This window comes from Rana temporaria, chromosome 7, assembly GCF_905171775.1.
Source record: "Rana temporaria chromosome 7, aRanTem1.1, whole genome shotgun sequence".
NCBI lineage: Eukaryota > Metazoa > Chordata > Amphibia > Anura > Ranidae > Rana > Rana temporaria.
In genome coordinates this window covers 147,651,210-147,939,567 of record NC_053495.1, presented here as the reverse complement: position 1 = coordinate 147,939,567, position 288,358 = coordinate 147,651,210, and the positions used below count along the sequence as shown (strand labels likewise).

At 43.2% G+C, this 288,358-nt stretch overlaps 2 protein-coding genes and 1 pseudogene across 2 annotated transcripts in view; all 3 read left to right on the top strand.

Annotated features, from left to right (window-relative positions):
* The window catches only part of LOC120945735 (calcium-activated chloride channel regulator 1-like), a 67,377-nt gene extending 8,552 nt beyond the window's left edge, over positions 1-58,825 (top strand). The window contains exons 4-14 of the mRNA XM_040360101.1: positions 1,568-1,676; positions 7,075-7,243; positions 11,084-11,305; positions 12,635-12,856; positions 16,318-16,501; positions 18,878-18,984; positions 31,573-31,794; positions 47,008-47,278; positions 49,939-50,103; positions 51,308-51,547; positions 57,897-58,825. Coding sequence (XP_040216035.1) covers positions 1,568-1,676; positions 7,075-7,243; positions 11,084-11,305; positions 12,635-12,856; positions 16,318-16,501; positions 18,878-18,984; positions 31,573-31,794; positions 47,008-47,278; positions 49,939-50,103; positions 51,308-51,547; positions 57,897-58,381 — 2,396 coding nt within the window. The 3' untranslated portion in view covers positions 58,382-58,825. The remainder of the gene's footprint in view (positions 1-1,567; positions 1,677-7,074; positions 7,244-11,083; positions 11,306-12,634; positions 12,857-16,317; positions 16,502-18,877; positions 18,985-31,572; positions 31,795-47,007; positions 47,279-49,938; positions 50,104-51,307; positions 51,548-57,896) is intronic.
* A 31,397-nt stretch (positions 58,826-90,222) lies between these two features.
* LOC120945737 (calcium-activated chloride channel regulator 1-like) lies at positions 90,223-183,679 on the top strand. The gene is made up of 14 exons (XM_040360102.1): positions 90,223-90,409; positions 93,653-93,790; positions 99,919-100,069; positions 109,239-109,347; positions 121,882-122,050; positions 127,183-127,404; positions 129,559-129,783; positions 136,986-137,169; positions 142,730-142,836; positions 165,628-165,849; positions 171,612-171,882; positions 174,435-174,599; positions 175,795-176,025; positions 182,101-183,679. Exons 1-14 carry the CDS (start codon positions 90,251-90,253, stop codon positions 182,631-182,633), a joined length of 2,886 nt encoding a protein of 961 aa, XP_040216036.1. The 5' UTR covers positions 90,223-90,250; the 3' UTR covers positions 182,634-183,679.
* Positions 183,680-204,043: 20,364 nt separating this feature from the next.
* LOC120945736 lies at positions 204,044-277,593 on the top strand (annotated as a pseudogene).
* The last annotated feature ends 10,765 nt before the right edge of the window (positions 277,594-288,358 follow it).

The window sequence follows — 288,358 nt, the reverse complement described above, 5'->3', positions numbered from 1 at the left end:
TAAAAGGATCGCCTCAGCTTAGCTACTCGGCCCAGGGTCTCTAATCATACCAGCAATGCTTTTAGACGTCGATAGGATGTGATCTGTTTAAAAATCAAATTGAAAAAATGCGAATATTCGGAATTGCGAATATTCACCGCGAAATTCGAAATATAGCGCGATTTCTCGAATATGCTATATTCGAGTCGAATATTCGCAATGCGAATATTCGTGAGCAACACTAGTCAGAACACAGTTTCGAACCACACCTGGGTTCAGCGTCAGTGATGGAGTCCTGGGCTGCTCAGTATTGCTGCTTCCACACTGGCATAAAACATAAAGAAACTTGATAGTGTGAGATACTGTTTTTACAGTGACAGGATGGTGCAGGAGACAGCTGATCTATCTCAGAATGGAGAGAGACACACTATTTCAGCGTTTTCAATTTTTTTGGGCTTTCTATAGAGCGGTGCACTGAAGCACCCAGCAAATGTGAGTACCATGACAGTTGGGTTACAGTTTATTAATAAAAGAATATTTTAAAAATACATAAACATGTATCACACTAGGTGAGGGAGAGGGCGGGGGTGTTCCCTTCCTCCAGTCAGCTCTCACTGAGCTCTGCCGAGTGTAACTTCAGCTCCCCGCCCCTCTGTTTTTTTAAAGCTCAGATTAGCTTTTTAAATTCTGCACTTTACATGGCTGTTGTAAAAAAATTGTCACAGATTAAAAGGTAAAACTTATGTAGGAGGGTTTGTTTTGTCTCTGTGTATCACCTGAGGCTTGTCACCTCACTGGGTATATGTGACTTTAAATGAGTGTGATAGTCACCTCAGATAGCATACACCAGGAGAGGTATCCTCACTTTCTGTCTCCAGCTGACTCCTGATCCTATGCTCACTGGGCCAAGAGTGTGATTATACAAATAGTTTGGAGTAAAGGGTGAGGTTTACCACCTGGCACACAAAGATAAATATGGTTATGCAGAGGAGGCTCTTTAATTAGGCAAATTAGGCGGTCGCCTAAGGCCTCGCACTCACAGGGGCCTGGCGGCCGCCTAACTTGCCCAATGCATTACCCCAGTTTTGAGGGACAGGGGACCTTAACGCTGCTGTGCTCAGGCAGTGTTAAGAGCCCTGACTCAGGAGCGGAGCCGCAGGATCCCTAACAACCAGTGAATATCAGTGACCCCACCCCTTGTGTTGTCAATGACCCAGCATGCCCTCAGTCAATGATGTCACACGGGGGCGGGTTCACCAGGTGACATCACGGGGTGCCCCCGCCCCTTAGTTATTAAAGAGCAGGATCTGGAGGCCACCTTGTTAAAGGGAGCTTTTAGGTTCCGATAAACCCCCTGCCCGCAGACCCCCACATCCACCAGCCAGGGTTGTGGGGAAGAGGCTCTTGTCCTTTGAATTATTTTTCACATCATGGGCGTGAGTGGGGCTCCATGTCAAGTTTTGCCTAAGGCCTCACAAAGCCTAGAGCCGCCTCTGTGGTCATGGGCACCCTGAAATAGTGGTTTCCATGTTTTTCTGTAAATTTTAAATAATGACGATACATTAACGCTATTCTCTTGTGTTTGCAGGAAGATTGTTTGTCCATGAATGGGCTCATTTAAGATGGGGTGTCTATGATGAATACAATAATGATGTTCCCTTTTATTTATCAAGTGGTGGTGATGTAGAAGCTACAAGGTAAATGTATGATATCTAGCATTTATCCATTATCAAATATGTCTTCACCATATATTTCTCTCCATGCTCACACAGTGTATATTTTTGGGGTAAACCTAGGAGTTTGATAAATGTTTGATATCCTTAAAGGGGTTATCTTTTTTTTATTAAATACAAATAACAAATTTATTTTTGGGGAAAAGGTGTCAAACTAAAATAAAGTAAAAATAAAGTAAAATGAACAATAAAATATATATATATATTTTTAAAGCGCCCCTGTCCCTGTGTGCACACAGAAGCGAACGCACACGTAGTCCCGCCCACATATGAAACCGGTGTTCAAGCTACACATTTGAGGCATCGCTGTGAATGTTAGAGTGAGAGCAATCATCTTGGCCGTAGACCTCCTCTGTAACTAAAAACATGTAACTAATAAAAATAATTAAAACGTCACCTATGGGATTTTTAGTAGCAAAGTTTGGCGCCATTCCACGAGCGTGTGCAATTTTGAAGGGTGACATATTGGGTATCTATTTACTCGGCGTAACTTCATCTTTCATAGTATGCAAAAACATTGGGCTAACTTTACTGTTTTGTGTTTTTTTTAAGCCCAAAACTGTTTTTTTTTAAAACACGTGTTCAAAAAATATCTGCGAAAATACTGTGCAAGATAAAAAGTTGTAATGGCCGCCATTCTATTCTCTAGGGTCTTTGCTAAAGAAGCATATATAATGTTTTGTGTTTCTATGTAATTTTCTAGAAAATAAATGATGATTTTTACGTGTAGGAGAGAAATGTCAGAACTGGTCTGGGTGCTCCAGAACGCCTGATGGTGCTCCCTGCATGTTGGGCCTCTGTATGTGGCCACGCTGTGTAAAAGTCTCACACATTTGGTATCGCCATACTCTGGAGTAATAGCAGATTGTGTTTTGGGGTGTAATTTGTGGTATGCATATGCTGTGTGTGAGAAATATGACAGAAACGAGAACAATTTATATATTTTTACAGAATTTTTAGTCTTTTTTCTTTTATAGCGCAAAAAATAAAAAACCCAGAGGTGATCAAATACCACCAAAAGAAAGCTCTATTTGTGTGAAAAAAAGGACAGAAATTTCATAGGGTACAATGTTGTATGACTAATGTATGAGTAATGTCATTCAAATTGTGAGAGCACCGAAAGCTGAAAATTGGTCTGGTTAGGAAGGGGGTTTAAGTGCCCAGTGGTCAAGAGGTTAAATACAAATAACAAAATGCCTATACTTACCTGCTGTGTGCAATCGTTTTGCACAGAGCAGCCCCAACCCTCTTCTTCTGGGGTGCACCACTGGTGCTCCTGGCCCATTCTCTTCATCGGATTCCCCCAGGGAAAGCCATTTACCCACAGGAGTGGGACTTGGCCCCACTCCCGTGTCACTGGAGTTGATTGATAGCAGTGGGAGCATATGGCTCCTGCTGCAATCACTCTTTCTAAGGAGGAGAAACACAGCGGCTGGAGCTACTGGGCAAGTGCACAATACTGTATCGTATCGGGCTCAGGTAAGAGAAAAGGGGAGGAAGGGAACTGCAGCACATTAAAATGCATTGAAGTGAAAAACCTTGAGGCTTTACAACCACTTTAACAGCAGTTTTCTATTTTGGTGGGTTTTGTGAACCATTTATGTAGCTCCCAACTGTCCCTGTAGCTCAGGTAAGAGAAAAGGGGAGGAAGGGAACTGCAGCACATTAAAATGCATTGAAGTGAAAAACCTTGAGGCTTTACAACCACTTTAACAGCAGTTTTCTATTTTGGTGGGTTTTGTGAACCATTTATGTAGCTCCCAACTGTCCCTGATTTCGAGAGACTGTCCCTGATTTGCAACAAAGTCTCTCTCTGTCCCTCATTCCTCCTTATTTGTCCCTCATGTTTGTCTGATCTATATAGTTGTATATAAAATGCACTATTTATCTTTAAAAAGGTGTTTCCCAGTGCTAAACCTTTCATCCAATTTCTAAATTGCTGTTAATTTCAAAAGCCAGTATAACGAAATACTAGAGGTAAAAAAAAACACTTATAATTTTTTTTGTAGAATTCTCCTTTAAGTGGGTGTGGCAGGGTGTGTGTCCTATGCCTTATTCTCTTCTCAAAAAGTTGGGAGGTATGCATTTATCATTTATAACTGCTTTTAAAATCACTATTGAGTTCAAAGTAGAACTATGGGCAAAACTTTTTTTTTTTTCATTTTAAATAGAGCAAGAGAGGGTTATAACCTCTGTCGGATTTTTGTTCGCCATCTGTGTCCCATTGCAGAGATTAGCCTTTACTTCCTGTCCCATAGCCAAACATGAAGTGAGAGGCAATCCCTGAAAATTAAAGGGGTTGTAAAGACAAAAATATTTTCCTCTTAAATAAAAGTCTGACAGTAGCTGATAAAGTAAAAAGTAATGTTTTGCATTATAACTAGTTTGATACCTGTTGAAATCAAGCTGTTTTATTCACCTCCGTCACTCCTGAATCATTATTCTCACTGACTTCCTGGTTTGCGGTGCGCATTCATTCTTGCTACATCACGGCCTTATAGGAACTACAGTTCCCATTAGGCTTAGTCTCCATGCCTGTGAGGGATAAGAGAGCATCTTCACGCAGGGCTGTAGTCATAGGGAGGGGGTGAGCACATTCTGCTTTCCACCATGCAAAACGTCTCAGATGCTGGTGGAAAGCAAGAAGAGGAGTGACAGGAAATGGCATTTTCAAACCGGGATTACTGTATTTTGGAGGTCAAAAGGAAAAACGAGGTAAGTGATATTTAAATGCTCTAGCTAACAGCAATCAATTGATCTAATAAAAAACAAACCTTTAGTGTTCCTTTAAGGGAATTTCTAGGGGACCCCCAGCTCACCAGAACTAGTATCCCCATTGGAAGATTTTCCCTCTATTACTTTTCTGGGGACAACCCAAAATTTGGGATTTTCTTTTACCTCCACTTTTAGTGATAACAGTAAACAGGATAAATAAAGAGGATGAGTCTCCTTAATGGGGGTGCAGACAGCAATAAAAACTAACAGGTGTTCTAATCCATCTCCACTCCATCCATAACTAAAAAAAAGTTTTGCCTTTAGTTATACTTTACCTTAAAGCCCAACTCTGGGAAACTTTAACCACTTAAGCCCCGGACCATATTGCTGGTCAAAGACCAGGCCACTTTTTGCGATTCGGCACTGTGTCGCTTTAACTGAAATAGAGCTTTCTTTTAGTGGTATTTGATCACCTCTTCGGTTTTTAGTTTTTGCGCTATAAACTAAAATAGAGTGCCAATTTTGAAAAAAAATTATATTTTTTACTTTTTGCTATAATAAATATCCCCCAAAAATATATAAAAACACTATTTTTTTCCTCAGATTAGGCCGATACGTATTCTTCTACATATTTTTCGTTAAAAAAAAAAATCGCAATAATTTATTGATTGGTTTGCGCAAAAGTTTTAGCGTTTACAAAATAGGGGATAGTTTTATGGCATTTTTTTAATATTTTTTTTTACTAGTAGTGGCGGTGATCAGCGATTTTTATCATTACTGTGACATTATGGCAGACACTTCGGACACTTTTGACAAATTTTTGGGACCATTGTCATTTTTATAGCGATCAGTGCTATAAAAATGCATCGATTACTATAAAAATGCCACTGGCAGGGAAGGGGCTAACACTAGGGGGCGAGTAAGGGGTTAAGTATGTTCCCTGGGTGTGTTCTAACTGAAGGGGGGGTGAACTGACTTAGGGAAATGACTGATCGCTGTTCATACATTGAAAGAACAGAAAATCAGGCATTTCTCCCCCTGACAGGACCGGGACCCTATTGGCTGATCGACGAGATGACGTATAGCCAAGTGATCTCGCTCCCAGCAGAGCCGACCTGCCGCCGTATAACTGCGGCTGGTCGGCAAGCAGTTAAAGTGGTATTAAACCCAAAATCAAACATTTATTATATTGCAGCTTATGGATTCTTAGATATGATGGCTGCATTTGTTTTCTTTTACCTGGTGATCTAGCCAGTAAGTCTCATGTTTTTCAACAGAACAAGCTGTCCTGTAGGTGTAGACGTTAGAGGGCCGAGACAAACTATTTACCACTAACAGGGGTGCTTACAACAATCAGCTTTTTTTAATCTATGTAAAACCTTTGCCCAAAAAGAAACACAACTGTTGCTGTAACTGCTTATGAAGTTTGGCTTCAATTTGTTAGCATATGCAAATCTGCTAGTGCATCTAACACTCCCCTCACCCAAGGCTTCCAATGCTGCTGTTCAAAAAGGGTCTCTGTTGCTCCTTCATCCAGTGTGAGGGCACTCTAATACAGGAGGTGTGTTACTAGACAGATCACTAGGTTAAGACACAGAGAAAAAAGCGTAAAAAAATAAAAAACTAATGCAGCCACCATATCTAATGATTGGTAAGCTGCATTATATTAATCCCTTGGCGACAGCTCCCACCGGCCCTTTGAGGAGTTTGGATTTCCTAGAAGCAGGGCTTGTGGGTATGTGACTGCCGTGATTGACTATCACGGCGATCACATGATCCTGATAGCAAGCAGCGATTGGGAGCTTTCCGTGAGCTGCTGGTCACTGTGCCGGAAATGCGCAGGGTGCACGCTATTGGCGCAGCTCTGTTGGCGCTATTGCACGCAAATATGTGACTCCTCTGCGCCAAGGTCCGGCCAACGAGAGGCACATATTTACGTGCACTTAACGCCAACAGATTAAATGTTTAGTTTTGGGTTAATACCACTCTAAACTTCTCACTTCCAGTGGTGCTGCACCTGCACTGCAAGGGTTAATTCCTCACTTAGATCTGGGGGACACAGAAAAGAAGATTTATTTACCCACTTATTTCCTCCTTCACGCTGCTGGATCGGTCCCTGCAGTGTCTCCCCCACACACTCCAGTGGTCTAAGGTTCTGATGTCATCAAAACCAAAGCAATGTCCTCTATAGCCCTGTATTGGACGTAATGATGCAGAGGGACAGTCCACTGCCAGAGCATGGGGAGAGCCACCCACCTGGACAGCAGAGGATCGGGTAAGTGAAAATGCTTCCCTTCTCCCCTAGACAAAACCTTGCACCCAATGCCCTTCCAAAAAGTATATGTGTATATAATTTACTGTCCCTGAATGGAAATGAGGAGAAGAGAAATCCTCTTAGAAAACAATACTGGAACAGGTTTCCCCATAGAGAGATGATCTCCCTACACAGGCAGCAATGATAACCTGATAGATGTTCTGACCTTTCCACACGCTATCCAAAACTAAACAAACTGTCACTATAGATACACTGATGTATTTGTGATCACTTTTTCTTGGACATTACTTACTGGTAGAGAGAACTGTCATTATTCTCATAAATCTAAGTACAGTTCTTTAATTATACCGGATCTTATTATTTCTTTAACAGGTGTTCAACTGAACTTAAAGGTATTTACAGAGAATACTCATGTACAAATCCTCCTGATTGTAAATGTGTCCCTCAGAATGGCACGTATGATGCTGACAATTGTGTCTTTGTACCCGATAAAAGCCAAACTTCCCAAGAATCTATAATGCATTTACAGGCATTACCTAATGTAAGTATGTCATGACAAGATATCAAAATTGTTATAATCACCTGTGCAATGTAATAGTTATTCTTTGCAATTTGTCACATACACTACGTAAACGGTTGACGCTTTATAAATCCTGTATAATAATAATATTATTATTAATAATAATACAATGACATGATGACATATTTAACCACTTGCCGCCCACGCTATAGCCGAAACATGGCAGGCAGCTCAAGCCTTTCTCATGTATGGTTCATGTTATGTTTAAGCAGAAGAATGGTCAGAGCGCTTAATTTCATTCTTCACTCCTGTGAACTGTATTTAGCTGGCCGTTGGCTAAAGCCCGCTGTCAGCTGATGTCACAGGGCTGATCCAGGCTCTGCAGACACCGTCTTTTAAGGATCAGATTCTAAGCAAGCTTCTGAGAGCTTGAGCCAGTAGCACCCACCCCCTCTACAGCCTGGTGCAACAGAGAGCCTAGGAGGGACATACCAGAGAACCAGTGGCTGACAGTCACCATCTCTCTGTTTACAGAGGAACAAGAACTGAGCGATCAGCTGTCTTTGATTGCTCAGTTCTCAGTCTATGCTCAGTTCTCAGTCTATGCTCAGTTCTCAGTCTAATCACGCGTACACACAGTCGGAATTTCAGACAGAAAAAGTCAGATGGGAGCTTTTCATCGGATATTCCGACCGTGTGTATGCCCCATCTGACTTTTTCTATCGGAATTTCCGATGGACTTAGATAGAGAGCAGGTTCTCTATTTTTTCGTCCGAAATTCAGATGGAGGTTTGCCCGTTGGAAAGTCTGACCGTGTGGTGGGGGACTGGTGTTATGTGGTACAAATGCCTTATACATGTATACTGATAATACTCATGTTAAATGATATTATATTCAGCAAATCATTTTCTATTTGCTTGCTGGCTTTCAGATGGGGGATTTTGCACAAATTGGCTGCTTTGTTATACCCAAGAGGTCTATTTATTAATGTTTTCACTTTAGTTTCAAGCAAACTTTAACCTAAGGTACAGGCAGAAAAATGTGTGAATCTTGGGTGAAAGGTTACTGGATCTTGGGCAAAAATATTGATAAACTGACCCCCAAGAGTTTGGATCAATTACTGTGTTACAATACTACAACAGTGATGAGCCAAACCTAGGTTTTGGCTCAGGGTGGGTATGCTGAAATTTACTAAAGTTAGGATGTCAAATTTGAACCCTTCCAAAGTCAGTGGGAGCTGATTCTTATGCCGCGTACACACAATCGTTTTTCGTCATGAAAAAAACGATGTTTTAAAAAATTTAATTTAAAAGGATCTTGTGTGGGCTTCACATAATTTTTCGGGTTCTGAAAAACGACAATTTTTTTTTTGAACATGCTGCATTTTTAAACTATGTCGTTTTTCGGGTTTTAAAAAATGATCGCGTGTGGGCTAAAACGACGTGAAAACCCCACGCATGCTCAGAAGCAAGTTATGAGACAGGAACACTCGTTCTGATAAAACTACCGTTCGTAATGGAGTAAGCACATTCATCACGCTGTAACAGACAGAAAAGCGTGAATTGTCTTTTACTAACACAAAATCAGCTAAAGCAGCCCCAAGGGTGGCGTCATCCACATGAAACTTCCCCGTCGTACGTGTTGTACGTCACAACGCTTTGCTAGAGCATTTTTTTTTTAACGATCGCGTGTGTGGGCAACGTCGTTTTAATGATGAAGTTGGAATGCTGAAAAGCGTAGTTTTTTTAAATGCCGAAAATCGATCGTGTGTACGCGGCATTAGCAATCAGTAATGTACATTTTTTCTGGCTAATAGGAAAGGGATCATCAAACAACTGGCATGGTAAACTGGGCAGCACTCTGGGGGACATGAACCAAAGTGAATTTTTTTTTTTAATTGAGTTCAGTGGGGTGCAGTGATTTTAACCACTTAGCGACTGCCCCAAGTACATTTACTACAGCAGGCTAGTCGCTCTGTGCCAGATCACTTACCTAGTACATGATCTGACACTTTTTAGTCTGGGCCCGTGCTGTCGGTGACCTGCTCCTGCTGTGATTGGACACAGTGGAACCCAATCAGCAGGTCTGGCAGACTCAATGTCCACCAGGACCCGCCGATCATTCAGGACACAAGCAGAACGGGAGTCTGCCTATGTAAACAAGGCAGATTGCTATTCTGTCAGCGGGGAAGGCTTTGATCCTGTGTTTCTGCTAAGTGGGAACATGGATCTCTGTCTTCCCCTAGTCAAAGCACCTCCCCCACAGTCAGCAACCCCTTCCCTACCAGTGTCATTAGCACAGCGACAGTGCATATTTTTTAGCACTGATTACTGTATCAGTGTCACTGGTTCCCAAAAAGTGTCAAAAGCATCAGTTAGTTGTCTGATTTATCCACCGCAATATCGAAGTCCCGCTATTAGTTTCTGATCACCGCCAAAACAACAAAAAAATAATAAAAATTCAATAAATAAAAATATCACATTGTTTGTAGATGCTATAACTTTTGCACGAACCAATCAATATATGCTTATTGGTTTTTTTTTTTACCAAAAATATGTAATATGTAAAATTGACCTAAATTTATACATTTTTTTTTAATGGGTGTGTTTTATAGCAGAAAGTAAAAGTATTTTTTTCAAAATTGTCGATCTGTTTTCGTTTATAGCGCAAAAAAATAAAAACTGCAGAGGTGATCAAATAACATCAAAAAAAGCTCTATTTGTGGGAAAAAGGACAAAAATGTTATTTGGGTACACCGACACACGACCGCGTGAAGGTCAGTTAAAGTATCACAGTGCCGTATCGCCATATCAGGAAGGGGGTAAAACCTTCCGGGGCTCAAGTGGTTAAAAAAGCTTAAAGTGAAATGTAAAAATACACAGCTCCTTTAAATAACATGCCTGGGGATGCCTTTAACTTGCCTGTGAAGTTTTTAAAAATATGATTGGGGATTCCCCTCTATACCCGATATCTTAGATGAAGATCTGCTATAGATGTTAATGGGGGACCACACGCACACAAAAAAAAATGTTCCCCCAAAAATTACATATGATAATCTTGTCTGTGATGAGGGTCTTGTATGGATGTTTACTCAAAAAAAAAAAAAAAATGTTGTGGGATCTTCTCTAAACTTCATACATTTTAAGGGGGACCCCTACAAAAAAAGGGAAAAAAAACATGGGATCCCCCAGAAAACAAGCAAAGAGGGTGAGTATGCTGCCCCCCCAAAACCATAACAGGCCACATTGCCCTCAACATGGGGATGGTACCTTGTCTGTGGGTGTGTGCCCCACAGAAGGAATCTTGTCCCCATGTTGACGAGGATAAGGGTTTCTTCCCCACAACCCTGGGGGTAATCTGGAAGTGGCTTTAAAAATAAGGAAAGCCAGAGATTCTCCCCCCATTGTACCCCTGTACCCCCTACTCATTGCTCTACTCATCAATCAAGATGAAGAATGCTCACTGACTTGCAGAAAGTAAAATCCCGCCAACATATCTGATCACGTCAGGACACAATAGCTCCTGGTCTCTGCAGTGGAATGTAAACAAAGGGGGAGAGGTCTCCTAGGTGATGTCCTTGACCAAATATGGACATGACTATATTTGGTCAATGATGTCATAGGGCATACCCAGGCCACAATTTAGTTTGACCATTCACAGAATCTTCCAACAAGCAAAACACTGGGTTCAGACTGAATGATAAACACACATGACACACATGACACACATGACACACATGACTGCTGATGGACTCATAATTGTTAAAAACAAAATCAAATATTCTCTTCAGTCACAATAATGTTATAATATGGTTCCAGATTTAATATCAATATAACCTCATTATTATCAATATTTTTGTAGGTAACTAAATTTTGTGATGCTACAAATCATAATGCGGAGGCACCAAATTTACAGAATAAGATATGCGAGCATAAAAGTACATGGGATGTGATCAAGAACTCCAGTGATATACGTTCTACCCCACAAACAACAGCCCCAATTCCTGAACCTACCTTCACATTGCTGCAGGCTTCAAACAGAGTGGTGACTCTAGTACTTGATGTCTCAGGAAGCATGGGTGGCGTAAGCAGCTTTTATTTATAAGAATAATCTGAGTACCCTCTGATTTGTGTTGTATGATCCTAAACAAGTGTTGACAAAAATCAATATAGAATGTAGAAAGTTAATATTAGTTTGGAATACTGCTTAGGAAGTCATCTGTACGGATTTGTATGTCTTCTCCATGGGTGCATGGAATCCCTCCAGATTGTCAGGTTTCATCAGGCCATTTTTTTCTCTGAAAATGGGTGCAAGAACTCAGCCACGACCCCCAAAATCCCCTTTTTCCCCACACACACCCTCCATTAAATAGTGGGTGTGGTCAAATTTCACAATGGGCAGCATTAAGTATCAGGAGTTCAATACGAACAGAGGGGAGAGTTCGGAGGGGCGGTTGCACACAGAGTGTAGAGTTCAGGGTTGTGCTTCGTGCAGAGTTTGGTGGTACACTACCTGCAGAGTGCAAAGTTCAGGGGTGAGCTACATAGAGTGCAGAGCTCAGCCTTCTTCCACAGCTGCTTATCTCTGCATCCCCCCGTCCACACCTCACTTTCACCCCTCTTCAGCTCTGACCCCTGCATACAATCACCCCACCACCCCCTTATTCCCCCCTTTCCTTAACAGCTCCACCATCTTCCACATGTCCAACTTTTACTGCTGTGTTAAGCTGAAACACCCTGCCTGCTCCGGAACCTTCCCTCACACTGTAGTTCGCCCCTCTTTCTCTATTGCAGGAAGATCATCCAGTATAGGTGTTGGCATCTGCACCCCTACAAATGCATCTTACTTTTCCCCATTCTGCACTCAGTGGGAGCTGCTCAGGAGATCCGATCTGTGGGAGCCTTTGGGAGACAAGCTGTCACTTGTAAACACAGAAGCCAGACTTCTGTGTTTACAAGTGATGGTGGTGAGGAGAGAGCAGAGGGTCTGAGCCAGTGGTGGAGGAACTGAGTTCCACCATTTTCCAGCTGAAAAAAAAGCCCTCGGTTTCATACTATAAACTGAAAAGCATGGCGGAGAGATACTGTAGCTAACTTGTGACAAAATGGACCTATAGTACGCAGGTGTGCTTTTTCTGTTAGTTTTTTCATCTGTGTTATTCTATGTCGTATTTAAATAGTACAGATGGTAGTAAAGTTTTAATTTGCTTTACTTGGTGCTAATCTCTGTTATTGGTCATTTTGTTGTGTCAGTGTGTCTTGTTCTGTTCATTGTTGTGATCTTGTGTTGTCTTTATTGAGTGTGGCTGTGTCACAATAATTTTCCTTTGGGATTAGTATTATGAATCTGACTGTATGGCATTGGTAGGAAAAAAACATGAAAATTGGATTAATGCTAATTTATCAATTACAGTATAATCGCATTCAGAGGCTGTACCAGGCTGCAGAAGTATTTCTCATTGAGATCGTAGAAAATGGATCATATGTTGGAATTGTTTCATTTTCAAGCTCCGCTACACTACTTTCTTCCTTGGTTCAAGTTTCCAAAGATAATCGAGAACAACTTAAATCACTTCTTCCCCGAACAGCAAGCGGAGGAACAAATATTTGTGCTGGACTAATGAGGGGAATTGAAGTAAGTTACTAATGAAAAATGTGCCAATCTCTAGCAAAGTTTCAAGAGTCAGGCACATATGTAAAACATTCAAGCTGGGTTCACATATGTGCGAATTTAATGTGGTTTTCATCACATCCAATTCACTTGGCCGCTGTGTGAATTCCAAAAGGGTCCTGTGCGTTTTTGGGTCCAGTGAACAAGAACGCATTGGACCCCTGTCTGCAAACTGCGGCCGCACATATGTGAACCCGGTCTCAATTCTTATTAAAGGAGAAGTACAGCCAAAATTCTTTCTGCTGTACTTCTCCTATGAATCACAGGAGTGCATTTCGTTCTGCACTCCTGTGACCCGTTTTTAGTTGAAAACAGCAGAGAGCGGTGACTGACAGTCACCAGCTCTCCTCTCACGGAGCACTGAGAACTCAGCGATCAGCGGTGTTTGATTGCTCGGTTCTCAGTCTTAGAGCCAACAGGGGACAGATGCACCATCTAGGTAAGTATTATTTCTAAATAAAGAAACAAAAAAAAAAACCCACACTTCGCTTTTAAAAGCACTATAGTCTTGATTGCCTAAAGAGCTGTTATTGATAGCTTGGGTGTTAGCATTCCCAAATCACAGCAAGCATAGTCATTTGCTGCATTGAAATAGGAAAGAAAAGACATTGGGACTTTAATTGAAACAGAACACTAGGGCAGATTGAATCAATCAATAATATAAAAATTGTAGAGTATTTATTAATGACATGCTCAGGCACATTGCAATGTGTTTTATACGCTCTGACCTGATTTATACACTTCCACTTTCATCACTATAGCTTCTGCCTTTCATTAGTTTAGTTCACTACTTTTATGCAGATTTACTCTTTGTTACAGAAGTCTTCACGGCTTCCACTGTACACTGCAGCCTTGGTAAAGGCAATTAGCACTATACTAATCACTATATCATTACCTTGTCAGTTTGGGTGTCCCCTGCCACCGCCCTGCAACCACTTCAGCTCCTGGGGATATGATCTCTCAGCCTCCAAATGCCTTCTATCAGTTTTGCTATTGTTTACATTGCTTTACCAAATACCCATATGTAAGATTGTTAGGATCACCATTAATTAGTTTCTCATCGTTAATTATTAATTATTGTAGGTTATCCCAGTCCCTAGCCGCTCCTGATGAGTGGAGTTAATCTACGAAACGTGTCGAGCATACAAACATATAATACAGCTGTCATGTCACAGTGAAAATGTTTATTACTATGGGCTTAAAATTGTTTGAATAATCAATTGTATTTTTTTTTTATCATGGTTATAGGTCATTCTTGGGCATATTGCTGGTTTTATTGTTTATCGTGTTTATTATGTTACTAGTAGAATGCTATATGATTTACCAATCATGCTTCTATTATACATTGTAAATCTATTGATCTACCTTGTTTATCTACATTGCATTGTGCCCTAGCATGTCATTAGTAAATACTCTACACTTTTTATTATATTGATTGATTCAATCTGCCCTAGTGTTCTGTTTCAATTAAAGTCCCAATGTCTTTTCTTTCCTATTTCATGTTGCCGGGGATGGATGCTGATGTGCCAGATGGCCACAGCCTCATAAAAAGTCCCACCCAATTAGGTTTTAAATTTAGCAATTTAAACTTTATTTCCATTTGCTGCATTGAGCATGTATATTCCCTCTTTATGTAGAGTTTTTAATTGGGTATTCTGGTTTTCTACCCCATTTTTTTTTTAGATAGTTGCTACTTGACTAAGGTTACTAGACTGTGAGCTCAGGGGGCATGTACTTATGCAAATGGTTTTACCCAGTCTGTAAATCACTCTGTTAAACGTTGGTGCTATAAATTCATTGTAAAATACTTACCTTACATGCATACTGATATCCTATGTGCGACCAGCTTGCTGTTGCTTGGGAAATTATTGCCTGTCTTTTAACAACCCCCTGCTATTCCAAATCTGGCAATTAAGGCCGAACTATACTCACCTCCCCTCCAGCAGGTTCAAGATTTTTGGCCATCTTGATTGGCCTAGTCGGAAGGACATAACTCCCACGCACGGGAGTTAATTCATCCTGACAAAACGCAGATGGCAGAAAGTTTGTGAGGTGGAAATTAATAATCCTTGTTTTTGTTTTAGAAGGGACATACCATCATTACCATGTCTCCTCTGCATTAAAAAAAAAAAAACTCCATCTGGCATTTTTTTTTAAGCAACATTTTTGCTATAAGGCTGCCTTATTTTGTCTTTGGTGGTAAATGCTGTCATGAGATTCCAGCACACATCATACAGCTACAGTAAATGGTATTTATAATGTATAACACATGAATCAGATTTCTTGGAAATACAGGAACTTCCATTCCTGATTTGTTTGATCTGTGTTTAAAGGAGTAAGACTCTAACGTTGTATTCAGCGTGCCACTGGGCTGCTTTCACTGTCCTTCAAAAGTTTTATTCCTGCCCATTGCCAATGACTGATTTTCAGTCTGGCTGACAGTCAGCATCATCCATTTTCTTCAACAGCAGCCTGGCTGTCAGAGACACACCCCCTGTAGTCCTTTTTATCATGTAGATGACATAAGTTGAGGGTTGTCTGCATGCTAATGAAGATCACCTAGTACCACCTATTCCGTTTACCAGATGTTTGTATATTTTCAAAACCCTGACATTTAAACTACTGGCATGATGAGTACGCTTACAGTGCGCCCTATGCTCTGCCCAACAGTATAAAGCAATTTGAAGTATAGTAAAACCTTGGTTTGAGAGTAACTTGGTTTGAAAGTGTTTTGCAAGACAAGCAACATTTCTAAATCCATTTTGACTTGATATACAAATGATGTCTTGAAATACAAGTAGTGCCATGTCACAACTGAGTATAAAAGAGAAGAGAGGAGCCTCTAAGTGTAGCAATATGGTTACATTTAATGAAGGTACAACATTTAGCAACATATTGCTTCACTTAGAGCTGCCTCTCTTCTCTTTTATACTCTGTAGCTCCTGCTGGAATTTGCTTCTAATCCGCTTGTGGAGGTTTCCATTTGTGGATGGACATTTTATGGTTCCACAACCAAATCACATTGCTATAATCTTTTTATATGGACTATAAACTGAAGGACCTATAAAGGGTTGTGGAACGAATCATTTGAGTTTCCATAATTTCATGTGGGGAAATTTGCTTTGATATACAAGTGCTTAGATTACAAGCATGTTTCTGGAACAAATTATGCTCGCAATACAAGGTGTTACTGTATTATCACTTTGATAAAACTGTAATTGTGGTATTATACCTCTGGTATGGTTATAGAACAGAGTCACTTACCTACTCTGATCAAAGCCTCAGGGATGGAAAGGGCAAAAGCTACATTATCACCCCTATGCTATCGCCCCCAATCCTGCTTAGAAAAAGGAATACCCCTGAGCTCTATGGTGATTCTTGAGTTATTTTGAATCTGTCTAATATTTTGCTTTTATAACATCTAGGTAAATAAAGGAACCAGCGATAAGTCTTCTTATGGTACAGAACTCCTTCTGCTATCAGATGGAGAAGATTCATCTTTCCCTACTGCCTGTTATTCTAGCTTAATAAACAGCGGGGCAATAATTCATGTAATAGCTCTTGGACCAGATGCTGCAAAGGCACTTGAAGAAATTACAACAGAAACTGGCAAGTTTTCCTTTTTTCTTAATACACTCATTCATTTTAATGACAATGTATGGTAACTGTCAATGATAACCAAAGCACAAAAACATGCATACGGATTAGGCATAAGAAACACACACAAGCAATTTTGATGCATGGACTAATTGAATGCTGGTTCTTCAGCATGAACGTTCAACAGAAACTGGTTGTTAGACTGGCTTCTGTTGAACAGACAGCTGTACACACATAAGCATATGCCCGGTGTGCCCTATGGCCAGTCCAGGCCTGCTTACATCTCTTACACTCCCCTCGTCTCCTTCTTTGTCTCAGCAGACGGCAGAAGAGAGGAGATCAGAACTCCTCTGCCAGATCTTGCGCTTTTTCTGCAGCCGTGGAGAGGCTCATCTATGCCTCCCGTCTCAGCAGCCAACAGCAGAGAGGAGGACAAAACTCCTCCTAAAGATCCTGTGCCTCTCTGTGCAACTGCAACATCCCCTCTTCTCTGCCTCCCCTGGTCCAGCAGATTCTGGCAGCTGACTCCAACTGTCCTCTGGTCCTCCCCCAGTCCCTGCACTTTCTTCTTTCAAGCTCCACCCCCAGCTTCTTCCTGGCAGCAACACGGGGAAGTAATTGAGCCCATACCTACAGAGCCCAGATCAGACCTAACTAATCAAACAGTGCTCTCCCTAGTTACAAAGAGGCCAAAAACAAAAGTCAACTAAGCAGGAGCTCTTCGGGCGGTTTTAAAAAAAATTCAGGGATAGGATGTGTTATTTCAGCCACAAATGGGATGCTTTTCATGTTTTCTTATTTCCTCTGTTCATCAGCCTGGTGTTCCTACTGAACCTTGTTGCTGTTTTAAGGAATACCAAGTCTGGGTACTATGACCCAGATTCTCAAAGGGCTTACAACGGCGCAACGCCATGTACACCGTCGTAAGTCCTAATCTGGGCCGTCGTATCTATGCGACTGATTCTTAGAATCAGTTACGCATAGATATCCATTAGATCCGACAGGCGTAAGGCTCTTACGCCGTCGGATCTTAAATGCAATTTTTTTTGTCCGCTAGGTGTCGCCTCCGTCGTTTTCCCTGTCGAGTTTGCAAATTAGCTAGATACGCAAATTCCCGAACATACGCGCGGCCGACGCAGTGAATTTATGACGTTTACATTCGGTTTTTCTGGAGTAAAGTTGCCCCTGCTATATGAGGGGCAACCAATGTTAAGTATGGCCGTCGTTCCCGCGCCGAAATTTATAAATTTACGTCGTTTGCGTAAGTCGTCCGTGAATGGGGCTGGACCCCATTTACATTCACGTCAAAACCAATGACAACCTTGCGACGTCATTTGGAGCAATGCACCTTGGGATATTTTTCGGATGGCGCATGCGCAGTACGTTCGGCGCAGGAATGCGCTTAATTTAAATACTACACGCCCCCTACCTGCCTAATTTGAATTAGGCGGGCTTTCGCCGGGTGATTTACGCTACGCCGCCGCAACTTTACACGCAAGTGATTTGTGAATAAAGCACTTGCCTGTAAAACTTGCGGCGGCGTAACGTAAATGAGATAAGTTACGCCCGCCGACATTTACGCCGATCTACGAGAATCTGCCCCTAAACGTTTCAAAGCTCCTCCTGACCTGTTTGTGTTCCTAACCTGGTCACATAGTCACTACAAGTGCAAACTACAAGTGCAAAGTGAACTTGAAATTGCACTTGGAAGTGCAGTCGCTGTAAATGGGGTCGATCTGAAACGAGGGGAAGCTTTGCTGATTTTATCATCCAATCAAGTGAAAAATGTTTATTTTCCTTTCATGTCCCCCTTGAATCTAGAGCGACTGCACTTCCAAGTGAACTTTCAGTGCAATTTAAAGTGTACTTTGCACTTATAGTGCAAAGTGGATTTGCCGTTCGTAAATAACCCACCTAGTGTACATTACACTCAGTTAGACTCTGCAACTTCACTTATGTCAACTATGCATTGTACAGTCTGTGTAGATCTACCAGCAAATAGGTGGTGCAAGGACCTGATTGGCGGGAGATAAATGTAACTGGCTGCTTAGAGAGACCCTCATGATTTTTAAACCTAATAAAAAAGGCATAAAAGTGTTTTCTTGGTAATAGCAGACATCTTGCTTTGCCTGCTCTTAGGCAGGACCTTTACTAAAGGTATAATTCTGTGTAGAGATTCCGTTTATATTATTCTCCAAATTTACAAGCAAATCAAATGTCCAGCAAATATGACAATAACATTTGGAACAAATGATTATAATCCTTTGTACAAATATAGTGAACATTTTGGTTGTTCAGCCTGGCTCACTGGGGCTATTATATATTTTTCTATTAGGATTAATATATTTGTTTTTGAGGTGATGTGCTTATATATCATTTTTTTTTTAGGTGGATCAAACTTTTATGCCTCAGATACTGTTGATGCCAATAGTCTAATTGATGCATTCAGTGCCATGACGTCTGGAAGTGGATATGACGTTGATCAAACTATTCAGGTGATGCATTATTTTGTTACGCTGATATCACATGGTGTCTTTAGTGTCTGGAATTTGAAAAATTGCAGCATGCCAATTCCTTATTGAACTGATGGTGGCTACAATGTCTTACTATGAAAGTCAAAAGGACATCTCTAATACTGGCAGATTGAAAATGTTACTACTGTACTGATGTGCATAGACTTTGTAAGTTAATTGCATAAGACAAGTTATTGAATTAAAATGTATGAATTCTCTCCTCATGTTGTGAAGAAGGATACATCACCAAATAATGAGTCATGAATGGAAATTGTTTCCAGTCATGCACATAACATGCGATATAATTTATTTTCTGTATGCATTTTTAATTCAGAATATGTAACTGGTGAAATGATTAGGATAGTTGACAACATTGTACATTTTTTGTAGGTGGAGTCTATTATAGTTAGGGGGTGATGCGTAGCAGAAAAAGGGCACGCTTTAATCGAAATATTGGGCATGGCTTAAAGGGGAGAAGGAGAGGGATGATGTTAGCGCTTCAATCATCCTGACACCATGGTTGTTATGGTGTCAGGATGATTGAAGCGCATTATTTCTATTATTACATTGCAATATAAAATTAAATCATTCAACTCACCATAATGCAGACTTAGTGGAAGGGTAAAAGATAAGGGGCACTAATAATTAATAAAAATATCAATGAAAATCATAGGACTGCACTCCTGAAGTCACTAATCCTTATCATATAAACAAATGTGCACAAAACATTATCAAACAACATATGATTAAGAAATATTGTGAATTAATATTCAGTCCCAATCTTAAGCACAAAAAAATATTATGATAATAAATCAAAGTCCATAAAACACCAAAGGTCGATTCCGTGCTTGCTGTGATATACTGATAGAGAAGTGATCCTTCAGCAAACTTGAATAAACACCCAAAGTGACTGGATAATTAATCTGCTTACCAGAGCACATTGACTCCTTTACTCAAAAAGAGAGTCAATGAGAGCTTATGCAGGATAATGCCTGCTCACTTAGGCTGAAATGGAGATATTAGGTGACTTCCTCCTTAAAGGTCTCGGCCGGATATGAAATAATGGAAACATCCATAGCGTAATTTTGTTTATTAAAAAATTAGCAAAGATAAAACTTAGCCAAATGGCTACTCACATTTAAAAGTGCCTATCCCGGCACTGGGGCTGCTGGCTCTAATCGGTAGTCTGGGGATCTGCCATGCTCCCACCGCACTCTGTCCGTGGCGTGTGTTCCACCTCAGGCCTCGTACAGACGGACGGACTGTCCGCTGAAAACGGTCCGCCGGACCGTTTTCAGCGGACATGTCCACCCGGAGATTTCTGTCTGATGGTTGTACACACCATCAGACAGAAATCCGCGCATACACGATACGCGGTGACGTTGCCGCGCCGGCGCCGCGACGATGACGCGGCGACGTGCGCGGCCCTGGAAGTTCAAAGCTTCCACACATGCGTCGAATCACTTCAACGCATGCGAGGGATGGCGGCCGATCAGACATGTACGGTGAGTCTGTACAGACGACCGAACATGTCCGACGGACAGGCTTCCAGCGGACATGTTTCTTAGCATGCTAAGAAACATTTGTCCGCTGGAAAACGGTCGGCTGGATAAATGTCCGCTGGAAACCTGTCCGGTCGGCCGTACACACGACCGAACATGTCTGCTGAAACTGGTCCGCGGACCAGTTTCAGCAGACATGTTCGGTCGTGTGTTACGGGGCCTCACAGGAATGAACAAACAGCAGGGCCAGACATGACGTACGTAGCGTGACCAGGTACCGCCTCGATGTACGTTTCGTAATAACGTCCTCAGGAAGCGTACCTGGTCACTCGGGGTCACGATTTAAATAGGAAATGAATGGGAAAAATTTGCATACGCAACCACAGTCCCGGGAATCGGCATTGCCAATGCATAACATTAACCCTCCTGGCGGTGTTCCCGAGTCTGACTCGGGGTTAGATTTCTGTGCTGCGATCGGTAACCCCGAGTCAGACTCGGGCTTGCCTCGCAGCATCCACAGACAGTGTTTACTTACCTTGTCCCTGGATCCAGCGATGCCACCGCGCTGTGTGAGCGAGCGGGTGCTCGCTCGATTCACACAGTGTCCTCCTGTGCCGCCGATCTCCGTTCCCTGTGACATTACGACGCACGGGAGCGGAGAACGGCACCAAATTCAAAAACGTAAACAAACACAATACACACAGTATACTGTAATCTTATAGATTACAGTACTGTATGTAAAAAAAACACACACCCCTTGTCCCTAGTGGTCTGCCCAGTGCCCTACATGTACTTTTATATAATAAAAACTGTTCTTTCTCCCTGCAAACTGTAGATTTTCCATAGCAACCAAAAGTGTATTTTTATGTCAAAAATGATTTTAGAGCAGCTAGAAAACAGCGATAATAAATTATAATCACTTGCAGAATTGTGCGATAGAGATTTGTGGGGAAATTCGTCATAAAAAAATAAAAGTAATGACAGCGACAATTCTGCAACTGAGCAAATTTCAGTGATTTTGAGTTGATTACATTATTGAATAATTTTTATTATAATTATATTATTATTTGTTATAATTATTTATAATTATTTATTATATTATAATTTATCATTTTGTTTTTAAAAAAAATGTCATACCCGGGATGCCTACAAGACTCTTGTTTGGTCAGATTTAAGTGAGTTATTCCTAAAAATTACAGGCCTACAGTATAAAATGCCAAATTTCCTTGCAAATAATGGTACCGCTTTCAGCACCTTTTTTCTGAAAGAATCATACCGCCAGGGAGGTTAAAACAACCAATCTCTTGAAGACACTTGGCATACCTATACATGTTAGCTTAAAGAAAAAACATGATAGAGCGCACATGCATAAAAAATATAAGTAGAGTAAATGGGCAGTCTCCCTCCGCGAGAAGGGGATTATTGTCGTAATTTTTTTACTTATTGAGATTTCCCAATCTTTTTATTAATAATGTTAATTCTATGTTTTTTATTTATATTTTTTATGCATGTGTGCTCCATCATGTTTTTTCTTTAAGCTAACATGTATAGGTATGCCAAGTGTCTTCAAGAGATCGGTTGTTTTAATGTTATGCATTGGCAATGCCGATTTCCGGGACTGTGGCTGCATATGCACATTTTTCCCATTAATTTCCTATTTAAATCGTGACCCCGAGTGACCAGGTACGCTTCCTGAGGACATTATTACGAAACATACGTCGAGGCAGTACCTGGTCACGCTACATACGTCATTTCTGGCCCTGCTGTTTGTTGGTTCCTGTGAGGTGGAACACATGCCACGGACAGAGTGCGGTGGGAGGCGGTGGGAGCACGGCAGATCCCCAGACTACCGATTAGAGCCAGCAGCCCCAGTGCCTGGATAGACACTTTTAAATGTGAGTAGCCATTTGGCTAAGTTTCATCTTTGCTCATTTTTTAACCACTTAAGGACCGCCTCCTGCACATAAACATCGTCAGAATGGCACGGCTGGACACAAGCACGTACCTGTACATCCTCTTTAAGTGCCCAGCTGTAGGTCCGAAGCTCCGTGACTGCGGGACCCGATCGCCGCTGGAGTCCCGCGATCGGTCCCCGGAGCTGAAGAACGAGGAGAGCTGTGTGTAAACACAGCTTCCCCGTTCTTCACTGTGGCACTGTCATTGATCGTGTGTTCCCTGATATAGGGAAACACGATCAATGATGTCACACGTCCAGCCCCGCCCCCTACAGTTAGAAACACATATGAGGTCACACTTAACTCTATATGAAGGTATTTGATCACTTTGCGGTCTTTATTTTTTGCGCTATAAACAAAAATAGAGCGACAATTTTGAAAAAAAATCTATATTTTTTCCTTTTTGCTATTATAAATATCCCCCAAAAATATATAAAAAAACTTTTTTTTTCCTCAGTTTAGGCCGATACGTATTCTTCTACCTCTTTTTGGTAAAAAAAAAACACAATAAGCGTTTATCGATTGGTTTGCGCAAAATTTATAGTGGCCTGGATTCAAGAAGTCTCTATATGAAGTTTTTACAGCAAAAAGTCAAACTGAGAATCACTGCTTCAGTAAAACAGTTCAGATTACAGCTACATACACTTATCCTCATAAACAGTATCCCTCACAGTGAAGTCCAAATTAGCTCTTGTAATGCACAACCTGACCCGAGGACAAAGGGCCACCACAGTGGAAATGGAGTACTCTGGTAGCAATTGTGGGAGAACACCATAGCTGGATCTTCTAGAGAAACTGCATGCCATCTGGCTCCGGCCTGGCTGCCTGCACACCAATTCTGACAATGGATGGTCTCATCAGGTGGGCCTTCCTGAGCTGCTGAGGGATGGAAGTAGATAAACTTACACTCCTTGGCAGGGCTGAAATTAGGGGTGTGTGCCCCGGGTGACAACTTGAGAGGGACACTGCTGGCCCCAGGAGCCAAATTGAGAAAGTTGGATGAATTCAGCTAACACTATCTGGTATGGCTATAGGAGGTTGGATTAAGCTGGATTGATTCTGTCACAGACTGTCCTGAGCTGGCAGCTGCATTTGCAGAGAGACACCAAATTCACACACCACTGGCTGCTCGGTGTTACAGTGAGTCTGCCTTGATGCTGATCGCAGGGGGGATCCAGGATTCTGACCCCGGTCAGGGATACAGCCTGGCCTGGCTGTTCTATGTGAGCCCTCACTGCCATGCTGCTGATTACAGGGCAGGGGGGCCAGGATCCGGACCCAGCCGGGGGAGTGATATAGATTCAGAAATTCACACTGTCTATGGCCTGCATTAGACCCCTGATATTTCACTGATATTTCCCCAACAGGGCAGCTAAAAAGTTGTGAAATATAAAATTGTAAAACAATAATAAAAAAAATAATAAACGGACACATGACAACTGCTGTCCATTTCCATATTGACAAGGCCCAGGCCTAGGGCAGCACTTTGCAGGGGGGCAGCACGGAAAGAGTCCCTGCTGGCTTGCGCTACACTGTAAAGCCCTATACACACGATCGGATATCTGATGGAATCTAATCCGATGGATTTTTTCGTCGCATATCCGATGAAGCTGACTTTCAGCAGTCTTGCCTACTCAGTCAAAAATCCGACCGTGCCAAAACGCGGTGACGTAAAACACTACGACAAGCCGGAAAAATTAATTTCAATGCTTCCGAGCATGCGTCGACTTGATTCTGAGCATGCGTGGATTTTTATCCGATGGAGTTTCACACAGACAATAAGATTTTTCTATCGGTTTTTTATCCATAGGAAAAATTTAAAACATGTTCTATTTTTTAACACTGTTTTCATCAGACAAACCGATCGTGTGTACACGGTTTTAGTGTGGTGCCAGTCTGGTGGGGAGGACAGGGCTGAGAGGCAAATTAATCTAGCACCCCCATAAAGCGCCCGCACTGTTTCAGGTATGCGGGAGATCGCATTCCACAACTGTGGGGGGTGGGGGTCGCTGCTTCTAATTTTGACTGTCCAATCATCCTGGACCACAAACCTTTCTCACTGTGCTACATGTTTTCTGCTGCACTATTAGCATGGTTATATCTTTAGTCCTCTCCATAAAATTTTCAGAAATTTGTGCTTAAAGTAGAACTATAGGCAACATATTGGATAGAGTAGAGGGAGGGTTATAGCCCCTGTCATTTTTTACCATCCCTGTCCCATTGCAGAGATTTCCCTTCACTTCTTGCCCCATATCCAAACAGGAAGTCAGAGGAAATATATGCCCCCTCCAGGCCCTCAGAACTAGTGCCCCCACTCGAAAATATCAGGGCGGATATTAAACAGAAAGGGGTCTGGCCTTGACAGAAAGGGGTGGGTCAGATTTAAATTAGGGGGTGCACAAGTTTAGACAGGCCTAGGGCAGCACAAAACCTAAATACACTGCTGCCCTACTGATGCCATCCTTTTTAGGGGGGGGCCAAACTCAGATGGGTGAAAGAATGTCTCCCTTCACCACTGCTCCTTGGGCTTGTCCAGGACCCCAAGGAGTTGTGAGAAATTAAGTAAACGTGGCCCGCACCTTAATTTAAGTGTATTAAGTAATTGGGCACTAAACATTTAACTCCAATGTAATGGAAGATTTGGGTTCATTACTACCATGGTTTTGTAAAGTTTAAAATTGCAAACTTTTGGCCGAATTGTTTCCAGGATTGCCACCAGAAATACACAACCCATAATGCAGTGCATGATGACCTTTACCCCAGGTCACAAGAGTCAAAAGAGCCAATAATTTTAAGAAATAGATAACCCAACCCCCTTTCCACTTAAGGGTGGGCTACAGCAAAGCCATATTGTCAGTGTGTTGGAGCTATTAGGAAGAGATGACAATTCTATATAGGGAGAGACACTGCTTTAATATTTTTTTTCAAGTCCACTATGGCAGTGCCGGACTTCCCATGTCTTTTGTTTGACAGCAGTTTGCTTATTAGCCCTACAAATGGGCAGAACTGAATTTGCCACCCCACAAACTTCAATTGGGTTTGCCCCAAAATTACCAACCTTCAAACCTCAAGCAAGATTAACCAACCTTTGAACTGTCCACAAATCGAGCCCAGACAGATTCACTCATCCCTAGTAATGTGTTTTTCCAGCTCTAACCTTGAATCAAACTTCAGTAAAGCACATCTGACTTTTTCCTTAAAGTGTTACTAAGCATGCTTGTTCTACTCACTGTGGATCCTAAGGGGGTTAATCCTCTGCATTGTGTAAAAAGCCTGTTTGATCCTCTCTTCTCTGATCCTTCCCTCCTTCCACTGTGCCCTAATAATCTCCTGATAAGATAGTCTATGGATAGTCTATGGAGTCAGACTGCACATGCTCAGGTTGGTGTGTATTGCTAGAGAGTTTTTTTTTATAGGGAGAGTGCATGTGATCAGCACAGGGCCAATCAGCACTGTCCAGACAGAGGGTTATAGGTATTGCAGTCTCATAGGACAGTCAGAAAACTCCTCCTACAAGCTTTAACCAGTACTTGGCTGGACACTGGTAGACGTCACAAGACTGCTATGACTGATGACGAGAAAAGGTGTTTAGCCGTTTATATTTACTAAAATAATTGCATTTCCAGAATATTAGGAGGGGGCATTTTTAATTTAAGTGAAGTGATTTTTAATGAAGAGGAATTGAAAGTTTTAGATTTGGGATTAAAATATTCCCCGGATAAAGAACTAGACAAGTTCGAAACCTACATAAATTTACAGAAATTCATAAGAAAAATTAATATAAAGAAATGTTTTGCAAATAAGGAATGTAAACAAGGAAGCAGTTTTTCCATATATAAACATTCCAGTCTGAGGAACAATTCTACCTTCAATCCCAAAATGCAACAAAATGAAAGTTTAACAGTCTTCAGAAAAATGGTGGAAGAAGATATTAGAAATTTAAAAGTAAATAAATCTAAACGAAACAATTTCTGGAAGACGATCAAAGAGATAGAAAAAAAGAAGAACATAATTATTAGACCCACTGACAAGGGGGTGGACTGGTAATTCTTAATAAACAAGACTATGAATTAGAAATGAATAAACTTCTGAATGTCCCAGATACATACAAAAAGCTGAAGTTGAATCCAATAAGAGAATATGAAAAGAAATTAAAGGCCTTTGTTAAGAAAGGAGAAGACCTGGGCATTCTCACAAAAAAAGAAGCTAAATTTCTAACCCCGGAGGCAGCAAAGACTCCAGTCATACTATGTTCCTAAGATCCATAAGGATCAGAATAATCCCCGGGAAGACCAATAATAAGCAGAATCGACTTGCTATTCTCGAGATTAGGAGCTTATATTGATGGATTTTTACAACCATTAGTGAAGGAGGGACAATCATATCTTAAAGGGTCACTAAAGGATTTTTTTTTTTTAGCTAAATAGCTTCCTTTACCTTACTGCAGTACTGGTTTCATGTCCTCATTGTTCGTTTTTGCTTTGAAGTAGCTGTAATTCTGCTGTGATCTCCACACTTCCTGGTTGCCTGTTTCCTTATAACCATCATACTGGGAGCTTTCTCATGGTGGTCTAAGCTGTCATTACTGTGTGTCTAAAACTCCTCAGAACCAATCAGATTCATTTTAAAAACAAAACACTGCCCTGGATTTGTTTGTTTTTGTTCTGTGAGTCTTCCCGACTCACCTCTCACCCGGAACTTCATGTATGTACCTTTAAAACCGAAAGTTAAACTAGAGGCACATTATATGATAGATTAAATTCAATTTTTAATCATTTTTAAAAGGAATCAGTTAACTTTTATGTCTCTATACCCAATGCATTTAAAAAATGCATTTAAATTGCATTGTTTATTGTGAAAATGACAGTTGCAGTTTGGGAGTTAACCACAGGGGGCGCTGAAGGAGTTTTGTTTCACCTAGTGTGTGTTTACAACTGTAGGGGGGTGTGGCTGTAGGTGTGATGTCATCGATCGTGTCTCCCTATAAAAGGGATCACACGATCGATGCAGCCGCCACAGTGAAGAACCGGGAAGCCGTGTTTACACACGGTTCTCCCCGATCTTCAGCTCTGGGGACCGATCGCCGCACTCCAGCGGCGATCGGGTCTGCGGTCCCCACGGCTGGGTACTAGTACAGGACGTACCTGTACGTACATGTGCCCAGCCGTGCCATTCTGCCGACATATATGTGCAGGAGGTGGCCCTTAAGTGGTTAAGGATAGCAGACAATCAACTAATTGAAAAATGTAGAGGTGGAGGAAAATGACATATTGGTTACAATTGATGTAAATTCATTGTATACCAACATAATCCAAGAGGATGGGATACAAAGTGTTGAATAGGCCCCATTTGTAATCAGACCAACATGAAAGAAGGATTTTGAAACCCAGGCAAACTCAATTATTAATACATTTGTGGAAAAAGGATGTAAGAAGAAAAATATGGTTGTACTCAAAGAAAAGGTTAAGAAAATGAACAGAGAACTTATGACAGTAGAAGTACCTAAAAAGAAGAAAAAGGCTATGGACATGGCCTTTTTAACAGGATATAATATACAGCATAAGGATCTTGAAACCATAATAAATAAGCACTGTCCCACTCCCATCCTACAATCAGACAAAACCCTGAAAACCATAATACCTAACAGGCCTTCTTTCATTTACAGAAAGGCACCAAATCTCAGAAACCGACTCGTGCACAATGCACTGGACCCTCCTAAACAGATTAAAATCTTTAATATACTAAAAGGGTTCCATAAGTGTGGTACATGTCTCCCCGTAGGGTGAGCAAAAAAACTGACAAGAAAAAAGTGGATCTCACCTCCACAGCAAATGGATCAAGACACCATATAAAACAGTGAATAACATGCAGTACTCATGTGACGTATGCCCATGTAAAAAACAATATGTAGGAAGAACTACAAGGGAATTGCATGTCAGGATCCGTGAACATATTGCCAATATAAAGAACGGATTCAACAAACATAGGGCCAAATCCTCAAAAGAGATACGACGGCGTATCTACTGATACGCCGTCGTATCCCTGTTTCTAACTATGGAACTGATCCACAGAATCAGTTTCCCATAGTTAGGCAGAAGATCCGACATGTGTAAGGGACTTACACTGCCGGATCTTAGGATGCAGTACCGCATACGCAGCTGGGGGCATTTTGTGTCGAAATGCCGCCTCGGGTATGCAAATTAGCACTTACGGAGATCCACAAAGCTTTTCAGCTTAGTTTTTTCTCCGTAAGTTTTAGTTTGCAAACGCAAAATTAGAGCTGCTTTTACAAAGTGTAAAGTTAGTACACCATGTAAAAGCAGACCCTTCTGTCCAGCGACGCAATTTTTTTTTGCTTAGAATTTTTTCTTTTCCGCCGTATCTTTTTTTTTCCCGACGCAACTTTATTGACCCGTCGCGATCCACAAAGCTCGGCGTAACGTAATTTCGCGCTATGCACGTCGGGAAAATGACGTCACGAGCATGCGCAGTACGGCCGGCGCGGGAGCGCGCCTCATTTAAATGGGAATCGCCCCCATTTGAAGAGGAACGCCTTGTGCCGGCGGAATTTAAGTTACACCGCTGCAAATTCCCAGGTAAGTGCTTTGTGGATCGGCACTAACTTGGGAAATTTGCGGCGGTGTAACTTAAATGGAAAAAGTTAAGTTACGCCGCCTGGCTGAGGATTTGGCCCATAGTGTTTCGAGACATTTTAGGGACCACCATAACAGAGATCCCACACGCATGACATTTTATGCAATTGACAAGATAAAAGGATATTGGAGAGGAGAAAATAAGAAAATTAAAGTATTACAAAACAAAACCAGATGAATTTTTGAGCTCGATACCCTACAACCCTCGGGTATAAATATAGATTTGGATTTAAACTGCTTCCTGACTAATTTTTAATTTTCAATTTTTAACAGAATCAATTTTTATAGGGAATTATAATTTCCTTAATCCACCTTCAGAGTATTATTAATAAGATAACATCTGAATCATTTTAATATTTTTTATATTATACATACTGCATTTCCTCAAAAAAAATCTTGTATTATATAACACACATACTCCACCATTTTTAATGAGCATAACCTCCTACCCTTAGAAAATACATAAAAATACACATTATTTCAACTATTTCAATTATTTCTACTATACATTTTATATATATTTAACTCAATTTAATAATATTATTTATTTGCATTTTTAGCACACAAGTATATGCTATTATAGATGGCCATTGATAGGCAGTGAAGCTGCATCACACAAAAAAATATATCTCTCAGCATACCCATAGACCTCCTATATATCTAGATATGTGTTTTATAACCCATAAATACATCATTGCTCGTTTCAAATTCTGTGAAATAAGAAGGTTTTTATTTGTTTCTACATGTTTTTATATGCCTTCGTATTGTTTAAAAGTAAGTTACAATGCGTCTGTTTTCAAATTGGAATCCAATTACACTGAAGCCACAGACTTCAATACCTTATAGGTAAAGATGAAAATGACTATATTAGTCTTCGGTCTGCAAAATCTTACCAAAGATGGCTGCCGTCCATAGACATCCGAGCAAATGGACTTCGGTCCACAAAATCACATGTGAAATGACGGCCGTAGCATAGGACGCACTGTGATGATAAATAGGAAGTGAAAGTGACCGTCTGTACACTCCAGACGATGTCTGATGACGAAACCGGTCGAGCGAACAGACGCTGTCACAACACACTTCCGAAAATACGATCTTTTTACCGCTTGTTCAATCTGCCAAATTGTGAGTACCCAGTTTTTAAAAATAAAGGCAAATGGTTTTTGATGGTATCACACTATTGGGATCCCTCTCTCTTTGCATATGAATTAACGTTGGAAACTGAAGAGGAATACAGGGGGACGAGAAATTGCCAGAGTGCAGCACAGGGCATACACTGTGAAAGCTTTTCACCCCAAGAGGGGGTGTAAGATCTGGTGAGTGCGGGCCATATCAGAGCACAAAAGAAGGGGGCACTGTGTGGAACACGGCAACAGTGTTCAAACTGGCACAAAGCACTTTTTATGCAACATCCAGCACTCTCTGAATGAAGACACAAAGCACTTTTGATGCAACATCCAGCACTTCTTTGATAATATAGTTGCACATGGACTGTACACTGTAATTTTATTATAATTTTATTAGCACTTTCACGTGCACTTTTGGAATATTTTATCCTGTATCATCATTTAATATTATTTATAATTTCTTAGCACGCCATTGGAAGCAAATTTATACATTTATATATTTATCTTTTTCACTTACTGAATAGAATTTGCCAGGCAGGCGCCAACTTCTACAAATTTTCTCCATTCCATTCATTACCCCACCTAGGTGGGATAAACACGTAGAGGCAGCCACCTTAATAAATTCCTTCAACTATATCACTTAATTTCTACATGAACAAGATTTACTAGGCCTTTTTTCTGGTTTTATCAATTAATTTTCTCTGCACATATATTTATCACCTTGGTTCTGTTGCGCGGATTCACTTTACATTTCCAATTGCATTTCCATGTTCTGTGTACTGTGGGAGACCAGATATAGTGAATGCAGAGTCCTGGGTCTAGTAACACTTTCATTCCTACAATAATTTGCTTTTAAAATTGAATTTCAGGTATGGATTTTAAAGCATAGTTGCCTTGGTCTATCTTGGACCAATGTAAGTATGCATATGCCATACCTGTGGGAAACCTGTGGAAGCTAGAAATCACTGGATTAGTTAGTGTTACTACAGTGATTGCCACTGTCTTTTGGGTCCAGTGCCGAGCAGCTGTCCTGCTGCATTGTAACTATAGGGGGTCACCTGTTCAGTGGAGCGCCATTCACAGAATGATTTGCATTTTTCTCAATGAATGCAAATGTTCTCTCATTGGACAAGGTGGAGAGGCAGAATGGTGATGTCACAAACTCTACCCAGTCCAGTCAGAGAACTCCTGCATTCATTGAAAAATACTCAAGGAATTCTGTAAATGACAACCACATCTGATTGAGCGACTTTATTAAGCTGAAGACAGGATTTAAAAATTGGATTGGAAAATGTATTACTAACTATATATTCTAATGATCTCTTTTGCACAGCTGGAGAGCACTGGGTCGTCACTCCCACGATCAGACTGTCTAAAGGGCACCGTTTTTATTGACAAAACAGTGGGAAATGAAACCTCTTTCTTGGTAACCTATCAGACTGTACTGCCCAATATTGACTTGGAGAATCCAAAGGGAGTATTCTACACTAGAATAGACTTCAAACATGACACTACCACTAAATCTACCAGGCTTCAGATTCCAGGATCTGCTGAGGTAAATCATCTGTTTATTCTTATTTATCAAAATTGCTAAAAAATTAAATGCTTGTAAAAAATAGGGCCATATATCATTTAGAAACACATTTTTAGCCTAGTTCTTAAAACTGCTAATCTTTATCTTGCCTGAGGTAAAACGCTACTATACTGTGGCAAAGAAATATAATCTCATTTCCCTCCAGTGCAGAAGTGTTCCCTTTTCTGTCCACTCGTACTTACCTCACATGTCCCATCATCCTGTACTGCTCCAGGTTGGCAGCAAATGACATATCACCTTCTGCTAAAAAAGAAAGCTATTCCACTTCCTACTTGCCTGGAGCTCTGTTTTGGACTTACCATTAAAGCTGAACTCCGGTATAAACATTTGATATCTAAATATAAGAGGCATGTGTATTTTTACTTAGATCTTGTTGTTCTTTGTGTAGTTCTTTCCCGTGTAAATTTCGTAACGAAAACGTTTTTGTCAAAGTTTTCATCAGCAGCATTTTTATAGTGACGAAAACGTAATGAAAAGTGCAGCACATTTTTGTCCACTGATGAAAACTATGACGAAAATCAAATCCACGAAAACTGGATGAAAATGGCAAGGGAGGACATTTACCCTCATGAACTAACTTCCAGTTCTAAGTTTGTTCAAACCTTAATACCATAAATAATGACATGATATTAGATTATTTTACTCCAGCAGTGTATAATGAGTTTAAAAATTCTAGAGAAATGCTTAAATAATGCATTATTTAACTAAAAACATTCGATCTTAGCCAACTAAAATTTTTTTAGTAGACTAAAATGTACTGGAGATTTGGTTGACTAAAACTAAAACAATCGCAGAAGCCTAAAATGGGACTAAAATGCTATTTTAGTCTTAAGACTAAAACTAAATCAGAATTTGCTGCCAAAATTAACACTGGTTCTATCAGATTAAAATGTTGTCTCTGTGCAGGAGCTTCCTGTAATGAAGACCAGTCATTGCTTCTCTCTCTCCTTGTGCAGGATGTCTGGGTTTGTATCCGCCCTCTCCCCTCCTGTAGTTTTCTACATTCACCCTGTATTGGGTGTAGGGATGAGCTCCGCGTTCGATTCGAACGTATGTTCAAATCGAACATCGGTCGTTCGATCGTTCGTCGAAAATCGAACAAAACGGGTCGTTCGCGCCAAATTCGAATGACACTAAACGTCCCATAATTCACTGGGGCGTTGAGCGCTGATGATTGGCCAAGCATGCTGTATGTCCCGCATGCTTGCCCAATCACAGCGCTCAAAAAACGAAGAGCCATAATTGGCCAAAGCCAGGGTGGCTTTGGCCAATTATGGCTCAGGGGGATTAGTACACGCCCCACACTATAAAAGGCAGCCTGCACGGCTGCCTAGTGTAGTGTGTTGGCGGTTCTAGAGAAGATCAGTCAGACAGAGAGAGATAGAGAGATAGAGACACAGTGTCTTAACTAGATAGATAGATAGATAGATAGATAGATAGATAGATAGATAGATAGATAGAAAGATAGATAGAGTAGGAAGTGTAGTCAGTATAGTTAAAAGTACAGTTTGTAGAGAATATATTCACATCCTTAGGCGTTGTCAATATATTTATAAACTGTACAGCTCAGCTAGTTTATCTATCAGGCAGGAGATTGTTCTACATGCAGCGCTCTAACGTGTTGTATTGCCTGCATTAGGGATTTACTTTAAATATAATTATTCTGTGTTATTTAACGTGTGCTAGTTAATTGCACACACAGACGCATTACCTGTTACTGCACGTGTGCAATTTATTTGCACAGAAGCGCAGTCGCTGTTAATGCAACTGGGCTATTGAATTGCACAGAAACGCAGTCGCTATTACTGCGTGCGTGCTGTTTAATAGCAACTAAAGGCAGTTGGTGTCACTGCGTGCGTGCTGTTAAATCGCATTTGACCGCAGTCGCTATTACTGCGTGCGTGCTGTTTAATAGCAACTAAAGGCAGTTGGTGTCACTGCGTGCGTGCTGTTAAATCGCATTTGACCGCAGTCGCTATTACTGCGTGCGTGCTGTTTAATAGCAACTAAAGGCAGTTGGTGTCACTGCGTGCGTGCTGTTAAATCGCATTTGACCGCAGTCGCTATTACTGCGTGCGTGCTGTTTAATAGCAACTAAAGGCAGTTGGTGTCACTGCGTGCGTGCTGTTAAATCGCATTTGACCGCAGTCGCTATTACTGCGTGCGTGCTGTTTAATAGCAACTAAAGGCAGTTGGTGTCACTGCGGCTATTTTGTTACTTTACACTTGAGCCAAGTCGCTCTTACTGTGTGGTTGCTGTTTAATACCATCTGAAAGCAGTTGGTGTGACAGCGACTATTTTGTTACTTTACACTTGAACCAAGTCGCTCTTACTGTGTGATTGCTGTTTAATACCATCTGAACGCAGTCGGTGTGACATCGACTATTCTGTTACTTTACACTTGAGCCAAGTCGCTCTTACTGTGTGGTTGCTGTTTAATACCATCTGAACGCAGTCGGTGTGACAGCGACTATTTTGTTACTTTACACTTGAGCCAAGTCGCTCTTACTGTGTGGTTGCTGTTTAATACCATCTGAACGCAGTTGGTGTGACAGCGACTATTTTGTTACTTTACACTTGAACCAAGTCGCTCTTACTGTGTGATTGCTGTTTAATACCATCTGAACGCAGTCGGTGTGACAGCGACTATTTTGTTACTTTACACTTGAGCCAAGTCGCTCTTACTGTGTGGTTGCTGTTTAATACCATCTGAAAGCAGTTGGTGTGACAGCGACTATTTTGTTACTTTACACTTGAACCAAGTCGCTCTTACTGTGTGGTTGCTGTTTAATACCATCTGAACGCAGTCGGTGTGACAGCGACTATTTTGTTACTTTACACTTGAGCCAAGTCGCTCTTACTGTGTGGTTGCTGTTTAATACCATCTGAAAGCAGTTGGTGTGACAGCGACTATTTTGTTACTTTACACTTGAACCAAGTCGCTCTTACTGTGTGATTGCTGTTTAATACCATCTGAACGCAGTCGGTGTGACAGCGACTATTTTGTTACTTTACACTTGAGCCAAGTCGCTCTTACTGTGTGGTTGCTGTTTAATACCATCTGAACGCAGTCGGTGTGACAGCGACTATTTTGTTACTTTACACTTGAGCCAAGTCGCTCTTACTGTGTGGTTGCTGTTTAATACCATCTGAAAGAAGTCGGTGTGACAGCGACTATTTTGTTACTTTACACTTGAGCCAAGTCGCTCTTACTGTGTGATTGCTGTTTAATACCATCTGAACGCAGTCGGTGTGACAGCGACTATTTTGTTACTTTACACTTGAGCCAAGTCGCTCTTACTGTGTGGTTGCTGTTTAATACCATCTGAACGCAGTTGGTGTGACAGCGACTATTTTGTTACATAACACCTGAACGCATAACTATGGCTGGAAGGACAAAGAGAGGCAGAGAGTCACGAGGGCAAGCAGGCTCTGCATCTAGAGGTAACGCTGGTGATGGATGTGGTGCATCCTCTTCAGCACGTGGCCGAGGCCGCTCGTCCTTCTTTTCGGGAGCTGGCCGTGTTGAGCCTCAACATGCTGAGAAATTAGTTGAGTGGATGACCAAGCCGTCCTCATCCTCCTCATCCTCTCTCACACAGACTGATTATAGTTTGTCTGGCAAAGCAGCTGCCAAGGCGTCCTCTACCCTCTGCACAATGGGATCACACAATCCTTCCCTAGTCCCACCGTGTCCTCCTGAGGAGTCCCCCGAACTGTTTCAACACAGTGTTGGGTACATGCTAGCTGAAGATGCACAGCGTTTTGAAGACTCCGATGACGGAACACTGATAGAGGAAGGCATTGATGTGAGCCCAGGGAGAGGGGGTGGCCGAGAGGGACAACAATCTGGGAGTGATGTTCCCCCAGCTGGAGCATACTGCCAGGTTGTCGCCAGTGATGATGAGGAGGGAGGGGATGATGAGGTCATTGACTCTACCTGGGTGCCTGGTAGGAGAGAGGAGGAGGAGGAAGAGGACGAGGCACAGGCACATCTTCAAAGAGGCAGGAAGCCCTCCAGGGGTCAGCTTAAGGGCAGTACACCAACTGCATTACGTGGCGCTGCTGTGTCTCAACGGTACAGCAAAAGTTCTTTGGTGTGGGCCTTTTTTGAAACCTGTCCATCAGATGCTACCTTTGCTGTTTGCAACATATGTCTCAAGCGTATCTCGCGTGGCCAAAACATCACCCGCTTGGGCACCACATGCTTGTCCAGACATATGGCAGGCATACCAGAAAGACCCACACCAAAGACCAAAGCGGTCCTCCCCTTGCCCTTCTGTGACCTCAAACCCCACTAGACCCCTAGTCCTCTCTGCAGCCTGCACCGAAGGTGTAGAAATAGGTGTGTCACAACGTAGTAGTGGTAGTACATCCGGCCAATCTACTGATATTACCAGACAAATTTCCCTGCCCCAGCTGCTGCAGCGCCGAAAGAAGTACGCTCCCAGCCATCCACATGCCCAGCGGTTGAATGCTAGCTTAGCAAAATTGCTAGCACTTCAACTGCTACCTTTTCAGTTGGTAGATTCTGCCCCCTTCCGTGAGTTTGTGGAATGTGCAGTACCTCAGTGGCAAGTACCCAAACGCCACTTTTTTTCACGGAAGGCGATTCCAGCTCTCTACCGGCATGTGGAAGGCAATGTCCATACCTCGCTGGACAGGGCGGTCAGTGGTAAGGTGCATCTTACCGCTGACTCATGGTCCAGCAGGCATGGACAGGGACGTTACCTGTCTTTTACGGCCCATTGGGTGACTCTGCTGGCAGCTGGGAAGGACGCAGGTCAAGGCACAGTAGTTTTGGAGGTTGTTCCACCACCACGCCTCCAAAACACTACAACTGCTTGTGACACACCTCTCTCCTCCACCCCCTCCTCTTCTTCTTCCTCTGTGGCCTCTTCCTGTGGTGATGTTGGCTCAGAACCAGCCGTGCTCCGTAGGCGTACGACGGGCTACGCAGGAATGCAGGCCAAGAGATGCCATGCGGTCCTAGAGCTGGTGTGCTTGGGAGACAGGAGCCACACTGGGGAAGAGGTTCTTTCAGCTCTGCAGGGGCAGGCTCAGAGGTGGTTGACGCCACGCCAGCTGAAGCCTGGAATGGTGGTCAGCGATAATGGCACCAACCTCCTCTCTGCCCTGCGACGTGGAAAACTCACCCATGTGCCCTGTTTTGCTCATGTTCTCAATTTGGTGGTGCAGCGGTTCTTGGGCAGGTACCCTGGCTTACAGGATGTCCTGAGGCAGGCCAGGAAAGTCTGTGTGCATTTCCGGAGGTCATATAATGCCACTGCTCGGCTGACAGACCTCCAGAGGGAATACAACCTGCCCAAGAACCGCCTAATCTGTGACATGCCCACCAGATGGAACTCTACGTTGGCCATGCTGCAGCGGCTGCACACGCAGCAGAGGGCCATCAATGAGTACCTGTGCCAATATGGCAGCAGAACTGGCTCAGGGGAGCTTGGGTTTTTTTCACCACGCCAGTGGGCCTTGATCAGGGATGCATGCACTGTCCTGTCACCATTTGAGGAGGCCACAAGGATGGTGAGCAGTGACAGTGCATGCCTCAGTGAGACTGTCCCGCTTATTCACATGTTGGAGCACACCCTACGTGGAATAATGGACAGGGCCCTTGAGGCAGAACAGAGGGAGGAAGAGGAGGACTTCCTTACCTCTCAAGGCCCCCTTTATCCAGACACTGTTCCTGCTTGCCCACCTGGAACACAGGAAGAGGAGGAGGAGGATGAGGAAGAGGAGGAGGAGGAGGATTGTATCAGCAGCATGGAGGTGGAGCCTAGCACTCAGCATCAACAGCAGCAGTCTTCAAGGGATCATTTACAGTCCCAAGGAACACGTGGACTTTTACGTGGCTGGGATGAGGTGGCTGAGGATCCTGTCGTCCTCAGTGACCCAGAGGACTGTGCCCCGAATGCCTCTGCAAACCTACGCTGCATGGCCTCCCTGATTCTGCAAAGCCTGCGTAAGGATCCTCGTGTACGTGCTATCAAGGAGAGGGATCATTACTGGCTGGCAACTCTCCTTGATCCACGTTACAAGAGTAAGGTAACGGATCTTATGTTGCCATCGCAGAGGGAGCAGAAGATGAAACTACTGCGGGAGGCCTTGCAGAAGGGTCTGTGCAATGCGTTCCCAGAACCGGGGGGATTACCAAAACCTGGCCCTGGACAACGTCTTGCTGAGGCTTCGGTGAGTCAGAGAAGGAGCGGTGGAGAAGGTGGCCGTCTGACCGATGCGTTCAGACAATTTTTTAGTCCGCAGCCCCAAGGTCTGACCGGTTCCAGCAACCATCGCCAGCGTCTGGTTTACATGGTCCGGGAATACCTAGCGGCAAGATCCGACTTGGACACCTTCCCCACGGAAAATCCTCTGGCTTACTGGGTCTTGAGGATGGATCACTGGCCAGAGCTTGCACAGTACGCAATTGAGCTACTGGCTTGCCCTGCATCCAGTGTTCTTTCAGAACGTACATTCAGTGCTGCTGGAGGCTTTGTGACCGATCACAGGGTACGCCTCTCCACCGACTCTGTTGATCGACTGACCTTCATCAAAATGAATCAGGCTTGGATCAACACCGGCTACCAAGCACCTGATGCTGATGTTACTGAATAAGAATTTTGTGTTGAAATATCAGATCCCTTTGAGACTGCTGATGCTGAGTGACTGTCCTGTTGTGCTGCTGATGGAATATCCTTCTCCTCCTCACTTTTCATGCTGTTAGCTAGTAAGAAATTTTGTTTTTCTGTGCTCCGCCACCAGTGCCTAAGGCCTAATTTTTCGGCCCCTGTTTAACAGGGGCGCCTAATAACAATTTTTGATGCAATACTTTGCACGTGGCTCCTTGTTGCGCTCCAATTACAGATATTGGGAGGGGTTGCAGTGTTATGTTGCGCCTACGGACACATTTTTATGCCCCTGTGTAACAGGGGCACCTAATAACAATTTTTGATGCAATACTTTGCACGTGGCTCCTTGTTGCGCTCCAATTACAGATATTGGGAGGGGTTGCAGTGTTATGTTGCGCCTACGGACACATTTTTATGCCCCTGTGTAACAAGGGCGCCTAATAACAATTTTTGATGCAATACTTTGCACGTGGCTCTTTGTTGCGCTACAATTACAAATATTGGGAGGGGTTGCAGTGTTATGTTGCGCCTACGGACACATTTTTATGCCCCTGTGTAACAAGGGCGCCTAATAACAATTTTTGATGCAATACTTTGCACGTGGCTCTTTGTTGCGCTACAATTACAGATATTGGGAGGGGTTGCAGTGTTATGTTGTGCCTACGGACACATTTTTATGCCCCTGTGTAACAAGGGCGCCTAATAACAATTTTTGATGCAATACTTTGCACGTGGCTCTTTGTTGCGCTACAATTACAGTATGTTTGAGGGGTGCCCTTTTTTCTACAATTTTGCTTTCCCAAAAAGATAATGCCACCCCCCCACCACCCCTAAAATAATCGAGATATTGTTCCCACACAGCACGTGCGCAACCAGTATTAAATTACTTTGTTCTTATAATAATTTAATGTTGTGCAGGGACATTTCTAAACATGTGCCACTACTAGAGACACACAGCAGGTGTGATATTTGAAGGAATTTTTCATTTTTTTTTTTTCACTTTAAACATCATTAAAATCGCTGCTCCGCAAAAACGACCGTTTTTAAAATATTTTTTTCGATTGATACATGTTCCCTGGGGCAAGACCCGGGTTCTGAAAGACGTTTACCAACATTAAATTGAATATTGGTCTTTAAAATGATCGTTTTTTAATTCGAACGTTCGAGTCCCATAGACTTCAATGGGGTTCGAAATGTTCGCGCGAACCCGCGGTCTGTTCGAACGTTCTGATGCGAACCGAACCCGGGTATGTTCGGCTCATCCCTAATTGGGTGTATCTCCTGGGTCCCTCTCACTGCCCTGCTCTCTGCACAGACTATTATGCAGCCCAGGGATTGTGTCACTACTGTTTGTACAAGGTAAAACTGGGTCTGTAAAGGCATTTGGTGCACACAAAGTAGATTTATCTCCTTTGTGGTGATTTGTGGAATGTATTTAAATTAAATATTGTATATCCTGCCCACAGCTCAGTTTTAGAAGAACAAAAGAGGGCTCAGAGTAGAGTAAAGCTGGGTGCACACCCTCAGTTTATTTTCATTCAACCATCGGATTAAATGAAAAAACCCTGACAGATCACTGCATCAATACAAATGATGTTGATGCAGTGATTTCTCTTGCTGTGTCTTTGTATTCTGATAGGGTGGACTCTCCCCCTCGTCAGAATACACTGATCAGTGCTCGCAGCCAATGGCTACAAGAGCTGATTGGATGCTGGTTTATTAGCCCGTCCCTTTGGCAAAATCCTGTCATTAGACCAGCTTCTGTCTGACAGACAGCTCTACACACCGACCGAAAGTTGGCCGGTTCAGCAGGAAACTGACAATTTTCGACCAGTGGGTACCCAGCTTTAGGGACATGCAGCATTTACCACCATTTAACAACAGCTTGACCCAGGGTTTGTCAACTTTCACAGACAGGGAGAAATCACTAACATTGCTGCAAATAGAAAATCACCATTACAATAATAGCACAATAGCCAGGGTATTATCACCACATTATCCCTAACAGCAAGGAAATTACCCTATAATTAATATCACTACAGTAAGAAAGTGATGACTACCATTATCACTGCTCGATCCAGGAGTGACCACCAGCCATATTTTCTCAAGTATATGAGCTAGCTGACTCCCTATGTGGTTGATTTACTAAAGGCAATAGGCTGTCCACTTTGCAAGAAATGTTCACTTATTTTTGTGAATGTGGTTACATTGTAAATGTAGCACTACCCCTGAAGGAGCTGCTGGTCTAGATTTGGGTTCTGCCCGTCACCTCCAAGTTCGCTGTCTAGGGGAGAAAGTCTGTAGAAAACTGCAATGTCCACACAAGATGTAAAACCCTCAACTGTCATGCTTTATTTTTGATGCATAAACTTGAATGCGGTACAGAATGCACATAAAGTATTCAAAGTTCCAATGTTCGCCACTCACTCCTGAGTGGGTATTGCTCACCTGGATAGACCCCTCTCACACAGCCTAGCAGCCGGAATGATGCACAAACAGTATAGAAACAGTCTCTGCCATAGACCGTCTGAGAGCACAAGATGGATAGTCAGGGAATCCTCTGCCACAGGATTTTAGTCCCGAACTTCCTGTCTTACAGCAAAAAGAGCCTTCAAGCTGATCCGGCGCACCGTAAGACAAATTGTGTATTGAATCCCTTTTGTTAACAAGGTCACCAGGCCTTTCCCGAGATATTAGCTTGCCTTGCTTTTCTCCTCCAGGGCAGGTCCTCCCCCGGTTTAATTTGTTAAAAAGCTTCCCCCAATTGGATGGACAGCTTGGGATTCCTTCTAGAGCCATAGCCCCCAGCTAGCATAGCTGGGCCTACACAATAGGAGCACAGTCTCGGACCAACGTGGTCCCGGGGACGAAATCACACACACGCACCTCGCGCCAGGAGGGCCACGAGGCGAAGGACCCCAAAAAACAGCGTCTGCCCCTTAAGTATCCCTTCCCAGCATGCACAGCGGGGCACCACTCCCACTGGGCTGCTGCCGAGAACACACAATGGTTTGCCCGAGTTCCAACATGGGCCTGAGGTGGTTAGGCCACCTACAGGCAACAGGGGAAATTTTTTACCGAGCACAACCACAGCCAGAACAAAGGCTAATTTACATGGAATTAGTAAAGTCTGAGCCCAACTATAGGCTCAGACACCTGTAAATTTACAATAGCGCCCGAATCATTGGGAGACGAGCGTTACACAAAGAATAACCAATCATGTGTAAGGAATTTTTTTTTAAAAGAAACATCATTTTTGCTTGCACATAATTCGGATGATAGCAGTCAGCAGAACATAACGTCATTCATTAACCACATAAGACTCGGACCAATATGCAGGTTAAGGACCTTGCCCCTTTTTGCGATTTGGCACTCCGTGCTCCCAAACAAAATTGATGTCCTTTTTTTCCCACAAATAGAGCTTTCTTTTGGTGGTATTTGACCACCTCTGCGGTTTTTATTTTTTTGCGCTATAAACAAAATAGAGCCATTTTGCTATAATAAATATCCCCAAAAAAGATATAAAATTTTTTTTTCCCTCAGTTTAGGCCAATACATATTCTTCTACTCATTTTTGGTAAAAAAAAAACGCAATAAGCGCTTAACGATTGGTTTGCGCAAAATGTATAGCGTTTACAAAATAGGGGATAGTTTTTTGGCATTTTTATTAATAATTTTTTTTTTTACTACTAATGGCATTTTTTTTCGGGACTGCGACATTATGGCGGACACATCGAACAATTTTGACACATTTTTGGGACCATTGTAATTTTCACAGCAAAAATTGCTATAAAAATGCATTGATTACTGTGAAAATGACAATTGCAGTTTGGAAGTTAACCACTAGTGGGCGCTGAAGGGGTTAAGTGTGACCTCATATGTGTTTCTAACTGTAGGGGGGTGGGGCTGGACGTGTGACGTCATTGATTGGCTTTCCCTATATCAGGGAACAGACAATCAATGACACTACCACTGTGAAGAACTGGGAAGGTGTGTTTACACACACCTCTCCCCGTTCTTCAGCTCCTGTGACCGATCCTGGGACACCAGCGGCGATTGGGTCCTGCGGCCGCGGTCACAGAGCTTCAGACCGGGTCACGCGCCCGACCCACGGCTGGGCTCTTAGAGGCAATGTACATGTACGTGCCTGTGCCCAGCCGTGCCATTCTGCCAAAGTAAATCTGCAGGAGGCGGTCCTTAAGTGGTTAAGCTAAGGGAAAAATTCCCTTGAAAAATCAACAGATTATTTGCCTTTAGTAAATCAATCCAATGTGTGTGATATTTACTATGTAAATTATTAGGTTAGGCCAGGGACAAAATAATTGCACTGAACTACAGTGAACTTCCTTTAGTGCCTAATCTCCAAAAACGAAATTATATAAGAGTGAGTTAGTTGAAAAAAACAACCAAAAAAAACAACCTTAACCTCCAGGAAATTCACCCCCCATCCTTCATTACCAGGCCATATTTTGCCTTTTGGCGGTGTGTTACTTTAACTGACAATTGCGCAGTCATGTAATGCTGTACACAAATTAAATTTAATATTTTTTTCCCCCCACAAATAGAGCTTTCTTTTAGAGGTATTTGATCACCACTGGGTTTTTATTTTTTGCGATCTAAATGTAAAAAGACAATTTTGAAAAAAACTAAAAAACAATATATTTCACTTTATGCAATAAAACTCATCCCATAATAACATTTAACAAATCTCTTAATACATTTTGGCCAAAATGTATTCAGCTACAAGCCTTTGGTAAAAAAAAAATCCCAATAAGTGTATATTGATTGGTTTGCATGACCATTGTAGCATCTACAAACTATAAGATATGTACTGGAATCTTCTATTTATTTATTTTTTATACTAGTAACGGTGGTGATCTGCGACGTATAGTGTAACAGCACGCAATCTGACACTTTGTTGGTACTAACTGCCACTGACATCACCAGTGACATTATTACAGTGATCAATGCTAACAATTTGAACTGTCACTATACTATTGACTCTGGGCAGGAAGAAGTTAACATCTAGGTTGATCAAGGGAATAAATATGTGCCTAACAAGTGTTTATGTGTGTACTGTGTGCTGCTTTTACTGGGGATCTCGTTGTTTTTATTCACTGCTTAGCAAGAAATGAAAAACCAACTACTAGACATGTGCACAGAAAATGTTTTCGTTTTTTTTTGTTCCGTTTCGTTTCGTTCCGTAGGTTCGTTCCTGTTCGTTTTTTGTAAGATGCCCGTTTTCCTGTTCGTTCCCGTTCGTTTTTCGTACGACGCGATTTTTTCGTATTCCGATCGTTTCGTATTTTGGTTACCGTTTTATTTTCGTACATGCGGGATGGTTCGTTATTCTGTTTAATTCATGTTCGTTGCTTGTTAGACAATAATTTGTGAATTTTCGTCATTTTGTACTTTCGTAAATATATCGCGGGATTCGCGGCACTTTCAACACACGGCTCATCCATATTAACTATTGTTAAGCCCCATACACTTGGTCAGACTTTTTTAACAACAAACATAAAAACGATCGTTTTACCGAACGTTCGTTCGTTTTTAAACTCCATCAGAAAACCATTTTTGGGTTCCAGGTTCAAAAGTCTGGCCAACTGATCTCTCCCTTCAGACGAAAATCCACAGAAAAGTTTATTTGGCTTTACTGTACTACTGTACTCAGCACAAAAGAGAAGCTGCTTCACTAACTAACTACACTCACTGCCCATTCAAAAAAACGAAAATTACATCTTATAACAAAAGATTTGCATTCTGTATTTTGAAACCAAATTACGAACAGAAAAAAGGAATTCAGAATACAAATCTTTTGTTATAAGATGTCATATGAACATACAAACAGAAAAAGGATTCAAACAAAATACAGAATGAAAATCTTTTGTTATAGATGTCATATGAACATACAAACATAAAAAGGATTCAAACAAAATACAGAATGAAAATCTTTTGTTAGATGTCATATGAACATACGACTGAAAATCAAAATACGAACAGAACAAGGATTCAAACAAAATACAGAATGCAAGTCTTTTGTTATAGATGTCATATTCGTTCTTTTGCCACTTTCGTTTTGTCGTATTTTCGTCGGATCGTTCGTTCGTATTCGCGGTTGTTCGTTATGCGACTCATTCGTAATCCCGTCGTTTTCGTATTTTGGTGCTTCAATTTTTTCGTATGTACACATTATTCTGCGGGTACGAAAATGAACATTTTCGTACGAAAATAACATTTGTACGAACGGGAATGCACATATCTACCAACTACGGTAGATCCCCTGTCACTGAACACAGCTCTATGCGGTATACACTCACACAGCTGTTTTTCGTGAGACTCAGAGCCGATCACTGGGTGTCGGTGGTCAATCAGTGGCCAGGACCCAGTGATTGGCATGTGCTGTGATGAATCACAGCACAGTCCAGTGTGCATGCCCCCTACCCAAAAATAATATATGTGATTCTGCACAGCCGGCCTGCACTGTTGCCGCTAAAAATCTCTTAAAATATGTGCTCACTAAAATTGCCATGTGTATTTGTCTTTAAAGTGTGCACATTCCCTTTAAAGTGTAAACTAAGCACAGTCTGCTAAGAAAAGCATTTATATTTACCTTTCCAGCAGCCCAAGTCCTAAAGCTCCAGTGCTTTGTTGGTTGGTGACTGCATGTATTTTACACTTCCAGGTGTGTTGAATACCTGCTTTATCCACCAAACACTGTTGTTCTTCCCAATGCCTCACAAGTCATGTAGTGCTATATGAGCTGGAGAAAGGGAAACAGTGTTTGGAAGACAAGGACCACTGGACAGGTAAGCATAGATGTTCTTTTACAGAATGCTTAGCTTACAAATGACCCTGATGTGGGACAAAGCCACAATAATCTTAATAGAGTTTACATAATTAGAGATTTGCCATCCACTTTGTTATCTTTAGGCCTCGTACACACGACCAGTTTTCTCGGCAAAAAAAACAGCAAGAAAACTGCTTCTTGCTTTCAGGTTTCTCGTCAGGAAATCTGGCCAGAATCTCGACGAGAAAAAAAGAGAACCTGCGCTCTTTTTTCTCATCGAGATTCTTGTCGGCCTGTTTCCCGCCGAGAAACCCGAGAGTGTGTATACTTACCTGTCACCGTGGAAACCCGCGCATGCTCGAAATTACTTTGAAGCATGCGCAGTAGCTTCCACGGCATAGGTAGGGTGAAGCAAGATGGCGCATGCTCGTCGTACGCGATGACGTCACTGCGTTCTTGCCTTTCAAGAGAACTGTGGTTCTTTTGAAAGGCCAGTGTGTACACTCAGGCGGCAAGAGATTCTTGCCAAGAATCTTGTCAGGGAAAACAACGTTTTTTTACTGACGAGATTCTTGCCCGTGTGTACAGGGCCTAAGGCCCCGTACACACCATAGAATCCATCCGCAGATAAATCCCAGCAAATGGGTTTCAGCGGATAGATCCTATGGTGTGTACACGCCAGCGGATCTGTTTCCGCGGATATATCTCCCCTGGGATGGATTCCAGCAGATAAATATTTGCTGACATGCAGAACATATCCATCTGCTGGAATCCATCCCAACGGATGGATCCGCTGGTCTGTATAGACTCACCGGATCCATCCGTCCGAAGGGATCCCCCGCATGCGTCGTAATGATTCGACACATGCGTGGAATTCCTTATATGACAGCATCGCGCACGTCGCCGCGTCATAATCGTGGCGACGGCGCGACATGTCATCGCCAGAGGATTTCGGCGCGGATTTCAATGCGATGGTGTGTACACGCCATCGCATAGAAATCCGCGGAAATCCTCGAGAGGATTTATCCGCGGAAACGGTCCGCTGGACCGTATTCGCGGATAAATTCTATCGTGTGTATGGGGCCTAAGTCTTTGTATTCAAAACTGTTTAACAAAAACACATTTTAAAGCGGAGTTCCGGCCACAATTTCACTTTTTACATATAAATACCCCTGTAATACACAAGCTTAATGTATTCTAGTAAAGTTAGTCCATAAACTAAGGTCCGTTTTGTTAGGTTGTTACAGCATTTAGACACTTTATAAAATAGAAATTGACTGGGGCCATCTTAAGTGTGGGCATCATGAAGCCAGACTGTATGACTTCCTGGATTTCAGCCTTGCAGATCTAGCACATGCTCAGTGCTGCACAAGCAGTGTCAGATCAGGTTTCAGCACCTGTGCACAGACTCCTGGAAAGTTACACCCACTACATTCCCAGGAGTCTGTGTGGTGTAGGTTAGGAAGCATTAAGCACCTAGGTGCAGGAAGTGGGAAGATTAACTATTCTGCCTAGCAACAACACTTTGAAGGCATCTAAAAAAAAAAAAAAAAAAAATCGTAAAGGACTAATGACATTTTTTTAAAACTACTGATGTAATGTTATATTTATGGGTGGAACTCCACTTTAAAGACAATTGTGGTGTGATCTCATGAGCAATAATGCAAAAAAGATAAATCTATTTTTTTTTTCACCGTTATACATCCTCGTTAAAGTTTTACCTTTTTTTCTATTTGCAGATAGGACCCTGGCACTATACTCTTTGCAATACTCACACAACGACTCAAGCTATAGGCATCACTGTGACTTCCAAAGCAGTAGACAAAGATGTGCCCCCAGTTACTGTAAATGCACATATGGATAAAGATACGAATAGCTACCCCAACCCAATGGTTGTCTATGCTTCTGTCACTCAAGGGTTTGTGCCTATAATAAATGCAAAGGTCACAGCAATCATTGAACCAACAACTGGAGCTTCAATTACTTTAGAACTTCTAGATAATGGAGCCGGTAGGTTTGAAAGTTGTTATACCTAAAAAAATAATACTTTATCAGACTAAAGTTTTTGCTATAAAGCAGGGGTATTCAATTAAAATTCACGGAGGTCCGGTCACTAAAAAAAAATTCCAGCAGAGGTCCGAATCGCTTGTTAAATTCTTAATGGGACTTTGAGGCATCAGCAAATGCTGCACATTTTTGTGAGTGCCAAAACGGTTTGGTGCAGCACAATTTAAGAAAAAGGGCCAGAGACTTATTTTTCTGCATTTCTGCGTGTAAGAAATGAATGGACTGCCTACACGCAGAACACAGGTAGCAATGATGTAAACCTAGCCTCAGATCCTTCAAAATCCCATTATTGCAACATTGTTCTCAGTCCCTCCCCCTACATATCACAACCACCCCCCCTTTACATCACAGCCCTCCTTCACATCACAGTTCTGTCCCCTTTACATCAAGATCACCTCTCTTTGTCACTGTCCCCCACTTCACAGCAGTGTCTTGAAAACCCCTTCACATCACTTCCCCCCAATCCCCATTAATATCACCTCATCTTCACATTCCTGTCCTCTGTTTCCTTTATATCGGCCCCTCCTCCTTCACATTACTGTCCTCAGCCCCCTTCATAAAACCCCCACTTTTAAATCCCTGTCATTGCCCTCTCCCCCCTTTATATCACCCACCCTCCTCCTTCACATTCCTGTCTTCAACCCCTTGACATTTTTAACCTCATCCTCCCTTCCTCCTTCAGAGTCCTGTCCTCTCCTTCTCCTTCACACTCTTGTCCTCACTCCACTTTACATTCCTGTCCTCAACCCCCTTTACATTCCTAGCCTTACCCCCCCTTTATATCAGCCCCCTCCTCTTCCACATTACTGCTTTACCCCCCTTTACATCAGCCCCCCTTCATAAAACCCCCACCCTCACATCCCTGTCATCAACCCCCCCTTTGTATAACCCCCCTCCTCTTTCAAATTCTTGTCGTCGCCCCCCCTTCATACCTCCTCCCTTTACATTCCTGTGGTCCCCCTTTTGTCACCCCCCTCCTTCTTCACATTCCTGTTATCACCCCTCTTCACATTCCTGTCCTCACCCCCCATTTATATTTCTGTCCTTACCCCTCCCCTTCACACTCCTGTCCTTACCCCCTCTTTACATTCCTGTCCTCAGCTCCTCCCCTTTATATCACCCTCCTCCAGATTCCTGTCTTTGGCCCCCCTTCACATCTCCTACCTACACAGGTCGGAAGGCAGGAGGTGCATCAGCCTACAGCTGACATCGGAGGCAGGACAGCTCCAGATGGATGGTGGGAGCTGCACAACTTTTCTTGGTAATCAGCAGGTGATTGGTTGCTAGCAGCGTCTCGGTCCAGATCCAGACCGCGGTCCACCATTCAGTTATGTCTGCTATAAACATACATGATAACCATATGTCACTACACAAATATGCCTTTATGTAAGATGTATCAGAGTGGAAACTGGATGGCCATGAGTTTTTAACAAGAATGGTTGGCCTTTCAAGACTTTAGCATACAGGGCTATAACCCATTTTGTTTCTATTGTTTAAATTGTATTTCCACATTTGCAATCAAACTGGAATAACACCTATTTCATATTTGTTATATGTACCTATTCACTTTTTAGATGCTCTGTTCTGCACCCTATTCCAAAGAAAAATCCTAGGTAGTTTGCTTTGTTTGAACTGCCATGGCAGACTCAGCCGGAAGTGGGAGCAGGTGCCTGTCAAAACCAGGTACCCGCTCCCCCCAAAAGGTGTCAAATGTGGCAGTGAAGGGGGGAATGGGGCAGATAAGTGGAGCTTCTCCTTTTGGATGGAGCTTTGCTTTAACTTTTCTTTTTTGCTGTCTTTTAGTCTATTAAGCAGGACTGCTTAGTCCTGCTTAATATACTAAAATACAGCAAATAAGAAATGGTTCTCAGCTAAGGAAGCTACCATCGTAGCTTCTGTTTGATCTGTAACTGCCATGATGCTGCACATGTGATCAGTTATGACACCAGCCATTTGATGGTTTGACAATTTGGTAGAGCACAACCAAATATGACAGGTATCATTCCCAGCATATCTTGAATGTAACTGTTACATCAGTGGGTTCGTTTATACTTTAAATATTTAATTGAAAGTGTTTTGTTATATCTGAAGTTATGCAGAAAAATATCTCTTGATCCTGTCAGGAATCCATAGCTGTCCTGGGTGGTGTGCACCAATTACTTCTCACGTTCTTTCCATGAACACCTTCCCCTATGTTGTGGAGCTGACGAGAGGAGGAAGTATTCTGTAGTTCAGCACAATAAAACTGTGCAGGGCTGACACCATTCCTTCTGATTTCAGTCCAGCAAAGACACTGTGTTGCCAGATGACAACAGGAAATTAGAAGCTGAGTGCATTTCTGCCAAAATCTGCATACATTTCAGAGATGTCCCTTTAATTGTGCCTTTGTTTATACCTCAACATAGTTGGCCAGGACCCCTGGTTTGCTTTCCAACACTGTCATCCTTTGTTATATTAGAAATAGGGATAAACCCTGCTCAAACTGAACCCAGGGCATTTTTCTCACCGCTAATTATGAAATAAATTTAACCCTCTTCAAATTCTTTAATAGTTTTAGTATGTTTTAGGATTTTGTGAACTGAAGGTGTTCTTGTTTATTGCAGGTTCTGACAATATTAAGAATGATGGTATCTACTCTAGATATTTAACAACTTTCACAGTTAATGGAAGATATGGTTTAAAAGTCCGCGTTGAAAGTACAGACAATAAAGCCAGATTGACACTGCCTCAAAATCGTGCTCTGTATGTCCCTGGCTATGTAGATAATGGTAAGACAATTTTATGCATATATTAAGTTGACTTTACCTAATTGAAGCATGAAAGTGCTTTCACTGACACACCTGTTATACAACTTATTAAAGCAAAACCAAACCATCCTTTTTGCTAAGGATAGTGAGGTCTAATGCCCCATACACACCATCCGAAAATCGGACGACAGATCGTACGACTTTTTTCATTTACTAGTCGCAAGTAGAAATTGAATAGGTTACTAAAGTCACGAAAATTCTCGTACGACAGGAAAAAAAAAAATCGGAAGTGATGTCATGTGTTGTAATGTATTTGTGTCGTATTTTCGGATGACAACTGTACTGACTAAACGAAAAATCGTACGATTAGGTATCGTACGAGGAAAATTTTCATGCTTGTCTGATAAATAATATCGGATGAACTGTCATGAGCGGCTCACGGAAGCCCGGTACTAACGATCCGATTATCGTACGATTCTTTCTCGGACGACATTTTTCGTACGATATTCAGATTTGGTGTATGGGCCATTAGCCTCCAATTACATCTGCAGGTGCCATGATGCTACACACATGCTCCACTGTGACACCAGCCTGGGGGCTTGACAGAGCTGACATAAGCACACTGGCAACTGTAACAGTTATCACCAAAGGCATGGTTTACACCATAAATTGCACAGGAATAAGAGCAGACAGTTACTGAAGTGTAGGAAGTGTCAATGAACTTTGAGAGCATTGATCAGCACCTTCACAGTTAATTTAGAACTTCAGCCATATGCCGCTGTGGGAGACAGGGCTTGTAGTTCATTCATTAACAGATGTGTGTGAATGAATAAAGCAGCTATGTGAGTGAAGCCTCACACAGCCTCACTATTTGTAAAGGATTTTCTGGGGATCCCCTGCCCACTGTGACAATGGGGGATTGGGGGGGTGAGCAGAGCTGTTACCTTAGTAACACAGTACATGTTACACCCAAAATAAGGGTGTAACATGTAACACATTACTAAAGGTGAACATATCCCTTAATTTCTATTTTCAAGAGATCCTGTTTCCTTTCCTCTTTTTTCCTCTTTGCTGTTCACCTAATGAATTTTTGTAGCATAAAAGATAACCCTTGGAATAAATGTGTTTGTGTGCATGTTCATACATCTGCATATATTTCATTATCATGTAACACAAAGTTTACCTTACCTGGTAAGACATACAGACTTTTTTTTTCTTTTTTAAGGTACCGTTACTATGAATCCTCCAAGGCCTGAAATCAGCGAAGAGGAACTCAAAGTGGGATTATTCTCTAGAACTGCATCAGGTAGTTCATTTGTGGTATCCAATGTGCCTACAGGGCCTCCAGGTCCCCAAAAAGACATCTACAAACCTGATAAAATAACCGATTTGGTAGCAAAGATAGAAGAACAAACAATTGTGTTATCCTGGACAGCAACGGGTGATGATCTGGACCAGGGTAATGGTAAGTAGTCCTTGTACAGTGCCATTCCTGCCCAAAGGTGTATTAATAAGGTAATGTAATAGGGGCATGGGTTGTCAGCTTCTTCAGGAAGATTCTGTACTAGCAATTCGTACGACACATGCAAAAGCCTTCTGTTTTAAAAAGGCTGTACTCTGTATCATCACTGTACAAATAAAAAAAAATGTAAATGAAGTGCTAATCTCTCAATAGATTTATAAGAAATTAAGAAAAAAATTGGTAAAAAGAAAAAGCTATTTAATATAATTGATCAGTTCAAAGTCCAGTAATATAAGTGTGAAACAGTCCAGGCTCCCTATAAACAGTGGCCCAGATTCAAGTAGAATCGCGCAATATTTGCGTGGGCAAAGAGCAAATTTTTTTCTCTGCGCCCACGCAAATATTGCGCTTTGCCCGCGATTCACGGAGCAGTTGTTCCGTAAATTGCGCGGGCAATATGCTAAGCAGCCGGGCGCAAGGCTGCCTAATGTAAATGATCCCGCCGGGGGCGGGAATCATTTAAATTAGGCGCGCTCCCGCGCCGAGCGAACAGCGCATGCTCCGTCGGGAAACTTTCCCGATGTGCATTGCGGCAAATGACGTCGCAAGGACGTCATTTGCTTGTAAGTGAACGTGAATGGCGTCCAGCGCCATTCACGGTTCACTTACGTAAACGACGTGAAATTTGAACGTCGCGAGCGGGAGGCGCAGCTATACTTTAGCATTGGCTGCGCCTGCTATTAGCAGGAGCAACCTTATGCTAAAGGCGCCGTACGGAAACTCCGTACCTTGCGTACGCAGGGCCCGTGCAACTTTTGTGAATCGGTGGTAGTATGCAATTTGCATACTACACGCCGATCACAAAGGCCGCGCCCCCTAGCGGCCAACGCAAGAATGCAGCCTGGGATGTGAAGGCATAAGGAGGCTTATGTTTGTCACATCCTAGGCTGCATTCGGTGTAACGAGGTTCCTGAATCAGGAGCACTCGTTACACCGGAGCAAGTAAGCACTTGCGCCGCGCAACTATGGTTGCGCGGGCGCAAGTGCTTCTTGAATCTGGGCCACTGCTGTTATTTTCCCACGAGCCCCTGGTTGATGGTAAACTCACCTTCTATATTTGACCACTTAAACTAATAAAAAGTTGGCATCACAAGGTTCCACCTCCATCCTTGTAACAACAACACACATGCTGAGGGCACACACAGGGCTATGAAGTGGTGCACAACACCCATATGAGTTTGAACAATTATTGTCCAGTGCTGGACAGTAAGCACCGGAGGGTTTACATGCATTCTTAATGGTTTAATAAAGATGTCTGGGCACTGAGCCTTCTGTCTTCCCTTTTTTTGCTACATGTTGGAAGGAGATTAGTGGCTATCCATCTTCCTGGTGTTTCCTGTTTGGCTGAAGGAGTATATTTACCATTGCTTTGATTGACCATCTTATTCATTTAAGTGTTACAACATAGAAAGTAAATTTACCACCAACGGAGTGTTGATGGGAAAATAACATTGGTGTTTTGAGGAATGGGAGCTTGGACTATTATATTCACACTCATATTAATGGAGTTTGTACTGATCATTTCTATTAACTAGCTTTACACTTAGTGATGATTATTATTATGCACTGGTTATGCATATGCACAGTGATTATTATCATAATTTTATACGAATATTCGGAAAAGTTTGTTAAATGGGTTTTTGTTAATTAGTTTCTTTTCCAATTAACGAATTTGTTGAAATGTGTTAGAAAACGAATTCGGAACTAAACAAATTGCACATGTTTAATTTTTATATAATTTATACCTTTTTGATATTTGCACAGCAGCTAGGGTTGAATTTAGAGCCCTTTCACACTACCAGCACTGGGGCGTTGGCGGTAAAGTGCCACTAGTTTTAACAGCGATTTACCGTTGTTTTAGAGGTGCTTTTCGGCCGGTAGCGGAGTGCTTTTACCCCCGCTAGTGGCCAAATAAAGGCTTAAAAGCGCCCGCAAAGCGTGCTTCTTTACAGGATCTTCAGTGGCACTGCTCATTGATTTCAATGGACAGGGGCGCTTTAGGAGCAGTGTAGTCACCGCTCCTAAAGCACCTCAAATATTCTGCTTGCAGGACTTTTTTTTTACGTCCTGCCAGTGCAGCATCTCAGTGTGAAAGCACTCAGGCTTTCACACTGGGATTGCAGATGAGGCATTTTTAAGGCACTTTACAGGTGCTATTTTTTGTACTAAAGCACCTGAACAATGCCCCCTTAAGGGGTCTTAATGGTACTGTTTTTTTAATATAGTTTATTGTGCCAATTTTGTGTGAGGGCTTGTGAGACACAGGTTGCAAAGGCTAATGCGCAGCTTTCATGCATGGCAGCATGCAGCCTTCCATTCCACACAGATTATGAGTGGCCTGGGCACTTTTAGTACAATCACTGGAAAATAAATAATTGATTCTGTTTCCTTCTCTTGCAGTGTTTTTCAAAAAGCAAGCCTGGAGGGGCCAAAAACTCCCTCCAAATTCTATAAAGGCAATATTTAATTTAGGCTGACATAAAACATTTTGGGGAATGTTTTTCCCACCCCATTCAATAGAAAACCAAAAAGACATGTATACTGTAAGGGACACCAATACTACATATACAAAAATAGCAGCTTCTCAAATCAATCTATAACTAGAAAGGGTAAGGTGCACATAAGTGAAGCAGCTAACAGATCAATAAAAAAAACTCCCCAGCACTTGCCCTTGACTGTTAACACAGAATTGATGATTATACATTGTTTTTAATGTGGTTGTAAACCCTTTACAACCACTTTATGCTACAGGTAAGCCTGTATTAAGGCTTACCTGTAGCTGCCCAGGACATCTCTTAAACCTGCACGGTTTAGGATATATCCCCTGTATGTGCCTAACATGCGCACTGGGGAAAACTGAGGCAATGACACCTATGTGCATTGCTTCAGTCTGTGTGCAGTTACCGGCGTCATCGTGGCTCCGGCCAATAACAGCGCCGGAACCACGATACCCGAAAGTAAGCCCCGGGAGAGATGTCGGCGGCCAGATGGGGAGACGTGGATGGCTGTGGGGGCTTCGATCTAAGGTAAGTAATACATAATGAGCTAGTGTGCTATGCATACTAGCTCATTATGCCTTTGTCTAGCAGAGGTTTTTTTTATTTATTTTTATTTGGGTTTACAACCACTTTAATATTTATATTAAAAGAGAAAGCGAACACTGGTAGCTGTGCCCAAGACAAGGCAGGCAGAGGGCAAAAGACTAGTTACCGGTATTACCTGTGGTTTTCCTTCATATGAACTCTCTCCATTATTTACTTGCTATGCTGTATTTTGCACTGTGGGGGAGATTTACTAAAATGGGAGAATCTGGTGCAGCTGTGCATGGTAACTCCAGCTTGTTCAATTAAGCTGTGACAATACAACCTGGAAGCTGATTGGTTTCTTTGCTGAACTGCACCAGATTTTGCACTCTACAGTTTTAGTAAATCAACCCCTGTGTCTCTATTGGAAAGCAGAGATATTGTTTGAGTCTTGCTTAAATGTGATGGACCACCTGGCCCCCCCGCCTGGGTGCTTCAGCCAAGAGACAGCTTCCTCCACTCTGAAACCAATACGTTATTATAGCTGAGCCTTGTACCCAAGAATCAGATGACACTAGCTTAGGTGCATACTGGAACTGACTTTATTGTAAACTTACACAGAATATATACCAAACAAAATGAGGTAAGAGCTTGATCTCATTATCTTAAACAATAAAGGAAGTGCACTGGCTCCTAGTGCAACACTGTTTATTCAATACAAATAAAAAGTAACATTGTATTAAAGAGCAGCCATGTCAAGCTATAGTTACACTCCAGTGGTCAGGGCTCCACTGGAGTGTAACTACAGCTTGACATGGGCGCTCTTTGATACGCATTGGCATGTGAGTGCATTGTGTTGCAATGTTACTTTTTATTTGTATTGAATAAATGGTATTGCACTATGAGCCATTGCGCTCTGTCTTCCCTTTATGTTTTTTCAGTTGCCAGTTTCCCGCTGGTCTATGGAGCTGCACAGTGCAGTGCACATCATATTGAGTTAACCCCATCCTTGGTGGATATAAGAGACATTTTGGCTCAAAGGATTTACCCTTTAGTGGGAAATTTTGGTGAATTTATTTGCTCACAAAGATCTTTTGGACATTAGTGCTAGTATGGAACTTTGGTCTTAGTTTTATCCTAAACAATACAAATTGTAAACAATATCATGACCACATCTAACAAACAGCTAACAGTGATCTAATTAAATAGTAAGCTAATTAACAACTAGTCACCTAGACAAGCCCAGACAGTTCAGCACTAGTTCCACAGATACACAAGTACATTACACATGCTGTCTGTCGCTGTTTGGCTTTCACTGGTGTAATCTGTCCACTACAAAAGTCATCATAAAACAAAATTCATACAATGTTCCAGCAGTCTGAAAAAGTGGAAATAATTTATCTTCATAGATTTCTTAAGGGATATTGTTGATACATATATCTGTCTCAGGTGGAGAAGCCTTTCCAACCCAGTCTGCAGGAGGGCCACCATATTTCTTCTGACCATTCACCTGCACTAGATTAATATTACACCTTTCCATCCACTGCAGACGTGAATCTGTATTGCCTTTATTCAGAGAATTAATACTAGCCTTGTTCTCAGCGTTTATCTCGTTGTTGCCCATCATTAAAGAATAATCTGCACCGTCCATAGGATCAAGGGCTGAACTGAGCTCTTTTCTATGCTTTGACCAGGACAAGCAGACAAAATCCCTGGTGGTCTCCCCATGGGCCATAATCAGTGGGTAGAAGGCTAGACCGTAATCCACTCCAAAAGCCCCTGTCTCGGTTGGGTTCGTCACAAGGCTTAATCCTTAATTTCAGAGCCTCCATTAAGGAGAACAGTGGGCAGCACAGTAACATCGTCACCAATTCTCACTCAAAATCTCCTGAGACTAGCAGTCAAAGGCAGCATATTCAAACTGCAGTATAACAGCTATAGGACTGTAGGCACAGGAGTACCTGGTCACTCTAGGATGTGCACTGCTTTTTCAGAGAGAAATTCCAGAAAAAAAGTTAAATTTTCAGGGTACTGATTAGGCACAATTAATACTTCTCGATATTCCCTGAAACATAATAAATCTTCACATTTTGAGTTAATTTCCACTTTACAGACCAGTTTTGAAAAAATTTAACTCACAAAGTTTAGTAAGGTGGGATTTAGGGACCACAAAATCCTTCACTGAAGCAGTGCATAGCACAGTAGAGCCTTTTTTTTAATAACAGAAGGTATTAATATGTCTTATTCCACTGCAAATCCAAAAAATAAGGTTGATTATTCCTCATTTTGGGATTGTGGATGGAACCATACAAATCATTCCTTTATTCACAATGACTAAGTGTACATTAGTAACCGCTAATGTAATACCCAGATACAGCCTAATATTATAGGGCCATTCATTCCAAACCAAGTATAGCTGTTTCAAGTTTGTTGGTCAACAGTATAACCCAGAAGGTTATAGAGAGAAACTACAAAAGATACCAAAAAGCCCCCCAATGCTGCAAAGTGTGATCCCTAAAGTTTAACTCAGGGGGAAACAAAAATATTCCCTTGCAGTGGGACTTCCCCTGTACTGCAAGAGTTAAATGCTCATCTAGGTCTAGGGGGCCGCAAAAAGCAATTTTTCTTACCTGATTCTCCACTCTTGCAGGGCCCTCTTCATGGGATAATTTTTATTCTCCCTAGAGATGGACTTTATAACTTTCTCAAGTTCCTCTGGGATATATATGTAGCACTGAATAAATTGAGGGCAGGTTTAACTTGAAGGAACATACAGTACTAGATGCTCAGACCTGCTTAGGCAGCTGAAGACCCCCCAAGTAAGAGTCTGTACCAAGTTCAACATAATAAACAATGGCCTCTGCTCTAATAAATTTATAACTTCTGGTGTGTTAGGTCCGGGCCACCTCCAATGTAAGCCAATTTATTTATTGCTATGCATGACCCATATAGTTTTGGAGTTAGGGCCACAATTTGCAGGGTTGCCTTTTCAGGGCAGTGTAACCTCCAATATTTTTAAATGTATGCAAACTCTGTCTTTAATCTAAAATGTTAGAAAACAGTTTATAATTAGGTTTTCATTGGTGACCAATTGTTTTGAGTGCTGAGAAAGTTTTATTTTGTTAGGAACACTAGTACCGATTTCATGAAGCATCTGCATAATAATCCCTAATAACTGCTGATAAAAGTTAATACATCAGTACAGATATATGAGATCATTTATTTTAATTTGCTGTATATGTATTGTAAATACTAAACTTATTTTTCAGCTACTGCATATGATTTAAGAATGGGTGTCAACCCCAGGGATCTCAGAGATAACTTTTACAGCGCAGTCCGAGTGAACATCTCTAGTGTTACACCTCTTCCAGCTGGATCTACTGAAACCTTCAGATTTGTACCAGAAAATGTAACTATCAAGAATGGCACTATCCTCTACTTTGCCATAATTGCTTTTGATAAAGTTGATCAGAAATCTGACGTGTCCAATACAGCCCAAGCAGCTCTCTTCATTCCTCCAACACCTGAACCTACAACGCCTGAACCTCCTACAACGCCTGAACCTCCAAAAACACCTGAACCTCCTAAAACACCTGAACCTCCTACAAATGACAAATCAGATCACTATAATTTAGTAACAATGGTAACACTGATAGTATGTTCAGCAGTTATTCTCATCTGCATTATTATAAGTATAACCCTCTGTTGCGTGAGCTATCACAGGAAGAAAAGACAGCCAGAAATGAGAATCTGAAACAAATTGAGCTGCTATAATTGAGCTGATTGTACAAATATGAACCTGGCGGTCTTATGCCATTGCCATTTGCTTTATTCTATGCATGAACAGAAACTGCTTTAGCTTCACACAAGCTGTCTGATCAGGTCTGCCTGAAAAACAGTTTTTCAGTTGGACCTGATCGAACCCTCCAGTCTCTTCTATGGAGCGGCAAGTGTCAGCAGACATGTCCGCTGACAACCGCCGCCATCCGATCTGATCCTGTCTGCCAAAAACAGACAGCTGGTGGTCCTTTTCCCATCCATCAGGCAGATCACCTCAAGCTCCATACGATTTCCCAGTAGGACGGGGGTCTGGATTTTGTGTACCGGCTGGTACACCAGATTTAAGGCCTATTTTTTCCTGCAACATTGTAAGTTCAATACCAACCTTCTTAATAAATATTTGTATGCGTTTAATGAACTATGTGGAGCTATCATTATCTCTTACATATTGGGTACATATGCTGATGACCTATGATCATTATTGGATGAGATTCACTGCTTAAAGGAGTTGTAAAGGAAAAAAAATGTTTTGCCTAAAATTAATGTCTGCAAGGTAGACAGACAGAATAGTCGAATGATTCTGTTAAAAAACGAGTAAATACCTATTAAATTCCTTCATCTATATCACCTCCGGCTTTCTAGTTTCTGTTCTCTCATTCACTTCCTGGTTTGCGGCGCTCGTTCATGTAAGAACTACATTTTCCAGTATGAATTGTGGCACGCCCAGTAATTCACACCTCCTTGAAGTCTCTAACACGTAGAGAGCGTCCTGCCGCACAGATGTAGTTCCCAGGCACGTCACTGACCACCGCAGTAAAGCCTCCCTTCACGGTGGTCAGTAACAATCAGACAAGCAGGAAGTGAACAGAACAGAGAAGAAATAGAGCAACTTCTGAGCAAAAATGAACAATGAGTAAGTGAAAAGAGGAATGTCTGCAGGTAAAGGATGCTTATTATGAAAACATTTTTTTTCCTTTACAACCCCTTTAAGGATCGGATTTGTTTGAGCTGCGCATTTGGAGTGAGAATTTCGATTACATGCTTTTAGTGATCCTCTGTCATAAGGGATCATGGCAAGTCGGTAAGGAGTCATTTCTACTGACTGGTGGAGGATTCATCACTTTTTTGGACATGTTAATTCATCAGCTTATGGATTTCTGCAGAGAGCACTGGTGTTCATCATCTGTTTAATTATTCAAGCACTTATGGACTATATCATTTCGTTTTTTTCTGATCTAATTTTATTTTTCACTTATTGGTCACCAATATAATTTTAATCTTATTAATTGGCATGAGATTGTTTGCAAACACGGCAACTGATGCATCTATAACATTGGATATATCAATTTTATTATTCCTTATTTTACTAGTCACATATTAGTTTATTCCTAGCCTGGTTTTGGTATCCATATTTTTGGTGATTGCATTCCTTAAATTAATACCCATACCATATGGTTAGGGGGTTAGCGTGATTTAATGTTCTTTTTATGTTTTTTCTGTACCAATTGTTTACATGTTATTCGCAGCTCTCAACTGAACAAGCTGCAACTTAGTTTTGCAGTTGTTCTTTTCTTAGCACTTCTAGCGCATTTTCTTACATTTTTTCCAGATCAGATCGGATGGCATCTAATTAAAAATTGACAGGCGATCTGTTTTCATTCGACTGCCCCATAGAGGAGAGAAGGACTGTGTCTGTTCTGCATAGTAGAGGGGACACAGACCTGTCATCTGCCTGCTCAGAGGGGATCAGTGGAGAGCCCCCCCCCCCCCAAGCAAGCAGATTATGCTTCACGGAGGCGATTGTGTGAAAGAGGCTTTAGGTGAAATTGATCAAAGTGAAAAATAAAAACCCAAACGCTCTGCTCTCCATCACAGGCAGTTACATGCAGTCTTTCATTTTGTTTCCTAAACTGGAGGAAAAAAGTAAGAATCAGAATGGAGTCCATTAAGAAACTTTCTCTTTAGAGTTGCATCATGACAGTTCTTTACTCTCTGTCTCTTAATGATGGAAACATTCATTCAGTAGCAATTACTATTAGCAGTTAGGAAAAACTAGACTTTGAGGACCACAATCAGTGTTACCATCCATCAGTATTTTTACTGGCAGCCTGTAAAATATTGGCACGTTTCTTCTGCCTGTAAATGACAGTGATAGGAAAAGGTTGGCAGCTAAAAATATGTCTGTGACGCTCGACTCGGAACTGCGCATGTGTAGTTTTGGTCCAGTGCTAAGTGAGATCATCTGAGTGCCTGCTACAATTGGTCCAAGCGGCACAGAGTCTGGCAGAGGCAGTGCCTGAGCATGTCAAGTGATGTCACGGTGCAAGGGAGCTGAGCGGAGCGGCCGGAGCCTCGTGTGCAGGTCTTTGGGACGGGAGCAAGGCAAGCTGGAGGCGGGACTGTGAGTGCTGTTTGGACTGGAGTGGATTGAAAGGACCACCTGGCATGGAGAGAGACTGTCACTGTGATTCAGGAGGGGATGTGTCATGTTGGTAAGGTGTCATCATCTATGCTACTGTCAGTGTCACTGTGAGAGTCAATTTCATGTGTGTGTGTGCATGCCCATATTAATTTATTGCCCTCCTGAGCTACTTACTATATCAAAAATAAAATAAATATGTTTTTTTGCCTTAAATATCCACCTTTAATCACATTGCTAATTGCATATTGTACTTGTTTGTGGCCTAAATACTGAAATTTGCATTTAAAACTGTATTTTGTAACTTTTGGAAATTCCATTAAAAACTTGGCTGTGCCAGTAAATTTTAGGTGTCGTGTCAGTAAATTTCAATCTGGTAGGTTGGTAACACTGGCTGCAATACTTTTTAGATTACTGTAATGTACGTAATTTAATAGCATTCATTCATTTTAAATGGCACCCCAACACACCAAAGTAAAGCATTACTACGCCTTGTGGTGAGCTGTATCAGAATAAAAATGTTTTTTTTGTCCATTCTTGTACTTTAGCAGTCCATTCAAAATATAACACTTAACGTGTGAGATGACTCGTGTTAACAAAAACCATGAAGATGGAAAGGTTTAAATGGGCCCCTACTTCTTTTGACTGCTTCACTGGTGATGCATTTATACATTACCAGCTATAATCAGTTATTTCAGCAGTCACAAAGACCCAGTTACATAATTACAATTTTGGAGCAAAGGCACTGCCACTGAATGCTGCTCAGTTGCTGAGAAATCAACCCCAAAAAATCCACTGGGAAACTGCCCCCCCTTCTTTTTAGAGAGAATATGAATGAATACATGTAAATAAAAGCCATTTATTATCAATCAACTGCAGTGGCGTAGCGTGGGGGGTGCGAGGGGGGCCTAGGCCCCGGGCGCAACATTTGGGGGGGGCGCAATCCCACACCATGTGTCACCCTTGCTCCATTCTCCAAAATTCTATTTTCTGTAACCTTGTGCTCCGGCCGCCATGTTTAGACTCACGCCGGCCCTTGGCACCCTGTGATTGGGTGAAAGGGGTCATGTGCAGCAGGTGGGGCTGGCCTGTCCTCAATCGCATGGCGGAGCGGGGCTGGCCTTCGCTGTGGCTGCTGTCTTCTCCTCCTCCTTTCTGGCCAGGTCACCGATCATGTCGGTCGCAGGTGGCGGCGCAGAGGCAGAGCACATGGAAGAAAAAAAGATAAGAGACTCAATCACTCTTTTTTTGTTTTGTTTTGTTGCCGGCCCTGGGGGGGGGTAGATATGGTCTGGGGAGAGGGAGCAGCTGCAGCCAGAAATTTAGTGTATAGTGTAATGTATAGTGTTGTGGGTAGTGTATTGTGTGTAGTGTAGTGTATTGGTCTGTGGGTAGACTAGTGTGTAGCGGTCAGTATGTAGTGTATTGAGTAGTGGTCTGTGGGTAGTGTATAGTGGTCAGTATAGCAATCAGGTAGGTCAGTGTGTAGTGGTCAGTGTGTAGTGTAGTGGTGTGTTGTGGTCAGTGTGTAGTGTAGTGGTCAGTGTGTAGTGGTCGGTGTGTAGTGGTCAGTGTGTTGTGTAGTGTAGTGGTGTGTAGTGGTCAGTGTGTAGTGTAGTGGTGTGTAGTGGTCAGTGTGTAGTGTAGTGGTGTGTAGTGTAGTAGTCAGTGTGTGGCGTGTACTGGTCAGTGTGTGGTGTAGTGATGTGTAGTGGTCAGTGTGAAGTGTAGTGGTCAGTGTGTAGTGGTGTGTGGTGTGTAGTGGTCAGTGTGTAGTGTAGTGTAGTGGTCAGTGTGTAGTGTAGTGGTCAGTGTGTAGTGTAGTGGTCAGTATAGGAATCAGGTAGGTTAGTGTGGTGTGTAGTGGTCAGTGTGGTGTGGTGTGTAGTGTAGTGGTCAGAATAGGAATCAGGTAGGTTAGTTTGGTGTGTAGTGTAGTGGTCAGTGTGGTGTGTAGTGTAGTGGTCAGTGTGGTGTGTGTGTGTGTAGTGGTCAGTGTGTAGTGTAGTGGTCAGTATAGGAATCAGGTAGGTTAGTTTGGTGTGTAGTGTAGTGGTCAGTGTATAGTGTAGGGGTCAGTATAGGAATCAGGTAGGTTAGTTTGGTGTGGTGTGTAGTGTAGTGGTCAGTGTATAGTGTAGTGGTCAGTATAGGAATCAGGTAGGTTAGTTTGGTGTGTAGTATGGTGGTCAGTGTATAGTGTAGTGGTCAGTATAGCAATCGGGTAGGCCAGTGTGTAGTGTAGTGGTCAGTGTGTAGTGGTCAGTGTGTAGTGTAGTGGTCAGTGTGTAGTGTAGTGGTGTGTAGTGGTCAGTGTGTAGTGGTCAGTGTGTAGTGTAGTGGTCAGTGTGTGGTGTGTAGTGGTCAGTGTGTAGTGTAGTGATGTGTAGTGGTCAGTGTGTAGTGTAGTGTAGTGGTTAGTGTGTAGTGGTGTGTAGTGGTCAGTGTGTAGTGGTCAGTGTGTAGTGGTCAGTGTATAGTGTAGTGGTCAGTATAGGAATCAGATAGGTTAGTGTGGTGTGTAGTGGTCAGTGTGGTGTGGTGTGTAGTGAAGTGGTCAGTATAGGAATCAGGTAGGTTAGTTCGGTGTGTAGTGTAGTGGTCAGTGTGGTGTGGGGTGTGTGTGTAGTGGTCAGTGTGTAGTGTAGTGGTCAGTATAGGAATCAGGTAGGTTAGTTTGGTGTGGTGTGTAGTGGTCAGTGTATAGTGTAGTGGTCAGTATAGGAATCAGGTAGGTTAGTTTGGTGTGGCGAGTAGTGGTCGGTGTGGTGTGTAGTGTAGTGGTCAGTGTGTAGTGTAGTGGTCAGTATAGGAATCAGGTAGGTTAGTGTGGTGTGTAGTGGTCAGTGTGGTGTGTAGTGTAGTGGTATAGTGTAGTGGTCAGTGTGTAGTGTAGTGGTCAATGTAGAAATCGGGTAGGTTAGTGTAAGGGTCAGCATAGTAATGAGATAGGTCAGTGTATTGTATAGTGTAGTGGACAGTATAGGAATCAGGTAGATTAGTGGTCAGGTTGGTCAGTACTATTGTAGGAAGGGAAGGGACTTGGGAAGTGTGAAAAGTCCACAAGTTAGGGGGCGCAATATAATTGCCTTGCCCGGGGCACTGACAACCCACGCTACACCACTGATCAACTATATAAAGGCAAACGTGAAAAAAGTAAAGTGAGAATTAATAATTTTGATGTGATCAAAAAATGCATGAATGAGAAGGTGCTGTCTATATGAACTAAACCATTAGACTGCACTAGTGTGCTGATTGCAATGAACACACAGAGGATAATGCATGAATATTAATAAAACAACCAAAATTAATGGTGCATAAAACATATGTAGCACTACCCCCGGAGGAGCTGCTGGTTTGTTTTGGGTGGCACATTTACCTCGTGGCTCTCATTCCTACGGGTGTATGGTGCATATAGCAGCAGTAAAGGAATGTCCGCAACAGGTGTCTTTTGCTGTGCTCTTTATTACCCAGCTGGGTACAAACAATAAGACTTGTGGTGAAGAAGGTAGAGTTGAAGAAAAAAGGAGAATAGCAAATTCAGGCGTAGAAATAGGAAAACAGTCCTGCTCCCACGTGTAACACTTCTTTGTGCCACTCCTGCCTGAGTGGGAATAGCGAACCTGGACAGGCCTCTCTCACTGACTTGGCAGCCAGAGTATCGCTCGAACCTTTGAGGAAAAGTCTCTGCCACAGACCCTCCTGGAATGAACTGGAATCTTTTGGGAGAAGTCTCTGCCACAGACTTTCCTGGAATGGATTCAGTGAGAAACCCCTGCCACAGGCCCTCCTGATTGTGGTTGTGGAGATAACCTCCTTGGTAGAATTACGCCTGGATCTCCTTCAAGTTGCCTTCAGGTACCGACTGACAGGTGACCAGCCTCTCAGTGTCCGGATACCTCGATCTCCGGTGTATTGTTGAGGCCCTATTGGATCGCCAGCCTCTCATTGGCTCTCCTCAGATGGACTCCCCACTGAACAGCTATACCGCTTGGGATCTTCAGAATTGGGAACCCAGTCGACCACTGGGCTCCCTGCCACGACTCAAATGTTCCGGACCAGCCTGGTCCCGGAACTAGGAATGAGCCGAACACCCGTTCCGTTCACACCAAAACCTTCGAACGGACCGAACGTTCGCGCAAACTTTTAGAACCCCATTGAAGTCTATGGGACTCGAACGTTCGAATTCAAAAGTGCTAATTTAAAGGCTAATATGCACGTTTTTGTCATAAAACGGGTTTTAGAACCTGGGTCTTGCCCCAGAGAACATGTATCAATGGAATTTTTTTTAAAAACAATCGTTTTTTCTAGAGCAGTGATTTTAATGATGCTTAACCACTTCCAGCCCAAGGACGTCATATGACGTCCTGGACTTTCAGTCTGCATATCTGAATGATGCCTCTTCAGCTGGCTAATCCCTGCACCATAAGAATGATCATTGCGGCAGTTCCGCCGCTTGATCATTCTTATAGGCGGTGGGAGGGGACGCCCCCCCCCTCCCGCCGCCATCCGGTGCTTCTCCGGGCTCTCCCGTGCCATCGGAGACCCGGAGAAACGATCCGCCGGCATCCGATGGAAACCATAGAGTAGACTGGTGACCAGATGTCACCAGTCATCTCTATGATCGTCAGAGGCCCGGGCGCGATGTTATGACGTCACGCCCGGGTCCCGGAATGTAAACACAGCCACAATCGCGGCTGAAAACATTAGATCGTGAATTTTTTTTCACAATCTAATGCTTTCCAGCCTGGAGGAGAGATGTGGGGTCTTATTGACCCCGCATCTCTCCATAAAGAGTACCTGTCACACACATTCCTATTACAAGGTATGTTTACATTTCTTGTAATAGGAATAAAAGTGATAAAAAAAAAGAAAATGTCAAAAAAGTGTAAAAATAAAAGAAGTTGAGTAAAAAAAAATAAAAAAAATTTAAACACCCCTATCCCCGGTAGCTCGCGCTCAGAAGCGAACACACACGTAAGTCCCGCCCACATATGTAAACGCCGTTCAAACCACACATGTGAGGTATCGCCGCGTGCGTTAGAGCGCCAGCAACAATTCTAGCACTAGACCTACTCTGTAACTCTAAATTTGTAACTTGTAAAAAAAAATAAGCGACGCCTATGGAGATTTTTAAGTACTGATGTTTGGCGCCATTCCATGAGTGTGCGCAATTTTAAAGCGTGACATGTTAGGTATCTATTTACTCGGCGTAACTTCATCTTTCACATTATACAAAAAAATTGGGCTAACTTTACTGTTTTGTTATTTTTTAATTCACAAAACCGTTTTTTTTTCCCCAAAAAAAGGCGTTTGAAAAATTATTGCGCAAATACTGTGCGAGATAAAAACTTGCAATGGCCGACATTTTATTCCCTAGGGTGTCTGCTAAAAAAACATATATAGTGTTTGGGGGTTCTGAGTAATTTTCGAACAAAAAAATTATAAATGAATGCATGTAGGAGAGAAGTGCCAAAATAGGCCCGGTATGGAAGTGGTTAAAGTGAAAAAAAAAATATCGTACCTGCTGGTTATCTATAGTATGCCTGTGAAGTTGCACGTGTTTAGAACTGTCCCTGCACAAAATGAGATTACTATAAGAAAAAAGTAATTTAAAATTGCTTGCGGCTTTAATGTAATGTCTGGTCCCTGCAATATGGATGAAAATCATTGAGAAAAATAGCATGGGTTTCCCAGCCCCCCTCCCCCAGATCATTACCAGCCCCCTTTGGCCATATATACTTTGAACAGCAGTATACAGGCGGTGCAAACAAGACAGGGACTGTAGGTTTGTTGTTAAGTAGAATCTGTTTGTAATTTTTAACTGGTACTTTTTTAAAGTGTAGCTCCAGTCAAAAAATCTATTTTTAAGCTTTTCTGAAAACAGAGAAGGGTTATCACCCCTGTAACATTTGTTTTGCTGTCTGTGCGCATATGTTCAGAAGATTGAAATTCACTTTCTGTCCCAATGACAAATTATTTTTTGAAAATGTGGGTTTTTTTGTGAAAAAAGGATTGGTGATAAAAGCATCAGTGGACAGGAGACACCTCTTACAGAACAGAATTTCCCTTCCTAGGGGTAGATTTCCTCTGACTTCCTGTTGTCTCTTTCCGTTTGCAAGTAGGAGTCGTTTGTAAGTTGGATGTTTGAAAGTAGGGGCCTGCCGTATATACTCTGCATACATTTGGGCCCTAGGTGTTGGTGTTGCCACAACACTGTAAGCCCTCACAGTTACTCTTGGTGGGCGCTGGAACGCCCTGTTGTGAACTATTATATCAAGAATTGTAATTACATACCATTGTTGAACAGTGGTAGAAAAATTGGGCCTTTGGTGCTGGTGCTGGTGCTGGTGCTGGTGCCACAACACTGTAAGCCATCACAGTTACTCTTGGTAGGTGCATGAATGGGCCCTTCTGTGAAATATTAGATCAATAATTGTATTTACACGCCCCTGTTAAACAGGGGCAGAAAAATTGGGCCTTAGGCACTGGTGCTGGTGCCACAACACTGCAACCCCTCACAGATACTCTAGTTGGAGCACAGCAATGAGCCCGCTGCAAAGTATTGCATCACAAATTGTAATTACACACACAAATAAACAGGGGCAGAAAAATTGGGCCTTAGCCACTGGTGGTGGTGCCCAGAACCAAAAATGTTCTTACAAGCTATCAGCATGATCATTGAGGAGGAAAAGGATAGTCACTCAGCATAACAGGATAGTCACTCAGCATCAGCATAGTCTTGAAGGGATCTGTCATTTAAAAAAAAAATGATTCAGTTACATCAGCATCAGGTGCTTAGTAGCTGGTGGAGATCCAAGCCTGATTCATTTTTATGAAGGTCAGTCGATCGACCGAGTCGGTGGAGAGGCGCACCCTGTGATCAGTTACAAAGCCTCCAGCAGCACTGAATGTGTGTTCTGAAAGAACGCTGGATGCAGGACAGGCCAGTAGCTCAATTGCGTACTGTGCAAGCGCTGGCCAGTGATCCATCCTCAAGACCCAGCAAGCCAGAGGATTTTCGGTGGGAAAGGTGTCCAAGTCTGATCTTGCCCCTAGGTATTCCCGCACCATGTAAAAAAGACGTCGGCGATAGTTGCTGGAACCGGTCATAACTTGGGGCTGCGGATTAAAAAAATTGTCTGAACGCATCGGTCAGACGGCCACCTTCTCCACCGATCCTTCTTTGACTGACCGAAGCCTCAGCAACACGTTGTCCAGGACCAGGATTTTGTAACCTCCCAGTTTCTGGGAACGCATTGCAAAGAACTTTCTGCAAGGCCTCCCAAAGATGTTTCATCTTCTGCTCCCTCTGCGCCGGCAAGATAAGGTCCGCAACCTTACTCTTGTAACGTGCATCAAGGAGGGTTTCCAGCCAGTAATGATCCCTCTCCTTGATAGCACAAATACAAGGATCCTTCCACAGGCTTTGCAGGATCAGGGAGGCCATACAGCATAGGTTTGCTGAGGCATTCGGTGCAGAGTCCTCTGGGTCACTGAGGACGACAGGATCCGCAGCCACCTCGTCCCAGCCACGTACAACTCCATGGGTTTCTTGGGACTGCAATTGATCCCTTGAAGACTGCTGCTGATGCTGAGTGTTGGGCTCCACCTCCATGCTGACACAATCCTCCCCTTCCTCCTCCTCCTCGCCTTCTTCCTGTGTGATAGGCGGGCAAGCAGAAACACTGTCTGGATAAAGGGGGCCTTAAGAGGTAAGGAAGTCCTCCTCTTCCTCCCTCTGTTCTGCCTCAAAGGCCCTGCCCATTTTTCCACACAGCGTGTGCTTCAACAGGTGAATAAGAGGGACAGTCTCACTGATGCATGCACTGTCACTGCTCACCATCCTCGTGGCCTCCTCAAATGGTGACAAGACAGTGCATGCATCCCTGATCATGGCCCACTGGCGTGGGGGAAAAAAAACAAGCTCCCCTGACCCTGTCCTGCTGCCATATTGGCACAGATACTCATTGATGGCCCTCTGCTGCGTGTGCAGCTGCTGCAGCATGGCCAACGTAGAGTTCCACCTGGTGGGCATGTCACAGATTAGGCAGTTCTTGGGCAGGTTGTATTCCTTTTGGAGGTCTGCCAGCCGAGAACTGGCATTATATGACCGTTGGAAATGGACACAGAGTTTCCTGGCCTGCTTCAGGACATCCTGTAAGCCCGGGTACCCGGGTTCCCGCAGCTCACCTCCACACAGAAAAATTCTTAGAAAAGTGGAAAAAATAATGTATTGGCCATGGCCTTGAGATCATGAAGCTTATAGTTGAGGAGGAGAAAGAACAAATAATTACGTTGCAACAGTAAATCTACGAAAGTGGTGCTAAATTAGAACCAAAGAGAGCATAGATTTTGAGAAATTAAATGATATCCTACGCAAAGAAATAGATAAAAAAAATCTTAAAATCACTAAACAAAATACGTTTAGACGGGCCAAGGAAGAGATCTTTAATCTGAGCACCAGGGGCCATCGAGGTAGATCTCACCAACGTAGACACCCCTCTTACTCAGGTACTGACACGGGAGCCCAATCATCTGGAAGTGAGGAGGAAATACTCAATACGGTGTCTTTTTTAGACAAAGATCACTTGGGATTGGAGAACTCTCCTCCTTCCAAGGGGATCCTGAAGTCAGGCAAATAAAGAATAATAGGAGGAGGAAGGAACTTAGGAAGAGGCAAAAACAAAACAAAGGGCGAGAATCAGAAGGGAGAACCCACCGTTACAAGAAGTCAGAGACAATATCGTTAAGTGGTTCCATGTCTTCCACTACAACCAAAGATATGAAAATTATCAATCTTTCAGAATTTAAGATGAAAAAAAAAATACATTTGGAACTACTTGGCAGGGGTCTCTCCTTCTCCCCTTCTCCCCATCAACTGATATGGATCATTTTGGGATCTATAAAGACTTCAACCTGTTCTTTAGAAAGGTCTACTTTAGATCACTGTACACTGCCAAAATATCAACGGCCAACATCACTAACACAACAAACACTGATGATGCCACTGCACTTAGTCAGCTTGAGTCAATATTGGAGGAAGGATGTGTTTCCTCCAGTGATGATGAGCTTGACAATGTGGAACAGTGAACAAGAAAAAAATTACCTAGGGGCGAGTCATGGACTTTGAGGGCACTGTAGACTGGTAAAGATAGTAGTCACCGAAAAAGGGGATTTTTATAAAAGAATATTTATTACAAAAGTTATATATCAAACAGTTTAAAAACGTATCCATATGACACAATGACAGAAATTACACAGCGTTGCAATATTCATTGAGAACCACCAGGAATTAATAATTAAACATGATCACATGAGAAATTAGATAGAATAGTTATTGAAATATATTGATAGTAGAGGTAAGTACACCTCCAACCACTTATAAATTGTATAATTCCTGGAAAGGAACCGCAGGTTGCATAGACTGGAGGTCTAGATGACGACAGAAGGATCGCTGTGGCCTGACATGTTTGGCGCTCAGATATGGCGCTTCTTCAAAGGGCTTTCTGTTACAAGTGTACTACAGTAATGGAGAAAGAAAATAAGTACATAAGTGACATATTTAACATACAAATATCATATAATTGACCAATGGTGTGGCTGTGAGTACTGGCGACCAAGCTAGTGCATGCAGGAAAAGAACCAAGAAAAGGAGGCCCAAGAGCACCAGACCAAGGGGGGAAAAGGCAGATAGTATACCAAAGGCCCAAAACCAAGGAGGCAGCCGCAGTGTGCCCCGAATTTTGCACAATGGGGACATGTTGGCATGGTAATAGGGTAAAAATCATGCAAAAGGTAGTAAAGGTGGATATCATTTTGTAGTAACGTTAATTATGGCAAAAACTGGCTTACCTAAGAGAGCATGAATTGAAAATAAAGGCAGCAATAACCCAGAGTATAGACTAGTAGAGGGTTAATAATTAGAGAAAGAGCTTATACTGACATCCGGCAGAGAAGGTCCATATGCACAGCATTGGTATATCTATAGTATATAGTCCCGCCCGGACGAACGTATCATCTCGGCGCAGCTATTTATTGACTATGTGATTTAATCATGAATAAACTTGTCCTTACTTTTATGTTAACTCTCTTTTTATATCATGTTGCTGTGATTGCTGGCGATTTGCTGTGTTTGTGGGAGATTACTATTAATTGGGATCACCCTGTGCGCTATTCCTGGGGAGGGTCCTCTTCTCCAGTGGTTAGATCGCTCTATTGCCCCCCTTCTATTTTGTACAATGTGGCCGCGTGAGATACAGCCAGGTTTTCCTACATGGCTGTACCTGTAGTGTCCACTGGGTGGTGTTTTACACCATCCTGTTGGCCACTACTCCCAATGCAGTGCGCACGCCCCTATTCCATCTGGGTTGCGCACGCATTGGTGTCTATGCGGCCAGCACGGATGACATCACTCGGCTGCGCCGAGATGATACGTTCGTCCGGGCGGGACATGGGGCTATTTAAGGGCCCTCGGCCCTGGTATTCATTACCGTAGCCTCCTGGGAGGCCGACGGATATCAACGTTCACGTCCGCAGTCTATGCATTAGGTAAACCCTGGACCCCTCCTATTTTTACCTTGACTCGGTTGTTATATTTTGGCAGCGCTTACCCCAGCTCTCTATTTCTTGTTTCAGAGAATTGCTGACCTTACAATTTTGGCCTTTTTCTTTCTGGACTGCATCTATCTGAACTTTGCGTTTCAGCTTGTTTGATTACTAGATTAGCAGTTTATATTCTGGTGTAAGATCCAATTAATCTATCTTTGCCACAGCTGTATCAACTATATGTACCTTTGCTGGGTAAGCTTTGGTCTTTCATATATTAACAACGATGTTCTCTAGTCTTTCCATGGTACCTGACTGGTATTTATTTATTTATATTTTCAGTTGCAATCTGCATTTTTACTATAGATATACTAATGCTGTGCATATGGACCTTCTGCCGGATGTCAGTATAAGCTCTTTCTCTAATTATTAACCCTCTACTAGTCTATACTCTGGGTTATTGCTGCCTTTATTTTCAATTCATGCTCTCTTAGGTAAGCCAGTTTTTGCCATAATTAACGTTACTACAAAATGATATCCACCTTTACTACCTTTTGCATGATTTTTACCCTATTACCATGCCACCATGTCAGCATTGTGCAAAATTCGGGGCACACTGCGGCTGCCTCCTTGGTTTTGGGCCTTTGGTATACTATCTGCCTTTTCCCCTCTTGGTCTGGTGCTCTTGGGCCTCCTTTTCTTGGTTCTTTTCCTGCATGCACTAGCTTGGTCGCCAGTACTCACAGCCACACCATTGGTCTATTATATGATATTTGTATGTTAAATATGTCACTTATGTACTTATGTTCTTTCTCCATTACTGTAGTACACTTGTAACAAAAAGCCCTTTGAAGAAGCGCCATATCTCAGCGCGAAACATGTCAGGCCACAGCGATCCTTCTGTCATCATCTTGACCTCCAGTCTATGCAACCTGCGGTCAGGACCGTCTTTAATATGGTTTGGGCCCTGGGCAAACATTTTTTTTGGGCCCCCCTCCAGCTTATTTTGGGCCTGGCTGGTTCACATGTATGTTTTGGCGGTCCTCATTTGTGCAGGTACAGCAGCCCATTGATTTGAATGGGCTGCCATGCCTTTGTTTCCTGCAGAAAAAAGGTGCATTCAGCATTTTAAAAATACAGTTGCCTTGAAATCCATTCTGCTTTTCACCATGCTACTTACCTGCAGTTCTTGCACACACAAACGCACTGTGTTTTTAAAAGCGTGACCTAAACGTCTAAAAATGCAGCAAGTTTGACAGTGCGGGAACTGCAGATAAGTCACCTCTGGGCCCTTTAATAAAAAATAAAAAAAATATATATAAAAAAGAAACATTTATAAAAAACAAGGGGGGTTGCCATCCAGGGCCATGGGGACCTCTGGGCCCTTTAATAAAAAAAAAAATATATAAACAACAATAAAAAAATAAACATTTCTAAAAAAAATAAAGGGTGTTTGCCACATGGGGCCCTGGGGACCTCTGAGCCCTTTAATAATAATAAAAAAAAAAAAATATATATATATATATATATATATATATATATATATATATATATATATATATATATATATATATATATATGTAAGAAATAAAAAGAAAAAAAAAGAAATAAAATAATATATAAAAAAAAATGTTTTTTATAAAAAAAAGGGGGGTTGCCATCCGGGGCCCTGGGGACCTCTGGGTCCTTTAATAATAATAATAATAGTAATAATAATAATAATAATAATAACATATATATTATTTAATATATATATATATATATATATATATATATATATATATATATATATATATATGAAATAAAGAAATATATAAAAAAATATTTTTTTTTATAAATAAAAGGGGGGTTGTCATCCGGGGCCCTGGGGAACTACGGGCCCCTGGGGACCCCCAGACCTCTAAAAAAAAAATTGTCCCTTTAATAAAAAATAAAATAAAAATATATTAAAATGTTTTTTTTTTTTTTTTTAATAAATAAAAAAAGGGGGGTTGCCATCTGGGGCCCTGGGGGCCTCTAAAAAAATTGTCCCTTTAATAAAAAATAAAAATATATAATTTTTTTTTAATTTAAAAATAAATAAAAAAAAGGGGGGGGGGTTGCCATCTGGGGCCCTGGGGGCCTCCGGACCCCTACAAAAAATAAAAAAACGTTTTTTGTTTTTTTTCAAAGGGGGTTGCTTTGGGGCCCCAACAGTGACAGGGCCCAGGGCACCTTCACCATTTGCCCTGCGGTAAAGACGGCCCTGACAGCGACTGCACTTCCAAGTGCACTTTCAGTGCACTTGTAGTTTGCACTTGTAGTGTAAAGTGGATTTGCCTTTTGTAAATAACCCCCATTGTCTAGAAGGAATGGAATTGTGTTACCAATTGAAGGTTTGTATAGGGGGAAGAAGAATTAAGGATGTTTGGGTGGGGGGATGTAAAAAGAAGAAGAAAAAAAATGTGCCAGAGGTAGATTTTGGCGTGCTTTTCTACCTTAATTGCTAACATTGTTTTTCCCCTTTTATACTTCCGCTCCAAGAGATGGAAGATAAGGGATGATATCTAATGTAATAAAAAATCCAGAATATTCAGAGGGGATGTCAAGGAAATTACCCTCTGTGTGGGTCGGGGTCTAGTGAAAATCGAATTAGATTTGTTCCCCTTTGTCATTCATATTTTTGTCAGTAGAGGGAGCTGTTATGCAATAGAAGCAGTGAAAGATTAACAATCAACAAATGTATAACCTCTATTGATCTATTCAGCTTTTTGTGATTGAATGCACAATTTTTAGTTAAAGTGGTTGTAAACCCTTGTAAGAAAAAAAAAAAACACCTGCAAAACAAAGCCATAATGAGCTAGTATGACTAGCATACTAGCTCATTATGCATTACTTACTTTAGAATCGAAGCCCCCGAAGCCGCCCTCGTCTCCCCCTCCGGCCACAGAAATCTCTTCACAGATACCCGGAAGGTTACTTCCAGGTATCGCCGCTCCAGCGCTGTGATTGGCCGGAGCGGCGGAAGCTGTCAAACACGGCATTGCCGTTTTTATGAATGGAGGTTTTTACTGCACGCGAGCCGTAGACAACGATGTATACCTATTGCCAAATATCTCCTAAACCTTGTAGGTTTAGGAGATATTGCAAACACCTACAGGTAAGCCTTAATCTAGGCTTACCTGTAGGTGTAACTTCCGGGTGGGGGTTTACAACCACTTTAAACTTATATTTTTAACCTAATTTGATAGGAAGCTTATAGCTAAACCTGAAAGTAGTTGGATGAATCCGCGCAACAGAACCAGGAATATAAATATTTGTCCAGCGAAAAATATGTATATAGAAACAGAGATAGAAATCCTGTATATATATATATATATAGTTCAATTGTGAGTGAATAAGTTAAAGGAATATTCTTAGGTGGCTGCCTCTACATGTTTATCCCACCTAGGTGGGATAATGTATGGAATTGAAAAAGCTAGTAGAGTTGGCGCCAGCCTAATAAATTCTTATAGTGTGAGTGTGCTTACCAAATACATACTCTAAAATAACCATAAATATGGAAAAATTTATAAATATAAATAAAAAGTAATGAAAAATTAAATAAAATTAAATACAAAAAGTGCACGTGAATTGTGCTATAAATAAAAACAGTCCATGTGTAACTGTGTTATCTTTAAAGAAGTGCTGGAGTTTGCATAGTAACACATTTTAGGCAGTTTAAACGTCTGTTTGCTCGACCAGTTTCGTCATCCGATGTCATCTGGCGCTCCAGATGACGTCGAATGACGAAACCGGTCGAGCAAGCAGACGGATGTCACTACACACTTCCACAAAACGATTGTTTATATCGCTTGTTTAAACTGCCTAAAATGTGAGTACCTAGTTTTATCAATAAAGGCAAAACGTTTGTTAAATGGTATCACACTATTGGGATTCCTCTCTTTTGCATATGAGCTAACATTGGAAACCTCAGCAGCAATGCAGGGGGACAAGAAATTGCCAAAATGCCTCACAGGGCATACACTGTGAAAGTGTTTCACCCCAAGAGGGGGTGGAGGATCTGGTGAGTGCGGGCCACATAAGAGCACAGCAGGAGGGGTCACTGTGTGGAACACGTCAACAGCGTAGAATTTGGCACAAAGCACTTTTTACTATGCAAACTCCAGCACTTCTTTAAAGAGAACACAGTTGCACATGGACTGTTTTTATTTATAGCACAATTCACGTGCACTTTTTGTATTTAATTTTATTTAATTTTTCATTACTTTTTATTTATATTCATTAATTTTTCCATATTTATGGTTATTTTAGAGTATGTATTTGGTAAGCACGCTCACTCTTATAGCTAAACCTACTGTGTAAATCTACATATAAATTGGTAAATGTGTGAAATACTTTGGTGGATCTAGATGGATTAGGCTCTTTTATAGTATAAATTATAAGAGCTGCTCAGGAATTGTTCTGGTAACCTAGTTATTTTTGTTAACAAAAGTTTTATTTGGAAGTTCATATGTAAAGTTACAATACAATGAAGATGGTATCATTTAACAATACATCGTGGACTATAGGTAATACAGTATATGGTATCAATAATTTTGGGAATGAAATGGTGTAGGACATATAAAATATATAACATGAGAACAACTTTGTGTTTAGAGGAAGATATGGAACAGTGAATAATATAAGTATTGGCTACATTAGTTTGGCTGCATATAATTTAACATCCAGGAAATGATTCATGAATATTGATGATTATGGTAAATTCCACTAAGACCATTTTTTATTAAAGATGTGAAGACTGTGTCGTGTAAGGTGTGATGGATTCTCTCAGATAGTTTGAGCATTTCCATCCTAGAAAAAAACCTGCGACCATATTAGGTTGTTTGATCTCCAGTTAAAAGCAATCATCCATTATATAGAGCTGCATTATGAGTGGAATAGTCTATTACAGGATTTAAGTATATTTGGTATAAAGGAATTAAGAAAGCATATTTGTGCAGTGAGAACAATTTTCTGTTTGGATGTCTTCTCGATTCTATTAACTGTCATATCAGTTCAAGGTATTTACAGCTCCAGAACGTGTGCAAAAAGGTGCCAGGCTCAGGGCAACTTCTAAAGCAACTAGGAGAGGCTGCAGGGTAGAAGGAGTGGATTTTCGAAGGTGTCATATACCATCTGGAAAATAGCTTCACCAAGGTTTCTCTGAATAAAATTGCTTGGTTACTTTTGCAAAGGTTATCCGTCATGGAGTTCCACATTTCAGTGGTAAGGGAGCATTCCAACTCAGCTTCCCAGTGTAGCATTGGTCCAGATTTGTTGGGCATAGTAAAGTTATTAAGGTAACCATAAAGTTGTGAGATCAAACCTCTATCTCTCAGAGAGAATATGCATATTTGTTCAAAAAGTGTGTTTTGGGGATGGATGCATAATGATTTGCATAGAAGTTTTTGATTTGCATGTAACAAGGAAGCTCTGATGGAGGAAGAGTATATTTAGATTGAAGTGAGGTAAATGAGGGGAATTCCATCTTGATTAGTAAGGATCTTAATCTAGTCAGGTTAATGTTTTTCCAGAGTAAGGATAGGCTACTATCATTGTAAGCTTGATTAAATCTAGAGTCACCTAGATAAGAGGCTAATGGTGGAACATCTGAAGAAAGCTTAAAGGTTTCCTTGATTTTGAGCCATAGTTGAAGGAAGTGTGCAACTATTGTATTTAGTTTAAGGAATGCGCGGTGGGAATTTAGGTTGGACCACAGAATGCCTTGTAAATGCAGCGGGTAAATGAAGGTGGATTCAAAAGTTTTCCAAGGAATGTTATGGATTGGGGCGAACCATTGGGATAGTTGCATAAGTCTAGCCGCAAGAAAATAGTGCCAGAGGTTCAGAAGGCTGATGCCACGTCCACACGATCGGTTCATCCGATGAAAACGGATCGATGGATTTTTTCATCAGATATCTGATCAAGCTAACTTTCATCAGTTTTTCCTACACACCATCAGTTAGAAATCCGATCGTGTCCAACACAGTGACGTAAAACACAATGACGTGCAGAGAAAAATGAAGTTCAATGCTTCCGAGCATGCCTCGACTTAATTCTGAGCATGCGTGGATTTTTGACCGATGGATTTCCCCACAGACGATCGTTTTTTTTCTATCAGTTTTTTAACCATCAGAAAATTTTAAAACCGGTTTTATTTTTTTTCACCGATGGGAAAAAAACGATGGGGCCCACACACGATCGGTTCGTCCGATGAAAACGGTCCATCGGAACGTTTTCATCAGACGAACTGATCGTGTGTACAGGGCATGAGTCTATTAAACTCTATTTAAAGAGTTTAAATTCTAGTTTTGGGAACGTTAATAGGGAGGGCTCGGAAGTAATAGAGAAGTTTGGGAATGATTTCCGAGGAAGGAAATGTGGTAGGTAGACCATACTTTGAGAAGAGAGCTTATATGGATGAAGAGCGGGAGATAGTTGGTTTTATATAGTAATTTGTGATATGGATACCAAGGTATTTGAAGGAGTGGGAACCCCATATAATTGAGAAATTTTGTTGCAGCAAAGCTTGCATGTTGTGGGAGAAATTAATGGGTAGGGCTATTTATGTTAATACCTAGGCCAGAAAGGTTGTAGAATGTGTTGCGTTCAGTAAGAAGGTTGGGTATGGATATGAGTGGGTCATAAATAGGAGTGCATCATCAGCATATAAGCTAAGTTTGAATTCATTATGGCTTTTGATATGTCCCTTAATATTTTCATTGTTTCTTATTGCTTGCGCCAGGGGCTCTATTGCTAGCGCAAATACAAGTGGGGAAAGGGGGCAGCCTTGTCTGGTACCTCTACAAAAACAATGGGTATGTGCAGCGCAAATAAAGTAATAAATGAAACAGTGATATGCAAATCACAACATATATATATATAAAAAAGTCCCAATAGTAATACCAAGGTAAGGATAAAGTCCCTCGTGAAGAAGGTGCATTTGAATCTTCTTGAATCCTTATTTGTGCTGCACATACGCATTGTTTTTGTATTGTTTCTATAGGCTTGTGATTACCTATTTGTGTTCAGCTAGCATTTTATTTCGTTTATTCACATTGGTTGTTTGCAATGATTGTTTTTCCTATTTTTACCAGGGATTTTAATTCTTGTCTGTGGGAGGTGGTAAAGGGCATTGAAGTCATGTATGAATGTATCTGAGATGCCAACTTTGGGGAGTAAGTGATTGAGGGAAGACCAGTTTATGCTATCAAATGCTTTGTGAATGTCTAGGTTAAGGAGGCAAATCGGGCGTGAATGAAGATTAGCGTCTTGAATGATGTTTGTGATCAACCTAATTTTGTCAACTATCTGTCTTCCTGGGATGAAGCCAGTTTGGTCTGTATGGATTAGGGTTGTAATAACTGCCACAAGTCTATCAGCTAACAATCAACCAAAGATTTTTAGGTCATTGTTGAGGACTAAGATGGGGCGAAAGTTTTGTGGGAGGGTATGATCTTTAAGTGGTTTTGGGATTAGGGATAGGTTGGCCAAGAGAATTTCATCAGGGAAGTGATTACCTTATATAATATGTTTGAACAATTTAGTTAGATTGGGTGCTAATAAAGTTGCAATTTTTTTTAATAAGAGGAAGTGTAACCGTCCCGGCCGGGAGCAGGGGATGTTTTGAGAGATTTAATTATATTTTTTTTAGCCAATTAATTGAGGAAAGTTGGGGTTGTGATTGTGGTCCAGAAAGGAGATTTTTGTAAAAGGATGAAAAATATTTCTAGGACCACATGTGGGTTGGTAACCAGGTTACCTCTCTGATCACGCAGTTTATAAATATGGGTTGCTTTATGTTCCTGATTGAGCTTCCTTGTGAACATAGCAGAGGAGGAATTGCTATGTAGCATAAATTTTGCTCTAGAGAATCTTATGCCGCGTACACACGGTCGGAATTTCCGATGGAAAAAGTCAGACGGAATATTTTTTCATTGGAGATTCCGACCGTGTGTATGCCCCATCGGACTTTTTCCGTCGGAACTTCCGACGGACTTAGAAAGAGAACATGTTCTTTTTTTTTCAGACGGAAATTCCGTTCGTCTGTAGGGAACTCTGACGGAGAAAAAACATGCATGTTTAGAAACAATTTGACGCATGATCGGAAGCATTGAACTTCATTTTTCTAGGCTTGTTGTAGTGTTGTACATCACCGTGTTTTTGACGGCCGGAATTTGGTGTGTCCGTGTGTAAGCTTGAGCGGAATTCCGTAGGAAAAACTCGTCTGAGTTTATTCTGTCGGAAAAAACGGTCATGTGTACGCGGCATGGATCTTTCAGTGTTGGCCAATAGAATTGAGTCTAGGGCTTGGCATTTAGATTGTATTTGTTGATTCAGTTCTTGGGAAGGTGAGTGGTTTAGTTTTTTGTATAAGTTGTCCAGGTCCCTGGTGAGACATTTAATTTCAGTGAGCTGCTGCTAAACAAATTAAATGTCCTCGCAAGACAGCTTTGTTTGCTAACCAAAGTGTTGCGGGGGCCTTTTTGTCATTTGTGTTGTCAATGAAGTAATTTTCTATGTGTGTAGAAATGTTTTGGATGTTGGAGGGGTCTGTTAGAAGGGAGTAATTTAAGCGCCAATTAAAGGGAGTGCAAGACCTATGTGAGAGGTATCAAAGGCAGTTATGTTGTGGTGTGACCATAGGCAGGGGTGGATATGCGCCTTGGACAAATTAGCTAGTAGTATCGGGGTGCTAAATATGTACAGTAATCCAACCGGGCATAACAGTCGTGTGGATGAGAGTAATGGGTATATGCTTTTGTACCTATGTTATGAGCTCTCCAAGAGTCAATTCGTTGGAATTTACTAAGAGAACGATTGATTGATTTAGAGAATGCTTTTGATGAAGGGACCACTCTGCTTCTGTCAAGAGCAGGGTGAGCTGACATATTGAAGTCCTCGCCAAGTACTATGTGTGGGGAACTGTAACGGTCTAGGGCAGGGATATGCAATTAGCGGACCTCCAGCTGTTGCCAAACTACAAGTCCCATCATGCCTCCGCCTCTAGGTGTCATGCTTGTGGCTGTCAGTGTCTTGCTAAGACTCATGGGACTTGTAGTTCTGCAACAGCTGGAGGTCCGCTAATTGCTTATTCCCTGGTCTAGGGTATCAAAAAGGAGGATTGTCATTCGTTTGGGGCATAAACTGATGAAATTGTCAGTGAGTGTTTTTTTCTGGTCCCCTTTAAAATAATAAAGCGGCTGTCAGCATCTTTATATATATTTTGAATTTAAAAAATAATAGAGTTGCGAATAAAGATTGTGATGCCTCTGGTTTTGTTGAAAAAGGTAGTATAGTAAAATTGGTTGTAAGATTTGTCAAAGTATTTTGGGTGATTAGTAGATGAAAAATTGATTTGTTGTAAGAGAATGATGTCAGCACCTAGTCTCTTATAGTGCTGGAAAGCTTTCTTACATGTGTGCGGGGAATTAAAACCTTGAACATTATGTGAATTTTTTTTAAGACTCACTGTTAAATGTGACATAAAAGCTACAGTAGGATAAAAACACAGACTTAGAATTGCCTGAGGTATATAGAGAACAATATTTAAGCATTCAGTGCGATAATAAAAGTAACTGTATATAGCTCTGACATAACATATAGCTAGTAAGCTAAGCAGCATAAGAAATTGTATTGGTAAACCATACTGCATGAATGAACTATAGCATCTAAGTTTCATCGCGATTATCTTGAGTAGGAACGACTGAGATGGGATTATGAGGCTTCCAATTGACATTTTGTAGATAAACCAAGCCATAAGGGCTAAAATATAATACCCCTGATGTCTCCACTGCTTTTCCAAAGTCACTATTTAAGCACAGAATCTTTCTGGCTGCGAGAGCTAGGAAATGATGGCTCTGAAATGATCCTTTCCTTTTCATTTCCGGGATCATTCGTCACAGAGGAGAACAGGAAAAGGGTGTTTCTCCATCTCCTATGTGGGCAGCCATCCTGACTAATTACCATGGTCCCATACTCCTTAGTGGAAGAAGTGGACCTTCAGGCACTGTAAAAATATGAATATGGGATCACTTCTACAAGAAAGCAAGTCACCTGCTGAAAAAAAAATGATATCAGGATGTTTTAATATGTATGTCAGTCGACAAGTGGTTAAAAGCCATAGGACTGTTTTTGTCTTCCAGGGCACAACAGTTACACATTAAAAATGATAACTTTGCTGTGCAGGCATTGGATGCTAACAACATACATTTGCGTTAGTGTGTGCTTTCTAATGTAAAGGGACAATTTTAAGTACACATTTTTTACTTAGATTAAATAAATAAGTTGGAACTAGATTTTAGCAATCTGTCTACAGCATAACATTAAATAATACCTAAAGCCATTTTTTTGGGGGCTTTGGATAGAGTAGAAAATGGATAAAACTTTTTTATGCATCTGTGCACCAATACCTTCACTTTCTGTCCTCTAGATCAGCCCTCAAAAATTCACTCTTTTGCTCGCATTTTGCGAGTGGAATTTATTCCAGGGCGAGTGAGGAGCAGGGGTGAACCTGTCAGCTGAAGGACACAGAGAGCGGCAGGGCTTCTTCCCCTCTTGTATCACACACAGTCGGCTAATGTGATAGGCAGAACACTGATTCAATCTACTATCACATTAGCCGACCTAGGGGGGCGGGACCTTATCACAATTGCTCCCCCGAGAAAACATTAAAGACTCTGAGGCACCCGGGTAACCAGAGCTGCAGTCAGGACAACTCGCAGCCATTCTAAGCATGAATGACTGCTCAGAAACCTCGGGACTGCACTCTCCGCCCCCCTGTACCTCCCCCAGCAGTATTTCAGCTTCTCTCCTGCAGGCTGCTGTTTGAGTGGGTGGGATGGGGGATGTGCCTTTTCCCCGAGAAGACGCTCGTCTGGAAGAGGAAGATGCGTGCACTTTGCAGCTGAGCAGAGGGAAGCCATGTGAAAGTTCTTGCAGGTGAGCTCTGCTGCTTGTACTACAGTGTGGATTTGTTTACCTCTATGCTGAGTCTACTAAGTTACTGCAACCTAGCATAGAGGTGCTGTTAGCTGACAAAACAGATCTTCTTTCATGACAAGTGAGAAATCTAACTAATTTAAAGGATTATGACTGACCCCCCAGTGTATGCTCTCCTGCTCCCTCCCTTTCAGTGTATACTCTCCTGCTCCCCCCCCCCCAGTTTATACTCTCCTGACCCCCCCTAGTTTATACTCTCCTAATCCCCCCCCCAGTGTATGCTCCCCTGCGCCCCCCCCAGTGTATACTCTCCTGACCCCCCCCCCCAGTGTATGCCCTCCTGACCCCCCAGCGTGTGCTCTACTGTTCCTGCACACTGCCCTAAATACTACTGACCACTGTATTACACATGAAGTTCAGTTCCGTAAGCAACACCTTATTTTCTTAAAGTGCCCCTCCCGATACTACACTCTGGATCCGCCCCTGGCGCCAGGGCAGTGTTTGTGGTGAGTCTGAAGTGATGATGGGGCACAGTAATGAGCAAGTGATGGGGCACAGTAATGAGCAAGTAATGGGGCACAGTAATGCTGCAAGCAATGGGACACAGTAATGCTGCAAGCAATGGGGCACAGTAATGCTGCAAGCGATGGAGCACAGTAATGCTGCAAGCGATGGGGCACTGTAAGGCTGCAAGCGATGGGGCACTGTAAGGCTGCAAGCGATGGGGCACTGTAAGGCTGCAAGCGATGGGGCACTGTAAGGCTGCACGTGATGGGGCGCTGTAAGGCTGCAAGTGATGGGGCGCTGTAAGGCTGCAAGTGATGGGGCACTGTAAGGCTACAAGTGATGGGGCACTGTAATGCTGCAGTGATGGGGCACTGTAATGCTGCAGTGATGGGGCACAGTAAGGCTGCATTGATGGGGCACAGTAAGGCTGCATTTACGGGCACACTGAGGCTGCGTTCATGGGCACAGTGAGGCTGCACAGATGGGTACTGATATGCTTTATGTTACTTTTGTTAATATTTATTTTTGGAACGTAATTCCGTTTAAAATATTTAACAGTGTCATTTCATGAAATAATTTACAAGGTCGTGTTTAGGGGCGGACTTAGGGGTGGGGCAGGGGAGGTGTTGGTTGGGGCTCTTAAGGCCTGGCTAGTGGCTCAGGACTTGAAATTTTGAGCCCTGCTCTAGATCATGGGAGTGTAGGCCGTACAAGACAACTTAACTTCTAATAATTTGAATAAAACCATAGACCAAAGTAATTCAAATAACTTTATTGAATAAATATATATAATAAAATCTTTATTTTTTTTTATTTTTTATTGGTAATAGAAATGGCCGCGGCACCGTTATTGGTATAAATAAATCTATATAATCATAAATATTCCATTTAATATTAATAAAATTCTAATAATAAAAATTTTCAATATTATTTAAATTCTTAATATAAAACTTTCCAAACTTTAATCATCTCTTAAGATCTCGCTCAGTCATAGAACTCGAGCATATACCATAAATAATAAATACAAAGTCCCCCCTTGATTTCAAGGGTGACATACCACATAAGGTGCTGCGACAGGGTGGGAGGGAGGGGGAGCACACTATACCGTACTAGGTCACAACTGAATAACCCTCAGAGCAGTGGTCTTATATAGCCCCCCGCACGTGTACAAAGCCCGGGAAACATGTGAGTTCAAACACATGCAGAAAGCCCGGGAAACACGTGAGTTTGAACACCTGCACAAAGCCCGGGAAACACGTGACTTTAAAAGCTTATATTAAGCCCAAGAGCAACGTGACTCATCCTTCTCAAAGTCACGTTTTTCCCGCCTGAGCTGCTAGCTACAGTATTTTAAAATTACCATTTTTTTTTGAGCAATACTGCTATTAAAAATATATAAATTGTATTAATTTAATAGTTGTTCTGCCAGCCACAATCCCATGATGTGGGCACTAATTAATGCCCCCTTTCAATGGGAGTGTAGGCCGTACAAGACAACTTAAATTCTAATAATTTGAATAAAACCATAGACCAAAGTAATTCAAATAACTTTATTGAATAAATATATATAATAAAATCTTTATTTTATTTTTTTATTGGTAATAGAAATGGCCGCGGCACCGTTATTGCTATAAATAAATCTATATAATCATAAATATTCCATTTAATATTAATAAAATTCTAATAATAAAAATTTTCAATATTATTTAAATTCTTAATATAAAACTTTCCAAACTTTAATCATCTCTTAAGATCTTGCTCAGTCATAGAACTCGAGCGAATACCATAACTAATAAATACAAAGTCCCCACCAGCCGGTTTTGTCAGCTAACAAAAACGGCCTACCCCAACACCGTGTCCATTTCTACCATATTTTGGAGATCCGAATTGAAGATATCCAAACCTATGTCAGATAGGTGGATACCATCTTGCCTATAAAGACCAGAAAAACCTCCTTCCAACTCAGTGTGCCTATATGAAAAACTGTTCAGTATAGGCATAAATTTCTCAATCGAATGATTGACACGCCTCCGAATCTTCTCCAGAGATTTATTCTCTGGGAAAGATAACCAGATCAAACGTGGAATGATTTAAGAAAATATTATTTTAGTATTAGGAAAGGACAAATGAATACGCTGCAAATCGCGCTTTATCTTAAAAATAAAATCTAAAGTTGAATACTTTCCTATATCATTTCCACCAAGGTGGATTATTAAAATATCAGGATAAGGTAAACTGTGAGATAAAACAGAAATGTGGTGACAAAGATTGTCCCAACGTAAACCACGAATACCTTTCCAAAAAATCTTAAAAGAGTCAGGAGACAAAGACAGGTTAGTAGAGTAATGTCGTTGAAACGCCCGATTGTGAGCCCAATGAACAAATGAATGTCCAATAATCCAGATGGAAGATAATGAACCTAGAATCAGAGAGAAAGATTAGGACGGATATATAAACCAAACCTTTTTGATTCCCATCTACCTAAACTCATAATTACAGAATCATTAAGGCCCATCCTAGCAGCTTCCGTAGCAGCTCCAATACGGAATGAATGAGATGAAAATTTTAAATGACCAAGGTCTAAAGAAATCAAGCATCGCTGAAATATGGCAGAGAATTGGAACCTTGTTAAAGGAGAGAAATCTAAATGAACCAGAAAATTACCCATACAGGAAGGTCTTACCGAAATATATCTGGAAATGACTAAGTAAGGGCAAATAATAGGATCCCCACATGCATGCAACGTGAGTCAATGACCTCTACCTGCCACATCCGTTTTGGATTTACTAATAAAAACCTGAACTTTTCCTTGTGTAACACAAACTTCCCCAAATTTTAAACCAGAACTACTTTTTTTACTATTTGGAACTAGCTCCGAAATTCGAAGAGCAGCAAAGAAGATTAACACAAAAGCTGTATGAAACAGTAATGCTTCAAATTCTGAACGACACACCTTAGGTGTACTTAAAAATTTTTTTTTAAAAGTTCTATTGAGATGGGCCTACGTGTATCGGGCGTAAAGGTCTGTCTTCTATACCCCTTCAAGGCCTGACGAACTGAAAAGAAACTGTTACAAGCTGGGAGATTGTGTAATTTTAGGAAAAAAGAAATACCTGCTAGGCTCTTGCTAATATAATTAAAAGATAACTTCTGCTGCATAAGTGAACAAAGAAAAGCAAGGACCGTTTGTTCAGTACATGAGAAACCAGATAAACCCAATTCATCGGCGAACAAGAGCCACTTTTTCCATGCAACCGAGTACTCGATCCATGTTTTTGAAGCAATCGAGCTCTTGATAGCCGAGACAACAGGGGCTAAATCAGATCCCAAAGATGACTCCGGCAGGTGCAGCCAACATGATCCGCTTCTGGAAAAAGCTGCCTGAAACGGGCCATCTGAAAACGAGACAGGCTATCAGCTATCAGATTACTTTTTCCAGGAACATGTTTAGTTTTCACCCAAATGTTAAACCTTAAACATAGTAAAACAAGATATCTTAATAATTTTATAACAAATATGGATTTAGAAGAGAGACAGTTTAAAGCGAAGATAACGCCTTTATTGTCCAAATGTACCAAAATTCTTCTGTTTGCAAAAAATTCACCCCATAATTCAAAAGCAACTACTATGGGGAATAATTCAAGTAAAACTATATTCTTGGTTGCCTTATTGGCAACCCAGAATGGAGGCCAAGAACCGCAGCACCAATGGGTGCCCCAGATTGCTGCAAAACCGAGCGAACCTGCCGCATCTGTGTAAAGGTCAAGGTTGGCTGAAAAAATAAAATCTTCTTGGAAAAAAGTACGACCATTATAATCAGATAAAAACTGAGACCAGACTAAAAGATCATCTTTTAGGTCTGAAGTAAGGCGAATGTGAGAAAATGGGGATTTAAGACCAGACATGGCCATAGATAATCGCCTAGAAAAAATTCTGCCAACTAGCATCACCCTAGTGGCGAAAGCCAGTAAACCTAGAAAAGACTGTAGCTCTTTTAACAGTACTTTCTTGCGACGCAAAAACAGAAAAATCGAAGCTGATATTGACACAGCCTAGTATCAATATTGATACCAAGGAATTCTATGACCGTGACCGGAAAAACAGTTTTTTCAGTGGCAATTGGTACACCAAAAAACTGAGAAATGTTTAAAAATAATTTTAGCAATAAAAAACAAATAGGAGAATCAGGGGGGCCTATAAAAAGAAAGTCATCCAAATAGTGGATAATCCCATTGAAACCTGACTCATATGAGATGACCCATTGCAAAAAAGTAGCAAAAGTTTCAAAATATCTACACGATAGGGAGCAACCCATGGGTAAACACATATCATAAAAATATTTTTCTTCAAAACAGAAACCTAAAGAATTAAAACATTCAGGGGCAATGGGCAGGAGTCTACATGCAGATTCAATATCAGTCTTTGCTAACAAGGCCCCGGTACCAAAATTATTTATAAGCCTAATCGCGTCGTCAAAACTTGCGTAAGATACAGAAGCCAAAGAATCATCAATTTCATCGTTCAATGAATCACCCTTTGGATACGAAAGGTGATGAATTAGACGATAAGAATTGGGCTCCTTTTTGGGTACAATACCCAAAGGAGAAATACGAAAGTTTTTAAAAGGAGGAAAAACAAAAGAACCCGCAACCCTACCGGCTGCTATTTCTTTAATTAATTTTTTCCTTACAACCTCACTATGTGTCAGTACCGATTTCAAGTTACTTACCAGGCTGCAACCGACCCCTGAAAAAATTGGAAGAGTGAAACCTGAGGAAAATCCCTTTATTAAAACCTCAGCTTTCTCCCTGTCTGGGTACAGCATTTACCACGGGTACATGTTTTCCAGTTTCACCAGAGTGCAAGCCTTTGGAGTTTTCTCTACCCTGGGTATGAGGAAAGTTTCTTTTGAAAAATTTTGTGACGGGGTGAGTCCCAAAACAAAAGGAACATACGTTGCCCACTTGCACTGAGACTCATTATAGGCAAAACAAAAACCTTTTTTATAAATAGGCGATACATTCTGAACTGGTAACTGTCTTGAAAAAATTGTTTTTTGTGGAAGGATCAGATTCAACCATAAACCTACATCCTTCATACCCCATCTTAAGTTAGGGTAAACTGACATCTTTTGTCGGAACGATTCATCGTAATTATACCACCCGAAACCCCCAAAATTCCTGTAAGCTTCGAGTATATTCTCCAAATGTTGGAATAAACCGCTACACTTATCTGGGAATTTTTCACCCAAAATAGCGGAATAAATACAAAAGGCCTGCAACCAATTGTAAAAAGATTTTGGCGCAGTGCGACGCCTATCATCTGATAACTCGTCTATTTTTTTGTCACCTTTCCCAGAAAATTCTTTACCAGGGAGTAAAGTTAGTAATTCAATAAAGTCGCCTTTCCAAATTTTTTCTTTTATATTGGCGGTCAAGTGAAAACCCAAAGGAGATATTTCACATGGGAGAGGCTCTTTAAAACAAATTTCAGGGATCTGAGAAGAAATTGGAGTATAATGAACAGAATCTATAAGGTTAACATTAGCAGCACTAGCAGACTGGGAAATGGTAGGTAAAGCCTGTGCTGACCAAACATTTGCAGGAGATAATTGTGACTGGCTAGAAATAGCATCCTGTAATTTATTAACAGATTCCAATAATTGTTTTAACATCAATTGGTTTGCAAACTCACCACTAGATGTCCCTGCCCCAGCTTGAAACGCTGAGCTGTCATTGCTCTGTGAGCTGCTAGCCGGCCTAGAAAAGGGATTCTAGCCGCTGAGGCGCCGTCACATCGTCCAGCTGAGTCTGCCTGGCAACTAGTGACGCTGTCTGCTCCTCCAACAAGGGAACCTGCAAAGAGAAGAGATCCCTCCCGGCCTCTACCCCTCCCCGTAGTGACGCGCACTGGAGATGGAGAGGCCATCCTCTTCTTCTTCTGGATTCGCAGGCTGCTGCGTTGAGGGGTGGCATCGGAAGTTCTGCCCAGGCTGGAAACCTCTTCCTCACGGGCCGCAGGGACAGCAACTGAGCGCTCGGGTGGCTGGGTCCTGGAACACCTGTAGGAGAGAGATGGTGTCTGAGGTGGATGCGGTTCCTGGAAGGCATCCGACGGACCCGCAATGGCTTCGTCTTCCTCCGCGACAAGGGCAGGTTCAGTCTCCATCTCCGCCAGGCACTTCTTCAGCCATTCTTCCCCGCCGTCCTCCGCTGCTCGCTCCAGGATTCACTTGACGAGTTCCTTCATGCCCTGCCGGTAAGAGAGATAAAGAAGGGGGGGGAGCACACTATACCGTACTAGGTCACAACTGAATAACCCTCAGAGCAGTGGGCTTATATATCCCCCCGCACGTGTACAAAGCCCGGGAAACATGTGAGTTCAAACACATGCAGAAAGCCCGGGAAACACGTGGGTTTGAACACCTGCACAAAGCCCGGGAAACACGTGACTTTAAAAGCTTATATTAAGCCCAAGAGCAACGTGACTCATCCTTCTCAAAGTCACATGTTTCCCGCCTGAGCTGCTAGCTACAGTATTTTAAAATGACCATTTTTTTTTTGGAGCAATACTGCTATTAAAAATATATAAATTGTATTAATTTAATAGTTGTTATGCCAGCCACAATCCCATGATGTGGGCACTAATTAATGCCCCCTTTCCAGTGGTCATCAACCCTGCCCTACAGGGCCCACTAACAGGCCAGGTTTGCAAGATAACTGAAATTTATTTACAGGTGATATCATTTGCTGCTCAGTGATTGCAGTATTCTAGACTGCATCTCCCTATGGTAATACATAAAACCTGGCCTGTTAGTGGGCCCTGTAGGGCAGGGTTGATGACCACTGCTCTAGATACATAAGGAGGTGAGAGGAAACCTCTCTAAAGTGAGCAAAAGCAGCACCTAAATAGTTGTCACAAGAACAAGAGTCCTCATTAGAAAACTCATCCTCTATTACTGTTCCAGTAACACCCCAAATTTTTAGATTTACCCTTAATTCCAGCCATGGAGACAATGGTCACCAGGTCAAATATAGAGGATGAATCTCCCAACCGGGACATGGACATCTATGAAAAAAATCAGACAGTGTTTATAACTCTTCCTCATTCTTACCAAAAAAGATAGATATATTCTAAGGGCTTACTCAAAAAATGAATAAATCTTTACTTTTTAACAACTATTGAAATAATCATCATTTTTTGTATTACCTTTGTTATTTCCTTATTACAGCACTTGTCTGTGTCTAGATCTGGGTAATAAATGTATCATTTTCTATACTGCAAAAAAGATAAGACAAAAAAGATCTGAATCTGGTATTAAAGTCCATACAGATTGTCAAATAGCATCATGTATATATAGACTATAAAAATACATACTTGAGCAGAACCTGTGAGTAGCTCGTGAAGATGACAATCTGCAGGATTTTATTTTTGCTTTTACTATCTCAGACGCTTTCCTTCGGAAGTGGCTCCATGGTAAAACTTACCAATGGAGGCTATGAAGATATAGTCTTTGCAATTAATCCTAAAGTTCCTGAAGATGCAAAAATTATTGACAATATAAAGGTAACCTAACTTTCTAAATAAAGTGGCTTTTTAGTATTGGCATCTATCTTTCTATCTATCTCTAATTCTATCATGTATAATTCATAATTTTATTAAATGGTTATTAGCATATTTTTAGTATTATTAACTTTTTTTATTCTTTCCTTCCACATCAATTTGATTTCCACATCAATTAAATTTGATCATAGAAAATCATTGACACATATGAAAAACAATTAAAAATGATGATTAGCTATATCATATTTTATTTGAAAAAATAAAAAATTTAAAGTACCAACCAACCTGTAGTGTAGGGTGGGCCAAAAGTTTTCATGTCTGTTCACAACATGAAAATCAATTACTGAGCTACATGATTTTTTAATCATATACAAGTGAGTTTTAGGAGAAGTTTGTATTGTTTTACAGGTTCAGAGCTATTAAAAATATTAAATAGTGAGACTTACTTGTTTATAAAGAAGAATGAAGAATCCAATGTTTAATGAGCGAAATGAAGTGTACACAGCAAAGACATAATGCTTTTGAGGGGCCATCCTCCTTTATCTTTATCTAACTTTTTTCTTCATATGTGACAATTTTTTTCTATTGGTGGAGAAGTTTTGCAAATTTACATTAATCTGGATTTTTTTTTACATTCAGGTAATACAGCAAACAAAGACTCGCCTAGAAATTACTTAGTATTTATGATGAAATTCAGACAATAGTCTAAACAGTATTGTCTTGTAAATTAGGCTTTCTGTAAAATGAAATGTTGATTCTAATTCAAATTTCTAGCAAAAATGTTTTATGCATTTAAAAGAATTAAAATATTGTACAAATTGCTACAAACACAATTTACATTTTCAACACACAGGCTTGGTGCTGAACATCGCAAAGGTTGCCCCATGTTATGGAAAATGTAGTGTTTGTTACAATCCTACCAAGAATTTTCCAGAATAAATTGCACAATACAGCATCTGAAACAGAGGTGTAACTAGAACCTTTCCGACAGTCACAGGGCACTTTTCATCAGTCCTGGGGCCCTTTCACACTAGACATGTGCAGAACTAAAAAATGTGTTTTGTTTTGATTCATTATTTTCATTCAAATAAATTTGTTTAATTTGTTTTCGGGGTTCACAATGTTTATTCGAATTCAAATCAATTTGAATTTTCCAAATTCGGTTGAATTGAACTTAATTTATTAGAATTCTATTTTATTCTATTCGAATTTTGGAAGATCGTTATATTCCATTATATTCTATTGTTTTTTCAATTCTATTCTTTTATTTTCAATTCTATTATTTTCTTTTTTATTATATTCTATTCTATTTTATTCAAATGTATTCTCCCCTTCCTGCCTTCTTGGGGCCCCCTACGGTGGTGGAGCACCAGGGTCCATTTGCAAGTGTGACCTTGGTAGTTTCCCCACTACTCTGAAATGTGTCAGACTGGCTGTGTTTTTTAAGGTGGAAAACATATTTGTCAATTGACTGAAATGTTTGTGATCTCTGTATCACAGGTACTTCAACCAGTTTGGATCTTTCTATCAATTACTTATTGATCTGTGGTGAATACTGTTGCATTACAGAAGACCATAGAAGGTCTTTTTCTACTGACATAATCCAAAAGATTACAGTTTATAAAAGTATAAACATATGTCAGGAGAACACAAGTTTGTTGAGTAGACTAATTGTTTGGCCTCACCCAGTCAAATTGCCTCTTTATGGTCCTTTGTTTCTATGCACATCAACCTTGACATCACAGGTGGACTTTTTATCTAGAATGCCAATGTTATCAAATTTTATAGATAAATAAATAGACACTCAGACCAGATTCATACGTACCACTGTTCTCTGGGTTCAGAGTTTTATGCCGCGTACACACGACCATTTTTAATGTCATGGAAAAAAATAAGTTTTTCTCAACGTGATTCTTGTCAAGCCTGCCTTGCATACACACGACCGTGAGAAAAAATGCTCTAGCAAAGCGCGGTGACGTACAACACGTACAACGGCACTATAAAGGGAAAGCTCCATTTGAATGGCGCCACCCTTTGGGTCTGATTATGCAAATTTCCCTTCTCATAAATTGCTTCTGAGCATGCGCATTTTTTTCCCCGTCGTTAAAGCGTACACACGACCATTTTTCATGACAAGAAAAACGACAACATGAAAAACGACGAGAAAAAATAGAGCAGGTTCTAAATTTTTAATGCCCATTTTTCTCGTCAAGAAAAATGCTCTGGAGCCTACACACGATAGTTTTTAAAGCGGTGGTTCACCCTGAGTTTACACATTCTGTCTATGCCAATGCTAGGCATAGACAGTAACCAAACAATTTTTTATATTTTTTTAAGTGCTCCTTACCCCTTTTTCGGAGCTGTTTCCGACCTGTCACTCAAAATCCCCCGCGGGGAATGGGCGTGTAAGGCCATTCTCCCCCGTCCTGTCAATCAGCTTCAGAGACTCCTCTGGAGACGCGATGTGCTCAAATCGCGCGAGATCTCGCCGGTCAAGTGAGTACACCGGCCGTTGCTTTGGCAACCGTGTAGTGTTGACGGCGATGCTCGCCGTCAACACTGCACATGCGCGGGATCGAGCGGTGAATGCTGGGAGGCCAGCATTCGCCCTATCCCGGAAGAAGGCCCTGTCGGCTTCACAGTGCCCAGGTAAGATGGAAACGTCCATCGCCTAGGAATATAACATCTAATTTACTGTACTACAGCGCTTCGGCCGGTCTAAGGACTGGGACACCCTGTTAGTGCGGGAGTAGAGGTACGCCCTGTAGATTACAGAAAAAAAAAACGATATCCCGCGGAACCACCGCTTTAATGACCAATTTACAAAAATGTAATTGTTCTCATTATGAAAAATGTGTGAATGCGGCATTAGGAGTAAAGTTCCTTTCTAATAAACATGACCCTCTATGACCATTAAACATAATTTTTTTAAAACCATCATGACTAACTGAGCTTAATATTGGGAAAATTAGTATGCTTTGTTTTATTGGTGGAAATGTGGATCATTTCCTCTATTTGGTTTGGATAGTCATTCAGTTCTAATTGATAGTGTCATCACAGATCTAGTGTATTGATAAAATGTATTTGGAAAATTACAGCAATCAACCACCTCAAGAGGCAATATTAAAATATCTAGCAACCCATTCTTCACTCTATATAAATAAAATATTTAATTACTAGTTTGCACTGTGTGATTTTATTTCCATTGACACTAATATATGTGTACTTTTGTGTTTTTTTTTCAAGAGCATGGTTAAAGAAGCATCAAGTTATTTATTCACAGCAACACAAAACAGACTGTTCATACGTAGTGTAAAAATTCTAATACCATTTACATGGCTAAAGGGAAGTTATGAAAAAGTAACAACAGAAACATATTTTAGGGTAAGAAATTATTTTTTGGTTTTAATACAGATGATATTATGATGCATACATTTATGATTTAGTAAGCTTGTAAGGCTCCATTCACACTGATGTGTCTTTTGATGCATTTTGCATTTTGCAGAAATGCAGGAATTTTTTTTAACATGGTTTCCTATGGCACATGTTCACATCAATGCTTTTATGTGCCTCTGCGTTTTTGAAAAGGGTCGGGGACTTTTTTCCCCACAAAAAGCAGCGTTTTTTGCATGTAATAGAAATCAATGGACCTGCATCCAAAATTCAAGTACCGTGTTTTTACCGCGATTTTGCCGCGATTTGCAGTTTGCAGGTTTTTTTAACCTGTTTATAGCTGGTTGTTAAAGGAAATGTAAAAAAAAAAAAATTGCCAAAAAAATTCGCAAATCACCGTAAAATCACGGTTAAAATGTGTGTCAAAAAACGCATCAAAAACAAAAGCAACATGCATAGGCGTGAATCGAGCCTTAGAGAGTGCTTCATTTACGGTATTTTTTGTTGGCTGTACCCATTGGCATTACTTACTGCTTTGTAAGAAGGGCTCCAAAATGTCCTCTGTGCAAAATCATTGCCCAAACAAGAGATCATTTCAGTTACCAAAAGTAACTGCTGTTTAAAGTCCACAATCCACACATCTCTATGGTTTCAGGTGTCGACCGAAGGAGCCCATCTATGCTCCCTACATGAAATGAACAAACAAGTCGGCTGCACTCCTATGATATCAGCCTTCACCCAGACCCAGAAGAGTTCACCCAGACCAAACCCACCCCCCTGACACCTTTGACCCAAAAGGGGGCTTTAACACTTAACTACTTAAAGACCCGCGTATTGTAAATGTACGTCCTCTTTTTAAACATGGATATCTCAGTAACGGCAGCAGCTGCTGCCACAACTGAGATATTCATGTTTTCAGCGGGCGGCCGTGTAAACGATAACGGCGGTCTCCGCGGCGGATTCGCCGCGAGATCGCCGTTATCGGTGGCGGGAGAGGGGCCCCCCCCTCCCGCCGCTTTTCCGCGCCCTCCGCCGCTTACCGGAGCCGTCGGTAGCGGCGGAGGAGATCCGATGCTGCCGCCTGGAGAGCGAGGACTTGAGTGAGGGCAAGATGGCCCCCACCCGTCCTCATAGCTCTGCTGGGCGGAAGTGACGTCAAAACGTCAGTCCCGCCCAGCCTCTTAAAGAGACAATTTTTTTTTTGTAATTTTTTTAAATGACAAATTTTCCTTTTTTTTTTTTTTTTTTGCATTTAAGCCTAAATATGAGATCTGAGGTCTTTTTGACCCCAGATCTCATATTTAAGAGGACCTGTCATGCTTTTTTCTATTACAAGGGATGTTTACATTCCTTGTAATAGGAATAAAAGTGATCATTTTGTTTATTTTTTATATTTTAGTGTAAAAAATAATAAAATCAATAAAATTAAATAAGAAAACAAAAAAAAAATTTTTTTTAAAGCGCCCCGTCCTGACGAGCTCGCGCGCAGAAGCGAACGCATACGCGAGTAGCGCCCGCATATGAAAACGGTGTTCAAATCACACAAGTGAGGTATCGCCGCGATCGTTAGAGTGAGAGCAATAATTATAGCCCTAGAGCTACTCTGTAGCTCAAAAAATGCAACTTATAGAATTTTTTAAACGTCGCCTATCTAGATTTTTAAGGGTAAAAGTTTGACGCCATGCCACGAGCGGGCGCAATTTTAATGTGACATGTTGGGTATCATTTTACTCGGCGTAACATTATCTTTCACAATATATAAAAAAATTGGGCCAAATTTATTGTTGTCTTATTTTTTAATTCAAAAAAGTGAATTTTTTCCAAAAAAAGTGCGCTTGTAAGACTGCTGCGCAAATACGGTGTGACAAAAAGTATTGCGATGACCGCCATTTTATTCTCTAGGGTGTTAGAAAAAAAAATATAGAATGTTTGGGGGTTTTAAGTAATTTTCTAGCAGAAAAAACTGTTTTAGTCTTGCAAACACCAAATCTGAAAAACACCTAAGGTCTTTAAGTGGTTAAGGACCAAGCCTATTTCTGACACGTGTTGCTTACAAGTAAAATCAGTATCTTTTAGCAAACACTGGAGAATAAAAAGGCAGTTATTGCAATATTTTATGTCACGCAGAATTTGCGCAGCGGTCTTTCAAACACAGTTTATTTGGAAAAAATACACTTCACTGAATTAAACAAAAACTAAACAGTAAAGTTAGCCAATTTTTTGTGTACTGTGAAAAGATTATGTTACACTGAGGACATAGATACCTAACACGTTACGGTTTAAAATTGCGCACACTCGTGGAATGGCAGAACTTTTTAACAGTTTAGAGTTACAGAGGAGGGGCCAGATTCTCAGAAGAGATACGACGGTGTATCTCAGGAAACACCGTTGTATCTCTGTTTTTGGCCCCGGGTATCTATGTGTATGATTCCTAGAATCATTTTCGCATAGATACGGCGTAGATCCGACAGGTGTAAGTCACTTACACTGTCGGATCTTAGATGTAATTCGATGCTGGCCGCTAGGTGGCGTTTACGTTCAGTTCTCATTTGACTATGCAAATGAGCCTGATACGCCGATTCCCGAACGAATTTGAGCCGCGTCGTCGTCGTTTACGTCGTTTCCGTAAGCGTAAGGTTACCTCTGCTATATGAGGGGTAACCTTACGCCAGTTAAGTATGGCGTCGGGTCAGCGTCGTCTTTTTCCGTCGGTTACGCCGTTTTACTAAGTCGTCCGCGAATACGACTTTACGTCAATGACGCTCACGTCGGCGTCATTGACGTTTTCCGTCGTGAGCTGGAGCATGCGCACTGGGCTATTTTTCCACCCGGGGCATGCGCAGTTCGATCGGCGCAGGGGCGCGCTTAATTTGAATGCAAGCCGCCCCCTTTGAATTACGCGGCCATACGCCGGGCCATTTACACTACGCCGCCGCAAATTACGGAGCAAGTGCTTGGAGAATACGGCACTTGCTCCAGTAAGTTGCGGTGGCGTGGTGTAAATGTCTTTCACTACGCCGCCGCCGATTCTATGAGAATCTGGCCCGAGGTCTTTTGCTCAAATTATTTCTCTCGTTCTGACAATTGTGGCGATACCTCACATGTGTAATTTGAATACCGTTTACATTTTTGGACACGACTTGAATATACATTTTCTTTGGTGAGCGAGCGTGAGGGGATGGGGGTGCTTTAAAAATATATATTTCCTATTTATTTAATTTAATTAAATGCATTTCTTTTTTACACTGTCCCTTTTAAAAATATATATCTGATCACTTGTATTGCTGTCACAAGGGATGTAAACATTCCTTGTGACAGTAATAGGCAGTGACAGGTACTCTTTATCGAGGGATCTGGGGTCTAAAAGACCCCAAATGTCTTCTTTGCACTTAAAGCTATTCAAGACTCTTTGAATACGAGGGATTTTTTTAAATCTGCGCCATTGGCAGCCGAGTAAACGGGAAGTGACGGTGTGACGTCGCTTCAGGGTTACTACATCTGAGACCTGATTAAAGCTGATTCCTGCTTTGTTCGGTTCTCTGGCCAGCCGGCAGACATGCTGACTGGTTGCTCTTGTCTCCCAGTAGGACGGGAGACCTGGGCTGAGTGGCGGAAGGCAACAGGGGCCTTCTCCCCGGTACAACCACTTCCTCAAAACAACGTACAGGTATGTCATTTTGCAGGAAGTGGTTAATCAAAGAGAGGTCGAGAGATCTCTATGATTAAGCTCCTTTAGGTCAAAATGTGTCAGTGGGGCTTGGCCTGTGTGGCTGCGTCAGTGAATTAGTCCTGGAATAATAAAATGTGAAAGCTGACGTCATTGGGGTGTGGCCATCTTGTTTGTACATTCCCAGGAAAGTACTTTGCTACTTTGATAAGACAGCAACTAAGAATTTTACTTCCTCAAAGGGAGTGGGAAGGAGACCATGTTCTTTTGTGCATGAGAAGTATGGCTTCTAGGCACACTGCACTTTATAAACAAATAAAAAAACATTTAGGCTATTGTATAGAAGATAGAGTAGAGTAGAAAATATGTCTGCTGGAGCAGGTAATTGACTCAGCTTCAGAGAATTATCAACATAGCAAAATTTTCTATTGCTCGACCCTTGCTACAACTGACCCCAGAGAATTAGGTATCTGACTTGAACACCTTGGCCCGGATTCAGATACAATTGTGTATCTATCGGTGGGCGTAACGTATCTCCGATAAAGAACTTGCGCCCTAAGTTATGGCGGCGTAGCGTATGTGGTCCGGTGTAAGCCCGCCTAATTTAAATGTGGATGATGTGGGCATGTTTTATACAAATTTAGTGTGACCCCACGTATTTGAAGTTTTTCACGAACGGCGCATTCGCCGTTCGTGAAAGAATCCCAGTGCGCATGCTCGAAATTACGCCGCAAATCGTCATTGCTTTAGACGTGAACATAACTTACGTACAGCCCTATTCACGAACGACTTACGCAAACGACGTAAAATTTTTCCAAATTCGACGCGGGAACGACGTCCATACTTAACATAGGATACGCCTCATATAGCAGGGGTAACTTTATGCCGGAAAAAGTCTAACGTAAACGACGTAAAAAAATGTGCCGGCGGACGTAGGTTTCTGAATCGGCGTATCTACCCAATTAGCATATTCCTCACGTAAATCTATGGAAGCGCCACCTAGCGGCCAGCGTAAATATGCAGCCTAAGATACGACGGTGTAAGACACTTACGCCAGTCGGATCTTAGGGAAATCTATGCGTAACTGATTCTACGAATCAGTCGCATAGATACGACCCGGCACACTCAGAGTTACAACGGCGTATCCGGAGATACGCTGTCGTAACTCGTATCTGAATCCGGGCCCTTTAGTCTGCAAAAGCATATATTTTGCTATAAATCACTCATGTTTGCTACCTCATAGAAAAGCTTTATAAATAACAGTTCTGCTTAACGACATTTCACTGAACAAGTAAACAATGTGTTTGTAAATGTCATACGTTTCTCTACCCAGTTCATCATTTTAACGGCTCAGCTTGAGCATTTTGCAGACTAAGGGCCAGATTCACCAAAGAGATATGACGGCGTTTCTCCTGATACGCCGTCGTATCTCTGTTTCTATCTATGCGACTGATTCATAGAATTAATTACGCATAGATATCCATAAGATCTGACAGGTGAAATTGTTTTACACTGTCGGATCTTAGGATGCAATACCGCGGCCGCCGCTGGGTGGAGTTTGCGTTGTAAACCAGCGTTTGGTATGCAAATTAGCAGTTACGGCGGATCCCCGACGGATTTTCGCGTTCGCTACGTCGCCGCTAGTCTAGTTTCCCGTCGCAAATTTAGTTGTCGTTTTGGGTGCCCTAACTTTAGTCAGCAATCGTATTGCTGTCTAAAGTATGGCCGTCGTTCCCGCGTCGAAATTAAAAATTTAACGTTGTTTGCGTAACACGTCCGGGAATACGGAAGTCGCACGTCGCCCTTCGAATAAACGGCGGGAGTTAGGAAACGGAGCATGCGCAGTAGGTCTGGCGCGGGAGCGCGCCTAATTTAAATGGCACACGCCCATTTGAATTGGCCCGCCTTGCGCCGGAGGCCGCCAGCGTAGTTTTTATCGCAAGTGCTTTGTGAATCAGGCACTTGTGATGAAAACTTGCGGCAGTGTAGCGTATCTACGATACGTTACGTCGCCGCAGTTCTATGTGAATCTGGCCCAAATTTCTTCCTTTGAAAAGGTCTGTCAATCCAACCCACTACTATTTACCCTTCCCATGCTTCCCTGCTGCTTCTTTCCTCTGCAGACCTAATCCTATGTAAGCTCCATCTCGGATGATTTACCAAGTTGATGATGTCACCACCTTCCTCATGTGACAGTGCTAAGGCCTGACTATTGGCCACTTAGGACTCAGCAAAGCATCATAGGAGGAGGTCACATGCACTCCCTTACCTGGAAGAATCAGGTACAGGTATTTTGCAATCCTCCTGCTGGAGCAACCAAGTGATAGGGAAATGTAGTGAGAATAGGTATATCTAGGTCAGGGGTAGGATTTGCATAGGGCAAAGCCTCTTTACATTTCACAGCTATGCAGAATGTAACGTTTTAATATTACCATTGTCTCTTTATCATTAGGCAGATATTATCATCGCATCACCACATGTGAATTATGGATATGACCCATACACATTACAGTATGGACAATGTGGTGAACAAGGCCGATACATTCACCTCACTCCTGAGTTCTTAGTAGAAGCCAGCGCGATCATTGCATATGGACCACAAGGTAACAGTCCAAAATTAATTTATCTATCACATGTATTTGCTGTGCACTGAGAAACTTTAATTAACCACTTAAGGACCGGACCAATATGCTGCTAAATGACCCAAGGGGTTTTTACAATTCGGCACTGCGTCGCTTTAACAGACAATTGCGCGTGGCTCCCAAACAAAATTGGCGTCCCTTTTCCCCCACAAATAGAGCTTTCTTTTGGTGGTATTTGATCACCTCTGCGGTTTTTATTTTTTGCGCTATAAACAAAAATAGAGTGACAATTTTGAAAAAAATGCAATATTTTTTACTTTTTGCTATAATAAATATCCCCCAAAAACATATATAAACATTTTTTTTCCTCAGTTTAGGCCGATACGTATTCTTCTACCTATTTTTGGTAAAAAAAATCGCAATAAGCGTTTATCGATTGGTTTGCGCAAAATGTATAGCGTTTACAAAATAGGGGATAGTTTTATTGCATTTTTATAAAAAAAAAATGTTTTACTACTAATGGCGGCGATAAGTGTTTTTTTTTTTGTGACTGCGACATTATGGCGGACACTTCGGACAATTTTGACACATTTTTGGGACCATTGTCATTTTCACAGCAAAAAATGCATTTAAATTGCATTGTTTATTGTGAAAATGACAGTTGCAGTTTGGGAGTTAACCACAGGGGGCGCTGTAGGATTTAGGGTTCACCTAGTGTGTGTTTACAACTGTAGGGGGGTGTGGCTGTAGGACTGATGTCATCGACCGAGTCTCCCTATAAAAGGGATCACTCGATCAATGCAGCCGCCACAGTGAAGCACGGGGAAGCCGTGTTTACATACGGCTCTCACCGTTCTTCAGCTCCGGGGAGCGATCGCGACGGAGCGGCTATAAACGAATAGCCGCGCCGTCGTCCCGGATCGCTCCCCGCGGGAATGTAGTGGGGGAGGTCCCGATCGGACCCACGTCTAGGCAGGGACGTACAGGTACGCCAATGTGCCTGTACGTGCCATTCTGCCGACGTACATATACATGCGGCGGTCTGGAAGTGGTTAAAGGGGTTGTAAAGGTTCTTTTTTTTTTAACCACTTCACCCCCCGGACCATATTGCTGGTCAAAGATAAGGCCACTTTTTGCGATTCGGCACTGCGTCGCTTTAACTGACAATTGCGTGGTCGTGCGATGTGGCTCCCAAACAAAATTGGTGTCCTTTTTTCCCCACAAATAGAGCTTTCTTTTGGAGGTATTTGATCACCTGATCAGTTTTTGCGCTATAAACAAAAATAGAGCGACAATTTTGAAAAAAAAATAATATTTTTTACTTTTTACTGTAATAAATATCCCCCAAAAATATATAAAAAAACAAATGTTTTGCTCAGTTTAGGCAGATACGTATTCTTCTACATATTTTTCGTAAAAAAAAACCGCAATAAGCGTTTATTAATTGGTTTGCGCAAAAGTTATAGCGTTTACAAAATAGGGGATAGTTTTATGGCATTTTTATTAATATTTTTTTTTACTAGTAGTGGCGGTGATCAGCAATTTTTATCAGTACTGCGACATTATGGCGGACACTTTTGACACATTTTTGGGACCATTGGCATTTTTATAGCGATCAGTGCTATAAAAATGCATTGATTACTATAAAAATGCCACTGGCAGGGAAGGGGTTAGCACCAGGGGGTGAGGAAGGGGTTAAGTATGTTCCCTGGGTGTGTTCTAACTGAAGGGGGGGTGGACTGAATTGGAGAAATAACTGATCGCTGTTCATACATTGTATGAACAGACAATCAGGCATTTCTCCCCCTGACAGGACCGGGAGCTGTGTGTCTGTAACGAGCGATCGCGGGTGCCGGGCACACGCGTCAGTGTCAGGGGAGAGCGGGGGGCGTGCGTGCGCTCCTCCAGCGGCGCGCGCGCCTCTATTGGCTGCTCGGCGAGGTGATGTAATATTACGTGATCTCGCCCAGCAGAGCCGACCTGGCGCCGTAAAACTGCGGCGGCTGGTCGGCAAGCGGTTAAATAGCAAACATGTCATACTTACCTCCACTGTGCAGCTCGTTTTGCACAGCGTGGCCCCGATCCTGTTCTTCTGGGGTTCCTCAGCGGCTGTCTCGGTTCCTCCCCGCAAGAGCTAATCCCTGTTCTGGGAAGCACTCTCCCAAGGGGGTTAGCTTGCAGGTGCGCTCCCGTGATACAGTCGGCGGCTATAGCTGCCAAGTGTATCACTCGGCCCTGCCCCCAGCGCGCTGCGTCATTGATTAGATTGACAGCAGCGGAAGCCTATGGCTGCGCTGCTATCAATCTCCAATCAAGAGCCGAGAACAGCCGAGAAGACAAGGGCGATTAGCAGCCCATTCACGACACGGGACTTTCGAGGGCTCAGGTAAGTAAACCGGGAGGCAGGGGGGGGCTTGTAAGCGTCAGATTTTTCTTTACCTTAATGCATAGAATGCATTACGGTGAAAAAAACGCAAAGCTTTACAACCCCTTGAATTAAAGTGGTTGTAAATATGGAATATGAACAAAGCATATGCATAATGTGTGTACTTGTCTCAATCCAGAGCACTAAGTGTAATTTCTGTCTGCTGCCTCATTCCTTTGCTATCTGCATGAGTCGCTTCTGACATGTTTTCCTGTGACCTGGGAGGGAACGCACAGCCTGTGATTGACAGCCTTAGCTCTGTTGCTGTGTGGTGTGCGAGGGGGGATGTGTCCCTTCTTTCCATTTTGCTCTCACTGAGCTCTGTGGAGTGTAACTTCAGCATCCTTGTTCCATACATACAGGTGAATCTCATAAAATTTTAATATCATCAAAAAGTTAATTTATTTCAGTAATTCAATTCAAAATGTGAAACTTGTATATTTTATATAGATTTGTTACACATAGATTGATATATTTCAAACATTTCTTTCTTTTAATTTTGAAGATTATGACTAATGCCCTGTACACACGATCGGTCAATCCGATGAGAACAGTCTGATGGATTTTTCCATCAGTTAACCGATGAAGCTGACTGATGGTGCCTACACACCATCGGTTAAAAAAACAGATTGTGTCAGAATGCGGTCACGTAAACCACGTACGACGGCACTATAAAAGGGAAGTTCAAATCCAATGGCGCCACCCTTGGGGCTGCTTTAGCTGATTTTGTGTTAGTAAAAGACGATTTGCGCTTTTCTGTCTGTTACAGCGTGATGAATGTGCCATCTCCATAACGCACGCTAGTTTTACCAGAATGAGCGCTCCCGTCCCCTAATTTAGTCTGAGCATGCGTTGATTTTTAACCGATGGACGTGCCTACAAACGATCGTTTTTTTTCTATCGGTTAGGTATCCATCGGTTAATTTTAAAACAAGTTTCACATTTTTTAACCGATGGATAAATAACCGATGGGGCCTACACACGATCGGTTTGGTCTGATGAAAACGGTCCATCAGACCGTTTCTCATCGGATTGATCGATCGTGTGTACGCGGCATTAAAGCTAGTGAAAACCCCAAATTCAGTATCTCTGTTTAAATTAGAATATTAAATATAACCAATAAAAAAAAAAAAAAAATTATATACAGAAATGTTGGCTTACTGAAAAGTATTACTTATAGAGGAAATGCTGTGCTAACTGGATGTTAGCATGAGTGCCTTTTTGCAATACAACAACATAAATAAAATGTTTGTGTGCAAAATAATATTTTTACCATAAAGTGTGTAATCAAAACATCATAGACCTTATAATCCAAATATATACTAGGATATATAAAGTGCCTTAGACCCCATTCACACCTGAGCGTTTTGTAGCTTGAAGCCTGAAGCTACAAAACGCTGGAGGGGAAAAAATCTATTATTCTCTATGGAGATGGTTCACATCTCACTCCAAAATGCCTGAAGCCAGAAGCTCCAAAACGCCTGAAGCTCAAACAAGTTCTGGGACTTTTTTTTAGCCAGATTTTGGCGTTTTTTTTGCTTTTTACATTGGTGACCTTTTGACCTGTACAAAATCACGTCAAAAACGCAGTAAAAAACTAGGTAAAAGATGCCGCAAAAATCGCGGCAAAATCGCTGTAAAATTGTGCAGCTTTCTGCCTGGAAACGCTATGCTCAGGATTGAATGGGGCCTTATGCCGCGTACACACAATCATTTTTCGGCATGAAAAAAAACGTAGTTTTTCAGCATGTCCAAAAAAACGAAGTTTTTTCAACTTCATCATTAAAAACGACGTTGCCCCCACACCATCGTTTTAAAAAAATTATGAACAAAGTGCGGTGACGTACAACACGTACGACGGCACTCTAAAGGGGAAGTTCTATTTGCCTTTTGGCTGCTTTAGCTGATTCTGTGTTCGTAAAAGACGATTTGCGCTTTTCTGTCTGTTACAGCGTGATGAATGTGCTTACGCCATTATGAACAGTCGTTTGGATGCTCCAACAATCACAAAAGAAACATATAAAATATATGATAGAATATGTAAAAGGGAAGAATGGCCATACAACAGTCCACTGATGCCTCTTACAGGGACAGACTATTTTAAGCCGGGTAGAGAAGGAGGTTTATTCCAGAAGTGGGGAACATCAGAAACATTAAAATTGAGGGACGTGATGAAAGGTGAAGATCTGTGTTCCCTTATAGAATTACGAGAAAGATATGGAGCACTCCCTGGAGATACTTGGAGATATAGGCAAATTAAACATTTCATAAACACTCTACCGAAACCATTACGAGCCCCAAACGACTTAAACCAATGGGAAAAGTGTACCCTCCAGGGAGGAATAGGAAAGCAGGGACTCTCCAATATCTATAAGATCCTGACACCTAATGGCAAGCCGGAGGCATTGAAGGTAGTTGAAAATTGGGAGGCAGAATTGAACCAGACAATTTGTACAAAAAAAAAAAGGAAGATACTTGAATATGTCCACTCTACGTCAATGGACGCTAAGGTTAAGGAAATGAATTATAAGCTTCTTTGTAAGTGGTATAATGTTCCAACGAAAATGCACAAGATAGATAGAGGGATATCTCCCCTATGCTGGAGAGAGTGTGGGATGGAAGGATCCCATGCCCACATATTGTGGGAATGCCCCCTGATCCAGGAATATTGGAAGGAGGTATTGGCACAGATAAAGGAGATCAGTGGATATGAGGTAAAACAAGACCCCTGGGAATGTCTATTTCACAACTCGGAAATGACGAGGAAAAAATATAGAGGGTCTATGGTTCCGCATCTATTAAATGGAGCTAAGATGCTTATTCCTAGGAACTGGAAAAAAAAGAGGTACCCACCATAGAGGAATGGTTCCGTGAAGTAGACAGAATTAGAAAGATGGAGGACCTGTGGGCATTCCAGGGCAACCCCCAGAGGGGACAGGAGGGGGTGTGGGAGGGATGGAGGAGGTTTAGGGAGGGGAGAAGGGGGGAGAGAGTGGGAGTGGTGGGTGTAGATGTGGTAGATCTCCCCTAATTACTCTCCCCCTCCCCTATTTATTTTATTTATTTTTCCCTTTTTCTTTGGTTTATTTTCTCTTTTTTTTATTTTTTTTTATATATATCGGTATGGTAGGTAGTTATTACTTAGAACTATAAAGTACAATTTAAATAAGTAGTGCCCTCGACGAAAGGGATGATTTAGACACAGTTAATAAATGGGGAGGGGGTTCCTTTTTTTTTTTTTATTAGGGTGGGAGGTAAGGGGCAGGAGTTGCCCCCTTCTAGTGTTAATAAGGCTAGGCACACATATATATATATATATATTGGGAGGGTTAGAGATCCTCCCTCGGAGGTTTGGGTTTGCGGTGGAGGTCAAATTTCTTTGTTACTTTTTTTTTTTTCTTTTTTTTTTTTTTTTCTTTAGATCACTAGAGTTGGAAGTAGGGGCAGGGGTTGCCCCCTTAGAATTAGGAAGGCTTGGCACACACACATATAAGATGGGCGGGGGGGTCATTACCCCCTCCTCTTCCTCTTTTTTTTTTCTCCTGGGATCCCCTATCTCCCTCCCGAAGAGGATGGGGATAGTAGAAGCCCCCTCTCTCTTAAGTCACAATGCAACAGAATCTTGTAATTTTAAAATAGGAAGGCCACAATAGGAATTTTTTTTTCTTTTCTTTTTTTTTTTTTTCACATATATCGGTATCGTAGGTAGCTATCATTTAGAAATATTAAAGCGGTAGTTCACCCTCACTCACATGATTTTACCATCGAGACAGGCATTGTAGCGCGAGCTACAGTATGCCTGTCCCGATTTTTTTAACCCCCGGACTCACCTTGTACATAGAAGATTTCGGCTCCCGCGGGGAATGGGCGTGCCTATGGAGAGGGAGGATGATTGACGGCCGGCCCTGGCACGTTACTCTCCCCGAAGACAGCCGGAGTAGGTCTCGGCTCTTCACGGCGCCTGCGCACAGGCTATGCGCAGGCGCCGTGAAGAGCCAAGCCTATTTCGGCTATTTCCGGAGAAGCGTGACGCGCCAGAGCCGGCCGTCAATCATCCTCCGTCTCCATAGGCACGCCCATTCACCGAGGGGAGTCGGTATCTTCGATGTAGGAGTAAACGGTGAGTACGGGAAAAAAAAAATCGGGACAGGCATACTGTAGCTCGCGCTACAATGCCTGATTTTATGGTAGAACAAAACATTTTTTTTTTTTTTAGGTTTATAGGGTGAACCCCCGCTTTAAGGACAATTTAAATAAGTAGTGCCCTTGAAGTAAGGGATGATCTAGTCACAGTTAAAAATGAGGTGGGGTTTTTTTTTTTCCCCCTTATTTATCTCTGTCCCTTCCCCTTTTCCACTTCCTTGCACCTCCCCTACCTCTACCTGCCTTATCAGTATCTGTATCAGGGACCTAGTCGGACCGAATAGTATATATCCCAGAGAGGTCGCCCTCTTGTCTCTAAGTGAAGTGGGGAGAAAGAGATAAAGAGTGGTATAAGGAGCCGAAGAGGACGAAGTATCTTGCTTTCCTTTTTTTCTTTCCCTTTTTTTTTTTTTTTCTCTCCTTTCTTTTCTTTTCTAAAAAAAAGGGCCACCATATATTAACCAAAATAAGGGGTTCTAAGGAGACCATGTATGTGTTGTTATATGTATGTCAGTATATAAATGTAAGAATGTCATGTTGATGTTAAGTTTCTGTTAAAAAAAATATTTAATAAAAAGTTAATTGAAAAAATGAACAGTCGTTTTACCAGTCGCTTCTGAGCATGCGTGGGTTTAAAACGTCGTTTTTGCCCACACACGATAATTTTTTACAACCCGAAAAACTACATTTTTTAAAACGACGTTAAAAAATGCAGCATGTTCGAATTTTTTTTTTTTACGTTTTTTAGAAGCCGAAAAATTATGTGTAGCCCAAACTCGATCATTTTAAATGACGTTTTTAAAAACGTAGTTTTTTTTCATGCCGAAAAATGATCAAAATAAATGAACAAATAAACTCTAAAAATTTTATACAATATAGGATCCAAAACTTAATATTTCAAATACATGCAAAAATAATTAAAGTGATCCTGTGATAAAAAGTGCTACGTGCAAACAAATATCAAAATGTCATATGAATAATAACATCATTAGATAATAAAGTCCATTCCAAAATTATTCATAGCTTGTGCTGGGGATACAACTTGTGTTCTCGTGTTCAATCTCATGTGTGTATGCTCACCTCAGAGCATGTGACCTCACAATTAATGTGGAATTCCACCCAAAAATCGAAATCCCCCCCCCCCTCCGGTGCCACAGTCCAGGTCTTAGTCCCCTTTAGAACAACTTTTCCATCACTATTGTGGCCAGAAAGAGTCCCTGTGCGTTTTAAAATTTGCCTGCCCATTGAAGTCTATGGCGGTTCGCGAACATTTGCGTAAGTTCGCGTTCGCGACATCACTACACCTTAGAGCGTGTGACCTCACAATTAAAGCGTAATTCCACCCAAAAATCTAAATCCCCCCCCTCCGGTGTCACGTTTGGCACCTTTCAGAGGGGAGCGGGAAGCAGAAACCTGCCTAATACAGGTATTTGCTTCCACTTCCGGCATAGATCGCTGCAGTATCCACGGCGATCCACGCCATGTCCGGCCCCTCCTCCAGCCCCCCCTGCTGTCTTCTGGGAGACAAACAGGTCCCAGAAGACAGCAGGGACCAGTGATATAGCGCAGCGCGACTCATACATGTGCAGTAGGGAACCAGGAAGTGAAGCAGCAAGACTTCACTTCCTGATTCCACTACCGAAGATGGAGGCGGCAGCACCCGAGAGCCGAGGGACAGATCGGCTTTGGGTGCTGACATTGCGAGCGCCCTGGGCAGGTAAGTGTCCTAATATTAAAAGTCAGCAGCTACAGTATTTGTAGCTGCTGACATTTAATTATTATTTTTTCGGTGGAACTCCGCTTTAAGTTCAGTCAGAACACAGTTTCGAACCACACCTGGGTTCAGCGTCAGTGATGGAGTCCTGGGCTGCTCAGTATTTCTGCTTCCACACTGGCATAAAACATAAAGAAACTTGATAGTGTGAGATACCGTTTTTACAGCGACAGGACGGTGCAGAAGACAGCTGATCTATCTCAAAACAGAGAGAGACACACTATATCAGCGTTTTCAATTTTTTTGGGCTTTCTATAGAGCGGTGCACTGAAGCACCCAGCAAATGTGAGTACCCTGACAGTTGGGTTACAGTTTATTAATAAAAGTATGTTTTAAAAATACAAAAAACTGTATCACACTAGGTGAGGGGGGGGGGGGGGGGTGTTCCTTTCCTCCAGTCAGCTCTCACTGAGCCCTGCCAAGTGTAACTTTAGCTCCCCGCCCCTCTGTTTTTTTAAAGCTCAGATTAGCTTTATAAATTCTGCACTTTACATGGCTGTAGTAAAAAAATAGTCACAGATTAAAAGGTAAAACTTATGTAGGAGGGTTTGTTTTGTCTCTGCGTATCACCTGAGGCTAGTCACCTCACTGGGTATATGTGACTTTAAATGAGTGTGATAGTCACCTCAGGAGAGGTATCCTCACATTCTGTCTCCAGCTGAACCCTGCTCCTATGCTCACTGGGCCAAGAGTGTGATTATACAAATAGTTTGGAGTAAAGGGTAAGGTTTACCACCTGGCACACAAAGATAAATATGGTCATGGGCACCCTGAAATAGTGGTTTCCATGTTTTTCTGTAAATTTTTAATAATGACGATACATTAACACTATTCTCTTGTCTTTGCAGGAAGATTGTTTGTCCATGAGTGGGCTCATTTAAGATGGGGTGTCTATGATGAATACAATAATGATGTTCCCTTTTATTTATCAAGTGGTAATGAAGTAGAAGCTACAAGGTAAATGTATGATATCCAGCATTTATCCATTATCAAATATGTCTTCACCATATATTTCTCTCCATGCTCACACAGTGTATATTTTTTGGGGTAAACCTAGAAGTTTGATAAATGTTTGATATAAAGGAGACAAAAACACTAGTGGTGGAGAGAATGTGGCTGCTCACCCCGGAATAAATGATAGAAGAGTTTTCCCAGGTGGGGTTTTTCGGCAGCTCAAATAGAAAAATATGATACCATGTAGTAAAAAAATAGTATTTATTCACATGTAATAAAATCAATAATGGGGCAAGGGTGGATAGCAAAAATAGAACATGAGTTGTAGCAAGGCACACAAACAAAATTTACATAAGTATATGTTACAGTACACAGTTATACATCTATACGGCCAACAATATGCATTGCAGTATAGACTATCCTAACGTTTCGACCTTGCAGGTCTTCTTCAGAGGATTTGTGCAACTGAAATGGAACACATATCGATTAAACATTTCATAATAGTGATTTGGATAGAAAAATACACTTTTAAGATTTACATATGCTATTAGATCCAAGAAGACCTTAAAAATAGGAAAGCAGTGTAAATACAGTAAAAGAAACAAAGTATTATATATGTAGGCAAAAATAATATTAGATAAATGAGGTTTTAATCTTTACCTTAGTAAAGTGTCTCAATGTGATGCTATAAACTGAACGGCACCGTCTGGCAGCCCATCCACGATGGTCCACGTTTCCGATGTTGCAATCAAGTCTCCACATCAAACGGACCCTCAGCGCAACACGACAGGGGGTCACCCCCAATTGGGTGGGCCCAAAGTTGGAAAGACCCGTGACCCGGGGAAAGGGAGGGAAAATCTTAAGCGGAAAGAGGTTTTTTTTTTTTTTTAAAAAGGCCTGCAAACAGAATAATAGAATTGTTATTCTGAAATGTGTGTGTATGCATATCAGGTGCTTACTATTGTTCATTCCAGGCTCAAAAATAATGATAATGAGCACTGGGGATGGGGGGGATAGGTTGACTTTGGCCTAAGAGGACAACAAGTAAAAAGTAAAAAAGTGCGGGCTCAAGGACGCTGAAGTAAAAGGTTTGGACAGTATATCTCTGTAGAATAAGGAAAAGCTGTATCTTCCTAGAATAGAAAGAGAAGAAAGGAAAGGAAGGGAAGAAGAGGAAGAAAACAGAAAAGAAAAGTGCTAAGTGAGTGAGGGAAGTCAAAGGGCATAGAGGTACAATGAATAACAGGATAGGAGAAAAAGGGGGGGGGGGGAGAAAGCACCTGATATGCATACACACACATTTCAGAATAACAATTCTATTATTCTGTTTGCAGGCCTTTTTCAAACCCCCCCCCCCTCTTTCCACTTAAGATTTTCCCTCCCTTTCCCCGGGTCACGGGTCTTTCCAACTTTGGGCCCACCCAATTGGGGGTGACCCCCTGTCGTGTTGCGCGGAGGGTCCGTTTGATGTGGAGACTTGATTGCAACATCGGAAACGTGGACCATCGTGGATGGGCTGCCAGACGGTGCCGTTCAGTTTATAGCATCACATTGAGACACTTTACTAAGGTAAAGATTAAAACCTCATTTATCTAATATTGTTTTTGCTTACATATATAATACTTTGTTTCTTTTACTGTATTTACACTGCTTTCCTATTTTTAAGGTCTTCTTGGATGTAATAGCATATGTAAATCTTAAAAGTGTATTTTTCTATCCAAATCACTATTATGAAATGTTTAATCGATATGTGTTCCATTTCAGTTGCACAAATCCTCTGAAGAAGACCTGCAAGGTCGAAACGTTAGGATAGTCTATACTGCAATGCATATTGTTGGCCGTATAGATGTATAACTGTGTACTGTAACATATACTTATGTAAATTTTGTTTGTGTGCCTTGCTACAACTCATGTTCTATTTTTGCTATCCACCCTTGCCCCATTATTGATTTTATTACATGTGAATAAATACTATTTTTTTACTACATGGTATCATATTTTTCTATTTGAGCTGCCGAAAAACCCCACCTGGGAAAACTCTTCTATCGATAAATGTTTGATATCCTTAAAGGGGTTATCTTTTTTTTTTATTAACCTTTTGCCGACTGCGCTATAGACAAATAACGTCTACAGCGCAGTCGAGTTGTTAGACAAAAGACGTCCTCCCAGAATCCTCCTCTCGCGGGCCCCCTGGGGCGCGCTCCCGCAATCATCCCTGAGTGCCGGGTCTTCATCACGGATCGCGGTAAATTGCCGCTGATAGCGGCCGTTTACCACGTGATCGCTCCGTCAAATGATGGAGCGATCACTTGTAAACAAACCGGCGTCATCCCTCTCCTCTCTGTACCGATCGGTACAGTGTGAGAGGAGAGGGGGGAGAGCGGGTGGCAGCAGCAGCACTGTGGGCTGGATCTGTGACAAATGCAGTCACAGATCCAGCCATCCCTGCTCAGCCATCCCTGCTCAATACTCTGCAGTACCCTGCAATTCCCTGGGCAATACCCCCGCACAATACTCTGCAGTACCCTGCAATACCCCCGCGCAATACTCTGCAGTACCCTGCAATACCCCCACGCAATATTCTGCAGTACCCTGCAATACCCCTGCGCAATACTCTGCAATACCCCCGCGCAATACTCTGCAGTACCCTGCAATACCCCCGCGCAATACTCTGCAGTACCCGGCAATACCCCCGTGCAATACTCGGCAGTACCCCCGCGCAATACTCGGCAGTACCCCCCGCGCAATACTCGGCAGTACCCCCGCGCAATACCCTGCAATACCCCCGCGCAATACCCTGCAATACCCCCGTGCAGTACCCTGCAATACCCCCACGCAGTACTCTGCAGTACTCTCCAATACCCCCGCGCAATACTCTCCAATACCCCCGCGCAATACTCCAATACCCCCGCACAATACTCTGCAATACTCCAATACTCTGCAATACTCCAATACTCTGCAATACCCCAATACTCTGGAATACCCCAATACTCTGGAATACCCCAATACTCTGCAATACTCCGCAATACTCTGCAATACTCCAATACTCTGCAATACTCCAATACTCTGCAATATGCCAATACTCTGCAATACGCCAATACTCTGCAATACGCCAATACTCTGCAATACTCCAATACTCCGCAATACTCTGCAATACTCTGCAATACTCCAATACTCTGCAATACTCCGCAATACTCCAATACTCTGCAATACTCCAATACTCTGCAATGCGCCAATACTCTGCAATACCTTGCCAATACTCCAATACCTTGCCAATACTCCGCAATACTCACCACTCACCGCTACGATCAAAGCCAGGATTTTTTTTCCTGGCTTCCCAATGCGCCAATACTCTGCAATACCTTGCCAATACTCCAATACCTTGCCAATACTCCGCAATACTCACCACTCACCGCTACGATCGAAGCCAGGATTTTTTTTCCTGGCTTCCCAGCCTAGAGGTGAAATGTGGGGTCTTATTGACCCCATATCTCACTGTATGGCCCGGTACTCACGACCAAACATGTCTGCTGAAACTGGTCCGCGGACCAGTTTCAGCAGACATGTTTGGCCGTGTGTAGGCACGAGCGGACCATTTTCGGGCAGATCGGACAGGTTTCCAGCGGACAACTGTTTCCTGGACTTGCTTTAAAACAGTCCGCTGGAAACCTGTCCCCCCGACATGTACGGTCGTCTGTACAGACCTACCGTACATGTCCGGCCGCCCGCCATCCCTCGCATGCGTCGAATGACTTCGACGCATGCGTGGAAGCATTTAAAAGGCAGGCCCGCCCAAGTCGCCGCGTCATTGTCGCGGCGACACCGCGTCATCGATGCAGCGACACCGCGTCATCGACGCAGCGACACCACGGACACGCCCCGCGTATTGTTTACGCGCGGAGTTCTGTTCGATGGTGTGTATAGCCATCGAACAGAAGTCCCCGGGCAGACATGTCCGATAAAAACGGTCCGCGGACCGGTTTCATCGGACATGTCTGCTCGTGAGTACAAGGCCTAAAGAGGACCTGTCATGCTATATTCCTATTACAAGGGATGTTTACATTCCTTATAATAGGAATAAAAGTGATCAAAAAATTTATTTTTGGGGAAAAGGTGTCAAACTAAAATAAAGTAAAAATAAAGTAAAATGAACAATAAAATATATATATATATTTTTAAAGCGCCCCTGTCCCTGTGTGCACACAGAAGCGAACGCACACGTAGTCCCGCCCACATATGAAACCGGTGTTCAAGCTACACATTTGAGGCATCGCTGTGAATGTTAGAGTGAGAGCAATCATCTTGGCCGTAGACCTCCTCTGTAACTAAAAACATGTAACTAATAAAAATAATTAAAACGTCACCTATGGGATTTTTAGTAGCAAAGTTTGGCGCCATTCCACGAGCGTGTGCAATTTTGAAGGGTGACATATTGGGTATCTATTTACTCGGCGTAACTTCATCTTTCATAGTATGCAAAAACATTGGGCTAACTTTACTGTTTTGTGTTTTTTTAAGCCCAAAACTGTTTTTTTTTAAAACACGTGTTCAAAAAATATCTGCGAAAATACTGTGCAAGATAAAAAGTTGTAATGGCCGCCATTCTATTCTCTAGGGTCTTTGCTAAAGAAGCATATATAATGTTTTGTGTTTCTATGTAATTTTCTAGAAAATAAATGATGATTTTTACGTGTAGGAGAGAAATGTCAGAACTGGTCTGGGTGCTCCAGAACGCCTGATGGTGCTCCCTGCATGTTGGGCCTCTGTATGTGGCCACGCTGTGTAAAAGTCTCACACATTTGGTATCGCCATACTCTGGAGTAATAGCAGATTGTGTTTTGGGGTGTAATTTGTGGTATGCATATGCTGTGTGTGAGAAATATGACAGAAACGAGAACAATTTATATATTTTTACAGAATTTTTAGTCTTTTTTCTTTTATAGCGCAAAAAATAAAAAACCCAGAGGTGATCAAATACCACCAAAAGAAAGCTCTATTTGTGTGAAAAAAAGGACAGAAATTTCATAGGGTACAATGTTGTATGACTAATGTATGAGTAATGTCATTCAAATTGTGAGAGCACCGAAAGCTGAAAATTGGTCTGGTTAGGAAGGGGGTTTAAGTGCCCAGTGGTCAAGAGGTTAAATACAAATAACAAAATGCCTATACTTACCTGCTGTGTGCAATCGTTTTGCACAGAGCAGCCCCAACCCTCTTCTTCCGGGGTGCACCACCGGTGCTCCTTGCCCATTCTACTAATCGGATGCCCCCAGGGAAAGCCATTTACCCTGGGGGCGCTCTGGTGCGCTCCGTAGTCCCGCTGCTGTGTCCATTGACACAGACAGTGGGACTTGGCCCCACTCCCGTGTACTGGAGTTGATTGATAGCAGTGGGAGCATATGGCTCCTGCTGCAATCACTGTCCAATGAGGAGAAACACAGCGGCTGGAGCTACTGGGCACGTGCACAACACTGGATCGTATCGGGCTCAGGTAAGAGAAAAGGGGAGGAAGGGAGCTGCAGCACATTAAAATGCATTAAAGGGAAAAACCTTGAGGCTTTACAACCACTTTAACAACAGTTTTCTATTTTGGTGGGTTTTGTGAACCATTTATGTAGCTCCCAACTGTCCCTGATTTCGAGGGACTGTCCCTGATTTGCAACAAAGTCTCTCTGTCCCTAATTCCTCCTTATGTGTCCCTCATGTTTGTCTGAGCTATATAGTTGTATATAAAATGCACTATTTATCTTTAAAAAGGTGTTTCCCAGTGCTAAACCTTTCAGTATAACGGAATACTAGAGGTAAAAAAAAGCACTTATCATTTTTTTTGTAGAATTCTCCTTTAAGTGGGTGTGACAGGGTGTGTGTCCTATGCCTACATACTTTTGCTAATAGGTGTCCCTTATTCTCTTCTCAAAAAGTTGGGAGGTATGCATTTATCATTTATAACTGCTTTTAAAATCACTGGGGTAGATTCAGGTACCGCTGCGCACTCCTTACGGAGGCGCAGCGTCCGTTTTTGCCCTGCGCCCCCGCAAATTATTTGCGCTACGCTTCATTCACGAAGCAGTAGCCACGTATTTTGCGTGGGCGCTCCTCAAAAATGCCCGGCGTAAGGGCGCGTAATTTAAATGATCCCGTAGGGGGCGTGGATCATTTAAATTAGGCGCGTTCCCGCGCCGAGCGTAGTGCGCATGCTCCGTCGGGAAACTTTCCCGACGTGCATTGCGGCAAAATGAACGTGAATGGCGTCCAGCGCCATTCACAATTCACTTACGCAAACAACGTAAAATTTAAACTTTGCGACGCGGGAACGACGGGTATACTTAACATTGGCTGCCCCTGCTATTAGCAGGAGCAGCCTTACGCGAAACCCGACGTACGCAAACGACGTAAACTGCATACGCAGGGCTCGCGTAGGGTTGTGAATCGGCGTTAGTATGCAATTTGCATACTATACGCTGACCACAACGGGAACGCCCCCTAGCGGCCAACGTAAGAATGCAGCCTACGATATGACTGGCATAAGAGCCTTATGCTAGTCATATCTTAGGCTGCCGTCGGCGTAATGAGGTTCCTGAATCAGGAGCATTCGTAACGCCGGCGCAAGTAAGCAATTGCGCTGCGTAACTATGGTTACGCAGACGCAATTGCTTCTTGAATCTAGGCCACTATTGAGTTCAAAGTAGAACTATGGAGCAAATAGAGCAAGGGAGGGTTATAACCTCTGTCGGATTTTTGTTCGCCATCTGTGTCCCATTGCGGAGATTAGCCTTTACTTCCTGTCCCATAGCCAAACATGAAGTGAGAGGCAATCCCTGAAAATTAAGGGAATTTCTAGGGGACCCCCAGCTCACCAGAACTAGTATCCCCATTGGAAGATTTTCCCTCTATTACTTTTCTGGGGACAACCCAAAATTTGGGATTTTCTTTTACCTCCACTTTTAGTGATAACAGTAAACAGGACAAATAAAGAGGGTGAATCTCCTTAATGGGGGTGCAGACAGCAATAAAAACTGACAGGTGTTCTAATCCATCTCCACTCCATCCATAACTAAAAAAAAGTTTTGCCTTTAGTACTTTACTTACTTTAGTACTTTACTTTATCTTAAAGCCCAACTCTGGGAAACTTTAACTACTTAAGCCCCGAACCATATTGCTGGTCAAAGACCAGGCCACTTTTTGCGATTCAGCACTGCGTTGCTTTAACTGACAATTGCGCGGTCGTGCGACGTCGCTCCCAAACAAAATTGGCGTCCTTTTTTTCCTAAAAATAGAGCTTTCTTTTGGTGGTATTTGATCACCTCTGCGGTTTTTAGTTTTTGCGCTATAAACAAAAATAGAGCGACAATTTTGAAAAAAATAATATTTTTTACTTTTTGCTATAATAAATATCCCCCAAAATTATATATATATATAAAAATCTCAGTTTAGGCCGATACGTATTCTTCTACATATTTTTTGTAAAAAAAAATCGCAATAATCGTTTATTAATTGGTTTGCGCAAAAGTTATAGCGTTTAAAAAATAGGGGATAGTTTTATGTCATTTTTATTAATATTTTTTTTTACTAGTAATGGCGGCGATCAGCGATTTTTTTCGGTACTGCGACATTATGGCAGACACTTCGGACACTTTTAAAACATTTTTGGGACCATTGCCATTTTTATAGCGATCAGTGCTATAAAAAATGCATTGATTACTATAAAAATGCCACTGGCAGGGAAGGGGTTAACACTAGGGGGCGAGGAAGGGGTTAAGTATGTTCCCTGGGTGTGTTCTAACTGAAGGGGGGTGAACTGACTTGGGGAAATGACTGATCGCTGTTCATACATTGTATGAACAGAAGATCAGCATTTCTCCCCTGACAGGACCGGGAGCTGTGTGTTTACACACACAGCTCCTGGTTCTCGCTCTGTAACGAGTGATCGCGGGTGCCCCGGCGGTGATCGCGCCCGCCGGGCATGCGCGTCGGCGTCAGGGGCGAGCAGGGGGCGCTCGTGCGCTCCCCTATTGGCTGCTCGGCGATGACGTTCAGCTACGTGATCTCGCCCAGCAGAGCCGACCTGCCGACCTGCCGTATAACTGCGGCTGGTCGGCAAGCAGTTAAAGTGGTATTAAACCCAAAAGCAAACATTTATTATATTGCAGCTTATGGATTCTTAGATATGATGGCTGCATTTGTTTTATTTTACCTGGTGATCTAGCCAGTAAGTCTCATGTTTTTCAACAGAACAAGCTGTCCTGTAGGTGTAGACATTAGAGTGCCGAGACTAAGGGCCAGATTCACAAAGCACTTACGCCGACGTATCTAGAGATGCGCGGCGTAATTCAAAAATGCGCCGCGCGTATCTTTGCGCCGTATCCTCAAATCGAAATACGCTGGAAAAACAGATTTTTCCGTCTGACGTAAAACGATTACACCGGCGCATCTTGAAGCGCAAAATACGCTAGACACACCATTGATTTTCTATGCTAATATGCAAATGAGAAAGATAGGGCGATCCACAAAAGTACGCTTGTGCGGCGTAGGCTACGCCCTGTGCGCATCTGCTAGTTTCACGGCGGAAAATTACACCTTATAAAAGCTGCCCTAACTTTACACCAGCCGTGTAAATGTCAGCTAAAGCAACACCGTTAGGGAAGAGCTGAGCACACACACTTGCAGGACAACAATCTGTATGCCTACATGCCAGGGGCATCCATGCTCATAGCTATACTAGTGACTTTAGTAACCAAGGGTACCCCCTCTTCTGAGGAAACAGCAGCCAGGAGACGCCTCGCAGAAGGCATCTTTGCACAGTAAACACACACATTAATCATGGCACAATGAGAATGCATGCATGCACACCCACTGTGGTCCCTAGCACAGACACATCACATCCTCATCGAATTGGATTAGACCCAAGTACCCCCCATGGTACTAGGGAGCAGCAACGCCCCGCCACGGCTCCAATTATGTCACTGTGCATTCATACACCATTCACTTCTCCCTGGTCCTGGGGATCCCTACTCCACCAAAACTGAGGGTGACACCCTTTTTTCATCAGGAATGTCACCCCCACATTCATACATCATTCACACACATAAAACAAATCATAATCACAGTATAATTTAAAAAATAATAAAAATCAAAAATCAAAAGTACAACCAAAATTAACGGCGGCGGCGTGAGCTACGCCTGGGCCGGGCACGGCCACGGCCAACAGGGGGGGCTCATGGGGGGGAGCAGGGGAAGGAGGAGCCTCCCCTGGTGACTGTCCTCCTGCTGGCCTGCCCTCCAAGGCCACGGCGATTCTGTTCAGGCCCACAGTGAGGGCAGTGGCCTGGACAGCCTGGGTGTTTGCGTAGACAGCCTGGGTCAGGGCACTCACCTCCAGGGCCACGCCTGCTGTGGCGGTCTGCAGGTCACAAATGCATGTTATGACCGCCAAGGAGTTTGTGCCCACTTCATTGACCGAATTCTTAATTGAGCCCAGGTTGTCCTCCATATGGGTCAAAGTCCGGGTGACCTGACCCAGATGTTGGGTCTGCCGGGCCTGGTCCCTCCGCAGATTGGCAGGCAGAACCTCGGCCACCCCCCTGGTCTTCTGGGTAGCCTTCCTGCCTGCAGCTGAGGCTTGTGGCCTGGGAGGAGGGGAGAGAGAGACCCTTGTGGGGGAGCCCTGTTGAGGGAGGAGTAGGAGGGGCTACCCCTGATGGAGGCCTGACTGCTGCCAGCCTCAGGGGTAGCCTCAGGGGGAACCACATCCAAAGTCAAAAGGATTTCCCTGGCAAGGTCCATCCGATCATCCCCACCCCCCCCTCATCCTCCCCCCCTCAACCTCCTCATGAGGGGAGTTGTGGCCACTCCCCTCCCCTGAGGACTCCTGCCCTTCTTGGGGCTCTTCTGTAGTCTGGTGTCCGGGGGTTGGTGCGGACTGGCCTGATAGCCCTGCAATCTCCTGGCCATCTGTGGATGACATAAAACATACACAGGTTGAAGGATCCACACACTTGGCACATATTCCCTTCCCCCACCCACACATGCTACTAGCCAGATAGAAAAAAAAAACTTACCTGTCCTCACGCCCTCCTCGGAGTCAAAGCCAGGCAGGCCCACCACTTGTTGGCTGTGGAAGCACCGGGCCACTGCCCACTCCTCCTCAGTCAGCCTGACGGGGCAGGGTGGTCCTCCGCCAGTGTCCGTGGCATGGGCATTTATCTTGGCCATCATGTCACGGACCAGGCTCCCGAGATCATTGATCTTCTTAGCTATCCCACTGGGGGTCCTCGTCTCCCCCCCCCCTGCATTGATCTCGTCAGTAATTTGCTGAAGGATCGCCCTCTTCCTGGCCGGGAGGATGTCCCGGCTCTCAGGGCCATGCAAATATCGCCCATATCGGGTGATGGCCCTGGCAAGTATTTGCTTTTCTCGCACCGAAAAATTCAACTTTCGTCTCTTTGGTGCCATCTCACCCAACACTCAGCACCAAACAAACACAAAAAACAAACAGAACAAACACACACAAATACACACAGAACAAACACACACAAAAAGACACAGAACAAACACACCCAAAAATCAGACAGCAAAAAACAGACAGCAATATCAAACAACACAAGCAGACAGCTAATACAAAATCAAAAAGAAACACAGAAAAAACAAACAGAAAAAACACTCAGAAAAAACACACAGCTACTACAACCTCCTACTACAATAAATCTTTAATCTAACAATACTACACTAACCAACAAACACCAACAAACAACAGAGCAAAAGCAACTTGCTTTAGGAAAGGGAACACAGGGATGTACTTTTGCAATGGAAGGGCGTTTGTGTGGGGCTATTTATACACAGGGCGTATCTCACTAAGTCTGCTTGGCCTTTTTCCCATCTCACTGATTGCGCCGGGCCGAGTTCTGAGCATGCCCAGTGAGGTGCAGATTTGTGCGCACATGCGCAGTACGGCCGGCCCTTCATTTGCATGGGGTCACGGGTCATTTCAATGGAGCACGCCCACTTCCTTCCCAATTGCAATAACCCCGCCTTACGCCTCGGTATTTACGTTACGCGGGCGCACATTTGGGCGCAAATGCTCTGTGGATACGGCACTTACGTCACAAAATTGAGCCGCCTTAACTTAACTGACATACGTTAGGACAAACTAAAATTGCGTCGCTCTACGTGAATCTGGCCCTAACTGTTTACCACTAACAGTGGTGCTTACAATAATCAGCTTTTTTTTAATCTATTTAAAACCTTTGCCCCAAAAGAAACACAACTGTTGCTGTAACTGCTTATGAAGTGTAAACTGAAGTTTGGCTTCAATTTGTTAGTATATGCAAATCTGCTAGTGCATCTAACACTCCCCTCACTCAAGGCTGCCAATGCTGCTGTTCAAAGGGGTCTCTGTTGCTCCTTCATACAGTGTGAGGGCACTCTAATACAGGAGGTGTGTTACTGGACAGATCACTAGGTTAAGAAAGAGAGAAAAAAGCGTAAAAAAATAAAACTAATGCAGCCACCATATCTAATGATTGGTAAGCTGCATTATATTAACCCCTTGGCGACAGCTCCCACCGGCCCTTTGAGGGGTTTGGATTTCCTAGAAGCAGGGCTTGTGGCTATGTGACGGCCGTGATTGGCTATCACAGCGATCACATGATCCGAAAACTCCTGATAGCAAGCAGCGATTGGGAGCTTTCCATGAGCTGCTGGTCACTGTACCGGAAATGCGCAGGGTGCACACTATCGGCGCAGCTCTGTTGGTGCTATTGCACGCAAATATGTGACTCCTCTGCGCCAAGGTCCGGCCAACGAGAGGCACATATTTACGTGCGCTTAACGCCAACAGATTAAATGTTTAGTTTTGGGTTAATACCACTCTAAACTTCTCACTTCCAGTGGTGCTGCACCTGCACTGCAAGGGTTAATTCCTCACTTGGATCTGGGGGACACAGAAAAGAAGATTTATTTACCCACTTATTTCCTCCTTCACGCTGCTGGATCGGTACCTGCAGTGTCTCCCCCCCCCCCCCCCCCCCCAACTCCAGTGGTCTAAGGTTCTGATGTCATCAAAACCAAAGCAAGGTCCTCTATAGCCCTGTATTGGACGTAATGATGCTGAGGAACAGTCCAGTGCTGGAGCATGGGGAGAGCCATCCACATGGACAGCAGAGGATCGGGTAAGTGAAAATGCTTCCCTTCTCCCCTAGACAAAACCTTGCACCCAATGCCCTTCCAAAAAGTATATGTGTATATAATTTACTGTCCCTGAATGGAAATGAGGAGAAGAGAAATCCTTAGAAAACAATACTGGAACAGGTTTCCCCATAGAGAGATGATCTCCCTACACAGGCAGCAATAACAACCTGATAGATGTTCTGACCTTTCCACACGCTTTTCAAAACTAAACAAACTGTCACTATAGATACACCCATGTATTTGTGATCACTTTTTCTTGAACATTACTTACTGGTAGAGAGGATTGTCATTATTCTCATAAAACTAAGTACAGTTCTTTAATTATACCGGATCTTATTATTTCTTTAACAGGTGTTCAACTGAACTTAAAGGTATTTACAGACCATACACATGTACAAATCCTCCTGATTGTACATGTGTACGTCAGAATAACACCTATGATGCTGACAATTGTGTCTTTGTACCCGATATAAGCCAAACTTCCCAAGAATCTATAATGCATTTACAGGCATTACCTGATGTAAGTATGTCATGACAAGATATCAAAATTGTTATAATCACCTGTGCAATGTAATAGTTATTCTTTGCAATTTGTCACATACACTACGTAAACGGTTGACGCTATATAAATCCTGTATAATAATAATATTATTATTAATAATAATACAATGACATGATGACATATTTAACCACTTGCCGCCCACGCTATAGCCGAAACATGGCAAGCAGCTCAAGCCTTTCTCCTGTATGGTTCATGTTATGTTTAAGCAGAAGAATGGTCAGAGCGCTTAATTTCATTCTTCACTCCTGTGAACTGTATTCAGCTGGCCGTTTGCTAAAGCCCGCTGTTAGCTGATGTCACAGGGCTGATCCAGGCTCTGCAGACACCGTATTTTAAGGATCAGATTCTAAGCGAGCTTCTGAGAGCTTGAGCCAGTAGCACCCACCCCCTCTACAGCCTGGTGCAACAGAGAGCCTAGGAGGGACATAGCAGAGAACCAGTGGCTGACAGTCACCATCTCTCTGTTTACAGAGGACCAAGAACTGAGCGATCAGCGGTCTTTGATTGCTCAGTTCTCAGTCTAATGCGTACACATAGTCGGAATTTCAGACAGAAAAAGTCAGATGGGAGCTTTTCATCGGATATTCCGACCGTGTGTATGCCCCATCTGACTTTTTCTTTCGGAATTTCCGATGGACTTAGATAGAGAGCAGGTTCTCTATTTTTTTGTCGGAAATTCAGACGGAGGTTTGCCCGTTGGAAAGTCTGACCGTGTGGTGGGGGACTGGTGTTATGTGGTACAAATGCCTTATACATGTATACTGATAATACTCATGTTAAATGATATTATATACAGCAAATAATTTTCTATTTGCTTCCTGGCTTTCAGATGGGGGATTTTGCACAAATTGGCTGCTTTGTTATACCCAAGAGATCTATTTATTAATGTTTTCACTTTAGTTTCAAGCAAACTTTAACCTAAGGTACAGGCAGAAAAATGTGTGAATCTTGGGTGAAAGGTTACTGAATCTTAAGCAAAAATATTGATAAACTGACCCCCAAGAGTTTGGATCAATTAATGTGTTACAATACTACAACAGTGATGAGCCGAACCTGGGTTTTGGCTCAGGATGGGTATGCTGAAATTTACTAAAGTTAGGATGTCAAATGTGAACCTTTCTAAAGTCAGTGGGAGCCGATCCTTATGCCGCGTACACACGATCATTTTTCGGCATAAAAAAAACGATGTTTTAAAAAATGTCATTTAAAACGATCGTGTGTGGGCTTCACATCGTTTTTCGGGTTCTGAAAAACGACAAAAAAAAAAATCGAACATGCTGAATTTTTTAACAACGTTTTAAACTATGTAGTTTTTCGGGTTGTAAAAAATGACCGCGTGTGGGCTAAAACGACGTGAAAAACCTGCGCATGCTCAAAAGCAAGTTATGAGATGGGAACGCTCGTTCTGGTAAAACTACCGTTCGTAATGGAGTAAGCACATTCATCACGCTGTAACAGACAGAAAAGCGTGAATCGTCTTTTACTAACACAAAATCAGCTAAAGCAGCCCCAAGGGTGGCGTCATCCGCATGAAACTTCCCCGTCGTACGTGTTGTACGTCACTGCGCTTTGCTAGAGCATTTTTTTTTGTAACGATCGTGTGTGGGTAACGTCGTTTTAATGATGAAGTTGGAAAAAACGTTGCTTTTTCTAGAGGCTAAAAAAAAGCATAGTTTTTTTAAATGCTGAAAATCGATCGTGTGTACGCGGCATTAGAAATCAGTAATGTACATTTTTTTCTGGCTAATAGGAAAGGGATAATCAAACAACTGGCATCGTAAACTGGGCAGCGCTCTGGGGGACATGAACCAAAGTGAATTTTTTTTTTTAATTGAGTTCAGTGGGGTGCAGTGATTTTAACCACTTAGCGACTGCCCCAAGTACATTTACTACTAGACATGTGCACAGAAAAATTTTTCGTTTTTTTTTGTTCTGTTTCGTATCGTTCCGTAGGTTCGTTTCCGTTCGTTTTTCGTAAGACACCCGTTTTCCTGTTCATTCCCGTTCGTTTTTCGTACGACAAGATTTTTTCGTATTCCGATCGTTTCGTATTTTCGTTACCGTTTTATTTTCGTACATGCGGGATGGTTCGTTATTCTGTTTAATTCATGTTCATTACTCGTTAGACAATAATTTCCGTGAATTTTCGTCAATGATTTGCATTCTGTGTTTTTGATTCCTTTTTCTGTTCGTGTTTTCGGTCGTGTGTTAGTGTGACATCTATGACAATTTGTTGTGGATGTCATGTGGGCATGTGACTGAAGATACGAACAGAAAAAGGATTTTCGTCATTTTGTACTTTCGTAAATATATCGCGGGGATTCGCGGCACTTTCAACACGCGGCTCATCCATATTAACGATTGTTAAGCCCCATACACTTGGTCAGACTTTTTTAACAACAAACATAAAAACGATCGTTTTCCGTTCGTTCTCAGAAAATGTGTTCGTTTTTAAACTCCATCAGAAAACCATTTTTGGGTTCAAAAGTCTGGCCAACTGATCTCCCTTCAGATGAAAATCCACAGAAAAGTTTATTTGGCTTTACTGTACTACTCAGCACAAAAGAGAAGCTGCTTCACTAACTACACTCACTGCCCATTCAAAAAAACGAAAATGACATCTATAATAAAAGATTTCTATTCTGTATTTTGGGTCCTTTTTCTTTTGGTGTTTTCGGTCGTGTGTTCGTGTGACATCTGTGGCAAAAGATTTGCATTCTGTTGAATCCAAAATACAAACAGAAAAAAGGAATTCAAAATACAGGGTGCGGGTCTTTTGTTGTGGATGTCGTGTGAGCATACGACTGAGGGTGTGAACAGAGAAGGGATTCAAACAGGATACAGAATGCAAATCTTTTGTTGTGGATGTCGTGTGAGCATACGACTGAGGGTGCGAACAGAGAAGGGATTCAAACAGGATACAGAATGCAAATCTTTTGTTATAGATGTAATTTTTGTTCTTTTGCCGTTTTCGTTTTGTCGTATTTTCGTCAGATCGTTCGTTCGTATTTGCGGTTGTTCGTTATGCAGCTCATTCGTAATCCTGTCGTTTTCGTATTTTGGTGCTTTATTTTTTTCATATGTACACATTATTCTGCGGGTACGAAAATGAACATTTTCGTACGAAAATAACATTCGTACGAACGGGAATGCACATATCTATTTACTACAGCAGGATAGTCGCTCTGTGCCAGATCACTTACCTAGTATATGATCTGACACTTTCTAGTCTGGGCCTGTGCTGTCGGTGACCTGCTCCTGCTATGATTGGACACAGTGAAACCCAATCAGCAGGTCTGGCGGACTCAATGTCCACCAGGACCCGCCGATCATTCAGGACACAAGCAGAACGGGAATCTTCCTATGTAAACAAGGCAGATTGCAGATTGCTATTCTGTCAGCAGAGAAGGCTTTGATCCTGTGTTTATGCTAAGTGGGAACATGGATCTCTGTCTTCCCCTAGTCAAAGCACCTCCCCCACAGTCAGCAACCCCTTCCCTACCAGTGTCATTAGCACAGTGATAGTGCATATTTTTTAGCACTGATCACTGTATCAGTGTCACTGGTTCCCAAAAAAGTGTCAAAAGCGTCAGTTAGTTGTCTAAATTTATCCGCCGAAATATCGCATTCCCGCTATTCGTCTCTGATCACCAACAATATTAAAAAAAAAAGAATAAAAATTCTATAAATAAAAATATCCCATAGTTTGTAAATGCTATAACTCAAAATATTGGGATTTTTTTTTACCAAAAATATGTAACAGAAAACATATTGACCTAAATTTATGAAGAAATTTGATTTTATGCATTTTTTCTTAATGGGTGTGTTTTATAGCAGAAAGTAAAAGTATTTTTTTCAAAATTGTCGATCTGTTTTTGTTTATAGCGCAAACAAATAAAAACTGCAGAGGTGATCAAATAATATTAAAAAAAACTATTTTTGTGGGAAAAAGGACAAAAATGTTATTTGGGTACACTGACGCACGACCGCGTGAAGCTCAGTTAAAGTATCACAGTGCCGTATCGCCATATCAGGATGGGGGTAAAACCTTCTGGGGCTCAAGTGGTTAAAAAAGCTTAAAGTGAAATGTAAAAAGACACAGCTTAAAGGATGCATTTAACTTGCCTGTGAAGTTTTTAAAAATATGATTGGGGATTCCCCTCTATACCAGATATCTTAGATGAAGATCTGCTACAGATGTTAATGGGGGACCACACGCACACAAAAAAAAAATGTTCCCCCAAAAATTACATATCATAATCTTGTCTGGTATGGATGTTTACTCAAAAAAAAAATGTTGTGGGATCTTCTCCAAACTATATACATTTTAAGGGGGACCGACCCCTACAAAAAAAGGAAAAAAAACATGGGATCCCCCAGCAAGCAAGCAAAGAGGGTGAGTATGCAGCCCCCCAAAACCATAACAGACCACATTGCCCTCAACATGGGGATGGTACCTTGTCTGTGGGGGAGTCCCCCACGGAAGGAATCTTGTCCCCATGTTGACGAGGATAAGGGTTTCTTCCACACAACCCTGGGGGGGTAATCTGGAAGCGCCTTTAAAAATAAGAAAAGCCAGAGATTCTCCTCCCATTGTACCCCTGTACCCCCTACTCATTGCTCATTGCTCATTGCCCTACTTATCAATCAAGATGAAGGATGCTCACTGACTTGCAGAAAGTAAAATCTCGCCAACATATCTGATCACGTCAGGACACAATAGCTCCTGGTCTCTGCAGTGGAATGTAAACAAAGGGGGAGAGGTCTCCTGGGTGATGTCCTTGACCAAATATGGACATGACTATATTTGGTCAATGATGTCATAGGGCATACCCAGGCCACAATTTAGTTTGACCATTCACAGAATCTTCCAACAAGCAAAATTCTGTCTAAACACTGGGTTCAGACTGAATGATAAACTAATGATAAACACACATGACACATGACATGACACACATGACACACATGACTGCTGATGGACTCATAATTGTTAAAAACAAAATCAAATATTCTCTTCAGTCACGATAATGTTATAATATGGTTCCAGATTTAATATCAATATAACCTCATTATTATCAATATTTTTGTAGATAACTAAATTTTGTGATGCTACAAATCATAATGCGGAGGCACCAAATTTACAGAATAAGATGTGCGAGCATAAAAGTACATGGGATGTGATCAAGAACTCCGATGATATACGTTCTACTCCACAAACAACAGCCCCAATTCCTGAACCTACCTTCACATTGCTGCAGGCTTCAAACAGAGTGGTGACTCTAGTACTTGATGTCTCAGGAAGCATGGGTGCCGTAAGCAGCTTTTATTTATCAGAATAATCTGTGTACACTCAGATTTGTGTTGTATGATCCTAAACAAGTGTTGACAAAAATCAATATAGAATGCAGAAAGTTAATACTAGTTTGGAATACTGCTTAGGAAGTCATCTGTATGGATTTGTATGTCTTCTCCATGGGTGCATGGAATCCCTCCAGATTGTCAGGTTTCATCAGGCCATTTTTTTTCTGAAAGTAGGAGCAAGAACTCAGCCACGACCCCCAAAATCCCCTTCTCCCCCACACACACCCTCCATTAAATAGTGGGTGTGGTCAAATTTCACAATGGGCAGCATTAAATATCAGGAGTTCAATACGAACAGAGGGCAGAGTTCGAAGGGGTGGTTGCACACAGAGTGCAGAGTTCAGGGTTGTGCTATGTGCAGAGTTTGGTGGTACACTACCTGCAGAGTGCAAAGTTCAGGGGTGAGCTACATAGAGTGCAGAGCTCAGCCTTCTTCCACAGCTGCTTGTCTTCGCTTCCCCCCGTCCACACCTCACTTTCACCCCTCTTCAGCTCTGACCTCTGCATACAATCCCCCCACCACCCCCTTATTCTCCCCTTTCCTTAAAAGCTCCACCATCTTCTACATGTCCAACTTTTTCTGCTGTGTTAAGCTGAAACACCCTGCCTGCTCCGGAAACCTTCCCTCACACTGTAGTTCGCCCTTCTTTCTCACTTGCAGGAAGATCATCCAGTAGAGGTGTTGGCATCCACACCCCTACACCTGCATCTGCCTTTTCCCCATCCTGCACTCAGTGGGAGCTGCTCAGGAGATCAGATCTGTGGGAGCCTTTGGGAGACAAGCTGTCACTTGTAAACATAGAAGCCAGACTTCTGTGTTTACAAGTGATGGTGGTGAGGAGAGAGCAGAGGGTCTGAGCCAGTGGTGGAGGAACTGAGTTCCAACAAGTTCCAGCTGAAAAAAAGCCCCCAGTTTTATACTATAAACTGAAAAGCATGGCGGAGAGATACTGTAGCTAACTTGTGACAAAATGAACCTATAGTACGCATGTGTGCTTTTTCTGTTAGTTTTTTCATCTGTGTTATTCTATGTTGTATTTAAATAGTACAGATGGTTTATTAGAGTAAAGTTTTATTTTGTTTTATTTGGTGCTAATATCTGTTATTTAGAAAAAATGTTACTGTGCTGATCCAAAGATTTTTTAAAAGTGCAATTTCATAAAGTGCTATTAAGCCATGTGCTAAATTGGTGCACAAACAACTATAAATGACGTGCTATATCTAGTGCAACAACATTAGTGGTGTACTGTATGGATAAACATGTGTGAGGATATCACATTTATATACCAAAAATAAATATTATAAATATTATAAAAACTGCATAGAATTCCCTCATTGGAACTTACCGTTCAATTGACAAATTGTTTGCTGTTCCATTATTGAAATTGTTTAGTATCGTTTGCATATTTACTAGTTATTTATGGGACTTTGATCATAATTTAACATTTTTGGTATTTATCCACATAAGGAGCACTATCGGCGGTAAAATTCCCATCATAGGAGCACAACGTGCATTGATTTTGTCCTTTGTTGTTCCATGTTGACAATTAACCGCCGTTTTTTCACTTTCAGCATTTTGTTTATTGCACATTCTATGCAGTTTTTATAATATTTATTTTTGGTATATAAATGTGATATCCTCACGCATGTTTATCCATAAAATACACCACTAATGTAGTTGCACTAGATATAGCACGTCATTTATAGTTGTTTGTGCACCAATTTAGCACATGGCTTAATAGCACTTTATGAAATTGCACTTTAAAAAAATCTTTGGATCAGCGCAGTAACATTTTTTCTAAATACATTTTTTACCTCCTGCTGGAGGTTCGCACAGTATTGCAGCAGATCACTTACATATTTAAAATATAATTTCTTTGCACCGGTGACATCCATATGACTTTATAATATCTGTTATTGGTTATCTTGTTGTGTCATTGTGTCATTGTGTCTTGTTCTGTTCGTTGTTGTGATCTTGTGTCTCCTTTATTGAGTGTGGCTGTGTCACAATAATTTTCCTTTGGGATTAGTATTCTGAATCTGACTGTATGGCATTGGTAGGAAAAAACATGAAAATTGGATTAATGCTAATTTTTCAATTACAGTATGATCGCATTAAGAGGCTGTACCAGGCTGCAGACGTATTTCTCATTCAGATCGTAGAAAAAGACTCATATGTTGGAATTGTTTCATTTTCAAGCTCCGCTACACTACTTTCTTCCTTAGTTCAAGTTTCCGAAGATAAGCATCGAGAACAACTTAAAGCACTTCTTCCCCAAAGAGCAAGCGGAGGAACAAATATTTGTGCTGGACTAATGAGGGGAATTGAGGTAAGTTACTAATGAAAAATGTGCCAATCTCTAGCAAAGTTTCAAGAGTCAGGCACATATGTAAAACATTCAAGCTGGGTTCACATATGTGCGAATTGAATGTGGTTTTCATCACATCCAATTCACTTGGCCGCTGTGTGAATTCCAAAAGGGTCCTGTGCGTTTTTGGGTCCGGTGAACAGGAACGCATTGGACCCCTGTCTGCAAACTGCGGCCGCACATATGTGATCCCGGTCTCAATTCTTATTAAAGGAGAAGTACAGCCAAAACTCTTTCTGCTGTACTTCTCCTATGAATCACAGGAGTGCATTTCGTTCTGCACTCCTGTGACCCGTTTTTAGCTGAAAACAGCACAGAGCGGTGACTGACAGTTAGCAGCTCTCCTCTCACGGAGCACTGAGAACTCAGCGATCAGCGGTGTTTGATTTCTCAGTTCTCAGTCTTAGAGCCAACAGGGGACAGATGCACCATCCAGGTAAGTATTATTTCTAAAAAAAGAAACAAAAAAAAAAACCCCACACTTCGCTTTTAAAAGCACCATAGTCTTGATTGCCTAAAGTGCTGTTATTGATAGCTTGGGTGTTAGCATTCCAAAATCACAGCAAGCATAGTCATTTGCTGCATTGAAATAGGAAAGAAAAGACATTGGGACTTTAATTGAAACAGAACACTAGGGCAGATTGAATCAATCAATAATATAAAAATTGTAGAGTATTTATTAATGACATGCTCAGGCACATTGCAATGTGTTTTATACGCTCTGACCTGATTTATACACTTCCACTTTCATCACTATAGCTTCTGCCTTTCATTAGTTTAGTTCACTACTTTTATGCAGATTTACTCTTTGTTACAGAAGTCTTCACGGCTTCCACTGTACACTGCAGCCATGGTAAAGGCAATTAGCACTATACTAATCACAATATCATTACCTTGTCAGTTTGGGTGTCCCCTGCCACCGCTCTGCAACCACTTCAGCTCCTGGGGATATGATCTCTCAGCCTCCAAATGCCTTCTATCAGTTTTGCTATTGTTTACATTGCTTTACCAAATACCCATAGGTAAGATTGTTAGGATCACCATTAATTAGTTTCTCATCATTAATTATTATTTATTGTAGGTTATCCCAGTCCCTAGCCGCTCCTGATGAGTGGAGTTAATCCACGAAACGCGTCGAGCATACGAACATATAATATAGCTGTCATGTCACAGTGAAAATGTTTATTACTATGGGCTTAAAACTGTTTGAATCATCAATTGTATTTTTTTTTTTTTCCACAAAAAAGGTTTTTATTAAGGAAAAGATAGTCATACATATACGCGTACAAAAATGCACAAGTACAAACAAAGCATGACAATACTTCTGGTAGTACAATTATGGCGTGACATAAGCAAGGTAACACAGTTTATCACGGCATCAATGAGCACGTAAGGTAGCACCATGCAGTACTTAACATAATAACACCAGGTAAATACCATAAGCCTATGGACAAACCATGGATAACCGAAACTTGTGGTTCAGACAGGGGGCCTGGAGGAGGTGTTGGTAGGCTATATCGCCAGAGGGGCCAAGGGCCCTAGTTGGAGAGGGGGAAGGAGAGAGAAAAGAAAAGGAAAGAAGGAAGAGGGGGAAAAAAAAGAAAAGAGAAAGAAAAAAAAAAAAAAAAAGGGGGGGGGGAGTGGGGTGGGTCCAGGTCGTGAGAGTCCTTCTGACAAGTAATTTCTTGCTAGCAAGGGAAGAGGGACTTGTAAAAATCTGAGTTCCTGAAGTGTGACCAACAGGCCCACGTCGTTGTAAACTTCTGAATACGATCTTGGGCAATATAAATTAATTCGTCCATCTCCTCAATTTTGGACACCCTAGCCAGCCACTCTCTGATGGCTGGCATATCCGATGAACGCCAGTGAGTGGGGATGCAGAGTCTGGCCTCATTTACCATGTGCATGGCCAGTGATTTCTGGTAGGCGTGTCGGGAGAGGGATGTGTGGTGTAAAAGGTATTGAGCTGGGGTGTAGTCTAAGGTATAGGTGGTGACTAGGGTTGTCCCGATACCACTTTTTTAGGACCGAGTACGAGTACCAATACTTTTTTTCAAGTAGTCGCCGATACCGAATACCGATACTTTTTTTTAAATGTGTCCCCAAATGCAGCGATGTCCCCCCACATATGCAGCCATTGTCTCCCCCCATGCAGCCATTGTCTCCCCCCATGTAGCCATTGTCACCCCCCATGCAGCAATGTATCCCCCCATCCAGCCATTGTCACCCCCCATCCAGCAATGTATTCCCCCATGCAGCCATTGTCACCCCCCATCCAGCCATTGTCACCCCCCATCCAGCCATTGTCTCCCCCATCCAGCGTCTCCCCCCATGCAGCCATTGTCTCCCCCCATCCAGCCATTGTCACCCCCATCCAGCCATTGTCACCCCCCATCCAGCCATTGTCACCCCCCATCCAGCCATTGTCTCCCCCCATCCAGCGTCTCCCCCCATGCAGCCATTGTCTCCCCCCATCCAGCCATTGTCACCCCCCATCCAGCCATTGTCACCCCCCATGCAGCCATTGTCACCCCCCATGCAGCCATTGTCAACCCCCATGCAGCCATTGTCTCCCCCCATCCAGCGTCTCCCCCCATGCAGCCATTGTCACCCCCCATCCAGCCATTGTCACCCCCCATCCAGCCATTGTCACCCCCCATCCAGCCATTGTCACCCCCCATCCAGCCATGTCTCCCCCCATGCAGCCATTGTCTCCCCCCATCCAGCGTCTCCCCCCATGCAGCCATTGTCTCCCCCCATGCAGCCATTGTCCCCCCCCCCATCCAGCGTCTCCCCCCATGTATCCAGCGTCTCCCCCCATCCAGCGTCTCCCCCCATGCAGCCATTGTCTCCCCCCATGCAGCCACTGTCACCCCCCCCATCCAGCCATGTCTCCCCCCATGTATCCAGCGTCTCCCCCCATCCAGCGTCTCCCCCCATGCAGCCATTGTCTCCCCCCATCCAGCGTCTCCCCCCATGTATCCAGCGTCTCCCCCCATGTATCCAGCGTCTCCCCCCATGTATCCAGCGTCTCCCCCCATGTATCCAGCGTCTCCCCCCCATGTATCCAGCATCTCCCCCCATCCATCCAGCGTCTCCCCCCATCCAGCGTCTCCCCCCCATGTATCCAGCGTCTCCCCCCATCCAGCGTCTCCCCCCCCATGTATCCAGCGTCTCCCCCCCATGTATCCATGTCCCACTTACCTGCATCCCCGCTGCCGCCAACTGTGTCATACGCCGGGAACATTACAACTTTGAATCGCTGTAATGATTGGCGCTGCGTATAGACACTCCCCCTCGCTCGGGATTGGACAGTTCACCCGAGCGAGGGGGAGTGTCTATGCGCGGCGCCAATCATTACAGCTATTCAAAGCTGTAATGTTCCCGGCGTATGACACAGTCGGCGGCAGTGGGGATGCGGCAAATGACGGCGGGATGCGGCGTCACGGCGACGGCGGCGGCGGAGGGGGAGGGGGGGGGGAAGTATTCTATTTGGGTATCGGGGGTATTTGCGGGAGTACGAGTACTCCCGCAAATACTCGGAATCGGTCCCGATACCGATACTAGTATCGGTATCGGGACAACCCTAGTGGTGACCGAGGAAATTATGGAGTGAACTTCTCTCCAGAATGGTTGGAGCAAAGGGCATTCCCACCAGATGTGAATCATGGAGCCTATTGCATTTTGACACCTCCAACAGGTGTTCGGAACTGAGGGCGAGAACTTGTGTAAGCGAACTGGGGTCCTATACCATTTTGTGATGATTTTATATCCATTTTCCTAGATAGCTACATTCATCGAGCCTTTGTGAGCAGATGTATAGATGGATTCCCAGTCATCTTCCGTGAGAGTCAGTTGTAGATCTGCTTCCCAGGAAGTATGTAGAGACTGTGTCAGGGAGGGATCCTTGTCAGCTTGCAGAAGAGCATAAATATATGAGATTAGATGTCTCTGGGGCGTAGAGCTTGTGCATAGTGTTTCGAATGGCGTGAGGCGTCTATTCCAAGGGTCGTTCGAGTTTGTGGAGGTAAGGAAGTGTGACAGCTGTCTGTATGACCAGAAGGGAAAGGCACCCGTACGAGAATCGGAGTTCAACTCATCGTAAGAACGCCGACGGCCTTTATGAAAGAAATGACAAGCCAGAACCTCCTCGTGTGGCCATTCCCTTTGCAGGAATGTTTTGGACTCTCCCGGTGGGAACTCAGGGCATCAATTGTATTTTATTATTTATCATGGTTATATGTCATTCTTGGGCATATTGCTGGTTTTATTGTTTATCATGTTTATTATGTTACTAGTAGAATGCTATATGATTTACCAATCATGCTTCTATTATACATTGTAACTCTATTTATCTACCTTGTTTATCTACATTGCATTGTGCCCTAGCATGTCATTAATAAATACTCTACACTTTTTATCATATTGATTGATTCAATCTGCCCTAGTGTTCTGTTTCAATTAAAGTCCCAATGTCTTTTCTTTCCTATTTCATGTTGCCGGGATGGATGCTGATGTGCCAGATGGCCACAGCCTCATAAAAAGCAATTTAAACTTTATATATTGATTTTCTGCATTGAGCTTGCATATTCCCTCCTTATGTAGAGTTTTTAATTGGGTATTCTGGTTTTCTACCCAATTTTTTTTTAGATAGTTGCCACTTGACTAAGGTTACTAGACTGTGAGCTCAGGGGGCATGTACTTATGCAAATGGTTTTATCCAGTCTGTAAATCACTCTGTTAAATGTTGGTGCCATAAATTCATTGTAAAATACATACACTCATACTGATATGCTATGTGCGACCAGCACAAGTGTGATCCCAACACATTAAAAAGCTGTTGCTTGGGAGATTCTACCCTGTCTTTTAACAACCCCCTGCTATTCCAAATCTGGTAATTAAGGCAGAACTATACTCACCTCCCCTCCAGCAGGTTCAAGATCTTTGGCCATCTTGATTGGCCTAGTCGGAAGGACATAACTCCCATGCACGGGAGTTCATTCATCCTGACACCACGCAGATGGCAGAAAGTTTGTGAGGTGGAAATTAATAATCCTTTTTTTTCAGAAGGGACATACCATCATTACCATGTCTCCTCTGCATTAAAAAAAAAAACTCCATCTGGCATTTTTTTTTAAGCAACATTTTTGCTATAAGGCTGCCTTATTTTGTCTTTGGTGATAAATGCTGTCATGAGATTCCAGCACACATCATACAGCTACAGTAAATGGTATTTATAATGTATAACACTTGAATCAGATTTCTTGGAAATACAGGAATAATCCATTCCTGATTTGTTTGATCTGTGTTTGAATGAGTAAGGCCTCGTACACACGGCCGAGGACCTCGACGTGCCAAACACATCGAGTTCCTTGGCCAGTTCAGCACTGAAGCCGCCGAGGAGCTCGGCGGGGCGAGAGCTCCCATAGAACAACGAGGAAATAGAGAACATGTTCTCTATTTCCTCGCCGAGCTCCTCGTCGGCTTCCTCGGCCGAAAGTGTACACACGGCCGGGTTTCTCGGCAGAATTCAGCCAGAAACTCGGTCGGAAGCTGAATTCTGCCGAGGAAACTGGTCGTGTGTACGGGGCCTTAGACTCTAACATTGTATTCAGCATGCCACTGGGCTGCTTTCACTGTCCTTCAAAAGTTTTATTCCTGCCTATTGCCAATGACTGATTTTCAGTCTGGATGACAGTCAGCATCATCCATTTTCTTTAACAGCAGCCTGGCTGTCAGAGACACACCCCCTGTAGTCCTTCGTGTTATCATGTAGATGACATAAGTTGAGGGTTGCCTGCATGCTAATGAAGATCACCTAGTACCACCCATTACCTTTACCAGATGCTTGTATATTTTCAGAGCCCTGACATTTAAACTACTGGCATGATAGGTACACTTACAGTGCGCCCTATGCTCTCTGCCCAACAGTATAAAGCAATTTGAAGTATAGTAAAACCTTGGTTTGAGAGTAACTTGGTTTGAAAGTGTTTTGCAAGACAAGCAACATTTTTAAATACATTTTGACTTGATATACAAGTGATGTCTTAAAGCGGATGTGCCACGGGGAAAAAATATTAAAAGCCAGCAGCTACAAATACTGCAGCTGCTGACTTTTAATATTAGGACACTTACCTGTCCTGGAGTCCAGCGCTGATCGCAGCAGAGCACGAGCGATCGCTCGTCTCTCTGCTGCTCCCCCCTCCATCCACGCTCAGGGAACCAGGAAGTGAAGCGCTGCGGCTTCACTGCCCGGTTCCCTACGGCGCATGTGCGAGTCGCGCTGCGCCCGCCGATTGGCTCACACGCTGTGTGCTGGGAGCCGAGTGTTCCCAGCACACAATGGGTGACAGACGGGATGTGACGGAATGCCCGTCTTTCGCCCGTAGCGTGTGGCCGGAAGTGGGTGCAAATACCTGTCTTTAGGCAGGTGTCTGCACCCCCCTCCCCCCTGAAAGGTGTCAAATGTGACACCGGAGGGGGGGAGGGTTCCGATCAGCGGGACTCCACTTTAGGGTGGAGAACCGCTTTAAAATAATACAAGTAGTGCCATGTCACAACTGAGTATAAAAGAGAAGAGAGGAGCCTCTAAGTGTAGCAATATGGTTACATTTAATGAAGGTACAACATTTAGCAACATATTGCTACACTTAGAGGCGCCTCGCTTCTCTTTTATACTCTGTAGCTCCTGCTGGAATTTGCTTCTAATCTGCTTCTGGAGGCTTCCATTTTATGATTACACAACCAAATCACATTGCTATAATCTTTTTATATGGACTATAAACTGAAGGACCTTTAAATAAAGGGTTGTGGAACGAATCATTTGAGTTTCCATTATTTTTTATGGGGAAATTTGCTTTGATATACAAATGCTTTGGATTACAAGCATGTTTCTGGAACGAATTATGCTCGCAATCCAAGGTTTTACTGTATTATCACTTTGATAAAACTGTAATTCTTGTATTATACCTCTGGTATGGTTATAGAACAGAGTCACTTACCTACTCTGATCAAAGCCTTAGGGATGGAAAGGGCAAAAGCTACATTATCACCCCTATGCTATCGCCCCCAGGCCTGCCTAGAAAAAAGGAATACACCTGAGCTCTATGGTGATTCTTGAGTTATTTTGAATCTGCCTAATATTTTGCTTTTATAACATCTAGGTAAATAAAGGAACCAGCGATAAGTCTTCTTATGGTACAGAACTCCTTCTGCTATCAGATGGAGAAGATTCATCTTTCCCTACTGCCTGTTATTCTAGCTTAATAAACAGCGGGGCAATAATTCATGTAATAGCTCTTGGACCAGATGCTGCAAAGGCCCTTGAAGAAATTACAGAAAAAACTGGCAAGTTTTCTTTTTTTCTTTTCTTCATTAATACACTCATTCATTTTAATGACAATGTATGGTAACTGTCAATGATAACCAATGCACAAAAACATGCATACGGATTAGGCATAAGAAACACACACAAGCGATGTTGATGCATGGACTAGTTGAATGCTGGTTCTTCAGCATGATTGTTCAACAGAAACTGGTTGTTAGACTGGCTTCTGTTGAACAGACAGCTGTACACACAAACTGAAAGATTTTTGGCCCACGTTTACCGGGTTGAAAGCTTCCCTTGATGGGCACCCAACAGTAGTTCAAACCATAGACACTGTAAGCAGAAAATAACCAGTCCAAAACTGGGTAAAAGAGTCTAAGATAATTTTAATTGTTGGTAAAAAAAGATCATATAAAAACAGTCAACAAATTTCAGGAACAACGCCACACCCCCCTTTAACCGGGATCAACACATATAGATCTATATAAGAACCCGTCTTAAACTCTCCACGTAGAGAAATAACTTGACAGCAATTGCTGAGCAGCAAAGGAGCTACCTAAGTATCCTATGTTGAGCCCTGATGAAGGGAGTGGCATTGCCCATGAAGTATGTTGGTTGTGTTTATATGACTTTTTCACCAACAATTAAAGTGGAAGTAAAATTACACTGATTATTTGTATCAATTTAGCTTATAATAACGCTTACCTGTAGGTACTGTAAATACCTCCCAAATGTTCAGGAGATATTTACTTATATGCAGCCGATGACATCATTGACGCATGTGCTTTGAATAAAAAGGGTCAGCCGTGCCATTTCTTCAGAGCCATGTGCCGTGACTGGCAGCTCCCGCACGCATGCTTGGGAGTGACATCATGCGGCTCCGGCCAGTCACACAGCCGGTGTCCGTGGACCTGGAAGGAAGACAGGTGAAGATAAGCGCAGCCTCCAGCGGGGACAATGAGGGCTTTGTTTGCAGGTAAGGTTTACATAATGTGCCTAGATGTGATGCATACTAGCACATATAGGGGGAAAATCCACTTTACACTACAAGTGCACTACCAAGTGCACTTGGAAGTGCAGTCGCTGTGGATCCGATGGGGACATGCAGGGAAAATAAAAAACTGAATTTTAGCTTCCACATGATTGGATGATAAAATCAGCAGAGCTTCCCCTCAGATCTGCAGCGACTGCACTTGCAGTGCAAAGTGGATTTACCTTTAGTAAATAACCCCCAATGTCTCTACTTTGCAGGTCAGAAAAAAAACATCAGTTTACTTCCTCTTTAAAATTATGTTGACTCTTTTTTTACCAGTAATCTTGAACTCTTTTAATTGTTTTTTTTTATTTGGCGCTTCTTTCTGTGTTTCAAATATGAATGAGACAGACAGTTTGGAGCTTAAAGGGGTTGTAAAGGTAAAACATTTTTTTCCTAAATAGCTTCCTTTACCTTAGTGCAGTCCTCCTTCATTTACCTCATCCTTCGATTTTGCTTTTAAATGTCCTTATTTCTTCTGAGAAATCCTCACTTCCTGTTCTTCTGTCTGTAACTACACACCGTAATGCGAGGCTTTCTTTCTGGTATGGAAAAAGCCTCTTGAGGGGGCGAGCAGGAGTGTCAGGACGCTCACTAACACACAGCTCCTTTCTCTATCTGCAAAGTAGAGAGTGTCCTGACTTGCCTGCTCGCCCCCTCCCCCCTCAAGAGGCTTTCCCCACACCAGGGTTACTGTGTGTAGTTACAGACAGAAGAACAGGAAGTGAGGATTTCTCAGAAGAAACCTCCCTGGCGGTTTTCCCAAGTGCGGCTCGGGGTGAATTTTTCATACCAAAGCGGTAACCCCGAGCCACACTCGTGATCGCATTGCAGGATACAGGGGAAAGTTACTTACCTTGTCCCTGCATCCTGCAATGTCTCTCCGCTGCGAGTGCCGAGCTCCATTCCCTGTGAGCTTTACGACGCATGGGGACAGAGCTCGGTGCCAAATTAAAAAAGTAAAAAACACAGTATACAACAGTACTGTATCAAATAATTACACATCCCCTTTGTCCCCAGCGGTTTGTCCAGTGTCCTGCATGCAGTTTTATATTATTAATACTGTTCTTAATACTGTTCTTCCTGCCTGGAAACTGGAGATTGTCCATAGCAACCAAAAGATATCCGTTTACAGCAAAAGTGCTTTTAGACCAGCTAGAAAACAGCGATAATAAATTAGAATCACTTGCAGAATTGAGCGATATCGATATGTGGGGAAATTCGTCATCTAACACTAAAAGTAATGACAGCGACAATTCTGCAAGTGAGCATATTTCAATGTTTTTGATTTGATTACATTATTGAATAATTTTTATTATTATTATATTATTATGTGTTATAATTATTTATAGTTATTTATTATATTATAATTTATGATTTTGTGTTTGAAACTTTATCATACCCTGGATGTCTACTAGACTCTGGTTTGGACAGATTTAAGTGCGTTATTTCTAAGAATTACAGGCCCACAATATAAAATGCCAAATTTCCATGCAAAACATTGTACCTCTTTGAGTATCAAAAATCTGACATAATCATACCACCAGAGAGGTTAACCACCTAATACTGAGAGGAACTAAAAAATAGTTGCAGAAATGTGAAAAAACAATACAGAAATAATCATAGTATGCTACAGGCATTCATTGTTCAAATATAGTTAAAATCCATATTTATTGCAAGCAGCAGTTTGTAGATACTTTACATGTGTCAAAAACAAGGCCTGTGGGGTGTACCTGAACCCTTACATCTCTTACACGTCTCCTTCTTTTTCTCAGCAGACGGCAGAAGAGAGGAGATCAGAACTCTTCTGCCAGATCTTGCGCTTTTTCTGCAGCTGCGGAGAGGCTCATCTATGCCTCCCGTCTCAGCAGCCAACAGCAGAGAGGAGGACAAAACTCCTCCTAAAGATCATGTGCCTCTCTGTGCAACTGCAACATCCCCTCTTCTCTGCCTCCACTGGTCCAGCAGATTCTGGCAGCTGACTCCAGCTGTCCTCTGGTCCTCCACCAGTCCCTGCACTTTCTTATTCGCAGCTCCACACCAAGCTTCTTCCTGGCAGCAACACGGGGAAGTAATTGAGCCAATACCTACAGAGCCCAGATCAGACCTAACTAATCAAACAGTGATCTCCCTAGTTACAAAGAGGCCAAAAACAAAAGTTAACAAAGCAGTAGCTCTTCGGGCGGTTTTAAAAAATACAGGGATAGGATGTGTTATTTCAGACATTTCAGCCACAAATGGGATGCTTTTCATGTTTTCTTATTTCCTCTGTTCATCAGCCTGATGTTCTTACTGAACTTTGTTGCTGTTTTAAGGAATACCAAGTCTGGGTACTATACGTTTCAAAGCTCCTCCTGACCTGTTTGTGTTCCTGTTCCTAACCTGGTCACATAGTCACTACAAGTGCAAACTACAAGTGCAAAGTGCACTTGAAATTGCACTGAAAGTGCACTTGAAAGTGCAGTCGCTGTAAATGGGGTAGATGTGAAACGAGGGGAAGCTTTGCTGATTTTATCATCCAATCAAGTGAAATTTTCTTATTTTCCTTGCATGTCCCCCTTGGATCTACAGCGACTGCACTTCCAAGTGAACTTTCAGTGCAATTTAAAGTGCACTTTGCACTTGTAGTGCAAAGTGGATTTGCCTTTCGTAAATAATAGTGTTGAGCAGAATACGCCATATTCGATTTCGCGATATATCTCGAATATATAGTCAAATATTCGAGATATATTCGCTAAATTCGAATATTCGTGATATTTTATCGAAATGAAATGATTGCGAATTTTCGCTATTGCGAATGCGAAAATAATTGCGAAATTTCGATAACTGCGGTAGGAGCACTCTGATTGGCTCAGAATATTCTTGATATTTTTTCGAAATTTCCCAAAATGCGAATGCGATATTTACTGCGCAATTTCGACAAATGCTGTAGGAGCACTCTGATTGGCTCAGAATATTCGTGATATTTTACAATACAAAATAATTGCGAATATTCGGCAAATGCGGAAGGAGCACTCTGATTGGCTCAGAATATTCTTGATATTTTACAATACAAAATAATTGCGAATATTCGGCAAATGCGGAAGGAGCACTCTGATTGGCTCAGAATATTCTTGATTTTTTACAATACAAAATAATTGCGAATATTCGGCAAATGCGGAAGGAGCACTCTGATTGGCTCAGAATATTATTGATATTTTACAATACAAAATAATTGCGAATATTCGGCAAATGCGGAAGGAGCACTCTGATTGGCTCAGAATATTCTTTATATTTTACAATAGAAAATAAAAAGTGTTTTGCATTGGTGGTGATTCTTTACTCTATCCATCTGTCACAGCCGTTTGTCAATCAAACACCTTGAAGATTGAACACGTTCATGCTGCATGCTTTGGACTTTTTTTCACTTCACATATCAAAGACATTTTTATGAAAGATTATTTTTCTATTATTGGGACTATATTTCTTTATATATTTGTTTCACTGTGTATTTCACAAGTTATTTGCGCTTGCTTATTTTATAATTTGCCCACATGTCTTGTCACTAGACATATTTTTTATTCTTGTAGAGCGACTCCATTTTCTGTCTTGTATTAATTTAGTTGCTGCTGTATTCTCCCCTTTTTTTAAGGTATGCGCAATTTTTTCCTTCTTACAAAAAAAAATAATATCAAACATACAAATATTCATAACAGAAACATACACAAAGCCCCCCCCCTTTTGCATCAGAGACAATCAGAGTTCTCCTACCACAGTTATCGAAAATTTGCAATCATTTTCGCATTCGCATTAGTGAAAATTCGCAATTTTTTTTTTTTTTATATTTGGCAACATAAAAGGATCGCCTCAGCTTAGCTACTCGGCCCAGGGTCTCTAATCATACCAGCAATGCTTTTAGACGTCGATAGGATGTGATCTGTTTTAAAAATAAAATTGAAAAAATGTGAATATTCGGAATTGCGAATATTCACCGCGAAATTCGAAATATATCGCGAATACTCGAATATGCCATATTCGAGCCGAATATTCGCAATACGAATATTCGTGAGCAACACTAGTAAATAACCCACCTAGTGTACATTACACTCAGTTAGACTCTGCAGTCTCACTTATGTCAACTATGCATTGTACAGTCTGTGTAGATCTACCAGCAAATAGGTGGTGCAAGGACCTGATTGACGGAAGATAAATTGAACTGACTGCTTAGAGAGACTCTCATGATTTTTAAACCTAATAAAAAAAGGCATAGAAGAGTTTTCTTGGTAATAGCAGACATCTTGCTTTGCCTGCTCTTAGGCAGGACCTTTACTAAAGGTATAATTCTGTGTAGAGATTGCGTTTATATTATTCTCCAAATTTACAAGCAAATCAAATGTCCAGCAAATATGACAATAACATTTGGAACAAATGATTATAATCCTTTGCACAAATATAGTGAACATTTTGGTTGTTCAGTCTGGCTCACTGGGGCTATTATATATTTTTCTATTAGGATTAATATATTCTTTTTTTGGGGTGATGTGCTCATATATAATTTTTTTTTTTAGGTGGATTAAACTTTTATGCCTCAGATAGTGTTGATGCCAATGGTCTAATTGATGCATTCAGTGCCATGACGTCTGGAAGTGGATACGAAGTTGATCAAACTATTCAGGTGATGCATTATTTTGTTACGCTGATATCACATGGCATCTTTTAGTGTCTGGAATTTGAAAAATTGCAGCATGCTAATTCCTTATTGAACTGATGGTGGCTACAATGTCTTACTATGAAAGTCAAAAGGACATCTCTAATACTGGCAGATTGAAAATGTTACTACTGTACTCATATGCAAAGACTTTATAAGTTAAAGGGGTTGTAAAGACAAAAATATTTTCCTCTTAAATTAAAGTCTGATAGTAGCTGATAAAGTAAAAAGTAATGTTTTGCATTATAACTAGTTTGATACCTGTTGAAATCGAGCTGTTCTATTCACCTCCGTCACTCCTGAATCATTATTCTCACTGATTTCCTGGTTTGCGGTGCGCATTCATTCTTGCTACATCACGGCCTAATGGGATCTACAGTTCCCATTAGGCTTAGCCTCCATGCCTGTGAGGGATAAGAGAGCATCCTCACGCAGGGCTGTAGTCATAGGGAGGGGGTGTGCACATTCTGCTTTCCACCTTGCAAAACGGCTCAGATGCTGGTGGAAAGCAAGAAGAGGAGAGACAGGAAATGGCATTTTGAAACCTGGATTACTGTATTTTGGAGGTCAAAAGGAAAAACGAGGTAAGTGATATTTAACCACTTAAGCCCCGGACCAATACGCTGTCTAAAGACCCAAGGTGTTTTTACAATTTGGCAATGCGCTGCTTTAACTGGTAATTGCGCGGTCATGCAATGTTGTACCGAAACGAAACTTGCGTCCTTTTCTTCCCACAAATAGAGCTTTATTTTGATGGTATTTGATCGCCTCTGCGATTTTTATTTTTTGCGATATAAACGCAAAAAGACCGTAAATTTTGAAAAAAAATGATTTTTCTTATAACAAAAAGTAAAAAAAATCGAATAAACTAAATTTTAGTCAAACATTTAGGCCAAAATGTATTCAGCCACATGTCTTTAGTAAAAAAAATCGCAATAAGCGTATATTTATTGGTTTTCGCAAAAGTTATAGCGTCTACAAACTAGGGTACATTTTCTGGAATTTACACAGCTTTTATTTTATGACTGCCTATCTCATTTCTTGAGGTGCTAAAATGGCAGGGCAGTACAAAACCCCCCCAAATGACCCCATTTTGGAAAGTAGACACCCCAAGGAAACTGCTGAGAGGCATGTTGAGTAAAAAATGTTTACAAAAAGTTGTCACTAAATGATATATTTCTCACACATGCCATGGTTATATGTGGAATTGCACCCCAAAATACATTCTGCTGCTTCTCCTGAGTACGGGGATACCACATGTGTGGGACTTTTTGGGAGCCTAGCCGCATACGGGGCCCCAAAACCCAAGCACCGCCTTCAGCATTTCTAAGGGCACAAATTTTTGATTTCACTCCTCACTACCTATCAAGGTTTCGAAGGCCATAAAATACCAAAATAGCAAAAAAAAAAAACAAATGACCCCATTTTGGAAAGTAGACACCCTAAGCTATTTGCTGAGAGGCATGTCGAGTCCATGGAATATTTTATATTTTGACACAAGTTGCGGGAATATGACAAACTGATTTTTTTTTGCACAAAGTTGTCACTAAATGATATATTGCTCACACATGCCATAGTTATATGTGGAATTGCACCCCAAAATACATTCTGCTGCTTCTCCCAAGTACGGGGATACCACATATGTGGGACTTTTTGTGAGCCTAGCCGCATACGGGGCCCCGAAAACAAAGCACCGCCTTCAAGATTTCTAAGGGCATACATTTTTGATTTCACTCCTCACTACCTATCACTACCTATCACAGTTTTGAAGGCCATAAAATGCCAAGATGTCACACAACCCCCCCAAATGACCCCATTTTGGAAAGAAGACACCCCAAGCTATTTGCTGAGAGGCATGTTGAGTCCATGGAATATTTATTTTTATGGCCCCAAGTGATTGAATAATGACCAAAAAAAAAAAAAAACCCCAAAATACATTCTGCTGCTTCTCCTGAGTACGGGGATACCACATGTGTGGGACTTTTTGGGAGCCTAGCCGCGTACGGGACCCCGAAAACCAATCACCGCCTTCAGGATTTCTAAGGGCATAAATTTTTGATTTCACTCCTCACTACCTATCACAGTTTCGAAGGCAATAAAATGCCAAAACAGCACAAAACCCCCCCAAATGACCCCATTTTGGAAAGTAGACACCCCAAGCTATTTGCTGAGAGGCATGTTGAGTCCATGGAATATTTAATTTTTTTGCCCCAAGTCACTGAATAATGACCAAAAAAAAAAAAATACAAAACGTTGTCACTAAATGATATATTTCTCACACATGCCACGGTTATATGTGGAATTGCACCCCAAAATACATTCTGCTGCTTCTCCTGAGTACGGGGATACCACATGTGTGGGACTTTTTGGGAGCCTAGCCACATACGGGGCCCCGAAAACCAAGCATTGCCTTCAAGATTTGTGTGAGTGAAATCAAAAATTTATGTCCTTAGAAATCTTGAAGGCGGTGCTTGGTTTTCGGGGTCTCATACGCGGCTAGGCTCCCAAAAAGTCCCACACATGTGGTATCCCCGTACTCAGGAGAAGTAGCAGAATGTATTTTGGGGTGCAATTCCACATATAACCATGGCATGTGTGAGAAATATATCATTTAGTGACAATGTTTTGTACATTTTTTTATTTTATTTTTTTTTGGTCATGATTCAATCACTTGGGGCAAAAAAATTAAATATTCCATGGACTCAACATGCCTCTCAGCAAATAGCTTGGGGTGTCTACTTTCCAAAATGGGGTCATTTGGGGGTTTTTTGTGCTATTTTGGCATTTTATGGCCTTCGAAACTGTGATAGGTAGTGAGGAGTGAAATCAAAAATTTGCGCCCTTAGAAATGCTGAAGGCGGTGCTTGGTTTTCGGGGTCCCGTACGCGGCTAGGCTCCCAAAAAGTCCCAAACATGTGGTATCCCCGTACTCAGGAGAAGCAGCAGAATGTATTTTAGGGTGCAACTCCACATATAACCATGGCATGTGTGAGCAATATATCATTTAGTGACACATTTTTCTTTTTTTTCTTTTTTTTTCTCATTATTCAATCACTTTGGACAAAAAAAAAAAAATCAATGGACTCAACATGCCTCTCAGCAGTTTCCTTGGGGTGTCTTCTTTCCAAAATGGGGTCATTTGGGTTTTTTTTGTGCTATTTTGGCATTTTATGGCCTTCGAAACTGTGATAGGTAGTGAGGAGTGAAATCAAAAATTTACACCCTTAGAAAGCCTGAAGGCGGTGATTGGTTTTTGGGGTCCCGTACGCGGCTAGGCTCCCAAAAAGTCTCACACATGTGGTATCCCCGTACTCAGGAGAAGCAGCAGAATGCATTTTGGGGTGTAATTCCACATATGCCCATGGCATGTTTGAGCAATATATCATTTAGTGACAACTTTGCGCCAAAAAATATATATATATATATATATATTTATATTTCCCGCAACTTGGGTCAAAATCTAAAATATTCCATGGACTTAAGATGCCTCTCAGCAAATAGCTTGGGGTATCTACTTTCCAAAATGGGGTCATTTGGGGGGGTTTTCAATTGTCCTGGCATTTTATGCACAACAATTAGAAGCTTATGTCACACATCACCCACTCTTCTAACCACTTGAAGAAAAAGCCCTTTCTGACACTGTTTGTTTACATAAAAACATATTATTTTTTTGCAAGAAAGTAAAGTTGAACCCCCAAACATTATATATTTTTTTAAAGCAAAGGCCCTACAGATTAAAATGGTGGGTGTTGCAAAAAAAATTTCCACACAGTATTTGCGCAGCGTTTTTTCAAACGCATTTTTTGGGGAAAAAATACACTTTTTTTTATTTTAAAGCACTAAAACACACTATATTGCCCAAATTATTGATGAAATAAAAATTATGATCTTAGGCCGAGTACATGGATACCAAACACGACATACTTTAAAATTGCGCACAAACGCGCAGTGGCGACAAACTACATACATTTTTAAAAGCCTTTAAAAGCCTTTACAGGTTACCACATTAGATTTACAGAGTAGGTCTACTGCTAAAATGACTGCCCTCGATCTGCCCTTCGCGGTGATACCTCACATGCATGGTGCAATTGCTGTTTACATATGACTCCAGACCGACGCTTGCGTTCGTCTTTGCGCAAGAGCAGGGGGGGACAGGGATGCTTTTTTTTATTTTTTTATATATTTATTTCGCTTTTTTTATTTTATTTGTTAACTGTTCCTTCCATTTATTTATTTTTTTACCATTTTTATTGTTATCTCAGGGAATGTAAATATCCCTTATGATAGCAATAGTTAGTGACAGGTACTCTTTTTTTTTTTTAAATGGGGTCTATTAGACCCTAGATCTTTCCTCTGCCCTCAAAGCATCTGACCACACCAAGATCGGTGTGATAAAATGCTTTCCCATATTCTCAATGGCGCCGTTTATATCTGGGGGGGGGGACATTCCCTCCCACTGAATGTAAAAGCAGTCTAGAGGCTAATTAGCCGCTAGGACTGCTTTTACATGAAAGCCGACCGCTGGCTGAAAAGAATGATACCAAGATGATGCCTAAACCCGCAGGCATCATTCTGGTATAACCATTCAAAGTCCTGCAACATACCAGTACGTTGATGGTTCTTGTTGGACATGTATTGTAATCTTTTTTTTTTTCATGCAGCCTGTTGGCTGAACAAAAAAAAGATTGATCGGTGGGTATGCCCACCATTAGAATACCTCCCTTCATCCACCCACTTCTAATGATGGGCATACATGCACCATTTATATATGCCGAAGCATGGGGGCATCCTCCCGCAAAAAAGTTATGCCGCGTACGGTCGGACTTTTCTATGCCGCGTACACACGGTCGGACTTTTCTATGCCGTGTACACATGGTCAGACTTTTCCACAGGAAAGCCTCCGTAGGAATGTCAACCGTATGTACGCGGCATTAGGAGCAAAATCGCTCCTCCGCCCCTAATGCCCCCATGCTCCGGCATATATGCTCTTTTTTGAACTGTAGTGGTGAAATCACCTCCTACAGCATTGGAGTCGCGGCTTTATATATCGTGGGAGCAAACGCTGTTGCTGTCACGCTAAATAAATCCGCACTGCAACTGAATGGCGTACCTGCTAAGCAAATGATGGTTAACATTAAAACAAAGTAACATTCCAGTATAACAGTAAGATCATACCATACCTGCAAAGCAAATACCTATAAAAAAACATAGTAAAAAATAAAACATTTTTTAACGCAACCTGTGCCTAAAATATATATATGCCAAAGCATGGGGGCATCCTCCCGCAAAAAAGTTATGCCGCGTACGGTCGGACTTTTCTATGCCGCGTACACACGGTCGGACTTTTCTATGCCGTGTACTCATGGTCAGACTTTTCCACGGGAAAGCCTCCGTAGGAATGTCAACCGTATGTACGCGGCATTAGGAGCAAAATCGCTCCTCCGCCCCTGCTGCCCGCATGCTTCGGCATATATGCTCTTTTTTTTAACTGTGGTGGTGAAATCACCTCCTACAGCACTGGAGTCGCGGCTTTATATATCGTGGGAGCAAACGCTGTTGCTGTCAAGATAAATAAGTCCGCGCAACAGCTGAATGGCGTACCTGAAAACAGTAAAATAAATTACATACCTGAAAAGCAAGCATGAAAAAACATAACAACAATAAAACTTTGCAGAATAGAATACAGTAAAAAAGAGCAGAACAATAGAGAGAGAATAGAGAGGGAGAGAACAATAAAACGACAACTATTTTTGGTTTTTTTATTTTATATTTTTTTGTGTGTTTTTATTTTTTACTTTTTTTTTTTTTTTTTTTAACACTTTTTTTTTGTAACTGTGAACTGTAACTTCAACTTTTCGGTTCCAGGTTTGGGTCTCTCAAAATGCGATGGCATCTTGGGAGACCCTGTGTGAGTGTGCCTAGCCTGTGAAATGTTTCACCCTACACTAATAATTAACGTGTGTGTGGAAGCGTTCAAAACATTCACCAATACAAAGACCAGGATTGCCAGGACATTTGGGACAAAAATAACGGGTGTCACGCCTAAATCCGCGCTTGGTACAGACACGACATTTTCTTTGGGGGGCTCGTTGGGTAGGGGTACTCTGGAGGACATAAGAAAAATGCCTCTCATGCAGTCGGCTTACTGCATTTGGTAGGAGATGGTGAGGTACAATACCGCCTGGATACAGGAGTTCTGTGATGATATCCCTCTGGAATTGAAGGAAGGATTCATTCCGTCCTGAAGCTCTGTATACGACATGAGCATTCAGTAGAGCCAATTGAAATAAATGTAGAGACACTTTTTTGTACCAGCGTCTCGTCTTACGGGCAATATGATACGGCGCCATTAACTGGTCGTTGAGGTCCACCCCTCCCATGTTTTGGTTATATTCGTGGACACAGAGGGGTTTCTCCACAACACCAGTCGCCGTACGAATTTGGACTGTCGTGTCTGCGTGAAGGGTGGTAAGAACGAAAACATTCCTATTGTCCCGCCACTTCACAGCGAGCAAATTTTTACATCTGCAGCAGGCTCTCGCCCCCGGCCTAACACGGGCATCTACAAGCCGCTGGGGGAAGCCCCGGCGATTAGGTCGCACGGTGCCACATGCTCCAATCTGTTGATCAAATAAGTGGCTAAAAAGTGGCACGCTGCTGTAAAAATTGTCCACATACAAATGGTACCCCTTTCCGAATAAGGGTGACACCAAGTCCCAAACAATCTTGCCAGCGCTCCCCATGTAATCTGGGCATCCTTCCGGCTCTACCTGACTATCTTTTCCCTCGTAAACCCTAAAGCTCCATGTGTAGCCTGTGGCCCTGTCACAGAGCTTATAGAGCTTGACCCCGTATCTGGAACGCTTGCTGGGAAGGTACTGTTTGAAAGACAAGCGGCCAGCAAATTTAATCAGGGACTCATCAACGCATACAACCTGCTGGGGATTAAACAAGGCTGCAAAACGTTCGTTGAAATGGTTTACGAGGGGCCGAATTTTGTAGAGCCGGTCAAATTCAGGGTCTCCACGTGGACGACAAAGTGCATTGTCACTGAAATGCAGGAACCGCAGGATCGCCTCGTATCGTTTCCTGGCCATGTGAGCAGAGAAAATGTACATATGGTCAATGGGATGTGTGGACCAATACATCCGCAATGACGGAAATTTGTGTATGCCCATGTTGAGGGTAAGGCCCAGAAAGGTCTTAAATTCGGAAACCTTGAGAGGTTTCCATTGTTTGGCAAGGCGAGACTGGGGGTTAGCGGCGATGTAAGTACCAGCATATAAATTAGTCTGGTCCACAATAGATCTATAGAGATCTTCCGTGAAATACAGCGAATAAAAATCAAGTGACGTAAAGTTCGCTGTATCCACCTGAATACCGGGTTGGCCAGTGAATGGGGGAAGTACAGGTGCTGTAGAAGTGGTGGGGACCCAATCAGGATAGGCAAATTCTACAGGAAGGGCACTATGGGCACGACGGGCCTGTCTCTGTCTTCTTCTTGGTGGCAGCGGGACACTACTTGTGCTTGCCACATCGCCAGCTTCAACTGCACTTATGGGACTCGCCACGTCACCAAGTGTTACTGCAGTGCTGGATAAACGACCAGGGTGTACTAGGCCGCTGGTGCTTGCCAATTCACCAGAAGGAATAGCGGCGCTAGTACTGGATCTCTGCTCCATACGAGGGTCCTGCGGTTCTTGCTGCTCAACAACATCAGAATGGGATCGGGTACGCCTGGCCTTAGCAGGGACCTCAACTTCGTCGTGCGAGCTATCTGACATGGAGCCGCTGTCGTAAATGGGTTCATATTCTGAGCCAGAATCTGTCAGATGCGTGACCTCCTCCTCTTCACTATCTGACATGCACATGAACTCCAAGGCCTGCTTATCATTGTACCTTCGGTTTGCCATTTTGGACTCTAAATTTAGTGGTACAATGGTAAGGATTCACAGGTAAAAAAAGCACCTGACTATAGAAAAGCAAATGTAGAAAACGCTTCAAAAAAAACTGTAAGCGATCGCAGGGATCAGGCCTGTCTCTGCGAACGCTGCAGTTATGTGTCTTGTGTTTTGTAAGTGACAGTGATCGATCGATACTGCACTTGGGTGGGTTGGGCTGGGCAGAGGGGGAAAACGCAGGTGCTAGCGGGTATCTGGGCTGATTCCGCTAACAATGCGTTTTTGGGTACCCTAAACTACGCTAGTATAGATCTGATCAGATCAGGTATCGATCCGTTCAGATCCTATACCACTAAGGGGGGTGTATGCTTAGCGAGTGGGTGTAAGCGGTACTGGCTCTAACCCAACGCTGCCTGGGGCGACGCAGACCCTGACTGGCGCTAAAATTAAATTTATATCACCCGCCGGGTGATCAGGGGGTTAAACCTATTGGGTTATATACGGCGGGTGCTCTGATGCTATAAACAGCAAACTAACCAACCAGCGTCAACCGTAACACTTATACGGTGATCACTGGTGAAAGGGTTAACTAGGGGGCAATCAGGGGGTTAAAACATTTATTCGGTAATATATGGGGGTACCTAACGCTTTCTAAAAACCTGGTGGCGAACCTAAAATAACTAAATAACTAACTGGCTAACCACGTCACCAGTGACACTTATACAGTGATCAGTGGTGAAAGGGTTAACTCTAGGGGCAATCAGGGGTTAAAACCTTTATTTATGGGGGTACCTAACGCTATATAAACCTGGCGGCGAACCTCAAAAAAAACTAACTGCCTAGCGGCAACAGTGACACTAATACAGCGATCAGAAACCGATCGCTTAGTGACACTGGCAATAGGGGTGAAAGGGTTAACTCTAGGGGCAATCAGGGGTTAAAACCTTTATTTATGGGGGTACCTAACGCTATATAAACCTGGCGGCGAACCTCAAAAAAAACTAACTGCCTAGCGGCAACAGTGACACTAATACAGCGATCAGAAACCGATCGCTTAGTGACACTGGCAATAGGGGTGAAAGGGTTAACTCTAGGGGCAATCAGGGGTTAAAACCTTTATTTATGGGGGTACCTAACGCTATATAAACCTGGTGGCGAACCTCAAAAAAAACTAACTGCCTAGCGGCAACAGTGACACTAATACAGCGATCAGAAACCGATCGCTTAGTGACACTGGCAATAGGGGTGAAAGGGTTAACTTTAGGGGCAATCAGGGGTTAAACCTTTATTGGGGGGGGGTAGGGGGCTACCCTGGACCTAAAGGGGCCTAAACCTAACTGCCCTGACACTTTTTTCTGTCACACTGACACTAAAAGCAGTGATCAGAAAATAAATGATCACTGCAATCAGTGACACTGTGACAGGGGGTGATCTGGGGGTGCTGGGGGGGTGATCGGGGGGGGTTATGTGCCTATGTGTGCTGTGTCAGTGTGCTGTTGGTGCAACTCACAGTACTGACGTCTTCTCTCCTCTGGAACCGGACGAAAAGACCGCCAGAGGGGAGAAAACGTCACTTCCTCCCTGCCTGTGTTTACAGTTACACAGGCAGGGAGGGCTCAGCTGGAAGCTCATTCGCTGACGGAGATCGAGAGGGGACGGCTGGAAACCAATAGCCGCCCCCTCCTCCCGGACCTCCCGTACACCGTTCCCGGCCCTCGCATGTACCGGAGGGGGTCCCGATCGGACCCCCGAACCCAGGTAAGGCGGGGACGTACCTGTACGCCCATGTGCCTGTACGTGCCATATTGTGGACGTATATGTACATGCGGGGGTCGGGAAGTGGTTAAATGCTCTAGCTTACAGCAATCAATTGATCTAATAAAAAACAAACCTTTAGTGTTCCTTTAAGTGCATAAGACAAGTTATTGAATTAAAATGTATGAATTCTTTCCTCATGCTGTGAAGAAGGATACAACACAAAATAATGAGTCATGAATGGAAATTGTTTCCAGTCATGCACATAACATGCGTTATAATTTATTTTCTGTATGCATTTTTAACAGAATATGTAACTGATGAAATGATTAGGATAGTTGACAACATTGTACATTTTTTGTAGGTGGAGACTTATTATAGTTAGGGGGCTGTACGTGGCAGAAAAAATTGTATTTTTGTACTCACCGTAAAATCCATTTCTCTGAGTTCATGGACGGACACAGCAGCCTTTGACCTTAGGGTTATATCCACTTCCTTCCAGGAGAGTTAGGCAGAAAAAAAGCACTTTAAGTGTTAAAAACACTTTGCTCAGTACAGCTCCTTCCAAGGGGCGTGGTCCCCCAGTATAACCCACACTCTGCCTCAGCAGCTCCAGTTCGTAACAAGCAATACAAACAAATGAGGGGTGGGTGCTGTGTCTGTCCATGAACTCAGAGAAATGGATTTTACGGTGAGTACAAAAATCCTATTTTCTCTTCCGTTCATGGACGGACACAGCAGCCTTTGACCTTAGGGACGTCCCCAAGCAGTGCCAAAAAATTTGAGGGGTGGGAAAATAACACAGCAAACCAAGCTACACCCCAAACAAAACCAGAGTTACTCAACAGAGGAACTCCAACCTTAAACTGCCGCCTGTAACAAAAAAGTGTGGACTGACGACCAGGTCGTTGCCTTACACACCTGTAACACAGAGGCTTGATGCCGGGAAGCAAAAGAGGCACAGATCGCCCTGGTCGAATGCGCCGTGACCCGAAAAGGAGGCGCCCGCCTCTTCAGGGCATAGGCCTGAAGCACAACCTGTCTGATCCACCTAGAAATGGTGGCCGACGAAACTGCCAGACCTTTTTTAGGACCATTCACCGACACGAACAGTGAGTCCGACTTCCGGAACGGAGCCGTAGACGATAAGTACACTCGTAGGGCCCAAACCACATCCAGGGAATGCAAAGTGGCCTCCTTCGGGTTCTTCGGCATAAGGATGGCAACACAATGTCCTCATTAATGTGAAAAGCCGAAACGACCTTTGGGGAAAAAAAAAAGACCTTTGGGGAAAAAAAAAAAGCTGCGGCCGCAGCACCACCTTATCCTCATGGATGACCAAGTAGGGAGCCTTGCAGGACAAGGCCGCCAGTTCAGACACCCGTCTGATTGATGTAATTGCTACTAGAAAAACCACCTTTTGTGACAAAGTCAACAAAGGGATCTTCCGAATGTCCTCAAAGGGAGCGCCCTGAAGTACCGAAAGGACCAAATTTAAGTCCCATGGGGACAGTGGAGGGCGCACAGGAGGGGCCACATGCCGGACCCCCTGCACAAACGTACGCACCAAGGAGTGCGCTGCCAAGGGTCGCTGAAAGTAAACAGCTAGAGCCGAAATCTGACTCTTAACCGTACTCAAGGCGAGAGCCTGATCCACTCCACGCTGTAAGAACAGCAGAATCGGGGACACCACATATGTACGGGGGTGCCATTTCATCTCTTCACACATAGAGATGTAGGCCTTCCACATACGATGGTAAATCCTCCGTGAAGTAGACATCCTTGCACGCAGCATGGTAGAAACCACCGAGCCAGATAGGCCCCGGTCCTTCAACACCTGGCTCTCAACAGCCACGCCGTTAAAGCCAGCAACTGTAAAGCAGGGTGGAAGATCAGACCCTGCGACAGAAGATCTTCTCTCAGGGGTAGACGCCAGGGGGCATCTGCCACCAGATGCACCAGGTCCGCGTAGGCCAGTCTGGGGCAAGCAGGATTGTTGGAATCCCTTCGGCTTCCACTCTGTGCAGCAGGCGAGGAAGAAGCTTCAGAGGAGGGAAGGCGTAAATTAGGCAATAGTAACCCCAAGGTGCCACCAACGCGTCTGACGTGTCCGCCCGCGGGTCTTTTGACCTGGCCACGAACCGAGTGCCCCATTTTCGGCACAGACTCTGAAACACCTCCGGGTGGAGTGACCACTCTCCTTGGTCTAATGTCTAATTGGCAAGCCGACTTAGGTAGTCGGCTTGCCAATTCTGTACCCCCGGAATGTACACAGCCGATAGAGCCGAAACGAACCTTTCGGCCCACCGAAGGATGTGTGCGACTTCCATCGCTGCAGCCGAGCTCCGTGAGCAGATCCAGGGACCACCTGGCAAGGCACAGCTTGATTGCTCGGAGCTCCAGTATATTGATTGGCAGGCGGGACTCCAGCGCCCCTGGGCTGACTGGGTGCCCCAAATGCCCCCCCAGCCAGAGAGGCTGGCATCCGTCATGACCACTGTCCAATGGCACGGCAGAAACGACTTCCCGGTCCGAAGCACCGGAGACGTCAGCCACCACACCAGGGAAGACTTGACCAGAGGGCTCAACTGAATCTGGTAATCCAGAGATGACGGGAGCTTGTCCCAACGTGACAGAATTTCCTTCTGTAGCTCCCGGGTGTGGAATTGGGCATACGGAACCGCCTCAAAAGAGGCCACCATCAGACCCAGAACCCTCATGCAGAATCGAAGAGATGACCACTTCTGGGTCGACAACTGCTGCACTGCAGATCGCAGAGTCTGAAGTTTCTCCGTTGGGAGGAAAACTCTAACCTCCGCGGAATCCAGGACTAGTCCCAGGTATTCCAGTCGCAGAGACGGAACCAACACTGACTTCTGGATATTCAGAAGCCAGGTGAACTCTCGGAGAGTCTGACACGTGATAGACACGTCCTCTTCTAATTCTGAGCATGAGGAAGCTCGCAGGAGAAGGTCGTCCAGGTATCCCACGATAGCGATCCCTCGCTGCCTCAGCAGGGCTAGGATCGGGGAGAGCACCTTGGTGAAAACTTGCGGTGCCGATGCCAAGCCGAATGGGAGGGCCACGAATTGAAAGTGGTCCTCCCCGACCGCAATGCGCAGAAACCTCTGGTGCCTTGTGCATATGGGAACATGCAGGTACGCGTCCATGATATCCAAGGACGCCATAAAGTCCCCCTGATGGAGCGCTGCTATTACTGAGCGAATCGACTCCATCCTGAACTTTTGCACCTTGACAAAACAATTGAGGGCCTTCAGGTCCAGGATTGGACGGACCCCTTCCTTCTTGGGGACTACAAAAAGATTGGAGTAAAACCCCTGAAACCGTTCCATCGAGGAAACTGGTACAATCACTCCCCTGCCCAGTAGATCTTGGACAGCCCCTGACAGAGCTTTTCGGGGATCCGGAGGAAGCTGGAGGTTGGAAGGAAAAAATCTGTTTGGTGGACAAGAGAGAAACTCTATCTTCCCGAGGAAACTACTTTGCAAACCCAACGGTCGGAAAGAAGAGACCTCCACCGAGCCGCGAATTCGCGAAGCCGGCCCCCCACCCGAGACACGGGCGGGGGCAGACCTTCATGCAGAAGTAGGCTTGTCCGCAGGCTTGTTGGGCTTGCGGTACCAGGTGCGCTTCTGCCCTGCAGCGGGGGCCTTAGCACCTTGCAAACTTTTTCCCGCCGCACTGGGCGCACAAAAAAAATGCTTGGGGGCAGTAAAGGAGGGCCCTTGCTTGCGGCGAGGCTCCTTGCCCTTTCCAGACTGTGGGAGCAGCGTGCTCTTACCACCTGTGGCATCCTTAATGATGTCATCCAGGGATGCCCCAAAAAGCCATTCACCCTTAAAGGGTAAATCCACCAAGGCCTTCTTTGAGGACTGGTCCGCAGACCAGCATTTCAGCCACACAAGGCGGCGCAGTACCACTGCATAGGCGGAGGCCCTGGAAAGCAAGGGAAGCGTATCCAAGGCCGACTCACAGACAAACTTCAGACCTTGAACCAACTGTTCAGCCAGGTCCTTACAGGTCTCGGAAGCATCCTGCACCTCCAGCTCCTGTAGCAAAAACTTTGGCCGATCGGTCAGTGTCTGCGACACCAGAGTCCCGGCCAAAACCGGTCTCACAGCCAAACCCACTACTGTGAACATGGAGCGGGCCACAGCCTCCACTCACCTATCTGCGGGGTCCTTAAACGCGGGAGCCCCCTTCACAGGCATCGTGGTGGATTTGCTCAGTCTGGACACGGGAGGGTCCACTGATAGAGGAGAGGTCCACTTTTTAAAAAAAGTCCTCCTCAAAGGGATAGCGAGTCGCAAAGTATTTAGGAACAGTAAAAACTTTTTGCGGCGTATCCCATTCCTTGTATAACAATTTGTCCAAATATGGAATACAAGGAAACACCTTAGCGGTGCGGGTGGCTTACGGAACCCAAAAGGGACCGGCACATCCGATGCCTCCGCCACATCCTCAAGTTTCTGAGTATTCCGCACCGCAGAGATAAGAGCTCCAACAAATTCCTTATCATTCACCGACCCTGAAGCAGGGTCATCCTCACTGTCCGCGTGGGTTAAGCCTGCATCATCTGACATGACACAACCAAAGCCAGATGCAATAGCAGGGCCTGATTCTGTGTCAGAGACATCCCCAGAAGCAGGCTCAGGGAGGGGGCGCTTTTTACCCCACTTCTGGCCACTTGTCACCTCAAACCTGGCGAGAAACGCCTCAAGGACAGCCGACATTGCCTCAACAGATGCGGCAGGGGCAGGGGCATTAAGGGTTAACTCAGGCATTGTTGGGGCAGAGGCACCAGGTTCAGGCTCCATGATGACCCACCGCTGTGTCACCCAGCACTGCAAGGCAGAACAACCCACCGGTCACCTCCCGGCTGCAAAAAACAGAAGGCAGAGGCCCCCAGGGAATTCACCACTCCACCCTGTTGCAGTGTGAGCTGAAACACTGAGGTGTGCTAAAAAGTGCTGGCTGCGCTGCGTCTGTCCCTCAGGGATGATTCACGGTCTTTTTCAGCGCTATTTCAGGCACAAGAGGCCAAGACTTTTTTTTAAATGGCCGCCCTCTAAGGTAAAAAGCCCCATGCGGGCTACAAGAAAATGGCCGGCGACCGTGTAAAAATGCGACCGTGGTAAAATGGCGGCCACTGCGCAGTTTAAAAACCCCAGTGACGCACACAACACAGAGCAGCACACACAACAGCACCCCCAATGTAAAAATCACAGCCCCCCGCAACACACGGTCCCCGGTGGCAATAAAAATATCCCAGGAGGCCCCCCCTCACAGCCGCTACCCAGTATGGGAAAGGAGGGAGAGGAAAGGGAGAGAGGAAAGCAGGGCAGACCCTCAGTCGACCCCCCCAGGGAAAACACCAGCCACACCACCTTGCCAGGGCAAGGGGCCACTACTTACCCGTCCTGCGACCACCGGCTGGAGGTATCCCGGACAGAACCAACGTCTGCTAAACGGCATGGCTGTCGGCCAGACACACTGTGACAAGGCCATAGAGACCGGTCATATGTGCGCCCTAGAACCGAAGTTCCCTGGCCGCCCCTGGAGCAATGGGGCCTGTCGTGGACGACCCAGAGCTGAGCTGAGGGCCGGCACACGCTCGATAGCTGAACATGGGGGGACTACAGGAGTCAAGACCCAGCCTGTCACCCAGTCGGCAGTTGATAGAAGAATCACAGGATTCAAAAATGCAGGAACAAAACAAATAAAAGCGAAAAAATCGTAAAAAAAAATCCAGAGTACAGGGACTCCAGAAGGCCATGTCCTCTCCTGACAATTAGGCAGGAAAAAACTGGAGCTGCTGAGGCAGAGTGTGGGTTATACCCGGAGGACCACGCCCCCTGGGAGGAGCTGTACTGAGCAAAGTGTTTTTAACACTTAAAGTGCTTTTTTTCTGCCTAACTCTCCTGGAAGGAAGTGGATATAACCCTAAGGTCAAAGGCTGCTGTGTCCGTCCATGAACGGAAGAGAAAGGGCACGGTTTAAGCAAAATATTGGGCGTGGCTTAAATGGGAGAGGCAGAGGGATGATGTTAGCGCTTCAATCATCCCGACACAATGGTTATTATGGTGTCAGGATGATTGAAGCGCATTATTTCTATTATAAAATTGCAATATAAAATTAAATCATTCAACTCACCATAATGCAGAATCAGTGGAAGCCCTGAGCGTGTAGCATGCCATCAGGTGCCCCCAGCAGAGTCTGTCCTTACATCAGGTGGATCCAACAGAGTCCATCCTTGCATCAGGTGCCCCCAGCAGAGTCCATCCTTATATCAGGTGCCCCCAGCAGGGTCCATCCTTACATCAGGTGCCCCAAGCAGAGTCCGTCTTTACATCAGGTGCCCCCAGCAGAGTCCGTCCTTACATCAGTGTTGCCATCAGTGGAGCCCTCCTTACATCAGTGTCGGCATCAGCAGAGCCCACCTTACAACAGTGACGGCATCAGCGGAGCCCTCTTTACATCAGTGTCGCCATCAATGGAGCCTCTGATCCGTGCAACCAATCGGCTTCAGTGTACAAGAGAATTGTCTACTTGTACACTGAAGAGAGAAGCTGATTGGCTGCCCCTCGCCTCTCCACTGAACACAGGGGAAATAGTCCTCGTGGCGGCCATATTTTTGTATCCCACTGCCTGTTTTTGCCTAAAATATTCCCGATTTTCTGGGGGGAAAGGCAAAATCCCAGGACTTTAATCGGGGCAAGCTCCAATCAGGATGAGGGTCCCAAAATCGGGATTGTCCCGAGAAAATCAGGACTGTTGGCAAGTATGGATTAGACAGGGAGTAACTGTAACGTGCAGTTTACTAAAGTTGGAAGCAATAATACAAGGATCAGGATGGCAAAAAAATCCTACACTGCAGAATCTGATTATGAAAGCTGCACAAACATGGACTCTTCACCGCATTGTCTGTACTACTTAGGCAGGGTAGCATAGTCTCTATATGAAGTTTTTACAGCAAAGAGTTAAACTGAGAATCACTGCTTCAGTAAAACAGTTCAGATTACAGCTACATGCACTTATCCTCATAAACAGTATCCCTCACAGTGAAGTCCAAATTAGCTCTTGTAATGCAGGACCCGACCCGTGGACAAAGGGCCACCACACTGGAAATGGAGTACTCTGGTAGCAATCATGGGGGAACACCAAAGCTGGATCTTCTAGAGAAACTGCATGCCATCTGGCTCCGGCCTGGCTGCCTGCACACCAATTCTGACAATGGATGGTCTCATCAGGTGGGGCTTCCTGAGCTGCTGAGGGATGGAAGTAGATAAACTTACACTCCTTGGCAGGGCCAAAATTAGGGGGGGTGGTGTGCCCCGGGTGACAACTTGAGAGGGACGCTGCTGGCCCCAGGAGCCAAATTGAGAAAGCTGGATGAATGCAGCTAACGCTAGCTTGTCTGGCTATAGGAGGTTGGATTGAACTGGATTGATTCTGTCACAGACTGTTCTGAACTGGCAGCTGCATTTGCAGAGAGCCACCAAATTCACACACCACCGGCTGTTCGGTGTCACAGTGAGTCTGCCTTGATGCTGATCACAGGGGGGATCCGGGATTCTGACCCCGGCCAGGGATTCAGCCTGGCCTGGCTGTTCTATGTGAGCCCTCACAGGGCAGGGGGTCCAGAATCCGGACCCAGCTGGGGGAGTGATATAGATTCAGTTTTGCCAAAGGGATCCGGACCTCAAGGAGGAATCCACTGCCCAGGGAGATCAGCTCGTTGGGAATCCAGAGCTTATGACCCGCAACCTGGGGAAAGAAAGCTGCACAGGGTAAAGGGGGTGCACAATGAGGAGGGTAAGGGGGAAGCTGCACATGCTGTGCACAAGATCAGGGGGAGGATGAGGAAGCTGTAACAGGTGAGGGATAAGAGGGACCTGCTCAAGGTGAGGGGGAATAGAGGAGGACAAGGTGGGGGGAGGTGCACAAGGAGGGACATGGGGGAAGCTGCACAAGGTGGGGGAGGTGAAGCGCACAAGGTGAGGTGGAAGGAGGACAAGGTGGGGGGAGTATCACAGGGTGCACAAGATGAGGGGGAAGGTGGGGAAGCTGCACATGGTGAGGGGGGTGGAGAAACAGAAAAGGGGACAAAAATGCTGCAGCGGTGGCTCCTGTACAATGTCAGCTAGGTAAGACCCATAAATAACTGCTGTATGATCACAAGGCCCCCTGTGTGCTCCCTTGCTCTCCCCTTTTCCCCTGCAGTGCTGATAGATGTTTACTATGCCTCAGTTTGTAAATGAACAGGAAGCCACTCAGCACAGAGCTCTTCCCATTCATTCACTGTCCAGGGTAGTGAATCTGCTGTCAGTCCCTCTAAAGAGTCGTAATCCCCCCGAGCCTTTCTTACAATCGGTGTGTTATCCTGTGGGTATCAGCAGCCTCTATGCGTTTCGCAAATGTGTTGCATCATCAGGCTTCCTGATGACGCACCACATTTGCGAAACACGTAGAGGCTGCTGATACCCAAAGGATAACATGCCGATCTTAAGAAAGGCTCGGGGGGATTAAGAGAGAGGAACGCTTTTTCTTCCATACGTTTGCATACACGGCTGGAGAAGCTTGGTGCCGGCATACAGGCACAACAATATGTGAGTGCAATATATGCTTTGTATTTTAAACAAATAAATAATTTTACCTACTACACTATGAGGGGCACTCTTTTTCTGTGAGCTTTTATAGAGAAAGAGAGACCACACCATTATACCCAAGACATTTGACAGCTGTGGTGACGCATAATAGGAGTGGTTTTCCTGGGAATGAACCAAAGGCATTTTTTTAATAGGATCTGGGGAGTGGCCATTTTTATTGGTGATGGGATAATCACGGAAGTGGTGAAATCATGTTGTTTCTGAACACCGCACAGGAGGAACATTTATTGCCTAGGAGCACTTGGCTACCACATTGGGACTCTTAGGCCCCGTACTCACAGGCCGCTCACGTCGCCGCGTCATTGTCGCGGCGACACCGCATCATCGACGCGGCGACACCGCGGACACGCCCCGCGTATTGTTTACGTGCGGACTTCTGTTCGATGGTGTGTACAGCCATCGAACAGAAGTCCCCGGGCAGACATGTCCAATGAAAACGGTCCGCGGACCGGTTTCATCGGACATGTCTTCTCGTGAGTACAAGGCCTCACACTATATTAAAGGGAAGAGGATTCATATAGGAATTCCCTCCCACATATTTATTATTATTTTCTATTTTTGTTATTATATATACATTTGTTTGTGGTTTTATGACACAATATTCTTTGTGAACCCGTGGCAGGGTAGTGCACGTTTTTTTTAAATGTAAAGAGCACTATTTAGACACACTAACAAGTGCATGGTATATTTATGTGTTTTTTTCTTTTGAGAAAAATATTTTTTCATATAGATTTATGGTGGATTGTCATCTAATAGTAAAAACTTGTGGTGGAATAGCACAGGGTGAAATTTATAGGTGCTAATAATTAGACATGTGCAGACTGGAATATTTTGTTTCGTTTTTTCGTTTTCGTTTGGAAAATAAATTTATTTAGTTACTCCCGAAAATCGTTTTGATTTATTTAGTTTTTCGTTGGGGAATAACTTTCGTCCGAAAATCCAATAATACTTGATTTCTGTCGAATGGTCAAAAGAATATTCGCCGGAATGTCGAATCTTTGTTGGTTTCTGTCTAATTGTCAAAAACATATTCGACGGAACATCGAATCTTTACGCCGAATCGTACATTTCCGTTCGAATATTCTGCCTACAAGAATTCGAATGTTGTATGACTAGTAATAATGTCGAATCTATTCTCTATAATGTCAAATCTATTTTCTCATAAATCGAAATCTATTCTCTGTAATGTCCGATCTATTATTTCTATAGTGTCGAATCTTTTCTCTATAATGTCGAATCTTTTCTCTATGATGTCGAATCTTTTCCCTATAATGTCGAATCTCTCTATATCGAATTTTTACCGCAACGAAAATGAAAATAAAGCATTTTTTATGTCGGATCTTTCGGTTTTCGTTTCTTGCACTTTCGTTATCGTTTGTTAAAACGAAAAAAAACGATTTTCGGACGAAAATGCATTCTAACGAAAACGAATGCACATGTCTACTAATAATTACACATGATCAGGTGGATGTAGGTCACCCACCAAGGTAGCGCAATCCATATATTACATCAATTATACTTTGGGCGAGCCACCATAGAGTGACTTTTTTTGATTGCAGCAAACCAAATAACATAGAATAAATTTGTTTTTTCCTTGCCAGTAACATTTGTCTCACATATTTCCCCAACAGGGCTGCTAAAAAGTTGTGAAATATAAAATTGTAAAACAATAATAAAAAAAATAATAAACTGACACATGACAACTGCTGTCCATTTCCATATTGACAAGGCCCAGGCCTAGGGCAGCACTTTGCAGGGGGGCAGAACGAAAAGAGTCCCCGCCGGCTTGCGCTACACACAATCGGATATCTGGTGGAATCTAATCCGATGGATTTTTTCATGGGATATCTGATGAAGCTGACTTTCATCAGTCTTGCCTACACACCATCAGTCAAAAATCCGATCGTCCCAAAACGTGATGACGTAAAACACTACGACGAGCCAAAAAAAATGAAGTTCAATGCTTCCAAGCATGCGTTGACTTGATTCTGAGCATGCGTGGATTTTCATCCGATGGAGTTCCACACAGACAATCAGATTTTTCTATCGTTTTTCTATCCATAGGAAAAATTTAAAACATGTCGGTCTGTTTTCATCAGACAAACAGATCGTGTGTACACGGCTTTAGTGTGGTGCCAGTCTGATGGGGTGGACAGGGCTAAGAGGCAAATTAGTCTGGAGCTCCCATAAAGCGGCTGCACTGTTTCCGGTATGCAGGAGATCGGCATTCCGCAACTGTGGGGGGTGGGGGCGCTGCTTCTAATTTTGACTGTCCCTCTATCATCCTGGACCACAAACCTTCCTCACTGTGCAATATGTTTTCTGCTGCACTATTAGCATGGTTATATCTTCTTAGTCTCTCCATAAAATGATCAGAAATTTGTGCTTAAAGTAGAACTATAGGCAACATATTGGATAGAGTAGAGGGAGGGTTATAGCCCCTGTCATTTTATTTTGTACCATCCCTGTCCCATTGCAGAGATTTCCCTTCACTTCTTGCCCCATATCCAAACAGGAAGTGAGAGGAAATATATGCCCCCTCCAGGCCCTCAGAACTAGTGTCCCCACTCGAAAATGTCAGAGTGGATATTAAACAGAAAGGGGTGTGGCCTTGACCGAAAGGGGTGGGTCAGATTTAAGTTAGGGGGTGCATGAGTTTAGTCAGGCCTAGGGCAGCACAAAACCTAAATACACTACTGCCCTACTGATGCCATCATTTTTAGGGGGATGCCAAACTCAGACGGGTGAAAGAATGTCTCTGTTCACCACTGCTCTTTGGGCATGTCCAGGACCCCAAGGAGTTGTGAGAAATTAAGTAAACGTGGCCTGCACCTTAATTTCAGTGTATTAAGTAATTGGGCACTCCACTAAACATTTAACTCCAATGTAATGGAAGATTTGGGTTCATTACTACCATGGTTTTGTGAAGTTTGAAAATTGCAAACTTTTGGCCGAAATGTTTCCAGGATTGCCACCAGAAATACACAACCCATAATGCATTGCATGATGACCTTTACCCCAGGTCACCTGAGTCAAAAGAGCCAATAATTTTAAGAAATAGATAACCCAACCCCCTTTCCACGAGTGGGCTACAGCAAAACCATATTGTCAGTGTGTTGGAACTATTAGGAAGAGATGACAATTCTGTATAGAGAGAGACACTGCTTTAATATTTTTTTTTCAAGTCCACTATCGCAGTGCCGGACTTCCCATGTCTTTTGTTTGACAGCAGTTCACTTATTAGCCCTACAAATGGGCAGAACTGAATAATAAGACTTCAATTGGGTATGCCCCAAAATTACCAACCTTTGAACCTTAAGCAATCTTTACCAACCTTTGAACTGTCCACAAATCGAACCCAGACAGATTCACTAATCCCTAGTAATGTGTTTTTCAGCTCTAACCTTGAATCAAACTTCAGTAAAGCACATCTGACTTTTTCCTTAAAGTGTTACTAAGCATGCTTGTTCTACTCACTGTGGATCCTAAGGGGTTAATCCTCTGCATTGTGTAAAAAGGCTGTTTGATCCTCTCTTCTCTGATCCTCCCCTCCTTCTACTGTCCCCTAATAATTTCCTGATAACATAGTCTATGGAGTCAGGCTGCGTATGCTTAGGTTGGTGTGTATTGCTAGAGAGGTTTTTTTTTCTTGGGAGAGTGCATGTGATCAGCACAGGGCCAATCAGCACTGTCCAGACAGAGGGTTAGAGGTATTGCAGTCTCATAGGACAGTCAGAAAACTCCTCCTACAAGCTTTAACCAGTACTTGGCTGGACACTGATAGACGTCACAAGACTGCTATAACTGATGACGGGAAAAGGTGTTTAGCCGTTTATATTTATGAAAATAATTGCAGTTTCATGTTCTGTGTACTGTGGGAGACCAGATATAGTGAATGCAGGGTCCTGGGTCTAGTAACACTTTAATTCCTACAATCATTTTCTTTTAAAACTGAATTTTAAGTATGGATTTTAAAGCATAGTTGCCTTGGTCAATCTTGGACCAATGTAAGTATGCATATGCCATACCTGTGGAGGCTAGAAATCACTTTAGTAGTTAGTGTTACTATAGTGATTGCTGCTGTCTTTTGGGTCCGGTGCCGAGCAGGTGTCCTGCTGCATAGTAATTATAGGGGGTCACCTGTTCAGCAGAGCGCCATTCACAGAATGATTTGCATTTTTCTCAATGAGTGCAAGATGTTCTCTCATTGGACAAGGTAGAAATGCAGAATGGTGACGTTAAAAACTCTACCCAGTCCAGTCAGAGAACTCCTGCATTCATTGAAAAATACACAATTCTGTGAATGGCAACCGCATCTGATTGAGCGACTTTATTAAGCTGACGACAGGATTTAAAAATTGGATTGGAAAATGTGTTACTAACTATATATTCTAATGATCTCTTTTGCACAGCTGGAGAGCACTGGGGCGTCACTCCCACGATCAGACTGTCTAAAGGGCACCGTTTTTATTGACAAAACAGTGGGAAATGAAACCTTTTTCTTGGTAACCTATCAGACTACAGTGCCCAGTATTGACTTGCAGAATCCAAAGGGAGTATTATACATTGGAAAGGACTTCAAACATGACACTGCCACTAAATCTTCCAGGCTTCAGATTCCAGGATCTGCTGAGGTAAATCATCTGTTTATTCTTATTTATCAAAATTGCTAAACAATTAAATTCTTGTAAAAAAAATAGGGTCATATATCATTTAGAAACACATTTTTAGCCTAGTTCTTAAAACTGCTAATCTTTATCTTGCCTGAGGTAAAACGCTACTATGCTGTGGCAAAGAAATATAATCTCATTTTCTCTAACAGGCTATTCCCTCCAGTGCAGAAGTGTTCCCTTTTCTGTCCACTTGTACTTACCTCACATGTCTCATCCTCCTGTACTGCTCCAGGTTGGCAGCAAATGACATATCACCTTCTGCTAAAAAAAGAAAGCTATTCCACTTCCTACTTGCCTGGAGCTCTGTTTTTGACTTACCATTATGCCGCGTACAGACGGTCGTTTTTTGTGATGAAAAAAAACCGACGTTTTAAATCATGAAATAAAACGACGTTTTTGAAACATCAATTTCAAAGACGAAGTTGCCTACACACCATCGTTTTTTCACAATGCTCTAGCAAAGCGAGGTTACGTTTCACCACTTTTTTCCATTGATGCTCGCTTCATAACTAGCTTCTGGGCATGCGCGGGTGTAAAAACTTTGTTTTAAACGTCGTTTTTTGCTACACACGGTCAATTTCTGTGAAGTAAAAAACGACGTTTTGAAAAACGACACAAAAAATTCGAGCATGTTCGAATTTTTTTTTGTCGTTTTTCAGAAGACATAAAACAACGTTTTCCCCCACACACGATCATTTTAAATGACGTTTTCAAAAACGTCGTTTTTTTTCATCACAAAAAACGACCGTCTGTACGCGGCATTAAAGCTGAACTCCGGTATAAACATTTAATATCTAAATATAAGAGGCATGTGTATTTTTACTTAGATCTTGTTGTTCTTTGTGTAGTTCTTTCCCGTGTTAATTTCGTCAATGAAAACGTTTTCGTCAAAGTTTTCATCAACAGCATTTTTACAGTGATGAAAATGTAACAAAAAGTGCAGCACGTTTTTGTCCACTGATGAAAACTTTGACGAATATTAAATCTACGAAAACTGGATGAAAATGGCAAGGAAGGACATTTACCCTCATGAACTAACTTCAGGTTTTCATGGAGCTTTGCCTGTTTCTGCTCCCAGCAAGTTAGCAAGTGAGTATGTGCACTGTGACTGCCAGAGACCAGAGGAGCACTGTACAGTGTGCATTAAAGACAGCCAGGCCTCCCGAGTCCCAACGAGACTGTCCCACTCCCGAGTCCCGACTCACGAGATGACCACCAGCCAGGTGCTCATGTCCAGAGCAGAGCAGACTGTGACTGTGTAGTACATTCCAATTACAGCAGGCCTGAGGCCTTCCCTCAGACCACCGTCAATCCAGAGAGCACGGTGTGTGCATTACACAGGCCACCTCTAACCACTGGCAGTTGCATCCAGAGCACTGTGCATTACAGGTCATCCCTCAGACCACTATCCAGCTCTGTTCAGCATTACAGGCCTCCTCTGACCACTGGCAGTGGCATCCAGGGCACTGTGCATTACAGGCCATCCCTCAGACCTGCCTTCAACCACCCTCCAGAGCACTCTGCAGCATTATAGGCCTCCTCAGACCACTGTCCAGAGCACTGTGCAGCATCACAGGCCTTCTCACATACCTCCCAACATTTTGAGATGGGAACGAGGGACACCTATCAGCAAAAGTATGCAGGCATAGGACACCCCCCCTGCCACACCCTTTTAAAGGAGAATTGTAAAAAAAAAACAAGATTGGTTAAACCCACAAGTGCTTTTTTACCACTACTATTCCTTTATATTGACTTTTGGAATTTACAAATGCAACAATTCAAAAATCAGGTGAAAGGTTCAGCGCTGGAAAACACTTTTTCATAGATAAAAAGTGCATTTTATATACATCTATATAGATCAGACCAAAATGAGGGACAAATGAGGAGGGATGAGGGACAGAGGGACATTGCTCCAAATCAGGGACAGTCCCTCGAAAATCAGGGACAGTTGGGAGCTATGCTTCTCAGACCACCATCCAGAGTGGAAAAATCAGAATTTGTAAGTTTGTTCAAACCTTAATACCATAAATAATGACATGATATTAGATTATTTTACTCCAGGAATGAATAATGAGTTTAAAAATTCTAGAGAAATGCTTAAATAATGCATTATTTAACTAAACACATTCGATCTTAGTCAACTAAATTTAATTTAGTCGACTAAAATGTACTGGAGATTTGGTCGACTAAATACGACTAAAACTAAAACAATCGCAGAAGCCTAAAATGGGACTAAAACTAAAATGCTATTTTAGTCCTAAGACTAAAACTAAATCGGAATTTGCTGCCAAAATTAACACTGGTTCTATCAGATTAAAACTTTGTCTCTGTGCAGGAGCTTCCTGTAATGAAGACCAATCATTGCTTCTCTCTCTCCTTGTGCAGGATGACTGGGTTTGTATCTGCCCTCTCCCCTCCTGTAGTTTTCTACATTCACCCTGTATTAGGTGTATCTGCTGGGTCCCTCTCACTGCCCTGCTCTCTGCACAGACTATTATGCAGCCCAGGGATTGTGTCACTACTGTTTGTACAAGGTAAAACTGGGTCTGTAAAGGCATTTGGTGCACACAAAGTAGATTTATCTCCTTTGTGGTGATTTGTGGAATGTATTTAAATGAAATATTGTATATCCTGCCCACAGCTCAGCTTTAGAAGGACAAAAGAGGGCTCAGAGTAGAGTAAAGCTGGGTGCACACCCTCAATGTATTTTCATTCAACCATCGGATTGAATGAAAAAACCCTGACAGATCACTGCATCAATACAAATGATGTTGATGCAGTGATTTCTCTTGCTGTGTCTTTGTATTCTGATAGGGTGGACCCTCCCCCCTCGTCAGAATACACTGATCAGTGCTCACAGCCATTGGCTGCAAGAGCTGATTGGATGCTGGTTTATCAGCCTGTCCCTTTGGCAAAATCCTGTCATTAGACCAGCTTCTGTCTGACAGACAGCTGTACACACTGACTGAAAGTTGGCCGGTTCAGCAGGAAACTGACAATTTTCGACCAGTGGGTACCCAGCTTTAGGGACATGCAGCGTTTACCACCATTCAACAACAGCTTGACCCAGGGTTTGTCAACTTTCACAGACAGGGAGAAATCCCTAACATTGCTGCAAATAGAAAATCACCATTACAATAATAGCACAATAGCCAGGATATGATCACCACATAATTAATATCACTACAGTAAGATAGTGATGACTATCATGATCACTGCTCGATCCAGGAGTGACCACCAGCCATATTTTCTCAAGTATATGAGCTAGCTGACTCCCTATGTGGTTGATTTACTAAAGGCAATAGGCTGTCCACTTTGCAAGAAAATGTTCACGTATTTTTGTGAATGTGGTTATAATTTACATTGCAAATGTAGCACTACCCCTGAAGGAGCTGCTGGTCTAGATTTGGGTTCTGCCCGTCACCTCCAAGTTCGCTGTCTAGGGGAGAAAATCTGTAGAAAACTGTAATGTCCACACAAGATGTAAAACCCTCAACTGTCAGGCTTAATTTTTGATGCATAAACTTGAACGCGGTACAGAATGCACAAAAAGTATTCAAAGTTCCAATGTTCGCCACTCACTCCTGAGTGGGTATTTCTCACCCGGATAGACCCCTCTCAAACGGCCTAGCAGCCGGAATGATGCACAAACAGTATAGAAACAGTCTCTACCACAGACCGTCTGAGATTAAAAGATGGATAGTCAGGGAATCCTCTGGCACAGGATTTTAGTCCCGAACTTCCTGTCTTACAGCAAAAGAGCCTTTAAGCTGATCGTAAGAAAAATTGTGTATTGGATCCCTTTAGTTAACGAGGTCACCAGGCCTTTTTCCGAAACATAAGCTTGCCTTGCTTGGTCTCCTCCCAGGGCAGGTCCTCCCACGGTTTCCTTCATTAAAAAGCTTCCCCCACTTGGATGGACAGCTTGGGATTCCTTCTAGAGCCATAGCCCCCAGCCAGCATAGCTGAGCCTACACGATAGGAGCACAGCCTCGGACCAACGTGGTCCCGGGGCCGAAATCACACACACGCACCTCGCACCAGGAGGGCCACAAGGTGAAGGACCCCAAAAAACAGCATCTGCCCCTTAAGTATCCCTTCCCAGCATGCACATCGGGGCACCACTCCCACTGGACTGCTGCCGAGAACACACAATGGTTTGTCTGAGTTCCAACATGGGCCTGAGGTGGTTAGGCCACCTACAGGCAACAGGGAACAGGGAACATTTTTTACTGAGCACAACCACAGCCAGAACAAAGGCTAATTTACATAGAATTAGTAAAGTCTAAGCCCAACTATAGGCTCAGACACCCGTAAATCGCCCAAATCATTGGGAGACGAGCGCTACACAAAGAATAACCAATCATGTGTACGGAAAATTTTAAAAAGAAACATAATTTTTGCTTGCACATAATTTGGATGATAGCAGTCAGCAGAACTTAACCTCATTCATTAACCACTTAAGACCTGAACCAATATGCAGGTTAAAGCGGGAGTTCACCCAAAAAAAAAAATGTTAACATTACATCTAGCAGAGCCAGCATACTAAGGACATTTACTTTCGGCAGGTAATTTTTTTTTTTTTTTCCGTACATACCTTTATATTCTGTTTTTGTCCAGGGCTTCCGGGTTCCGATGACTACGGGACTGGGCGTTCCTATCCTTCTGTTCGATGATGGATGGCTTGTGAAACAGGTGACCTGTCGCACAACGTGCATCACCAGATGTCGGGAAATAGCCGAGCTGCGAGTCTGCACTATACGGCGCCCCTACAGTCAGCTCTACACGGCGGGCGCAGGCACCGTATAGTGCCGACTCGCAGCTCGGCTATTTCCGGAAATCTGGAGACGCGCGTTGTGCGACAGGTCACCTGTTTCACAAGCCGTCAATCATCGAACCGAAGGATAGGAACGCCCAGTCCCGCAGTCATCGGAACCCTGAGGCAGGGATAGGAACGCCCAGTCCCGGAGTCATCAGAACGCGGAAGCCCTGGACCAAATCAGAATATAAAGGTAAGTACGGAGAAAAAAAAAAAGACCTGCCGAAAGTAAATGCCCTTACTATGCTTAGTCTAATGTTAAAAATTAGTTTTTAGGGTGAACCTCCACTTTAAGGACCTTGCCCCTTTTTGCGATTAGGCACTCCGTCGCTTTAACTGACAATTGCGCGAACGTGCGACATGGCTCCCAAACAAAATTGATGTCCTTTTTTTCCCACAAATAGAGCTTTCTTTTGGTGGCATTTGATCACCTCATAGTGCTATTTTGCTATAATAAATATCCCCAAAAAAGATATAAAAAATACTTTTTTTTCCTCAGTGTAGGCCAATACATATTCTTCTACATATTTTTGGAAAAAAAAAATGCAATAAGCGCTTAACGATTGGTTTGCGCAAAATTTATAGCGTTTACAAAATAGGGGATAGTTTTATGGCATTTTTATTAATGATTTTTTTTTTACTACTAATGGCAGCGATCAGCGATTTTTTTGGGACTGCGACATTATGGCGGAGACATCGGACAATTTTGACACGTTTTTGCTGACGAGATTCTTGCCCGTGTGTACAGGGCCTAAGTCTTTGTATTCAAAACTGTTTAACAAAAACACATTTTAAAGACAATTGTGGTGTGATCTCATGAGTAATAATGCAAAAAAGATAAATCTATTTTTTTTTTCACTGTTATACATCCTCGTTAAAGTTTTACCTTTTTTTCTACTTGCAGATAGGACCCTGGCACTATACTCTTTGCAATACTCTTACAACGACTCAAGCTATAGGCATCACTGTGACTTCCAAAGCAGTAGACAAAGATGTGCCCCCAGTTACTGTAAATGCACATATGGATAAAGATACGAATAGCTACCCCAACCCAATGGTTGTCTATGCTTCTGTCACTCAAGGGTTTGTGCCTATAATAAATACTAAGGTCACAGCAATCATTGAACCAACAACTGGAGCTTCAATTACTTTAGAACTTCTAGATAATGGAGCCGGTAGGTTTGAAAGTTGTTATACCTGAAAAAATAATACTTTATCAGACTAAAGTTTTTGCTATAAAGCAGGGGTATTACATTTAAATTCACAGAGGTCCGGTCACTAAAAAAAAATTCCAGCAGAGGCCTGAATCGCTTGTTAAATTCTTAATGGGATTTTGAGGCATCAGCAAATGCTGCACATTTTTGTGAGTGCCAAAACGGTTTGGTGCAGCACAATAAAAAAAAGGGTCAGAGGCGTATTTTTCTGCATTTCTGCGTGTAAGAAATGAATGGACTGCCTACACGCAGAACACAGGTAGCAATGATGTAAACCTAGCCTCAGATCCTTCAAAATCCCATTATTGCAACATTGTTCTCAGTCCCCCCTGCATATCACAACCACCCCCCCTCCCTTTACATCACAGCCCTCCTTCACATCACAGTTCTGTCCCCTTTACATCAAGATCACCTCTCTTTGTCACTGTCCCCCACTTCACAGCAGTGTCTTCAAACCCCCTTCACATCACTTCCCCCAAATCCCCATTAATATCACCTCATCTTCACATTCCTGTCCTCTGTTTCCTTTATATCGGCCCCCTCCTCCTTCACATTACTGTCCTCAGCCCCCTTCATAAAACCCCCACTTTTAAATCCCTGTCATTGCCCTCTCCCCCCCTTACATCACCCACCCTCCTCCTTCACATTCCTGTCCTCAACCCCTTGACATTTCTAACCTCATCCTCCCTTCCTCCTTCAGAGTCCTGTCCTCTCCTTCTCCTTCACACTCTTGTCCTCACTCCCCTTTACATTCCTGTCCTCAACCCCCTTTACATTCCTAGCCTTACCCCCCCTTTATATCAGCCCCCTCCTCTTCCACATTACTGCTTTACCACCCTTTACATCAGCCCCCCTTCTTAAAACCCCCACCTTCATATCCCTGTCATCAACCCCCCCTTTGTATAACCCCCTCCTCCTACACAGGTCGGAAGGAAACTAGGCGCATCAATCTACAGCTGACATCGGAGGCAGGACAGCTCCAGATGGATGGTGGGAGCTGCACAACTTTTCTTGGTAATCAGCAGGTGATTGGTTGCTAGCAGCGTCTCGGTCCAGATCCAGACCGCGGTCCACCATTCAGTTATGTCTGCTATAAACATACATGATAACCATATGTCACTACACAAATAGGCCTTTATGTAAGATGTATCAGAGTGGAAACTGGGTGGTCATGAGTTTTTAACAAGAATGGTTGGCCTTTCAAGACTTTAGCATACAGGGCTATAACCCATTTTGTTTATATTGTTTAAATTGTATTTCCACATTTGCAATCAAAATGGAATACCACCTATTTCATATTTGTTATATGTACCTATTCACTTTTTAGATGCTCTGTTCTCCACCCTATACCAAAGAAAAATCCTAGGTAGTTTGCTTTGTTTGAACTGCCATGGCAGACTCAGCCGGAAGTGGGAGCAGGTACCTGTCAAAACCAGGTACCCGCTCCCCCCAAAAGGTGTCAAATGTGGCAGTGAAGGGGGGAATGGGGCAGATAAGTGGAGCTTCCCCTTTTGGATGAAGCTTTGCTTTAACTTTTCTTATTTGCTGTCTTTTAGTCTATTAAGCAGGACTAAGCCCTCCTATGGTTCTCAGCTAAGGAAGCTATCATCGTAGCTTCTGTTTGATCTGTAACTGCCATGATGCTGCACATGTGATCAGTTATGACACCAGCCATTTGATGGTTTGACAATTTGGTAGAGCACAACCAAATATGACAGGTATCATTCCCAGCATATCTTGAATGTAACTGTTACATCAGTGGGTTCGTTTATACCTTAAATATTTCATTGAAAGTGTTTTGTTATATCTGAAGTTATGCAGAAAAATAATCTCTTGATCCTGTCAGGAATCCATAGCTGTCCTGGGTCGTGTGCACCAATTACTCCTCATAGTTCTTTCCATGAACACCTTCCCCTATGTTGTGGAGAGGAGGAAGTATTCTGTAGTTTAGCACAATAAAACTGTGCAGGGCTGACACCATTCCTTCTGATTTTAGTCCAGCAAAGACACTGTGTTGCCAGATGAGAACAGGAAATTAGAAGCTGAGTGCATTTCTGCCAAAATCCACAGTATTTGTTATGTAGTAGCGGGACCTTAAAGGGGGGGTTCACCCCCCAAAAAAATGTTTTAACATTACATTCAGCCGAGTTGTCAGAATGACATTAGGCTGTTTTCTTTTATTTCATTGCCGTACATACCGTTAAAATTTATTTTTTTGGGTGAACCCCCGCTTTAAGTTAGTTAAAGCATGGGAAGATGTGCATACATTTAAGAGATGTCCCTTTAATTTTGCCCTTGTTTATACCTCAACATAGTTGGCCAGGACCCCTGGTTTGCTTTCCAACACTGTCATCCTTTGTTATATTAGAAATAGGGATAAACCCTGCTCAAACTGAACCCAGGGCATTTCTCTCACCGCTAATTATGAAATAAATTTAAACCTCTTCAAATTCTTTAACAGTTTTAGTATGTTTTAGAATTTTGTGCACTGAAGGTGTTCTGGTTTATTGCAGGTCCTGACATTATTAAGAATGATGGTATCTACTCTAGATATTTAACAACTTTCACAGTTAATGGAAGATATGGTTTAAAAGTCCGCGTTGAAAGTACAGACAATAAAGCCAGATTGACACTGCCTCAAAATCGTGCTCTGTATGTCCCTGGCTATGTAGATAATGGTAAGACAATTTTATGCATATATTAAGTTGAATTTACCTAATTGAAGTATGAAAGTGCTTTCATTGACACACCTGTTATACAACTTATTAAAGCAAAACCAAACCATCCTTTTTGCTAAGGATAGTGAGGTCTAATGCCCCGTACACACGATTCGAAAAAATCGGACGACAGATCGTCCGACTTTTTTCTTTTACTAGTCGCAAGTAGAAATTAAATAGGTTACTAAAGTCACGAAAATTCTTGTACGACAGAAAAAAAAAATCGGAAGTGATGTCATGTGTTGTAATGTATTTGTGTTGTATTTTCGTATGACAACTGTACTGACTAAACGAAAATCGTACGATTAGGTATTGTACGAGGAAAATTTTCGTGCTTGTCCGATAAATAATATCGGATGAACTGTCATGAGTGGCTCATGGAAGCCCGGTACTAACGATCCGATTATCGTACGATTCTTCCTCAGACGACATTTTTCGTACGATATTCAGATTGTGTGTACGGGCCATTAGCCTCCAATTACATCTGCAGGTGCCATGATGCTACACACATGCTCCACTGTGACACCAGCCTGGGGGCTTGACAGAGCTGACATAAGCACACTGGCAACTGTAACAGTTATCACCAAAGGCATGGTTTACACCATAAATCGCACAAGAATAAGAGCAGACAGTTACTGAAGTGTAGGAAGTGTCAATGAAGAGAGAGCATTGATCAGCACCTTCACAGTTAATTTAGAACTTCAAGTTATCTGCCGCTGTGGGAGACAGGGCTCGTAGTTCATTCATTAACAGATGTGTGTGAATGAATAAAGCAGCTATGTGAGTGAAGCCTCACACAGCCTCACTATTTGTAAAGGATTTTCTGGGGATCCCCTGCCCACTGTGACAATGGGGGATCGGGGGGTGAGCAGAGATGTTGCCTTAGTAACACAGTACATGTTACACCCTAAATAAGGGTGTAACATGTAACACATTACTAAAGGTGAACATATCCCTTAATTTCTATTTTCAAGAGATCCTGTTTCCTTTCCTCTTTTTTCCTCTTTGCTGTTCACCTAATGAATTTTTGTAGCATAAAAGATAACCCTTGGAATAAATGTGTATGTGTGCATACATCTGCATATATTTCATTATCATGTAACACGAAGTTTACCTTACCTGGTAAGACATACAGACTTTTTTTTTCTTTTTTAAGGTATTGTTACTATGAATCCTCCAAGGCCTGAAATCAGCGAAGAAGAACTCAAAGTGGGATTATTCTCTAGAACTGCATCAGGTAGTTCATTTGTGGTATCCAATGTGCCTACAGGTCCCAAACCAGACATCTACAAACCTGCGAAAATAACTGATTTGGTAGCAAAGATAGAAGAACAAACAATTGTGTTATCCTGGACAGCAACGGGTGATGATCTGGACCAGGGTAATGGTAAGTAGTCCTTTACAGTGCCATTCCGGCCCCAAAGGTGTAATAATGAGGTAATGTAAAGGGGCATGTGTTGTCAGCTTCTTCAGGAAGATTCTGTACTAGCAATTCGTACGAGACATGCAAAAGCCTTCTGTTTTAAAAAGGCTGTACTCTGTATCATCACTGTGCAAAAAAAAAAATTAAATTTATTATTATTATTATACAGGATTTATATAGCGCCAACAGTTTGCACAGCGCTTTACAACATCAGGGAAGACAGGACAGTTACAATATAATTCAATACAGGAGGGATCATAGGGCCCTGCTCGTTAGAGCTTATAATCTAGAACAGTGTTTCTCAACTCCAGTCCTCGGGGCGCACCAACAGGTCATGTTTTCAGGATTTCCCTCAGATCAAACTGCTGTGGTAATTACTAAGGCAGTGAAACTGATAAAATCACCTGTTCACAATAATGGAAAGCCTGAAAACAAGACCTGTTGGTGCGCCCCGAGGACTGGAGTTGAGAAACACTGATCTAGAAAATGCAGTGCTAATCTCTCAATGGATTTATAAGAAAGTAAAAGCTCTTTAATATCATTTATCAGTTCAAAGTCCAGTAATGTAAGTGTGAAACAGTCCAAGCTCCCTCCAAACACCGCTGTTATCAGGGGCGGACTGACAACTCGTGGGGCCCCCGGGCAATAGGAGATTATGGGGCCCCTGGCAATAGGAGATTATAGGGCCTCCGGGAAATAGGAGATTATCGGGCCCCCGGGCAATAGATTAGGGGGCCAATGTCATCGGCACATGCGCACTGGGGCAAACTGAGGCAATGACACCCATGTGCATTGCTTAAGTCTGTGTGCAGTTACCGGCGTCATTGCGGTTCCGGACAATAACATCGCTGAAGTAAGCCCCGGGGGAGATGTCGGCGGCCGGAGGGGGAGACGTGGACTGCTGTGGGGGCTTCGATCTAAGGTAAGTAATACATATTGAGCTAGTATGCTATGCATACTAGCTCATTATGCCTTTGTCTTGCAGGGGTTTTTTTCTTCATTTTTTTATTTTATTTGGGTTTACAACCACTTTAATATTTATATTAAAGAGAAAGCGAACACTGGTAGCTGTGCCCAAGACAAGGCAGGCAGAGGGCAAATACTAGTCATCGGTATTACCTGTGGTTTTCCTTCATCTGAACTCGCTCCATTATGTACTTGCTATGCTGTATTTTGCACTGTGGGGGAGATTTACTAAAATGGGAGAATCTGGTGCAGCTGTGCATGGTAACTTCAGCTTGTTCAATTAAGCTGTGATAATACAACCTGGAAGCTGATTGGTTTCCTTGGTGAACTACACCAGATTTTGCACTCTCCAGTTTTAGTAAATCAACCCCTGTGTCTCTATTGGAAAGCAGAGATCTTGTTTGAGTCTTGCTTAAATGTGATGGACCACCTGGCACCCCTCCTGGGTGCTTCAGCCAAGATACAGCTTCCTCCACTCTGAAACCAATACGTTATTATATCTGAGCCTTGTACCCAAGAATCAGACGACACTAGCTTAGGTGCATACTGGAACTGACTTTATTGTAAACTCACACAGAATATATACCAAACAAAATGAGGTAAGAGCTTGATCACATTATCTTAAACAATAAAGGAAGACAGAGTGCACTGGCTGCTAGTGCGACGCTGTTTATTCAATACAAATAAAAAGTAACATTGTATTAAAGAGCGGCCATGTCAAGCTGTAGTTATGCTCTTGCGGTCAGGGCTCCACTGGAGCGTAACTTCAGCTTGACATGGGCGCTCTTTGATACACATTGGCATGTGAGTGCATTGTGTTGCAATGTTACTTTATATTTGTATTGAATAAATGGTATTGCACTATAAGCTATTGCGCTCTGCCTTCCCTTTATGTTTTTTCAGTTGTCAGTTTCCCGCTGGTCTATGGAGCTGCACATTGCAGTGCACATCATATTGAGTTAACCCCATCCTTGGTGGATTTAAGAGACATTTTGACTCAAAGGATTTACCCTTTAGTGGGAAATTTTTGTGAATGTATTCGCTCACAAAGATCTTTTGGACATTAGTGCTAGTATGGAACTTTGGTCTTAGTTTTATCCTAAACAATGCAAATTGTAAACAATATCATGAGTACATCTAACAAACAGCTAACAGTGATCTAATTAAATAGTAAGCTAATTAACAACTAGTCACCTAGACAAGCCTAGGTCACTCAGGTCAGTGCCCACCCAGACAGTTCAGCACCAGTCCCACAGATACACAAAGTACATTACACATGCTGTCTGTCAGTGTTTGGCTTTCACTGGTGTAATCTGTCCACTACAAAAGTCATCATAAGACAAAACTCATACAATGTTCCAGCAGTCTGAAAAAGTGGAAATAATTTATCTTCATAGATTTCTTAAGGGATATTGTTGATAAATATTTCTGTCTCAAGTAGAGAAGCTTCTTCAGCCCAGTCTGCAGGAGGGCCACCATATTTCTTCTGACCATTCACCTGCACTAGATTAATATTACACCTTTCCATCCACTGCAGAGAATTAATTCTAGCCTTGTTCTCATCGTTTCTCTCGTTGTTGCCCATCATTAGAGAATAATCTGCTCCGTCCATAGGATCAAAGGCTGAACTGAGCTCTTTTCTATGCTTTGACCAGGACAAGCAGACAAAATCCCTGGTGGTCTCCCAATGGGCCATAATCAGTAGGTAGAAGGCTTGCCCGTAATCCACTGCAAAAGCCCTGTCTCGGTTGGGTTTGTCACAAGGCTTGCTTCTTAATTTCAGAGCCTCCATTAAGCAGAACAGTGGGCAACACAGTAGCATCGTCACCAATTCTCACACCAAATCTCCTGAGACTAGCAGTCAAAGGTAGCAGTGCCGTAGATTCAAACTGCAGTACAACAGCTATAGGACTGTGGGCACAGGAGTACCTGGTCACTCTAGGATGTGCACTGCTTTTTCTTTCAGGAGAAATTCCAGAAAAAAGTAACATTTTCAGGGTACTGATTAGGCACAATTAATACTTCTAGATATTCCCTGAAACTTAGCAAATCTTCACATTTTGAGTTAATTTCCACCTTACAGACCAGTTTTGCATACTTTTGAGAAAGTATAACTCACAAAGTTTAGTAAGGTGGGATTTAGGGACCACAAAATCCTTTACTGAAGCAGTGCATAGCACAGTAGAGCCTTTTTTAAATAACAGAAAGTATTAATATGTCTTATTCCACTGCAAATCCAAAAAATAAGGTTGATTATTCCTCATTTCGGGATTGTGGATGGAACCACATAAATCATTCCTTTATTCACAATAACTAAGTTTACATCAAGAACCGCTAATGTAATACCCAGATACAGCCTAATATTATAGGGCCATTCATTCCAAACCAAGTATAGCTGTTTCAAGTTTATTGGTCAACAGTATAACCCAAAAGGTTATAGAGAGAAACTACAAACGATACCAAAAAGCCCCCCAATGAACAATTGTGAAGATATTGGAGGCCTCATTGATACAAAAGTGCATTGCTGCAAAGTGTGATCTCTAAAGTTGAACTCCGGGGCAAACAAAAATATTCCCTTGCAGTGGGACTTGCTCAGTACTGCAAGAGTTAAATGCTGATCTAGGTCTAGGGGGCTGCAAAAAGCAATTTTCTTACCTGATTCTCCACTCTTACAGGGCCCTCTGCATGGGATAATTTTTATTCTCCCTAGAGATGGGCTTTATAACTTTTGCAAGTTCCTCTGGGATATATATGTAGCACTGAATAAATTGAGGGCAGGTTTAACTTGAAGAAACATACAGTACTAGATGCTCAGATCTGTACCAAGTTCAACAAAATAAACAATGGCCTCTGCTCTAATAAATGTATAACTTCACTTCTGGTGTGTTGTTGTGCCTTTAAGCAGGTCCGGGCCACCTCCAATGTAAAATATATAAAAAACAGGGTGCAATCAGCGCAAATATATAGATCAAAAAATGATGATATTAAAGTGTATTTATGTGATACAGACCCCCAGGGTTCAGATCACTGGTAATGCCAGCTGAACACTAAGGGAAATTCGCAAAAATCCTAAACAAGTAAAAAATAAAATAGAAAAAGTGCAGCGCAAAACTCAAATATATAAATGATACTGGTATACTCAAACACCAATACCATAAGTGTGAATAGGAATATGCAGAAAAAATGAAAAAAAAAAAAAAAAAAATTTTTTTTAAATTAAATACAATTCAAACAAACAGTCCAAAAGTCCATAAGTGTCAGAAGATGAGTGAATTAAACGAAAATAAATCTCCACCACGTGACAATCCACCAAAATTTTGAAGTGATCCCTCCACCGTTGTAGATGGCTACTCTCACCTTCATATATGGACCACTGAGTTAACAGATGGTCAATAAAGCAAATCAAATAGGCAGGTCATGAACAGGAACCAGGCTGATGTATTAGATCCTCATAAGACAACCAAACCGCAAAGGACAGGTGCATGTAAAGAGATAATCACAGACTAAGTGCTCACTGTTGCAATGTGTGGATTTACTCTTTAAAAGAAGCAAAAGTCAGGCTACTCACATTTGGTCAGACAAAAAACGGTATGAAGTAACAATCTTTAGGAATGAACAGCAGATGAGCGACGTGATGTTTCAGGCTCCTAAACCACCGGACGCGTTACGTTATATCAACTTCCTCAGCGGGGCGGGGCCTGTTGCGTCGCTTTCCTGTCTTTAAATAGCTGCTCATTGTCATAGGGACAAGCATCAGAATGGCGTGTGGGGCCTGACGTCGAATCCTGAATCCTGAATCCTAATTCACTCATCTTCTGACACTTATGGACTTTTGGACTGTTTGTTTGAATTGTATTAAATTTTTAATTTTTTTTTTTTTTTTCATTTTTTCTGCATATTCCTATTCACACTTATGGTATTGGTGTTTGAGTATACCAGTATCATTTATATATTTGAGTTTTGCGCTGCACTTTTTCTATTTTATTTTTCACCTCCAATGTAAGCCTGTTCTCAATTTATTTATTGCTATGCATGACCCATATAGTTTTGAGTTAGGACCACAATTTGCAAGGTTGCCTTTTCTTGGCAGTGTAACCTCCAATATTTTTAAATGTATGCAAACTCTGGGCCAAATCCACAGAAATCCTGCCTAACTTAACTTTTCCCATTTAAGTTACACTGACTTAAAATTTCTACCTAAGTGCCCGATCCACAAAGCACTTACCTAGAAATTTCAGGCCGTGTAACTTAAATGTCTCCGGCGCAAGGCGGTCCTCTTCTGCAGGGGGCGATGACAATTTAAATGAGGCGCGCTCCCGCGCCGGCCGTACTGCGCATGCTCGTGACGTCATTTTCCCGATGGGCAGCACGTGAAATTACGTTACGTCGGGCTTTGTGGATTGCGACGGGACAATAAAGTTGCGTCGGGTAAAAAAAAAGTTACGCGCCGGGAAAAAAAATTCAAAATTTAAAAAAAATCGCGGCGATCGAAAAAAAGATCTGTTTTTACAAGGTGTTACTAGTTTACACTTTGTAAAAGCAGAACTAATTTTACGTATGCAAACGTAAACTTACGCAGAAATCACAAAGCTGAAAAGCTTTCTGGATCTCCGTAAGTTCTCATTTGCATACGCAAAGCGGCATTTCGACACGAAATGCCCCCAGCGGCGGATGCGGTACTGCATCCTAAGATCCGACAGTGTAAGTCTCTTACAGATGTCGGATCTTCTGCCTATCTTTGGAAAACTGCTTCTGAGGTTCAGTTCCAAAGATAGGCACAGGGATACGCAGGCTGAACAGCAGTTCCGCCTGCGTATCCCTTTTGAGGATTTGGCCCTCTGTCTTTAATCTAAATGTTAGAAACAGTTTATAATTAGGTTTTCATTGGTGACCAATTGCTTTGAGTGCTGAGAAAGTTTTATTTTGTTAGGAACACTAGTACCGATTTCATGAAGCATCTGCATAATAATCCCTAATAACTGCTGATAAAAGTTAATACATCAGTACAGATATATGAGATCATTTATTTAAATTTGTTGTATATGTATTGTAAATACTAAACTTATTTTTCAGCTACTGCATATGATTTAAGAATAGGTGTCAACCCCAGGGATCTCAGAGATAACTTTGACAGCGCAGTCCAAGTGAAAATCTCTAGTGTTACACCTTCTCCAGCTGGATCTACTGAAACCTTCACATTTGTACCAGAGAATGTAACTATCAAAAATGGCACTATCCTTTACTTTGCCATAATTGCTTTTGATAAAGTTGGTCATAAATCTGATGTGTCCAATACAGCCCAAGCAGCTCTCTTCATTCCTCCAACACCTGAACCTACAACGCCTGAACCTCCTACAACGCCTGAACCTACAACGCCTGAACCTCCTACAACGCCTGAACCTACAACGCCTGAACCTCCCACAAAACCTGAACCTCCTACAACGCCTGAACCTCCTACAAATGACAAATCAGATAACTATAATTTAGTAACAATGGTAACACTGATAGTATGTTCAGCAGTTATTCTCATCTGCATTATTATAAGTATAACCCTCTGTTGTGTGAGCTGCCACAGGAAGAAAAGACAGCCAGAAATGAGAATCTGAAACAAATTGAGCTGCTATAATTGAGCTGATTGTACAAATATGAACCTAGTGATCTTATGCCACTTGCTTTATTCTATGCATGAACAGGAAATGGTTTAGGCCCCTTTCACATGTGATGTTCGATCAGGTCCTCCTGTCGTTTTTTCAGGCGGATCTGATCGGACCCTCCAGTTTCTTCTATGGAGCGGCGGATGTCAGCGGGCACATGTCCACTGACAATCACCGCCATCCAATCCTGTCTGCCAAAAACAGATGAATGGTGGTCCTATTCCCCATCTGTCAGACAGATCAGATCGGATGGCATCGGATGGAAACAGACAGGCGGTCTGTTTTTATCCGACTGCCCCATTAAAGAGAGATCCCGTGTGAAAGAGGCCTTAGGTAAAGTTGATCAAAGTGGAAAAAAACTCTCTGCTCTCCATCACAGGCAGTCACATGCAGTCTTCTTTATTTCCTTTCCTAAACTGGCGTAAAAAAAATAAGATTTAGAATAGAGTCCATTAAAAAACTTTCTCTTTAGAGTTGCATCCTGAAAGTTCTTCACTCTGTCTCTTAGTGATGGATACATTCATTCAGTAGCAAGTACTACTAGCAGTTAGGAAAAACTAGACTTTGAGGGCCAACCCGTCAGTATTTGTACTGGCAGTCTGTAAAAAATGGGCACTTCTTCTGCCTGTAAATGCCAGTGACAGGAAAAGGTTGTCAGCTAAAAATATGGTTGACACTCGGCTTAGAATGTGCAGTTTCCCGGTCCAGAGCTGGCTGGGGAAATCCGAAGGGGCCTGCTACAGTTGATCCAGGCGGTGCAGAGTCTGGCAGAGGCAGTTCCTGAGCATGTCGTGTGATGTCAAAGGAGCTGAGCGGAGCGGCCGGAGCCTCATGTGCAGGTGAAGAGCAAGGTAAGCTGGAAGCAAAACTGTGAGTGCTGTTCGGACTGGAGTGGATTAAAGGGACCACCTGGCATATAGAGAGACTGTCAATGTGACTCAGGAGGGGATGTGTCGTGTTGGTGAGGAATCAATTTTATGTATGTGTGTGTGTGTGTGTGTGTGTGTGTGTGTGCCTGCCCATTCTAATTTCTTTCCCTCCTTACTTACTATATCAAAAATAAAATAAATATTTTTTTGTCTTAATATCTACCTTAAATCACATTACTAATTGCATATTGTACTTGTTTGTAGCCTAAATACTGAAATGTACATTTAAAACTGTAATTTTGTAGCTTTTGGAAATGTCAGTAAAAACTTGGCTGTGCCAGTAAATTTTGGGTGTCGTGTCAGTAAACTTCAATCTGGTAGGTTTGGCAACACTGGCCGCAATACTTTTTAGATTACTGCAATGTATGTCATTTGTAATAGCATGTTGCAGCACCATTCATTTCAAATGGCACCCCAACACACCAAAATAAAGCAATTTCAATGCTTACATGCTGCTGTGCAACACAATGCACGGTGGTGATGCACTACTATGCCTTGTGGTGTGCTGTATCAGAATAAAAACATTTTTTTGTTTGAGTTTAGAACAGTAGTAGCAAACGTATTAATAGCAGCAAGGTTGACTATAACAAAACTATGGAAATCCAACGAAGCACCGAATTTATCTGATGTTGTTAAACGGTTGAATACACAAGCTCAATATGAGTTAATGTTAGCGTATTAAAAATTACAACACGGTCAGGTTTGAGAAACTATGGCAAATATGGACTAGTCACCCTAGAGCTTCTACCTCACTCAAAAACATGAGCTGCAGTTCTTAAACCATATTTCAGTATTATTCTAGGAGTAATATCAAGGTTTCACAGTTCTCTCTTTTTCTAATTTCTTGAATTGTCCATGATAATGTTGTCATTATATTAGTTAGCGCCTGTTTACAGTTAGAACCCAATGGGGTAAACAGGGATGTTACTATACTGTTTATGTATGCTTTATTTGATCATTTGTAGGACTATCGCCCATTACTTTGATTAAGATTAGTATGTAAATGTTCTACTGCTATACCTGATTGTTACCGTATATACTCGAGTATAAGCCGAGTTTTTCAGCTGAAAATACCCCCCTCGACGTACACTCGAGTCAGTGTACCTGAAATTATTGAGAGGCTATGGGCATCCATCATTTAAAACTTGCGGTCTCCTCCTGGTCCCTTCCGTGATAGGCGGAACTGTGTCTGGTGAGAAGCGCCTATCACAAACGTTCTCTCATCCTCAGGTTTCCCAGCAGACACTGTGTTCAGTGTTCCGCCAATCACGGATGTCTTTTCATCCTCGGACAAGTGGACGTCCGTATCTGCTGAGAAACGCCTATCATAGAAAGGACCAGGAAGAGACCGCGAGTTTTAAACAATGAATGGATGCCCCCAGCCTGTCAATTTTAGGTACACTGACAATGGGCACAGTGAGGATGGGCACAGTGAGGATGGGCACAGTGAGTTTGGCACAGTGAGGTTGCAATGGGCACAGTGAGGTTGGCACAGTGAGGTTGCAATGGGCACAGTGAGGTTGGGCACCAGGAGGTTGCAATGGGCACAGTGAGGTGTGCAAATGGGCATTGTTGACCGTCTTTTCCACTTACAGTAGCTGCTGCATTCTCACCCTAGGCTTATACTCGAGTCAATACGTTTTCCCATTTTTTTGTGGTAAAATTTGGTACCTCGGCTTATACTCGGGTCGGCTTATACTCGAGTATATACAGTATATAACAGAACCAGCTGCCTTTTTTTCTTTTATTTGTATGGAAATTTCAATAAAAATTCTTTAATGATAAAAAAATATGTTTTGTTCATTCTTGTACTTTAGCAGCCCATTCAAAATATAACAATTGTTAATGTGTGAGATGACTCATGTTAACACAAACCATGAGGATTCAAAGGTGTGAATGGGCCCCTACTCCTCTTAACTGCTTCAGTGGTGATGCATTTATACATTACCAGCTATAATCAGTTGGTTCAGCAGTTAGAAAGACCAAGTTACATAATTACAATTTTGGAGCAAAGGCACTGCCACGAAATGCTGCTCAGTTGCTAAGAAAATAAACCCCAAAAATCCACTGGGAAACTAACCGCCACCTAGGAGCAGGGCTGTCTTAATGAGAGGGCACACCTGGGCACTGCTCAGGGGCCCCAGCTGCATGGGGGGCCCCTGCCCTTTCCCCAAAGCAGCACTCTGACCCCTCTACACGCTAGATATCCCCTACCTCCTACCTACTTGATTTCTGTTTTCCTGCACTGTCTCCATTGTAGGGGCCCCAAAGCATTACTTTGCCCAGGGGCCCGTGATGCTATTAAGACAGCCCTGATTGTAAGCACCCTTTGTGACGAAACATGGTACCTTTCTCACCAACTCATGACAAAAGACTGGTCAACCTCACAACACACTGTCACTACACAAGGACGCTCTCAGCTGCACCCTTCACAAACATTTTTCAGCTTACAGGACCACAATCTAAGGGCCAACAGACTATGATTGATTGTCACTGGGTTAAGTTAACTAAGCAATTAACCCTTTTAAACTGTCACCAGATAGCTTTTAGGCCTATCAACCCTTCACAACAACAGTAATGACACTTATGATTTTAGAATAAATATCCGTAACACACACTGTCCCCACAGACAGTTATGTTCAGAGGGTTAAACTACAGTAGAGCTCTTCAAAAGACAGGGATTATTTTAGTTTGCCTTAGCGCATTTAGAGACAGTTTTAACACTTTTCAAAATATAATTTAATAATAAAAAAAAAGGGTAAAATGAAATTAAAAGGAATTGAGGGTAAGAATATTCAACAATGTCCTGGTTTCAGCAGACTTCATTCAATAAGCAAGGTGATCTAGTGGCTCCTATAACTTGATAGGTCTTCTTTCGGTTGATGGTACACAAGAGCTCCCAAAATGTGGGTGCATTCCACTTTTTTTCATGTCAAGCAGGTTTTTTTTTTCCATTTAAGTTTTTATTGGAATTTTTTGTGCAAACAAAAAGGTGTCATACATCATCAAATACAGTAACCATACAAGAGCGTAGGACAAAGTCACAGGTTAACATCAATTTCACGACCTGAGGATTCCTCGGATGCAAAGTGAGACATAACAAACTAGTCGGCATCCTCAAACACGTCTTACATCCAGCCCTGTGGATCCCATTGTGGACACTTAACGTAGGGAATGATGCATAACTGAGGTACACATACAACAGGCAAAGGTAAGATATTAAATAATAATACAAATACAAATAATACAAATAATAATACAAAAGGGGGGGCTAAGGCCAAAGGGAAGGGGTTAAAGTAAAAAGGGGGGATGGGAATGGGAATGAGATGGACCTCATAGATAAAACCAGTACAGAGAGTATTTTTACCAGGGCGTGATGAGAGCCTCCGCTTAATACTAAGTAATCATTAAGAAATCATTAAGAAATCAGTCAACCAAGGTAAGGTCACTCCTTGTTCCACTCAGTCCAGACCTGCCATCTTTTATCAAAGCTCCTCCTCTGTCCAGCTCTAGAAGCAATTATGGATTCATAAACGTAATTATCGTGAGTGAGAGAGATTACATTTGAGAGATTAGGGACTACATTGGACTTCCAGTTCCGAGTGATGAGGGATCTAGATGCTAGCAGTAGGTGTGTTACCACAGTTCGTAACTGAGGGGGAAATAGGTCAATGTTCAAACTCTGACCTTTTGACCTAGGAGGACGAGGTCTATATGTAGTAGGAGGTTGAGGTGGATGTGGCGGTGTAGGTGGAAGCGGCGGTGGAGAAGGTAGCCAACACAGCAGGTTTTGGTTTTTAATTGATTTATTTTTTAAATTAGGGTAAACCCCAAAAGAGTGAGAAAGATCTAGGGTTGCTACCTCATCCCTTTAAACCTGAACACAGAGTAATTACACAGGTTCTGGGGCTAATTTAATGTCGATAAGGCACCAAGTGTGTTTAATTAGCAGCACCTTAATCAGCCAGAGAACCTGTGTAATTAATATGTTTTTGCTTTTAAAGGGATGAGATGGCAACCCTAGAAAGATCAGAAAAAAAACAATGGCTGGGTAAGGCCGGCCCGGTGTCTATTCTGCACAAGGTACGGACAAGTCCTCTGGGATCCATGCCTGGTTCATTTTAATGAACGTGAGCTTGTCCACATTGGCTCTGGACAGGCGGCTGCGCTTGTCTGTGATAACGCCCCCTGCCGTGCTAAATACACGTTCAGACAATACACTGGCCGCAGGGCAGGCCAGCACCTCCAAGGCGTAAAGGGCAAGCTCAGGCCATGTGCCCATTTTGGAGACCCAGAAGTTTAAGGGGGCATAGCCGTCATTCAGTACGTGTAGGCGTGTGCACACATACTGCTCCACCATGTTGCTGAAATGCTGCCTCCTGCTAAAACATTCCATATCAGCTGGTGGTGCTGTTTGTTGTGGCGTGCTGACAAAGCTTTTCCACATTTCGGCCATGCTAACCCTGCCTTCTGAGGTGCTGGCGATGCCCCTGCTGCGTTGGCGACCTCTTCCTCCTCCTCTGCCTTCGCCTTCTGCTTCCACTGTGCCCCCGCTGCCAGGTGGGAATTGCACCAGCAGCGCATCTACCAGCGTGCGCTGGTACTCGCGCATCTTGCGTTCACGCTCCAGTGAGGGAATTAAGGACAGTACATTGTCCTTGTAACGGGGATCCAGCAGCGTGGCCACCCAGTTATCAGCACCTGTTAAAATGTGAGAAACACGCCGGTCGTTGCGGAGACACTGCAGCATGTAATCGCTCATGTGTGCCAGGCTGCCCAGAGGCAACGAAAAGCTGTCCTCTGTGGGAGGTGTATCATCTGTGTCCTCTGTATCCCCCCAGTCACGCACCAGTGATGGCCATGAGCTGGTCTGGATGCCATCCTGCTGTGAACATGGTTCCTCCTCCTCCTCCATGTCTTCCTCCTCCTCATCCTCCACCGCGTCATCCTACAGAACTGTGCCCTTGCTGGACAATTGTGTACCTGGCCTTTGTTGGTGCACGAACCCACCCTAGGAGCCACTTGTGAATGACTCCCCTGAAAGCCTTGGAAATTATCCCGATTCCTCCTCCTGTGCCACATCCTCTTCCATCATCGCCCGTAGCGTTTTTTCAAGGCGGCATAGAACTGGGATAGTCACGCTGAGAGCGGCATCATCGGCACTGGCCATGTTGGTGGAGTACTCGAAACAGCGCAACAAGGCACACAGGTCTCGCATGGAGGCCCAGTTATTGGTGGTGAAGTGGTTCTGTTCCGCAGAGCGACTCACGCGTGCATGCTGCAGCTGAAACTCCACTATCGCCTGCTGCTGCTCGCACAGTCTGGCCAGCATGTGCAAGGTGGAGTTCCACCTTGTGGGCACATCACATATGAGGCGGTCAGCGGGAAGGCCGAAGTTATGCTGCAGCGCTGCCAGGCGAGCAGCAGCAGGGTGAGAACGCCGAAAGTGCGCACAGACGGACCGCACTTTCTGCAGCAGCTGTGGCATATCGGGGTAAGTTTTCAGGAAACTCTGCACCACCAAATTCAGCACATGCACCAGGCAAGGGATGTGCGTCAAACCGGCTAGGCCCAGAGCTGCTATGAGATTTTGCCCGTTATCACACACCACCAGGCCCGGCTTGAGGCTCACTGATGCCAACCACTCATCGGTCTGTTGTTCCATGTCCCTCCACAACTCCTGCGCGGTGTGTGGTTTTTCCCCCAAACAGGAAAGTTTTAAAACTGCCTGCTGGCGTTTACCCGTGGCTGTGCTGAAGTTGGTGGTGAATTTGTTATGCTGACTGGATGAGGAGGCAGTAGAGGATGAGGAAGTGGAGTAGGAGGAGTTAGGAACAGGAGGCAAACTGAAGCGCCCTGCAATCCTCGGTGGTGGAAGGACATGCGCCAAACTGCTATCCGCCTCAGGCCCAGTCGCCACTGCATTTACCCAGTGCGCTGTTAGGGAGATATAACGTCCCTGACCGTGCTTACTGGTCCGCGTATCCGTAGTTAGGTGGACCTTGGCACAGATGGCGTTGCGCAGTGCACACCTGATTTTGTCCCCCACTTGGTTGTGCAGGGAAGGGATGGCTCGCCTGGAAAAGTAGTGGCGGCTGGGCACAACGTACTGTGGGACAGCCAATGCCATCAGGCTTTTAAAACTCTGCGTCTCCACCAGACGGAATGACAGCATTTCAAAGGCCAGTAATTTTGAAATGCTGGGATTCAGGGCCAGAGATCGCGGGTGTGTAGGGGGGGTACTTCCTCTTCCGCTCCAGTGTTTGGGAGATAGAGAGCTGAATGCTTCCATGGGACATTGTGGAGATGTTTGGTGACCGAGGTGGTAGTGTTGCTTGCCGGTCCTCTAATTGAGGGGTGGCAGGTGGCACTGTCACTACAGAGGTGGATGAAGAGGCCGAGAGGCCCGAGACTGATGCAGAATAGGAAGCAGGAAGAGCCAGAGACCTTTCTTGGTTTTTGAGGTGTCTACTCCACTGCAGCTCGTGCTTTGCACTTAGATGTCTGGTCATGCAGGTTGTGCTCAGGTTGAGAACGTTTATGCCTCGCTTCAGGCTCTGATTGCACAACGTGCAAACCACTTGTGTCTTGTCATCAGCACATTGTGTGAAGAACTGCCACGCTAGGGAACTCCTTGGACCTGGCTTTGGTGTGCTCGGTCCCTTGCTGCGTTGGGCAGTAGCAGGCGTACTGTCTAGGGGACGGACGCTCTGCTTTGGCACCCTGCTCCCTCCTCTGCTGTGCTGGTGAATCTGTGCGACCACCGCCTCTTCCTCCGAACTACATGGGTCACCTGCATGAGGTTGATTTCATGTTGGGTCGAGGACCTCATCGTCCTCCACATCATCTTCCACCCAGTCTTCACCACTGCCCTCCTTGTCGGTCTGCACAATTGCAAAAGCACCAGCAGTTGGCAACTGTGTTTCATCATCATCCAAGACGTGCTGTGATGGTCCCCCCATGTACTCATCTTGAAATATAAGTGGTTGGGCATCGGTGCACTCAATCTCTTCCACTTCTGGGGCTGGGCTAGGTGGATGGCCCTGGGAACACATGCTAACAGACTCATCAAAAAGAAGAAGAGACTGCTGCATGATTTGGGGCTCAGACTGCTTGGCTGGTTTGCAAGGGGGTGAGGTGAAAGACTGATGGTGGACTCTGAACTTTCAGCACAAGACTGGTTGGAAAACAATGTGAAGGAACTGGAGGCACTTTCAGCAACCCAATCTACTACCGCCTGTTCTGCTTCTGGCCTCAACATTCTTAAAGCTGGATTAGGCCCGACCAAATACCGCTGCAGGCTCTGTCGCCTACTCGCACCTGAGAAAGGTGTTTCACTTGTGTGTGTGTAGCTGGCACAGATCGACCACGTCCTCTCCCTGTAACAGGAGCTCCACCAGCAGCACCATGGCCGTGGCCACGTCCCTTATTTGACGTTTTCCTTATATTTCTCAAATGTAGGATCTTGCCCTAAATAGGTGTTTTTTAAATACAACAATAGTGTAATATGGTGTAATATGCAGAGATTCACCTATATAATTCTTTCCCTATAGCAAGAAGCAGGAACCTAGCCCTAAACAATGTACTGCACAGACAGTATATCACAGGGGACAGGTAGAGTGCTGGTGAAATATGCAGAGATTCACCTATATATTTCTCTACCTATAGCAAGAAGCAGGAACCTAGCCCTAAACAATGTACTGCACAGACAGTATATCACAGGGGACAGGTGGAGTGCTGGCGAAATAGGCAGAGATTCACCGATATATTTCTCTCTCTATAGCAAGAAGCAGGAACCTAGCCCTAAACAATGTACTGCACAGACAGTATATCACAGGGGACTGGTAGAGTGCTGGTGAAATATGCAGAGATTCACCTATATATTTCTCGTCCTATAGCAAGAAGCAGGAACCTAGCCCTAAACAATGTACTGCACAGACAGTATATCCCAGGGGACAGGTGGAGTGCTGGTGAAATATGCAGAGAGTCACCTATATATTTCTGTCCCTATAGCAAATAGCTGGAACCTCTCCCTAAACTATGTACTGGACACACACAGTATATCACAGGTGACAGGTGCAGTGCTGGTGAAATATACAGAGAGTCACCTATATATTGCTGTCCCTATAGGAAATAGCTGGAACCTCTCCCTAAACTATGTACTGGACACACACAGTATATCACAGGTGACAGGTGCAGTGCTGGTGAATTATACAAAGAGTCACCTATATTGCTGTCCCTATAGCAAATAGCTGGAACCTGTAGATTTCTGAAGCAGGATAACCCTATCTGACACTGTCCCTCAATCAACAGCAGCCTGTCCCTACCCTAGCTAAAGCAGAGTGACGAGCCCTAAACGATAAGATGCAGATCGCACAGAAATAAACAGTGCTTGTGTAGATTTCTGAAGCAGGATAACCCTATCTGACACTGTCCCTCAATCAACAACAGCCTGTCCCTACCCTAGCTAAAGCAGAGTGACGAGCCCTAAATGATAAGATGCAGATTGCACAGAAATAAACAGTGCTTGTGTAGATTTCTGAAGCAGGATACACCTATTTGACACTGTCCCTCAATCAGCAGCAGCCTCTTCCTACACTAGCTAATGCAGAGTGACGACCTGTGCTGTGTGCCTCTATCTGATATAGAGGCTGGTCACATGCTGGGTCACATGCTGCACTGGCCAATCACAGCCATGCCATTAGTAGGCATGGCTGTGATGGCTTCCTAGTCACACTAGTAAAACAAATGGCGATTGGCTGCCGTGCAGCGCGCCATAAAATAGCCGAACTCCGAACCCGAACCCGAACTTTTTCCAATTATTCGGGTTCGGAAGCAAAAAAAAAACAAAGTCCGTACCGAACCCGAACTTTACAGTTCAGGTTCGCTCAACCCTATTTGTGAGTCAAATCAACGTTTAGTGTGGACCACAGTGACAAGAAAGTTTAAAATAACAGGTTTTCTTGAAAAAAAATATTTTTAACAGTGCCAATAAAACCTTTCAAACGCCAATCGCAGGTTCTGAGAATGTTCTGAGAATTTTTGTATGAATTTTCTGAAGACTTTTCCTAAGAATGTTCATTCTATCCTTTTATAGTTTTGTATATGTTACTAGACGCAGTGGGGACATTTTCTCATGTCCTAGAAAATTCCTTTAAAGCCTTTCAGTGGTATGTGTACTATACTTGTAGTAAAGGTGGACTTTCAGTTGCCAACTTTGATAGAATATTGCAGAGGCATGTTATCCGTACCACATTACCAATATCCAATATTGATATAGGGGGTTATTTACGAAAGGCAAATCCACTTTGCTCTACAAGTGCAAACTACAAGTGCAAAGTGCACTTGAAATTGCACTGAAAGTGCACTTTGAAGTGCAGTCGCTGTAGATCCGAGGGGGACATGCAAGGAATATAAAAAACAGAATTTTAGCTTGCACATGATTGGATGATAAAAACAGCAGAGCTTCCCTTCATTTCAGATCTACCCCTAAGATTTACAGCGACTGCACTTCCAAGTGTACTTGTAGTGCAAAGTGGATTTGCCTTTCGTAAATATCCCCCATAGAGTATGTTTCTGTACATCAAACTGTGTATAATAAAATAAGGCAAATTTTCATGTCAATAATTTATATATATTTTTTAATAATGTAGTTCTTGTTAATTTTAGCACATTTTTTTTTCCAAAAACAACAAACAAAAACAGACACTTTGTAGTTTTTTCCTCTTTTTTTTACATACTCTATCATAAAACAGAGCATTAGATTATCACTTTAGACAACACAGTTTCCATAGTAAAACAATCAGTCACAAAAAAGGTGTACTGAGGACAAGCAGATGAAAAAAAATCTGTCAACCAAATTTCCTTGCATGCAGAATGTACCTAGATTTAAAGAGGTGAGTGAAAATACAGTAGGTGACCGCGATATTGTGTCAATCTCGCTCCCTTTCTCGGCGAGATTGACCACCTACGAGCCCCATCGTGGGAGCCAGCGCCGAACTGGCTTGCCGCGATGGAGACAAAGCCGTCATAGAAGCGACGGGAGATCCGACTTGGATTCCCGCCAATTCTAGCTGCGGCGTTTGATATGAATCCTGAGAGGGAGAACTCCACGCCAAATTTTAAATAAAAAACCGACATGGGTTCCCCCCCCAGGAGCATACCAGGCCCTTAGGTCTGGTATGGGATGTAAGGAGACCCCCCTACGCCGAAAAACAAACGTGAGGGGTCCCCCCACAATCCATACCAGACCCGTATCCAAAGCACGCTACCCGGCCGGCCAGGAAAGGAGTGGGGACGAGCGAGCTGGCCCCCCCTCCTGAGCCGTACCAGGCCGCATGCCCTCAACAGTGGGGGGTTGGGTGCTCTGGGGCAGGGGGCGCACTGCGGGGCCCCCCACCCCAGAGCACCCTGTCCCCATGTTGATAAGGACAGGGCCTCTTCCCGACAACCCTAGCCGTTGGTTGTCGGGGTCTGCGGGTGGGGGCTTATCGGAATCTGAGAGACCCCTTTAATAAGGGGGCCCCCAGATACCGGCCCCCCACCCTAGGTGAATGAATATGGGGTAAATCGTACCCCTACCCATTCACCCGGAGGCAAAGTGTAAAAGAAAAAAAAACACACAACACAGGGTTTTTAAAGTAATTTATTAGTCAGCTCCGGGTGCCCCGCTGTCTTCTTTAGCTCTTTTACGAGAGGGGGCCTTCTTCTTCCGCTCTCCGGGGGTCTTATCCGCTCTCTGGGGGTCTTCTCCGCTCTTCTCCGCTCTCCTTACAACCCATACCAGACCTAAGGGCCTGGGGGGGGGGGGGGAACCCATGTTGGTTTTTTATTTAAAATTTGGCTTGGAGTTCTCCCTCTCAGGATTCATACCAAACGCCGCAGCTAGAATTGGCGGGAATCCAAGTAGGATCTCCTGTCGCTTCTATGACGCGCTCGCTGGAATGTGCTTTGTCTATTCCAGTGAGTGTGAGATGTTGGCACCCTGTCGCCGAGAATCAGCGCGATGCTGTCGTGCTGGAAACACATTCTCGGCAACAGGTACTGTAGCAATAATTTTCATAAAGATCACTTTAGGACCTTATCAAGTTATAATTTACTATGTGCACAACAGTCTTATAAAGGCACTTCAGCTGGTCATACACTAATAAAATGTTATATGAAATGTTTATTTGTGTTTTATGTTTATTAAATGTTTTATGTTTATTTGATTTTCTAATATTTAGGTGCCTTAATTTCATTTCATTGATTTCAAAAAGGATTGCAAAACACATTATCATCATAAAATACATCCTTTTTACAAAAAACATTGAACTCTCAGACATGACAAAACATAAATACAATACCTACATATATATAAAAGATGTATCTTCCTGACCCTTATCATAATTGCCAAGTATAACCAGATCCCCCCCCCCCCCCCCCCAGGAGGAGGCAAGAGATAGCATGAGAGGTGGAGAAACAGATCTAGGGGGTTACCTGACTCTAAATCAAATCAATGTTTGGCGTGACCACCCTTTGCCTTCAAAACAGCATTAGTTCTTCTAGGTACACTTGCGTATAGTTTTTAAAGAAACTTGTCAGGTAGGTTATTCCACAGATTTAGTCATAGAACTAATGACAGATCTTCTTTGGATATAGGCTGCCTCAAATCCTTCTGTCTCTTCATGTAAGCATAGACATGATGTTGGGATCAGGGCTTTGTGGGGGCCAAATCATCACTTCCAGGACTCCCGATTGGATGGCTGATGCTTTGCGGGGGACAGACCTCCTTCCTCAGAACTAATCCAACCTACTGTTCAGTGACCATTTAAGAAGTCATGGACCTAGGGTCCTCCTTCAAAGAGGGGAGAGATAAGGAGGAGGCAAAAGGGGGAGGGGGAAGAAGGTGGGTGATGACAGGGATTATATCTCCTAAAAAAAGTAGTGCATCAGCAGCGTGTAAAAATATCTTGTCCTCCAGATTACCTCTATGGAACCCATTGATAGTTCAACTGTCCAATATCAATTGCAAGGGGTTCCTCTTCCAGTGCAAAGAGGAGCAGTGACAGGGGGCACCCCTGTCTAGTAAACAAAAAGAAAAGAGACAGTGCTGTGCTAACAAATGCTAAGATAAGAATAATGTTCTTATCTATGTCCTGTGCTTCACAAACGGTCCAAATGCATAAAATCGTCCAGTTAGCAGCCGAATAGCACCTCAAAATTAGCGGTAAAGTGCTGCTAAAAATAACGGCGCTTTACCGCCAACGCCGCTCCCGCCCCAGTGTGAAAGGGGCCTTAAGATTGACCTGCTGAGCTGGTGGTGTCTAAGAAGGTGTTTTCAGAAGGCTTCCACCCCCTGCATATCATATACAGTAAATAGGGGCACATTAGTGCCCTAGAGAGAGAGCTGGGAAAAGACTGCCAAGATGTATACATTATTCTACCGGGCTGTGTCCCCTTCTGGGGAGCCCATTTGGGGTTCCCAGATGGACTTATGGCTGCCAGTCACAGACTGCTTTTTGTGGCGTTATTACCTACATAGACTTTAAGGATTGCTTGCTACCCCTTGTGGATTCACTGCCTCTTATGATCTCTGGCCTGGAGAAGGAGGCTATATTGGTGTTGCTGAAGACTACCATATTTGTGCCAATTGTTAAAGAAACCAACCAGCCAGGAAATGGGTGACATGGCAAAGGTGAAAGATACTCTCGTAGTGAAGGGGTGTTATGCTTTGCCCCATTCACTAGCATCTGATTCCCCACATACTGGGACCATTCCCATGCAATAGAAAACCTAGGGACCCAGCCTGAAATCACAGGAGAGAGAGATGTAGAGGGGCCCCAGGAAGAATAACAAGCCTTAAATTATGGATTTATGGAGAAGTGCGTTTTATGTATCCATTAGCAGATCCATCACTGGGATTGAAGTGTCAGGACTGATTCGTTGGTGGAGACCGGTACATGCTTTGCGGTCGTGGCTCAAAAATGCTGCACACCTGGAGAGAGAGGTGTTTTCTAACAGAAGTTGTGTCCAAAGTGCTTAGTGTCAATAATGTAAGAAGTATGGCAATGGATTACAAGGAGATAACTGTGCAAGTGTACAGCTCACTTCTAAGTCTGGAGTCCTGCCTTAAGGTTGATTTCACAGGACCGCAGCTCCTGCCTATTAGACATGTGCGTTCCCGTTCGTAACTAATGTATTTTCAAATGAATTTGTTAGTATTCGTACATTCGGATGAATTCGAACATCCGAAAAGCTGAAAGAACCAAAATACAAAAATTACGGAATTACAAAGAAGCCAAATAACGAACAAGCGAAAATACGAACGTACGATTGGACAATCTTACTAAAATACGAAACACAGAAACAGCAAAAGAACGAAAATTACATCTATAACAAACAATTTGCATTCCGTATTTTCATTCGTATGTTCGTATTTTCATTTGTGTGTTTTGTAAATCTGTTTCTTTGTCTGTTCGTAAATTTGTGTACTTGTATCGTTCTTTCGAATGGGCAGTGTAGTTAGTGAGTGATGTATCTTACTTAATATCTTAGCCAATCTTTTGTGCTGAGTTACATTGGACAGTGTAAAGCCTCGTACGCACGATCGGACTTCAAACAAACTTTTCCGTGGATTTTTGTCTGAAGGGAGTTGGCCAGACTTTTGAAACCAAAAAAGTTTGTCTGATGGAGCGTACACAATGGATTCGTAATTTTGTACTTTCGTAAATACATCGCCGCACGGTCATTCACAATCTCATATTTTAGTTTAATTTTCAACATGCGGCTAATCCATATTAAGACAGACTTTCTCTTAAGCCTTTTTGCCAACAAACTTCAAAATTAGCGTTTTCCAAAAAATCCGACCGTGGCCACATTGGTTGGCTATTGGTGCCATGTGGATCCTTTAACTGCCCAGCTTTTTCTTGCATGGGACAATCACCCACACAGTTGTTTCAGAGAAGCTCCACCATATTGTGTCTAATTTTCCTGGCTGAAGCCCACTCACACACATATTCCCAACCAGAGGCCTTTTACAATGAATAAAAAATGTCCAGTGCAGTTGCATTTTCACTGCTTTGCTGCACAAACATCACTCAAGTACAATTCTTCAGTTAGTCACTTAACAGTACAATTCACAGTACATGTCAAACTGATAAAAGTTCACAGTGTAGAACACTCTCCTTCTAAAAGCTTTCCATTCAGTGAAGAACACACCTAGTAATTTAACCACTTAAGGACCGGAAGGATTTGCCCCCTTAATGATCATTTTTTGCAATATGGCACTGCAACGCTTTAACTGACAATTGCTTGGTCTTGCAACGTTGACCCAAATAAAATCGATGTTCTCATTTTCCACAAATATAGCTTTCTTTTGGTGATATTTGATCAACTCTGGGTTTTTTATTGTTTACGCTATGAACAAAAAAAGAGTGACAATTAAAAAAAAAAAAAAAAACAATGGGGCAGATCCACATAGAATTACATCCACGCAGCGTATCAGAGATACGCTACGCCGCCGTACCTTACCTGGCTTTAGTTTGAATCCCCAACGATTTTGCACCGTAAGTTACAGCGGCGTAGTGTATTTCTAGCAGCGGAATTCAAATCGACGATTAGGGGGCGGGTTTCATTTAAATTAAGCGCGTCCCCGCGCCAAATGAACTGCGCATGCGTCGTCCCGATTTTTTTTTAACTTAGACGTGAGTTACGTCCATCCCTATTCATGGACGACTTACGCAAAAAAAAAAAAAAATTCAAATTTCGACATGGGAACGACGGTCATACTTAATTAACATGGCAAGTCTATCTATACGCCGCAAAATACCAGCTTTAACTTTACACCGGAAAAAGCCGACTACAGACGACGTTAGAAAATGCGACGGCCGCGCGTACGTTCATGGATCGTCGGAAATTGCTAATTTGCATACCCGACGCAGAAAACGATGTAAACTCCACCCAGCGGGCGCCGAAGTATTGCATCTAAGATCTGAAGGCGTACGAAGCCGTACACCTGTCGGATCTTACCCAGATGCCGTCGTATCTTGGTTTGAGGATTCAAACTAAAGATACGACGCGGGTAATTTGAAAGTACGCCGGCGTATCAGTAGATACGCCGGCGTACTTGCTCTGTGGATCTGGCCCAATATTTTTTTAAAACATTTTTTTTATCAGTTTAGGCCAATATGTATTCTTCTAAATATTTTTGGTGAAGAAAAATTGCAATAAGCGTATATTGATTGGTTTGCAAATTTTTTTTTTATTGTTTGTGCTATAAACAAAAAAAGAGTGACAATTTTGAAAAAAAAACAAAAACAATATTTTTTAGTTTTTACTATAATACATATCCATTTTTTTAAAAACATTTTTTTTTTTTTTATCAGTTTAGGCCAATATGTATTCTTCTACATATTTTTGGTGAAGAAAAATTGCAATAAGCGTATATTGATTGGTTTGCAAAAAAGTTATTGCGTCTACAAAATAGGGGATATATTTACAGCATTTTTATTATTATTTTTTTCTTTACTAGTAATGGCGGCGATCAGCGATTTTTAGCGGGACTGCGACATTGCGGCGGACAGATCAGACACCTTTGACACTTTTTCGGGACCATTGACATTTATATAGTGGTCAGAGCTAAAAATAGCCACTGATTACTGTAAAAATGTCAGTGGCATGGTAGGGGTTAACACTTGGGGCGATCAGGGGGTTAAGTGTGTTACCTAGGGAGTGCTTCTAACTGTGGGGAATGGGACTGCCTGAGGGAGGAGACCAATCTGTCTTTCCACCCCTGACAGAATGAAGATCTGCCCCCACGTGCATTGGCTCCATCATTACGCGTGCGCCCCCTAATATTCTTTAAAGCTTATGTTCGACTCAAACATCGGGCGCATAGTGGTAAAATATAAAAGATGATCTTACATCAAGTAAATAGTTACAAAACACGTCAAGATTTAAAACTGCGCACGCCTGTGAAATGGCGACAAACTATGTTACCTAAAATGTAAACGCCTTTACAGGCTATCAGTTTATAATTAATTGTGAATTATGGCCAAATCATTTTTGCTCTTACTGCTCCTTTGATGGCAATACCTCACATGTGTGGTGCAATCACCAATTACATATACATGTCAGACCTACCTAAGCATCTGCATTTGCGTTTATGCATGGGGAGATGGGGTGATTTTTTTTAATCATGTTTATTTATTTTGAATTTTTTTGCACTTTAAAAAAAAAAAAAACATTTAACTTTGTTACTCTCACAAGGAGGTAAACAAGTCCCCATTTGATATCTTTGGCCAGGTGACAGATACTCTTTATGGAAACATCAGGGGTCTGTTAGACCCCTGGTATCTCCACTGCCCTCCAAAGCAAATAATTAAACACTGATCATGCTTGGCTAGATGCTTTTCTGGCTGCACCAGCCAGTAAATGATGTCTCAAAGCCAGAGATGAAATCCTCATTGCTTCCATAATCACAGAGGAGATGAGGGAACAATACCAGAATCATGACTGCAGATTCAGCCATGATCCTGGTAAAACCACTTGCTGACAGGACATTTTAATACATACATTGGTAGGTTAAAGGACTTGGGATAGGACTGTTTGGTACTTACAGGGCACAACAGGTAGGCCTCGTACACACAACCAAGCATCTCGTTGTAAATGAAACATCGTTTTCCTCTACAAGGTTTTTGTCAGGCTTGATGAGAATCTTGACAAGCTTTCTTTGCATACACACTGTAAAGACAAAATCTCGTCGTTCTGAAACGCGGTGACGTACAACACGAACAACGGCACTATAAAGGGGAAGTTCGATTTCACTGGCGCCACCCTTGGGGCTGCTTTTCCTAATCTCATGTTACAGCCTGTTAAGAAAAAGTTTGGTGAGAGACGATTCGCGCTATTCAATCTATTACACCGTGACGAATGTGCTATCTCCATTACGAACGCTAATTTTACCGAGGGTGCGCTCCCGTCTCATACTTTATTCTGAGCATGCGCGCGTTTCGAAGCATACTGTACACACAAACGTATTTCTCGTTGTAAACCAGCCCTACGAGAAACACGACGAGGAAATTGAGACTCCCGACGAGAAAAAAGAGAACATGCCTTTTTTTTTTCTCGTCGAGATCCACGACAGTTTTCTCGCCGAAAAACATACACATGACCGTTTTCCTCGGCAAAAATGCTCTGCCAGCATCTTTCTTGATGGATTTTGTCGAGGAAAACGGTCGTGTGTAAAATGGTAAGGTCATACATTATACAATTTTCTTGTACAATTTTCCTTTCTTATAATATGAGGTTAAACCTAAACACTTCCAATTTGTATGCAATCAGGCAGGCCCTTGCACTACATAGTTGAAGGTAAATCGAAAGGAAATCAAATCTTTTCTGTATAAGCATCGGATGCTGACAATGCACTGTATGTGTTTACCTTTGTGCGTGCTTCATATGTAAAAGGACAATTTCAAATACACATTATTTACTATAAATACATTTAGCCAGATTCACAGAGATCGGCGCATCTTTAGAGAGGCGTAGCGCATCTCATATGCGCTACGCCATTGTAACATTGAGAGGCAAGTACTGTATTCACAAAGCACTTGCTCCCATATGTGCGCCGGCGTAACGTAAATGGGCCGGCGTAAGCCCGCCTAATTCAAATTATGAAGGTAGTGAGCGTGTTGTATTGAAATGAGCCGTGACCCCATGTAAATGCATGGCCGTACGAACGGCGCATGCGCGCGCATGCTCAGAATGACGTCGCAAATACTCCCTAAGATACGACGGCTCAATGCGTACGACGTGAACGTAACTTACGCCCAGCCCTATTCACGTACAACTTACATAAACGACATAAAATCCGACGGCAGTTCCGACGTCCATACCCTAAACGACTTAGACCAGCTATTTGGTGGTTAAACTTTACGCCGGAAAAACGCCTTATGTAAACTACGTAGATTACAGCGATGGGCGCAAGTATGTTCGTGAATCGGTGTATCTCGCTCATTTACATATTCAATGTGTAAATCAACGGAAGCGCCCCTAGTGGCCAGTTAAGAAAAAGTTTGGTGAGAGACGGTTCGCGCTTTTCAATCTATTACACCGTGACGAATGTGCTATCTCCATTACGAACGCTAATTTTACCGAGGGTGCGCTCCCGTTTCATACTTTATTCTGAGCATGCGCGCGTTTCGAAGCATACACACATATTTGGTGGTTTAACTTTACGCTGGAAAAACGCCTTATGTAAACTACGTAGATTACAGCGACGGGCGCAAGTACGTTCGTGAATTGGTGTATCTCGCTCATTTACATATTCGACGTGTAAATCAACGGAAGCGCCCCTACCGGCCAGCGTAAATATGCACCCAAGATACGACAGTGTAGGAGACTTACGTCGGTCGTATCTTGCCACAATTCAGGCGTATCTGATATAGAGAATCAGCGCATAGATACGACGGCGCACATTTGGACTTACGACGGCGTATCAGTAGATACGCCGGCGTAAGTCTACCTGAATCCGGCTAATTGAAACTAAATTTTAGCAGTTAAAGGGGTTGTAAAGGTTCATTTTTTATTTTCTAAATAGGTTCTTTAAAGCTAGTGCATTGTTGGTTCACTTACCTTTTCCTTCGATTTCCCTTCTAAATGTTTTTTTTTTCTTTGTCTGAATTTCTCCCAGGGATTTAGTTCCAAGGAAGGGGGCAAGCACGCTGACTAACCCCCAACCAGAACGGCTCAGATAATGGGGGCAAGCTTACCGAGGAGGAACAGGAAGTGAGAAATTCAGACAAAGAAAAAAAACATTTAGAAAGGGAATCAAAGGAAATGGTAAGTGAACCAACAAAGCACAAGCTTAAAGGAACCTATTTAGAAAATAAAAAACAAACCTTTACAACACCTTTAATTTACAGTGTTAATAGTGAAACTGAGCCTTACATTAAATATCTGAAGCCAAAACTTGTTTAAGTTTGGGATAGAGTAGGATAATATGGTCAAATCTTTCTTTTCTGTGCTCCAATACCCTCACTTGCTGTCCTCTAGATCAGTGGTTCTCAAGCTGGGGGTCGGGACCCCCTTGGGGGTCGAATGACGATTTGCCAGGGGTCCCCGAATCCTGGGCTGTTCTTGAAGCCCGCTCTGCTCTCCCTAGCCTTTTTGCGGCTGCCCAGCTAGGCTGTTCCTGGAGCCCGCGGCCGCCCACTTAGCATCTACGCAGCTGCCCATTCAGTTTACAGCATGGCTGGGGGGCAGAGACTGGAGGTCAGCTGACTGGTGAGGAATGTGAAGTGGGAGGGGCTGGAAGAGACCCTATCTCCGGATTTCGGCATAGGTGTCACTGCTGAGGGACACTACAAAGTCAAAGACACAGTGAGTAACACTACCTGTGATTAGAGCTGCCATTAAAAGCCCCCACTACAGTTCTAAGATCAGCAGATGACCTTGATCAAGAGCACCAAAGTTGGCTGATCAGAACCCCCCTGCACTACCACTGATCCCACCCCCCACCTGCACTGTCACAGATCCCATTCCCCCCCACCAAGGAGTAAGAGAAGGAATAAAAAATAAAGAATACATGAAAAGAGGGACAAAGATAAAGGTGGAGAAAGAAAAAGAAAGATGGCGAAAGAGAGGGATGGGGGAAAAAAAAGAAAAGAAATTAGGATAGAGATAAAAGGGGAAAAAAGGAGAACAAAGAGAAGAGTGGTACATCCTAAAATATACCATAAGGGGTTTTAATACTGTACGAGTTGGAAGGGACTTCGGGATCGCTAAATGTCTGTGGGTTAGGGGGCGCAAATTAGTTGTCTTGGCTTAGGTGCTGACCACCCATGCTACGATTTTTTTTTTTACTGTTAGGGGTCCCCACAACTTGGGAAATTTTATCAAGGGGTCACGGTAATAGAAAGGTTGAGAACCACTGCCCTAGATACATTAGGAAGTCCAAGGAAATCTCTCTAAAGTGAAGGAAATCAGTGATTAAACAGTTGTTACAAGAACAAGAGTCCTCATTGGAAAACTCACCCTCTATTCCTGTTCCAGTGACACCTCAAAAGTTCAGATTTACCTTTAATTCCAGCCCTAGAGACAATGGTCATCAAGTCAAATATAATTTTTTTCCAAACAGGGCATAGACATCAAAGAAAAAAACAGACAGGGTTCATAACCCTTTCTTATTCTTACTGAAAAAACTAGGTTTAGATATATTCTAGTGGCCTACTCAAAAACAGATAAATCTTTACTTTTTAACAATTATTGGAATTATCACCATGTCTTGTGTTACTGTACCTTTATTATTTCCTTATAACAGCACTTGTCTATGTCTAGATATGAGTAATAAATATATTATGATCTGCATTGCAAAGACAAAAAGATAACACAAGCAAGAAAAAGTCATACTTCAGTGATAAAATTCATACAGGTTGTCTGATAACATAAATTACATAAAGGTTACAAAAATACTTACTTGAGCAGAAGCTGTGAGTAGCTGGTGAAGATGACTCTCTGCAGGATATTCTTTTTTCTTTTACTATCTCAGACGCTTTCCTTCGGAAGTGGCTCCATGGTAAAACTTACCAATGGAGGCTATGAAGATATTGTCTTTGCTATTAATCCTAAAGTTCCTGAAGATGTAAAAATTATTGCCAGTATACAGGTAACCTATTTTCTTCAAAATAGAGTGGCTTTGTAGTATTTCTACAGTATGTGTTTATCTATCTCTCATTCTATGTATAACTTTTTTATTGGTTATTAACATATATTCAGTATTAGCGTTTTTTTATTATTATTATTTATTTCCACCCACATCATACTTAAATTTGATAATGGAAAACCACGTGCAAATATAGAATACAATTTTAAACAATGCTTAACCGTATCTCATATTATAAAAAAATATTAGTACCAACCAGTAGATTTGGGTGGGCCAATAGTTTTCATGTCTGTTAACAACTTGAAAATCAATTGAGTTTATAATCTTGGTTTAATCATGCAAAATTGGGTTTTGGGAGAAGACTGGTGAGACTTTATGGTGTAACTGATGAAGATTTAATTATTTCATGAGCAAAGTGAAGTGCATACAACAAAAGTATAAGGCTTTTTGAGGGGACATCCTCCTTTGTCCGTATCCAAATATTGTATTTCTCTATGACTACATTTTACCATTGGTGGAGAGTTTTTGAGAATTTACTTTTAATTAGAATGTTTTTTTGTTTTTTTGTTTTTACATCCAGGATTAGGTAATACAGCAAACAAATTTAGAAACGACCTAGTGTTTCTGGGGACATTTAGGCAAGAAAAGATTAAAGTTTAAATTGAGCGGTCTCACTTATAAATTTGGCTTTCTCTAGAAATAAATGTTGATTCTATTTTCTAACAAAAATCTTTTATGCATTTAAAAGAAATTGAAATACTCTGCAGTTACAAACACAGGGCCAGATCCACAAAGAGCCGCCGTAACTTAAATATTCTGATTTAAGTTACACTGCCGCAAAATTTCTACCTAGGTGCCCGATCCACAAAGCACTTACCTAGAAATTTTCGGCTGTGTAACTTAAATCCGTCCGGCGCAAGGCGTTCCTATTTTCATGGGGCGAGTCCCATTTAAATTAGGCGCGCTCCCGCGCCGGACGTACTGCGCATGCTCACGACATCATTTTCCCGACGTGCATAGCGCGGTTTTACGTTACGCCGAGTTTTGTGAATAGCGCTGGGGAAAAAAAGTTGCGTAAAAAAAAAAAAAAGATACAACGGGAAAAAAAAAAAATAACAGCGTCGCGGGTAAGAAGGGTCTACTTTTACAAGGTGTAAACAGTTTACACTTTGTAAAAGCAGCCCTAATTTTACACATGCAACTTAATACTTACGGAGAAAAAACGAAGCGTAAAAAAATCGTGGATCTCCGTAAGTGCTAATTTGCATACCCGAATCGGCATTTCGACTCGAACTGCCCCCAGCGGCGAATGCGGCACTGCATCCTAAGATCCGGCAGTGTAAGTCCCTGAGGCCTCGTACACACGGCCGAGGAACTCGACGTGCCAAACACATCGAGTTCCTCGGCCAGTTCAGCACTGAAGCCGCCGAGGAGCTCGGCGGGCCGAGAGCTCCCATAGAACAACGAGGAAATAGAGAACATGTTCTCTATTTCCTCGCCGAGCTCCTCGTCGGCTTCCTCGGCCGAAAGTGTACACACGGCCGGGTTTCTCGGCAGAATTCAGCCAGAAACTCGGTCGGAAGCTGAATTCTGCCGAGGAAACTGGTCGTGTGTACGGGGCCTTACACATGTCGGATCTTCTGCCTATCTTTTGGAAACTGATTCTGTGGATCAGTTCCAAAGATAGAAACAGGGATACGACGGCGTATCAGTAGATACATCTGCCCCACCACTGTATCCCCCTGCTCATCTTCCCCAACAGTGTACTACACTGCACGTGTCCCACCACTGTACTACCCTGCACATCTGCGCCACCACTGTAACCCCTTGCTTATCTGTCCCACCAATACACCTCCTTTCACATCTGCCTCACTGCTCTACCCCCTGTTTTTCTGCCCCAACACTGTTCCCTCCTGCTCATCTGCTCCATCAATGTAACCCCCCTGCTCATCTGCTCCACCACTGTAACCCCCAGATCATCTGCCCCACCAAAATACCACCCTGCTCATCTGCCCCACCAATGTACCCCCTTTCTCATCTTCCCCACCACTTAACCCCCTGCACATCTGCCCCACCACTGTAACACTCTGCTCTTCTGTCCCACCACTGTAACCCCCTGCTCATCTGCCCCACCAGTGTACCTCCATGCACATCTGATCAACCACTGAACCATCTTCTCATCTGTCCTAACACTGAACTTATCTGCTCATCTGCCCCACTACTATAATCCCCTTTCTCATCTGCCCCATGACTGTACCTCCTGCACATCTGTCCCACCTCTGTTTCCTCTGCTCTTCTGGCCCACCACTGTAACCCCCTGCTCATGTGTTCCACCAATGTACCTCCTTTCTCCTCTGCACCCCTCTGCACAACTGCCTCACCTCTGTACCCCCTGCTCCTCTGCCCCAACAATGTACCTCCTTTCTGCTCTGCCCCAACACTTACCCCCCTGCTCATCTTTCCCACCACTGTAACTCCCTTCTCATCTGTCCCACCACTGTAACCCCCTTCTCATCTGTCCCACCACTGTAAACCCCTGCTCATCTGCCCCATCACTGTACTGGTTGGAATAACATAATATAACATAATAATAATGGCTATGTATATGAGGTGGGAAACATATTTTATATCACAGGTTCTTCAACCAGATTTTGAATTTTCTGTCAATTAGTTAATGATCTGTGGTAAGTGCTGTTGCCTTACAGAAGACCACACAAGGGCTATTCTTACTGTCATAAATCAATAGTTTTAGCCAAACTGTAGTCTTTTCTTTTTTATTTACATTTTATTAAGTTTAAAATTATACAAAATATTCATATTCATACTTTACTCATAATCTCATTCATAAAATAGTTAGTAATTTCTAAACTCATCAGCCTTGACATCACAGGTGAACTTTTTATCTAGAATTCCAAATGTTATCAAATTGTATAGCTTAACAAATAGACACTCAGGCCAGATTCATATGTGTCATTGTTCAAAAGGTTAGGACTAAATTATCTTGTAATAAAGATAGGACTCCATTCACAGAATTAATTTGCATAAGATATTTAGGTGTCAGGACACATTTTGCCTAAACATCGCACGCGATCCTGCGGTATTTACTGAGAAATGTTGAAAAAGCTTGGTAAGTACTGCATGAAAAGGCGTTAAAATCCTTTCACAGAAGGAAATAAATAATTAAATGCAGAAATAATTAAATGGATGCAGAAATTAAGTAGTGGGCATGTGGTATTTGTGGAATGTGTACTGGTTGTTAGGGGGGTTCTCCGCTGACAGCTAAAAGAAAAAAAACTATTGCAGGCAATTACAAAATGTCAAGAAAACGGCGTCCCCCCCCCCCCCCCAAATCTTCAAAAGGGCCGTCAGGTCTGGTATGGGTTTTGAAGGGAACAACAACGCCAAAATTTATTTTTTTAAATGGCGTGGGGTCCCCCCCCCAAAATCTATACCAGACCCTTATCTGAGCATGCAACCCGGCAGGTCAAGAAGGGAAGGGGACGAGTGCCAGGCATCAAATTACCATATGTTTTCACTACTAAAAGTAGGTATTTGCTCCCACTTCCGGGCATAGATAGCCACAGTATCCACGAATATCTACGTCACGTCTGGCCCCTACTTCGCCCCCCAGCTGTCCTCTGGGAGACACACAGGTCCCAGAAAACAGCAGGGACCAGTGAGGACTCGCAGCGCGGCATGCGCATGCACAGTAGGGAACCAGGCTGTAGAGCCGCAAGGCTTCACTTCCTGATTCCCTCACCGAACATGGCGGCGCCTCCAACCGAGAGCCGAGGGACAGATCGGCTTTGGGTGCTGACATCGCGGGCACCCTGGACAGGTAAGTGTCCAAATGTTAAAAGTCAGCAGCTGCAGTATTTGTAGCTGCTGACTTTAAAAATAAAAATAAAATTGCCAGAACTCTGCTTTAAATACGTAAGACACCTGTCCGTAGTCCAGTTCTGGTAATGAATAAGCACATGCAACTGTGTGAAACGCGTCTACCTTGATGCATTGCTACTGTCCTGTAGTGTGTAACTTTGCTTTTATAGAACAGGAATAAAGGACTTCTTTTTCCTATCTCGGTGTGCAGCCATTCCTTCTTCCTCATAGTCCAGTTCTAATTGACAGTGTCATCACAGATCTAGCATATTGATCAAATCTATTCGGAAAATTTGAGCAATTAACCAGCACAAGCAACATTTTAAATTATTTAGCAACCCATTCATCATTCGAATATAAACTGCATAGGAATATTATTCTTTTGCTGTAAATGTATTTACAATAATAATTTGACAAGAATATATGCATACTTTTTTTTTTTTTTTTACAAGAGCATGGTTAAAGAAGCATCAAGTTATTTATTCAAAGCAACACAAAACAGGCTGTTCATACGGAGTGTAAAAATACTAATACCATTTACCTGGTCAAAGAAAACGTATGAAAAAGTAAGGACAGAAACATATGATAAGGTAAGAGATTGCACTTTTTTAGGATTTAACACAGATGTATTATAATGCATATATTTATAATTTAATAGACCTGTAAGAAGGTGCTTCATGTACAGTATTTTTTGTTGGCTGCACTCATTGGCATTGCTTACTGCTTTATAAGAAGGGATCCAAAACCTGAAATGTCCTGTGTAAAATCACTGCCCAAACAAGAGCATATTAAGTACCAAAGGGAACTGCTGCTCATAGCCCACAATCCACCCATCTCTGCGGTTTCTGGTGCCTGCTAAAGGGGCTCATCAATATTCCCCACATGGAATGATCAACAAACAAGTCGGCTGCACGCCAATGACATCAGCCTTCACACAGTTTTATTATTCCAGGGCAAGATCACAGAAGAGTCCACCCAGACCAAGCCCCACTCTGACAGATTTGACTCAAAAAGAGAGGTCAATAGATCTCTGATTACATTCCTCCTTGGTGAAACATGTCAGCTGGGGCTTGGTCTGGGGAGCCTGTTCTGTGATCTAATCCTGGAATAATAAAACTGTGTGAAGGCTAGGGTGCAGCTGACTTGTTTGTCCTTTCCAAGAAAGTACCATATTTGCCAGCGTATAAGGCAACTGGGCGTATAAGATGACCCCCTAATTTTCCAGCTAAAAGGTTGGTTTTGGGATATACTCATCTTATAAGACCACCCCCTTCCGACACACCTCACTGTGCCCATTGCATACCTCACTGTGCTCATTGCATATCTCACTGTGCTCATTGCATACCTCACTGTGCCCATTGCCTACCTCACTGTGCCCATTGCCTACCTCACTGTACCCATTGCCTACCTTACTAAAAGCCGCGCCTCCTCCTCATCCTGTTCCGTAATAGGCGGAACATTAAGTTTCCCTGTGTTCAGTGTTCTGCCTATCATGGACATCCTCTCGTTCAAGGCCGAGGACGTCCGTGATAGGCGGAACACCGAACAAAGGCTCTGCTGGGAAACTGAGTGTTCCGCCTATCACGGAACAGGACGAGGAGGAGGCGTGGCTTTTGATTAATGGACGCCCGCAGTCTCTACATACAGGTACGGGCGTATAAGACAACCCCCGATTTTTGTGGGATATTTTTAAGTACAAAATGTCGTCTTATACGCCGGAATATACAGGTACTCTGCTTTTTTGTTTGGATAACACCAATGAATATATTTTGCCTGTTGGGTCAGTAATGTGGCAGGGGTGGAAAGGAGCCTATATTATTTCTCTGCATGAGAAACCTGCATTCTAGGCACATTGCACTTTGTAAAAGGAGTTGTAAATAAAAAAAAATGTTTTTGCTGAAATGACTGTTTATAGGGTATAGAGACAAAATAGTTAACTGATTCCTTTTAAAAACGATTACAAATAGATAAAAATCAATCATATAATGTACCTGTAGTTTCTAGTTTCGTTTTTGCATGTTTTTTCCTGCTATGTGCTGTACAGAGCCAATACAGGGCAGTGATGGTTTGGAAAACGAAACTGATTGGTGTTGAGGGGTTTTAGACACACAGTAATCACACCTCCTTGAAGTTAGTGACCACAGAGAGAAAGCTCCCAGTACTGTGGTTATCAGGAAACAGACAACCAGGAAGTGTAAAAATCAGAGAAGAATTTCAGCAACTTGAGAGCAAAAACGAACAATGAGGACATGAAAACAGCACTGCATTAAGGTAAAGGAAGCTATTTAGCTAAAAATAAAAATTCCTTTACAAACCCTTTAAGTTCACATATATGCCATGTTTGAATAGAGAATGTGTCTGCTGGAGCAAGTAATTTACTTAATCTCAGAGAATCACCAACAGAGAAAACTTTTCTATGGCAAGATCCTTTCTACAATTGACCCCAGAGGGTTAGGTATGGTATCTGATTTGAACACATTTAGTGTGCACAAGTATACATGCTGTTGTAAACTACTTCTACTACTTTATAGAAAAGCTTTTTGAATAGCCATTCTGATTAACCATTTCCAGTTTTCTGACCCGCAATAGAAAACAAACAATATACAATATGTATATATATCACAGCACTACCTATAATAGCATATAAATGGCAGCCAACACCGACAGAATAAGATCAATTCTGCAGGCAAAAACATATGGAACAAAAAAGGTGTAGTGCTAAATATATGTGAACAGAGAATAAATCTCAAAAACTTGAATACATAACACCAAAAGTGCTCAAAAGTCCATGAATAAAAACCAAAAATAAATAAAATTCATTGTAATAATAAAGTCTCATAGAAAATTCAAAAAATGTTAGTCCAACAAAATGTGACTTAAAGCGGAGTTCCGGACACAATTTCACTTTTTAAATATAAATACCCCTGTAATACACAAGCTTAATGTATTCTAGTAAAGTTAGTCTGTAAACTAAGGTCCGTTTTGTTAGGTTGTTACAGCATTTAGACACTTTATAAAATAGAAATTGACTGGGGCCATCTTAAGTGTGGGCATCATGAAGCCAGACTGTATGACTTCCTGGATTTCAGCCTTGCAGATCTCGCACATGCTCAGTGCTGCACAAGCAGTGTCAGATCAGGTTTCAGCACCTGTGCTGTCCAAGTCACATGATTCTTTGAGACTGGGGAGTGCACATACTCCTGGAAAGTTACACCCACTACATTCCCAGGAGTCTGTGCGGTGCATTAAGCACCTAGGTGCAGGAAGTGGGAAGATTAACTATTCTGCCTAGCAACAACACTTTGAAGGCATCTAAAAAAAAAAAAAAAATTCGTAAAGGACTAATGACATTTTTTTAAAACTACTGATGTAATGTTATATTTATGGGTGGAACTCCACTTTAAAGTCTATGTTAGCCACACGGCCAATGATATTTAAAAGTAGGTTTGCAAAAAATAAATTTGATATGTCTAAAGACTCTGTCGCAAATTCATTTTTAATTTTACCATTATTCTCTATGGGCATTCCACTATTCTCTATGGGCATCCCTTCTATTTTAGAATGTTTTAAAAATACCCCTAATTGGGAATATGGGAATATTTTTCTTCCCATCATACTCTATAGACATTCCCTTCTGTCATTCACCTTTTTATGGCCTAAAAAAACAAATAATAATCCCACCTAATCTCAAAATTAAACACGGCCAATGATATTTGAAAGTAGGTTTGCAAAAAATAAATTTGATATGTCTAAATTCCATCTCCCTGTTAAAGTCTACTATGAGAATTCCACTGTGTTAAATAATCACTTACCTTAGAAATTTCCCAATATGTATCAGCAGTCTTCCATGGTTGAGCGGTTAGCCACCTGTACTACGGTGCAGAAAGTTGTGGGTTCAATCCTCCCTGGGTCTGCCTTTTTTTTTTTTTTCTTTTTTTTTTTAAGAAGAAGTTGTTGAACGTACCCTATTTTAGAATGTTTTAAAAATACCCCTAATTGGGAATATGGGAATATTTTTCTTCCTTTTATACTCTATAGACATTCCCTTCTATTTTAGAATGTTTTAAAAATACCCCTAATTGGGAATATGGGAATATTTTTCTTCCTTTTATACTCTATAGACATTCCCTTCTATAAAGACTCTGTCGCAAATTAATTTTTAATTTTACCATTATTCTCTATGGGCATTCCACTATTCTCTATGGGCATTCCATCTCCCTGTTAAAGTCTATGGGCATTCCATTCTTTCATTCCTTTTAGTATGTCACTAAGAATTTGACTTTTGACTGACAGCAACAAAATTTCTATTTTATTTTAGAATGTTTTAAAAATACCCCTAATTGGGAATATGGGAATATTTTTCTTCCCATTATAATCTATAGATATTCCCTTCTATTTTAGAATGTTTTAAAAATACCCCTAATTGGGAATATGGGAATATTTTTCTTCCCATCATACTCTATAGAAATTCCCTTCTGTCATTCACCTTTTTATGGCATAAAAAAACAAATAATAATCCCACCTAATCTCAAAATTAAACACGGCCAATGATATTTGAAAGTAGGTTTGCAAAAAATAAATTGGATATGTCTAAAGACTCTGTCGCAAATTAATTTTTAATTTTACCATTATTCTCTATGGGCATTCCACTATTCTCTATGGGCATTCCATCTCCCTGTTAAAGTCTATAGGCATTCCATTCTTTCATTCCTTTTAGTATGTCACTAAGAATTTGACTTTTGACTGACAGCAACAAGTTATGTTGTAAAAAAAATGGCATTCCATCTCCCTGTTAAAGTCTATGGGCATCTGTACTATGGTGCAGCAAGTTGTTAAAGTCTATGGGCACCTGTACTACGAGAATTCCACAATTCTCTATGGACATTCCATCTCCCTGTTAAAGCGGAGTTCCGGACACAATTTCACTTTTTAAATATAAATACCCCTGTAATACACAAGCTTAATGTATTCTAGTAAAGTTAGTCTGTAAACTAAGGTCCTTTTTGTTAGGTTGTTACAGCATTTAGACACTTTATAACATAGAAATTGACTGGGGCCATCTTAAGTGTGGGCATCATGAAGCCAGACTGTATGACTTCCTGGATTTCAGCCTTGCAGATCTCGCACATGCTCAGTGCTGCACAAGCAGTGTCAGATCAGGTTTCAGCACCTGTGCTGTCCAAGTCACATGATTCCGTTGAGACTGGGGAGTGCACAGACTCCTGGAAAGTTACACCCACTACATTCCCAGGAGTCTGTGCGGTGCATTAAGCACCTAGGTGCAGGAAGTGGGAAGATTAACTATTCTGCCTAGCAACAACACTTTAAAGGCATCTAAAAAAAAAAAAAAAATTTGTAAAGGACTAATGACATTTTTTTAAAACTACTGATGTAATGTTATATTTATGGGTGGAACTCCACTTTAATGTTGAAAACATGAAGTGAAGATCTATCATAAATCCACCACCAAGGTAAATTGGAGGCTTACTAGAATGTGTGGACCCAATTAAGCATATGCTTAATGGGTCGTATAGGCTAAAAGTGATGATGTCCTGGTTCTGGAGGTGTCTTGAATGGAAGGCAGGAAGGTGATTTCCACTGCAATACAGTATATGATATACCGGAGGAAGAGGTTATCCCAATATCAGCCAGTAATGATAGAGGCTTGAGCCAACATCATCAATTCAAAAACTCAGCGTATAGAAAAGGACAAAAGAGAAAACGAAGATGCACATAGTGTAAAACTGTAAAAATGGTTTAGCAGCAAAAAAGATTACACTCACATTTCAGCAGATAAAATCAGGCATGTAATCAAATAAGCAGTAGGATCAGCGGGACCCGCTGTGTCAGATTATCCGCCAAACTATTGTAGTCCCATTGTAAGTTGCTAATCACTGCCTGTAGTAGTATAAATAAAATGTAAACATAAAGGGCCAGAAATGGATAGGCGCAGCGTATCAGAGATACCCTACGCCGCCGTAACTTTTCCGGCTTTGGTTTGAATCCTGAAAGATTGCGCGCCGAAAGTTACGGCGGCGTAGTGTATTTCTGGCGGCGGAATTCAAATCGCTGATTAGGGGGCGTGATTCATTTAAATGAAGCGCGGCCCTGCGCCGATTAAACTGTGCATGCTCCGTTTCGAAATTTCCCGCCGTGCTTTGCGCGAAATGACGTCGCAACGACGTAATTTTTTTAACTCAGACGTGAGTTCCATCCATCTCTATTCACGGACGACTTACGCAAAAAAAAAAATATTTCAAATTTCGGCGCGGGAACGACGGCCATACTTAACATGGCAAGTCTATCTATACGCCGCAAAATACCAGCTTTAAAGCGGATCTCCACTCTAAAGTGGAGTCCCGCTGATCGGCACCCTCCCCCCCTCCGGTGTCACATTTGACACCTTTCAGGGGGGAGGGGGGTGCAGATACCTGTCTACAGACAGGTATCTGCACCCACTTCCGGCCCTACGATGCGGGCAAAAGACGGGTTTTTCCCTTGCTTCCCGTCCGTCCCCCGTTGTATGCTGGGAACACTCGGCTCCCAGCACACAGCGGGAGCCAATCGGCGGGCGCAGCGCGACTCGCGCATGTGCCGTAGGGAACCGGGCAGTGAAGCCGGAGCGCTTCACTTCCTGGTTCCCTCACCGTGGATGGAGGGGGGAGCAGCAGGGTGACGAGCGATCGGCTCGTCATCTGCTGCGATCGGCGCTGGACTCCAGGACAGGTAAGTGTCCTTATATTAAAAGTCAGCAGCTGCAGTATTTGTAGCTGCTGGCTTTTAATATATTTTTTTAGTGGCACATCCGCTTTAACTATACGCCGGAAAAAGCCGACTAGAGACGACGTAAGAGAATGCGACGGCCGCGCATACGTTCGTGGATCGTCGGAAAAAGCGAATTTGCATACCCGACGCGGAAACCGACGCAAACTCCACCCAGCGGACGCCGAAGTATTGCATCTACGATCCGAAGGCGTACGAAGCCGTACGTCTGTCGGATTGAACCCAGATGCCGTCGTATCTTGGTTTGAGGATTCAAACTAAAGATACGACGCAGGAAATTTGAAAGTACGCCGGCGTATCAGTAGATACGCCGGCGTACTCTCTCTCTGGATCTGGCCCAAAAATTCCAGTATATATACCAGTTTGTAGGCGCAATAACTTTCATGCAAACCAATCAATATACACTTATTGGGATTTTACCAAAGACATGTAGCAGAATATTTTTTTTTTATTGGATATGTTTTGCAGCAGAACGTAAAAAACTGTTTTAATTTATAAGGCAAACAATTAAAAAACAATTGGTTATCAAATACCACCAAAAGAAAGCTCTATTTGTGTGAAAAAATTATATAAATTTTGTTTGGGTACAGCATTACCTGACCGTGCAATTAATTACCAGTAAAGTATTGCAGTGCTAAATAGCAAAACATGTCTGGTCATGAAGGGGGTAACATCAGGTGGTTCAAGAAATTTCATTAAGAGTATGTGTTTTGTAAATGTCATATACTGTATGACATTTACTCTAAAGACTCTGCATGAGCATCTTGCTGTGTTCTAAAAAAGATTCTTGTTTTAAAAAAAAGTCTGTCAATCCAGTCCACTGCTATATACCCTGCATGTGCTATAATGCTGCTTCTTTCCTCTGCAGTCCCAACCCTGTGTAAGCTCCACTTCAGATGATTCACCCTGTTGATAATGTCATCGCCTCCCTCATGTGACACTGCTCAGGCCTGATTATTGGCCTCTCGGGCCCCAGCACTGCATCATGGGAGGAGGTCACATGCACTCCTTTACCTGGAAGCACCAGGTAAAGGAATTTTGCAGTCGCCCTGCTGGAGCAACCAAGTTTCAGGGAATTTTAGGGAGGATGACTATAAATGGGTCAAGGGTAGGTTTTACATTTAACTTTTGCAGTTATGTAGAATAAAACAATTGTCTCTTTATCATTAGGCAGATATTATCATCGCATCACCACATGTGAATTATGGATATGACCCATACACATTACAGTATGGAAAATGTGGTGAACAAGGCCGATACATTCACCTCACTCCTGAGTACTTAGTAGATGCGGGCTCGATCTATGTATATGGACCACCAGGTAACAATACAATATTAATTTACCTATCACATGTATTTGCTGTGCAAGAAACTTTAAAGTGCTATTAACCACTTGCCGCCCGCCAATGACAAATTGACGTCGGCAAAGTGGTTGTAGAATCCTGACTGGACATCATATGACGTCCTCAGGATTCTTAGCCGCTGCGCGCCCCTGGGGGCGCGCATCGCGGTGATCGTTGTTGCGGGGTGTCAGTCTGACACCCCGCAACACCGATCTCGGTAAAGAGTCTCTCACGGAGACTCTTTACCACGTGATCAGCCGTGTCCAACCACGGCTGATCACGATGTAAACAGGAAGAGCCGTTGATGGCTCTTCCTCACTCGCGTCTGATAGACGCGAGTAAAGGAGAGCCGATCGGCGGCTCTCCTGACAGGGGGGGTTCGCGCTGATTGTTTATCAGCGCAGCCCCCCCTCGGATCGCCACATGGACCACCAGGGATGCCCACTAGGGAAGGGCAAAACTTAAAAAAAGGGGCAAAAAAAAGATGCAAAAAAAAGTCTGAAAAAAAAAAAAAAGATGCAAAAAAAAAAAAATGCCAATCAGTGCCCACAAATGGGCACTGACTGGCAACAAGTAAATCAGTGCCGCCCCACAGTGTTCATCAGTGCCGCCCCACAGTGTCCATCAGTGCCACCCCACAGTGTCCATCAGTGCCACCCCACAGTGCCCATCTGTGCCACCCCACAGTGCCCATCTGTGCCACCCATAAGTGCCACCCCACAGTGCCCATCTGTGCCGCCCATGAGTGCCCATCTGTGCCGCCTATGAGTGCCCAGTGCCGCCCATGAGTGCCCATCAGTGCCGCCCATGAGTGCCCATCAGTGCTGCCCATGAGTGCCCATCAGTGCTGCCCATCAGTGCCCATCAGTGCCGCCTATGTGTGCCCATGAGTGCCGCCTATGTGTGCCCATCAGTGCCGCATACCAGCGCCGCCAATCAGTGCCACCTCATCTGTGCCCGTCAGTACTACCTCGACGATGTCCATCAGTGCCATCTCATCTGTGCCCATCAGTGCCACCATATCAGTGCCCGTAATTGAAAGAGAAAACGTACTTATTTACAGAAAAAAATAAAAACGTAATTCTTTTCAAAATTTTCGGTCTTTTTTTAGTTGTTGCGCAAAAAAAAAAAAACGCAGAGGTGATCAAATACCACCAAAAGAAAGCTCTATTTGTGGGTAAAAAAGGACGCCAATTTTGTTTGGGTACAGTGTAGCATGACCGCGCAATTGCCATTCAAAGTGCGACAGTGCTGAAAGCTGAAAATTGGCTTGGGCGGGAAGGTGTATGAAGGCCCTGTATGGAAGTGGTTAAACTCAAAACCAAAAAATGTATATACTGCAGCACACCAATCATTAGGTGCAGGGCAAGATTAAGAGCATCATGGGCCTGGTGCTGAGGATTTTGGTGGGGCCTTTTATAAATAAATAATAAATAAATAAATAAAAATGCAATTTTTTTTGTTGTTATAACAAATTAAATTAAAGAGAGAGAAAGAGAGAGAGAAAGGGAATGAGATAGGGGTGAGGGTGAGGGGAGGGAGAATGAGAAAGAAAGGATGCGCATGCGCTTGCGTGGGAATGACATCAACGCAGCAAGTGACCGAAGGCACAGAACCCAGAAGGAAGACTGGGTGAAGATGGAAGTGCCCGGGCCCCGCCGGATTTATCACAGCGCAGCACTGGAGGGCTCAGTCTGACGATTTAAGTGTATTCTAATGTGCTAATATGCTGTGCATACTTGTACATTGTGGCATAACCTACCTCAGGGCCTCTAAAAAGTAGTAATGTTAGCGAAGTTTACTACAGCTTTAATATCACAGGATCCCAGGAGCCTCTCATGGGGCCCCCTACTGACCCCGGTGGCCCTTGGGCAGTGCCTAAGTGCATTGATGCCAACATTTCAAAAATATTTTCGGGGACACTTTTATACAAGAGCTATATTTAGAGTAGCTGAGATCCCCTATGTTCCTCTGTACATCACAGTAGTAATCACAAAATTAAATGAGTACTAATAATGGGCAGAACAAATATGAGGACAGAGAAGATTTCTTTAGTTGAACTAACAGAAGTGTGCCCATTCTAGAGCATTGAGGATATTCAGTATAATTTTAAAGAACTGTTTTTGTGGGTAAGAGGCGTAGGGGAGAAGTATGGACGGTATAAAAGTGGGTACTATGTACAGGAGAGGAGTGCGGAGGGTATGCCAGTGGGTAGTATGTACAGGAGAGGAGTGTGGAGGGTATGACAGTGTGCAGTATGTACAGGTGAGGAGTGTGGAGTAGGGTGACCACGTCCCCCATTCTGCAGGTCTGTCCCGGGCACTTTCACTCTGGGACAATACAGTGTCCTGGAATGAAACTGACACAGGTCCCAGCATCAACCCCTCAGAGCTTAAGATGTGACACCCCCCCAAATAAGTAACGAACTACAGGTCCCAGCATGAACCCCTCAGAGCTGAAGATGTGACCTACCCCGCCCCCCCCCAAATAGTAAGGAACTACAGGTCCCAGCATAGATCTGAGAAATCTATGGGATCACATTCTAGATCTCACAGGTTCGTGCTGAGTTTCAAATTTGGGGGGTCACAGCCTTAGATCTCAGGGGTTCATGCTGGCACAGGTAGTCCTTTATTTTGGGAGTGTGACCTCCCCAAAGTTAGGGACTACAGGTCCCAGCATGACCCCCCCAGAGCTGAAGATGTGAGACCCCCCGCCCCCCAAATAGTGAAGAACTACAGGTCTTAGCATAAACCTGTGAAATATATGGGATCACACCCTTAGATCTCAGGGGTTTATGCTGGGTGTTGTAGTCCTTCAAATTTGGGGGGTCACATCTTTAGATATTATGTGACCCCCAAAAGTGAAGGACTACAGGTCCCACCATGAACCCCTCAGAGCTGAAAATGTCCGGAGAGGAGTGTGGAGGGTATCACAGTGGGCAGTATGTACAGGAGAGGAGTGTGGAGGGTATGATGGGGGAAGTATGTACAGGAGAGGAGTGTGGAGGGTATGACAGTGGGCACATCAAGCGTGTGTATGCGGCATTTGTCTTTCAAGTGTAAATAACCTTTTTTTTATTCAATAGATCGAAGAGAAATTAGAAAATCTGTCAGTTTTTATTGTTGTCTATGTCCCCATTAGGTAGATTCCCCCTTTCTATTTGGCATGTTTACCAATATTACTGAGTGGGAAAATTAAAGAAAATACCAAATGTTTGGTTGTTGCCAGAACAGGAGTAAAGTGGAAATCTTCCAAATAGGGACACTAGTTCTGGTGACCCTGGTGACAATCAGGGATTCCTTCACTTGTGAGATCATTTCTCCCACTTCCTGTTTTGGTTAAGGGACATGAAGTTAAATGAAATCCTCCAAATGGGACACATATACACAAAGAACAAAAACAGACAGTGGTTATAACTCTTCCCAAATAAAAAAAAGTTTGGCCTTTAGTTCTACTTTAACCAGTTGCCAACCACACACTTTAGCTTTACTGCTACAGTGCGAGACAGTTGTGCGGAATCACATATGTATACATGATTCTGCTCTTCCGGGGAGGGGGTGTGCACACGTCACCGTCACCCGCTTGTGCTGTGATTATTGACAGCACAAGCTGATCCGGCCAATGGATGTTCACCAGAACCTGGTGATCAGCGAGGAGGGAGACCGGACAGAGCTCTGCCTGTCAGTCGGGATGTGCTGTATTTTGTTTCCCTGCAAAGCATTTTCCTGAGGTCAAGTGGTTAAAGAATGTTACCCCAACATTTAAAATTCCTGATATGTGTATGTTGTACCATGTACTTGTGTTAAAATGTATCCTGTTCTCTTTGTATTGCTACCTTTGTGTGAAATACCTGGTGTCCCTGACAGTCCCCCTGCTTTCCTATTTCAAGCTTGAGCGCACATCTATTCTAGTGTGGTCAGTTTTCTAGCCATTTACTGGGAAGATCAGTAATGTGATCACTCATAATATATATATATATATATATATATATATATATATATATATATATATATATATATATATATATATGTATATATATATAGTTTGCATTTCATTCCTATTTTAAACTGAATGGGTTGTTGTACAAGGTAAGGGTTAACATATACTTTAAGTCTGTAATCTAAGGTCCAATGCGCAACGATTCCAAAGCTTTAGTATGGAGCCTGTATGTCAGTCAGATTACTTGTTAGGCATTACAGTGGAACCTCGGATTGCGAGTAACGCGGTTATCGAGCGTTTCGCAATACGAGCACTGTATTTTGAAAAATTCCAACTCGGTTTGCGAGTGTTGTTTTGCAAAACGAGCAGAGCAGTTTGCAGTACCGCGTTTGGCCTAAGGTGGGGGACCCTGGAGCCGAGCGGAGCCAAACGGCGCTGTTCGGAGCCGTTTGGAAATGCTCGGAAAGACTTTTAAATACTACATTTTCGAGCCTTTCCGAGGTTTGCCGAGGTCAGCCGAGCTGTCCTCGGGCCTTTTCGGCTGTTTCAGAGGCTCTCCGGAGCCCCCCGCCTCTGGCGGCATGCGATATTGCATGCCATTGAAGTCAATGTGGAACAAATTATTTTCGTTTGCATTGACTTCAGTGAGGAAACTGGGTTTAACCACGTGCTGTCCATGGCAATTTTCAAATGTTTCGCACAAATGTTTAACCCCTTGCTGCCGAGTGTACGCATATATGCATCCTCGGATTTCGGGGGTTATCCTGGGATGATGCCCACAGTTGAGGCATCATCCCGGTACCGTTGTTTAGAGCGGGTGATTGGCTATCCAGGCATAACAACCAATGCGGCTAAAAGCCGCCCGGTTGTTATACCGGAGGAGCGGGAGGGGACATCGCCCCTCCCGCCGCCTCCCACCGCTCTGACCGGGCCTCCTGTCCCACCGGGTGACCCGATCCACGATCCATCACTTCCGACACCTAGAGAGAGACTGGCACGAAGCCGTAAACGGCTTTGTGCCAGTCTCCTGAATGTAAACACGGAAGCGACGTCACAGCGTCACTTCCGGTTTACTCGGCTGGCAATGGCGCCGATTTAAAAAATATACAGTATTCAGAATCGCCGTTTTCGCCAATCTGAATACTTTGAAGTGTAAAGGAGGGATTTGGGGATTTTAGACCCCCGATCGCTCCATAAAGAGTATCTGTCACCACCTATTTCTGTCACAAGGGATATTTACATTCCTTGTGACAGCAATAAAAGCGATCAAATTTTTTATTTAAAAAAAAAATAACACAATTTAATAAAGTAAAAATAAATAAAATAAATATGATTTTTTTTAAAGCGCCCCCATCCCCGCGAGCTCGCGCAGCAATGAAAACGCATAGCGAAGTCGCGCTCGCATATGTAAACGGTGTTCAAATCACACATGTGAGGTATCGCTGCGATCGTCCTAGACCTCCTCTGTAACTCTAACCGTAAAAAAAATGAAGCGTCGCCTATGGAGATTTTTAGGTACCGTTGTTTGTCGCCATTCCACAAGTGCGTGCAATTATTAAGCATGACATGTTTGGTATCTATTTACGTAAAATTTGCGTAACATCATCTTTCACATTATACAAAAAAATTGGGCTAACTTTACTTTTTCATTTTTTTTAAATTCATGAAAGTAAATTTTTCCCAAAAAGTTGCGTTTAAAACACTGCTGCACAAATACCGTGTGACATAAAATATTGCAACAATCGCCATTTTATTCTCTAGATTCTCTGCTAATATATATATATAATGTTTGGGTGTGCTAAGTAATTTTCTAGCAAAAAATACGAATTTTAACTTGTAAACATCAAATGTCAGAAATAGGCTTAGGCCTCGTACACACGATACGGTCTGACGGTTTGACGGACCGTTTTCATCGGCCAAAACCGATTGTGTGTGGGCCCCATAGGTTGTTTAACCTTCGGTTAAAAAAAAGCAAACTTGCTTTAAAATTTAACCGATGGATTGCTAACCGATAGGTCAATACCGTTAGTATGCAAAACCATCGGTTAAGAATCAAGTCGACGCATGCTTGGAAGCATTGAACTTCGTTTTTTTCAGCACGTCATTGTGTTTTACGTCACCGCGTTCTGACATGATCTGTTATTTAACCTATGGTGTGTAGGCGCGACGGACCATCAATCAGCTTCATCGGTTAACCTAAGACAACAGTCCTTCAGACTGTTGTCCTCTGGTTAACCTATCGTGTGTACAAGGCTTTAGTCATGAAAGGGTTAAATCAACGTGTTTTGCTAGAACCCCCAAACATCATATATTTTCTGAAAGCAGATAAAATGGTAGATGTTGACATTTTTTTTTTACATGATATCTATGCAGCCATTTAGCAAGCACAAATTTTCTGGGAAAAAATATACAAATAATTTTAAGGGCACACAAACACAAGATCTCACTTGTGTGGTGCAATCACTGTTTACAACTGCATGTGTGCAGTGGGGGGATCAGATAGGGTAGATCAGGTCCTGGGATCCCTGAAGGAACAGGAGAGCCCAGGAACCATTGTGGGTGGCAGCGGGAGGGGGAACAGTTCTTCCCAGTACTGTAAAAGAGTCAAGCTTATGGCTGCAGCTACAGCCATGAGCTTGTTATAGCCACTTGCTGACAGGACACATATATACATTTGGTCAGCAAGACTTTGAGACTTGTTTTGAGATGCAATAGATCGTTCCTTACTGCCATACTACAAACCATGCAAGTAAACAGTTTAGGGGTTCGTTCGGTACTGCTCCCGGTTAGTGCTCTGAGTCCCGACGCGTGATCGTCACATCACGTGACTTCATCAGGGGACTTCATCAGGGGACTTCATCCCCTGATGAAGTCACGTGATGTGACGAACACGCGTCGGGACTCAGAGCACTAACCGGGAGCAGTACCGAACGAACGGCAGACGAGCGCGGTGCTCGTGGATACACGATCGCCACCCTACTGCTCCATGTGAGTTTTTTACTGATTGTTTTTAGTTTTTATTAAAGTTGCTGTACAGTTTTATGCGATGTGCATCTTCCCCTTCCTCCTTCCACTGCCTCCTTCACCCTGACACGTGCGGACGGCTTCACGCAAGCTAAAGAGGCAAAGTGTTGGCAGTGAGAAGTACCAGGAAACAAGTTCGGCACTCGTGGAGATAGGCATTCTTTCCCTACACACTGTGTAAGTTGTGTAAGTGGATATCTACCTTGCTACCTTGCAAACTGAACCCCTCTCCCCCCAGTTATACGAGTGATAGGAGGATAAGGCTACAGCTTCTTTGTTATTATTTTTCATATGTATGACCAACCATTGAGAACTGGCAGCAAGATACCTACCCGATAGGAAAACTGGTAATGTGTTTGGTCCTGAATGTCAGCTGGAAGGTAAGCTGCACGAGTCACTGAGGTGTGGGCTGCATGCTTTTTGGATCTGTCTGGACTGCACATCTTTATCTATGCAGAATCTGGAACTTTTTCCATTTTCAACCATTTATTTTTTCACTGCTGCATCAGCTCCAGTGTGGAACTGTGGTCTTTTCTCTTTGTTTTGCACCTATCCAGGATTTTATGCTCATGTTTTAGTTTTGACTTTCACATACATGTTTTTTGCTTCTCACTGAAGACTTACACTGTCCTACATTATACAGTCCAGCTAGGACCGTACCTATTTAAATACCGTTTTTCAGGTTATTTTATTTGTGTCTGCATCACCTGTCACTCCCCAGGCCCAATCAGCCCGTTCATTCACCTTCCCTTTATTCACTCATCCGGCCAAGCCATATCACAGCGCAGACAATTATTACTTGTTACATACTGTTGGAATCTTGATGAGACAAGCAGACTCTTCAGTTGAACTGCCTAGAGGGGCAGCAACCCTTGTGGCTGGGAACCTCTCCTCCTGGGGAAGAACCCTATTCTCTCAGGCTCCAAACTATTTATTCACTCCACCAGCCACCATCTGGGCATGCTCCCCCAGGGATTGGCTGGATCAACATAATTATTCAGACTGCTTATTTGACACTCCCACATATCCTGGAAATCTTTACGAGCCCGGGGGAATCAATCAAACCTGTAACCTGCAGTGCCCAGAACAGCCTAAGCCACTCTACTGATCACAGGAGAGCCACAAAAACTAAATTCATCTAACCTAACTAGCCGCCTATCAGAAAGGGTGCCGTGGTAACAAGGTCCATTACCTTTTTTATATGTAGCACTACCCCTGTAGGAGCTGCTGGTTTGGATTTGGGTTTTGCACGTTACCGCTAAGTTCATTGTCAGGGGAAGAAAGTCTGTAGAAATTGGAATGTCCACACAAGATGTAAAACCTTCAACTGTAGGTTTTATTTTCGCTGCATAAAACTTGGGAAGAAAGTAGAAGGTAGAAGGAGAGAAGGGGAAGGTTTAGGTACACGGTACAGAATGCACAAAAAGTATTTAAGTTCCAGTATTCACCACTCTTTCCTAAGTGGATATTGCTCACCCAGATAGACCCCTCTCACATGGCCTAGCAGCCGGAATGACGCACGGACAGTATGAGAACAGTTTTTGCCACAGACCGTCTGAGAACAAAAGATGGATAGTCAGGAATCCTCTGCCACAGGATTTCAGTCCCAAACTTCCTGCCTCACAGCAAAAGAGACTTTAAGCCGATCCAGCGGTCTGTAAGACAAATTGAGTAGTGGATCCCTTTTATAACAAGGTCACCAGACCTATCCCGAGACATTAGCTTGCCTTGCTTGGTCTCCTCCAGGGCAGGTCCTCCCCCGGTTTCCTTTGTTAAGCAGCTTCCCCCACTTGGATGGACAGCTTGGGATCCCCTCTAGAATCATAGGCCCCAGCCAGCATAGCTGGGCCTACTTGTTAGAAATACAGCCTCAGACCAACCTGGTCCTGGGCCTGGAATCACACACACGTGCCTCACGCCAGGAAGGCCACGAGGCGAAGGACCCCAAAAAACGGTGTCTGCCCCTTAAGTATCCCTTCCCAGCATGCACAGCGGGGCACCACTCCCACTGGGCTGCTGCCGAGAAGGGTCACTTAACACACCATGGTTCGCCCGAGTTCCAACATGGGCCTGAGGTGGTAACGCCACCCACAGGCAACAGGGGAAAACTTCTATCAAGCACAACCATAGCCAGAACAGAGTCTAATTTAAATGGAATTAGCAAAGTCTGAGCCCAACTATGGGCTCAGACGCCCTCTAAATTTAGAATAGCGCCCCAGTCATTGGGAGCAGGGCGCTACATGTAGAAAAGGGAAGTCATTGTAAATTAACCACTTAAGACCCGGTCCTTGGTTAAGGACCTTGCCCCTTTTTGCGTTTCGGCACTGCGTCGCTTTAACGTGCAACATGGCTCCCAAACAAAATTGGCGTCCTTTTTTTCCCCACAAATAGAGCTTTCTTTTGGTGGTATTTGATCACCTCTGCGGTTTTTATTTTTTGCGCTATAAACAAAAATAGAGCGACAATTTTGAAAAAAAAACAATATTTTTAACTTTTTGCTATAATAAATATCCCCAAAAAAGATATAAAAAAAGTATTTTTTTCTCAGTTTAGGCCGATTGGTATTCTTCTACCTATTTCTGGTAAAAAAAAAATCGCAATAAGCGTTTATCGATTGCTTTGCACAAAATTTATAGCGTCTACAAAATGGGGGATAGTTTTATGGCATTTTTATTATTTTTTACTAGTAATGGCGGCGATCAGCGATTTTTGTTTCGTGACTGCGACATTATGGCGGACACATCGGACACTTTTGACACATTTTTGGGACCATCGTAATTTTCACAGCGAAAAGTGCTATAAAAATGCACTTAATACTGTGAAAATGACAATGGCAGTGAAGGGGTTAACCACTAGGGGGGGTTAATGGGTTAAGTGTGTCCTAAGGAAGTGATTCTTACTGTAGGGGGGCATGGCTGTAGGCGTGATGTCACTGATCGTTGTTCCCTATATCAGGGAACAGACGATCAGTATCACTTACACACACCTCTCCCCGTTCTTCAGCTCCTGTGACCGATAGCGGGACACCGGCGGCAATCGGGTTCGCGTTTTCCACGGGCGCGGTCACGGAGCTTCGGACTGGGTCGCGAGCATGCCGCCGGCGGTGAGCTTGCAACCCCGCGGCTGGGCTCTTAAAGGCAATGTACAGGTACGTGCCTGTGTCCAGCCGTGCCCTTCTCCCGACGTATATCGGCGTGGAGGGGTCCTTAAGTAGTTAAAGGATAAGTTCACCTTTCTACAAAAAATAATAAATGCACAGCTTTTTGCAGGTAAAAAAATGTGCATGTATTTTTTGATTTGGCCACACCTAATGTTTTTGCTATCTCTCTGATGGGTTTGTTTTGTTTTTTCAGCCTGCTTGCTTCACTGATAGTGACAGCTCTTTGGATCTTATATTGAGAGTTGACAGCAACAGATTCCAAATGCAAATAGCACACTTGAAATGAATGCTGGACCTTTTATCTGCTCCTTGTAAATGGGATAATGAGGGAATAACACACACCTGGACATGAAACAGCTGAGCAGCCAATTGTCCCATTACTTTTGGTCCCTTAAAAAGTGGGAGGCACATATACAAACTGTTGTAATTCCTACACCGTTCACCTGATTTGGATGTAAATACCCTCAAATTAAAGCTGAAAGTCTGCAGTTAAAGCATATCCTGTTCCTTTCATTTCAAATCCATTGTGGTGGTGTACAGAGCCAAAAAGATTAGATTTGTGTCAATGTCCCAATATTTATCGACCTGACTGTAGCAAGGTCCATAAAGACATGAATGAGCGAGTTTAGGGTGGAAGAACTTGACTGGCTTGCTCTGAGTCCTGACCTCAACCCGATAGAACACCTTTGGGATGAATTAGAGCAGGGATTGCGAGCCAGGCCTTCTTATCAAACATCAGTGCCTTGAAATAGTAGTTTCCATGTTCTGTAAATTTTAAATAATGATGTTACCTTAACACTATTCTCTTGTGTTTGCAGGAAGAGTGTTTGTCCATGAATGGGCTCATTTAAGATGGGGTGTCTTTGATGAATACAATAATGATGTTCCCTTCTACATGTCGAGGGGTGGTGAAATAGAAGCTACAAGGTAAATGTATGATATCCAATACATCAAATATATCATCACCATATATTTATCTGAATGCTAACACGCTGCATATTTTTAAGATAAACCCATTTTGATATCCTTAGCAGCAGTTTTCTATTTTTGGGGATTTTGTGGACCATTAATAATTTAAAGCTGCCTTAAAAAAAATACTGAATTCTGAGAAGTTTACTTTAAAGCCCAACTGGAAAACTTTAAAATTCTCCCTTGCACTGGGGCTGAACCCACACTGCATAAGTAAATTGCTCATTTATGTCTAAGGGACAAATTTATCTTTATTTACCCATTCCTTAATTTCTGCTGCTATACCGGCCCATGCAGTGTCTTTTCCCCCACACTCCAGTGGCCTAAGGTTCTGATGTAATCTAGACCAAGGTAGGGTCCATAGCCCTGCATTGGATGTCATGACGCTGGGGGACAGTTCACAGCTGGAGTATGAGGAGAACAGACTGCCTTGGGAGCAGACAGTTGGGTAGGTAAAAATGCTTTTCATCTTTCCTAGACAAAACATGCAGTTAACTCTTGTAGTGTGCAGTGGGGGTGCAGCCCCACGGCAATGTATAATTTAAAGTTTCCAGGGTTGGACTTTAACCAGTTCCCGCCAAGCCAATTTATCAGGTAGTAATGAAAGTACACTTACCAAGGCCAAGATGCTGAGGGTGGCTCCCTTTGCGACCCGGCGCGGTCCGCCCCCTGGAGTGGGGACAGGGGAACAGACTCACCAGGAGGCACCGGTACCGATGGGAAGGTGAATGTCGGGTGCGTGGAAACAGGACCAACCAGGCAGTAGTCCGCTTGGAACAGCTGGGGATGGGAAGGTGAATGTCGGGTGCGTGGAAACAGGACCAACCAGGCAGTAGTCCGCTTGGAACAGCTGGGAAGCGTGGCAGGAAATTCCAGGAGGTCCGGGAAGCAGGATTGGTAGAAAACAGGGAAATCCAGGAAACAGATTGCGGTCAAGGAAGCACAGATAAACAGGGTAGTCCAAAGTTCAAGCCAAAAGGTCAAGGGCAGGTGAGATCAGATTAGTCCAATAAGCAAGCCGAGGTCAAGGTAGGAGAAAGCAGCAATCCGGTAGAGTAGAGCCAAGGTCAGGTAAACAGGAACAAGATAAGGTAAGGTTTTTCCAAGATCCAGGAAACACTCCAAACAAACGCTGTGACAAACCAGTAACTAGCCACAGGAAAGGGAGAGGTTTAAATAGCCCGCTTCAGGGCTCTGATTGGCCGGGCGGACTACAGGTCTGTGCGCGCCCGTGCGCGCGCCAACACCACGCACACGCGCGCCAACACCACGCACGCGCGCAGCGAAAACAGCCGCGATTGCACCGTTCGGGGAGACAGGTAAGGATTAGTGCCCTGACAGTGCCCCCCCCTAGGGGCGGACTCCGGACGCCTAAACTGTCCATCAGTTCCGGATGGTCCCGGTGAAAAATTCGGATCAGGCGGGGAGCATGTAAATTTCTGGAAGGTTCCCATGAGGTGTCTTCAGGCGGGTAACCCTTCCACTTGACAAGGTACTGGAGTTGTCTCCCTCTCTTCCGGCAACCTAAAATAGATTCGACCTCAAATTCTTTTTCACCTTCAATTTCCACTGGAGGAGGTGGAAGTTCCTCCCTTCCTGGAAAAGAGTCTGGGATAACGGGTTTGAGCAGAGATGCGTGGAATACAGGGTGGATCTTGTATGACCCTGGTAATGTTAGTTCAAAAGCCACAGGATTGATCACTCTTTTAATTTCGAATGGGCCTATGAATCTGGGACCTAGTTTCCGAGAAGGAATGGGTAACCTAAGGTACGTGGCCGATAGCCATACCTTCTCCCCGACTTTAAAAGTTGGACACTCCTTCTTTACCTTATCGTAGGATCTTTTGTAATTTTCCTGGGCTTGTTGCATGTTTTTTTGAAGTCTTTGAAAATTTTGTTGTAAAGCGACTATATGTTCTTGAACAGCAGGTACAGGAATCTCGGGGATTGAATTTGGAAGGAAAGTAGGATGGTAACCATAGTTAGCCCAAAATGGAGTCTGGTTGGTGGATGAATGTAGAGAATTGTTATATGCAAATTCTGCAGATGGTAGCAAAGACGACCAGTCATCTTGCGACGAGGAGCAGAAGCAACAGAGATACTGTTCCAACGTTTGGTTGGTCCTCTCCGTCTGACCATTGGACTGCGGGTGGTAAGCTGATGAGAGGCATGTTTTAATCTCCAGAGATTTACAAAGTTCCTTCCAAAATTTAGATGTAAATTGCACACCTCTATCCGAAACGATGCTTTTGGGTGTTCCATGGAGCTTCACGATCTCTTTGAAGAAAACTTTGGCAGTTTCTGCTGCAGAGGGTGTGCCAATCATAAGTACAAAGTGTGCAAATTTGGACAGCCGGTCGACCACTACTAGGATTGTAGTAAAGCCTCCGGAAGGTGGTAAGTCTACAATAAAATCCATAGAAATGTCCGCCCAGGGGCGTTCAGGAACAGGAAGAGGTCTGAGTAAACCCCAGGATTTGGTGTTTGGGCCTTTGTGACAGGATAGCACCGATGGCAGTTTCCGAAGCGTCGACCTCCAGGATAAAGGGCAAGCTTGGATCTGGATGCCTAAGGATAGGGGCTGAAGAAAACAAGATTTTTAACTTTTTGAATGCTTCTTGAGCTTCCCAGGACCAATGGAAGCGATGACCTTGGTGAGTAAGACTGGTGATAGGGGCCACAATGGTTGAGAAACCAACAATGAATCTTCGGTAAAAGTTGGCAAAGCCAATAAAACGCTGTACCCCTTTTTTGTCAACTGGCGCTGGCCAATCCTGAACTGCTTTGACCTTTTGCGGATCCATGGATATACCGTCGGTCGAAATGATGAACCCCAAAAACTGAATTGTAGTCTTCTCGAATTCACATTTTTCCGCTTTAAGATAAAGCTTGTGTTCTCTGAGGATAGTCAGGACCTTCTTAATGTGGGTGCGATGTAGTTCGAGTGATACCGAAAAAATGAGGATGTCGTCCAAGTAGACGACTAGGAAGTCATCCAGATATTGGCGAAAGATGTCATTTACCAGATGTTGGAAGGTGGCAGGGGCGTTGCAGAGGCCGAATGGCATTACTAGGTATTCAAAGTGCCCGAACCTTGATCTAAAAGCGGTCTTCCATTCGTCCCCGTGCCTGATCCGGATGAGGTTGTAGGCCCCGCGGAGATCGAGCTTAGAGAAAATCCGGGCTGATCGGAAGCATTGAAAAAGTTCCGGAATGAGGGGCAGAGGATACCTATTTTTGACGGTGATTTTATTTATCTCCCTGTAGTCAATACAGGGCCTGAGGGAACCATCTTTTTTCTCAACAAAAAAGATTCCAGCCCCGGCTGGGGAAGACGAAGGGCGGATGAATCTTTTTCCTAAATTTTCATCGATATAGGCCTTTAGGGCCACCAATTCAGTCTCTGAGAGTGGGAAGATTCGACCAAAAGGGATTTTAGAACCGGGAAGTAAGTCAATGGGGCAATCGTATGGCCGATGTGGGGGAAGGCGGTCAGCTTGTTGCTTATCGAACACATCCTTAAAGTCTGAGTATGCAGCAGGGACGTGTTGAAGATCCGATGGTGCAGATATCAAGGTGGAGCAGGAGACTTTAACGGGTGGAAGACAATGCTGAGAACAGAAAGCAGAAAGGAATGTGATGTCTTTTTTGAGCCAGTCTATAGAAGGTTGATGCGCTTGTAGCCAGGGTAAACCCAAAATAATAGGGAATAAAGGAGAAGGAATAAGGTCCAGGCATAGATACTCTCGATGGCCGGTGTCAGAGATGGCGTGAATGGGCAGAGTTTCCATGGTAACTAATCCAGAGCGGGGTAGTGAGCCGTCTGCCAGGTGGATCTGTAACTGAAAGTTCTTAGGCCGGTATGGGACATGCAGCTTCTGGGCTATGGCAGAATAAAGGAAGCAGCTGCAAGCCCCGGAGTCAACGATGGCTGGCAGCCGGACCGCCCCCCTGCGGGAGCTGTAGAGAAAGAAAAAGTACAACATAAGTCTGTGGTAAGTTGGAAATATGGCAATTGAAAGAAGATGGTAGTCTTGACTTACTGGGTCTTATGGGACAGGTGCGAAGAAAATGTCCTGCAGCGCCACAATACAGGCAGAGGTTGGACTGCCGTCTACGTTGTCTCTCTTCAGGGGTGAGAGGTGCCCGGAGTAGACCGAGCTGCATTGGTTCTGGATCTGAAGGCGAAGCAACAGGTGGAACCGGGGCAGGTGGAGGAGCCGGAGAGAATCTAGGCGGAATCCAATTAGGACGGGATGTCTGGAAGCGTTCCTGCCGACGTTCTCGAAGGCGTCGATCAAGCTGGGTGGCCGATTGGATTAAGGCTTCCAGAGTGGCAGGTGGGTCACCTCTGGCTAGCTCGTCCTTGAGGGATTCTGACAACCCTTGGCGAAACTGGTATTTCAGGGCAGTTTCATTCCACCCTGTATCAGCAGACCACTTACGGAAGTCAGCAACGTAGTCCTCCCCCCCTGAGTTAGTTGATGAAGGGTAAGTTCCGCGGTAGCTGAACGGAGAGCATCATCGTATAACTTAGATAAATGTTCAAAGAAAGTGTCAATAGTGTCTAATATTGGGCTCCCTCGTTCCAACAAACTGTGGGCCAAAGCTTGTGGTTCATCTGCAAGGAGGGAGATCACGAAACCAACCTTTACAGCTTCTGAACAGAAAGTCCTGGGTTGAAGAGTCAGATACAGGGAGCAAGCGTTTTTAAACGCCCGGAATTTCTTTCGGTCGCCAGCGAATCGCTCCGGGGTTGGCACACGTGGTTCAGGGTGAGTTACCAGCACTGGAGAAGCAGAAGAGGGTTGAGAAGTAGCAGGACCTGTAGCTAATGCCGCGGAGGCGGCCGAGGGTCCGGGGGTGACATTCATCTGTTGCAAGCGACCGTCCATATGCAGATAGCCTTCCTGTAGTTTTTGTACCGCTTCAGTCAGGGCTGAGACTTGTTGGCATAGTGTCTCAAAAGGCGAGCGCACCCTGTCGGCCTCGGACATCGGGCTGGTTTGTACTATCAGGTAGTAACGAAAGTACACTTACCAAGGCCAAGATGCTGAGGGTGGCTCCCTTTGCGACCCGGCGCGGTCCGCCCCCTGGAGTGGGGACAGGGGAACAGACGCACCAGGAGGCACCGGTACCGATGGGAAGGTGAAGGTCGGGTGCGTGGAAACAGGACCAACCAGGCAGTAGTCCGCTTGGAACAGCTGGGAAGCGTGGCAGGAAATTCCAGGAGGTCCGGGAAGCAGGATTGGTAGAAAACAGGGAAATCCAGGAAACAGACTGCGGTCAAGGAAGCACAGATAAACAGGGTAGTCCAAAGTTCAAGCCAAAAAGTCAAGGGCAGGTGAGATCAGATTAGTCCAATAAGCAAGCCGAGGTCAAGGTAGGAGAAAGCAGCAATCCGGTAGAGTAGAGCCAAGGTCAGGTAAACAGGAACAAGATAAGGTAAGGTTTTTCCAAGATCCAGGAAACACTCCAAACAAACGCTGTGACAAACCAGCAACTAGCCACAGGAAAGGGAGAGGTTTAAATAGCCCGCTTCAGGGCTCTGATTGGCCGGGCGGACTACAGGTCTGTGCGCGACCCGTGCGCGCGCCTTTGCACGCGCCCACGCGTGTCAACACCACGCACGCGCGTGCCAACACCACGCACGCGCGCGCCAACACCACGCACGCGCGCGCGGCGCAAACAGCCGCGATTGCACCGTTCGGGGAGACAGGTAAGGATTAGTGCCCTGACACAATTACAATATGATGGCTAAGTGGGCCTCTCGTCGATTCGCAGTGCAGGAGCACAATCTGTATCCAGCTGCATCCACCAGACACAGTCGGGGACTGATCAGAGTTCCAGATCACTGCTGGTACCATGTGGCCATTGTGACCAATCACAGCAGCTCACATGACAGTTATACACAATGGATAGCTTCCTTTTGCGCCATCCAATGTATACAGTTGTGTTGCTAGCTGTGATTGGTCAGTGTGATCACATGGTACAGACAGGGCCAATCACAGCCCATCTGTACCATGTGATTATCTCTGGTCAATCACAGCTAATCAAAACAAAACAAACTAAATTAATCAGTTTCATTCAGTAAAATGATAGCGTATAGCAATGTAATGCATATAAGCAATCATAATGTGTAAAAAAAAAAATACTGATCACCTACCCAGAGTAGTACAATATTACTATGGTAACATTATATTGCTCTGGTCACAGTGTGTAAAAAACAAAAATAAAAAATCGTAAGATCACTACCACACCAGTTATATGACAATGCTGTACTGCAATGTAAAAAAATAAAAAAAAATGTATTTTCCAAAAAATTTCAACTTCAAAAAACTCGCCATGCCTCTTACTAAATACTTTGGACTGTTTATTTAAAATTTGGGGGATATCTGTACCGCTCTGGCGTTTTGGGCCTCAAGAAATGAGATAGGCCGTCAAGACAGATTCAGGATTGATCAATTTTCAAAAATGTACCATCGTTTGTAGACTCTAATGCCTTGTACACACGATAGGAATTTTTGATGGACTAAAATCTGATGAAATTTTTCATCAGCATTCCACATAGACAATCGGAATTTCCCATAAGATTTTATTCCATCGGAAAAATGTAAAACATGTTCCGAGGATAAGCTTCCAAGGACCCGAGGCCTGTACTCGGAAAGCCTATCAGAGCCGCTGGCTCTGATAGGCATTTCCGTACAGCCAACCAGCTGCCAGTATTCAGATGGTCGGTGCCTCATGTCCGGCCATCTGAATAGAACAGCGCAGTGGCGACAATAACATAGATTTGTGCAATGCATGAATCTCTGTTATTAGACTCAGTGGCAGTGAGAGGCAGAGGGGGCGGTGCTCCAGCGCCCTCTATGGACGAACCGCCACTGAGTGTGCATAAGGCCTCCTGTCACTGAGACAGTGAGTGGATTTGAGAATAAATACTCATATTACTGGACAAAGTTACAAAGATACAGTGCAAAAGTATTCACCCCCCCCCTTGACATTTTTTCCCCGTGTTTTGTTGCCTCACAACCTGGAATAAACATAGATTGTTTAAAGATTTGCATCATTTAATTTACAGAACATGCACAACTTTAAGGAAGTTTTTTTTTTATTTGAAGCAAACAACAAACAGGACAAAATAACAGAAAAAGTCAATATGCATGACTATTCACCCCTCTAAAGTCAATACTTTGCGGCTATCACAGCTCCAAGTCGCTTTGGATAAGTCTCTATGAGCTTGCCACATCTTACCACTGGGATTTTTGTCCATTCCTCCTTGCAAAACTGCTCCAACTCCTTTAAGTTGGATGTTTTGCACTTCTGAACAGCAATCTTTAAGCCTGACCACAGATTTTCTATTGGATTGAGGTCGGGGCTTTGACTAAGCAACTCCAATACATTTACATGTTTCCCCTTAAACCACTCAAGTGTTGCTTTAGCAGTGTGTTTGGGGTCATTGTCCTGCTGGAAGGGGAACCTTTGTCCTAGCCTCAAATCACACACAGAGTGGTACAGGTTTTGCTAAAGCACCATCCATCTTTCCCTCAACTCTGACCCATTTCCCAGTCCCGACTGCTGAAAAACATCCCCACAGCATGATGCTGCCACCACCACCATGTTTCACTGTGAAGAAGGAAAATCACCGCTCAAGGTGGGTCTGCTATAGGGTCATACACAGGTGTAGGATTCCAAGGGTGCTGGCAGTGCACTAGGCAAGCATGGGCGTAAAATGAAGGATGGATGGCCGCACTCCAAACCAAACAGGTTGTCTTTATTTAAACGAACAGCAAAACATACCAGATCACAGCAACAGAAACAGGAGGATAACCGACGTTTCGCACTGACTTAGTGCTTATTCATGGCTAATGAATAAGCACTAAGTCAGTGGGTTTTGGTATGCCCCCATATCTTGGCAGGTTTGCTGTTGTGCCATGTTCTTTTCAGTTGGTTATGATAGATTTGATGGTGATCCTAGGGATCATCAAAGATTTGGATTTTTTTATAACCTTACCCTGACTTGTACTTCTCAACAACATTGTCCCTTACTTGTTTGGAAAGTTCCTTGGTCTGTATATGTAATGACAGATCATGTGACACTTTCACACAGGTGGACATCATTTCATGAATGATGTGACTTCTGAAGGCAATTGGTTGCACTAGAGCTTTTTATGGGCTTCATAACAAAGGGAGTGAATACATATGCACATGCCAATTATCAGTTTTTTTATTTCTGAAAAAAATCTTTATGTGTGTATGTATTCTAATTTTAATCACCAACTTAGACTATTGTGTTCTGATCCATCACATATAATTCAGATTTAAAAAAAAACATTAAAATAAACACTGTAATATAAGAAAATAGGTAAAAAGCCAAGGGGGTGAATACTTTTGCAAGGCACTGTAGGTTTTAACCTTACCACATTCTATCCAATACTAAATAACATTTGAATATAGTCAAAAATATTGGGGAATTTGAAGAAATTGATTTTATAGGCATACTTTAAAATTATTATCCATAGGCAAACATTTATTTATGAAGCATATTATTAAAATAGACAAAGGGTATAATATACATCAGCGAGTGTGGCTAAAACAACGATGGTGTAAAGATGCAATGGTATAAAGGTTATCAGGTTGGTATTGGTAAAGCACCTGAACCAGATAGTCACAGGGTTCTGTGAACAGGATATAGGGAAAAAAGTATATCACTAACATAAGTCAAAAAGAGACTCATCTACTAATTCTTCCAAAGGTTATTGCTCACAAATGTTCTATCTAGCCTCGTCAGCTGTCTATACACACACACACTGCTTCTTAAAAATAGCTTAATGTTCGAATGAGCTGCCATTCTTCTCAAAAATGGCTCCATCTGACTTCAGTTCTTTACATACATGTAACTTATTATTTATTTAACAGGTGTTCATTAGAACTTAAAGGTATTTACAGGGAATATAGATGCACCAATTGGGACTGTAAATGCTCCCCTCAAAAAGACACTGGACTTTATGATGATGACAACTGTGTTTTTATGCCTGATATAAGCCAAACTTCCCAAGCATCTATAATGTATTTACAATCATTAAATGATGTAAGTATGTCATGACAATATATAAAAAATGTAATAATCAGTGGTGCCGTATTCTAGTAGCTCTTTCTTGTACTTTGTCTTATACTATGACATTTTTAGAAATAAGGTGGACAGACAGGTGAAGATAGCCTAGGCTCTCCTTTATGGAATATAATGGAAAAGAGATTCTACTAACTGTATTATTGTTGTAAACACTTTGTTAAAAAGAACAAATTGTGCACTCACATTAGCAGTAGGAAAGGCTGATATGTTGACAGATTTGCTGACAGTGAGTCCATTGGAGCGAGCAATACCATGGCCAGAGGTATTGGTCTACAGTCCTGGACTCCCTTTGTCACAGTCCTATTTGGATGATAATAGTGCCCTGTGTACTGAACTCTACAGCATGTTCCACTCTGCAGCTTAGCTAACCAACAGAACCGCTGATAATCACTACTTTTCTATGTAGATTGATTACTAGACAACTCATTTTTGAGGGTGCCACCCTTTTGTCATAAAGCACAAGTATCTAATCTGTAGGATGTAAGTTCATGTTATGTTATGCTATGCTGAAAGAAGGCCTTATACACACATACTCATTATAATACTCATTTTAAATGATAAGTTATACATTGACCATGATGAAGGTGTTTATAATGTATACATTGTTAAAATAATACATTTAGTAAATCATTTTCTATTTGCTTGCTCACCTTCAGAAGGCTGATGTCATGTCAATTGGCTGCTGTCACTTCTTATATGCAAACACATATAGGGCCAGATCCTCAAAAGAGATACGCAGGCGGATCTGCTGTTCCGCCTGCGTATCCCTGTTTCTATCTTTGGAACTGATCCACAGAATCAGTTTCCAAGAGATAGACAGAAGATCCGACATGTGTAAGGGACTTACAATGCCGGATCTTAGGATGCAGTACCGCATCCGCCGCTGGGGGCATTTCGAGTCGAAATGCCGCCTCGGGTATGCAAATTAGCACTTACGGAGATCCACGAAGCTTTTCAGCTTCGTTTTTTCTCCGTAAGTATTAGTTTGCAATCGTAAAATTAGGGCTGCTTTTACAAAGTGTAAAGTTAGTACACCTTGTAAAAGCAGACCCTTCTTTCCAGCGACGCTGTCTTTTTTTTTTTTTTTTCCACCGCAACTCGTTTTTTTTTTTCTCGACGCAACTTTTTTGACCCGTCGCGATTCACGAAGCTCGGTGTAACGTAATTTCGCGCTATGCACGTCGGGAAAATGACGTCACGAGCATGCGCAGTACGTCCGGCGCGGGAGCGCGCCTAATTTAAATGGGACTCGCCCCATTTGAATTGTGAACGCCTTACGCCGGCCGGATTTAAGTTACACAGCCGAAAATTTCTAGGTAAGTGCTTTGTGGGTCGGGCACTTAGGTAGAAATTTTCAGCCAGTGTAACTTAAATGGGAATATTTAAGTTACGGCGGCTGGCTGTGGATCTAGCCCATAATGTCTATTATGCCTATTCAATTAGGAGGACTTACTAAAATAATTTTCATTATAAAAAACAAAGATTATTTTAAGTTTTGGACAGAATAGAGAAGAGTATTGCTCTGTACACACGATCGGTTCATCTGATGAAAACGGTCTGATGGATTTTTTCATCAGATATCCGATGAAGCTGACTTTCATCAGTCTTACCTACACACCATCAGTTAAAAAAACGATCGTGTCAGAACGCGGTGACGTAAAACACAACGACGTGCTGAGAAAAATGAAGTTCAATGCTTCCGAGCATGCGTCGACTTGATTCTGAGCATGCGTTGATTTTTTTTTCTATCGTTTTTTTTTAACCATGAGATAATTTTAAAACAGGTTCTAAGTTTTTTCAACAATGGGAAAAAAAAACGATGGGGCCCACACACGATCGGTTCGTCTGATGAAAACGGTCCGTTTTCATCAGACGAACCGATCGTGTGTATGCGGCATTACAAATCCCTCCAATTCCTTTATTGTCTGACACCATTAACCACTTGAAGACCATGCCTTTTTTGGAACTTTTTTTTTTTTAAGTTAAAATTAGAACTTTTTGCTCAAAAATTACTTAGAACCCCCAAACATTATATATTTTTATTAGCAGAGATTGTAGAGAATAAAATGGTGATTGTTGCAATATGTTATTTTACACTGCATTTGCGCAGCAGTCTTTCAAACACTTTTTTTGGGAAAATAATACACTTTAATAAATAGAAAAAAAACACTAATGTTCACCGAATTTTTTTGTATAATGTGAAAGATGATGTTACGCTGAGTAAATAGACACCTAACATGTCATGCTTTAAAATTACACTCACTTGTGGAATAGAAACAAACTACGGTACTTAAAAATTTCTATAGGTGGTGCTTGAAAATAAATCTAGGTTACCTGTTTAGAGTTACAGAGGAGGCCCAGAGTGTAGAATTATTGCTCTTGCTCTAATGATCGCGGTGATACCTTATATGGGTGGTTTAAGAAGGGCTAATATGCGGGTGCAACTTCTGTATTGCGTTGCTTCTGCGTGTGTGCATGGAGCTTTAAATACATTTTCGTTTTTATTTTACTTTTCATTTTTAAATTTTACCCGGTCACTTTAATTTTATTTTTTTAATCACTTTAATTCCTATTACAAGAAATGTAAACATCCCTTTTAATAGAAATAAGCATGACAGGTCCTCTTTATTGAGAGATCCGGGGTCAAAAAGATCCCAGATCTCTCATTTACCTTTAAAAGCAAAAGAAAAAAAATTACACTTTGACTTTAAAAAAAAAAAATCTTTATGTCGACAACTGGAAGTGACTTAAGAGGTCACTCCATTCACCCAAGGGCATAGAGACGAGTGGGGGCCATCTTGCCCTCACTCGACTTTCTGCCTAACCATCAGCAGGGTCAGCCCGCTTCCCGGAAACAACCTGGAAGCTGCCCGGACCACTTTTATCAGATGCTGAATTACCCACAGAAAAAAACTGATACCGCGTAGAAAAAAAATGATACCTGTAAAGTTCGGGTTCGGTACGGACTTTGGGTTTTTCCCGAACCCGGACCTGAACCCAAATAATTGGAAAAAGTTTGGGTCCAGGATCGGAGTTCGGGAAAAAAAAAATGCGCGGAGGTCCCCGCAAATTCAATAACCAGACCCTTTAGGTCTGGTATGGATATTAAGGGGAACCCCGCCGTCAATTAAAAAAAAAAATGACGTGCGGTTCCCCTTAAATATCCATAACCGACCCGTTTTCCGAGCACGTTGACCTGGCCGGCCGCAGAAAAGAGGGCCCCCCCCTCTCCTGAACCGCACCAGGCCACATGCCCTCAACATGCAATGGATTTCCCCATGTTGATGGGGACAAGGGTCTCATCCCCACAACCCTTGCCCGGTGGTTGTGGGGGTATGCGGGCGGGAGGCTTATCAAAATCTGGAAGACCCCTTTAACAAAGGGGACCCCCAGATCCTGACCCCCCCTGTGTGAAATGGTAATGGGGTACACTGTACCCCTACCATTTCACGAAGGAAGTGTAAAGTCTTGTAAAAAAAAAACACACACCATAGAATAAAGTCCTTTATTAATAAAAAAAAAAAAGAAAAAAACTCCAGCGGTGATAATCCACTCGTTCCCGGTGACTTGTCCTCTATGTTCCCCTTGGAAGTCTGCGCAGGCGCAAACTTCCCGACGGAAATCTCCGAACCTCGCCCGGCATCCAGGCTCATTCATTAACATCCCTGTGGATTGGAGGATGTTAAAAAAAGAGCCAGGAGGCCGTCCTCCCCATGTTGAGGGCATGTGGCCTGGTGCGGTTCAGGAGAGGGGGGGGCGCACTCTGTCCCCCCCTCTTTTCTGCGGCCGGCCAGGTCAACGTGCTCGGATAACGGGTCTGGTTATGGATATTTAGGGGGAACCGCACGTCATTTTTGTTTTAAATTCACAGCGGGGTTCCCCTTAATATCCATACCAGACCTGAAGGGTCTGGTTATGGATATTTAGGGGGAACCGCACGTCATTTTTTTTTTAAATTGATGGCGGGGTTCCCCTTAATATCCATACCAGACCTAAAGGGTCTGGTTATTGAATTTGCGGGGACCTCCGCGCATTTTGTTTTTCTAAAAGTCCGTGTCCCATTGACTACAATGGGGTTCGGAGTTCGGGTTCCCGAACCCAAACTTTTTTTTTTAAGTTCGGGTTCGGACCCGAACATCCAGGTGTCCGCTCAACTCTAATCATGGATGAAAGTTAAAAGCTTTGATAAACACATGCCCAAGAGTCTGGATCTATTACTGTGTTACAATATTGCAACAATCAATAACAACTAGTACTGGGCGAAACAAACCCGATTAAAAATCAATTGGAGAAAATTCTTTGAAATCAGTATTGGCCATTTTTCAGCCTATTAGACAAGACATGGGAGACTGAACAGCACCATATGGAACATTTAAAAAAATAATTAAGTTGATGGGAAGCAGCAATTTTATAAAAAAATTGTGTATTAAAATTGCACAATTCCTACAAATAACATGCCTGGGGAAGATGCCCTAAGGCAGTTTGAAGTGACACGCACAAAAATTTTGTTTAAATTGACAATAAATGACAAGGGATTCAGGACTATACCAGATGTTCTAGATGAGGGTCTGCTATAGATGTTAATGGGGAACCATACACAAACAGTGTGAATTCCCCCTAAAAGTATATACCTGAGCCTTATCCATGATGAGGGTCTGGTACGGATGAAAAATAAAAAAATTATGTGGGGTTTCCCATGCAAAAAAAAAAAAAGGAAAAATCCATACCTTTATCTGAGCATGCAGCCTGACAAGCCAGGAAAGGTGGGGGCGGGGGGAGTGTGCAGCTCCTTCCCTACTGAACCATAACAGATCACATCCCTCGACATAGCCCTCAACATAGGGAAGGGTGCCTTGCCACGGGGGCCACCCGGCAAAGCATCTCATCCCTATGTTGATGAGGACAAGGCCCCCTTCCCATCAACCCTTTGGGGAATCTATAAGCCTTCTTTAAAAATAAGGGGGGGCCCCAGATACTTCCCCTCACCACCACGTGAACGAATAAGGGGTACAAAATACCTCTACTCATAGTCCTTAATTAAAAAATGTAAAAAAAATTCCCATGATGTAAATCTATCATCAATCATATGACACAATGCAGATCCTTGTCAATCAAGATAAATGATACCTGACACGCAAAAGGAAGAAACTTGCCACCATGTCTGATCCCATCCTGAATGTAATCAAAGGGGGTTCTAGGGTGACATCAATGATCAAATAGAGACATGACTATGTTTGGTTAATGACATCACAGCGCATCCCTAAAACCACATTTAGTTTGGCCATTCATGGAATCTCCCAACCAGCAAAATTCAGTCTAAACATTGGCCCGGATTCAGGTAGAATTGCCCCTTATTTGCGGAGGCGCAGGGCAGCGTTTTTGCCCTGCGCCCCCGCAAATTGACTGCGCTACCCACGATTCACGGAGCAGTAGCTCCGTAAATTGCGTGTGCGCTGTGTAAACTTGCCCTGCGTAAGGGCGCCTAATGTAAATGATCCCGTAGGTGGCGGGAATCATTTAAATTAGGCGCGCTCCCGCGCCAAGCGTAGAGCGCATGCTCCGTCTGGAAACTTTCCTGACGTGCATTGCGGCAAATGACGTCGCAAGGACGTCATTTGCTTCAAAGTGAACGTGAATGGTGTCCAGCGCCATTCACGAGTCACTTACGCAAATTACGTAAAAATCGAACGTCGCGACGCGGGAACGTCGGGTATACTTTAGCATTGGCTGCCCCTGCTATTAGAAGGGGCAGCCTTATGCTAAACACGCCGTACGGAAACAACGTAAATTGCGTACGCAGGGCTCGCGCAACATTGTGAATCGGTGTTAGTATGCAATTTGCATACTATACACTGAGCACAATGGGAGCGCCCCCTAGCGTCCATCGCAAGAATGCAGCCTAAGATATGCGTGGCATAAGAGCCTTATGCAACGCAGATTTTAGGCTGCAGTCGGCGTTACGATGTTCCTGAATCAGGAGCATTCGTAAAGAGGGGCAAGTAAGCAATTGCGCTGTGTAACCTATGGTTACGCAGGCGCAATTGCTTCTTGAATCCGGGCCATTGAGTTTGGACTGAACCTGGAGCTGCTCATCTGGATTGATAACCACTCATGACAGTTAAAAACTACTGGGGAAATCGTATTTGTTAAAAACCACATGAAATATTTTCTTTAGTTGCAATAAGTATATTATAAGGTTCCAGTTGTAATACTAATATATTATCATTAATATCATTTTTTTTTTTTTAGGTAACTGCATTCTGTGATTCTACTAATCATAATGTGGAGGCACCAAATTTACAGAACAGGATGTGCAACTATCTCAGTACATGGGATGTGATCAAGAACTCCAATGATATACGTTCCACCCCACAAACAACTGCCCCAATTCCTGAACCCACCTTCTCATTGCTACAGGCTTCAGACAGAGTGCTGACCTTAGTACTTGATGTCTCAGAAAGCATGGGAACTGTAAGCAGTTTTTATTTAAATCAGGATAATCTGTGTACATTTGGATTTGTGTTTTACATTTTTTAAAGTGTTGACATAAAATCAATATAGAATGTAGAAAGTGAACGTAGTTTGGAATTACTTCTCCAGAGCCTCTCCCATCCTCTGGAACTCTCTACCTCAATCGGTCTAGCTATGTTCTACTCTGGCTGCCTTTAGGTGATCCCTGTAAACTCACCTTTTCAGGGATGTCTATCACGCCTCCAACTATAGTAAAACCTTGGTTTGAGAGTAACTTGGTTTGATAGCATTTTGCAAGACAAGCAAAATGTTTTAATACATTTTGCCTTGATATAAAAGCGATGTCTTTATATAAGAGTGTCATGTCACAACTGAGTATAAAAAAGAAGAGAGGAGCCTCAAAGTGTAGCAATATGTTAACATTTAATGAAGGTACAACATTTAGCAACTTATTGCTACAATTAGAGGCGCCTCTCTTCTCTTTTTTAACCTGTAAAAAAAATGCTTTGGTATACAAGTGCTTTGGATTACAAGTGTAGCACTACCCCCGAAGGAGTTGCTGGTTTGTTTTGGGTGGCATGTTACCTTTGTATCTCCGCCGTCTAGTGTACTTGATGAGAGTTGTAGTAAATGGAATGTCCACACAACAGGTGTCTTTTCTGTGCTTTTATTACCCAGCCGGGTAAAAAAGGTTAAACAGTAGAGAGGTGAAGGGATAGCAAATGGGAGACAGTAGATCCAGGTATAACACGGGAAACAGTCCTGCTTCCGACACATTTCTTTGCCACTCCAGCCGGAGTGGGTATAGCGCACCTGGACAGGCCTCTCTCACCAGCCTGGCAGCCAGAGTGTCACTCGAACTTAGGATTAAGTCTCTGCCACAGACCCTCCTATAAGATTGGAGACAATTATGTTCCGGAATCCTCTCTTAGTAGAGTCAGCACCCGGATCTCCTTCAGGTAGTTTTGCACAATTAGCAGCTAACAGGCGACCAACATCCAGCCTGTAAGAACTCAGGTGGTCCCCTGATGAATGGACAGGCCCCTCCTGGAACACCAGCCTTATGCGTGGTATCCCCCCAGACAGACTCCTCATCGGTCAGCTTCCTCCAATTGGATGGACAGCTCAGGACCCCCTCCAGATTGGGGACCCAGTCGACTACTGGGCCCGCACAGTGGATCAATCTCTCTGGGCCAACGTGGTCCCGGAACCAGGAACACTGCTGTCCACACACACACCCCGGCCAGGAGGGCCATATGCAGGGGTGTCGTGGAATGGCTACCCCAATTGTGGGCTCAACACAAGGAAGAAGCCGAGGTAATGGTGTCTGCCCCCGTTATACCCCTCCCCAGCATGCACAGCGAGGCAGCCAACCCCTGACTGGCTGCTAAAGAGTGGCACTCAGAACACTTGATCACACTGCTGCCACCTGCCGTCCGGGGGTGCCAGGAGTCCCTGGACAAAAGGTCAGCCCACAGCACAGCCAAGCTAGAGCAGAGACCCAAATTTTAAACAGTCAAACTAATTCAGAGCTAACTACTTCTTTGAATTCTCCCCTAAATTTAACATAGCACCGGCTCTACAAGTAGCCAGGCGCTACGCAAGCATGTTTCTGAAACAAATTATGCTCGCAAACCAAGGTTTTACTGTAATCTTTTATCACTTCCATCACCTCATCCCCCACAGTTGTAACCTTTTGTACCACTTGTCCCACCCGCTTAGATTGTAAGCTCTCATAAGCAGGGCCTTCTTAACCCTCTTGTATTTTATTGTGTTGTAACTGTACTGTCTCCCTTTTATATTGTAAAGCACTGCGTAAACTGTATATAAATCATGTATAATAATAATAATAATAATAATGTTGCTTTACATTACTGGAGCCTTAGGGTTGATTTCCCTCATGAAGCTATCTGTAATAGGTTTGTACAGTATGTTGGATAGATAGTTAACTTGGCCGCAGTTTATGTATGTGTGCTTCTGTGCCAAAGGTAGGAAGAAATATGGATATTGGATTAATGCTAATTTATCAATTACAGAATAATCGCATTCAGAGGCTGTACCAGGCTGCAGAAGTATTTCTCCTTCAGATCATAGAAGATAGATCATATGTTGGAATTGTTTCATTTTCGAGCTCCGCTACAATACTTTCTTCATTAGTTCAAGTTTTCACTTATCAGCATCGACAACAACTTAAAGCACGGCTTCCCCAAACAGCAAGCGGAGGAAGAAATATTTGTGCTGGACTAATGAGTGGAATTGATGTAAGTTATTGTTAAAAAAGTTAAGTCCTTGCAAAGTTTTGATAGTCAGGGACATATGTAAAACATTCAAATCCTTGCAATCCTCTACTTATACCTAATGAATTGACTTCCCAATCTCTACATCCATTCAAAGTGTAGAAATTATACAGCTTGTCTGAACCTCCAGAAAGAAGGGGGCAGGGAGCTGATATTACACTCTGGAGAGCTCAGTGCGGAGAGCTGAGAATTTATTGGAAGGAAGGGAATCACCCCCCCCCCCTTCTCTTGGTTTCAGGAAAACTTGTCAGAAGGGACTCATGCAGACAGTAGGTGAATGCGGTAGCATATATAGTGAATTATACACAAAAAGATTAGTTAAACCCACAAGTTTTTTTTTTTTTTTTTTTTACCATTACTATACTATTACTACTATTTTCTCCTGCAAGGCAAAAGTCATAATGAGCTAATATGCACCGCATATTAGCTCATTATGAAATACTTACCTCGGAACGAGGTGTGTAGAACGTACCTGGTCCACACCGAGCGAGATATCATCTTGACTCGGCGTGTCTTCCGGGTATCGCTGCTCCAGCGCTGTGATTGGCTGGAGCAGCGATGACGTCACTCCCGCGAATGCGCGCAGGAGATTTAAATTCGGCAAGGTCCGGCGGCTGCCGGTCCTTTCGCCGTAGATCCCCCCTGCGCATGCGCCGCTGCAATCAGCGGCGCATTGCGAGGGGGAATATCTCCTAAACCGTGCAGGTTTAGGAGATATTCTCCTTACCTACAGGTAAGCCTTGTTATAGGCTTACCTGTAGGTAAAAGTCAAAAAAGTGGGTTTACAACCACTTTAATGCATTTCTGAATTAAGGTAAAAGAAAAAAAATTACTAGTAGCTCCTGCAGACCCCTCAAAATACTTACCTGAGCCCGATTTCGATCTAGCACTTTGCATGTGTACAGCAGCTCTTCTTCCCTCTCTCCCCACTTTCACAGGCTTGGCTGAGAGCAGCGGAAACCATTGGCTCCTGCTGCTGTCAGTCAAAACCTGTGAGCAGAGAGCACGGTGGGGGGCGGGGCTGAGCTGGGCTGTGTGTCTAAATAGATGCAAACATTCTGGCTCAGGATCAAGCATGCATATATGTCCCCATAGGAAGTGACTTCCTATGGTTGGTACTCGGTGGGGGGGGGGGTCAAAAGCACTGGCGGGGGACCCCAGAAGAAGAGGATAAGGGGCCGCTCTGTACAAAACCATTACACAGACCAGGAAAGTATGACATGTTTATTATTTCAACCACTTCAATACAGGGTATTTTCACCCCCTTCCTGCCCAGGCCAATCTTCAATTTTCAGCGCTGTCAAGCTCTCAATGACAATTGCGCGGTCATGCTACACTTTTCCCCCCACAAATATTTTTTGCGCTATAAACAAAAAAGGAGTGACAAGTTTGAAAAAAAAACACAATATTTTTTACTTTTAGCTATAATGAATATCCCAATAAAAAAAAATGGTCCTCAGTTTAGGCCGATATGTACTCTTCTTATACATATTTTTGGCAAAATAAATCGCAATAAGCCTATATTTATTGGTTTGCGCAAAAGTTATACATAATAGGGGATAGATTTATGACATTTTTATTATTGATTTATTTTTTACTAGTAATGGCGGCGATCTGCGATTTTTATCGTGACTGTGGCATTGTGGCGGACATATCGGACACTTTTGACACTATTTTGGGACCATTCACATTTATACAGTGATCAGTGCTATAAAAATGCACTGATTACTGAATAAATGTCACTGGCAGGGAAGGGGTTAACACCAGGGGGCGATCAAGGTGTTAAATGTGTTACCTAGGGAGTGATTCTAACTGTAGGGGGAGGGGACTCACAAGGGGAGGAGACCGATCAGTGTTCATGTGTACTGGGAACATACTATCGGTCTCCTTTCCCCTGACAGGACGTGGATCTGTGTGTTTACACACACACACAGATCCCCATCCCTGCTCTTTTACTGCCAATCGCAATTGCGTCACTCAGGGCATGCGCATCGGCCTCCAAGTGACGCAGCGTGTCCCCTAGGCGGCCGGGAAGCCCAGGACGTCCAGGATGGGAGATTCCTCCTGCGGACGTCATATGTCTATGGGCGGGGAAGGAAGTGGTTGATTCAAAAATGTAAAGCTTTTCAATCACTTTAATTAGTTGTAGCTTGGGAAAGTCTAGCGGCGCCTGTCTGTTAACAGCCCTCTTCTGTTCCAAAATTGTTAATTAAAGGCACAGCTATACTCACCTCCCCTCCAGTAATGTGCAAGCTCCCTCATTAGCACCAACATTTTCAGGTTCAGGATCTTTGGCCATCTTGATTGGCCTATCTGGAATGAAATACCTCACACATGTGCAGTGTATACGGTAGTTTAGGAACTTTGTGAGGTGAAAGCTAAGAATTCCTTTTTTTTTTTTTTGCAGAAGAGTCATGGACGTTGATTTACTAAACCTGGTGCAGCTCTGCATAGAAACCAATCAGCTTCTATTTTGTCAAAGATTAATTGAAGCTGAAATTAGAAGTTGATTGGTTACCATGCACAGCTGCACCAGCGTTTGCTCTCTCCAGTTTTAGTAAATCAACCACAAAGTTTGTCTTTTCTGCAAAGAAGGGAAATTTCTTTCTCACAAATTTTTGGAAACAAAATTTTTGCTATAAGGCTGAACTTTTAGCTTTAGTTTATCATTGGTGGTAAATGCTGCCTTGGGATCCCAGAGCACTAGCACCATGCAGCTAATTATTTTCATGTATATGCAAACAGGGGGTGTACTTCTCATTTAAAATGAATCTGTGATCTTGGAAATGCAGGAGATTTCATTTCTGAATTGTTGATCTGTTTTTGAATGTGCAAGACTTTAACAATGGTTCTAGCATGCTGCTTGGCTGTTCTCACTGTCCTCCCAAAGTTTCATTCCTGCCTATTGCCACTGGACGACTTTCAGTCTGGATGACATCCAGCACTATCCATTTTGTTCATCAGCAGCCTGGCTATAGTAGACAACCCCCCCTTATAGTCCTTCATATTATCATGCAGATGTGATAAGTTAAGGACAATGTGCATGCTAATGCAGATAACCTAGTACCACTCATTCTCACTCTTTAACAGAAACATATACTAGCAGAACACAGACACTTTGACAACTGCTATTATAGGTAAATTTACAGTGTGTCCTGTGCCCTCTGCGTAAAGGGTATAAAGCAATTGAAATACTATCACTGCAATACAACTGCAATTGTGGTATTACACCCCTGGTAGGGTTAGAGAACAGAGCCATTCACTTATGGTGATCAAAGCTTTAGAGAAGGAGGAGGTAAAAGCCATCTTACCACCACCCGTACTATTGTCCATAAGCCTGCCTAGATGATTTTAAGGAATACCCCTGAGCTTCATAGAATTTGTCTCATATTTTGCTTTTATAACATCCAGGTAAATAAAGGAACCAGTGATCAGTCTTCTTATGGTACAGAACTCGTTGTGGTAACAGATGGAGAAGATTCATCCTTCCCTAGTGCCTGTTATTCTGACTTAATAAACAGCGGGGCAATAATTCATGTAATAGCTCTTGGACCAGATGCTGCAAAGGCACTTGAAGAAATTGCACAACAAACTGGCAAGTTTTCTTTTCTTCTTTACTCATTAAAGTGATACTACAGTCTCAGAAATGTTGTTTAAAAATAACAAACATGCTATACTTATCTGCTCTGTGCAGTGGTTTGGCACAGAGCAGCCCTGATCCTCTTCTTCTAGTGTCCCTTGCCGACACTCCTTGCCCCTCGCTCCTGCTGAGTGCCCACACAGCAAGCAGCTTGCTATGGGGGCAGCCGAGCCTCTGCTCTGTGTGTCCATTGAGACATGGAGCCAAGGCCTGGCCCCTCTCTCTTTATTGGCACACTGACTTTGATTTACAGCAGCAGAAGCCAATGGCAACCACTTACTGTAACAGCCAAGGAGGGAGAGTCCCGGACAGCTGAGCCTCTTGTGCAACATTACTGGATCGAGATGGGGTGAGGTAAGTATTACGGGGGGGGTTGCTGCACACAGAAGGTTTTTTATCCTAATGCATAGAATGCATTAAAATAAAAAACCTTCTGCCTTTAGAACCACTTTAATACACTCATTCATTTTAATGACAAAGTATTGTAACAGTCAATGCAAATCAAAGCACAAAAACAGGCATATGGATAAAAACTCACATTTATTAGCAATAACAGCAACAAAGAAGCATTTATGAATATATGCTTTCTATTTATAAATGTTTTCCTACAACAATCTGAGCCTGTATTATTATGCCACTGAAAAAGCAACACTGCAGAAGTTGGTGAGTGTTCTATTTGGTGATCCTGTTGCTGAAGTATTGCCAGATGTAACAGGCTCAGTAGCCTGACATGGGACTAATATGTTTAGGAGAGTGCTTTCCTAAGCACAGAATCATTTCTGGTATATTAGGGCACATAGAGAACCAATGATTCGTTAAATCTTTAGCACATTTCATCCATAAATCAGGTTCTAAAGTTGGACTTTTAGTAACTGTAGTACAATGAAGGAAAACTTCAAATAAGCTCCAAAGTTCTGGTGAAACAGCTCCCACACAGCAAAGGCTTCCTCAATGGGCACCCAGCAGTAGCTCAAACCATAGAAATACAGAAAGGAACACAAAAGAACATAAGAAAAAAAATAGATGAAAGAGTCCAAGATAATAATTGTTGGTAAAAAGATCATATAAAAACAAACAGCATATTTTGGGGACACCATCACTCCCCCTTCATCAAGGCTCAACATAGGATGATGTTTTGATGTTGGTAAGCTGTGCCCTTTTTGCTCCATGCATATTGCTGAATATTCTTCTCGATCAATTCATCCTTTGTTGCATCAGTCCACAAATCATTTTCCCAGTAGCGTTGCGGTTTGCCAGGGTGCTCTCTGGCAAACTTCAGGTATGCAGCTATTTTTTTTTTTGGAGTACAGCAGCTTCCTCTGTGGTTTTCTGCCATAGACATCCTACCTGTTCAAAGACTTATGCCGCGTACACACGATCGGAATTTCCGTCTGTGTCCATTGCAGCCACGATCCCCTTCAGATGTTTCCTATCAGCCACCTCGGCTCGCATCTCTGTAAGTGAGAACTGGAGGCGGGCATGGGAGGAGAATCATAGTATCACTCCGCAGGCCGGGACTAATTGAGTAGCGGGGCGGCATGATATACCTGTGCCCCGAAAATTTTAAAATAGTCCCTCCTCTGTGCGCACCTGGGCCCCTCTGTTGACCTGATGGGGCCCAGGAAAATGGTATAACCCCACTCCATAAACAAGTAGGAGCGGGGGGGAACAGTTTAGCAAGCTCGATTTATTTTTTATTTTTTTATTTAATGCAGCAATAAACTGTAATGCAGCTGGGCCCACTGTGTAGCTGATGGGGCTGGGCCCGGTACAACAGGGCCGGTTGTACTGCCCTATTAGCAGCCCTGACTCTATATGTTTAAAATAGTGAATACACTTTAGTAAATCAAGCCCACTATCTGACATGCTGATGTCCTGTACAGTAATAATATTAGAAACAGAATAAAGGGGTTGTTTACTGCTTTTATGCTTTGCTATTTTAGGATTAATATTTTTTGTTTGTTGGGGTAATGTTCTTATTTGTCTATTTTAAGGTGGATTGAATTTGTATGTCTCCGATAGCATTGATGGCAATGGTCTGATTGATGCATTCAGCGCACTGAAGTCTGGAAGTGGATATAAAATTGATCAAACTATTCAGGTGATGCATTTTTTTCTTATGCTAATGTCACATGGGGTCTCCTAGTGTCTGGAAATCCTCATTGAACAGATGATGACTATACTATCTCACTATGAAAGTTTAAAGTTTCCAATACTTGCAGATGAGAGTATCTTGTCTGAAAATGTTACTACTGATATAGACTTGAAAAGCTCTGCTTTGACTCTGTGCATAAGGCAGGATATTTAATGAAAATGCTTTCTAGGATACAACACCAAATAAGAGTGATACAGAATGATTTTTTTTTTCTTGTTGGAATATGTTATCAGCTGAATGATCAGAGAGGAAGTAACTGTAAAATGTAGTTAACCAAACAGATTCAAAGTTAGAAGCAATAGCAATGAACAGGTTTAGGATGGCACCAGAGGTGTATTTAGGTTTTGTGCTGCCCTAGGCCTGACTAAACTCATGCGCCCCCTAATTTAAATATGACCCACCCCTTTCTGTTTAAGACACGCCCTATCATCTGTAAACCACACCCCTTCCACTTTAGTCTCCACCTTTTCCTGTTAGAGCTCTGCTTCTTCCTCTCTGTACATTAGCACACTCACGCACCATTCACTCCATACTTACATCAATCAATCCAGTTGGCTCCTGTCTAAATTGTTGCCCTTACCATGTGTATGTATGAATACGAGTTAGGGACTTTAGATTGTAAGCTCCTTGAGGGTAGGGACTGATGTGACCTCTGTACCCTCCTCATACCTCTGTACCCTCCCCGTACCTCTGTACCCTCCCCGCACCTCTGTACCCTCCTCATACCTCTGTACCCTCCCCACACCTCTGTACCCTCCCCGCACCTCTGTACCCTCCTCATACCTCTGTACCCTCCCCGCACCTCTGTACCCTCCCCATACCTCTGTACCCTCCCCATACCTCTGTACCCTCCCCACACCTCTGTACCCTCCCCGTACATCTGTACCCTCCCCGCACCTCTGTTTATGTCTGTACCCTCCCCGCTCCGCCTCTGGTATGACATGCACACGGTCTGGCCAATCACCGGCCGTTTAATGCGGGCGTCAGTCGCTCCCTCCTCCTGGCCAAGTACGCCCCATGTATGTTGCTAGCCCAAGTGCCACGCTACAGGCAGCCACGCCGGGGGCTGAATTTGAGGGAGCCGAAAGGCATCCGCGGGAGCCGATTAAATAAAAGGACGGATCGGGGGTCTTTTTTTTTCATGGGGGGGCGGCTTTGGTGCCCGTGCCGCCCCCCGAAAAGTGCCTTGTCGGCCTAGGCCAAGATACATCCCTGGATGGCACAACAATTCATACAGACTGATTATGAAAGCTGCACAAACATGGACTCTATAGAGTAATGTCTCTGTGACTCAGCCAGGGTAAAATGTGGTTGTATAGCATAGTCTCTCTGAAACAACAGAGTCAAACTGAGAATTGCTGCTTCAGTAAAACAGTTCAGAATAGAAACAGCTACTTGCACTTATCCTCATAAACATCGTCCCCTTACAGTGATATCCAAGGTAGCACTTGTAACTCAGGTGAACAGTTGGAGGGATCCAAGGCCCAAGAACAAAAGGATACCACACTGGAACTGTAGTACTCTTGATAGCAATTGGGAAAGGGCACCCCACCATAGCTGGATCTTCCGGAGAAGCTACATGCTACTTGGCTCCAGCCTACTTGCCCACACAATGGTTCATACAGTAGAGGGCCTCTAACCTGACTGCAGATCACTGGCCCAGCTACCTCTGCCTCAAAAAGTGGCCTCCCTGAGCTGTTGAGGGATTGAAACTGAGAACAGTATACTTCTTGGGCATGTTCAAAAACCCAAGAAGTTGTAAAAAATTGAGTTAAAGGGCCTGCATCTGCATTTGAACATTGTGAGTAGATGGACTCCACTACAAATTTAACTCTAATGTAATGTGTAAGTATAAAGTTTGGGTTTGTTACTACTCTTGTTTTAGTGAAGTTTACAAATTGTGAATTTTTGGTAGAAACGTTTGCAGGTTCGAAATAAGGAACAAGCTATAATGCAGTGCATAATCTTTGCCCCAGGTCATCTGAGTCAAAATAGCCTATAATTTGAAGCAATGGAAAGTCTAGCCTCCTTTATACTAAAGGATGGGCTACATCAGCCATATTTTCATTGTGTTGATGCTAGGGATGGGCCGAATGACCCCCTGTTCGGTTCGCACCAGAACTTTTGAAAATCAAGAAACTTCAGTACCGAATAACGGACCCCATTGAAGTCTATGGGATCTGAACGTGAAAAATTAAAAGTGCCCATTTTGAAGGCATATATGGAGGTAATTGGGCATACAATAGTTATGGGGGTTTGGGTACTGCCCTAGGGGACATCAATAAAACAAATTGATTTATGATGTTTAAAGTGAAAGTATAAAAATGAAAAATTCCTTTCAATATAGTGCATGGGGGACCTACTTAGTCCACCTGTAAAGTGGCGCACCTGTATTGTGTTTAAAAGCTGCTGCTGTAATAATGGCATTTATGAATCCCAAAAACACAGCCCAGCAGCTCAATCGCATACTGGGCAAGTTCTGGCCAGTGGTCTATTCTCATGGCCCAGTAAGCCAGTGGATCGTTGACTGGAAAGCTCTCCATATTTGTTTTCGCCCTTAAATAATCGTCCAGCATGTGATGCAGATGCTGCCGATGGGATGTGGAGGCTGACAGCCCTGGGCGGCGAGGATTAAAAAAATTAGGAAGCACAGGAAACTTTACACGCATACTATAGACACCCCCAGGTACGAAATTTAAAGGAATATTTCACTTTTATTGTTTCACTTTAAGCATTATTAAAATCACTGCCCTGAAATGGCAGGACTGTGTCGATTATAAGTCATCACAGAGTTATCTGGTTCAGATGGTATAGGGTAGGAAGCGCATTTTAGTAAAAGCCGATAAGTAAAGAGACTGAGGTTCGGAGAGAAAGGGGTGGGTTTGGGTATGGGGGCGGGGGGGGTTAGCGGACTTGGGTAAGGGCACTATGGATTTATAACTACGTAAATTTTACACTTTTTGTACTTTGCCATTCTGTGGCCATATAGGATTAATATGTCTATAAATATATACTGACATAACAAACAAAGCAAAAAAGTAATTTCCTACCATGATGCGAACCAGGATGGAGACAGCGTATGAACGCAAAATTGATTATGTCTCCGGTTAGTGTTCTCTGAGTTGGAAAAAAAAATCACTGCCCCCAAAAAAACTGAAGTTTTTAAAACTTTTTTTTGCATTGATACATGTTCCTTGCGGCAGGACCCAGGTCCCCAAACACTTTTTATGACAATAACTTGCATATTAACCTTTAAAAATAGCACTTTTGATTTCTCTCATAGACTTTTAAAGGGTGTTCCGCAAACACCCCAAATTGTTTGCTGTTCGGTGAACGGGCGAACAGCCAATGTTCGAGTCGAACTCATGTTCGACTTGAACATAAATCTCATCTCTAGCATCAGCACTTGAAAGACCCACATCAAAGAAAAAGGCGGACTTCTCCATGCTCCTCATCTGGGATCTCAAACCCTATTATACCTCCAGTCCTCTCAAAAACCTGCACTGAGAGGAATAAAGTTATAGCAATTGGTGTCTCAAGTACTTGAAGCCAATCTGCTATCAGTACACCACCACCTACTTTTAGCAGGCACATTTCCCTACCCCAGTCGCTGAACAGTAAAAATAAATTCTTTCTCAGCCATCCACATGCTCGGCGTCTAAATGCCAGCTTGGTCAAATTGGTAGCACTGCAACTGCTGCCTTTTCAGCTGGTAGCCTCTGCCCCCTTTCATGAATTCGTGGAATGTGCTGTACCTCAGTGGCAGGTTCCAAAATGCCATTTCTTTTAAAACTGAATTTCAGGTATGGATTTTAAAGCGTAGTTGTATTGGTCTTTCTTGAACTAAAGTAAGTATGCATATGCTATACCTGTGGGATCCCTCTGGAGGCTGGAAATTAGTTAACGCTACTACAGCGATCGCCACTGTCTTTTGGGTTCTGTGTCAAGCAATTGTCCTTCTGCATAGTAACCATAGCGGGTTGCCTATTCGGCATGAGTGCCAGTCACAGAATGCAATATGAAAAATTCCCCCTTAATAGGACTTTAATGGCCCAACCAGTAAATGGTATCATAGCAGAATAGCAAACACAAAAAAGAAAAAAATATAAAAAGAATACAAATTTTATTTAACACAGAGTTTAAAAAGAGCAACAGTGGTGGCTGGTGAACATGGCGGTCAACATAATACATAACATAGGAGATATAGTACTGATATGACCCAGGACTGCCGTGATGAGAACAACAAGGTGGATGTCCATTGACAACACCCAATGGTACTATACTACTTCTTATGTTATGTATTATGTTGACAGCCATGTTCACCAACTACCACTGTTGCTATTTTTTACCTACGTGTTAAGTAAAATTTGCATTATTTTTATATATTTTTCTTTTATGTGTTTGCCATGATGCTATTATACCATTTACTGGTGAGGCCATTAAAGTCCCGTTAAGGGGGGATTTTTTCCTATTCTCTTCAGCATTTGGGATGTGGGCACACCACATTGCTCAACCTTATCTCAATACTCTCCTTTTTTTTCACAGAATGCATTGCATTTTTTCTCAATGAATGCAAGATGTTCTCTGATTGGACAAGGTGGAGATCCAGAGCGGTGATGTCACAAACTCTACCCAGTTCAATCAGAGAACTCATTGCATTAATTTAGAACTATGCAAAGCATTCTGTGAATGGCCACACATCTGAGTGAGTGAGCTAAAGCGGTAGTAAACTGTTTAATTAAAAAAATGGTTCGGAGGCGCAGCACGTTTTGTGCATGAGCAGTAGGGAAACCGCTGTAAAGCCTTCACTTCCCTTACCATGAATGGCAGCGGCTGCACCCAACAGCCAAGCTGAAGAACGTCTGGGGTACCAACATCATGGACTCCCTGGACAAATAAGTGTCCTTATATTAAAAGTCAGCAGCTGTAGTATTTGTAGCTGCTGACTTTTAATTATTCATGGGGAGGCTGGACCTCTTATTTAAGCCATAATGTGCTAGTATGTACCACATTCTAGCACATTATGTTTGACCTATTAAATGAATCCCTCTAGCGACGAACTGTCACCGCTGACAGGTATTCTATCTTTATCTGGTCTTTCTTCCAGGTTTGAGAGCCCTGGCCCTTTGAACGGACGAGCAGCTATGATGTCACGCCCATTCATGCACACGGGAACCATGATCAGGGCACAGCCCTCTCAATGGACGGCATACTTGAGTTTGCCATCCATTGAGAGCCCAATGTTGATGTCACTGGCTGCTACACATTGGAATATCTCCTAAAACCCAAGGCCAGATACAAGTCCAAAGGAAATCGAATATTTGCAGTCCAGGGACCTCGCCTGTGGAATGCACTACCAACCACCATCCGACTGGAGTCGGACCACTTGGCCTTCAGGAGAAAGATTAAAACCCATCTCTTCTGAGGTCAAGGGGTTCCTTACCCATGAAATGGATACAGCGCCCAGAGGCGATTCAGTTCGCATGTGTTGCGCTTTACAAGTCTCTCTCTCTCTCTAAAAGGTGCACGTTTAGGAGATATTTACTATAGCTACAAGTAAGGGTTATTATAGGCTTACCTGTAGGTACAAGATAAAAAGCAGAGTTTACCACTGCTTTAATAAGCTGGAGACAGGATCTAAAATTGGATTGGAAATTTTGTTATTGTTATTTGTTGTTATATTCTAACCGTCTCTTTTGCACAGCTGGAGAGCACTGGAGCGTCACTCCCACGATCAGACTGTCTAAAGGGCACCGTTTTTATTGACAAAACAGTGGGAAATGAAACCTCTTTCTTGGTAAGCTGGCAGAGTGCAGTGCCCAGTATTGACTTGGAGAATCCAAAGGGAGTATTATACACTGGAAAGGACTTCAAATATGATACTGTCACTAGATCTTCCAGGCTTCATATTCCAGGATCTGCTGAGGTAAATCATCTTTTTATTCATTTATCAAAGTTGCCAAAAATTCTAATTCTAGTGTAAAATAGGGTCATATTTCGGTATACACATTTGTAAATAGCCTAGTTCCTAAAACTGCTAAGCTTTACCTTGCCTAAGTTAAAACACTAACTATACTGTGGCAGTCACTGTTGTCAAGGGCAAAGGAATATAATTACATTTTATTTATCTGGCTATTCACTTCAGTGAAGAAGTGTTCCCTTTTCTGTCTATTTGTACTTACCTCACGTGTAAGGTTGCCACCTGTCCAGGATTCCCCCGGACAGTTCAGGTTTGGAATCATGCATCCAGGTTTTAAACTGCCTAAAACCTGGACCCATTATTCAGACTGCAGCCAGCAGGGTTGCTGGCTGCAGTTGTCTGTTACACCCTCTTTCTCAATACCAGCACTAACAACCCCCCCAAACACACACAGACGGGAGAGGAGAGAGGGCTTGATCTGCACCTCTTTCTCCCGCCCTACCTCTCTGTGTCTGCCCACATTCCAATCCCTGCCACTGTGCCTCAGAAAAGGAAAGTTGGGTTCAGAAATTTGAAGTCCAGCAGCCTCAGATGCATCTGGATGAAAGATGCTGACTGCCAAGGAAGGAGTGAGCTCACCATCCATCCCTATCGCTGACTGAAGTCTCCCCCCTTCTCTCTCCTGCCTCCTGAGTACACTAAGGTAAATCAGGGTTCTCAGAGCACCCCTTACATCAGAGTCCTCCTAAAGCATCAAAGTTCTCAGTGTTCAGTGTTTCCCCTTAAATCAGGGTTCCCAGAGCATCCCTTATGTCAGAGTCCCCAGAGTTTTTCCTTACATCAGAGTCCCCCTTATAGTGTAAGAACTCTGCGAGTTCAGATGTAAAAGAGGAACTCTGTGGACTCTGATGTAAAGGGGGACTCTTTTGATTAACTTCATATGATTAGAAATGTTATTTAATTGCAAAATATGTGAATAATTTATATTAGGGTTGTCCCGATACCGATACTATTCCCGCAAATGCCCCGATACCTAAATAGAATACTTCCCCGCCGCCGCCAACGCTTCGCCGCATCCCGCCGCATCCCCGCTGCCGCCACCGCCACTTGGTTAATACGGGCGGGGAACATTACAGCTTTCATTTGAATAGCTGTAGTGTTTCCCGCCGCGCCGTGTATAGACACTCCCCCTTGCTCGGTTGAACTGTCCAATCCCGAGCAAGGGGGAGTGTCTATACGCGGCGCGAAAGACTACAGCTATTCAAATGAAAGCTGTAATGTTCCCCGTCCGTATTAACCAAGTGGCGGCGGCGGCGATGCGGCAGCATGTAGGTAAGGGGGACATGGCTGCATATGGGGGGACATGGCTGGATATGGGGGGACATGGCTGGATATGGGGGGGGACATGGCTGCATATGGGGGGGACATGGCTGCATATGGGGGGGACATGGCTGCATATGGGGGGGACATGGCTGCATATGGGGGGGACATGGCTGCATATGGGCTGACATGGCTGGATATGGGGGGGGGGACATGGCTGCATATGGGCTGACATGGCTGGATATGGGGGGACATGGCTGGATATGGGGGGGACATGGCTGGATATGGGGGGGACATGGCTGCATATGGGGGGACATGGCTGCATATGGGGGGGACATGGCTGCATATGGGGGGACATGGCTGGATATGGGGGGGACATGGCTGCATATGGGGGGGGGACATGGCTGCATATGGGGGGGACATGGCTGCATATGGGGGGACATGGCTGCATATGGGCTGACATTACTGGGTATGGAGGGGGGGGACATGGCTGCATATGGGCTGACATTGCTGGATATGGGGGGGACATGGCTGCATATGGGCTGACATTGCTGGATATGGGGGGACATGGCTGGATATGGGGGGGACATGGCTGGATATGGGGGGGACATGGCTGGATATGGGGGGGACATGGCTGCATATATGGGGGGGACATGGCTGCATATATGGGGGGGACATGGCTGCATCTGTGCGGGGACATGGCTGCATTTGTGGGGGGACATGGCTGCATTTGGGGACACATTTAAAAAAAAGTATCGGTATTCAGTATCGGCGAGTACTTGGAAAAAAGTATCGGTACTCGTACTCGGTCCTAAAAAAGTGGTATCGGGACAACCCTAATTTATACTATAAAAAAAATTGCTGTGCGCCGCTAAAGTGTTCGGGTTTGACTTGAAGAAAAGGTGGCAACCTTACTCGCATGCCTCGTCCCCTTGTAGTGCTTCAGGATTGCAGCAGATGACACATCACCCACCTGCTATTATTGGCTGGATTAATTTCCGTTTATTTTTGCTTGGAACCCTGTTTTTGACATACAGTTAAAGAAGAACTCTGGTATAAGCAAATAGGGTTTAATTTACTAAAACTGGAAAGTGCAAAATCTGGTGCAGCTCTGCAAAGAAACCATTTTTTTTTTGTCAAAGTCTAATTGAACAAGCTGATGTTAGAAGCATATTGGCCACCATGAATAGCTGCGCCATATTTTGCACTCTCCTGTTTTAGTAAATCAACCCCATAATGTCTAAATACAAGAGGCATGTGTATTGTTACTTAAATCATGTTGTTCTTTGTGTATTTATTCTTAATGTGCTGTAATTCCGTTTAAAACTTTGAGGATGTGTAGTAACTTCTTTTAATACAGACTTGTCACTGCTTGTGCAAGGTGACTGGTCTTGTTTCCACCCCCTCCTGTCATTTTCTACCTTCACCCTGTGTGTGTGTTTTTTTTTTAAAGTGTTTTTCAATTTTCAAAGACAAATCAGCATGTTTGAAGCTTTTTGGTGTGGTATTATGAGCATTAATAGTAAAAGCTATTGTTTTTTACTGTTACACTTCCTTGTTAAAGTATTGCTTTTTTTTTTCTACTTGCAGATAGGACCCTGGCACTATACTCTTTGCAACACTCATACAAAGACTCAAGCTATAGGCATCACTGTGACTTCCATAGCAGTAGACAAAAATATGCCCCCAGTTACTGTAAATGCACATATGGATAAAGATACGAATAGCTACCCCAACCCAATGGTTGTCTATGCTTCTGTCAATCAAGGGTTTGTGCCTATAATAAATGCAAAGGTCACAGCAATCATTGAACCAACAGTCGAAGCTCCAATTACTTTAGAACTTCTAGATAATGGATCAGGTGAGTTTGAAAATATGTTATACCTGAATAAGAATACTTTATCAGACTAAAGCTATTGTTATACAAGATTACCATATGTCATTACACAGTAGTGCAAAAAAAATGCCTATATGTTAGCAGACTAATGACAGGTCCATGTCTGCTCCGCTATGCAGAGTGGACAGGGACACAGCCCGCTACTATCCATGGGGGGTCAGATAGAAACGTACTACATGTCAGTTTTCAACTGACTGTTATCCGATCCGCTGGATAGATGGCAAACATATTCCAATCCGTCCGTTTTTAGCAGACCAGATCAGATTGGATGCTGGCTGGTGACAGCTGACCCATTTCAGCAGTTGGTTAAATGTTTTATATCCCAAAGCAATAAGGTGTTAATAGAGATCTTGTAACCAAATAAGTTCCTTACTTTTATAGATCTGAAAGTAAACCTATTGTGGAGAAAAAAAGGTAGTTTGTCATTGCTGAGTTCTGAAAATATTAGTTGTTTATCTTTAATGGTTTGTTTCAGTACTTTCTGAGTTGCAGTGCATTTTCTCTATTTGGGTTTAAAATGATTAAGCCAGAAAACAAAAATGTAATGCAATGCTGTGAAAAAGTATTTGCCCCTTTTCAGATTTTTGTTTTGCATATTTGTCACACTTAAATGACTCAGTTCATCAAACAAATGTTATTATTACACAAAGATAACCTGAGTAAAAACAAAATGCAGTTTTTAAATGATGGTTTCATTTATTAAGGCAAAAAAGCTGTCTAAACCTGCCTGGCTTTATGTGAAAAAGTAATTGCCCTCTAAACCTAATTACTAGTTGTACCATCCTTGGCGGCAACAACTGCAATCAAGCATTTGTGATAACTGGCAATGAGTCTTTTACATTGCTGTGGAGCAATTTTGGCCCACTCTACTTTGCAGAATTGTTGTAACCGCTTGCCGATCAGCCGCTGTGATTATACTGTGGCAGGTCGGCACGATCCCATGCACTGTCGTAGCTGAAAGTCGGTCACTTTAAGTGGGATAGCAGGCGCGTGCTCCTACTGCACTGCAAGGGTGCTGATGCTCAAGGCAGGCGGCCGCGATGGCCGTTGGTCAAGCGCGATCACAGGCACGAGAGGCAAAACAGGGATGTGTGTATGTAAACACACAAATCCCTGTTCTGTGAGGAGAGGCAGATTGTAATCTAATAGCTAGGAACCACGATCTGTCATCTCATGTAGTCAGTCCCCTCCTCCCACAGTTAGAACACACATTAGGGAACACAGTTAACCCCTTGATTGCCCCCTAGTGTTAACCCCCTTCCCTGCCAGTGACATTAACACAGTAATCAGTGAATTTTTATAGCACTGATCGCTGTATAATTGTCAATGGTTTAAAAAATTTGTCAAATGTGCCCATTTTACTAGAGTTATAGATTGGACATACCATGTGGATATTAAGGATTGGGTGGCTCTGGAAAACAATATGGCCCAATACGGGTGACACGCTCCTCTTGGATGCCATGGGATTCATGCCCCAAACAACTGAAACAACATTCCCTCATAGGCGCGACACTTAAAAACGTGCAAAAAGTGATTCAAACCTCAGACTTGACTACATCCCGGGCCCCCTAACACCACTGTTAGCTAACCCAGACTTTACACCAGGAATGAACAAACCACTCCAGTTGCACATCGACAAATATATATCTCTTTTGGCTACTCACTGCTTGAAAGGTAACAAAATCGAATTATTATTATCATTATACACGATTTATATAGTGCCAACAGTTTATGCATCGCTTTACAATGTATAGGGGGACAACACAATTACAGTACAGTTCAATACAAAACGGTACAGGAGGGCCCTGCTCGTAAAGCTTGCATTCTAAAGGGAGGGGGTGGTGGTACAAAAGGCAATAGCTGCAGAGAATTGATTTGATGGTATGCAAACGGAAAATGGTCTGTCATCCCTAAACCATTGGGAATACCAACAAATTCATAGTTACCTTATGAATCACCAAAGACATAAACATTTTTCCAGACCTCTAACGTCATTTGAATATGTATGTTTTAAGCAGTGCCGATCCTGACCTCCTTGAAAATGACATGTCACAGTAAAGTGAGGGGGGGGGCGCTGCTGACAGTGACATGTCACATTCAAGTTTAAAGTTGAGAAGCGCAGGGAGGGGGTGTTCTGCTGTCGGGAATGACAACTTACATTAAAGTGAGAAGCGGGGGGTGCTGACTTCTTACCTCTTCTCCCATGCAGCCAGCGAATTGAGAAGCGGGGTGAGGGGCCGAAAATTACTTCTCACCAGGTGGGGCCTCTAGTAATTTGGGGGACCCTCCGCAGCTTTGTGGGCCCTAAGCAGCTTGCATAGTGAGCCTATAGGGTGGATCGGCCCTGGTTTTAAGGAAAGCACATCCGAGAGAAATATTTCCGTAGCCTACACCTGGTTGCAGACCTTAGATCTTCAGGAACCTAATAAATAAGGAGGCCAGTATGGTGGCCTGAGATTATGGGAGGAGCCCGGAGGGTATTTAAGCAGCCCACTAACACATGCTCTTTGTCGGTTCAGTGTGCAGTACTACACGTCACTGGGCCGACTCTTCCCAGCTCACCTCATGTCCGTGAGTCTGCACATTCAATCGCATTCGACACCCTCCCGCCCTTCCCTTTTTCAGGGCACTTCTCAACATATCCTTCTTCAATTAACTACTCATTACTTACCTTGGGTATGCCCCCTTTTCTTGGCATACTGACCAGACCACCAGGGCACACTTCATGTCTATTTATGTTGTAAGTCTTGTTGCGTGTTTATGTGATCCACATCACTCTCGGTCAGAGGGTAACGATCATAAACATAAATTGTTTTGGGAAACCGCATTAAACGCGTCCTTGACTAAGGACCAATGGCTACAGGCTTGTGTGTTCGCTCACAAGTGTGCAATTAGAACATGACTACAGGAAACCTCATTAAGCCCAGGTTCACACTGGGCTGCGGGAGTGAACTCGCACGATTTTACTCCCGCTGGCCAGTCCTGATTTCGGACACAATTAGAGACATCTGTGCTGGTTCTGGTCGAAAAAAGACACAAAAAGTCCATCAAGTTCAACCAAAAAATAAATAAAAATCCAATCCAATATACACAAACCTATACCCACAGTTGATCCAGAGGAAGGCAAAAAACCCCAGCAAAGCATGCTCCAATTTGCTACAGCAGGGGAAATAATTCCTTCCTGATACCCCGAGAGGCAATCAGATTTTCCCTGGATCAACTTTACCTATAAATGTCAGTACCCAGTTATATTGTGTACATTTAGGAAAGAATCCAGGCCTTTTTTAAAGCAATCCACTGAGCTTGCTAGAACCACCTCTGGAGGGAGTCTATTCCACATTTACACAGCTCTAAGGCTGGGTACTCACAAGCAAACATGTACGGTGAAACCGGTCCGTCGGACCGTTTTCACTGTACATGCCTGCCAGAGGGCTTCTGTACGATGGTTGTACTAACCATCGTACAGAAGTCCGCGCGTAAACACTACGCGGGGCGTGTCCGCGTCATCGCCGCGACGATGACGCGGCGATGACGCGGCGACGTGGGCGGGCCTGCCATTTAAAGGCTTCCACGCATGCGTCGAAGTCATTCGACGCATGCGAGGGACGGCGGGCGCTTGGACATGTACGGTAGGTCTGTACTGACGACCGGACATGTCCGAGCGGGCAAGTCAAAAGTCCATAAGTGATTGTTTAGAAGAGAAATCCAACTGAATTTCATTAAACGGTGCGGATTCAAATCAAGTGACCAAAGAAAGATCCTCCATCACAAAGAGCAGATGGCCTCTCACCTCAATCATTCGACCCTCAAGGAGTCACAAAGCATTGTATACAATCACGGATTCTGATTATGACAGTCAGCAGGTCAATGGACAACTCCAGATGGCAATAATGAGCTCAGAAGGTATCAGCAATTGTGGACATATGAAAGAAAAAGGAGAGATCTAATGCTCTCAGTAGCAAAAAAGGGGGTTGTTTATTAAATACAATTAAAATACACTCACATGGTGAAGCACTCTGACCGAGCGCAGGTTCACAGGCAGATAACGCTAACAAGCGTGTACAACATGAAGGTGAAGCGGCGATCGCGGGTGACGTCAACGCGTAACTCCTCCCCCTCAATATAGCATATACATGCTTATTTGTAAGTTTATTTGAATTTATCCTAAGTGCTGGCTAGCATTCTCTTTTAAATTTAATTTATATTATTGTTTATTTTTTCCAGCGCTCAATACTTTTTTCTATTATTGTATTTGGAGATTAAATCATTTTTTACTCTAGATGTAAAGAGTGCCCCCTTGTCCTCTGTGATGACCTTAAAGTTAATAAGTCAACACCAAGTTCATGATATGGACCACTTATGTATCTGTACATGTTGATCATATCCCCCTTAACCTGCCTGGCGGTATTCCCGAGTCTGACTCGGGGTTAGATTTTCCTGCTGCGAACGGTAACCCCGAGTCAGACTCGGGCTTGCCTCGCTGGATGTACAGGGAGTGTTTACTTACCTTGTCCCTGGATCCAGCGATGCCACCGCGCTGTGTGAGCGAGCGGGACCTCGCTCGATTCACACAGTGCCTCTGTGTGACGCCGATCTCCGTTCCCTGCGACGTTACGACGCACGGGGACGGAGAACGGCGCCAAATTCAAAAAAGTAAACAAACACAATACATACAGTATATTGTAATCTTATAGATTACAGTACGGTATGTAAAAAAAACACACCCCCCTTGTCCCTAGTGGTCTGTCCTGTGTCATGCATGTCATTTTATATAATAAAAACGTTTCTTTCTCCCTGCAAACTGTAGATTGTCCATAGCAACCAAAAGTGTCCCTTTATGTCAAAAAAAGTTTTAGATCAGCTAAAAAACAGCGATAATAAATTATAATCACTTGCAGAATTGTGCGATAGCGATTTGTGGGGAAATTTGTCATAAAAAAATAAAAATAATGACAGCAACAATTCTGCAACTGAGCAAATTTCAGTGATTTTGATTTGATTACATTATTGAATATTTTTTATTATAATTATATTATTATTTGTTATAATTATTTATAATTATTTATTATATTATAATTTATAATTTTGTTTTTAAAAAAATGTCATACCCGGGATGCCTATTAGAATCTTGTTTGGTCAGATTTAAGTGAGTTATTTCTAAAAATTACAGACCTACAATATAAAACGCCAAATTTCCTTGCAAATAATGGTACCGCTTTCAGCATGTTTTTTCTGAAAGAATCATACCGCCAGGGAGGTTAATCTCCTCTTCTCAAGAGGGAATAGATTCAGTTCATCTAATCTTGCTTCATAGCTGAGCTCCTCCATGCCTCTTATCAGTTTGGTTGCCCTTCTTTGCACTTTCTCCAGTTCCCTAATATCCTTTTTGAGAACCGGTGCCTAAAACTGAACTGCATATTCCAGATGATGTCTTACTAATGATTTGTACAGGGGCAAAATTATATCTCTCTCTGGAGTCCATACCTCTCCTAAAGTGGAAGTAAACCCTCTAATAGTTTTCAGCCAAGGAAGCTGCCATCTTAGCCTCTGTTTGATCTACAAATGCCATGATGCTGCACATGTGATCAGCTATGACACCAGCCATTGGATGGTTTGGCATGGGAGTGTTACATTCCCGCCATCTGCTGGAAATTTAACTGTATTTTGAAACTGTTAAATGGATGGGTTTACTTCTGTTTTAATAAGAATGGACTTTGCTCGCTTTGGAAACCACAGCTTGGCATTGCATGCTATTATTGAGCTTATGATCTTCCAAAACCCCCAGATCCTTCTCCACCATTTATTCCCCCAGTTGTACACCCCCTAGTATGTATGATGCATACATACATATTCTTAGCCCCAAAGTGCATAACTTTACATTTATCAACATTAAATCTCATTTGCCACTTAGTTGCCCAATTAGACAGATTTATCAACATTAAACCTCATTTGCCACTTAGTTGCCCAGTTAGACAGATTTATCAACATTAAACCTCATTTGCCACTTAGTTGCTCAATTAGACAGATTTATCAACATTAACCCCCCTGGCGGTATTCCTGAGTCTGACTCGGGGGTTACATTTTTGTGCTGGGAGCTTACGACGCACGGGAGCGGAGAACGGTGCCAAATTCAAAAAGGTAAACAAACACATTACATACAGTATACCAGGGGTGTCAAACTCAATTTCATCGTGGGCCGCATCAGCATTATGATTGCCCACAAAAGGGCCGGTTGTATCTGTAAGATTAGATGTCCAGAACATCCCCTCCCCTTACATTAGATGTTAGAAGCCCCCCACCATCAGAAGTTGAGTCCCCCACCCTCCCTTACATCACAGTGCACCCCCCTTTCCTTATGCTGCTGCTGGGAAGAAGCTGGATGCATTGCTTAAAAGCAGAAAGTAAGGGTCTTAAGGAGGACCAGAGGAGGGCTGCAGCTGCAGGAGAGGTGCGAGGGCCACATGAAATGGCCTGAAGGGCCGCATTCGGCCCGTGGGCCTTGTGTTTGACACCTGTGCAGTATACTGTAATCTTATAGATTACAGTACTGTATGTAAAAAATACACACCCCCCTTGTCCCTAGTGGTCTGCCCAGTGCCCTACATGTACTTTTATATAATAAAAACTGTTCTTTCTGCCTGCAAACTGTAGATTGTCCATAGCAACCAAAAGTGTCCCTTTATGTCAAAAATGGTTTTAGAGCAGCTAGAAAACAGCGATAATAAATTATAATCACTTGCAGAATTGTGCGATAGCGATTTGTGGGGAAATTTGTCATAAAAAATAAAAGTAATGACAGCGACAATTCTGCAACTGAGCAAATTTCAGTGATTTTGAGTTGATTACATTATTGAATAATTTTTATTATAATTATATTATTATTTGTTATAATTATTTATAATTATTTATTATATTATAATTTATAATTTTGTTTTTAAAAAAATTTCATACCCGGGATGCCTACTAGACTCTTGTTTGGACAGATTTAAGTGAGTTATTCCTAAGAATTACAGGCCTACAGTATAAACCGCCAAATTTCCTTGCAAATAATGGTACCGCTTTCAGCACCTTTTTTCTGAAATAATCATACCGCTAGGGAGGTTAAACCTCATTTGCCACTTAGTTGCCCAATTAGACAGATTTATCAACATTAAACCTCATTTGCCACTAAGTTGCCCAATTAGACAGAGCACTGAGGCTGGCTTGTAAATTGGAGACATCCTGTAAGAACTTTATTCCACTGAATAGCATGGTGTCATCTGCAAAGACAGAAATGTTACTTTTAATCCCAGACCCTATATCATTTATAAAGATATTAAAAAGTAAGGGTCCCAGCACTGAACCTTGGGGTACACCACTGAAAACCTTAGACCATTCAGAGTACGAGTCATTAACCACCAATCTCTGAATTCTGTCTTTTAGACAGTTTTCTTTCCATTTTCAAATTAATCTTTCCAAGCCTGTAGGCTTTACCTTACACATGAGCTGTGTGTGGGGAACTGTGTCAAACGCTTTTGCAAAGTCCAGGTATACCATGTCCACAGCCACCCCACTGTGGGTTGTTAATTTAGTTACGATAGATAACAAGTGACAAGGACAGTGCATTTCTTGCAATATCAACAGATATTTCTGTACTTACTGAAATTGTTCTTAAGCTGGGTACACACTATTAGAAAATTGGAAGAAAAATTCTGTAAAAGGAACAATCATTTGATTTTAGTATAGTGTATGCACAACTTTTGACATCCGATTCATTTAAAATTTCTAATGGGACAAACTTCTACTAAGCGGAACTAAACCCTGCTATCCTTTTCAGCCAAGTAAGCTGCCATCTTAACCTCTGTTAGATCTGCAATTGCCATGCTGCTGTACATGTGATCAATTTTGACAGCAGCCATTTGATGGTTTGGTAATTTTGTTAAGAGCACAAGCAAATGTGACGTTTATCATTCCCGGAATGTATTAAATGTAACTGTTTTCTGAAACTGTTAAATCAATGGGTTTAGTTCCACCTTAAATATTTGATTGAAAGTGTTTTGATATATCTAAAGCTGTGCTGAAAATATATCTCTTGATTTTGTCAAAAGATCATGGCTGTCCTGTCTTGTGCACTTTGCCTGTGTTATTTTAAGGATAATACTTACTCCTCCTGGTTCTTTCCTTGAAGTACAGAACACCTTTCCCTATGTTGTAAAGATGAGGAGAAGAGGGAGTATTCTGTAATTCGACACAAGAAAACTGTGCAGGGCTGACACCATTCCTTCAGATTTTAGTCCAGCAAAGTCACTGTGTTGCAAGCTGACACCAGGAAATTCGATTTCTGCCAAATCCACAGCATTTTTTTTGTGTAGTAGCAGGGCCTTTAAATATGTAAAACATGGGAAGATGTGTCATCCTTTGTTATATTATGAATAGAGATGAATACTGCTCAAACAAAGCCAAGGGCATTCGGCTCATTGCCAAATATGAAATGAATATTAAACGTCTTCAAATTCTTTAAAAGGTTTTAGTATGTTTTAGGATTTTGTGCACTAAAGGTGTCCTGGTTTATTGCAGGTCCTGACATTGTTAAGAATGATGGTATCTACTCTAGATATTTAACGACTTTCACAGTTAATGGAAGATATGGTTTAAAAGTCCACGTTGAAAGTACAGACAAAAGAACAAGATTGGCACTGCCTCGAAAACGTGCTCTGTATGTCCCAGGCTATGTAGATAATGGTAAGACCATGGTATGCAAATGTTAAGTTGACTTTACCTAATTGAAGCATGAAAGTGTTGCCCATAGCAACTAACCCAGTGATTTAATTGACACACCTATTGCACTACTTAGTGAAGCAAACCCAAATCATCCTTTCTGCTAGGGAGATCTAAGCCTCTATTTAATTCTGCGGCTGCCATTATGCTGCACACATGACCAACTATGACCCCAGCTTGGCGGCTTGACATCGCTCACATAAGCACACTGGCAACTGAGTGAGTGAGTGAGTGAGTGAGAAACTTATATAGCGTTACAATTGCGAACTAAATCGCCTCAGGCATGCCTTAAAGGATAAGTTTGCCTTTCCTAACATGTTACATGTTACACCCATATTCAAGGTGTAACCTGTTATGAACAGACTGGCCCCTGCACATTTTACAAACGGTGAACTTATCCTTTAATTTGCTATTTCCAAGATATCCTATTTCCTTTTCTCTTTGCTGTCCACCGAATTACTTTTTGTAGCATATAGGTTACCCTTGAAATGAGTGCGCTTGTGTGCATGTTCATGCATCTGTGTATATTTCATTATCATGCCACACAAAATGTACCTTACCTGGTAAGGCATAAAGGCTTTTTTTTTCTTTTTTAAGGTCAAGTTATGATTACTTCAAGAACTGAAATCAGTGAAGAGGATCTCAATGTGGGGTTATTCTCTAGAACTGCAGCTGGTGGTTCATTTGTGGTATCTAAGGTGCCTACAGGTCCCAAACCAGACATCTACAAACCTGAGAAAATAACTGACTTAGTAGCACAGATAGAAGAAGAAACAATTGTGTTATTCTGGACAGCAACGGGTGATGATCTGGACCAGGGTAATAGTAAGTAGTCCTTGTACAGTGCTATTCCTGCCCCTTAGGGAAGCTGAACTTTACCCATAACAATTTGATAACAAATAATGTTCTTTAGTAAGGAACGTACATTCCACATTAATAATTACGCTACCAAAATTTGTGTGCGTTGTAAACTGTCTCTAGCATTGTTCCTGTCTCTTCTTACCGGAGGCTGCCATTTTGCAGAAGCCCAGAGCCCCTGAGCAGTAGTAACTCTTCAGACCAAAAAATAGTGCATGTGCAGTGCAGTGTATTCTTGAATTTTAAACAGTATAGGCACTTATTTTTATTGTTTTACATAGCTATACCTCCAAAAGGGGCAAGCCTGAAGTGATCTAGCAGGAATTCATTCTCTGACGAAAGTTTCACTTTAATAAGGTAAAGTGCATGGGCATGGGTTGTCAGCTTCTTCAGGAAGATTGTGGATTTTCACAGGTTTCAGAACACAAGCAATTCAAAAACCATCTGTTTTTTTTAACTCTACTTGTATAATCACTGTGCAAATTTTATAAAAATATGAAACATGCTAATCCCTCAGTAGATTTATAAGTAACTATTTAAAAAAAATAGAAAACCATAAATAAAACTACAAAAAAAAAGAAGGAAAACTAGGGGACTTTTAAGGTGTCAAAATAAATGAATAATAAATTGTGTATGAAATAGAAATTGTATTAAAATTAAAATGTATAAAAGTTCCTTGTTGTACTATTAGGTCAATTCATATACAGATACAAACATTACCGCTCTACATGTTTTGTTTCAAAGAGCTTCTTCAGGAGACTTTAAAGTGTTGAATAGATTGAATGCTAAAAAATATAACATAAGAACAACAAGAGAATAATTATATAAAGTTTTGAAAAAAACTAAAAATGACATTTATCATATGGTAGGTATTACAAAAAATAATTGTTTAATTCAATTATAATAATGGGAAATCTGATATTGAACAAAATGAGACAACAAATGGACTTATCAAATATAGAATATAGGAATGAACCAACAAGGATCAAATAAACATTTAAATTCCGGTTGCCAGACAAGATGGAAGCCCTAATCTAAGGATCAAGCAATCACAGAGAGGGGATAAGAAATATTGCCTCTTTTCTAAGAGTGAGCTTACTTACTGTGCTGTATTTTACACCGTGTCTCTATTGGGAAGCGGACATCTTGGTAGAGGCATGACTTTGCTTCTTCATATCAGAGCTTCCATCAAGGAGAACAGTGGGCAGCACAGTAGCACTCTAAATATCCTGAGGTTAGCAACCAGTGGTAGCCTTAAATTACGTTAGGCACTGCTTTTTATTCAAGAGGAATTCCAGACAAAAGGTTCAGTTTGTAGGGTTCTTCTTAGGCACAATTAACACTTCTAGATATTCCCTGAAACATAGCAAATCTTTACATTATGAGTTAATTTCCACTTTACTGGCAGGTTTTTGCTGCATACAGTACCTTTGAGAAAGTATAACTCACAAAGTTTAGTAAGGTTGTTCTTAGAGACCAAAAAACCCTCAACTGAAGCAGAGCATTGCACAATAGGGTCTAGACATGTGCAGAACGGAAACATTTGTTTCGTTTTATTTCAGACAGATTCGATATGTTACTAATTTAGTTTCATTGATTCATTTCGGAATTTGTTTAGTTTCCTTTCATTTATAAATTTTCTAACAAATTACAAACTTTCAGAACGATTTGAATTTGGATCGGTCGAAAAATGATAGTCCAATTCAAATTCTGTGTGAAAAATAGTTGGTTGTTACGGAGCGGGCCAGGGAAGCCAGCAGCTGCATCCTTAACCACTTAAGCCCCGGACCAAAATGCAGCTAAAGGCCCAGGCCAGGTTTTGCGATTCGGCACTGCGTTGCTTTAACAGACAATTCCGCGGTCGTGCGACGTGGCTCCCAAACAAAATTGACGTCCCTTTTTTCCCACAAATAGAGCTTTCTTTTGGTGGTATTTGATCACCTCTGCGGTTTTTATTTTTTGCGCTATAAACAAAAATAGACAACAGTTTTGAAAAAAATTCAATATTTTTTACTTTTTTCTATAATAAACATCCCCCAAAAATATATATAAAAAAAAAAATTTTTCCTCAGTTTAGGCCGATACGTATTCTTCTACATATTTTTGGTAAAAAAAATCGCAATAAGCGTTTATCGGTTGGTTTGCGCAAAATGTATAGCGTTTACAATTATTTTTTTTTTTTTTTTTTTTTTTTTTACTACTAATGGCAGCGATCAGCGATTTTTTTTGTGACTGCGACATTATGGCGGTTCGGACAATTTTTACACATTTTTGGGACCATTGTCATTTTCACAGCAAAAAATGCATTTAAATTGCATTGTTTATTGTAAAAATGACAGTTGCCGTTTGGGAGTTAACCACAGGGGGCGCTGAAGAAGTTACGTTTCACCTACTGTGTGTTTACAACTGTAGGGGGGTGTGGCTGTAGGTCTGACGTCATCAATTGTGTCTCCCTATAAAAGGGATGACACATTCAATGCAGCCGCCACAGTGAAGCACGGGGAAGCCGTGTTTACATACGGCTCTCCCCGTTCTTCAGCTCCGGGGAGCGATCGCGAGGGGGTGGCTAGAAACGAATAGCCGCCCCCTCATCCCGGATCGCTCCCAGACGATTTCCGACCGCCGCATGTACCGGGGGGGCCCGATCGGACCCCCGACCCGCGGAAAGGCAGGGACGTACGGGTACGCCCATCTGGCTGTACGCGCCATTCTGTGGACGTATATGTACATGCGGCAGTCGTTAAGTGGTTAACAACTGATGACTCATCAGCTGTCAGTGTGCTTCCCCACTGAGAGCTGAAATGTAAACAAAAGAATGCCGGTGTCCTGTCGGTATGGGTCCCTTTTCGGATAATGCCCGGGCTGGACTGCGCATGCGCAAACTGAGCCGAAAATCTCAAAGGATGAACAGCTGTTCATCACCTGTATACGGCGCATGCGCAATCAACACCCAGCTCACTTTTTCTCAATAAACGACACATCCGCCACTTGTTGTGTTCAATTAATAATAATACATCCGCCCCTTTGAGAAAAGCACTGCCCATCATGCGGCCTATTCTGTATGCATCCGCCCCTTGTTGTGTTTAATGAATAACCAGCCCCGAGCATCGGGAGAGTACGGCAGCGTAATACACAGGCGCCGTGTACAGCTAGCTGTTCATCCTCTGTAATTTTCAGCTGCTCTGTTTGTGCATTCGCGGTGCCTGCGCAGTCCAGCCCGGGCATTACCTGGGACCCATCTCGTCAGAACACCGGCAATAGAAAAGTCAGAACAAAAACAGGGAGGGGTCCCCCCCAATCCATGCCAGGCACTTTGGGTTTGGTAGGGATTCTAACGGGAACTCCACGCCAAAATGCAAAATATGACGTGGGGCCCCCCAAAATCCATACCAGACCCTTATCTGAGCATGCAGCCTGGGGCCACGAAAGGTAGGGGGAAGAGACAGCACTACCCCTCCTGAACCATACAAGGCTGCATACCCTCAACATAGGGGGGTGTTTTGGGGCGGGGAGCTCTGCACCAGTGAATAAGGACACAACACAAGTTTTTGACAATTCCTTTATTAAAAAATAAAAAACAATTGGGGGTTATTTACGAAAGGCAAATCCACTTTGCACTACACTTGACAAAAATATTCCTTTGCAGTGGGGCTTCCCCTGTACTGCAAGAGTTAAATGCTCATCTAGGTCTAGGGGACTGCAAAACACAGTTTTTCTTACCCAATCCTTTACTCCTGCATGGTCATCTGCAAGGAAGAATGTTCTCAAGTTCTAAAGTTCCTCTGGGACTTATAGGTAGCATTAAATAAATTGAGGGAAGGTTTAACTTGAAGGAACATACTAGATGTTCAGATCCCCAGAGGCGTTGCTAGGGGGTGCGGGGGGTGCGGTCCGCACCCGGGTGACACCCGCTAGAGGGGTGACACCATCCCAACATTCTTTTAGCTGACACTGGGGGGTGTCAGGCCGGCGCCCCCCCCCCGTGCCTGCAGCAATGACAGCGATGAGCGCCTCAGAATTGGAGGGAATTTAGGCAAGCAGTGCCGACTGCCGAGCGCCGTGGTACAAGAGGAGGGGGTGTTGCGGGGTGACACCGCGGCACCATCCATCCCCTCCTCTCACAGCGGTGCTCGGCACACAGGCACAGCCAAGTGAAGCCGCTGCCGCCTCCCCCTCCTCTCTGTTTGTGTGTACAGAGGGGGAGGGGCCGAGGGGACCTTCTGTCCATGTGCCGTGACCGTCGCTGCAATGATCTGAGGTACTGAATGGGGAGGGGGGGTGTTTGCACCTGGGGGGGTTTCACTGTGGGGGGTGTTTGCACCTGGGGGGGATTTCACTGAAAGGGGGGGTGTTTGCACTGAGGGGGGTTTGTACTAAGGGGGGGTTTGAACTGGGGATGTTTGCACTGCGGGGTTGCACTGAGGGGGTTTTCACTAAGGGGTTTTGCACTGAGGGGGGTTGCACTGAAGGGGGATTTGCACTGAGGGGGGTTTGTACTAAGGGGGGTTTGCACTGGGGGTGTTTTCACTGGGGGGTTGCACTGAGGGGTTTTTCCACTAAGGGGGGGTTTGCACTGAGGGGGGGTTGCACTGAGGGGCGGGGTGTTTGCACTGAGGGGGGTTTGTACTAAGGGGGGGTTTGCACTGGCAGTATTTGCACTGGGGGGTTGCACTGAGGGGGTTTTCACTAAGGGGGATTTGCACTGAGGGGGGGTTGCACTAAGGGGGGTGCCGGTGTCTGCACTGAGGGGGTGTCTGCACTGAAGGGGGTGTGAACTGAAGGGGGTCTGTGTAACATCCAGAGGTGCAGGCGGCTGTGTAATGTAAAAGGGGTGCAGTGGTGCTGGGTGCTGTGTAATGTAAAAGGGTCCAGAGATGCAGGGTGCTATGAGATGTAAAGGGGTCCAGTGGTGCAGGGGGCTATGTAATGTAAAGGGGTCCAGTGGTGCAGGGGGCTATGTAATGTAAAGGGGTCTAGTGATGTAGGGTGCTGTGCAATGTAAATGGGTGCAGAGGGCTGTGTAGTGTAAAGGGGTCCAGAGGTGCAGGGGGCTATGTGATGTAAAGGGGTGAAGTGATGCAGGGTGCTGTGTAATGTAAAGAGGTGCAGAGGTGCAGGCGGCTGTGTAATGTAAAAGGGGTGCAGTGATGCAGGGTGCTGTGTAATGTAAAAGGGTCCAGAGGTGCATGGGGCTATGAGATGTAAAGGGGTCCAGTGATGCAGGGTGCTGTGTAATGTAAAGGGGTGCAGTGATGCAGGGTACTGTGTAATTTTAAATGGGTCCAGTGATGCAGGGGGCTGTGTAATGTAAAGAGGTCCAGAGGTGCAGGGTGCTGTGTAATGTAAAGTGGTTCCAGAGGTGCAGGGGGCTATGTGATGTAAAGGGGTCCAGTGGTGCAGGGGGCTGTGTAATGTAAAGAGGTGCAGAGGTGCAGGGTGCTGTGTAATGTAAAGGGGTCCAGAGGTGCAGGGGGCTATGTGATGTAAAGGGGTCCAGTGGTACAGGAGGCTGTGTAATGTAAAGGGGTACAGTGATGCAGGGGGCTGTGTAATGTAAAAAGAGGTCTAGAGGTGCAGGTGGCTGTGTAATGTAAAGGGGTCCAGAGGTGCAGGGGGCTATGTGATGTAAAGGGGTCCAGTGGTGCAGGAGGCTGTGTAATGTAAAGGGGTGCAGGCGGCTGTGTAATGTAAAGGGGTCCAGAGGTGCAGTTGTGGAGAGGGGTACACAGTAGTAACAAAGAGATATTGAAGGATGCAGAGGTATGCAGGGGGCACAGTGGGGTGTTTTTACATTTTAACGTGGGGGGGTGCCAGATATTGGATCCGCCCCGGGTGCCAAATGCTCTAGGTACGCCCCTGGCCTATAGTCTCCTGAGATGTGAATTCCAGTCCTGGAGAAAGAGAGGTGGGGGGAGGGGACAAAGAAAAATGGAGAGAAAGAAGAAGGGATAGAACGAACAAGAAAGATGGATAGGGAGAGAGAGAAAAGGGGAAGAAAGGAGAACAGAGAGCAAACAGTAGGGTAAAAAATATTTGGAAATGGTTATTGGGGGAGGGGGGGTGGAGGTGACACCATATTTTACCGCACCAGGTGACACCAACCCTAGTGACGCCACTGCTGAACCCCCCCCCCCCCCAGTAGGAGTCTGTGCCAAATTCAACAAGGTAAAAAATGACATCTGCTCTAATCAATGTATAACTCTACTGCTGATGTGTTGTTGTGCCTTTAAGTAGGACTGGGCCTCCTCCAAGGTAAGCCTGTTCCCAATGTATTCATTGCTATGCATGGCCCATATAGTTTTGAGTTAGGACCACACTTCGAAGGGTTGCCTTTTTATGGCACTGTGACCTCAAATGTTTGTAAATATATGCAAACTCTGAAGGCCTCTTGAGCCCCCTAGGGAAAGAGAGCCTTGACTGATGGGGGCATGGCCAGGTACTGGACAAGGCGGTGGTCATGGCAGGATTGGCTACTTCGGGGGTGGGGTCGGGCCTGAGTTCAGATAAAAGGGACCCCCCCAGGGAATTCTGGGTCTTTTGGAAGCCCGCTGGGAAGAGTTGCCCACCCTCCCGCCCCTTTTTGGTTATGGTACGTCACAGCTTGCTGCGGTTTTTCTTGACCTTGCCAGCAGAAAATGGCCGTAGTGGGCCATGCCCCTTTATGGACACCGGAAGTAGGCGGCCTGTCCAGCACTTATGGTAAGGACAGGCCCCTCCCCCTCCCTTCTGGAATGGTGCTCACAGTACAACTGTGACTGGCACGGGTTATAAATGGTTAAAATTGTTATGTTGCTTTAATAAAGCTGTGGCCTTGCCCTTTCCAACTTAATGGTTGTAAGAGTGTTTATTTATTGGATGAAGGGGCAAGGGGGAAGGTTTATGTGCTAAGTTTGTATTAAGGGGTACCTGGGCGTATTGCGCCTCAGCAGTCATGTCTTTAAATGTTAGAAACGGTTTATGGTTATGTTTTCATTGGTGACTAATTGGTTATCCGTGATACATGTTGATACATCAGTACAGGTATATAGTTATTTTAATTTGCTTTATGTGTATTGTAAATACTAATAATAAATTTTTTTTCCAGCTACTGCATATGATTTAAGAATGGGTGTCAACCCCAAGGATCTCAGAGATAACTTTGTCAATGCAACCCAAGTAAACATCTCTAGTGTTACACCTCTTCCAGCTGGGTCCACTGAAACCTTCAGATTTGTAACAGAAAATGTCGCTATCAAGAATGGCACTATCCTCTACTTTGCCATAATTGCTTTTGATGAAGTTGGTCATAAATCTGATGTGTCCAATACAGCCCAAGCAGCTCTCTTCATTCCTCCAACACCTGAACGTCCTACAAATGACAATTAAGATCTCCCAAATGTAGTAATAGTGCTAACACTGATAATATGTTCAACAGTTATTGTCATCATCATTATTACAAGTATAACCATCTGCTGTGTGTGTAGTCAAAGGAAGAAAAGACAGCCACAAATGAGAATCTGAAACAAATTGAGAACATTTTTATAATTGAGCTGATTGTACAAATATGAACCTGGTGATCTTTTGCCACTTGCTTTATTCTATGCATGAACAGGAAATGCTCTAGGCCACATTAATCAAAGTGAAAAAAATTCTCTGCTCTCCATCACAGGCAGTCACATGCAGTCTTCTTACATTTCCTTTCCTAAACTGGAGGAACTAAATGAAGAATCAGAACAAAGTCTGTTAAGAAACTTTCTCTTTGGAGTTGCGTCCTTACAGTTCTTAAAGGGGTTGTAAAGGTACAATTTTTTTTTCCTAAATAGCTTTCTTTACCTTAGTGCAGTCCTCCTTCACTTACTTCATCCTGCTATTTTGCTTTTAAATGTCCTTATTTCTTCTGAGAAATCCTCACTTCCTGTTCTTCTGTCTGTAACTCCACACAGTAATGCAAGGCTTTCTCCCTGGTGAGGAGTGTCGTGCTCGCCCCCTCCCTTGGACTACAGGAGAGTCAGGACGCTCTCTACGTTGCAGATAGAGAAAGGAGCTGCGTGTTAGTGGGCGTCCTGACTCTCCCGTAGTCCAAGGGTGGGGGCCAGCATGACACTCCACACCAGGGAGAAAGCCTTGCATTACTGTGTGGAGTTACAGACAGAACAGGAAGTGAGGATTTCTCAGAAGAAATAAGAACATTTAAAAGCAAAATCTAAGAATGAGGTAAGTGAAGGAGAACTGCACTAAGGTAAAGGAAGCTATTTAAGGAAAAAAATTGTACCTTTACAACCCCTTTGTCTCTCAGTAATGGAAATATTAATTCAGTAGCAAGTACTATTAGCAGATAGGAAAAGCTAGATTTATACTATACTTTGAGGGCTGCAACACATTTCAGATTATCGCAATGTACGTAATGTGAATAAAAGTGATTAGTGTGACGACAACAAAAAATTATAATCAAATAAAATAAAAGTACAGCTTCCCCTTTAAGTGGTTAAACCCACTTTCAACTCAATAGAATAACAAAAGTAAGGTGCTACTATGTTAATAATAATGACATAATCATTAATAGGGTTCTATACTCGAAATTACTGTTTGTGTTTAAAAATCATCACAATCTTGTTTTGTGTACCTTGAACCCCCTCTAAAGGGGCTTGATATTTTCCAAAGTGGTTCATACTATGCTGTTATGTATAATGAAAAATATGACTCTCTTTATGTTAATAAGTACAGAAACAGAAAATTAACCTGTTAGACTCTTACTGCATTACATGTAAGATTACTTTGCCACATGTAAACCTCTTTATTTCAATAAAAATTGACAATTAAAAAACAAAAAAAATGTTCCTAAGAATTTTCATTTGAAATTGTATCCATCTTTGGCCAGCTTAAAGTGGGTGTTAACCCTATCCTATACCCAAGAAATTGAACAGCCTCAGATGATACACAAGGATGAATCTCCCTACATAAGTTTTACATGTATATCTGCAGTCTTTCCCTTTCTACATTCTACAGAACGTGCACATAGTGTTACAAATCTTATTTCCTCATTCAGCAGTGAGTGTGGAGTCCAGGCTTATGCTGTGTGTAAGAGCTGATTGGAGGAAAGGTACACCCCCTCTCCGCAGAGGAATGAAACAAATTGCAGTGCTCTAGCCTAAATAGACTAGTTCTCTGCTAATCTATCGCTATGCACCCTCCCCGACACAAATTTCCAGCTGCTTTTATCTTGTGTGCTGGAGACTAGAGCTTGTCAGAAGTTTTCATGCTGATAACAGAGGAACAAAGCAGCAGAAAGACATGGCACTCAGAGCTTTGGAGACAGATAAGTAAACACTAGATATATGTGTCTAGGTCAGATTTCATGAATGGGGTTTACAACTACTTTAAGCCCTTCTTAGAGATGGCTATCCAAACAATAGTACAGCACTCAGAATTCTATTATATATCACTGTATTTTGAATGTGAACACCAATGGGCTCTTCAATTGTATATACAGTATTACTAGACATAGTGTGGACATTTTCTCATGACCTAGAAAATGCCTTTACAGCTATTCAGTAGTATGTTTACAATATGTTTAATAAAGGTGGACTTTTAGATGCTGATGCTGAATATTGCAGAGGCACTTTATGAAATGTTTTACCTGTAATGCATTAACAATATCCAATACAATGTGACATACAGTTTGTTTTTATGAATCAAATCGTGCATAATACAGTAAAGTAAATTGTCATGTCACTAGTTTATATATATTTTTTAATCACTTAATCAGTTCTTATTGATTTTAGCATAAGTAAAAATGTTCAAAAATAACAAACAAAAACAGACACTTTATAACATTGTTGCCCACGTTTACATATTCCATCATAAAACAGAGCATTAGATTGTCACACTAGACAAGACAATTTCCATAGTAATACATTCAGCCACAAAAGATGTCTACTGAGAAGGAAGTAGAAGGAAAAAAAAAAGGAAAAAACGTGTACAGCCAAACCTGTTAACCAAATTTCTATGCATGCATAATGTACCTAGTTACAATGGGATGAGCAATAAACTCAATAAAGATCGCTATAGGACCTTATCAAGTTATAATTTACTATGGGGCAGATCCACAAAGAGAGTACGCCGGCGTATCTACTGATACGCCGGCGTACTTTCAAATTTCCCGCGTCGTATCTTTGTTTTGAATCCTCAAAACAAGATACAACGGCATCTGGGTTAGATCCGACAGGCGTACGTCTTCGTACACCTTTGGATCTTAGATGAAATTCTTCGGCGTCCGCTGGGTGGCGTTCCCGTCGTTTTCCGCGTTGAGTATGCAAATTAGCTATTTCCGACGATCCACGAACGTACGAGCGGCCGTCGCATTTTTTTACATCGTCTCTAGTCGGCTTTTTTCGGCATATAGTTAAAGCTGCTATCTGGTAGCGTACGCAATGTTAAGTATGGCCGTCGTTCCCGCATATAATTTAAATGTTTTTATTTTGTTTGCGTAAGTCGTCCGTGAATCGGGCTGGACGCAATTTACGTCCACGTCAAAACAATGACGTCCTTGCGATGTCATTTAGCGCAATGCACGGCGGAAAATTTAGGGACGACGCATGTGCAGTTCGTTCGGCGCGGGGACCCGCTTCGTTTAAATGAAACACGCCCCCTACTCGCCGCATTTGAATTGTGCGCCATTACGCCGCGAGAGATACACTACGCAGCCGTAACTTACGGCGCAAATTCTTTGTGGATTCGAAGCTGGCAAAAGTAAGTTACAGCGGCGTAGCGTATCTCACATACGCTGCGCCCATGCAATTGTTTGTGAATCTGCCCCTATGTGTACAACAGTCTTATCAAGGCACTTTAGCTGGCCATACACTAGTATAATTTTCAACAAAAGAAACAAAAGTCCTGCAAGCCTCCGCTAGCCCAATGCCTAATTAACACAACAGATCAGCCGCAAGCATTACACGTGTCTCATAAAATCGTGGAAAATGTGAAATTATTAAATATATACGCTGCGCTTAAATGTACTACATAATAAACCAAGTAACAAAAAGCAAAGTGCGTACCAAAAAAATATATAAAGTAGATGAATCAAATACATACAATAATAATTGTATAGAGTGACATTAGTGCCAAACAAATACATAAAAAAAAGAGAGAAGAAAACAAATAAAGTGCTCCTGTGCATCCAAGTGGTTAACAAATATACCACATATGATTGTGTCCAGTGGGACATGAAAAACAACAGTACTCCCACTTTTGCTAAGTTCAAAAGTGCATTTATGCATGAAAGTGACTTCCAGAGATAATGACAATGATCCAACTTTTGCTGAAAAAAGTGCTTCAGTGCATATATGTGACTTCCAGCTGTAACACTGTAAACATGCTTAAATGTCCATGCGATAAAAATTGTTCAATTGGTGCTGTAGACAATGCATTGGTGCTCTTTCTCCGGTGACCCCCTAGGTATTAAACGCTCACCTCAGAGCGTGTGACTTAGCAATTACGCTCAGTCAATACACGCGTGTGAGCCACCCCTGGGCTCTGTACTGGTACCGGGATCCTGGGCTCTTCAATGCAATGTCAAATAAAAAAATTGAATACGCCCATTGTCCTCCTCTGCCAGGGAATAGTCCACTGTGACAGACAAATTCTGGTGACATGGTGAGGACCTTTTTACTGGTTGTATATACAGGTAGCTCTTGGTCTCCATATATATGTCCTTTAGATAGAGGCTGGCCATGCTGTAGGTGACAGACACTTTGCCCCTCGAATAGGGCTCTCCTGATTGATCAGTAGTGGCCACTGCAATCCATAGGTGGCCTGGAGCAGACCAAAAAAAAAAGAACACGTCAGTGTCCTTTTTTTTTTCGTCTGCTCCAGGCCATCTGATCTTTGACCTCCAGTTACTGACCCGGCTTGCTTAACCTGTTATCCTGATTTCCTGGTTTGACCTCTGGCTTGTACTACTGACCCTGCTCTTGTCTGCTCCACTGTGTTTGATCTCGGCTTGGCTCACTGACTCTACTCAGGGCCGGATTTCCCACAATGCCCTGCGGCAAATTTTCGGCTTTCGTGGCCGCCCCCGCCGCACTAACATAGCCCCCTGTGGTCGGCGGCACTTGCTACTTAGGCAGTGTAACTATTTATTGCCACCCGCCGCCGCCACTGGAGGTCCGCGGCCGGCGGAGATAATGTCTCCGCCGGCAGCCATTTTCAAGAAGACCACATACAAACGAGAAGGGACTGCAGGGGCGGGCTGGACCGGGATGCATAGTGGCAATTCCCCCCCAGGTCGGCCCAATTGATATGCAAAATGGTCGCAGCACTCGCGGACGTTTTTTTTTTTCCTTTGATGAAGTCGGCCAGAACACAACAGTAGGCGGCAGGCCACACAAAAGCCCTGTGATTGGCCGAACAGTGTCATGTGCGGCCGCACGCTGTGGAATTCTGGGACATGTAGTCATGATGTGAGGCTCACATCATGACTACATGTCCCAGAATTCCACAGCGTACGGCCGCACATGACCCTGTTCGGCCAATCACAGGGCATTTGTGTTGCAAATGGATCGACGGATGCGGAGCTGGTCACGTGTGGATGCGGCCAAGCTCGGCTGGTCATGACCACTTGCTGGAGTCATTCCTCTATGCCTAGGGTGCTGTGTATTGCTGAGATCTCTGTCTCATCTACCCCCCCATTTCAGCCATGCTTCTCTGTTAAACCATCTCTTCTATGTCAACCCACCCCCCCTTTGTCAACCCACCTTCCATCTGTCAGCCCACCCCCCCTCTCAGCCCACCTATCCTCTGTCAGCCCACAGCCCAACCCCCTCTGTCAGCCCACAGCCCACCCCCCTCTGTCAGCCCACCCCCCATCTGTCAGCTCCCCTCTGTCTGCCCCCACCCCCTCTCATCCCACTCCTCTGCCAACCCACCTCCCCTCTGTCAGCCCACACCCCCCTATCAGCCCACTCCTCCTCTGTCAGTCCACAGCCCACCCCCTCCGTCAGCCCCCTCCCCCCTGTCAGCTCCCCTCTGTCAGCCCACCCCCCTCTGTCAGCCCCCCCTCCCCTGTCAGCTCCCGAGATGGAGCAGTGGGAGGGTGCCCAGGGTTTGTGTCCATTGGGCTGCCTCGGATGGGGAGCGCCACCAGATTTCACAGAGTGGGGATCTCTCACTTACCTGGCGGCCACTGTCATACAAAGTCCCGCCTCCTAGACTGGCTCCTATGATAGACAGCACACTAATGATGTCCATCATGGAAGCGGTCATGCTGGGTAAGTGGGAGATCTCCGCTCTGTGTAATCCGGCTGCTTTCCTCTCTAATCCCCAGGCACTGGTGAGGCTGCGCTGATGGGCACTGGTGAGGCTGCGCTGATGGGCACTGGGGATGGTGAGCTTATTCGGTGGTTCAAAGGGCCACTTGACTGGACTTGCCCCCCAGGCCTAAGGCTGCCAGCCCTCCCCTGGAAGGAAGCCTGCCGAGTGGCTACAATAGAAATGGAGCTGCGGCACCGCCCACCCCTGGTCTGTCATCTGTGACCTGTTGTGGAAAGGGGTGGCGGGTGGGCGGTGCCGCCGCTCAATTTCTATTGTAGCCACTCGGCAGGCTTCCTTCTTGTTTATAAGTCGTCTGTGGCCTTCTGTAGGTTGACTCTAATTTGTTCCCCCTCAGCCTTCATTAATGGCGGCGGAGACACTGCTGCTGCCTGCTGGGATATAGAAGGGCTCTAATGGGGGGGGGGGCACCTGAGATGTAAGGAAGCACTCTGCTGGCTGGGGACAGTGACACCTGAGATGTAAGGAAGCACTCCGCTGGCTGTCTCGGCTCCTCCTCGCAAGAACTAACCCCCTTCATGCGAGCTCTCTCGCATATGGGTTAGTTCTTGCAGGCACGCTCCCATGATACATTGAAGGATCCGGCCTTGGGGCGGCACAGGGAGTAAATCCAGGCCTGACTCTACTGCAACCTGTCTCACCTTTTATGACCCCAGCTGGTTCCAGTTCTGCTACCTGAATCTCACATTGACTGATTTACCATGAAGTACCTGGCTCACCTGGCTCCTGGTTCTGTTTCCTGATTGTCTGTCTGCCAAGTTCATCTGGTACTTCGCAAGTACACCTGCCCTACAGTGCACCTTGCTTGTTCCAGCAACCTTCCGGTGATCAGCGCATCAAACTGCACTGCACTCTCTGTACCACTTCCAGGGGTGCACTGCACTTAGCTGCAAGGGGAACCCTCTCAGAACCTCGGCCTCGCACCCGGTACGTGACAGGGTTGCTGAAATTTGTGGTTCACCTGTCACCCTGCCCAGCCCGGCATCCATCTCTCAGACACTCAGAAACAAAAAGTGGATATACTGCGCTGCTTGAACGCAATTAATAGAACCAGCTGCTCACACGGCTAATAAAGACACATTAGCTGGAGAAGACAAGGAGAAAAATGTGTAGCGCTTAGATCAATTAAATGTGAAAAGAATGTTCCTCATGGGAACATAAACAATAATGATTTACTAAAAATTCTGTGAAAAAAATCCTCGGTGAGATGAATGAAGTCCAATACGTATAATTAAATAACATAAAGTCCATATATCACCACGTGCAAAGATGAGAAGAACTTGGTTAACCTTCCATCATAGTAAGGTTCAATAGTAAGTGATCACCACCACCACGGATAGCAAATGGAGGCTTACCGGAGATGGTGGACCTGAAATGACATACGTCAAACAAGTCTAAACTGGCTTAGAGTACCAGGCAGGGTACACAGAACCAATTGTTGCAATCATCCAAGACATTTGCTTGAAGTTATCACTCAATGCGTAACCATATAACGGATAACCTTAGGACCTTTCAGCTCAGCAATGTATCAGATGGTTGGAAAAGGCAAGGAAAGAGAATGGCCACATAGTGTAAACCGGTATAAAACTGAAGTAATTTATTGTAAAAAATGTCAAATACACTCACATGTAGCTGAGTTTAAAATCGCATAGTCTATGATAAGGCAGCAGTAGAGACGACCCGACGGCGTTTCGTGTTATTCACACATCATCTGGGGTGTCTCTCCACTGAAGCCTCATTACATTTATAGTGCTCATAAGTTCATACCTCCAATCAGAGACTGTGACAATCCATCAACCTGTATGCACTCGGATGTCAGTTACTTCCTGGTCTGGGAAATAATGGCCGCACAGCGTGAGTTCCAAGCCTCGATGTGAGTCACATATTGTTAGTATAAGCTGTAATCAAGCAAAGGAACGTTGTGTTCCGCGTCATGACGCTAGGAGTCACGTGACGTAACCAGCCCAACCGCTTCCAGTTAACCTTCATGGAGTCTCTTAGCAGTGTTCTCTCTTGCTGTCCTCTCCTTGCTCTCTCATGTGTCTCTCTTCCAGGATTTATTCCCTTCTGGATGCACCCGAGCCCCGGCCTAAGTTCACCCTCCCCAGACTGGGGAGCTCCCCATGGGCCCCGACAGCCTCCGCACTCCAGCTCTTCCACCTGACGACTCCCCCCTGACTGGGCTGATCCTGGGTATTTAAGGAGGCCTGCCTTCTGCCAATCCAAGTTGGGGCTTGGTCAAGGCTCCTTAGAATAGAATACCCCAGGCAGCTCCACCTCTCCTCTCCTCCTTTCTTTCTAGCACCTTCCAGAAAGAAGATGGAGGTGACAGTGATGTTTCCTGTGGGTCATCCAGCCCTGCCCTGAGCCACTCTCAGCCCAGGATGAAAACAAACAGGCCTAGCCACCAGCTAGGCCTGCCTAAATGTTCCTACTACTCTAGCACCCAGGGCCATCTTAATGAGAGGGCACACCTGGGCACTGCTCAGGGGCCCCAGCTGCATGAGGGTCCCTGCAATTTCCTCTCAGAAGCTGCTCCTTGAGCCCATACTGCCTGGAAATTGGGGGCCCCATCATGGCACTGAGAGCGATGGATACACAGGGGAGACAGGCTAGTAGCGGTGCGCTGTGCTATGCATAACGATACCTATTTTACAGCCAGAAGGGCGGGGCCAGAGGGCCAGTGATGCTCTGACCCCACCTTATGCAGCTTGAATGCTCAGGACTCAGAGGCCATGGGGTAGGAGCTGGAGTGGGAGCTGCTGAGTCTGCAGCACTGAAAGCCCGCTTGCAATAGTGACATTGTGGATGGTGTCATGGTGAGCCCAGCTGTCCAGCACTGTTGGCACAGAAGGGCTTAGAATACCCAGAGGGATGCTTCCCTCCTCCATCCCTCCTTCTGCCTGCATGAATTTATTGGTATAGGTGAGTCCTTGTTCCAGTGCTGGAGGTGGGCACATAGCCAAAAGTTCACATGCACTGTATCTCTACTGGAACTACATGGATGGAATAATGGTGCTGGGGCATATCAAGGGTGTATGGGGGAAAACAATGCTAAGGGGGGATCTGGGGTGTATAGGGGGTAGCAATGCTTGGGGTATCTTGGGTGACTATAGTGCTAGAGGTATCAGGGATGTAGAGAGGCCACGGTATAGGGGGTATAAGGGATGTAGTGGGGTCACAATACAAGGGGTACCTTATGGTATGTGTTAACAGTGCTGGGGGAATATCTAGAGTGCAGAGAGGGATCAGAGTGCTATGGGAATATCTGGGATGCAGAGAGGGATCAGAGTGCTAGGGGAATATCTGGGATGCAGAGAGGGATCAGTGTGCTGGGGGAATATCTAGGGTGCATAGAGGGATCAGAGTACTGGGGGATTCCTGGAGTGTAGAGGGGTCCGAGTGCTGGGGGGATATATGGGGTGTAGAGAGGGATCAGAGTGCTGGGGGATATCTGGGGTGTAGAGGGGTCTGAGTGCTGGGGGAATATCTAGGGTGCAGAGAGGGATCAGAGTGCTGGGGGGATATCTGAAGTTTTTGAGGGGTCCAAATGCTGGGGGGATATCTGGGGTGTAGAGGGGTCTGAGTCCTGGGGGAACATCTAGGGTGCAGAGAGGGATCAGAGTGCTGGGGGGATATCTGGGGTGTAGAGGGGTCCAAGTGCTGGGGGGATATCTGGGGTGTAGAGGGGTCCAAGTGCTGGGGGGATATCTGGGGTGTAGAGGGGTCCGAGTGCAGGGGGGACATCTGGGGTTCAGAGAGGGATCCGAGTGCTGGGGATATATCTGGGGTGTAGAGGAATATGAGTGATGGGGGGATATCTGGGGTGTAGAAGGGTCAGAGTGCTAGGGGGATATCTGGGATGTAGAGGGGTCAGAGTGCTGTGGGGATATCTGGGGTGCAGAGAGGGATCAGAGTGCTGGGAGGATATCTGAGGTGCATTGAGGGATCAGAGTGCTGGGGGATATCTGGGGTGTAGAGGGATCTGAGTTCTGGGGGATATCTGGGGTGTAGAGGGGTCAGAGTGCTAGGGGGATATCTAGGGTGTAGAGGGGTTAGAGTGTTGGAGGATATCAGGGGTGTAGAGGGGTCAGAGTGCTAGGGGGATATCTAGGTTGTGAGAAATGTTTTAGTGAAGTGTTGGTCAAAAAGTTTGCACTTCTATGATGGTCAGTGCATGGATGAGAACATCTGTGCAGTGAGGTATAAGTGTAGTGTCAGTCAATGTTAAAGTGAGTGCCATGTTAGTAACCGGAGAAGTGTGCAATAAGACCATAAGTACTTGGTGGTGCTGCTCCAGGCTGAGGCGTAGAGCCCCATTGGCACTCCAGATGGTAGGGTTGCCAGCGTAAGAACAACTCATCCAATGAGCAATGAACATTTCAGCTTGAAAGTGCTGCTTAATAATAAGATTAAGCCCCGGTGGGTGGGGCGAAACATGTCAGGGGACATGACCCACAGAGTGGCAGTGACTAAGGCTTTCAGATGAATACAACCATACTAGGATCGGCTATGGCGAGCAGCGGTTTCAAAATAAAATGTTAATCGCTCACTGGAGAAGTGTGCAGGTGCAGTGGTGGTCAATGGAGAATTGTGTGGGTGCAATGGTGGCCAGTGAAGAAGTGATTTAGTTGAGTAGCTGTGAGTGAAGAAGAGATTTGGTGCACTGTTGGTCAGTGATTTAGTTTAGTTGTGGCAGTGGAAGATGTTGTGTCTGTTGAAATATCTGCTGGTCTTGTTGGACTAGATCTCCCAGGAGAGGTGGAATCGTGCAGGCAACTTTGGGTGGATCAGAAAACTGTACCACCACTTGAAAAAGCAGAAAATGGATATGGTGATGGAACTGTCCCACTATCAGGTATCAAAGTGCTGGAGGCCAATGGAGAGAGGTCTTCCCTTGCAGCTCAATTTCAGACTCCCCTGGAGGTGAGACAGCAGGAGCCAGGCCCAAAGTTGCACAGGTCTTCTGCAGAGTTGCTTGCAGTAAAGGCTCAGGAACACCGCTGATGTGCTGCAGGGTTGCTGCAGGCAGGTGGTCACTGAGACAGGGGGTAGTCGATACTAGCCAAGGTTTGGTGCCAGGTGGATAGCAGAGGAGACAAGGTTAAGTGGGAGCCGAGGTCAAGACAGGTTGCAGACCGAGGAGATACATTTAACAAGCCGGGGTCAAGGACAGGGGGCAGGCAGGAGACAGGTCTGGAGCAAGCCGGGTCGGTAAACAAGAATCACAGGAAACACGAAACACAGGAACGTAGGT

Bases quoted from the DNA above. Each gene is read 5' to 3' on its own strand.
- LOC120945737 (XM_040360102.1), top strand. From the start codon at position 90,251: ATGACAATCTGCAGGATTTTATTTTTGCTTTTACTATCTCAGACGCTT. The intron at 137,170-142,729 runs GCAAGTTTTCTT...TTTTTTTTTTAG, and splicing joins AGAAATTACAGAAAAAACTG to GTGGATTAAACTTTTATGCC. The intron at 171,883-174,434 runs GTAGGTTTGAAA...GGTTTATTGCAG, and splicing joins ACTTCTAGATAATGGAGCCG to GTCCTGACATTATTAAGAAT.